Genomic DNA, 288,358 nt, shown 5'->3' on the forward strand with positions numbered 1-288,358 from the left:
AAGTGAAGGAAATATAAAATCCTTTGCAAACAAGCAAGTACTCAGAGATTTCATCACCACCAAACCTGCTCTATAAGAACTCCTGAAAGAGGCTCTACACATATAAAGGAACAACCAGTACCAGCCACTCCAAAAACATACCAAATGGTAAAAGAGCATCAACACAATCAAGAATCTGCATCAACTAACCAACAAAACAGCCAGGTAGCATCAAAATGACAGTATCAAATTCACACATAATAATACTATCCCTAAATGTCAATGGACTAAATGCCCCAATCAAAAGACACAGACTGGCAAATTGGGTAAAAAGCCAAAACCCATCAGTGTGCTGTATCCAGGAAACCCATCTTACATGCAAGGATACACAAAGGCTCAAAATAAAGGGATGGAGGAAGATCTACCAAGCAAATGGAGAGCAAAAAAAAGCAGGAGTTGCAATTCTCATCTCCAATAAAATAGACTTTAAGGCAACAAAGATCAAAAGAGACAAAGAAGGACATTACATAATGGTAAAAGGATCACTGCAACAAGAAGAGCTAATGATCCTAAATATATATGCACCCAATACAGGAGCACCCAGATACATAAGGCAAGTTCTTAATGACTTACAAAGAGACTTAGACTCCCACACAATAATAGTGGGAGACTTTAACACCCCATTGTCAATATTAGACAGATCAACCAGACAGAAAATCAACAAGGATATCCAGGACCTGAACTCAGATCTGGAACAAGCAAATCTAATAGACACTTACAGAACTCTCCACCCCAAATCCACAGAATATACATTCTTCTCAGCACCACATCACACCTACTCTAAAATTGACCACATAATTGGCAATAAATCACTCCTCAGCAAATGCAAAAGAATGGAAATCATAACAAACAGTCTCTCAGACCACAGTGCAATCGAGTTAGAACTCAGAATGCATAAACTAACTCAGAACTGCACAGCTTCATGGAAACTGAACAACTTGCTTTTGAATCTTGACTGGATAAACAATGAAATGAAGGCAGAAATAAAGATGTTCTTCGAAACCAATGAGAATGAAGACACAACATACCAGAATCTCTGGGACACATTTAAAGCAGTCTCTAGAGGAAAATATATAGCAATGAGTGCCCACATGAGAAGAAAGGAGAGATCTAAAAGTGACACCCTATCATCAAAACTGAAAGAGCTAGAGGAGCAAGATAAAAAAAAACTCAAAACCTAGCAGAAGGCAGGAAATAACTAAGATCAGAGCAGAACTGAAGGAAATGAGACACAAAAAACTCTTCAAAAAATCCATAAATCCAGGAGCTGGTTTTTCGAAAAGATCAACAAAATAGACAGACAACTAGCCAGATTAATAAAAAAGAAAAGAGAGAATAACCAAATTGATGCAATAAAAAATGATAAAGGGGTTATCACCACAGATTCCACAGAAATCCAAACCATCATCAGAGATTATTATGAACAACTTTATGCACATAAAGTAGTAAACCTGGAAGAAATGGATAAATTCCTGGACACCTGCATCCTCCCAAGCCTAAACCCGGAAGAAGTCAAAACCCTGAATAGATCAATAACAAGGTCTGAAGTCGAGGAAGCAATTAAGAGCCTACCACCCAAAAAAAGTCCCGGTCCAGATGGGTTCACAGCCGAATTCTACCAGACATACAAAGAGTAGCTGGTACCAGTCCTTCTGAAACTATTCCAGACAATCCAAAAAGAGGGAATCCTTCCCAAATCATTTTATGAGACAAACATCATCCTGATACCAAAACCCAACAGAGACTCAACAAGAAAAGAAAACTTCAGGCCAATATCCGTGATGAACATAGATGCAAAAATCTTCAATAAAATACTGGCAAGCCGATTGCAACAGCATAACAAAAAGCTTATCCACCATGATCAAGTAGGATTCATCCCAGGGATGCAAGACTGGTTCAACATACACAAGTCCATAAACGTAATTCACCACATAAACAGAATCAAAGACAAAAACCACATGATTATCTCAATTGATGCAGAGAAGAAGGCCTTTGACAAAATTCAACAGGGCTTTATGCTAAAAACCCTCAATAAACTAGGTATTGACGGAACGTATCTCAAAACAATAAAAGCTATTTACGACAAACCAACAGCCAATATCATACTGAATGGGCAAAAACTGGAAGCATTCCCTTTGAAATCTGGCACTAGACAAGGATGCCCTCTCTCACCACTCCTATTCAATATAGTACTGGAAGTCCTAGCCAGAGCAATCAGGCAAAAAAAAAAAATAAAAATAAAAATAAAAAAAAAATAAAGGATATTCAAATAGGAAAGGAGGAAATCAAATTGTCTATTTGCAGATGACATGATTGTATATCTAGAAGACCCCATCGTCTCAGCCCAAAATCTCCTGAAACTGATAAACAACTTCAGCAAAGTCTCAGGATACAAAAATCAACGTGCAAAAATCACAAGCATTCCTATACATCAGTAACAGACTTAAAGAGAGCCAACCAAGAACGAACTGCCATTCACAATTGGTACAAAGACAATAAAATATCTAGGAATACAACTAACAAGGAACATAAAGGACCTCTTCAAGGAGAACTACAAGCCACTGCTCAACAAAATAAGAGAGGACACAAACAGATGGAGAAACATTCCATGTTCATGGTTAGGAAGAAACAACATTGTGAAAATGGCCATACTGCCCAAAGTAATTTACAAATTCAATGCTATTCCCATCAAGCTACCAATGACCTTCTTCACAGAACTGGAAAAAAAACACCTTAAACTTCATATGGAACCAAAAGAGAGCCCGCATAGCCAAGTCAATTCTAAGCAAAAAGAACAAAGTAGGAGGCATCACACTACCGGACTTCAAACTATACTACAAGGCTACAGTAATCAAAACAGCATGGTACTGGTACCAAAACAGAGATATAGACCAATGGAACAGAACAGAGGCCTCAGAAGAAATACCGCATATCTACAACCATCCAATCTCTGACAAACCTGACAAAAACAAACAATGGGGAAAGGATTTCCTGTTTAATAAATGGTGTTAGGAAAACTGTCTAGCCATGTGCAGAAAGCAGAAACAGGACCCCTTCCTGACATCTTACACCAAAATTAACTCCAGATGGATTAAAGACTTAAACATCAGACCTAACACCATAAAAACCCTAGAAGAAAATCTAAGCAAAACCATTCAGGACATAGGCGTAGGCAAGGACTTCATGACCAAAACGCCAGAAGCAATGGCAACAAAAGCCAAAATAGACAAATGGGACCTAATCAAACTCCACAGCTTCTGCATGGCAAAAGAAACAGTCAGTAGAGTGAATCGGCAACCAACAGAATGGGAAAAAATTTTTGCAGTCTACCCATCTGACAAGGGGCTGATATCCAGAATTTACAAAGAACTAAAACAGATCTACAAGAAAAAAACAAGCCCATTCAAAAATGGGCAAAGGATATGAACAGACACTTTTCAAAAGAAGACATACAGGAGGCCAACAAACATATGAAAAAAATGCTCATCATCACTGGTCATTAGAGAAATGCAAATCAAAACCACATTGAGATACCATCTCACCCCAGTTAGAATGGCGATCATTAAAAAATATGGAGACAACAGATGCTGGAGAGGGTGTGGAGAAATAGGAATACTTTTACACTGTTGTTGGGAGTTTAAATTAATTCAACCATTGTGGAAGACAGTATGGTGATTCCTCAATGACCTAAAAATAGAAATCCTATTTGACCCAGCAATCGCATTACTGGGTATATATCCAAAGGATTATAAATCATTCTACTATAAGGACACATGCACACGAATGTTCACTGCAGCACTGTTTACAATAGCAAAGACCTGGAACCAACCCAAATGCCCAACGATGATAGACTGGATAGGGAAAATGTGGTACACATACACCATGGAATATTACGCAGCCATCAAAAACGATGAGTTCATGTCTTTTTTGTATTACGTATTGAAAATTTGTTGAGGTTATGATTTTTGATAGGTTTATCATTTAGTCTTTCTACTTAGGTCAAGAGTTTACATCCCAACCTTCAAATGCTTTTTTCTCGCTCATTAACACTCTTTTTTTTCAGACTGAAAAACTTCCTTTAGTGTTTCCTGTAGGACAGATCTAGTGCTGATGAAATCCCTCAGCTTCTGTTGTCTAGGAAAGTTGTTATTTCTCATTCATGCTTAAGGAATATTTTTGTTAAATATATCATCCTAGGATAAAAGTTTTTTTCTACAGCACTTTTAATATGACATACCACTCTCTCTTGTTTCCACTGAAAAGTCTGCTGCCAGTTGTATTTGAGCATTTTAATACACTATTTGTTTCTTTTCTTTCTGCTTTTTGGATTCTTTCTTTATCCTTGACCTCTGGGAGTTTGATTATTAAATGCTTTGAAGTAGTCTTTTTTGTGTTAAATCTGCTTCATGCTCTGTAACCTACTTGTACTTCAATGTTAATATCTTTCTCTAGGTTTGGGAAGTTCTCCGATATTATCCTTTTGAATAAAAGTTCTATTGCTGTCACTTTTTCTACCTCCTCTTTAAAGCCAATAATTCTTAGATTTGGCGTTTTGAGGCAATTTGATAGATGTTGTAGGTGTGCTTTATTATTTTTTATTGTCTCCTCTGTGTATTCTCAAATAGCTTGTATTCAACCCCAGTAATTCTTCTGCTTGATCGATACTGCTATTAAGAGACTCTGATGCATTTTTCAGCATGCCAATTGCGATTTTCGGCTGTAGACTTTCTGCTTGATTCTCTGTAATTATTTCAATCTGCTTGTTAAATTTATCTTGGGAATTCTGAATTCCTTCTATGTGTTATCTTGAATTTCTTTGAGTTTTCTCAAAACATTTATTTTGAATTATCTTGTGTGAAAGGTGAGGTCATGTTTTCTTGGATGGCGTTGATGCTTATAGATGTTTGTCAGTGACTGGCCATTAGGTATTTATTGTAGTCTTCACAATCTGGGCTTGTTTGTGCCTTTCTTGGGAAGGCTTTCCAGATATTCAAGGGGACTTGAGTCCTAGGCTCAATAACAATGTGATTTCTGCTGACTCACAGAATTACTACCATGGCAGTCTCAGATGAGACCTAAAAGAATTCTCTGGATTACCAGACAGACTCCTGTTTTTTTTTTTTTTTTTTCTTTCTCTTAAACAAATGAAGTCTCTCTCTCTTTGCTGAGCCACCTGGATCTGAGGATATCTTGATTCAAGCTGCTTTGTAGCCACCATCACTGGGATTGCAATGGGTCAGACATGAACCCAGCATAGGACTAGGCCTGCCCAAGTTCCATCCCTTCAGGGCAGTGAGTTCCCCTGGGCCTTTGGTTGGTTTAGAGTTGCTGTCTGGCGGCCAGGGATTGGAGTAAAAAACTTTAGCAATTTATTTGATGTTCTATTCTCCTGCAGCTAAGCTGGTATTCAAATTACAATACAAAGTTCTTCCTGTTCTTCCCTCCCCTTTCCATAGGCAGAGGAGCCTCTCCCTGTGGCCACTACTGATTTTTTTCATGAATACACATTTTCTTGTTTCTCTGAATGCATATATATGTGTGTGTAGTCTATAGATAACATACAAACACTACATGTTTATATATATAGTATTCATATATATAGAATGTTCATATTACATATGAAATGTTTTAGATTGTTATCTAACATACTTCATATTGTTAGATAGTGATACGGTTTGGTTGTGTCCCCACCCAAATCTCATCTTGAATTGTAACTTTCATAATTTCCATGTGTTGTGGAAGGGACCTGGTGGGAGATAACTGAATCACTGGAGCAGTTTCCCCCATACCGTTCTCATGGTATTGAATAAGTCTCACAAGATCTGATGGTTTTATAAGGGGTTTCCCCTTTCACCTGGTTCTCTTTTCTCTCTTGCCTGCCACCATGTGAGACATGCCTTTCTCCTCCTAGACTTCTGCTACAATTGTGAGGCCTTCCCAGACAGGTGGAACTGTGAGTCCATTAAAACTTGTTTTCTTTATAAATTACCCACAGTCTCAGGTATGACTTTATTAGTAGTATAAAAAATGACTAATACAGGTGGTTATCTAAAGCTTCTTCAGAAGTTCTGAGCACATAAATGGTGTTTATTCATTGCTAGATACATTATAGGGTATCTGGGAGGTTTACTTGGAGAATCCACAATGTCAGAATATTTAGGCCATTTCTGTTCTGAATTTGCTACAGAAGAGACAATATTTGCCTACCTTCCAGAATTCTGGGAACAGAAAGGGGAACAAAGATTCCCAAAGAAAACCTATAAACCCAATATGAGATATAAGCCAAGATTATAAACCACTTGTAGGGAATGGCAAAACGTTAGGACTATTCAGGTTAACCCAGAAAGTCTGACTATTTTAATCTTTTAAATATATAAATCAGAATACTTTGAACTGTATAATAACATGATTATCAGTTAAAGAAAACAATGTGTCATCAGTAATCCCAGCCAGCACTTTGGGAGGCGAGGCAGGCAGATCACCTGAGGTCAGGAGTTCAAGACCAGCCTGACCAAAATGGAGAAACCTTGTCTCTACTAAAAAAATACAAAATTAGCCAGGCATGCTGTCTCATGCCTGTAATCCCAGCTACTTGGGAGCCTGAAGCAGAAGAATTGCTTGTATCCTGGAGGCAGAGGTTGTGGTGAGCCAAGATTGAGCCAATGCACTCCATCCTGGGCAACAAGAGTGAAATGCTGTCTCAAAAAAAAAAAAAAGGTGGGGGGGATAAATAAAACAATACGTCAAATAATTCACATGTGTTTTTTAGGTATGTTGAATTACCAGCTGTTTTAGATAATCAGGCTTTCTCCTAGAGCCACTAGAGGGGGTGCTGCCTTTCTAGTACCTTGATTTCACCCTCTTAGTGGTGAAGTAAGAAAGTAACATTTCCGTATGTTTCTAATGTGCATCTTGCACAGAGTCTTTAAAAAACTTGTCAAGGTTTTAGAGATAGCTATTAATAATTTATTTGATTTTGAAAATATTTTCCCAAGGCTTTCTTTTTAATGGAAACAAGAATGATAGTAACTAAGTTATATTACAATTACATGTGAATTTTGGGAATTTAAATATTTAGTTGTCTTTACATTTTACATTATTATATTCTAAAATGCAATGTTCATTGGGATAAATTATAAACAAACTCACAAACAAACTGGTATTGTAGTTAAAAAGTTAATTTTATCCCAGCACTTTGGGAGGCTGAGGTGGGCAGATCACTTGAGGTCTGGAGTTTGAGACCAGCCTGGCTAATATAGTGAAACCCAACTCTACTAAAAATACAAAAATTAGCCAGGTGTAGTGGTATGTGTCTGTAATCTTAGCTACTCAGGAGGCTGAGGTAGGAGAATCACTTGAACCTAGGAGGCAGAGGTTGCAGTGAGCCAAGATCATATCACTGCACTCCAGTGGGGACAACAAAGTGAGACTCCATTAAAAAATAAAAAAAAAAGAAACCCAAAAAGTTGAGCTAAATAATTTCAGGAATATAATGAAAAATACAATCACAGCTTCAACATTAAACTAGGTCAAGCAGAGGAAAGAATTTCTGAACTTGAAGTGAAGTCTTTAGAAGTAATTCAGTTAGACAAAATAAGTAAATAAATAAGAAAGAATGAATAAGTTGTAAACCAGGGGCATCTGAGACAAGTCTCAATTAATTTAGAAAGTTTATTTTGCTAAGGTTAAGAACATGCCCATGACAGCCTCAGGAGGGCCTAATGACATGTGCCCAAGGTGGTCAGGGAACAGCTTGGTTTTATACATTTTAGGGAGACATGAGTCTTCAATCCATATATGTAAGATGTACATTGGTTCAGTCCAGAAAGGCAGTACACCTTGATGCTGGGAGGCAGCTTCTAGGTCATAAGTAGATAAAAGACTAGTAGATGCATTCTTTTGAGTTTCTGATTAGCCTTTCACTAAATACACAATTGAAAGGAATAGTCACTTATGCCTTGATCTGGCTTAATGAAACAATAGGTCAAAGGAAGCAATCAGATAGGCATTTGTCTCACATGAGCAGAGGGATGACTTTGAGTTCTGTCTGTCCTTTGTTCACAAAAAATTTCCTTGTGGGCAGCTCATGAGGAAGGTATGTAGCTTTATTTTTATTTTTATTTTTTTGTAGCTATCTTATTTAGGAATAGAATGGAAGGTAGGTTTGCCCTTGCAGCTCCAGATTGACTTTTCCATCTGACTTAGGGATTTTAGGGTCCCAAGATTTATTTTTTTTTCACAAAGCTTATAGGACTTACAGGATATCATTAAGTAGCCTTAATGAAATATATGAATCTGAGAGTTGCAGAAGTAGAAGTGGGAAGAGGCATAGCGAACATATTTAACAAAATAACAGCTGAAAATTTCCCATGTCTAGAGAGAAATATGAAAATCTAGCCGGGCGCGGTGGCTCAAGCCTGTAATCCCAGCACTTTGGGAGGCTGAGGCGGGTGGATCACAAGGTCGAGAGATCGAGACCATCCTGGTCAATGTGGTGAAACCCCGTCTCTACTAAAAATACAAAAAAAAATTAGCTGGGCGTGGTGGTGCATGCCTGTAATCCCAGCTACTCAGAAGGCTGAGGCAGGAGAATTGCTTGAACCCAGGAGGCGGAGGTTGTGGTGAGCCGAGATCGTGCCATTGCACTCCAGCCTGGGTAACAAGAGCGAAACTCAGTCTCACACACACAAAAAAAAAAAAAAAAAAAAAAAGAAAATCTAGGTCCAGGATATCCTGGATGTCTAGCTCTCAATGGTCTCAAATATACTTAACCCAAAAAGCTCCTCTCCAGGGCCTACTAAGCTCATACTTTCAAAAGGCAAAGACAAAGAAAGGATTTTAAAAACAGGGGAAAGCATTAAGTCACATATAAGGAAATTTCCATTAGACTAATAACAGTTTTCTTAGCAGAAAATTTGCACACTAGGAAAGAATGGAACAACATATTTAAGGTGCTGAAAACACCCCTGCTGGCCAAGAATACTACACTAAACAGATATTCTTTAAAAATGAAGGCTAAATAAAGTCTTTCCCAGACAAGCAAAAATAGGAAATTTATCACCACTAGACTGATCTTACAAGAAATACTTCAGGGAATCCTGCATCTAGAAGTAAAGGATAAGAAAGCAGATTAGAATATAAAACTCACTGGCAGAATGGATACACAAATGAGAAGAGAAAGGCATCTAACTTTTCACTACAGAAATACATCCAATCACAATAATATACAATACAAGAGGAAGAAAGAAAGGATGCACAAAACAACAAGAAAACAGTTAACAAATTGAGAGGAGTAAGACCTAAGCTATCGATAGTAACCTTGAATATAAATGGATTAAATCCCTCAATTAAAAGATATAAAATAGCTTAAAAAACCATTGGATTAAAAAATGGATAATTTTTTGGAAATGAATGAATTAAAAAAACAACACCCAACTATATGCTTCCTATAAAGCACTCACTTCACCTTTAAAAATGCGTATAGATTTAAAGTTAATGGATGGAAAAAGATATTCCATTCAAAAGGAAACCAAAAATGATCAGGAGTAGCTAAACTTACATCAGATAAAATAGACTTTAAGCAAAAAAAAAAAAAAAAAAAAAAATCTGTCATTTGTGGCATCATGGAGGAGTTTGGAGAACATTAAATGAAATGAAATAAGCCAAACACAGAAAGATAAATACTGCATATTTTCACTCATATGTGGAAGCTAAATAAGTTGATCTTATAAAAATAGAAAGCAGAATGCTTACTAGAGGCTGGTAAGATTTGGGGAAAGTGAGGGATAGAGAGAGGTTGGTTAGTAGATACAAAATTATAGCTAGGTAGGAGGAATAAGTTATTTGTTCTACATCATTATAGGGTGATAGAGTTCCTTAAATGCTCTCATATCATTACTTGACAGAATACTGAATTCTATCAGGTGAATTCAACACCATGAGAGTGAATTCAACATTCTCATATAAGTACTTGATAGAAGAAATAGAAAGAATATTAGTGAGGATATACTAGACCTGAATAATACAACATTACCAACCAACTTGAGCTAATTAACATTAATTGATCATTACATACAATGATGAAATTGTATGTATTATTTTCAAATGACTGGGAAATTCATCAAGATGAACCCAATTCTACAAAACGATACTCAAAATGTCTGAAATGATTAACATTTAAATATTATCTAGTTATTGAATATAGACTTCATTCAGTCTAACTTTAAGAGTAATTTTTATGATTTTATCAAATCAAATCAATTACATTGATCTTTTGTCTTTCTAATCTTATACTAGCTTGTATGATCCATAAAGTAGCAGAAGTTAATTGTTATTCTCTATTATTCTTTTAATTGCTACAATATTTCTGAAATAGGTCACCCAACATCAGAGTTGTTAAAAATTAACATAAAGTTCGAATTATTGAAACTTTGAACTTTTCTTTTTCTGAGGAAGATTTTTGCAGCTGAGTAAATCTGGTTTTTATCAAGGGTGCCCATGTGCCCAGTTCTGGTTCAAACAGAGGAAAAGTAAAGTGATCATATAATTAATTGTCAGAACCAGAACACTTTTGAGAGTGAGAGGTAAGTCATTAATAATTATTTTGTAATTATATTCTCAGCAAACCAAAACATATCATTCCCTATCCATAACTGTTCAAGCCAGAGCCTGAGTTTTATTGGTATGTAAGCTTATCAATCATATAAATACTACTCAGTTTTTCAGGGGACTAACCAGTATGGTAAGCAAAAAATCAATATCCCTACTATTATGAATAAAAAATGTGTACATTCACAGGGTGACAATTTGGGGGAGACTAGCAAAAATAGAAGTACTTGACTCTAGAAGTCAAATTTTTCATTGCTAGGAGGCAGTAGGGCACTCAAACCCCATACACCATTATATTACGTTACTAAAGGCTTTGATTTCAATTCAAACCTTCCCCACCATTGTAAACAAAACTAAAGTGCCAATCCTGGCTCCTCACCAACATTTATCTTAGAAGGGTATTAGGAGGGAGTAATTTAAGCATTTTGTGACCACAATACATGAGCATTTAGAACTCTCTTTTTTTCTCTAGATCTCACATAGTAAAAGATCATGAAACAATGCCAACAATGCTATCTCAGGGTAATCCTGAAGGCCTGCCTTGAGCTCTAAATATCTCTTTTGATCTTTGATAGAACAATGGTAATTACATTCTTCAAAGACCACAAAGTACTTTCACTAATGTAGTTTCAATCTTTATAAAAATGAACAGAGTTGGTAGAATAATGATTAGTTTTCCATTATTTCAAAAGTGAAGAAACATTATCAGAGAGGTCAAGGTCACACAGTAAGAAAGTGGTAGAATTTTTTCTTTAGCTTCTGTGTCTCCTCCATAATACAAAATAGTTGCTATGGAAACTATATATATATATGTATATATATATATATATATATATATATATATATGTATATATATATATATATATATATATATATATGCATTTTTTTTGTAGAATGATTTTAGGTTTATACCCAGTAATGGGACTGCTGTTTCAAATGGCAGTTTTGTTTTAAGTTCTTTGAGAAATCTCCAAACTGTTATCCACAGTGGCTGAACTAATTTACATTCCCATCAGCAGTGTATAAGCATTTCCTTTCCTCTGTAGCCTCATCAAAACTGGTCACTTTTTGACTTTTTGATAATAACCATTCTGACTGATGTCAGATGGTATCTCATTGTGTTTTTGATTTGTGTTTCTCTGATGATTAGTGATGTGGATCATTTTTCACGTTCGGCCATTGGTGTATCTTTTGAGAAGTGTCTGTTCGTCTTTTACCCATTTTAAATAGGGTTATTTGGTTTTTGCTAGTTTTATTGTAGTTCATTATAGATTCTGGGTATTAGATCTTTGTTGGATGCAGAGTTTGTGAATGTATACTCCCATTATGTAGGTTGTCTGTTTACTCTGTTGGTATATATATATATTTTTAATTTTCAACTTTTAAGTTCAGTGACACATGTGCATGATGTGCAAGTTTGTTATGTAGGCAGACATGTGCCATGCTTGTTCACTGCACAGATCATCCTATCACCCAGGTATTAAGCTCAGCATTCATTAGCTATTCTTCCTGATCCTCTCCCTCCTTCTACCCACCGCCCTCTGACAGGACCCAGTGTGTGTTGTGGAAACTAGATTTTGTTGTTCTTGAAATGCCTTTAAACATAACATCTTTCATTATTTAGCATTAATAAACTCACCCTTCGATTTATAACTAATATCAGAGTTTTCCCTAAGAGGAAGGTATTTGTAACAGCTAACAACAACAACAACAAAACTGGGGTAAGTCAGGTAGCTTACTAGAATGTTGAATGCTGAAAGAATTGAAAACAAATTGCATGAACTTCACAATTTTTTCTCAGACTCTTCTTTACTGGGACTAACATGTGGGGAGAAACCTTAATCTTAGTGCTAAAGCAATAGCTTAAGTTTTAGTATTTCTCTAGCTGGAGAACTCTACTGTTGAAGGAGCTAAGTCATTTTAGGGATCTTGCTTATTTTTTCTCTTCTTTCTTATTTGGGTCCTTCATTTATTTAGTAAGCAATTGTTAACGTGGTTAAAAATTTATGCAATCTTGCATATATGCAGTCAAGATGTGTTTTTAAAATTATGCTTAAAAAATGTAGGTTATTGTAATGATCTAAATAATCCTTGTGCTCTTTATCTTTTGATAAAAAGAAATGCTCAGTTTCCCAGAGTCTTCATGTTCCCCAATTCTCTCCCAGGGCATCTGGGGGAAGGAAGACTTTCCCAGCTCCTTGCCTAGGGGAAGATCAGCTCCTCAGCACTTGTATTGCTTTTCTTTCCTTCAGTCTTCATGACAATGCCTCTGTCTTCCTGGGTGCTGTTCACTTACTGTACTTGTAGCAGAGGCCTTATCTGGTGGAGCTCATGGTCTGGTTTATTTCGGTTGACCAGAGCCCAGTGTTGCTCTACTGATCACTCAGCTCACCTTAGGTCTAGTTGTCACAGCAAACCCCATGTCTCTCATCTGGCCTCCCGTTCTGATGGTCCATCTCAAGCTAAAGCTGAAGATCTTGATACATCTCACAAATTCAGGCCCTGTGGGTGGGAAAGTTATTTGACTCTCAAGTTACTTGATTGTTCAGTCATTCCCCTTTTCCCTACTTGCTCTACCTTGCAAAAAGGAAATGAGATATTTATTTTCTGCCTTGATCTTGTAGTCACAGAAAGCTGCCGTGAGAAGCTAAACTTCATGGCTTATCTCTGTCTAACCATACGTTATTGCCACATAAACTCTGGCACGACCCTGCCCTAGATTAGGCAGGATGGCCTGTGGTTGGGATGTTTACTTAGACTCAAATAATACTTCATAGCTTCCTCTTCTAGAGTATCTCTTCTTTCCTAACACTCATTCCTGGCTAAAGTCAAGCAGAAGACATCAGAACATTTATAATGGACTGTTTTCCACTGCTCCTTCTCCCTTTTCCCTCCCATTCCACAAACCCCTACTATCAGAGAGATGGACTTTTCTCCCTTCCTCTGTGTCACATTGTCTTCCTATTGTTATGTAGCAAGCCCTGGCTGTCACAGGCAGAAGAGATAGGTGTTACCATTGTGTCAGAAATCTGAGTCTTCTTCAGCCTTTAAGAAAAAAGTTTAGAAGATTCTCTACCCTAAAAAGCGTGGCTTTTAAGTTTATCATCTTACTTTGAAGTTCTATTTTAAACATCAGGAAGTAAATAGCAATAATCTTGATCCATATTTCTCTGGCCACCAATCATATGGATGTTTTAGGTCAATTGAGAAGAAGGTCTTAGAAGGAGATCATGTCATAGAGATATAAAGAGGTTTAAACCAGAAGGCTAGTCTTGGATTTGGGTGGAAAATTCCAATGTCATTTAAATTTACTTTTACTGCCAAAGCTGAAGGTCATCGTTGTTGAACGAAAACATGTTTATCCTCTTTCTGGATACCCATTTCTACCATTATTTGCCACATGTTTACTGAATAATTTGTAGCACTCTCATGACTTCAGGGTATCACGTGAAAAATAAGTGAAAAACTCATGGTTTTTAGGAGGGAAGCACTCCCAGACATGTGTTATACACTAGTAAAAACACCCAGTCACGCTTTCTCTGCATGTGCACCCTGTTTGCACTGGTGCACAAAGAAAAGGAAAAAAAATGCTTCTCATTCTATGTGGACATGTTCCAGGTAGAATGACACCACACATTTCAATATTTCAAAGCTTCTGCCCTTAAAAGGAAAAGAAAGAAATAAATGTTTATTCTTACTCTTATGGGACTAAAATCTACTTGAAACACCATACAGTAACTGAAAAGATCCAAAGGATAAAGCCAAGTGAATAAGCCATGGAGTCAGAGTTGTCTGTTTTCATCTGAATTATGCTATCATGCTTAGAATAATTAAATGACAAAGTTTAATAACAATTTAATAGCTTGTTAACAAAGTTATACAAGCAAAGTTTAATATGTGTTTGGACATCCCATGTCAAATAATATTCTCAAGAATCTAAAAAGTTCAGTAAAAGTTAATTATAAGGCCAATTTGTAAAAGTCTTCTAGAAGTAAAAGAATTAAAAAGAATATGTAGAACATGAAAATAGTAGGAAGTAGAATTAAGCAAAATAATATAAATTTTTTCTCTTTCTATCGTAAACTTAAATATCTGCTTCCAAATGTTTGTTCTATAATCCCAGAATTACATAATTACTCTAAATGTAATGTCAATATTACATGATATTCTCTTCAGAGTATCATGAATTCTAAGCATTATGTCTTTTGAAAATGAGAACTTCTGCTCTATAAGACTTTTTGGACTTTAAATCTCTGTAGGAAAAAAAAATTTCCATTGTACTCTGAGGTTTTTTTAAACAAAAAAAATTACAGCTAGATGGTATTATTTAGTCTAAATTATTTTACACATGATAAAAGGTCCTCTGAAATTATGCAGTTTTTTTCAGGTCACATGTAGTTGGTGAAATATCTAGAATGTGAACTCTGCATTTTCTTATACACATCACTAACATTGGGGTTTGACTACAGGTTTCAAAATTTTCTAGTTATTGCATATTTGGGTTAAATTACAGGCTTAATGTGATAGGTGAATAATCATGCTAGAAGGCATCAGGAAATGTTGCCGGTCCTGAACTATGTAGTATTGTCTTTGCCCATTGGAATTGTCCCACCTCCCCTAACCACATCCTGCAACATTACTGCTGCTCTTTCTCTATCCAGGCTTCTTCAGGAATGCAACATATTGCATAAAAGAGGTCTGGAGAAAGCACAGGGAATCCTGGTATGCTTAGTGTGACCTAAGGAAAAGTATTGCAAGTGTGGATAGAGTTAGTTTGTGGAAACAGTTCATGAAGAGGTTTAGTCCTACGTGTTATGTTGCTTAAGAACTGCATATTGCATGGCTAGGTGCTGTGCATGGAAATAGAATTTAGCTTTAGCTACCAAACAAGCTCCCAAGTGGAGAGAATGGAAGCTTAAGAATGTTCCACTCATCCTATCTTTTGAGAAATGCAATATCAGAAACAATTTTATTTAAGAAAAAGGAAACAAGAAGAAACTAATATGGGGCTTAACTTTTTATAAGAAACAAAACATAATTTTAGAAAGCAATTGGTTCATTGATCTTCTCCAAATGTATGAATAGAATAGCCACTATAAAATGAATGCCTTGATCTGTTAAGCTAAGGTAAAGGCTGGGCTCCAAGTGGAATCCAAGTGAATGAACAACAAACACAATAAACTAAAGATATAATAGTAAAAGCGAACAAGCAAACAAGCCAACAAATAAAAACTCAAAATGGAAATAATAAAGACCAGAATTGACACTCTTGACATCAATTTAGCAATCAGGACAACCTCTAGATACTTATCAAGAGACCTTAGAATAGGCCAAAAAAAAAACCCCAGAAAGATATATCTTAAACCAAAATAATAAAGAGCAAAAATATAAAAAATAGATTGTAGTATTTCTTTTCATTCAATTAATATTTTTTGAGTACCCAGTAGGTTTTAAGCATATTTATTGGACAAATTTAAGAAAAAAAAATCAGGATGACTTAATAAACATCAAAGAAGCCTGAGACCTGACAGAAAGGATAATTTTTCATGGATATAAGTGAAACTGTATAGTCAAGAAATATCCTAGCATTAGATAATGTAATATTTTAAAAGTTAGAATCATAGAGAAAATGGGAGAAGTAATCACTTCATGGGAACTTGAAAGTGCCAATTTAATCTAAGGCAGAGGAATGCATATAGATTAGACACTATCTATAATGATACCTGGGTTCCAAGTTACAAAATACTAACAATGGCTTAAGCCCTTGCTACTCAAACAGGTCCACAGACCAGCAACATAAGCATCACTGGGGAATTTATCAGAGATGTTGAATTTCATGGCCCACTCTGCCTACTGAAGAAGAATCTACATTCTAATAAGATCCTCAGGTAACTTATACATAAGTTATTCATTCATAATCAGTCATATACTTCAAGGGTCTCCACCAACAAGTACCAGTCCATGGACTATTAAGGAACCAGGCCACATAGCAGGAGGTGAGTGACGGGAGAGTTACCAAAATGTCATCTGTTTTTACAGCCACTCCCCATCAATTACATTACTGCCTGAGCTCCGCTTTTGGATGGATCAGCAGAATATTAGATTCTCATTCTTAAAATTGTACTTGTTGGAGGAGCAGAGAAAGATGGTCAAATAGAAGGCTGCATTGATCACCACCTCTGTCCCCACTGGGAGCACCAAATTTGACTAGTTACACAAAAAACTACCTTCATAAGAACCAAAAATCAGAAGAGCAATCACAGTACCAGGCTTTAATTTCATGTAGCTGAAAGAGACACTGAAAAGGGGAGAAAAGATAGTGTTGGGTTACTGATGCTATCCCTCTATCATCCCCAGGCAACAGCTTTGTGGTGCAGAGAATCTGTGCATTTGGGGAAGGAAGAGTGCAGTGATAGTGGGACTTTGAAGTAAACTCAGTGCTGCTCTGTCATAGCATAAAGCAAATTTGGACTGAACTCAGTTAATTCCCTGGACTGAGGAAGCATTTAGACCAGCCCTAGCAGAAAGTTAAGTGTCCATCCCAGTTGACTAAACTTAAGTTTCAGCAAGCCTTGATACCACAGGCTAAAGTGTTCTTACTGAAGGCCGGGTGCGGTGGCTCAAGCCTGTAATCCCAGCACTTTGGGAGGCTGAAGCGGGTGGATCACGAGGTCAAGAGATCGAGACCATCCTGGTCAACATGGTGAAACCCTGTCTCTCCTAAAATACAAAAAATTAGCTGGGCATGGTGGCGCGTGCCTGTAATCCCAGCTACTCAGGAGGCTGAGGCAGGAGAATTGCCTGAACCCAGGAGGCGGAGGTTGTGGTGAGCCGAGATCGTGCCATTGCACTCCAGCCTGGGTAACAAGAGCGAAAACTCCATCTCAAAAAAAAAAAAAAAAAAAAAAAAAAAAAGTGTTCTTACTGACTTAGAGGTAGGCAGTGGTTACAGTGGTGGTGGCCACAGAGGTACTTGTGTCACCCTACCCTCAGATTCATATGACTCAGCACAAAGAAAAAAGATTCCACTTATTAGGAAGAAAACAAGGGAAAAGAACAAGAGTCTGCCTGGAAATCCAGAGAATTTTTCTCAATTTTCTTCAAGGCCACCTCTATGAGTCTGCAAGAAGCACAGCATTACTGAACTTGGAGATCCCCTAATGCAGATATGGCTTAGATCACAACACTCAAGTCTCTTTCATACCTGGAGAGCCTTCTGAAGAAGTTCTCAAGGTTCAAAGCAGCTCAGACTGCAAGACTACAATAAACAGCTAATCTCTAATGTACAGACACTGATGAACATTCATCAGCATCAAGGCCATCCAGGAAAACATTATGGCATCAGATCAACTACCTAAGACACTAGGAACCAATCCTGGAAAAATAGAGATATATGTCCTTTCAGGAAGAGGATTCAAAATGGCTGTTTTGAGAAAATTTGAAGAAATTCAAGGTAACACAGAGAAGGAATTCAGAATTTTAACAAATACATTTAACAAAGAGATTGAAATAATTTGAAAGAATCAAGCAGAAATTCTGGAGTTGAAAAATGTAACTGACATGCTGTAGAATGCATCTTAGTCTCTTAACAGCAGAATTGATCAAGAAGAAGAAAGAATTAGCGAGACTGAAGATAGACTATTTGAAAGTACACAGAGGAGACAAAAAAAAAAAAAAAAAAAAAAAAAAAAAGAATTGAAAAGAAAGAAGCATGCCTGCAAGATCTAGAAGCCTCAGAGGGACAAACCTTAGACAGGAGGTAGAGAAAATGATAGGAGTAGAATGTTTATTGAAAAGGGTAATATAAGAGAACTTTAAGTTCGCATTTTTTGACAAATTTATCCGGGTCACTTAAGAAAAAAAGAAAGAAGATACATTTAAATAAAATCAGAGATGAAAAAGGAGACATTACAACTGATACTTCAGGAACTCAAAGGATCATTAGTGGCTACTGTGAATAACTGGATACCTAAACTGGAAAATCTAGAAGAAATGGATAAATTCCTAGACACATACAACCTACCAAGGTTGAACCATGAAGAAATTTAAAACCTGAACAGACCAATAAGAAGTAATGAGATCAAAGACATAATAAAGGATTTTCCAGCAAATAATAGCTCAGGATCTTATGGTTTCACTGGTGAGTTCCATCAAACTTTTGAAGAACTAATACCAATTCTATTCAAACTATTCTAAAAACAGAGGAGGAGGGAATATTTCCAAACTCATTCTACAAGGCCAGTATTACTCTGATACCCAAACCAGACAAAGGCACATTAAAAAAAGAAAACTGGCCGGGCGCGGTGGATCAAGCCTGTAATCCCAGCACTTTGGGAGGCCGAGGCGGGTGGATCACAAGGTCAAGAGATCGAGACCATCCTGGTCAACATGGTGAAACCCCGTCTCTACTAAAAATACAAAAAAATTAGCTGGGCATGGTGGCGTGTGCCTGTAATCCCAGCTACTCAGGAGGCTGAGGCAGGAGAATTGCCTGAACCCAGGAGGTGGAGGTTGCAGTGAGCTGAGATCACGCTATTGCACTCCAACCTGGCTAACAAGAGCAAAACTTCGTCTCACAAAAAAGAAAGAAAGAAAGAAAGAAAACTACAGGCCAATATCTCTGATAAATATTGATGCAAAAATTATCACCAAAATGCTAGCAAACAATTCAGAAACACATTAACAAGGTAATTCATCATGACCAAGTGGGATTTGCCCCATGGATTCCAGGGTGATTCAACATATGCAAATCAATTAATGTGATACATCAATCATATCAACAGAATAAAGGACAAAAATCATATGATCATTTCCATGAATGCTGAAAAAGCATTTGATAAAATTCAATATTGGATCATGAGATGTTGAAAAATCCTCAAAAAACTGGGCATAGAAGGAATGTACCTCAACATAATAAAAGCTATATATAACAGACACATAGCTAGCATCCTCCCGAGTGGGGAAAAACTGAAAGTCTTTTCTCTAAGGTCAGGAACATGATAACGCTGGCCACTTTTATCACCATTATTTAACCTAGCTGGTGCAACCAGATGAAAGAAATAAAGGGCATCCAAATTGAAAGGAAGAATTTGAATTTATCCTTGTTTGCAGATAATGCAATCTTATATTTGGAAAAACCCAAAGACTCCAACAAGGAAATTATCAGAACTGATCAACAAATGCAGTAAAGTTTCAGGATACAAAATAAAGATATAAAAATCAGTAGCATTTCTATATGCCAATGGCAAACCATCTAAAACAGAAATCAAGAAAGCTATCTTATTTACAAATCAACAAATAAAATAAAATACCTAGGAATTAACTTAACCAAAGTAGTGAAAGAGCTCTATAATGAAAACTATAAAACACTGATGTAAGAAATTGAAGAGGCTACAAAAAAAATGAAAAGGTATTTCATGTTCATGGATTGGAAGAATAGATATTGTTAAAATGTTCATACTACCCTAAGCAATCCACAGATTCTGTACAATCCCTATCAAAATACCAGGCATTCTTCGCAGAAATAGAAAAACAATCCTGAAATTTATATGGAACCACAAGAGTCCCAGAATAGTCAAAGATATCCTAAGCCAAAGAACTGAAGGAAGCACATTACCTGACTTTAAATGATAGCACAGAACTATAGTAAGCAAAACAGCATGGTACTTCCATAAAAAACCAACACATAGACCAATGGAATAGCAGAGAAAACCCAAAAACAAATTCATACATCTAGAGTGAACTGATTTTTGACAAAGCTGCCAATATCATACATTGGGTAAAGGAGAGTCTCTTCAATAAATGGTTCTGGGAAAACTGGATACCGATATGCATAAGAATGAAACTCAACCCCTATCTCTGATGATATACAAAATCAAATAAAAATGTATTAAATATTTAAATCTAAGACCTCAAATTATGAAACTACTAAAAGAAAACTTTCAGAAAAGTCTCCAAGACATTGGAGTGGGCAAAGATTTCTTGAGTAATACCCCACAAGCACAGGAAACCAAAGCAAAAATGGACAAATGGGATCACATCAAATTAAAAAGCTTCTGCACAGCAAAAGAAACAATCAAGAAAGTGCAGAGTCAATCCACAGAATGAGATAAAATATTTGCAAATGATCCATCTGACAAGAGATTAATAACCAGAATACATGAGGAGCTTAAACAATTCTCTAGGAAAAAGTCTAATAATCCAATTAAAACATGGGCAAAATGTGTGAGTAAACATCTCTCAAAAGAAGACATACAGATGGCAATCAGCTATATGAAAAGGTGCTCAACATCATGGATTATGAGATAAATGCAAATCAAAACCCCAAGGAAATGTCATCTCACTCTAGTTAAAATGGCTTTATTCAAAGGCAGAAAATAAATTCTGGCAAGGATGCATACAGGGTACAGCCCCACAGGGTCCCATGAGTCCCTCTTTGCTGGTGTGGAGATGAGAAACTGTGGAAATAAAAGACACAAGACACAAAGAAAGAGAAAACAGAGTTTGGGCCCAGGGGTTCACTGCTACCAAATTGTGGAGACCAGCAGTGGCCCCAAGTGCCTGCATGCTCTGACTTTTGTTGAGTACAAAGCAGGGTGAAGGGCAGGTAGGATGAGGTAATGGTGCTCAGTGATAGGGTCAGGTAAATCATGTGTCTTGGAGACAGGGGGCCAAGACTTTGAAGAAGCTGAGGTGAGGAGAAAACCTAAGGCATCAGCACTTACTTCATACTTGTCAAGAAATAACAAGGTCACTAAGATTTATGTTACTACTACTAATTCTTATCTTCTAAAAAAAGAGGAACCAGGTGCAGAAGCAGAACTTGAAAGTAGACATGGAATGTGACCACTGAAGAACAGCACCACATAGAGGCAATTAAGTCCCTGGATGTCTGTGGGTTTCCCTGACAGCCGTGAGGCTTACCACAAGAGCAGAGTTTTCTCCTCACTCCCCCAAGGAAGGAGATGTCTCAGCCATCTTGAATGTTTCCTTTCCTAGCTGGCTCAACAGCAGGTGCTTTCGCAGTGCTGACACTGTCGCACAGCCAAGGCGTCCTCCAGCAGCCCTTACATGGGCGTGACAGAGGACTTAGAGCATCTTGCCTTAGGGTCACCTCTTTTCCAATGCCACTTCAGTCCCATACTTCTGGACCTGAGATTTATTAGTAAGACTAAAGATTATATTATTGTATAGATGTATATATTTATGATTACATATGAATAGCTATGTGATTATGATTATATATAGGAGTAACTATGTAACTATATCTCTAATTCTTTTCTAATTTTATGTTTATATGATGAGGCTTCAGACCCTTGCCTTGGCTCTTGCGGGGGTTTCTCCCCCACAGATGTGGAGAAAAGGGAACCCTTGTAAACTGTTAGTGGGAATGTAAGTAAGTTATGCAGAACAGTTTTGGAGGTTCCTTAACAAACTAAAAATAGAGCTACCATATGATCCAGCAGTCTCACTACTAGGTATATACCCAAAAGAAAGGAAATGAGAATATCAAAGAGATATGTGAATTCTCATGTTTGTTGTGGCACTCTTCACAATAGCCAAAATTTGGAAGCATCCTAAGTGTTCATCAACAGATAAATGGATAAAGAAAATGTGAGGTCAGGCGTGGTGGCTCATTTCTTTTATCTTAGCACTTTGGGAGGCAAAGGCAGGATTGTTTGAGTCTAGGAGTTTGAGATCAATGTGGGCAAGATGTCAAGGCCCCATTTCTACATTTTGTTTTTAAATTAGCCAGGCATGGTGGCTCATGTCTCTAGACCCAGCTACTCAAGATGCTAAGACAATAAGATCCCTTGAGCTTGGGAGTTCAAGGTGGCAGTCAGCCATGGTCACACCACTGTACTCCAGCCTGGGTGACAAAGCAAGACCTCATCTCTTAAGAAAAAAAAGAAAACAAAAGAAAAAAAAAACTTGTGGTAAATATATACAACAGAGTACTGTTCAGCCACAAAAAAATAATATTCTGTTATTTGCAACAATACTGATGGAACTAGATATCATTATGTAAAGTGAAATAAGCCAGACACAGAAAGACAAATTTCATGTTTTCACTTATTTGTGGGAGCTAAAAATCAAAACAATTGAATTCATGGAGACAGAGAGCAGAAAGAAGGCTACCAGATGCTAAGAAGGGTAATTGGGGGTAGGTTGGGGGAAGTGAGATGGTTAATAGGTACCAAAATATTGTTAGAATGAGTAACAGTTTGACAGCAAAACAGGGTGACGATAGTCAACAATAATTTAATTGCTTATTTAAAAACAACTAAAAGGATACAATTAGATTATTTGTAACACAAAGGATAAATGGCTGAGATGATGGATACTCCCTTTATCCTGATGTGATTATTACACATTGCATGCCTATATCAAAAATGTTCACATAACCCATAAATGCATATACCTACTATATATCCACAAAAAATAAAATTTGAAAAAATCGTATTGGTCAGATGATGAACTAAATAGCCGTCTACCAAGGTTGGCTAATACATAGGAGATGGATGACTCCAGAAAAGGGGCAGAAGACGAACATGTGGCTCACAAAGTGAAGCCTTTCTGTGTCTCAGAGTTGCCTAAACCCCTTGCTTCCATATCAACCCTTCTATGAAAAGAGCATGTATGACTGGTGGGAGCAGAGAACACGAACCACTGGGAGTGGTACTAATACCCACTATGTTTCATGACGTGGAGAAAGCCAGTGTATAGTGAAGTAAAAAGAAGCAAACTTATACAAAGAAGTAGATATAACAGTAAAGAGGAAATCTGTGCCGAAGCCACGTTCTGTTTGGCGTTGGTGAGGTCCAAGTGCCTTCCAATGCTGTTCTTTGGTTGTTCACACCACTTTGTATTCCATGACTTAATACATTCTCAATTGGCCATGAATGTCATTGTTACAGAATTCAGAGCATTCTATTCTTCCTTCTTTTTATATTAAATCCTCTTCATTTGGGAATTATCCTTCCCTGGCTCCATGTTGTTCGAATGAACTCATCACTGCAACAGCCCAGCCATGGAGATGACTGCAAGACCCAGTTCTGTTCACTCATAGCATCACACTGTTCCATTCAAAGATATTGACCCTGAGATGAACACATGGCCCCAGCCATGCTCGTTTGAGCTCTTCTTTGAGATTTTGATGCAAAGATTCTAGGAGGGGGAAGTTTTCTTTCTTCTGGCACTGCTGTGCTGCAATGATCTGAGTCTTGAGCCATCTGTATTCTGTCTATCCACTGCACAGGGAAAGCAGATATGCAGTGGCCACCACGCAGGGAGAGATGCTCAACAAAACTTGAGGGTGAATTTCTCTTATTTGTAACTGGACAGACATAGTTTATCATGGAAATGCTACAAGATATTTGATATTATAGTTCTCTTCCATACAGGCAAAAACTGAAGTTGAGTAACATGAAGTGACTGTTCCAAAGGTTAACAGTTAGTAGAATAACAGAAACTAACTCCTCATAATTTCTCTGCAGCTTCTTGGGAAAAATATTGCTTGCCTCTAACCTTAATGGTTCAGAGAGTGTAAGAATCCACTGATGCCACTGAGGGCCTGATTATCCTTCCTAATTCACCTGCCTTCCACTATTACTCCAGCAAGGAGGTGGAGAAGGGAATTTTGCCCATTTTATAGACAGGAAACTGAGCATTGCCCATAAGGAAGAAGATGACTCTAACTTTTTCTCTTTCCTTGTTGGTATATCCAAACATGTCCATTGCCCTGCCCTACCCATCTACCCACTCCATGTTCTTGGAAGCATCAGCATTTCTCATAATGGAACCTCAACTCTGAGTTGGTGGGACTTCAGGCAGAGACTACACTCTGGGCCATCACCAATGAAGGGATTTTAGGAGAAACAGGGAGGTGCTGAAAGCTCTTACTGGAAGGTGAAATGGAAATTGCATTGAGCTGCAGTGGTAGCCTCCGACTCTGGTCTTTCTAGGCCTTTGACAGGGAATTTCTGAGATCTCAAGTGAGGGGACTCTGGGCACTGGGTTACCCCATGGGCCTGACAGCCAATGAAAGGGTGTTATGTGGTCTCCTAGTATAAATATCTGTGCTTCAGGTAGTTCTGAATCCCCTCACTTCATGACTTTAGGAAGAAGAGGTTTGGGGGTAATGAGAGATGCCCTGAAACACCTGAAAGTTTTTTCCTCTCAGCATGTATTCTCTAGGACATGTAGCCTAAGATGTGAGATGGACCAGGAATACTCCCTCTGTCCATTTGAGCCACTGTAACAAAATACCATAGATTGTATGTCTTACAAGCCACAGGAATTTATTTCTCACAGCCCTGGAGGCTGGCAAGTCCAAGATCAAGGTGCTGGCAGTTTGGGTATGGGCCCTCTTCCTGGTTTATAGACAGATACCTTCCTACTCACTGCAGCCTGATCACTTGGGCTCATGTGATCCTCCCACCTCAGCCTTCTGAGTAGCTAGGACTACAGGCACACACCACTATGTTGAGCTAATTTTAAAATTATTTCTAGAGATAGAGTCTCACTATGTTGCCCAGGCTGATCTTGAACTCCTGGGCTCAAGCGATCCTACCTTTCAACCTGTGAAAGCACTGGGATTACAGGCATATGCCATGATACCTGGCCTCAGGTCTCTTTCATAAGAGCACTAATCCCATTCATGAGGCCCTTTCCCCCCATGACCTAATCACCTCCCAAAGGCTCCACCTCCAAATGCTGTCATGGAGTTGGGAGTTTCAGAATTTTAACATGTGAATACTGGGGTTACCTAAACTTTCAGACTGTAGCAAACACTTCACAGGTAGAACTAGCAAGGACTCCGGTATGTTTATTCGTCCAAAAGGGGTTCGTTAGGGCCTGAGTACTCCACCAGCTGCACCCAACATATAAACAAACAAGACAGTCATGTGACATTTAGAACTTGACCCACCATTCCACCTGTGCAGCGACTGAAAATCTGGTGAGTGGAAGTTTAAGGAAATAAGCTGGAGCAGCCCATGTATTGCAGCAGTTTCCAAGCACTGAAAGTAGTAAGACTCTTTAGTTCACTGGAGACTGGGAGCACCAGATTCTCCCACCTTCCACATCAGCTCCCAAGGCTGTTCTCACTTCCATTCACGGGATGCAGAAAATACTGACCCCAGCAGGAGGAGGCAGTCTCCTTCTATCTATCTCTCCAATGCTACAGAGGGCACCAAAATGGTAAGGATCCCAGTGCTCAAAGGCTAATAGAAAGGATCCTTCATCCTGGTAGAGAGTCGCCGGTCTATCTCCCTCATGTCCCTATTTTTTCAGAAGAGCATTGTATGACCTGCTCCCACCCTCCCCAACCCCATTTCTGCTTCCTACGCCAAACTCATATCCGAGCTGGGAGAAGAAGGTAAGCTCTTTTGACTATATATAAAGCCATATATATATTTTTAAAGTCCACTTCGGATTTCTATTACAGTCCCTTCTCACCATGTGGTAAGCAGCTAAAGCCCAAAAGGATCTGGGGCACTCATACCTACATGCCTGGCATCTGTCACTCTTCTGCTGGAACCAAGGCAAAGGGGCTCCACTGGCCTTTCACCTGAAACCTCACTTGAGACTACTGGAACCTAAGTTGAGGTTAGAAATCTCAATTGAGACCACTTCTTAAATGCTCCTTTCACTACTACTGTGATTTAACATGACTTCTGTTCTATAAAATTGTAAGGAAAGTGATAAGATTTTCTTAATCACCTCTCCCTGGTTAAAGGACCCAGCCCATAGGGAAGCCCCTTCTTTTAAAGGATCTGTTACTGTAGGCTTTGATCATCACTTTGGGAATACTTGTGAAAAATGTTAAAAGTTTGTCCTGGTGATTTTTTACCATATTTCTGAATTCTGGAAGCTGAAAGTTGAGCTAATCATACACAGGATTAACAATGCTTTAAAAGTTAATGATTAATGATAAACACACTTGTATTCTTGACTTTTCCTAACACTGAATTGTGGATGCAAAGTTCAAGAGGGAAACCAGCCAATACTGGAGCTCAAACAGACTAAAAACACAATATGTTACCTAATGTTCAGCCTGTAATAGCTATACAACTCTGAAACCAGATGTGGCCTCACAGCTTCCCAGTATCTGAAAATAGTTATCTCAAAACTGATACACAAAATGATGCTATAAAAATACATAAATTTCTAACGTTGTTTCTCAAAGAACAAGATTATTTATTCTCACATTTAGGGAAAGAAACCATGTGTTAAATGAGAAAACGGAATCCAGCTACACAACAAAGAGTGGGTGTGATTAGAAGGTGTGGTGCCAGATATCCTGCTTAGAGTCCCAAGTGTGTTTCATAAACTAGTAGGTTACCTTGGTAGAGAAAACAGATTCATTTGTCATAGAAATTTGCCTCTTCAAGATGCAAACCTCCTTTTCAACAGCACATTATTCTACAGAGCTGAAAAAAAAATCATATATAAATGCATAATACACTCAGATTATAAAAGGGGAAGGTAGTGACCACAAAAGTCAACTGCCAATTTCACATTGGCCTTAATTTCCCTATGGGACACCAGTTTATCAAATCTGAAGACTTATTTCGTCGATTCTTGATCTTAGAGAGTCCTTTAGCTTTGAGAAGTATTAGGGGCAAAGTGCTAGTTTAGATAATAAAGAAACATATGTGTTTCTCTTGCTGAGACTGCAAAGGGTAACAAGTATGTCAAATCGCTTTTCTTCCGACTGGGCTGTAAAAACTCAGTCTGGTATCCCTAGTTATTTTATACCGAACTTCTGTTCAGTATTCTGTAAAATGCTCAGTATTAATGTGTGATTTTGGTTGATAGCAATGAGAAAAATAGTTACTACTTTAAAATGTTGTCTGGTAGGCAAGTTGTCTCAAAACCTGAAGCCTGAGAGGAGGCTATCAAAATGAAAGAGACATTGATGGTGACTTATTAATGAAACGTAAGTCATTGATAGGAGGCCTCTGATGGTCAGCCTCTGCCTGTGGTTGGTGAATCATTTTACCAGTGAGTCTCAGTCACATTTGGCCACTGCTACTCTCAGGAAGCCCCTTGGCTATAGCTCCATTCCAGATTCTGATAACTCCCTTGTCTCATCCACATTCAGGCCTAGGGATGATAATAGCTTCCCACTGTAGCGAGACCCTGGATACTTCAACATTACTTGTTGGAGTGGTGAACTCTGCCTATACCTCTGGAAAAAAAATATTAATTATCTCCCATTAAGCCTTAATTTGATTAAACAGTGGTTCCCTGTGAAGACCCTGACTGATACAGGTTCTACCTTCAGGTTTTCCACCAGACAAATCAATAAGCAGTGATTACTCAGCATGAGTACTACTGTGATAGAAATTCTAGTTCTCAGCCTAATCAGTTAGAAGTTAACCAACATAAGGAACTGAGAAAATATAACACGAAGAATGTACCAACCACTGAACGCTTAGGGTTGAATGAACAAACCATTCTTTCAACCTACAATTATATATTTAGGACCTATAGGTAGAGGAATTGTGTGCTGGAATTAGAACACTTAAAATAGGAGAATGAGACCATTCTGTGGAATTGAATACTAATAATTGTAAATAAAGTATAAAAAGACAGACTCAAAGTCACATTGAAGATATAAGCGATCTCTCCCAATAACTCCCTCAGTCTATAAAACTGTAAGCAAGATAATGGTTTACATACTGATCAGACCATTTCATGTTCATTTTTCTCATCCCAAAGCAGTTCCCAGGGTCTGCATGACAAAAATGGGAGGATGGGCTTTACTCAAGTGGTTCAGCTGGACCAGCACCTCTGCGTTTGGTGTCTCCATCAAGCACAAAATTCTCAACTGTGTCCTCATTTTTCTCAATTCTGCTGGAAAAGAAAAGCAAACAAGGCAGTTGGAAAAATGTCCCAAGATACACTCAAAAAGGAGTGATTATTTCTGTTCCTCTTCCTAGCATTAGCATGAACTCATTCATAGCTAGATGCTGCCACCTTCTTGCCCTCATAAGTCTTGCGGAGAAAACCAGCCCTGAAAGGACTAAACTGGATGGAATTAGAGACCGTCATTCTAAATGAAGTAACTCAGGAATGGAAAACCAAACACAGTATGTTCTCACTCATAAGTGGGAAATGAGTGGGAATGCAAATGAGGATGCGAAAGCATAAGAGTGATACAGTGAACTTTTGGGGCTCAGGGGAAAAGGTGGGAGAAGGGTGAGGGATAAAAGACTACACGTTGGGTACAGTGTATACTGCTCAGGTGGTGGGTGCTCCAAAATCTCAGAACTCACCACTAAAGAATTTATTCATGTAACCAAACACCACCTATTTCCCAAAAACCTATTGAAATTAAAAAGATAGAGAAAAATTATTTTTTTAAAATTGAGCATTGAGAACCTCAGAAAGAAAGGAAAGAAAAGTCTAGTGAATATCTATTTTTGTTAGCATCTCTGCCAGCAGCTTGAGGTAGATGATTAGACCTACAAAAGAACAAACACACAAACAGTGAATTAAATGATAACGTGGTATGTGAAAAGACAGACTTATATTAGGTTACTGAGAGACTAGAGATACATTGAGATCAGAGGAGACGTTCTGGAGGAGTGAAGACAAAACTAAGTCCTAAAAAATGAGCAGGAATTTGCCAAGACAAGGGGGAAGAGAAATATTCAAGGAGGAGGGGTAGCAAGAGAGAAAGCAAGAAAGAAAATAAAATCCTGCATGCTGGGGGCAGCATTTTAATGTTGCCTTGAATGCTGAGTAGTGCAGGGAGCACTGGGAACTCATCTCAAGGAGCCCTTGATGCCTTTTAATAATCTTGGAGGCAAAGTAGGGTCCCTGAATATTTACTAAGCAAAAGAGTGGCATGATCAGATTTGCCTTTTGGATGCTAGACTCTGGGACAGTGGGAAAGCTATATCTGAGGGGAATAAGACAAGAGGCAAAGTATGTGAAATTTCTTGAAGGTCTCTTTGTAATTATCTTAAAGAAAGACAAGAGGATACCACAATTTCTCTTTAAGTACTGGTGATTTTCTAAAGAACAATGAAAAATTAAGTCACATAGGCCGTGTTTTTGGTGAGTACTGAGTAAACATTTCAAACCTGAGTAAATCTCACTAGAAGAATGTCATAATTCCCGAAGTAGAACCAAGCTTAGAACCAAGCTTGTCTCCAGTGAATGATAATGCAGATAAATCCATGGGAATTAGACCCTGAATCCTCTGCCTTGATTTTAAGAGGGAAACAAGCCAATGATATATAAGTTTCCTTCTTCTCGAAGGAAAGGGAGGAATAAGAAAGAGTTCCTATTCTGATGGAAAGAAGGAAGTTCCTGTTCTGATGGAAAGAGATAAGACCTAAGCCTAGGAGGCACCTGTGTTTGGTATTTCCTCCATCCACCGTTTTCAGGTGGTAGTCTATTCCCCTGGATCCTACATGAACAAGAATCAGCTGGGGCCCAAGCAGAGCTGGTCACAATGAACAGGGCATCACCTCTCTATCCTACACATCCTGTGCATGCTGGGACTATGAGGTATCCTCTTCCAAGACTTGAAGTGAGAGAATGTGGATGTATTAGTACATTCTCACACTGCTACAAAAAACTGCCCAAGGATGGGTAATTTATAAAGGAAAGAGGTTCAATTGACTCACAGTTCAGCATGGCTTGGGAAACTTAAAATTATGGAGGAAGGCAAAGGGGAGGCAAGGCACCTTCTTCACAAAGCCGCAGGAAGGAAACGTGTTGAGCAAAGAGGAAAGAGCCTTTTATAAAACTCTCGGATTGGATGAGAACTCGCTTTCATGAGAACAGCAAGAGGAAATGCCCCCATTATTCAATTACCTCCACCTGGTCTCTCCCTTAACATGCAGGGATTATGGGGATTATGGGAATTACAATTCAAGTTGAAGTTTGGGTGGGGAAACAAAGCCTAACCATAGCAGTGGAGAATGAGTGTGATGCTGCTTTCCCCTTTGCTCTCAAAAATACCTTTTGCATTTAAAGCACAGAGGAAGAGAGTGCTCAATTTAGCATTCCCATGAGTAGAATTGGGGGATTTGAATAAGCCATTCAAATTAATTCCAAAGCCATTCTATAGTAGGCAGGGACATGCATTCAGTGGTTATTGCAGGCATCTGGACAAGAGGTAAAGGAATGAACTGGGGCAACAAGCTAGCAGGGAAGAGGAAGAGAGAACTGATTGTTTCAATATTTTTAAGTTTCAAAGGGAAAACAGCCCAAAGTAGGACTGGAATTCTGCCATACAAAGCATCCTATAAGCAGGTAGGGATAAAATAAGGCCTCCTGATGGTGCTTGGACTGAGGCCCTAGAACCCAGTCCACTCTTGTTTCTTCTGAGGGATTAGACCTGGATCAAGCTATCTCTTCTGCGTGTTTCTTTCAAATGTAACCAAGTGTTTTCTAGAACTTTGAGTGGCTTCCAGGAAAGACTATTTCTATGATTCTAGTTTTCTAGAACAAATTCATGAGTTAAGTCCCCTATTTTGAAGCAGAAAATTGCAAGTGCTTTAGCGCCTTTTATTCCTAAGGGAGACACTCCTCAGTCTTCTTTTGGAAGGTAAAGAGAAACCAACAGCCAACTTTATGACAACTTCAGAAACCCTTTCAAAACCATGGTAGGTCCAGAAAAGTTATTAATAATAAAAAAGAACGCTTATCCTACTTACAACCTTTGAGAATGCTATATGAGACTTCAAAAAATAGCTACTGTGAATTTTAATTAGATGCAGAGTTGTAATCAAACCCAGGCCTCCTGAATTAGGGCACCACATCACACTTTTGGCAAGTTGTAATACACAATCAGAGTACAATGTTTGTACTTCCTACTTTGGCAGGAACATTTGTTTTATAAGAGGTCTTTCTGAATAAACAGTACCAAAACCATGCATGCCAGGTAGTTTTGTAACTGTGTGGATCCTTGCCAAAACTTGCATTGAAATTTATAAAATGCTAGTAAAATTAAAACAATATATCTATTGTATTTTCAAATGTGCCATTGCAAATTAGAGTAAATATTTTTTTCTAAATTTTACTTTAGGTTCTGGGGTACGTGTGCAGAACATGTAGATTTGTTACATAGGTATACATGTGCCATGGTGGTTTGCTGCACCTATCAACCCGTCATCTAGGTTTTAAGCCCCATATGCATTACGTATTTGTCCTAATGCTAGCAAACTTTATTTTTAATTAAAATATTGATTTAAATCTGAAGTTTGAGTCTCATTCATTTACAAAACAGAAAAATAAATCCAAATTTAAGATTAAAAATTTGCCTACCTGGAAGAGCTATTGCCAAAAATTTGCTTTGGTATTTCATTCAATTTTCTGGCTAACATGAAGATGCATTTAATGAGCCTGACACTTGACCCAGCCAGAAATATGCAATTCTCTCAATTCAATTGTTGAATCAGCTAAGAATATTTGCGTATGTCCACTGGACAGAGAATGTTCTATTAATACTAGGTGCTGTTTTGAGAAAGAACTTAGAATGTAGCTCTTATTTTTGATACTTTACATGTAAAATGGAATGGACTTTCAGGGAAGGCATCTGTCACTTTTCAGTACCCTACAGGGCAACAGACGAAGTGAGATATGTGGTGTAAAGATCTACTGGAACCTAAAGCTGGTGGCCTAGGTAATTGAGATTTTCCTTAATGAAGGGACTCCAACTCGGTGAGGGAGTAAGGAATAAAAAAATTGACAAATACCTAGGAATGAAGAAGAAGAACACTACAAACTAGTTTATGAGGCCTTGGTTAGTTGCTTATGATATAAAAATATAAATAATTTTAGATGTAAAGAGAAACGAGAAAAGGAAATTGCTGGTGGAAGAAATCTTTGCAGACTCTGGAGTTAGAGTCATGGGTGAGAGGGTACTCTTGGGAATGCTATTTCTGTATAGTCCTTTTCTTCCTCTAAATTAAAATAATTTTATATCAATCTTGGTAGTAATCAGATCACATTATCTTCTGGAGGTATATATAAGGAAGCTGATTATTAAGATAAATGTATAAAAATGTCCACAAAGATTTAGCGTTTATTTCAGCTTCATGAACCTAAACAATATCATTAATGTTTTACAGCAAATAACAGCTACATGGGCCCTTTTATAGTTCCCCAAAATAATTAGGTCAGCTTTTCCCAAATTACTAGCATTTGGTCATGTTGTTCCTTCACCTGAGAGAATATTACTCCTCTCTTTATAGGGCTGGCTCTAGCTTATCCTTCCATGTATGCTTTTTTTTTTTTTTAACCTCCTCAGAGAGGCCTTCAAGTGCCTTACAGAAAGCTGGAAATGCCTTCCTGTTTTTCTTCACTTTTCTAACACAGCACCTTCATCATTGCCTTATTTATCATTTATCAAAAATTTAAGTAATACATTTATATTTTTATTTACTTATTAAATGTCTCCTACTGTTACTGGAGCCTTGGGGTGTCGCTTTGCCAGCCAGAAACCTCTGTGGCTAGTGGTGCCTTTGTTTGTGTTTTGTTCTGGTCTGCTGAGCTTGCTCTGCTCACCTGGCCTGGCAGGCTATGCTCAACTCATGCTACTGGTCTGGATCCCACACCCACCAAGGGTGAGCCAGCTATGAAGTGATGAAGGGTGTGAAGAACTGTGGGGTCTGGCCACTGTGCACAGCCAGGAATGCTGGCTGTAGCAGAGTGGACAGCTCCAGGCACTGGCCTGAGCACCAGCTTTCTGCAAGTCTGCAGCTGGACCAGGCACACCATAAACAACTTCCACAGCTAACACCAAGAATGCAGTGGTGCCCGGAAGCTTGGAGACATCAGGAACCACAGGGTTCCAAAGAGGGTGTTATAGCCCTGGCATGGGGAGCTCCTAGGTCTGGGCTCCCCAAAGGGTCACAGCTCTTCTCTCCATCTCTCTCTTCTCTTCTTGCTACCTATAACATGGTGAGCAAGGGGTGTGTTTCTGCCCTGTTTGTGTTACAGGTCGTTTAGCCTGCCTATTTGATGGGTCCCAAGTTTTTGTCCTGTGAACAGGAAGAATGAGGTATGCAGGCAACTGAAGGTGAGGAAGGTGAAGAGGAGTTTTATTGAGTGATAAAACAGCCCAGAGGAGACCTGCAGTGGATCACTCTTTTCTGCAGCCAGGGTAACCTGAAGAGTATTCAGCTTCTAGCAGAGAGGAGCTGCCTTCACTACTAGACCATATGCTCTGCAAGGAAAGAGACCTTAACTGTTTTATTCATTACTTTATACCAAACACCTAGGTCAGTGCTTGATACATGGTTGAAATTAAGAAAAAAAAAAAAAAAAAAAAAAAAAAGCCCAATGAATGAATATTCTCTACACATCAGTTAAAGACATAAAAGTCTAGACTATTCTTTAAAGAAGAAGTTGGATATTTCTTTCAGCATTCCTCTAGCTACTTACTGCTTACTTATACTTTGATTTATATTCAAGAACTCAGCTTGACAATGCTTTGTGATTTCATTAACCAGATACAAGAAATATGCAAAATAAGCAGATTTCCTGATCTCTTCAGTGTTTTCTGATGACTCAAAATGCTACTCATGGGCAGGTTACCCTGAGAAAGATAGTAGAAGGTCTTTCTGTTTATTATTTGGCTATGACAGGCTCAGACATGAGGAATAATTCCACAAAATATCATAATAAATATTAAGTGTATTGTCACATATGCAGCATATTTGTCAAAATATAATTTGTAGGAAGCTCTAGGCATAAAGTGGATTTCATTAAAAAAAAACTGTGATCTGAGAACATAAATGTGTTTATTCCTTCTTGGATTTATTTCTTTTGATATACTTATATTTGCATATTACTTTCAGTATTCTATTTACATGTTTTCAAAATTTGAGGCAAGAGATATAAAGGAATTAATCTATTCTACTTATTTTTCTTATTAAAAATGCTTTTTTGGGGGGCAGTTTTTCCTTTCTTAATGGATTCTGAGATGCCAGCTACAGACGTTGCTAATGAATGAAGGAAATGTCTCCAAATGATTCTTGGGTAGAGATTTTCTATACTTATCTATAGCTATTACCTATCTATCTTCTATCATCTGTCTATCATTTATCTATGTATCTATCTATAGACATAAACATAGACATATATGTATATGTAAAATATAATTCTTAAAAGCTGTAACTATTCATAGTGCTTTGAGAATTGCCATAGCTAAATCTAGCTGATGATAGAGATACTTCAAAATAATTATTTATACTTTTCAGCTATTTCAGCTGTTTTTTTAGATGTATATTAAGCCTGGATTGATAAGCTGGTAAAAGAAAAAGGAAATTTTACCCCTTGACTTCAAGCCACTTTTCATTGGGAAATATTCATCATGTAAAAGTGGTTCATAAATACCTAGACATTCTGCAATTTACAATGGAAGGACTGTCCAATCTATATTATGTCCTAATATTGTAAGCCTCAATTTTGGCTATGACCACCCAACTTCTTAAGTGTCTTGTAAAGTATTTTTATGTTTTCAGGTGCTTCAACATGTTCTTTATAACCAGTAAAAACTCAATAACAAAGTAAAACTGACTGTTTAAAAATATATCACCACAAATATTTTATACAATTTTTAATTTTAAGTATTTTAACATGCTATAGATATATATAGATACATCAGTGTGGTTGTTAAAAAATAAAAACACTTTTTATTAAATGGAATCACCACTAAGCACAGTGAATAGGGACTTGTAATTGTACTGTATCAAACTGAACATTATGATAAATGATGTGATTATAATGTGATTCTAGCTCTACATTTATATTCAGTATTACAAAAAGGAATTTTTTGAAATATTAATATATGCTGGCAAATAGCCTCATGTACCTATATGACATACTTTTTCAGTTTCACCAAGTTATGTAATGATGATTCTTAATTGTTAAAAAATGTGTCCTGCCCTTAATCTTTTCTGTCTTTCTTAATCTAATCAAGTAATATGTATAATGGAATGAACTGATTTCAAAACCTAATCCAAGTTAATCATAACAGATATTTAAAAATACATTTATATTCAAATCTAAAATATAATAATTTCAATGTGTTAAGTGAGTATTACTCTAGGAGATGCATTTACTATATCTTTACACGCTGTATCTGTTTTGAGACACATACCTACAGCAGTTGGTTGAAACTCTTAAAAATTTCTATTTCAATGTAAAAATCCAAGGATATATTTTTAAAAGATACAATTATGGCCTTACAAAATGTAAATTAAAAATTTTAACATTGCTATCATACTAATTCCCAGGTGCTCACAAGACTCTAAATGGTTATAAATGTTAATAATCCTTTATAAGGGTTCTGTGTCTTCATCAAGCCTTCTACCTCTGCTTGTATTTTTGAGAAAGATCCATGATCTCAGATGAGGGAACTGTCAAAAGAGAAACTCCAGGTCACCCTCACTACACCTCCTGCCACGCTGGATCTCAAAACGTCAGGACAGTTCGAATGCTGAAATGTAAAATGAGAGGTTTTAATGATTTCTTTTCATATCTTTCAAAAAAGGATAGTTTAAACAATTGTCCTTTCTGTCATAGAAACTTCAGGTAAATTCTGTTATTGGAAATCCTTTGGGATCAAAGTCCTTACCGATTAGTTTTCTTTCTTGTGCAACTCTGATGAGAGTATCTGAGCTGATTCTGGAGGCATCAATATGATTTCAGAATGCCAATAAGAGGAAAGGGTTTTTTAGGTTAAACAGAAAGCATGAAGAAGCCTAGGAACATGTGAACAGGAAGGGTAATCCAGTGTGCTTAGATTTCTGGATGCCCAAGAGATCCTACAAGCAGATAAGACCTACTTCCCTCACTTTATCTCAAGAACCTGCTGCAGTGGCTGATAGAATGGATGCCAAATCCTTAACCGTTGAAACAAAATAGGTTTTAGTTCAATAGTAAAGGCTTCCAAAACCATACTAAGATATTGACATTTTTGGGAAACTTGAGTTTGGAAGCTTAGTGAAAGACTAACTGGAATGTATTTTAATACGAAGGTGGAAAACCTATGATCTCACTACTGTGTCCAGGTCAGAAATGATGAGACTGAACTAAAGCAATGAACATGCGTGACGAGATGAGGCATGCTAAAGGAGAAACCAAGGGTTGCATCACCAAGGCTTAGCGTCCGCTCGTATGTGGTAGGCAAGAGTGAAAAAGAAGTCAGACATGATGCTATGGATTCTCATCTACAAAGGTGGAATGCATGATACAATTGCTCAGATAAAAATTACTGGTGAAAAAATTATTTTGAGTGAAGGTGATGTAAGTGGGACTTTCAAATGGAGCTGTGCAGGAAGTAAATGGAAATGGAAGCATTTAGGTTTACAAATGTTACTTTGGATATCCCTGCGTTAAGATGATATTTGAAGCAAAATTCTTGAAAGCAGAATTTATGTTTCTTTGGAAAACATGTAATATAGTAATGATTTTCCAAACAGGCCATACTAAGCTGTTACTTTGCTTATCTAAGTAAAGGAGTATTGAGTGGTTCTAACAGTTTTTCTTACACAATCCCATTGTTTACTTCCTTAAAAAAATGTATGTTCATAATACAGTGACCCTTTAGGCTAGACCAGATGTGGAGACAAGACACAACATTGAAAAAGCTCTCAGATTAAAAAAATAGCAAAAGTTTGGATATCAATGTATAGTTCCTTTTACTAATGAAATCCATATCCTTGGCACATAGTGGAAGCTCAATAATTATTTATAGACCCAATGAGTGAAATTAATTTCATCTTGTAGACAGGCTTTTTGATTGCTGTTTGAGACCTCCATGGTTAGACGTTGCAGATAAAATTTGCATGAATCTATACTTGATGTCCACCCTTGCCCAATCCTTAGAAGCAACAAGAGTAGTAATCACAACACCTGTGTTTACTCAGAGCTTGCCAAGCTCTGTCAGAGAAGTTTGTTTTGCAGTCAAAAGAGCACAAGTTTTGCAATTAGTTTGTATCCTGGAACTACCCCAGCAGGGTTGACGAGTTATTTATTTGCATCTCATAATCTTAGTCTTCATCTAAAAATGGTAAAAAAGATTCCTGGCCTATGGGGATCTGAAGAATGCACACTTGAGGAAGCACTTTGAAAACTAAAATAAGGAAATTCTGTGGCCTACTTGCAATAACTAGCAGCATTATGATGAAATAAAAATAGCCACAATGAAGTCAACTAGGTAAACAAAATCCAAAAGCTTTTAAAAAATTGATTAACATAGGACAATGACATACTGAGTTGGTGATATGGTTAGGCTTTGTGCACTCCCCTCAGCCAAAATCTCATCTTGAATTGTAATTCCTATAATCCCTACATGTCAAGGAAGAGACCAGGTGGAGGTAATTGAATCATGGAGGCAGTTTCCCTCATGGTAGTCTCATGATAGTTGAGTGAGTTCTCACAAGATCTGATGTTTTTTTAAGGGGCTCTTCCCGATTCCTGAAGGCTGTAAAGAAGGTGCCTTGCTTCCCCTTTGCCTTCTGCCATGATTAAGTTCTCTGAAGCCTCCCCAGCCATGCTGAACTGTGAGTCAATTGAATCCCTTTCTTATAAATGACCCAGTCTTGGGCAGTTTTTTAAAGCAGTATGAAAATGGACTAATACAGTGGGTAAAGAGAAGTAATCACCTGTATCAATCTGGCTAGGTTAAATAATTAGAAATAAAATATGAAGAAAATAGGAACATTTATAAGTACTAAATTTTAAAAGTAGGCTGTGGAGAAGAGACAAGATCATCATAAGAAACAGTTACCTTTGCCCTGAATTGAGCAGCTCAAATCCTTCATTGATTTGTTTAAATGGTAAAACATGAGTGATCAACTGGTCCAGGTCAAATTTCTTTGCCAGGAACTCAGTCACTAATTTGGGGACATCATCTCTGCTTTTCAAACCTGTAAATAAGCACACGTTTTCTGCTTAGACATTACTAAATAATATTTACCTTTTATTGCCTTATATTCATTCCTTCTTTTTCCTGCACTATCACCTTCCCTGTGTTAGATCATTCCCAGCAGCATACAGATAACTGTATTTGTCCCATCATAAGAAACAAAGGTTTTACAGCCATAAAAAAGAATGAGTTCATGTTCTTTGCAAGGACATGTATGAGCTGGAAACCATCATTCTCAGCAAACTGACACAAGAACGGAAAACCAAACACCACATGTTTCTTACTCATAAGTGGGAGTTGAACAATGAGAACACACAGACACGGGAGGGGAACATCACACACCATGGCCTGTCAGGTGAAGGGGGGTAAGGGGAGGGAGAGCATTAGGACAAATACCTACGGCATGTGGGGCTTAAAACCTAGATGACAGGTTATAGATGCAGCAAACCATCATGGCATATGTATACCAATGTAACAAACCTACATGTTCTGCACATGTATTCCAGGATTTAGGTAAAATAAAAATAAAAATTAAATTTAAAAAAACAAAGGTTAAAAAACTCTTGATACCCACATCGCATTCTGGTCACCTTGCTCCTATTACAGAAAAACTTCTTTACTGTATAGAAATAATTGTCTCCAGTTCACCGTTTCTGGATCCTGTTCCTTTCCTCTCATTCTCTGTGAGCCCATTCTGATTATGCTCTTGCCTCCAGCAGTGTCCTATAATAGTTCTCGTTAAGGTCATCTTTGAGCTCCATTTTGACCCAGACAAGGGTCAATTCTTACTTCTGCTCTTACATAAACTGTAGGTGGAACTGATCCTGTTGGTGGCTCCCCTTTTCTCAAACACTCTGTTCCTTTAGCTTTTAGATACTACATCATCATTGTTATCATTGTTAATTACCTTCCTCACTAGTTACTTCTTCCATACATCTTCGCTGGGTTCTCAGCATCTCCCAGACCTCTAACTCTGAGGATTCCTGGGGCTTGGTCCTTGGCCTGATTCTTTTCTTTATTTGCATTTACTTCTAGAGTGATCTCCTCCAGTCTCATGGCTTTCAATATACTCTGCTTAAAACGCTTAGGTTTCTATATCCATCCTAAACCTCTACCTGTACTACAGACTTATATCCAATTGCTTATATTTTGCAGATATCTTTATTCGGATATCTCACAGCTGTACAAGTGTAACCTGCCCCAAACCACTCCTAGTTTCTACAGCTTCCACCCTAGCCCCCAATCTATTCCTTCCATAGTCTTCTTTCTCAATAAATGATTATAATACATCATTTCTGTTGCCTAGGCCCCCAAATCTTGGATTCTACACTTTTTGTCGTACAATAACTATTTCAGCAAATTCTGTGGGCTCTGTCTTCAAAATATATTCAAGATCTGACTGCTTCTCACCAGCCCCATCACTCTAAGTCAGCATCCTTCCTTCCTGCATTATAATAACTTCCATGGTCTCCCTGTTTGTGTCCTTTACCCCCATACAGAATATTCCCCATAGAGCAGCCAGAAAGAGAGTGTTAAAATAGGACTCAGAACAGGTGACACCTCCCTCAGAAGCCTCTGTGGTTTTATTTCTCTCTCAGAATAAACTCCTAAAACCTTGCAGTGGCCCAAAGGCCCCGTGTGATCTGGCCCTCTGGCCCCAGCTGTGACTGTCCTCTGTCCTCACTCCGTTGTATCCATAGTGACCTTCTCCCTGTTCTTACAGTTCTTGCCAACACCCTTTTGTGTTTACTATGTTCCCTTCCTGGAATATTCTTTCCCAAGAATTTTGAATATCTTATTTCATTGATGGTTTTGCTCAAATGTTACCTTATCAAGGAGGCCTTCCCTGAACTTTATAAAATAGCATTCACTTCCACCTCCACCCTGGTCCTCTGGCACTGCCTACTGCTCATCCTCTGTTGATATCCTTTGTGCTTGTAACCATATGGTGTATTCTGCATTCATTTATTTATTGTCAATCTTTCTAGACCAAAATGAGAGGATTCTTACACCTGAGATCAGGGACTTAGTATGTTTTGTCTCTTCTCCATTCCTAGCTCCTGGAATGGTACACTGTAAACACAATGGTACCTGTACTCAGTATACACTCAACAAATATTTGCTGAATAATTGATTTTTACTTCTAATATTCCTGAATAATCTATCATCTTCCCACTTCATACAAATAGTCAAAGCAAAGAGGTTCCACTTATATCTCTTACTGTTTTATTCCTCAATTCAAGTTTTATTTTCCATAAGAAACCTCTAGAAACCTCATCCATAACAACCAGCCTCTTGCCTTTTTATGCCCCAAGTAATGTTGTAGAAAGAGGTTAAAGTTTGTTCTCCCATGGACCAGATTTAAGTCTCAGTTCTCATTTAGACCTACAGGGTCAAAAAACTTAATAGTTCCAAGTCTCAATTTTATTACTCATTAAGTAGCTTCCTCAGAGAGTTACTGAGAAACAAAATAAACTAACACATTAGTGTAAAAATTTTAACATAGAATAAATGCTAAAAAAAATCTCCTCTTATAATTGGTTTTATAATATCTAGACCTACACTTATTTGTATATTGTTTCTTTTATATTTGTTTCTGTATCTTTCGCTACATTGTGTACCTAAGTGAAGAACAATCATTTTCTCCTTTTTGTACTCTTAACAAGTACTTGAACAGTTCTTATTCTCTTATGTTGTATAAGGCAAACTCTAATATTGAAAGTGCTTTCAAAGCACCCAGTAAAACACTATATGAAAGCACTAGAAAATGAGACTTTGTGGAGGAGGGAAATAAAAGGACTCACTGTGTCACTTGCCTTGAGCAGAGTGACCCTGGCTTCATCTTTACTAAAACAATATTAATTGTTGAGTGATAATCTAAGTCTTTCCAGTGTGAATCTGAACTGTTTCCATAAAATGTGACAATCCCTTTTTTGTTGTTGTTGCTTTTATTTGGTGCTAATCTGAATAGAATAAATTCTATTTTAATACACATTCTTATATATATTAATAATAATGGATTAAGTCAGAACTTCCTGTCACATAAATCATCCCTACAGAAACACTACTGGTGTCTCTCATTCAGGCCTTCGGGGAACTTGCATTGCAGAGGTTAATATTAAAAATGTGTCCATGAATATTAGTGCTACATCAAGGTGAGAAGTGGAGAATTTTCTTTTGTGTTATTATGGTCACAGTTCCATTTTAGATCACTTCATACTTATTCTTGAAATAAAGGCCTGAGAAAATAGGCTTCTCCCACTTGCCAGTCAACAGAGTGAAAGCCATCACTCCCAATTCAGGGGCTTTGCTTTCCTCACCTCCAAAGACACATCCCTTCCATGTACGTCCAGTGAAGAGCAGCATTGGGTCATAGGTGAGCATCTTGGCTGATGGAGGAGCTCCTACTACCACGCTGGTTCCATAATTCATATGGCAGGATGCCAGGGCGTCAATCTGAGTTTAAAATGGAGGAGATTGTTTGCTTCCTATGTCTCTTACAGTATAACGTTAGCTCCGAAATGACCTATGCACTTTGGCAAAGTCATGAAATTAAATTAGGTCACCTTCTGTTTTTTACTTGATTTACAAAAATTTTCAGTGCAATATTGGTCCCGAATTAAATTTCCATACACATTTGCCCTTTAAGGCAGCAAACAGCAATCAATGTGGTCAGTGTTTATGGCAATTTCAGTGTACCATGGACTAAAACACAGGGGAAATCCTTATGATATTTTCATACCAATATCACCATTTCAGATAAGCTTTAGAAAGCCATTTGAAATAAACTAAGTTGAATTAACTATACCAAATAATTTAGCATAGTTTTCTTTTTACATTTAGTCTGAAAAGTAAATAAAATACTAAAATGTGGGACAAATGAGTCCCTTTTCTTGGGAGTATTTCTGAGACTGACTCACATTTTCTGGTCATTGGCTCAACTAGTTATTAATTGATAATTTAATACATGCTAGATTGTAGCAACAGATGATAGCATCATTTTTAGAGACCAGTCTTCATTAAGTAGCACCCAGAAATCACAAGGCTCTAACATATTCAATACCATGTATGGCTTCATACTTATGACCTATAATGCTATTTGTTGATAGGAAATAAATCTAAGTGATTCACTAGGAAAGGAGTATGACTACAATGATCAATTAAGGACATTTATTCCTAAATTACCAAAAGCATTAAGGTGAATTTAATTTGCTACTCAATCTTGAGCAAAAATGACTTTATTCCATTTTTCCAAATCTTACGCTACATCAGGATGGAGCTTTCTAGTTCCAGGAACCTTGGATCCATTTTCCAGATCTAACTGAAAGTCTGGTGCTGCAGACTGCCATACAGGAGGCATGGCTAGAAAGTTGAAGGTTCTGTATTTTTTTAGTAGAGACGGGGTTTCACAAAGTTGGCCAGGCTGATCTTGAACTCCTGACCTCAGGCGATCCACCTGCCTTGGCCCATTAAACTTCTGGGATTACAGGCATGAGCCACCGTGTAGCGGTGGATGCCTGCAATCCCAGCTACTTGGGAAGCTGAGGCAGGAGAATCACTTGAACCTGGGGGGCAGAGAGGTTGCAGTGAGCCGAGATCACCATTGCACTCCAGCCTGGGTAACAAAAGTGAAACTTCGTATCAAAAAAGAAGAAGAAGTAAAAAGAAAGTTGAAGAATCATATTCTAAGGGAATTCAGATGAGGGAAAACAAAACTCAAGTGTAAGACTGAGATGGTGGATGGATTACAGATTTTGGGAAGATTTGGAATAACCCCTTTTTCCCTTGAGTCTCTTTCTCACTTCTCCTCAGTCACCTTCTGATTCTTACTTTGCTAACATTCAAGAGATAGAATCACTTTTCCAAGAAATCTATATATACAAGAAAGATCATACTTAAAATGATTATCTAGAAGAATTGACTACCTTGCCCTCTAGTCAGCTGACAGTGGTATGATATGGTATTTAACTTTAGTCAGGTGAATCTGCTTTTAAGTGTTTGACTTTTTAGGCAAAATTACTATGAGATTATTAGTTTTGCCTGAGTAAAACCAACAATCACAAAGCTATTTCCATCACTGACTATTAATAAAGCTATAGAAAATTAAATTTACTTTGTGCATATCTAATAACTTGGGTATTTTGTGGCTTCTTAAATTTTGGCTCTTACCATAGTGTCAAGACGCCCAATAACTTCAAAGGTGTACCCCACATTGTTGCCTGTCATTTCTGATAGCACCTCACTGATGGGCTTGGTAGAGTCCTTGGGGCTGATACACTCAGTGGCTCCCACAGTCATGGCCTTCTCAAATTTGTCTTTGTTCAGGTCAATCCCAATGATCCTAGATGCACCAGCTGACTTACAGCCCATGATGACTGACAGGCCAACTCCTCCCAGGCCAAAGACGACACAAGTGGAACCAGGTTTGACCTGTGAACATGTTAGGTGTTAGTCTCAAAAAGTGAAACCTGAAAAAGGCCTCCAGTTAAAAACACAAATCATGAGTGAACTCCCATTTGCAATTGCTACAAAGAGAATAAAATACCTAAAAATACAATTTACAGAGGATGTGAAAGACCTCTTCAAGAAGAACTACAAACCACTGTTCAAGGAAATAAAAACATTTCATGCTCATGGATAAGCAGAATCAATATCATGAAAATGGCCATACTGCCCAAAGTAATTTATAGATTCAACATTATCCCCCTCAATTTACCATTGACTTTCTCCACAGAATTCAAAAAAACTACTTTAAATTTCATATGGAACCAAAAATTTCAAATGGAAGCAAAAAAGAGCCTGCATAGCAAAGACAATCCTAAGCAAAAAGAACAAATCTAGAGCAATCATGCTACCTGACTTCAAACTATACTACAAAACTATAGTAACCACAACAGCATGCTAATGGTACCAAAACAGATATATAGACTATTGGAACAGAACAGAGGCCTCAGAAATAACACCACACATCTACAACCATTTGGTCTTCAACAAACCTGACAAAAACAAGCAATGAGGAAAGGATTCCCTATTTAATAAATGGTGCTGGGAAAACTGGCTAGCTGTATGCAGAAAACTGAAACTGGACCCCTTCCTTACACCTCATACAAAAATTAATTCAAGATGGATTAAACACTTAAATGTAAAAATCAAAACCATAAAAACCCTAGAAGAAAACGTAGGCAATATCATTCAAGACATAGGCATGGACAAAGACTTCATGACAAAAATGCCAAAAGCAATTGCAACAAAAGCCAAAATTGACAAATGTGATCTAACTAAACTAAAGAGCATCTGCAGGGCAAAAGAAACTATCATCAGAGTGAACAGGCAACCTACAGAATGGGAGAAAATTTTTTCAATCTACCCATCTGACAAAGGTCTAATACCCAGAATTTACAAGGAACTTAAACAAATTTACAAGAAAAATGAATAACCCTATCCAAAAGTGGGCAAAAAATATGAACAGGCACTTCTCAAAAGAAGACATTTACATGGCCAATAAAAATATGAAAAAGCTCAACATCACTGATCGTTAGAGACATGCAAATCAAAACCACCGTGAGATACCATCTCACACCAATCAGAATGGCAATTATTAAAAAGCCAGGAAACAACAGATGCTGGAGAGGATGTGGAGAAATAGGAGCACTTTTACACTATTGGTGGGAATGTAAATTAGTTCAATTGTTGTAGAGGCAGTATGGCAATTTCTCAAGGATCTAGAACCAGAAATACCATTTGACTCAGCAATCCCATTACTGGGTATATACTCAAAGGAACATAAATCATTCTGCTGTAAAGACACATGCACACGTATATTTATTGCAACACTATTTACAATAGCAAAGATATGGAACCTACCCAAGTGCCCATCAATGATATATTAGATGAAGAAAATGTAGTACATATACACCATAGAATACTATGCAGCCATAAAAAGGAATGAGATCATGTCCTTTGCAGGGGCATTAATGAAGCTGGAAGCCATCATCCTCAGCAAACTAACACAGGAACAGAAAACTAAACACCACATGCTCTCACTTATAAATGGGAGTTGAACAATGAGAACACATGGACATAGAGAGGGGAACAACACACATGAGGGCCTGTTGGGGTGTAGTGGGGTGATGGGAGGGAACTTAGAGGATGGGTCAATAGGTGCAGCAAACCACCATGGCACACATATACCTGTGTAACAAACCTACACGTCTGCACATGAATTCCATTTTTAAATAGAAGAAATTTTAAAAAATCATAACTCTGAGTCATTTGTAAATAAACTTAAATGCAAATATAAATTTAGAAATTTGAACCTAAAGGAGATGTGGAAGAAACAAAAATTAAATCTAGAAATTTTATTTCCACTTTTTAAGAAATGATATTTCTTATCTGATTTTTTAATTTTTCTTTCAGTTGATTTGGCATTGAGTTGCTTGGGAACCTGAATATGCAATATATTTTTAAAACTGTTTTTTTTTTTTTTTCCCCAAAACTCTTCAAAATTCCAAGGAAATCATTTAAGAAAAGGAAAGAAGAAAGAAAGAAAGTAGCCTACCCTGTTTCTTACCTTGCCAGTTTTAACAGCAGCCCCATATCCAGTGGAAAACCCACAGCCAATTAAACAGACTTTCTCAGGTGGAGCTGTGTCATCAATCTTAGCAACTGAAGATTCATCTACCACTGTGTACTCAGTAAATGTACTGGTATTCATGAAGTGATAGACTGGTTTGCCCTTACATGTAAATCTGGTGGTGCCATCAGCCAGTACTCCACGACCAGTAATGCTATTTGAGACATTAAATACATGTATTAATTAATTCAATTCAAAAATTAGCACAGGAACAATTTAAATAACATCAAAGTAAAAGTGACTGAAACCTACTCGCTCCTAATGCAAAGGTTGCCATCTGGGTTGCAGCAAGCATTGCATTCTCTACACTGTGGCAGAAAGAGAGGGATGACTTTGTCACCTACAGCAAAAAACATCATGATATAAGATGTTGTTCATTAATGTTAAAATATGAAATAAATACAAATTAAACCCATACTACAAATAAGACTTTTAATAAGGTCATCTGAGGTTTATAAGCAGCATAAGGTTTGCCTTCCAAATGTTATGATTTTGCCAAATTAAACATTACTCTGTAAAATCCATGATTGTATTCTTATTTCCCTGAATTGTGCTAAAGATCCCTCTAATAATTCCTAGTGTGTGCATTTTCTTTGATAGGCTAATGAAAGCCTAATTATTTCAAACTTGTGGCTTGACCATTGCATATACCTGGTTTCACTGTAGTCACTCCTTCTCCAATACTCTCTACAATGCCAGTTGCCTCATGTCCCACGATCACTGGAAACTTAGACACCATTTTTCCTTTTATCACATGGTCGTCTGTGCGACAGATTCCTGTGGCCAAAATCTGTGTTCAAAGGTAAAAACATTGCATCAATCAACAAACTGATCATTTCACTACTGGGAGAATATTTAACTTCTTGAAGAAATTATAATTGTTTATTCAATATCATTGCCTAATATAACAATGTTCACTCTTAGAAGATTCTGAGCCAAAAATCAACCATAAGGCAAGATCCCTCTCTGAAAGAACTTACGGTACTACAACCTCAAGCCCTAGGTTGAATCTTAGTGCCTTTCTACAGTAACTTAGTGCTCTTGTGAGGAAAACAGAATGCAGATGTTACCACGTGATGGCCCCAAAGTAGGTTTTTATAGCTAGGTCCTTCTTAGACTCTCTTAACAAAGAATAGAGGAAACAGCATGCAAGAAGATAAGTGAGGAGCAAAATCTTACTGCTCCTGTAGTGCTCAGGTAACAGTAAGAGAGTCAAAGAAAGATTGGCAGCAATGCCTACTCAACAACTGGTGTCCAAAGCCAAGGTTAAACTCTGTCCAAATAAAGGGAGAAAAATACTCCAGGGAGTTGTCATTTCTTCAGGCACAGGTCAGTTCCTCATTCTTTGTGAAAAGTAATCTCAAAACAACCTGACTCCCAGAAGATTTTAAAAGAAGTCTTTAGTTATGATTATTAACCATTTTTTAATTAGACACTATATTAGATAAGAATTGGATAAGAATTCAACAAATCAAAAGTTTAATAAAGCATATTAGCACTGTTGTTTTTTGAAAGGATAATGAACTCATTAATTTTACATCCAGTATGACCAGATTCTTAACAATACACAAGAGCCAGTAAGGGAATTAATACCCTAAACTTGGGAAGCATCTCCTTATTTAAGAATCCAACCCAACCAGTGCTATACTCAATGTAAGTCTGATAACATTTTTGGTGTAAGTTCTCCAGGGCTCATGCTTACCTTAATGCGAACTTCTTTAGTCTTCGGTGGGGCAACTTCTATTTCCTCAATGGAGAAGGGTTTCTTCTGATCCCAAAGCACAGCTGCCTTGCATTTAATAACCTAAGAAATTAGCAAGTGTTATAATGGGTAAGAATTATGTCTTTAAACACAGACTCCCTGAATAGTATAAATATGAGCAGAAGAGCATATACAATATTCTAAGTTTTCCAGAATGATTTTCATCAAACACTAGAATTGTAAGCCTTAGAAATCATCTTGTGTGTGCCTTTGTTTAAAGTATGAGAAATGCATCCCAGAATGACTAAATGATGGATCCATGGTCACCTAGCAGATGAGACTGCAGAGCTGGACTAGATCTAAGGTACTTTTCCCAACCTATTGATGTCTGTTTGCTGTTCAAGTAGTAGTCCAATAAACTGGGTTATTTTCTTACAATTTCAAATGTAATAGATTAACAAAATTGTCCGCTGTTTATTACTTATTCACAGGAGGCAAATTTATAAAACAAAAAAATGCTGCTGACTTGTCTTCAAGAATTTAAACCAGTGTTTAATAGTTGTATATAATCATGTAGCAATAGTGAAGAAATTAGACTATTAGCATGGTAAGGATGAAGGAAACCATGAAGATCATGAAGCATATAGATTATGACTGTGAGTTCCTGGATGACTGAATTTGTGTCTGCATCCCTGCATCCCTTTTGCACCTAGTCCAGTTTTTTTTGCACCTGGGAGGAGGGCTTGACAGTTAGTCAAGTTAAAGCTTGTGATCTTATAGTAGTGGAAACTTGGTGTGGTGATACCAGTGACTAATGTCCAGTTGTTCAACTGGTTTTGCTATAGTTATTCAATTAAATGGTTTTGCTAAGATTATTGAATTCTCACAGAGAGAGAGACAGAGACAGAGACAAACAGAGACAGAGACACAGAAAGAAACTGTTTCCACTTTCCTACCTCCAAATCTGTCTAGGACTACTATAAAATATTTTAATTAATTTGTTCAGATGCCAAATAAGTTACCCTAATCTTGTCAACAAACACAAGTCCTAGAGAGCTCCTATAGATTCTTAAATGGCTCTTTTGTAAAAAGATTAATTTTTACAAAAAAGTCATTTACCATTTGGCCATTTATCAAACGATGGCTTTCAGCCACCCATTTACCGGTGAAAAATGATACACTGGTAAATGGGTGGCTGAAAGTTATCAGCAGCTAAATTTAATATTCACTCTCTGCCTTACTAAGGAAACTGTTATGGGTTAGAGTGTAATATGACTCATTGTTGAAGTTAGAAATCTCACATCACATTCCCAAACAAATTCAAGGTGGATTCATTGTTAAGATTTATTTTTAAAGTCAAACTATTTTATCAATCAGTGAAGACGTAAATATCAATAATACTAAGCATGGAGGAGGCACTTTTATGCTTAAGAGTGATAGAAAAAATAACAAAGGACAAACAATGGAGAAAGGATATCCTATTAAATAAACAGTGCTGGGATAAGTGGCTAGCCGTATGCAGAAGACTGAAGCTAGACCCTTTCCTTATATCATATATAAAAATTAACTTAAGATGTGACTTAAATCTAAAAACCCAAAACTATAAAAACCCTGGAAGATAACCTAGGGAATACCATTCTGAACACAGGACCAGGTAAAGACTTCATGATAAAGACACCAAAAGCAGTTGCAACAAATACAAAAACTGACAAATGAGACCTAATATAACTAAAGAGTTTCTGCACAGCAAAAGAAACTATCAACAAAGTAAACAGACAACCTACAGAATGGGAGAAAATATTTGAAAACTATGCATCTAACGAAGGTCTACTGTCCAGCATCTATTAGTAACTTAAACAAATTAACAAGCAAGAAACAACCCCATAGAAAAAGTGGGCAAATGATACGAACAGATATCTTTCAAAACAAAGCATATATATGGCCAACAAGCATATGAAAAAATGCTCAACATCACTAATCATTAGAGAAATGCAAACCAAAACCACAGTGAGATACTATATCATACCAGTCAGAATGACTATTGTTAAAAAGTCAAAAAATAAACTGATGAGGTCGGGGTGAAAAGGGAATACTTATACACTGCTGGTGGGAAGGTTAATTAGTTCAGCCATTGTGGAAAGCAGTCTGGCCATTTATCAAAGAACTCAAAACAGAATTAACATTTGACCCAGCAATCCTATTATTCAGTATATACTCAAAGGAATATAAATCGTCCTACCGTAAAGACACATGCAGGAGTAAGTTCACTGAAGCGCTATTCACAATAGCAAAGACATGGAATCAACCTCAGTGCTCATCAATGCTAGACTGGATAAAGAAAATGTGGTACATATACACCATGGAATACTATGCAGCCATTAAAAAGAATGAGATCATGTCCTTTGCAGGGTCATGGATGGAGCTGGAGGCCATTATCCTAAGCGAACTAATGCAGAAACAGAAAAATAAATACTACATGTTCTCACTTATAAGTGGAAGCTAAATATTGAGTGCCTATGGACACAAAGAAAGAAACAATGGACACCAGAGCCCATTTGAGGGAGGGAGGGTAAGGACTGAAAAACTACCTGTTAGGTACCATGCTTATTATCTGGGTGACAAAATAATTTGTACACCAAACTCCATGACACACAATTTACCTATGTAGCAAACCTGCACATGTACCCCTGAACCAAAAATAAAAGTTTAAAAAAGTCATAAAGGAAACAGCTTCTAAGAATTAAAATTTTGCCTGTCGAGAAACAGTAAATTTTCCACATTGACAGTAAGCAGTCCTGAGGGAAAATATTAAAGCAAAAGCAATAAAAGTTACCACATTTGATAAATACAATGGTTACTCAAATTTACAGAAGTGTTAAGAACTTCACTCCGAACACTCCTTCCCACTTCCACATACCACACTAACATCCTGGGAGATACATGACATGCAAAGGACCTATGGAAAAACTGCAACATATTAATGAATAGATTGTGATATGTTTGTTCTCACTCATAAAAAGGTCTTTTTAAAAAATAAAAATGAGATACAATTCTTTGCCTATCAAGTCTATAATGAATTTTTTTTAATTGCTTTTTTAAAGACAGTATCTCACTCTGTTGCCTAGATTGTACTCTAGCTCCTGGGCTCAAGTGATCTTCCCATCTCAGCCTTCCCAGTAGCTGGGACTACAGGCACAAGCCACCATGCTCTGATAATCAGTGTTTACTTAATGAAAATATGCAGTGTTGTCAGAGAAGTGATAAAATGACCTATCTCACCTATGTCAACCCTTTAGAAAGTAATTTGCAGGGTACATCAAGGTACCAAAGGATGTTGTGACACATTTACTCTGTAATTCCATTTTTAAAGTCTATCTTGAGGAAATGTTAACTTTAGAAAAATCTCTCTGTATAAAAGATGTCACCACAGCACTATTTATAAAGGCAAATATATAAATAATAAAAGAATGATAAAATAAATTGTGGCTAAGTGTAGAAATTAGATATTTAAAAAGGTTTAAAATTGTAATAAATTGAAAAAATGAAATAAAAGATTTGTGTATTGTATGAGTACAGCTACATATACTAAGGATGGAAAAATAGAAGGAAACATACACAAAAAATGGTAGTTTGAGTGTCTGATATTATGGTCGATTTTTTTTCTCCTTGTATTTTCTGAACTTCCAAATTTTCTAGAATAATCATTGGTATGGGATGAATTGTGTCTCCCTCCAAATTCATATGCTGAAGTCCTAACCCTCAGTACCTCAAAAGGTGACTGTATTTGGAGATGGAGTCTTTCAAGAGGCAATTAATGTAAAATGAAATCATCAGGGTAGGACTTAATTCAATATGGCTGGTAACTTTATTAGAAGGGGGGATCAGGATACAAACAAAAGGGGAAGATCATGTGAAAACAGGGAGAAGAGGGTCATCCACAAGTCAAAGACACAGGCCTCAGAAGAAACCCTAATGGCATCTTTATCTCAGAACACTAGCCTTCAGATGTACCAGAAAACAAATTTCTTCTCTTTAAGCTACCCAGTCTGTGATACTCTGTTATGGCAGCCCTAGGAAATGAATACAATTATCTTTTACTTTTTTAATGGAAAAGAAAGCATTTATTATAAGGAGACAAAATCCATCATAATGTAAAGGGAAACTCCTTTCATGAGCTACACTAGAACACTACAGCAACTTGGGAAATACACAATCCTTATGCAAACCACACTATTGCATGGCCGTATATCAAAATCATATAGCTTTTATACTCTTTATATATTATACACTGTATTATTAATTATAATTGGAAAGTGTTGCCTGGAGGCTACTTTCTCCATCATTAGAAATGTTCTTACAGTGGATGAATGTCGACTTTCTAGAAATGATGTAACCAGACCTGAAGCAACCAGACCTGAAGCATCTGTTGGGTGGTTAAAGTTGCAAATTTTTAAGATTCCTTCCAGTTCTAAAGTTCATTATTTCCATGGATAGAGTTGCTAGCTTCTGTAGTGCAAAATTAACTCCCCAGGTAATTTAGTTTTGCTGAGCTTCTGACCCATATTAGGAAGATTTTATTCCAGGTCTATTCAATTCTAGAAAAATTTATTTCAAATTCTAACATCATATAGTCTCCTGTCTTGTCACATTAGCCAGACTTCACATGTCATCTTTATTTTTTCAAAACCTTAAGCAGACTAAATGCAAAATTGTTCAAGTTAAAACAAAACAAAACAAAAAAGCACTTAATCCTTTAAGCAATTATGTACTCATTTAAAGCAAGGACTATGCTGACCTACTTTCAAATTAAAAAAAAAGCAAAACTATTTCTAAAGTTAATACCAACTTGTTGACTCTGTTGTTTCTAAAACAATAAACGCACTTCACCAATAATGTAGTCTTGATTTTTAACAAGTTTTAAAATATATATTTTGATTTAAAACTATATTCATAAGAAACCTAAAAATCATGACACTTTTTTTTTTGTCCATTTTGCATTCCAGAATTAGCATTTTCCTGTTTTTTTTTGTTTTTGTTTTTTTTTTTTTTTTGAGATGGAGTCTTGCTCAGTCACCATGTTGGAGTGCAATGGTGTGATCTTGGCTCACTGCAACCTCTGCCTTCCAGGTTCAAGTGATTCTCCTGTCTCACCCTTTTGAGACTACAGGTGTGCATCACCACACCCAGCTAAAATTTTCGTATTTTTAGTAGAGACGAGGTTTCACCATGTTGTCCAGGGTGGTCTCAATCTCTTGACCTCATGATCTGCCCACCTTGGCCTCCCAAAGTTCTAGGATTACAGGTGTGAGCCACCACATCTGGCTGCATTTTCCATTTTTAATGGCATGAACTTTTCTTCCAACATCTAGGCATGAGACTCTGGTCTCCCGTTTAACTACTGCAGTGAGTGCAGCACATGCTACTGAGACAATTGAAGTGTTCTTGTGGAAACATTCTGCTTCCTGGAGCAAATGCCCAGCTATCCTGAAATCAAATTATTAATAATGCCAATATAAATCACATTTCTCTATTTTCCTCCAATGTCTTACTGACATTGGATATGTTATTTCCTATTTACTCCTGCTTCCCCCGGCGTTCCCTGAAACACTGTACCCAGTGTTTCCCTCAGTGTATGCCTGGTAATGAGGCATTTCATTCCTCAAGAAATATCTTCAAGTGTTTAATTACTTGAATGGATTCAAAGTTCTAAGAATTAGCCTCATATCATTAGGTCATGATGAGGAGAGGACAGAAATGTTCCACTTACTTTTCCAGCAGTGCCCATCCTGTCTTTGTCTTGGATCTGTATTTCTGCAAACAGACTTTTACTGACTGAGGCTCGGTTTACTCTCTTGTAAATAACAGCATCTTGTGCCTTCACATAAATAATATGGCTCAAAAGCTCCACCTTTAGCAATATGACTCATAGGCATCAAACTTTCCAATGGTCTGCAAGCCCTACCCTTTGCAGACCAACTTACAAAAATAAATACAGTAACTACTATGATCAAACCAAGAGGAGGCATCTAACAAAAAACAGGCTAATCTCAGCTATTGAAAAGGGCTGAAAGCATTCCTATCCACCTTATTTTGAAGGATATAAAAACAGGTTAGGTTACTCCTGTTCAACACAATCATGAAAAATCTATTGTGTGTTTAAATGCAAGCTGCTTTACCTAGGCATGGCTATTTTAAAGATGAATGTGTACACCTCTATTTCTTTGTACTCTACTTCATTCTACAAAGACTTGATGTGGTTTATGGAATTAAATATAAATGAAAATAGGGCCAAAGAAAGGTAAAATAATTGCAACAGCAGGTCAAGTTCAGGCAAGAGAAGTGAGATCATATAAAATATGAATATGGACGACTACAGTTTCTCAGCATTTTAGGTATAGAAAGTTAAATACAACTTCCTGTGTCTGCACATAGGGAAATTATCATCTGACATCAATTAATATTAACCAAAGAGTTGTCTTATATGGTTGTAGAGTTTGTTTATGGCACCAATATAACATTGTTCAAGGGCTCAAGAGAAATTGAAATCCAGCCTGCATACTGGTTCTCAAATACCAGAGGGTTTTGATTTACTTGGGCAAGTACCTAGGTCTTTGTGAGTAGCTGTTTAACCATTAGAGATCACTATTTCTTCATATAAGTTGCAATGGCACCAGAAGCTTCTGGATCTACCATTTTGATAGGAGAATGTCCAAGTAAGTATACATGTTATTTTTGACTGTAGTTGGTCAGCTTTCTGGTACACCATCACCTCCAAGAAAACTTTACACAAAAGAGATTTTACTCTTGTGAAGTGACCCAGTGAAGCAGGTTTTTGAAGTCTTCAGACAAAGCTGTTGAGGCTATGAAATCCAGAACCTGAACTTTTACCAACCCAGAGATGAAACATGTTAAGAGTTTATTTTTTAGATTCAAGCAAAGGTTTCTTTTCAAAAATGAGTATAATTTTTTTCACAAATCACTCTCTCAATATAATATAGTAAATGTACATCCAATTTAAAATTGGATATTGTGTCAAATTCAGAATTTGTAATTAGAATTTGCTACTGTAACTCATTAGCCAAATTAAATCTACCAGGAAAAAGCATTGCTGGTTGATTTGGCTTGTGAGTAAGCACCATTGTTTGATCAGTAAATGCTGAATAACTCCAGTATGTTTGCAGGCAATATCAGACAAAGTTAAACAGACGTAGGCAAGGACAGGTATTCATACTTTCTAACAGGAAATTGCTTACTTATAGACAAAGGCAAATGAGTTCCAACATGGGTGGTGCCAGCACAAATGCAAAAGTGCTGAATTGATAAACTACCACTTAAAGGCTTGACAAAAATCTGTAGCATATTAATTTAAAACATTTTTATATAAAAAGTATCAAGTGAGGCTTAATATCTGAGTAAGTTTTAATGGTCCTAATCCAGTCTCTGTGAGACTTGATTGGATGATATAATGCCAAAAGCTGAATCTTGGAGGGTAATTAAAAAGAAATTGGTCAGGTTGGATATATAGCCACTAAGTCTTAATTTTAGGTTTAGAGAATTTACTAAATGACTCTTTCTTCTAAACACCATGTTTCTATGAAATTCTGGGCCAGAACTCTCAGCGTACTTAATCTCCTAATTATTGTGAGCCTGGTCCCACTCCCAAAGTTTACAAAAGCCTTTAATGATTACCTCAAAGTACCCATGCAACTGTCATTTTCTCAGGTCTGGATACAGAGGAACTCAGAGGAACTTTTAAATGTATACTACAGGAATATGGGCTTTGGAATTAGATTCACTTGGTTTGAGGCCTGGAGTCTTGCTTTAAATATGTATGACTTCAGTTTCCATATTCATTTAAAGAGACTAATGATAGCCACATTGTATGGGAGTCCTGAGGATTGGTGGTGAGGGTCAGAAAGCACTGAAGTATACTGCCTGGTTTATAATCAGTAGCAGATGTCATTACTATTAACTTGACTCCAGTTGGCTGCTTGGATGATGATTATTATTATGGATTGGTTACTTGAATATTTAAATATGTAACCACTTGAGACCAAATGTCCTGGAGTCCTGGCTCAGTAAAACTGTCTTGCAGCAACTGACAGTGAAGTCCTGGAAGCTGCCAGAATCTCCTAGGAGTTTGAGGACTAAGTCTTTTGAACCTAGAAGTGCTACCAGAAATTTATATGGAACCAAAGAGGCAAAACAGGATCCACACATGGGTTGACCAGCTATTGGTTTGAACAGATTTAAGGGAGTTCCCAGGATGCAAGATTTTCAGTGCCCAATCCAGGAAAGTCCCAGTCAAATGGAGACTAGTCAGTAACTCTGTCCATACTCTGCATCACCTGTGAGTATGGAAGTCTGTGAGTATGGGAGGCTTACAGGGTCATGTTAGCTTTGAATTTTCAGCACCATTCTCTCACAGCCCTGCTCCTTCACCCTTCAGTAACCACCTTCTGTTATGGACCTTGTCCAGAAATGTTCTCACTCCAGTCTCATAATGACAGCAGAGAAGTGAAAAGAGTCAATGCCATCAGAAGAACTAGCTATCTACTCTAGTAGGGACTGGAAAGGCACTTACAGTGAGATACTAAATGCTCCAACCTTCACAAAGGGAGGAAATAATATCCACTTCAGAGCTTGCTGTAAAGCACCAGTGTGAAAGTGTTTTTTAACTTATTAAACTGTCAAACACTCAGTAACTGAAAATTAAATCGGTATTTCCCTAAGGTTAAGAAGGGAAGAAAGCATCTCTCTTTATTGCTAACTCATTCTTAATAACATAAATAGTTATACCATTGTACTTACTGAGTGGCATACAACTAGTCACCCAGTATTAGGGTGAATGCTGCTCACTTACATTCTGCTTTTAGTAAACTCCCAACCTTGAGGGTCGGTTTTATTCTTGCCATTGTCTCTAAAATTTTCTTTCTCTAACACTGTAAACTCAGGTGGTAAATCCTATGGCTAGAGGCAAGCTGAAACTCATCCTTTCCTACCATCAGCTCTGTCAAGTCAACTAAGAATGAGGCTGTGCCAGGAGTAGGGCAGAGATCCGGCTTTTGCAGCTCTGCCCTGATTTGTCACGCTTTTGCTAATCCTTTTCAGGCACACCGTGCCAACTTTTGCTAATCCTTTTCAGGTACGCCGTGCCAGCTTTCAGAACTGCCAAGTGAGATTGTGCTTGATAGTTTCAGAAAATTTGTTTCTGCACGCACACCCTATTCAAGAAGGGTATCCAAAGCAGATTTTTGACAGGGTTAGGGCTTCACATCTGCTTCACATAAACTCTCCATTTCACTCAGCACATGAAATTAGCATGCTGGCTGATGGGAATTTCATTTCGAGGAGGTCACGGATTGTGGGAAAAAAATACCCAAGTTGTTTAGTTTTCCTACTCATTATCTCTCTTAAAAAGCACAGAATCAAATTTGTGATGTATGCGACTAAGGATACATTGAAAATAACCCCAAGGTGCTAAGACCTAGCAGTTCTTTACAGAGACTGAGTCTAAAGGCTGTTTCTGGTAGGGAAGGACTGGCATCAAAACACAGCAGCTAGAAAGGGAGTGTGCCTAAAACCTGGAAGACAGGAGGCACAACCTTGGGAGGAAGACAGACGTGGCTCTGGGAGATGTTCAGTATCTCATTACATCAAGTTAAATGTTTTCTCTTTGCGTCTGTTTCCCTCAGGACTCATGTCACTAAAATTTGGAGAATATTAGCACCAGAAGTGGCCTTGGACCAGTTCTTCATTGCAGAGCTTTGCACATACTTAGTACCTCATGCTGCAGAAGTGTGGTCAGGGGCAGGTCTGGAAGAAAGCTCCTTGACTCCCCACCACACCTCAACTCTTGAAGTTTTGCTTTAAACTGTTTCATATTGGCAAGCCTTTATTTGGAAAAAAGAGGTCCCTCAGGGTTTTTGCAGGAAGGAGGAAGTACCCCCTTATATTTTCTAAAGCCTGGAAGTAGAAACATGAGTGAAACTCTTAAGACTAACTTGGTATCTATATGGAGAAGAGATTTCCAATCTTAAATAGATTAACTTATAAAGGTTTTGAGCTGCTTATCATGAAAAGGACAAAACCATCTGTAAGAAAGAATACAGACCAAACTCCTGCACTGTGGGAGAGGTTAGACTAACTTCAGTATGACCTAAGACACGAAACATAAGAACTGATCATTGGAAATGCAAGGGATAGTGAAGAGTACACATCTAGGCTGCAGCCAGCGGAGGTCATTATGACTTCCTTCATTCACCCCAATAAGCTGCTATTTCTGCCTACTAGAGATCAGAAGCCAGAATGGATCTAAACTTGGATCAGCATATCTCAGGAGATAAACTGGAAAGTCCTTGGAAGTCTAAGTCTTCAAAAATAATCATATCACATAAACCTTGAAATGTAGGAGTATTTGCAAGGATGGATGAGGAAGGTGAAAGAGAGAAAGAGGAGGCACAAACAACAATTTACTAATAAGTTGGTGCAAAAGTAATCCATTACTTTAAATGTAAAAACTGCAATTACTTTTGCCACAACCTAATACAATTTTATAAATGTGATGAAAACCACAACACTCATTAACTTCTTAACTGTTTTGTTTTTTTTTTTTTTTTTTTTTTCACCTTATGGAGCTGGTGAAACTCCATTGCTCTCTGGAGCTTCCAAGAACAATGGGAATGCTGCTCTCACAGTGAATCAGCTATTTCTGTTTTGCTCTCCACCCACGCGATCCTTGTGTTTTAGATTGTTTGAAGGTGATTAAGGGCAGATACGGGATAATATTGAGTCTCATCTCCCTGGGATTCCTATAGTATAATGAGGTTATCTTGGGTCTAAAAAATTCTCTGCTATATAAGTTTGAGCACCTGATTTTGATTAGATTCTGAGTTTGATTAGATTCTGAAATCTGATTCACATTAATTATGTATATGAAAAATTGATAAATGAGGTACCAATTTGTTAATATATAATGCTGGCACTATAACTTTGAACAGATTCTGCATAAAATCTTCAAAATATTTATCAATCCAAAAGACATGGGCACTGATCAATTAGTGGATCTGCAGCCTAGTTTAATAGATGCCAGCTGGCTTGCCATTTCAGGGCATATTGGATAGATGTCAGCCCTGGAAATAAGGATAAGAGTTAATACTTGAGTAATCCTACTGTCTGCCAGACACTAATATATAATCAATTTTTGTGGGTTTTTTCATTGAAAACTCACAATGATCCTTTGAGGAAGGCATTTAAGAAACAAGAGCTCAGAGATTTTAGATAACTTCCTCTTGGTCCCACAGATAGTTAAGAGGTAGCTTGAGGAAGGCATTTAAGAAACTGGACTCTCTCTGTTTGTAGATGAAATGATCCTATATCTAGAAACCCCCATAATTTTAGCCCCAAAGCTTTTTAAGCCAGTAAGCAACTTCAGTAAAGTCTGGAGATACAAAATTAATGCACACACAAAAAATCACTAGCATTCCCATACACTAACAACAGTCAAGATGGGAGTGAAATCACAAATGAGCTTCCATCACAATTGCCATAAAAAGAATAAAATACTAGGAATATTGCTAAGAAGGGAGGTGAAAGATCTCTACAATGAGAATGAAAAACCACTGCTCAAAGAAATCAGAGATGACACAAACTAATGGAAAAACATTCCATGCTCATGGATAGGAAAAATCAGTATCATTAAAATGGCCATAGTGCCCAAAGCAATTTATAGATTCAGTGCTATTCACATTAAACTACCAATGACATTCACAGAACTAGAGAAAACTATTTTAAAATTCATATTGAGCCAAAAAAGAGTTCAAATAGCCAAGGCAACTCTAAGCAAAAAGAACAAAGCTGGAGGCATCATGCTACTTGATTTCAAACAACACAATAGGGCCACAGTAACCAAAAAAGCAGGGTACTGGTACAAAACCAGACACAGGGACCACTGGAATAAAACAGAGAACCCAGAAATAAGACCACATACCTATGATGATCTGATCTTCAATAAACCTGACAAAAACAAGCAACAGGGAAAGAATTCCCTATTTAATAAATGGTGCTAGAATAGCAGACTAGCCATATGCAGAAAATTAAAACTAGATCCCTTTCTTATACCATATATAAAAATTAACTCAAGATGGATTAAAGACTTAAATATAAAACCCAAAACTATAAAAACTCTTGAAGATAACCTAGGCAATATCATTCAGGACATAGACACAGGCAAAGATTTCATGCGGAAGATGGAAAAAGAAATCGCAACAAAAGCAAAAATTGACAAATGGGATTTAATTAAACTCAAGAGCTTCTACACAGCAAAAGAAACTATCAACAGAGTACATAAACAACCTAAAGAATGGGAGAAAATTTTTACAAACTATGCATCTGACAAAGATCTAATATCCAGCATCTATAAGAAACTTAAACAAAGTTACAAGAAAAAAAAAAAAACAACTCCATTAAAAGGTGGGCAAAGAATACAAATAGACATTTCTCAAAAGAAGACATACATGCAGCCAACAATCATATGAAAAAAAGCTCAACATCACTGATCACTAGAGAAATGCAAATCCAAACCACAATGAGATACCATCTCACACTAGTCATAATAGCAATTATTAAAAGGTCAAAAAATAACAGATGCTGACAAGGTTCTGGAAAAAAAGGAATACTTATACACTGTTGATTGGGGTGTAAATAAGTTCAATCATTGTGGAAGACAGTGTGGTGATTCCTCAAAGTCCTAAAGACAGAACTACCATTCAACCCAGCAATCCCATTACTGGTTATATACCCAAAAGAATATAAATTGTTCTATTATGAAGACACATACACATTCACTATAGCAAAGACCTGGAATCAGCCGAAATGCCCGTCAATGGTAGACTGGATAAAGAAATACATATACACTGTGGAATAATATGCAGCCATTGTAAAGAATGAGATTATGTCTTTGCTGTGACGTGGATAGAGTTGGAGGCTATTATCCTTTGCAAACTAGTGCAAGAATGGAAAACCAAACGCCACATGTTCTCACTTATAAGTGGGAGCTAAGTGATGAGAACACATGGACACATAGATGGAAAGAACACACACTGGGGCCTATAAGAGCATGGAGGCATGGAGGAGGGAGAGTATCAGGAAAAATAACTGATGGGTACTAGGCTTAATAACCGAGTAATGAAATAATCTGTAAAATAAACCCTTATGACACACGTTTACTTATATAACACCTGCACATGTACACGGGAACTTAAACGTTTTTTAAAAAAGAAATTGGACCTCAGAAATTTTGGATAACTGGCACATGGTCCCACAGGTAGCAAAACGAAGTCTAGTTTTACACACAGGTCCACGTGTACCATATTGTAAAATGTACTCCCTTCTGGTAAATTCACACAGGAATTTACCAAATTTAGATCAGAAGGTCAACTAATGCCAATATCAGAGCAAAGAATGTTGTTGTGTGTTAAATAAATTCTTTAAGAGTTTTTTCTTTTTAAATTAATGCCAGGACTATCTCTATAAAAGAAAAGCTAGATTTTATTTATGTAATTTAGCTAGACTGGGCTAGAATGTCTAAGCTGTCTGTAACTTCAGGGTTATTACTTTGTATGTAGATGTCGCTGGTTGTCAGTAATTGACAGAAATGAAACTGAAGTAAAAACAAGGCCTGTTATTCTGGAGCAATGTTTTTTAACTTCACTGCACATTGGAAAGAATTGAGAAGCTTTTAAAAAGCACAGTACCAGACCAACATCCACATGACTCCCCCTTCAATAAACATATTTGGGCATATCACCCAAGTGATCCAGCTTGAAGCCTATCTGGGAGCATTATTCTTCCACACTAGCAGTGCCACCCACAGCATGATCCTAGCCCAACATCAATCATCTGATAATTAGTGGTCCATAAGGAGAAAGACCTCAAAACTAAGAATGTTTAGAAATATCTATAGTAACTTGAAAAATTAAGTTTATGTCTGTTAAATGTAATAATAAAAATATGGGCTAATATTTTGTTTTTCATTTATTTTTCTAGTAATCCATTTTTATTCTATTTTATAAGACGATCAGTCTGTGATGAACTGGAGGAGGAAAAGAATGGGTCTTCACTAAAGATGGTTTAAGAAACACAGCTCACAGTTCAAAACTATGTATTAGATAACCCTGGTTCATTCCGAAGACTATGCTTTGTGAGATATCCCCTGTACTTTTGGTCTTTCAAGGCTGACACTGCAGCCTTTGTCATTTTTTGTGCATTATCAAGGTCAAGCATAGCATCTCCGAAGGGTTGGCTTGTCTCTGCCAGTTTCCTCTCAGATGACATAGGTGTGCTCTCTCATTTCTTCTTTAATTTGCCTGGGAAAGATGCAAATGATGTATGAGTATAAAATGTGTATTTATTTTAAGTGATAAAAGCAAAAGGAGGAGCTCAACTGAACCTTAAGGAGTAGGTGCCTGATATTAAATCTGAAGTTTCTTAGCTAAACACACCTCTGTAGGAAATAGCCCTGGACATGGCGGAAGAACCCTGTTCAGATAACACTGTGGCCATGGCCTTGTTTTTCTGTTGGTTTGTTTTGTGTTGTTTTTTTCCCCCATAGTCCTGGGAATGAAGTTTTGTGACAAGAGTGAGTCTTACGACAGTGCTGACTAAGGACAAGACCAGGTATTAGATAACTATGAAGAAGCTGGTGGCTAAATTGAGGTCAGAACTATAATTGTGTAAGAGAGATCTAAACTGACAAGAAGCTGTGGTTTGTCCTGGATTTCTTCAAAATGAAGAACTTCTAATTTTAAAATAAAAGGTTTAACTTCACCTAAACTACGGTGAATTAAATTAATTAAAAATTAGTGCGTAGTTTGGTAAAGGGTTTTGACACTGATGTTGTTGCTGTCACTTCCATATTTGAGACCTAGTGTTGGAAATGTAACTTGAACACCAAAATGGAATAATTTCTGAAATATTTTATTGCTTTATGGAAAAAGTAGAACAGGATATTTTATACCAAAAGATGCCTGAAAGTCAGAGATCTGGCCAAACTTTTGCCATTTTGTAAGAAGGAGAGTAGGTAGCCTCCTTTTATCTGAAATTATGTTATGTAATTTGCTAGAAATTACCTTAGTTAAATTACGCTCTGTATCTTTCTCTTTTTAACTGAATGTTCCAATTGATTGTAGCTAATGTTTATCATATCACTAAATACTTAACTCATTTGATTATAAAACTCTTACAAAGCAGATGATATTGTTCATTTTAAAGAAAGAGACTGAGGCACAATTTAAAATAAACCTCAAGGTAATCTCAAAGGGGAAATGATGGAAGGCTACATAGGTGACATGAAGCCTACTGGTGCATTTTGGAAATATTCATAAAATAGTTGAAAAAAGGGATAAATATGAAGAAGAAAAATGAAAAAACAGGAAAGGAAATGAGCTGGAAGCCAGTAAGTGGTCTGACTCCTAACACCAAGTTCTAAGTTGAGCCATCATCATTTAATTAAGAAATGGGCTATCCCTTGATTAAAATTGTAAGTATTACTTTTAAGTACTTACAATTTTAAGTATTTAAAAGTTCTGGCTGGTAGAGCTTTCATTTACTAAGTAGCTTACATTTAGGTATCAATATAGTCAGTATTATCAGCATGAAGCTCCCTAAATGGGAGTTTCTGTGTCCCATCCATGGAACAGAGGGCAGTGTCTTGCTCACAGAATCTGTGTCAAAAAGAAAGAAAGGGCTCCCAAATTCAAACTCAGGCACAGTCAGGCTAGTGTGGGTTTAACAAACTGCTGGGGCCATAGAGGTTGTTATCAATGGTTCAATCTCTTTTTTTTTTTTTAATCTGCTGAATTCTCAAAGAGCCACTTTCTTCCAATGCTGTCATCACCTGGGCCCCTGTAGAAACAAACCTACAATCAGGTGCTATAAAAAGATTTAGATTTAAGGGAAAATAGATCAGGATTTTCATTTCAGATATACTGGCTATAACACTTCAGACAAATGACTTATTTTCTTGTACCCACATTTTTTTCTCATTTGCCAAATGGAGAAGATAATGTATTTTTTAAAAGGTGACCACACTGAAGTGTTTAAAAGTTTAATCTCTGGACTCTGACGTCCATTTAAGAATATTGTTACTTTTGATAAATTTATGCAAGCCTTAATTTCTTCACCTTTAAAAGAAGGATAATACCAATTTAGTACTTCTTTCAGAAAATTGTTACGAAGATTCAATGAGATGCCATTTATGAAATGCTTGAAATATTCCTGAAAAACTGTTTATGATTGACAAGACTTAGTTTTTATTATCATTACTGAAGATCAGTAATAAGCCTGCCCACTGCGAGGTAACTACCCTTATTAGGATACCACCAGGTAAGCTTTGAATAATTTACATGCACATTATTTTCTCTGAGCTGCTAACACCACTCTTAAATGCGTATTTAAATGACAAAAACCTAGCTTTCTAGTTATTTTCTCTCTAGATGAATGAGCTTGCACATATATATACAGGCTTAGGGTGTGGGCAAAATCTCAAAAAAGGTTGAATGATGCCTTATGCTCTTGGAAGACCCAGCTGGGAAGGAAGGAGGTGTATTGGATTGAATTGTGTTCCTCCAGAATTCATGTAAACCAGAACCTCAGAATGTGGCCTTATTTGAGAATGGGATTCTTGCAGATGTAATGTAAGTTAAGATGAGGTCATATTGAATTAGGGTGAGCTCTAAATGGAACGATTAGTGTCCTTATATGAAGGCTAGATGAAGATGCAAAAAGACACACAGAGGAGAACAGCACGTGACCACAGAAGCAGAGATTGGAGTGATACATCTACAAGCCAAAGGATGCCAAAGATTGCTGGTAACTACCGGAAGCTAGGGGAAAGGCATGGGACAGATTCTGCCTCACAGACTCTAGGAGTATCCAATCCTGATGACACTTTGATTTTGGACTTCTGGCCTTTAGAAACTATGAGATAACAAATTTCTGTTGTTTTAAGCTACCATGTTTGTGTACCTTGTAATGTCAGCCCTATGAAATGAACACTAAAGGGGTATTTAGCCAAAAGGAATTTTATAGTAGTCTCTCCTCTCCAGGCAGAGGAGTGAAGAAAGTGTGTGTGCAGGAGCACCAAATGTATCCAGACAAACACAGGACATCAGAAAGTGGGTCCTGGAAGACACTCTAAGGTCAGGTACACATTCTGTATCATCAGTGGCTCATTGGGCAACTGAGGGTAGTTCTGTAACATCCCAAGTGGGCAGCCAGACATGAAGAGGCAGGGAAACATACTCATATTGAAAGGAACAAAATATTTAGAGATGGGGCTGCCCAAGTACTGCAAGAGTAACCCATCATATACAATCAGAGTCTGAGCACACCAGGCAACACTAACTCACAAATCCTTTTAAACATATAGCAAAAAGATGACCACCTTCTTATACTGCAAAGACAATACTGATATGTAAATGCAAACTACTTAGTAAATTAAAGTTCTACCAGCCAGTTTTAAATCAAATGCTTTCAATTTTAATCAAAGGATAGTCCATTAACCAAACAGTTCTTTTTGTGAAGTTTTTTTGTTGTTGTTTTGTTTTTGTTTTAAATGTCTAGGAGACACCTAACCAAGACCTATTTATTTTAACACTTCCTGGGAGATGTTTTTGCCAAACTCAACCAGATTTATTCAACAAACAGCAAATCAAACAAGCAATGGAAAAGAGCTGAGTCACAGTGAGAGTGAAATTTCCCTCTGCAGCTGAAAGAAATCACCGGCAGTGATTAACTGCTTGACTAGTTCTCCAGTGTGAAGGATCACATGGCATCAAGAAGGTTTGTCTGGGTTATGAGAATGAAAAGAACTAAATCAAATTGGAGCCTGGGAAACTCAGGTCACAGGATCTCCCAGAAGTTATACATGTCACAAGTGTGAGTGACCATTCATTTACTTATCAGTCAATAAATCTTTTATTCATTCAATGAGATATTTTATTAGTTTCTACTGTGGGCATAGGTGCTGAGATATTGATGGCGAGATCGGATACTAAAATGACTCTGAGATAGTTTCTGTTCCGATAATCTTAGAATATAATAGATTCTCAACAATCTTTTGTTTTAATAGTCTTTCATTCCCAAATAACCCTATCTTTAAAAGAGAAGAGCCACCTGAGAAGTGGCTGGAGAGCTATCCCTTCAAACTTCCCTTGCTGCTAAAATGTTTCTAAATGGAGTTTGACATTGACTCTCAGTTGCCAATCACTCTCTCCAATGTGGGACAGACCAGCAACTCAGCACAGGTCCATTTGTGTACTGAAGGACAATCAAAACCTAGCTACAGGACGATTAATCTGTGATACTTCAGAGAACAATCTTAATCAAAAAGAAATGTGAAAGTGGTTGGAATCAAAATGGAGTCATGTGTGTTTAAAACAAAGAAATACAAAAACTCCTGACAAATAGATCTGGGACCATGATTAGAGACTTCTCATACTTGCAAGCCAGATAACAAAAACTCCCACAAAAGACTCTACAGAAACCACAACAATGCAAAAAGTCATCAAAACCTTACACAAAAAATACTTCAGTGAGGATATCTGCCCAGCAACTAACGGCCTGTCCAAACTCAGACTGGCATCATCTTTGTTATTAATCTTTGTAGCCAAAGATAGTTATCTCAGAACGATTATATAATTCTGCTCATTTCTTTAAACTTTTATTTTAGGCTCATGAGTACATGTGAAGGTTTGTTACATAGGTAAACTTATTTCACAGAGGTTAGTTATCCAGATTATTTAATCACCTGGGAATTAAGCCAGTACTCAATAGTTAATCTTTTCTGCTTTTCTCCCTCCTCCCAACCTTCACCCTTGAGAGGACCCTAGTCTCTGTTTTTCCTTGTGTTCATACTTATCATTTACCTCCCACTTATAAATAAGAAATAGTTGGTTTTTTGTTCCTGTGTTAGTTTGCTGAGGAAAATAGCCCTCCCTCCCTCCATGTTCCTGAAAAAGACATAATCTCATTCCTTTTTTATGGCTGCATAGTATCCCATGGTGTATACATACCACATTTTCTTTATCCAGTTACCTAAATTATGGGCATTTAGGTTGATTCCATGTCTTTACTATTGTGAAAAATGCTGCAATGAACATGTGTGTGCATGTGTCTTTATAATAGAACAATTTATATTCCTTTCAGTATATATCCAGTAATGAGATTGCTGGGTAAAATGGTAATTCTGTCTTTAGGTTTTTGAGGAATTGCCACACTATCTTCCACAATGGTTGAAGTGTTTTATACTCCCACCAACAGTGTATAAGCATTTCCTTTTCTCCACAACCTCTCCAGCATCTGTTATTATTTTTTTTTTTACTTTCTAATAGCAGCCATTCTGACTAGTATGAGATGGTATCTCATGGTAGTTTGAATTTGCATTTCTCTAATGATTGATGATATTGAGCTTTTTCTCATATGATTGTTGGCCACACATATGTCTTCTTTTGAGAAGTGTCTGTTCATGTCTTTTGCCCCCTTTGTAATGGGATTGTTTGTTTGTTTGCTATTTTCCTGTAAATTTGTTTAGGTTTCTTATAGATACTTGATATTAGATCTTTGTCAGATGCATAGTTTCCAACTATTTTCTCATTCCATAGGTTGTCTGTGTACGACAGACACCATACGTTTGTCATCTGCAACATATTTTGTCATCTGCCACATACATTGTCTGTTGATAGTTTCTTTTGCTGTGCCAAAGCTCTTGAGTTTAATTAGTTCCATTTGTCAGTTTTTGCTTTTGTTGCAATTGCTTTCAGTGTCTTTGTCATAAAATATTTGCCCATTTCTATGTCCAGGATGGTATTGCCTAGGTTGTCTTCCAGTTTTTATAGTTTTGAGTTTTACATTAAAATCTTTAATCCATCTTGATTTAATTTTTGTATATGCTGAAAGAAAGGAGTCTAGTTTTTATTTTCTGCATATGGCTAGCCAGTTATCCCAGTACCATTTATTGAATAGGGAGCCTTTTCTCCATTGCTTGTTTTTTTCAGCTTTGTTAAAGATCACAAGGTCATAGATGTACAGCCTTATTTCTGGGTTCTCTATTCTGTTCCATTGGTTTATGTCCCTATTTTTGTACCAGTAGCATTCTATTTTGGTTACTGTAGCCATGTAGTATAGTTTGAAGTTGAATAACATGATTGCTTTAGCTTTTTTTTTTTTTTTTTTTTTTAAATTGTTTTTCCTTAGGATTGCCTTAGCTATTTAGGCTGTTTTTTGGTTCCATTTAAATTAAATTTTTTTTTCTAGTTGAAGAATGTCATTGGTAGTTTGATACGAATAGCACTGAATCTGTAAATTGCTTTGGGCAGTATGGATGTTTTAATGATATTAATTTTTCCTATCCATGAACATGGAATGTTTTTCCATTTGTATCATCTCTGATTTCTTTGAGCAGTGTTTTGTAATTCTGATTGTGGACATCTCTAACCTCCCTGGTTAGCTGTATTCCTATGTATTTTTTTTTTTTTGTGGCAATTGTGAATGAGATTGCCTTTCTGATTTCACTGTTGGCTTGGCTATTGTTGGTATATAGAAATGCTAATGATTTTTGCACATTAATTTTGTATGCTGTGACTTTGCTGAAGTTGTTTATCAGCTGAAGAAGCTTTTGGGCTAAGACTATGGGATTTTCCAGATACAGAATTTTGTCATCTGCAGAGATAGTTTGACTTCCTCTCTTCCTATGTGGATGCTTTTATTTCTTTTCTTGACTGATTACTGTGGCTAATACTATGTCGAATAGGAGTGGTGAAAGAGGGCATCCTTGTCTTGTGCTGGTTTTCAAGCAGAATAGGTCCAGCTTTTGCCTATTCTGTATAATGTCAGGTGTGGATTTGTCATATATGGCTCTTATTATTTTGAAGTATGTTCTTCAATACCTAGTTTATTGAGAGTTTTAACATGAAGTGGTGTTGAATTCTATCAAAAGCCTTTTCTGCATCTACTGAGAGGATCATGTGATTTTTTTTCTTTAGTTCTGTTTATGTGATGAATCACATTTATTGATTTGCATGTGTTGAAAGAATCTTGTATCCCAGGGATTAAGCCTACTTGATCATGGGGGATTAGGTTTTTGATGTGCTTCTGGATTCATATGCAAGTATTTTGTTGAGGATTTTCACATTGATATCAGTGAAAGATATTGGCCTGAAGTTTTTCTGTGTGCGTTTGTGTGTGTCTATGACAGATTTTTGATATCAGGATAATGATGGCCTCATAGAATGAGTTGGGGAGGAGTACCTTCTCCTCAATTTTTTGGAATAGCTTTTGTAGGAATGGTAACAGCTCTTCTTTGTACCTCTGGTAAAATTTGGCTGTGAATCCATCAGGTCCTGGGGTTTATTTTGGTTGGTAAGATATTTATTATTGATTCAATTGTACAACTTTTTGTTGTTCTGTTCAGGAAATCAATTTCTCCTGGGTTCAGTCTTGGGAGGGTGTTTGTGTCCAGGAATTTATCCATTTCTTCTAGGTTTTCTAGTTTGTGTGTATGGAGGTGTTCTTAGTAGATTCTGATGGTTATTTTTATTCCTTGTGGGGTCAGTGATAACATTCCATTCATCATTTCAAATTGTGTTTATTTGGATCTTTTCTCTTTTCTATTTTACTAGTCTAGCTAGTGGCCTATTTCATTACTTTTTTCAAAAAACAAACTCAGCATCATTAATCTTTGGAGTGGTTTTTCATGCCTCAATATCCTTCAGTTCAGGTTTTATTTTGGTTATTTATTGTCTTCTGCTAGTTTTGGGGGTTGATTTGTTTTTGTTTCTCTAATTTTTTTTCAGTTGTGATGTTAGATTGTTAACTTGAGATCTTTCTGACTGTTAAAAATGTGGGCATTTAGTGTAATGAATTTCCCTTTTACATTGCCTTATCTATGTCCCAGAGATTCTAAACATTGTATCTTTGTTCTCAATAGTTTCAAAAACTTACCGATTTCTGCCTAAATTTTATTATTTACCAAAATGTAATTCAGGAACATTTGTTTAATTTCCATGTAATTAAATGGTTTTGAATGATTTTCTCAGTCTTGATGTCTGTTTTCATTGCACTGTGGTCTGAGAGTGTGTCTGGTATGATTTAGATTTTTATTTGCACTTGCTGAGGATTGTTTTATGTCCAACTGTGTGGTAGATTTTAGGGTATGTACCATGTAGTAAAGAGAAGAATGTATATTCTGTTGTTTTGGAGTGGAGAGTTCTGTAGAGGTCTATCGGATCCATCTGGTCCAATGTTTAGTTCAGGTCCTGAATATCTTTGTTAATTTTCTGCCTCAAAGATCTGTGTAATATTGTCAGAGGAGTGTTGAAATTTCCCACTACTATTGTGTGAGAGTCTGTGTCTTGCTATAGGTCTCTAAGAACTTGCTTCCTGAATCTGAGTGTGCCTGTGTAGGGTGTATATCTATTTAGCATAGTAAACACTTCTTGTTGAATTGAAAACTTTACCATTATACAATGCCCTTCTTTGTCTTTTTTGATCTTCTTTGGTTTGAAGTTTCTTTTGTCTGAAATTAGGGTTGCAAGTACCGCTTTTTTTCTGTTTTCCATTTGCTTGGTAAATTTTTCTCCATTCCTTTATTTTGAGCCTATAGGTGTCATTTTGTGTGACATGGGTCTCTTGAAGACAGCATATCATTAGGTCTTGCTTTTTTATCCAACTTGCCACTCTGTGCCTTTTAAGTAGGACATTTAGCCCATTCGCATTCAAGGTTAGTATTGATATGTGTGGACTAGATCATGCCATTGTGTCATTAACTGGTTATTATGTTCACTTATTTGTGTGGTTGCTTTATAGTGAAACTGGTCTGTGTGTTTAAGTATGTTTTTGTATTCGCTGATAGCAAACTTTTTCCTTTCCATATTTAGTGCTCCTTTCAAGATCTCTTGTAAGGCATGTCTGGTAGTAACAAGCTCCTTCAACATCTGCTTATTTGCAAAGGATCTTATTCCTCCTTCACTTAGGAAGCTTAGTTTGGTTGGATATAAAATTCTCAGTTGAAGATTTTTTTTCCTTAGGAATGTTGAATCTAAGCCTCCAATCTCTTCTGGCTTTTAGTGTGTCAGTTGAGGTCTGCTGTCAGCCTGATGGTATCCCCTTTGCAGGTGAGCTGCCCTTTCTCTCAACATGTGTAACATTCTTTCTTTTATTTTGACCTTGGGAAATCTGATGATTATGTGTCTTGGGGATAATCTTCCTATGCAGAATGTTGTACTTCTCTTTATTTCTTGAATTTGACTCTTGGCCTCTCTAGCAAGGTTGGGGAAGCTTTCAGGGATAATGCCCTGAAATATGTTTTCCAAGTTGTTTGCTTTCTCCCCTTCCCTTTCAGTGATATTCATGATTAGTGAATTCAGCCTCTACATAATCCCAGATTTCTGAGAGATTTTGTTCATTCCTTTTTATTCTTTTTTTCTTTATTTTCATGTGAGATTCTGAGGTTCTTTCCTAAGCTTGACATATTCTGCTGTTAATACTTGTGATTGCATTGTTAAATTCTTATATTGTGTTAGTCAACTCTTTTAGACCCATCAGCCTCTTTTTAAAAATTTAAGTTCTGGGGTCCATGCACAGATTGTTCAGGACTGTTACATAGGTATACACATGCCATGGTGGTTTGCTGCATCCATCTCCCTGGCACCTACACTAGGTATTTCTCCTAATGCTATCCCTTCCCAATTCCCCTACCCGCTGCTATCCTTCCTCTAGCCCCGCCATCCCCCAAGAGGCCCCAGTGTGTGACGTTTCTCTCCCTGTGTCCATGTGTTCTTATTCTTAAACTCCCACTTATGAGAGAGAACATGTGGTGTCTAGTTTTCTGTTTTGTGTCACTTTGTTGAGAGTGATGGTTTCCAGCTTCATCCATGTCCCTGCAAAGGACAAGAACTCTTCCTTTTTTATGGCTGTGTAGTATTCCATGGTGTATATGTGCCACATTTTCTTTATCCACTCTATCATTGATGGGCATTTGGGTTGGTTCCAAGTCTTTGCTATTGTAAACAGTGCTGCAATGAACATACATGTGCATGTGTCTTTAAAATAGAATGATTTATAATCCTTTGGGTATATACCCAGTGATGAGATTGCTGGGTCAAATGGAATTTCTATTTCTAGATCCTTGAGGAATCGCCACACTGTCTTCCACAATGGTTGAACTAATTTACACTCCCACCAACAGTGTAAAAGTGTTTCTATTTCTCCACATCCTCTTCAGCATCTGTTGTCTCCAGATTTTTTAATGACTGCCATTCTAACTGACATGAGATGGTATCTCAATATGGTTTTGATTTGCATTTCTCTAATGACCAGTGATGAGCATTTTTCATATGTTTGTTGGCTGCATAAATGTTTTCTTTTAAGAAATGTCTGTTCATATCCTTTGCCCACTTTTTCAGGGGTTTGGTTTTTCTTGTAAATTTGTTTAACTTCTTTGTAGCTTCTGGATATCAGCCCTTTGTCAGATGAGTAGCTTGCAAAAATTTTTTCCCATTCTGTTGGTTGCTGGTTCACTCTAATGAATGTTTCTTTTGCTGTGCAGAAGCTCTTAAGTTTAATTTTTCTATTTTGGCTTTTGTTGCTATTGCCTTTTGTGTTTTAGTCATGAAGTCTTTACCTATGCCTATATCCTGAATGGTATTGCCTAGGTTTTCTTCTAGGGTTTTTTATGGTGGTAGTTCTTATGTTTAAATCTTTAATCCATCTGGAGTTAATTTTTGCATAAGGTATAAGGGAGGGTTCCAGTTTCTGCTTTCTGCACATGTCTAGCCAGTTTTCCCAACACCTTTTATTAAACAGGGAATCCTTTCCCCATGGCTTATTTTTGTGAGGTTTGTCAAAATCACATGGTTGTGGTTGTGTGGCATTACTTCCAAGGCCTCTGTTCTGTTCCATTGGTCTATATCTGTTTTGGTACCAGTACCATGCTGTTTTGATTACTGTAGCTTTGTAGTATAGTTTGAAATCAGGGAACGTGATGAGTTCAGTGTTGTTCTTTTTGCTTAGGATTGTCTTGGCTATGTGGGCTCTTTTTTTGGTTCCATATGAAGTTCAAGGTGTTTTTTTCTAGTTGTGTGAAGAAGGTCGTTGGTAGCTTGATGGGATAGCATTGAATCTTTAAATTACTTTGGGCAGTATGGCCATTTTCACAATATTGATTCTTCCTAACCATGAGCATGGAATGTTTTTCCATCTGTTTGTGTCCCCTTTATTCCTTGAGCAGTGGTTTGTAGTTCTCCTTGGAGATGTCTTCACAATGGTTGTTTGTTGTATTTCTAGATATTTTATTCTCTTCATAGCAATTGTGAATGGGATCTCCTCATGATTTGGTTCTCTGTTTGTCTGTTATTGGTGTGTAGGAATGCTTGTGATTTTTGCAAATTGATTTTGTATACTGAGACTTTGTTGAAGTTGCTTATCATCTTATGGAGATTTTGGGCTGAGATGATGGGATCTTCTAAATATACAATGATGTCATCTGCAAGTAGAGACAATTTGACTTCCTCTTTTCCTATTTGAATACCATTTATTTCTTTTTCTTGCCTGATTGCTCTGGCTGGAACTTCCAATACTTTGTGGAATAGAAGTGGTGAGAGAGGGCACCCTCATCTAGTGCCAGTTTTCAAAGGGAATGCTTCCATTTTTTGCCCATTCAGTATGATATTGGCTGTGGGTTTCTCATAAATAGCTTTCATTATTTTGAAATCTAGTTTCTTGAGAGTTTTTAGTATAAAGGGGTGTCGAAATTTGTGAAGGCCTTCTCTGCATCCATTGAGATAATCATGTGGTTTTTGTCTTTTGTTCTGTTTATGTGGTGGATTAAGTTTATAGGCCTGTATATGTTGAACTAGCCTTGCATCCCCAGGATGAAGGCTTTGATGCATAAGCTTTTTGATGCGCTGTTGGATTCGGTTTGCCAGTATTGTATTGAAGATTTTCACATGAATATTCATCATGGATATTGGTTCAAAAATTTTCTTTTTTAGTTGTGTCTCTGCCAGGTTTTGGTATCAGGATGACTTTGGTCTCATAAAATGAGTTATGGAGAATTCCCTCATTTTGTACTGTTTGAAATAGTTTCTGAAGGAATGGTACCAGCTCCTTTTTGTTCATCTAGTAGAATGTGGCTGTGAACCTGTCTGGTCCTGGACTTTTTTTGGTTGGTAGGCTATTAATTGCTGCCTCAACTTCATATCTTTTTATTGGTCTATTCAGGGATTCAACTTTTTCCTGGTTTAGTCTTGGGAGGGTGTAAGTGTCCAGGAATTTATCCATTTCTTCTATATTTACTGGTTCATGTGGATAGAGGTGTTTGTATAATCTTTGATGGTAGTTTGTATTTCTGTGGATTTGGTGATGATATCCCTTTTATCATTTTTTATGGCATCTATTTGATTCTTCTCTCTTTTCTATTAGTCTGGCTAGTGGTCTATCTATTTTGTTGATCTTTTCAAAAAACCAGCTCCTGGATTCATTGATTTTTCTGAAGGGTTTTTTTGTGTCTCTATCTACTTCACTTCTGCTCTGATCTTAGTTATTCCTTGTCTTCTGTTAGCTTTTGAATTTGTTTGACCTAGCTCCTCTAGTTCTTTTAAGTGTGACAATAGGGTGTCAATTTTATATCTTTCCTTGTTTATCATGTGGGCATTTAGTGTTATACATTTCCCTCTAGACACTGCTTTAAATTTGTCTCAGAGATTCTGGTACATTGTGTCTTTGTTCTCATTGGTTTCAAAGAACATCTTTATTTCTGCCTTCATTTCATTATTTATCCAGTAGTCATTCAGGAGCAGGTTGTTCAGTTTCCATGTAGTTGTGCAGTTTTGAGTGAGTTTCTTAATTCTAATTTTTTTTGAGTGAGTTCTTATTTTATTGCATTGTGGCCTGAGAGACTGGTTGTTATGATTTCTGTTCTTTTGCATTTGCTGAGGAATGATTTACTTCCAATTATGTGGTCAACTTTACAGTAACTGCAATGTGGTGCTGAGAAGAATGTATATTCTGTGGATTTAGGGTGGAGAGTTCTGTAGATGTCTATTAGGTCCACTTTGTCCAGCTCTGAGTTCAAGTCTTGGATATCCTTGTTAATTTTCTAACTCATTGATCTGTCTAATATTGACAGTGGGTTGTTAAAGTCTACCACTATTATTATATGAGAGTCTAAGTCCCTTTGTAGGTCATTAAGAACTTGCTTTATGTATCTTGGTGCTTCTGTATATATATTTAGAATAGTTGGCTCTTCTTGTTGCATTGATCCCTTTAGCATTATGTAATGCCCTTTTCTCTTTTGATGTTTGTTGGTTTAAAGTCCGTTATATCAGAGACTAGGATTGCAACCCCTGCTTTTTTTTCTCTCCATTTGCTTGATAAATCTTCCTCCATCCCTTTATTTTGAATGTATGTGTATATTTGTATGTGAGATGGGTCTCCCAAATACAGCACACCTATACGTCTTGACTCTTTATCCAGTTTGTCAGTCTGTGTCTTTTGATTGGGGCATTTAGTCCATTTACATTTAAGGTTAATATTTTTATGTGTGAATCTGATCCTGCCATTTTGTTATTAGATGGTTGTTTTGCCCATTAGTTGATGCAGTTTCTTCATTGTGTCAATGCTCTTTACCATTTGGTACATTTTTGGAGTGGCTGGTGCTGGTTGTTCCTTTCCATGTTTAGCGCTTCTTTCAGGAGCTCTTGTAAGGCAGACCTGGTGGTAACAAAATCTCTCAGCAATTGCTTGTCCATAAGGATTTTATTTCTTCTTCACTTATGAATCTTAGTTTGGATGGATATGACATTCAGTTTGAAAGTTCTTTTCTTTAAGGATGTTGAATATTGGCCCCTACTCACTTCTGGCTTGTAGGGTTTCTGCCAAGAGAGCTTCTGTGAGACTGGTGGGCTTCCATTTGTGGGTAACCCAACCTTTCTCTCTGGCTGCCCTTAGCATTTTTTCCTTCATTTCAACCCTGGTGAATCTGACGATTATGTGCCTTGGGGTTGCTCTTCTTGAGGAATCTCTTTGTGGTGTTCTCTGTATTTCCTCAATGTGAATATTGGTCTGCTCTGCTAGGTTGGGAAAGTTCTCCTGGATGATACCCTGAAGAGTGTTTTCCAACTTGATTTCATTCTCCCTGTCACATTCAGGTATACTGATCAAATGTAGATTAGGTCTTTTTACATAATTCCATATTTTTTGGAGGCTTTGTTCATTTGTTTTCACTCTCTTTTCTCTAATCTTGCTTTCTTGTTTTATTTCATTGAGTTGATCTTCAATCTCTGATATCATTGATCATTCTGGTTGACCAATTCAGCTATTGAAACTTATGTATGCTTCATGAAGTTCTTGTGCTGTGTTTTTCAGCTCAATTAAGTTGTTTATGTCTTCTCTATGCTGGTTATTCTAGTTAGTATTTTGTCTAACCTTTTTTCAAGGTTCTTAGCTTTCTTGCATTGAGTCAGAACATGCTTCTTTAGCTCAGAGAAGTTTGTCATTACCCACTTTCTGAAGCCTGCTTCTGTCAATTCGTCATGCTCATTCTTCATCCAGTTTTGTTCCTTTGCTGGTGAGGAGTTGTCATCCCTTGGAGGAGGAGAAGCATTCTGGTTTTTGGTGATTTTAGCCTTTTTGCACTGGTTTCTTTCCATCTTCATGGATTTATCTACCTTTGGTCTTTGAAGTTGGTGACTTTCAGATGGGATCTCTCATTGGACATCCTTTTTGTAATTTCAAAGCTATTTCTTTCTGTTTTTTAGTCTTCCTTCTAACAGTCAGGCCTCAGGGATGCAGGACTGCTGGAGGTCCACTCCAGACCCTGCTTGCCAGGGGATCACCTGCTGGGGCTGCAGAACAGCAAGGATTGCTGCCTGATCCTTCCTCTGGTAGCTTCATCCCAGAAGAGTACTTGCCAGATATCACTCAGAGCTCTCCTGAATAAGGTGTCTCTTTGGATATACAAGGGTCAGGAAGTCACTTGAGGAGGCAGTCTGTCCATTATCAGAGCTCAAATGGTATGCCGGGTGCTCCATTGCTCTCTTCAGAGCTGCTGGGCAGGGATGTTTAAGTCTGCTAAAGTGGAACTCACAGCCACCCCTTTTCCCAGGTGCTCTGTCCCAGGAAGGTGGGGCTTTATTTATAAAAGTCCCTGATGGGCTGCTGCCTTTTTCCCAGGTTCTTTTTTAAATTAGCTGTTTTATTCTTCAGTTCCCATATCACTTTATGGTGATTCTTATTTTCCTTGGATTAGGTTTTGCTGTCCTCCTGAATATTGATGATCTTCTTTCCTATCCTTGTTGTGAATTTTACTTTAGTCATTAGAACTAGGTCAGCCTGGTTAAGAACTCTTGTTGGAGAAATGGTGCAGTCATTTGGAGGGCATACAACACTCTGGCCATTTGAGTTACTGGAGTTCTTGAGTTGATTTATTTTCTCATTTCTTCATGTCAACATTCCTTTACAGCAGTGTAGATTGAATACAGTCAATAGACTTCTTTTTGATGTTTTCACCAGACCAAGACTTTGTGCAGGATCTTTATTTGAAGCTAACTTCTTGTCTCTGGCTTCAGAATGGGATATGTTAGTGAGGTACTTTTGGTGTTGAAGCTTTGGGGTGTGATCCAATAGGTCACTTAGGCTTATTAGTTAGTAGACTCTTGCTTGGCTATGTGGCTCCCCTGTGTTTCTTCACAGTTAAAGGTATATTCTTTCTCCATGCACTGAAAGTATTGGTGCCTCTCCCCCTTGAGTGTTGGCTGTAGATCATGGCTTGGCACTCCTGGGCTGTGCATTGTAGCTCTGGGACAATCTCAGTGTTTATATTCCTTCCCCAACTTGCAGACAGTGGAGGAAAGGACCTTAGCAGTGGTTGTGGTAGAGTCTTTTGCTTGTCTCCTGGGAACTCCAACCCAGAGAGATGTAGGTCAGCAACCACTCAGTACAATCAACTCAGAATGAGCAGGTCTGTGGTGTCAGTCCAAGCCAGGAATCCCTGTCTGGTGATAAGCAGTGCTGGGGGTGTGAGACCCATGGGAGACAGACTGGCCTCCCCTCCTTGGATCAACTGCAACTTGTTGGAGGTATAGTTAAAGCACTTAGGGTCTTTGCTCCTTCATTTAAGTTCAAGGGTAGCAAGTGCAGTTCCACTGCAGAGGCAGTGGTAGAGAGGCTTTTAGTTGTCCCTGCAGACTCTGTTCAGGGTAGGAGTTGTTGAACTGCTACTGGCTCAGTAGCTCTGGCAGGGAATGACTGGGACTCCTGAACTGAAGGACCTGCCCAGTGAGGAGATACGGGAATAGGCACCCAAGTGACAGTCTGGCCACTTTTCCATAGGCCTGCTATGGTATGCTGGGGGCCTGCTCCAGTTTCTAGTCCCCCTGGACTTTCCAGTGCCTGGAGGTATCACCAGTGAAAGCTGTAAAACAGCAAAGACGGCAGCTTGCCCCTTCTCTGAACGCTCTGTACCATGGAGGTACTGACCTGTTGCTGGCCTGACTGTACCTGTAGGAGGTGGCTGGAGACCTCTGTTGGGAGATCCCACTCAGTAAGGAGGGATGGGATTGAGGACTCACTTAAAAAAGCAGTTTATTCACATTTTCACAGAGCAACTGTGCTGTGCTTGGGGACCACCTTTGTCCCCAGTTGCCTCAGACTCTCCTCAGACTCTGACAGCTAGAATGGCTGTTTCCCAAAGAGCAAAGATGGTGGTCCGCCCCTCCACCCAGGAGCTCCATTCCAGGGAAGTGCAACCCTGCTACTGGTGGCTGATTGGAATTCCAAGGTGGTGGGTCTTATCCTGTGAGTTGCCATGGAAATGGGGCCAGCAGACTGTCACTGCTCAGCTCTCTGGATTCAGCCTCTTTTCTAGGGATACATATCAGGGTCCCTATATTTTTGCTTTGCTGGAGTTGCAGCTACATTTGCTGGAAAACTTAGGGAGCTTGAGTGTCTTAGGCTCCTGCATCTGTGTGTGCCTGAGCAGCTGCTCTGCTGAGACTCCATGCAGCTTTGTGCATCAGAAGGCCCCAGTGGTGTGGGTTCATGAAGGGATCTCCTGACCCAAGGATTGCAAAGATCTGTGGGAGAAGCATGGGTTCTCAACGTTGCACATTGACTCACTGCTTCCCTGGGTGGGGGAGGTTTCCTTGGCTCTGTGTTACTCCCAGGTGAGCCATTGTCCTGCCTTGCTTTTAACCATTCTTCATGGGTTAAGTTGTTTCCTTGATTAGTCCCAATGCAGGTACCTAGATGTTTCAGTTGAAGGTGCTGTATTTACTTGCCCCTTCTCTTTTTCTCCATGAGAGCCATGCACACTAGCTGCTTCTATTTGGCCTTTCTGGCCACATCCCACCCTCATTTTTCCTTTCAAAACCTTTTTCTCCTTCATCTCCCTGAATGTGCACATGGTTTACTGTGGCACACATATTTTTCCATTGCAATACCCTAATCCTGAATAAACATCATTTTCATTTAGACAGCTTTTTTTTTCTGTTATTTAGGTTGATAGTACTAAAATGGTTATGAGGTAGTTTCTGTTCCAGTAAGTTTTTAAAAATATAATAAACGCTTAATAAACTTTTATATCAATAATCTTTTGTCCCCAAATAACTCTACTTTCCAAAAAGAAGAGTAAAGGTAAAATGTAGGCTAATTTGTTCTCAGCAAAAACATATTTATGAAGAATTACCAGTTCACATTTTTGTGTTCTTTCGGTGAAAGACATTTTCTTGACCATCATATTTTAGTCTCTAAAATTGTAACGTCACTTTTGATTAAAAAAATAGCATTTTTCATATTTTAAAGCACATCTGTTTTTCAAGTCCCTTTGAATTCCATTAGCATTTCTGTAAGCTCAACTGCTCCTCTAGTTTTAGTCTTCTCATATTTTCTTATCAATTTCTACCCTAGAGATGACAGATGTCATGAAAGAATGCTAACCAATGTCATTTATCAGAGAGACAACTAGAATATTACTTTAATCTCGTGCTGCTTTAAATCAGGCCAGTGCTAGCAAGCAAATTTGGGGTCTGGAGTCTAATAGACATTAGTTGGAATTCTAGCTCTGATACTTAACAGCTGACCATATCAAGTTACTAACACCATCTAGATCTCAGTTTAAACTTTTGTGAAAAGGGAATGTTTTAATGCCATACAGGGATTATGTAGGAATGTGATGTGAATACCCAAAGTGCATAGGTAGCTTTGTGTACTTTGGGCCTTGCACAAAATGGCAGCTTTCCTGTGTCTTCATAAAAATAGTTCTTACTCTCTTTTATTGTTTTATACAAAATTCCTAAAGTGAACAAGGAACAGAAATACTCTAAAATAAAAATGTGTGTGTGTGTGTGTGTGTGTGTGTGTGTGTGTGTGTGTTAAAAAAATCTAAAATAGCAAGAAGTCGTGATTGCTGGCCTTGGCTGAGGGCGCTAGTGATATCAGGACTTTGGGCTGGCTTTTGTTCTTCCTCTCATGCTAGCAAGATGGCTGCTGCAGTTACAAACATCTCATCTACACACAAACACAAAAATCCAGAAAAGTACTAATAGGACATTCCCATTCACATGCCTCCTTCTTTTCATGGAAAGCAATCTTTCCTAAAAAAACATCCTGGTGATGTCCCTTTACAACTTTTCACCAGAACTAGGTCACCTGTGAAACCTAGACTAGCAGCAGGAAAGGGGATGCTTGCCTTGAGATGCATGCCAAATAAAGCTCAGATTCTTTTACTCGAGTAGAAAGAAAATACATAGAAAATGGTCTGGGAGCCATACGACTATGTCTAGGACCACAGTCCTTAATGTTGAAATTATTATAGACAGTAAGGAGAAATAAATCAGTCCCTGTTATCCAGGAGTTGATCTGACACTCACAGCAAGTTCAGGTGTTCTTTGTTAAACATAAATAACTTCCCAAACTACCCACATTACACAAATCTGTTGTGTGACCATATGGATTAAGAAAAACATGACGACTCTGTAATCATGTCAGAGCATGCATACTCATATGTACACATACATGATCATTGCTCAAGTCACAATAGTGACCAAACAACCAAACATCACACTTTCCTAATGCAGAAGTGTGAATAAAATGTCTGCAGTTTTTGAATCCTCCTCCCCTCAGGAGGTAGAGCTCCTGTTAAGTGGCTGGACTTAGTGACTTGATTCTAATGAATAGAATCAGGTGGAAATGACAATGTGTAGTTCTAAACTACATCATAAAAGTCATTGGACCTGATTCCTCCTGTGCTCTCTTCGTCACACTGGGGATAGCCATGTCATGAGCAGTCCTGTAGAGAGGAACTGGAGCCTCCTGCTGGCAGCCACTTGAAAGAAGTTGGAAACTAAAGTTTGGCCTCAGTCTTCTAGGACTGTGTCTCCAGCTGACAGCTTAAATGAGACTTCAAGAAACACCTTGAGCCAGAACTACCCAGCTATTCCTTTCCTGAATATCTGATCCTTAGAGTAAAAGACAACTGGTGGTTGTTTCAATCTGCTAAGTTTTGGGATAATTTGCCACACAAAAAAGATAACTACAATACCTGGTTAAATGAGTAACTCCTGCTTCTTTACCAATTACAGGTTCATTTCCACTTCATTCCTCTTGCCTTCTTGATAAATGCTATTAAAATGCCCAATTATGGAATTGCCCCTGCTTCCTGACAACATCCAATCCCAGGCAAAGCTCCATTTCCTTAAACCCTTCGCAGACTCACCTAACACAAGCACAACTCTTATAATAACTTCTTTCTGACATCCTCTTAGAGGTGCTCACAGTTCCCAAAGGCATTTTGTCTCTTGTTGCAACAAACAAATAAACCGAAATCTTTGTTCGATTTCGGGTGTCTCCCTGATAGACTTCAACTAAAGTCATGAAAAATAGTTTGAAATTGTATTGGACAATAAGCTTTCTGCACTATGCATGAATGAAAGTCAATTCAAGCTGTTAACAGATATGATTATACAAACGTTCGCTAATATTTATTGAACGCTTATCATGAGCCAGATGCAGGGCTAAGAGCTTTATGTGCATTATAACATTTCATTTTTATAAAACAGCTTTACAAAGTGGTTGATATTAGTATCCTCATATCACAGATGAGTAAACTGAAGTGTTGCTAGGTTAAGTAACTAATCCAATTTCACACAGCTGAGCAGCAGTAGAATCTGAATACAGACTTCATCCAGACTGACGTTTCTAAACATTAATGGATTATCCCCCACCAATGTGTACCGTAATACTGATTGAATTCTAACAACCAGTGATTTCATATCTCCTCAGCCTAATAGCTGACTAATTTAGCATTCCACTAACTGGCACTGCCTGGAGTTCTGTCTTTCCCAAACACTGAAACAAATTTCAAGTGTTCTTTTTTTGAGGCGGAGTTTCGCTCTTGTTACCCAGGCTGGAGTGCAATGGCACGATCTCGCCTCACCGCAACCTCCGCCTCCTGGGTTCAGGCAATTCTCCTGCCTCAGCATCCCGAGTAGCTGGGATTACAGGCACGCACCACCATGCCCAGCTAATTTTTTGTATTTTTAGTAGAGACGGGGTTTCACCAGGATGGTCTCAATCTCTTGACCTTATGATCCACCCGCCTCGGCCTCCCAAAAATGTTTTTTATTGATTCTGCTTAGGGACAGCATAAGGGAAGAATGCTGTCTAAAGCAATTTTGAAAGCATTTACGGTTAAAGCAATTTTGAAAACTATGTATGTAACCTTCTCCTCTATAGTAGTCACAAATCTGGACTCCAAATCCTGTACAGACTCAAATTCTTAGGATATTTAAGTGCAGAAACCTTTCCTTGGAAATAAAATGTGCATTCTACTTCTTTTTCTAATCCAGTAAGTAATCAGAAGAAGAAATAATGAATAAACTAAACAATTTTACCTTTTCTTATTTGTTTCTATGTATTACTTCTCACAAAGGTAGTTTCCCCTCAGAGCTGGAAAAACAAAGGAGCAGAGGCCTGGTGACTCTTGGCACGGTCAAGGTGCACAGGAGGAGAGGACAGCCTTGGGGTAAAGGACAGCAGCCAAGGAAGATGAGCTCTTTCCAGTAAACAGGCTCTGAGAGAATAGGTATACACATTTTAACCAAAAGAAGAAAACCAGGAAATTGGAGTTATCTGAATGAGCAATCATTCCTAAGGGATGCTGCGAGGTGAAACCTGATTCCTGTCTCAGACTCCCCTAACACCTCCCTATCTCTGCCCTAGTCTGAAAAGATTCTTAAGTATCCTTCATTCCACTCATTCAGTTAGTTATCCAATATGCGAACAGTGGATCAACATTGTACTATGTGCAACATAGAAGACATTTACAGAATAGTAGAAAACATGAGCCATCGTCCTATGAAAAGTTTAGAAAGACAAGCAGTCAGATATAATTATGCATATTTAGTCATGAATCTCCTGTTTCATTTCTGCCTTGTTTCTCCTCTAGATTGCGTCATACAATGCAGAGTCCCAAGAGCAGAGTTCCCTTTTTGAAATGTTTTGAAATCCAGGTCTTTCCTACATCCCCTCCCCCAACTTATATCCTTCCCTCTGTTCTTGTTTTGCTCCATGTGAGGAGAGAGTTCACTAACCCATCTAACAAACTAAGTTGGGCTTAAAATGACACTTTGCTAGGAAGTGTGCCAGCTAAAGGTTGCTTCTATTATTGGGACTTTGAGAAAGGTATCAAGTCAGTCTGGGGCAGTCATGCCATGGTTGCACTATATCCTGCCTATTCTGTTCCTTTGGGAAGTCCAGCTTCAGGAACCCCACCTCAGTTTATGCTAAAAGACAGCCCTGTGTATATGTAGCTCTTTCTACCCACCCCAGTGGAGAAGTGAAAGTCAACAAAACAAATTAGGTAAGTCTAAACTGATTCAGCAAGACAGGCAAATTATTAACTTCTTTTGAGTGCACCACTACATTGGAGCAGTTCCTTTTAAAGAGAAAAATGAGAGAAGACTGAGCAATATCAATATTTTTTATGCTCTGAATTATCATGTTATAAAAATGAGTTATCTAAAAATATAAACTATATTTTTTCTTCTTACTCTTTTAGGTCTTTCTAGATAAAATTATTTGCTTAGTCATTTTTAGTTTGGCTCATTTTCAGTGTTTTTAGAGTTAAAAATAAGACTTTGGGTTGAATCTAAGCTGGGTCAGGTATTAACTGTATACCTTGAAAAAGCTACTACATTTTTCAGAGACCCAGTAAATAAGGCGTGTCTTGAAGAGGTATTATAAATGTAGAATAACATAATGTAGTTAAAGTGCACACTGTTAATAGGTACTTACTAGGATAGTTTTATTTGTGATTGCTAATCAGTATTTTGGAGGGTAATACCTTTCATTTTCAACCAAAGTGCCTAAAGATTATATATGTAATATAATATAATACAATATAATATATATTCTGGTATATATTGATATGTATATTCTGATAGATATATCTGCATATACATATTATATACATACTTTTGTTTTGAGACAGAGTCACATTCTGTTGACTAGGCTGGACTGTGGTGGCACGATCTTGACTCACTGCAACGTCCATCTCCTGGGTTCAAGTGATTCTCCTGCCTCAGCCTCCCAGGTAGCTGGGATTACAGTCACATGCCACCATGCCTGGCTAATTTTTGTATTTTTTTTTTTTTTTGAGACGGAGTTTCGCTCTTGTTACCCAGGCTGGAGTGCAATGGCGCGATCTCGGCTCACCGCAACCTCCGCCTCCTGGGTTCAGGCAATTCTCCTGCCTCAGCCTCCTGAGTAGCTGGAATTACAGGCATGTGCCACCATGCCCAGCTAATTTTTTGTATTTTTAGTAGAGACGGGGTTTCACCATGTTGACCAGGATGGTCTCGATCTCTCGACCTCGTGATCCACCCGCCTCGGCCTCCCAAAGTGCTGGGATTACAGGCTTGAGCCACCGCGCCCGGCTAATTTTTGTATTTTTTAGTAGAGATGGGGTTTCACTAGGTTAGCCAGGCTAGAGATTTATCTGCCTCGGCCTTGCAAAGTGCTGGGATTATAGGTGTGAGCCACCGTGCCTGGCTCTAAAGATATATTTTAAGTCAACATAAGTCTTCTGGATATCACCAACTTTCTTTCCCACGTTCCCCATCCATCCTGCTCTGTAACCAGGTGGGCTAACTGACTCAGGTGGACTAGTCAGGGGCTCTGTTACCCCTTGGCTGCATTTTGGCCAAGTGAGGAGTTACTCAGAGGCTGGGGAACAGAGTGCAGGAAAAGAATGACATAGAGTCAGGTTGGGGTATTTATTCCTCAGATGCCTCTTGGCTGGCTCCCTCTACCCAATGGATCCCTGTCCTGAGGCCCTCTTCACAGAGCTCTGCCTATCTCCAGCTTCCAGCAAGGGCTTTCTCCTTTTTTTCCCACACATACCAGCTCCATGGCACCAGACCATTTCTGGTTGCTTTTAAAAAATACTGTCCATAGGTTTATAAATAATCTATTAAACACTTTGCAATAACTCAGCTTGAAGATACCATCTATCTCCTACTAAAGCCAGAAATGATGCAATGATTGTTATACTTTCTACTATTATTGTTTGTAAACTACATTAGATTTTGTTTCAACAACCTGTAGATATTATCAGTCAGATTCTTTCATGAAGCTTGCTTCATAGATAACAGAAATATTTGCCCTGGAGGAACAGTACATACAGTGCTTTGGTTTCAAACACAAGTTGGTTCTGGTCATGACTCTGCCACTTCCAAACTAAATGGTCCACCCACAACTTCTTTATAAGCCTTAATTTTCTTGTCTGTGAAATATGGGTAATAAAAGTTCCTGCCTGGTAGGATGGTTGTGGGGGTTAAATGGAATAAATGCATATAAAATGCTTAATGGAGTGTAGAACATTGTGATAATTCAATCAATGTTAGCTATTAATATTATTATGCTAGGAAAAAGCAAAAGATGTCCCCCTAGCTGACTGTAAGTGAGCAGCTGGGCTGTCAAATTTGCCTTTTATACTGTAACATTTCAGGTAGTGGTCAAGCTACTGAAAACTAGTATTGTGTAAAACCAACAGGACAGGGAACAGGATGAGGCATGGGGGCGTGGTCAGTGCCTTCTGGCCCTGGAGCAAGTCTTTGAGACCTGGTTCTAGTTATGTTTCTCAACCTTGGCTCTTTATCAATCACCACAGAATGCTTTTAAGATACAAACTGTTGGTTCGACTTCAGAGCCTACACAATTTTGCAAAGCTCCTAGGGTGCTTCTAATGTGTGGGTTGAGCCAAAACTCTTAATCACAAGGGGCATTGGTACCGTCCTGGGCAGAGGTGGTCCTTGGCTATTCCCTGCAGGTTTCCTCTTGCAGAAGGAAAGAGGAGGGACCAACATATCTTCAAAGGGACCAGAGAGGGACCAACATATCTTCAAAGAAAGCAAATACGTAGAAAATCCTAGGGTTAGGAGGATAATATTTATCCTTGAGGCAGGCTTATTAGCCACAGATTAGAAGTAGGAGAAGCCTCTTCAACTTGGGATGAAGGCCTGGTACCAGATATTAATAAACTCAGTATTCTCGGAAGGAAACTCTCAAACTGTTGACTTCTGCACATGATCTGTTAGTGTCCAGGTCTTTCAGGGTTGTTGCAACTGCCTAAATTGCAACTTTTCTGGAAGGACAGCTCCTGTCACTGACTGGAGATTCCCGTGCCTCCTCTTCTTTCCTTGCTCTCCTTTCCCACAGCCTACTGTCCAGCCAGAAGAGTCTAAGTCACTGCCTTTCATTTCACCAGCTCCACATTTGTCTTGTGTTTTTATCCATTTATTCGCTCATTCACTCAGTAAATATTTATTGAAGTATCACAGAGGTAAATTCCACCTAAATATCTGGAAAACCTGCAAAAAGTCCCCAAGTGATCCTTTGGTATTCCCAAGATTGAGAAGCACTCTTCTAAATATTCTTACCCTGGAATAAAAATTTAAGGGTTGGACGGGCGCGGTGACTCACACCTATCATCTCAGCACTTTGGGAGGCCAAGGCGGGTGAATCGTAAGGTCAAGAGTTCGAGACCAGCCTGGTGAAATACTGTCTCTACTAAAAATACAAAAATTAGCTGGGTGTGGTGGTACGCACCTGTAGTCCCAGCTACTTGGGAGGCGGAGGCAGGAGGCAGAGGTTGCAGTGAGCTGAGATCATGCCCCTACACTGCAGCCTGGCAACACAGAGAGACTCTGTTTAAAAAAATAAAATAAATTAAGGGTCAAGCACAATCCATATTTCTCTAGCACTTGTGAGTTTGTAAGGCATTTTTGTAGGAATTATTGTAATTGTTCATTCTGCTTATCTTGAGATGTAGTATTATAAGTATTTACAGCTCAACTATAGTAAAGAGAAAACGGAAGATTATTGAGGTAGGATGCAGAATATTAATTCTGTCAATGGAAGTAACATACTGCAGAATGTTCTAACTTATCAATAATGCTTTATTGAAAGGGCTATGCAGAAGCCTTTATTTTTGCCTTCTAAGGGTTTTTAGTTTAGGGAGGTAAATGGCCACAGCCTTTCCTGCCTCCAATCTTGTGTTCCAGCTCCTCTCTTCCCTACCTGACTGGGCACTGTGATGTCTGTGCCTGGTGTGTTACCACCACCTAGTGGTAAATATAGCACTTAAAACCTGTGACTGGAATAAAGATTTTACAAGAGGATATATAGGTAGAGTTAGGTTAACAATATCAGTTGTTAATGAGCAACAGCGGTTTGAAAAGAATCTTGAACTTCTCTTCCCACTCCAGAAAGCTCCCCTGATATAGATATCCTCTTTTGACAAGTTTAGATAGAACATAATCAGCTATTTATAAAAGTAGGCATGCCTTTTTTTCTCTTTTCTCTTGTCACAACCTATAGTAATTTTTCCTTATAAGCTTTTTAAAAAAAATCATGAACAAACTATCATTTGAACTACTCAATATCTGTGAAATATCTATTATGGATATGCGAATGGAACAGAATGCTCTTTAAGCTTCTTTTATCAATCAACACTCAAATTACAGCACTTGTCTTAGTGAATGAAATGTCTCTTCTCAGAACCACAGGAACTATGTAACCAAAAGTGCTCCATTTTGAGTTTTAACAGAAATAAACCTAAGATATTGCTTGATAACAGGTGATAGTAATTAGACCCACTGGCTGGAAAAAGTAAATGCATAAGACAAAGTAATGTCATTCATCCTAAGATTCCCTAAAGAAGCTTAGGAAACATTTCCTCTGTCTGTCCTTTTTATTCAGGTGAAGGAGCAGAAGAATGAGAAACAAAGAGCTCATTCATATTAGTGTGAATTCTGACAATCTGTCAGCATTCTCAGGCTGATGATGCAGCATTTCTCCCATTTCTTCTAAGCATGGGACCTGTTCTGCCACTGGCTTCTGTGCAACCTTGGGGAACTTGCTCAAGTTTTTTTGGGTGTCAATTCCCCTGCCACATTACTTTGTTTAAAAGACCCATGATCCCACAGTCACCTTGTACTGGGTTGAACGGTGGTCCCCCAAAAGATGTTTGTATCCTAATTCTCTGGGACCTATGAATGTGACTTTATTTGGGAAAATGGTTTTTACAGATGTTAATTAGGTTAAGGATCTCTTGATCATTCTATATTATCTGGGTAAGCCCTAAATCTAACACCTTGTATCCTTTTCGGACACAGAAAAGAGGTAACACAGAGAGGTAGAGAAGATCATGTGAAATAGAGGCCGACTTGAGAAATATACAGTGAGCCAGCAAGCCAAGAGAAAATGGCTGGGTTATATGATAGCTTTATTTTTAATTTTTTTAGGAACTTCCATATTGGTTTCCATAATGGCTGCACCAATCTACATTCCCATCAACTGTGTACAAGGGTCCCCTTTTCTCCACACCATCACAACACATTTTGTTGCTTCTCTTTTTGATAATAGCTATCCTAAGATGTGTAAAGATGTATTTCATAGTAATTTTGATTTGTTGTTGTTGTTGTTTTTGAGACAGAGTCTCACTCTGTCACCCAGGCTGGAGTGCAGTGGCGAGATCTCGGCTCACTGCAACCTCCATCTCCTGGGTTCAAGTGATTCTTCTGACTCAGCCTCCCAAGTAGCTGGGATTACAGGTAGATGTCACCATGCCCAGCTATTTTGTATGTGTTTTTAGTAGAGACAGGGTTTTACCATGTTGGCGAGGCTAGTCTCAAACCCCTGATCTCAAATGATCCCCTGCCTTGGCCTCCCAAAGTACTGGGATTATAGGGGTGAGCTACCATGCCCAGGCTTAAGTTGTATTTTTCTAATGATTAGCGATGTTGAGTATCTTTTAACGTACCTGTTGGCTATTTTTTATGTGCGTTTTGTAGAAATATCTATGTCATGTCCTTTGCCCATTTTAAAATCAGGTTATTTATGTTTGTATGAGCTATTTATAAACTTTGAATATTAACAACATACCTGATATATGGTTTACAAAAATTTTTATTTCTCAATCTGTAAATTGTATTTTCATTTTGTTGGTTCTTTGCTATGTGGAAGCCTTTCAGTTTGATATAGTCCCATTTATTTATTTTTGGGACTAAATCTAGTTTTCAGCACCATTTGTTGAAGAAACTATACTTTCCTCATTGTGTTTTCCTGGTGCCCTTCTTGAAAATTAGTAGACCATACCTGTTTGGGTTTATTTCTGGGCTATATATTCTGTTCCATTGGTCTATGTGTCTGTTTTTATGCCTGTATCGTGCTGTTTGGATTGCTATAGCTTTGTAGTATATTTTGAGGTCAGATCATGTGACACCTATAGCTTTCTTCCTTTTGCTCAGGATTGCTTTGGCTATTAAGGTTTTTGTGGTTCTATACAAATTTTAGAATTTTTTTCTATTTTTGTGAAGAATGTCATTGGTATTTTGGAGGGATCTCATTGACTCTGTAGACTTCTTTGAGTAGTATGGTCATTTGAACAATGTAAATTCTATTGATTTGTGAACATTTTACAGTTATTTGTATTCTATTCAATTTCTTAAACTGTTTTGTAGTTTGCCTTGCAGAGGTCTTTTGCCTCCTTGGTTAAATTTATTTTTAAATATTTTATTTCATTTTATTGTTTGATGCTACTGTAAATGGAATTTTTAAAAATTTTTCAGTTAGGTCATTATTTGTGTCTAAAATGTCACAATTTTTGTATGTTGATTTTATATCTTGCACCTTCACTAAATTCATTTATTATATTCAACAGTTTTCCGGTGGAGCCTTTGGGGTTTTCTACAGATAAGATCATGTCATCTATAAATAGAGATAATTTTACTTCTTCATTTCCAAATTGGATACCCTTTATTTCTTCTTCTTGTTTAATTGTTCTTGACAGTATTTTTAGTACTATGTTGAATAGAAATGATAAGAGTGGTCATCCTTGCCTTGTACCAGATGTTAGAGGAAAATAGTTTTCCCCATTGATTAGGACGTTAGCTGGGAGTTTTTATAGATGACCTTTATTAAGCTGAGAAACTTTCCTTCTATATCTAAATTTGAGAGTTTTTAACGAAGAAAAATCTTGAACTTTGTCAAATGCTGTATCTGCATCAATTGATAAGATCATTTGATTTTTGTCTTTCAGTCTGTTAATGTGATGTATCATACTGATTGATTTCCATATGATAAACCAGCCTTGCTTACCAGGAATAAATTCCCCTGTGCAGTTATTTTTGGCTATTTTTCCTTTTAACCTTTATACTAGAGATGTACAAAGCACTATGATGGTATTGGCATATTCTGAATTTGACTATATATTTAACTTTACCAGTGAATTTTATATTTAATCTTTAATTTTCTAATTGCTGCATTATAAAAAGCAAAAAGGAACAGGTGAAATTAATCTCAGTAACATACTTAACCTAACCAGATATATCCCAAAATATTATTTCAACCAGCAATTAAGATGAAAAGGTATGAATCAAATATTTTCCATTACATGTATAGCACATCTTAATTGGGACTAGCCATACTTCAAGTTTAATAGCCACATGTGGCTAGTGGCTACTGCATTGGACAGTATGTCTCTATAGTTCTATATTCTCTATATTTATATGATTTAAATTTTTTGATTTAAATTTATATAATGAAAATTTATTCTTATATTACTTTTACAACTGAAGAATGAATAAGGAAGGAATAGAAATTGAAGAAACAAAAGTCTATGCTGTCCAATATAAAAATAAATTTTAAAAAAACAGTAATATGGAGGAAAGTTAGAAAGTAAAGACTAAAAGAAATTGATCAAATCAGCTGTCATCCTTATGTCCAGAAAAAACACATTTAGGCTCAACACTGTGGTTCACATCTCTAATCTTAGCACTTTGGGAGGCCAAGGCAAGAGGATCACTCGAGCCCAGGAGCTTGAAACCAGCCTGGTCTCAAGACCCTGTCTCTACAAAAACAACAACAACAACAACAAAAAGAAATAAGAAAAAACACATTTAACATTTTGGATAATTTTCTTTCAGGCTTTTTCCCGTAAGATATATAATGCATATAGTACACTTTATTTTAAGGAGTTTTCTATCTTCCGTTTATAGAAACATGCTGTATCTGTGGATGACTAAATGCCCTTGGGTGTCCTGACTATTGAAAAGTGATTATAGAACCTTTAGAGGCTGAAAGAAAATGATGATGAAGTCTAGAAGAGACTCCTCTGACTATAAGAGATTTGGAAACTATATGTGAACATGTACCCACTTTTGCTTTTCTCTTTTAAGACAGCTAAAATGTGTGTGTGTGTGTGTGTGTGTGTGTGTGTGTGTGTGTGTGTGTCTGTGTGACCCTTCAACCAATTCATCCAACCAAAATGTTTTAAGCCTTGATTATTTTATGTTCATCCTTGGACTACTGATGGGTTATTTCCCTTTATTTTAATTGTTGGAGGTGTGGTAGTGGAGGGTTGCTTAAACCACTGTGTTGACACATCCTGGAGATGGGAGTTGGTGAGGAATTCTCTTGACATTGAGTGCAGCCAGGGGTGAAGATGAATGGAACTCATAGTAGCTAAAATCCTTCCTTCATATTTCACTGTTTTGTGTTTTATTAGTTTTGTTTCTTAAATTTTTTTTAAAACACATTTCATGAGGTAGTATAACAATCTGGTTTTTGGAAAAACATCAATTATGTACGGCTATGCTCACATTTATACTAGGAATTATTGTCTTCTTATGTACTTACTTCCAAACAGAGAGCATTTCTATTTATCTTTTTCAAAAAAGAGCAGCATTAGAGCAAATGAAATGTGTTCCAAAGGAATTATTCCATTAATCATATGTTTTCCATAATTCTTATTGTAGGATTTATGGCAGTCAACTTGTTTAAAGGTAGAGAATGAGAGAGACTCTTTCATATAAAGACAGTATTTAAATATGGAGTTAGATTTGCTCCTGCTTAGCAATCCCTGGCAAAACCACTCTCTTCCAACTAGTTAAAATGATGTCTTTTCATCACAATCTGTCCATTAAAATGACCCTCTTTTGTTAGAAAATTACTTACAAATAAAAATAAATGTTCTGTGCATCTAAAAGATCCCCACGAAGTTTCAATAGCTGGGTTTAAGTACAGAGGAAAGCACTACAACAAAGAATCAAAAGGCAAAATAAACCGTAGAGATAAGGATCAATGATGAATAGCAGGAAATAATGAATAGCTGGAAACTAACTGAATATGTGCTGGAAATCTCATTTTGCTTTTGCTTTGCTGACAGTTGCATTTTCCAACCAACTCAAAGAGCAATGAAGAGAACTCTTTTTCTTAATTGAACTCTGTGCATGTAGGGAATGTTATTTGATGGTAAGAAGGATGAAAATAATAAAGCAAACTGACACAAGAGCAGAAAATCAAACACCGCATGTTCTCATTCATAGACGGGTGTTGAACAATGAGAACACATGGACACAAGGAGGGGAGCACTACACACTGGGGTCCATTGGGGGAAATGGGGGAGGGACGGGGGTGTGGGGAGATGGGAAGAAGTAGCATGGGGAGAAATGACAGATACAGGTGAGGGGAAGGAAGGCAGCAAACCACACTACCATGTGTGTACCTGTGCAACAATCTTGCATGTTCTTCACATGTACCCCCAAACCTAAAATGCAGTTATTCTCTTAAGCTAAGTATAACTCACAAAAAAAAAGAAAGAAAATAACCATATCATCTTAAACAATTTTCTTATTAATCATCAAGGAAGCAAGAGTAAGAAGAATCAGACTTATATTTAGACATTGGAAAGGCCAAATTTTTAAGTTTAGGAAAAATAGGTTAGAGCCCATGGTTATGTACGCAAGACAATAAGTTGTTTAAGAGGGAAGGACAATGGATTCCACAAATCATCTCTATGAGGAAGAATAGCGATACACATGTAATGATTCCAAAGTGGCTGCATCAGAGTGCTTAGAAGAGACTTCTCAAAGAAGAAAACAACAAATGAAAGGAGAGCCCTGCCATCCAGGATGATAAAATAGGGTCTCGAGACCAATAAGATCAGTATCTCAAAGGTAAAGAACAGAAGAATGACTTGAGACCTTTTTTTTTTTTTTTTTTTTAAATGAAAAAAAAAAAAAAAAGAAAAAGTTAAGGTCAAATAAAGAGAGTTTTAATGTGGTTAATGCTATAATGCTATGTCTCAAACAATAATAAAGGAAGAGAAAAAAGTAGATAAAGCACAATTAGCCCATTTTTCTCACATCTTTTCAATAAGGAAAACTCTTGTAGGTTGATCAGGGGTAGACCAAACATTAAAAAACAAATTCTAAAACAGGTCAAATGATGGTAAGATAGCAAGTGGCATCTTTGAATGCTGGCAAATCATATTCTGGGATACTAAAAGAACTTATCTTTGTAATTGTGGATACACTGAAAAAGGAGAGAGCTATCTAAAAGGTGAAGGTGAGAAAGTGCCACTTTTCTGAAAGGGCAATGCTGTCTTTTCTTGTGTGACATTTCCCCTTACTGGAAGTGTTAATGTAGCAACAGCAAGAAGGGAATTCCCTGCTCTTACATAGTGGCTAGATTAGATCATCTTAAAGGCCTCATCCCAACTCTGAGAGGCTATTAAAAGCCAGATTCCCACCAACTATTTATTCCCACCAATACTGGGTTGCTGTATTAGTCCGTTCTCACGCTGCTAATAAAGACATACTGAGACTGGGTAATTTATAAAGAAAAGAGGTTTAATGGACTCACAGTTCCACATGGCTAGGGAGGCCTCACAATCATGGCAGAAGACAAAGGAAGAGCAAAGAAATGTCTTATATGGTGACAGGCAAAGAGAGAGCTTATGTAGAGAACTCCCCTTTATAAAAGCAGCAGATCTCATGAGGCTTATTCACTATCACCAGAAAATGCAGAGAAAGACTTGCCACCATGATTCAATTACTTCCCACTGGGTCTTTCCCATGATACATGGTAATTGTGGGAACTACAATTCAAAATAAGAACTGGGTGTACACATCCAAATCATATCAGTTGCACAACCATAAAATCTGCAATCTTAAAAGTTTCAGGGGGGAGTACACCTTGATTTTAACAAAGCCTGTAACTTCTAATATCATGCTGTGACTCATTTCAATGAACATCTGCCAGATAGGCTTCTCAAGATCCCTGGAACTGACAGCATTTAGCAGCTCCTAGAGATACGGCCTTCTTAAATTTGTCTCAAATTTGTCTTAAATTTGTCTCAAATTTGTCAACACCAATGATCCTGGAAGCACCAGTAGCTTTTCAACCCATGACAATAAAAAGACCAACTTCACCCAGGCCAAACACAACACAAGTTAGAAGGGATTTGACCTAAATTATCAGAAGACACAGATATCCAAAGGCAAAGAAGGCTGAAAAAATAAGTGGACCCTATTTTTCTGGGAAAGGGAGCTGATGTTTCTGGTCAATTTGTCTTTTTAAATTATTAAATCTTTCAAATAACAGTTTCCTTTGAAAGGAACTTGAGAGTTTTATATGATGTACTACCAATCTCTAGACAACAGAAGAAAGGATTTCTTATAGGAATGTCAGAAACTAATATAGAATTGTCAAAATTATGATTCCCCTAAGGCCCTGGAGAGCAGTTTCCAATTCTTCTCTTTTAGGTTGAAGACCAGATGAATAGCATAGCAGTAGCTGTAGATGTAACTTTCTCCCTTTGGGCATTATATATACATGAAGGAAGCTGCAAAAGTTTTATTTTACCTAGCCACTGTGATTCAGTTTTTGGTGTCTACTTATGAGGTCACTATGAACAAAAAACAGAAATATGTGGCTAAGAATTTTCTAGAAATGGATATAAAAATCTGTACTGACTGCATCTCCTTTAATCAAGGATACACATGTAATGATTCCACTCTAATGATTAGGTTAAACAATTCTAAAAATGTACATATCCATAGAATCAATTCAGTAACTGTCATTCCTTATAAAGCCTTTATTCTCCTTTTAAGTAACTGGAAGGGGTAGGAAATGTAACTAGGCTCATAAAAGAAAAATGAGAAAGGGCAACAAAAGGCAGCTGAATTGTTATTTTTAACCCAAACCTACTCAGCTTTGTTTAGAAGAGGACGACACTTAGGTTCAATTATTGCACTAAAAAAAGTCAGTTAACTTATACGATCTTCCAAGAAGCATGTTTTTTAAAAAAATTAACTTCCCGACTGAGAAGCCCTTCCCCCTTCAAGCAATTTCTGAGACAGAGATAGTCAGCACCTTCAGTCATTAGTTCAGTATCACTTCTTTTGGGGGACTGTCTATTCATGGTAGTTAACTGAGCATGTAAAATGCCCAGTTACCAATGAAGCACAGGCAGTTTATAAAGTTATGAATGTGTGGAAGACTTGGCAGTTGCAAAAATCAATAGTATTAGGGGTTTTTATTTCTTGGTAGATTGATTTGGGTCTTTAAAATTTGGCCCCAAATGTTTTAAGCAGAAATTCTTGTAGACAAAAGGTAAAGGAAAGAGCTGTCTTCTTTCCTTTTCTATTCTCCACTTTGAAATATCCCAGACGAGTATTTAAATTTACTATATCAAAAGAGAAGACCAACAAACTCTTTGCTTTTCATATTCCAGTCTTCCTCAAAAAGCAAGCTTTCTAAATGATAATCTCATAAAAATACCAGTTAAGAACAGATGCTACCATTTTGTTAGTACTTTATGAGATAACTCTAAGAATCCTAATGAGTTGCTATCACACTCTCAACACTTCCCTTTACTCCTGTTTTCCATGCATTCTCTATTATATGCAAGAAAACAAAGAAAAATGCAGTAAGTAAATGTAAAATACTAAGTGGTATAAACTAAGTTGTGTATTCTCAAATGTGATAAGCAGCAAGGAAGCCTGACTTGTAACATTATGTGTTTGTTCCTTCTAAAACCATTAAACCTAGAATGGGGGAAAGAAATGCAGCCATATAAGCTGAAAAATGGCAATTTTGAGCATACATCTCTTCTGCCTCCCCCATTTTCTTTTATGCTTTGAGCATTTTAAATAGGATGACCTGAAGGAGGCATCACAGAGATAAGTTTGGCTTACTTCTTATGTCCATTAAATGCAAGGGCCTATGATGAGGTTTTAGAAGACTGCGATAGAAAAAAAAAAAATCTAAATCCTTACCTTTGAATTATTTATCCTGCCCTCTTCCGGCAAGGAATCCATAGCCTATCAAACATACGTTTTCTAGTGAAGCGTCAGGATCAATTTTTGACAAATGCACTTTCTGTTAACACTGTGTATTCAGTGAAAGTGCTTGTTAGAGAGTTGGTTAATTGGTTTTCTTTTACAGGTGGATCTGGTGGTGGCATTAGCCATGTTTCATAAATACCATCAAAGCTTAGTAAAGCAAATCATAAAAGCATATATGAGAGACAAGTGGAGGTACAGGATGAAAATTTACTCAGTAATTAAAGAGACCTACTTGAATTTATTGCATGTATTTCCTTTAGGGAACAAATAAGGGTCAGATTTTCCATAATGAGGGATGACTTTGTCTCCTGGAGAGAACAATGCAATCATTCATCAAAAATTCTCTGGAATGCTGAAAGGAGAAATATATACAAAAGACTATGGTGTATTTCAATTAAAGCCTCTCACAATACATGCCCAAACTAACTTTTAATAAAGGGAAGAATCTTTTATCCTCCAGATTAAATTAATCAAAGACTGGGTTTGAGCCATGCAGTTACTATTTCCTAGCTTGTAGACTGTGCTAAGTCACTTGATTGCTATCAGTCAATATCTTCTAAAATATTCAGTTTCCCCAAAATTACAAGACATGCAAAAAAAATAAAACCAGAGCTATGGCCCATACACTGGGGAAAAAAGCAGACAAAAGAAATTGCCTGTGAGAACAACTAGACATTGAACTTAACACCCAAAGCCTTCAAAGTAGACATTATAAATATGATCAAAGAACTAAAGAAAACCATAATTAAATAAAGGAAGGTGGCTTACTCTGTTTGGGGTAGAAGGATAAGCAAGAATAAACCCACTTTTGCAAGCCATTTTTAAAGCAACATTAATTTATTCATGAGTATTCCAGCCCTATGACCTAATCACCTCCCAAAAGATCTCACCTCCCAACACTGTAACATTGGGAATTAGGTTTCCAACACATGAATTTTAAAAAGGGCATGTTCAACCATAGCATTCCACCTCTGGTCCCCTAAAATTCATGTTCTTCTTATATACAAAATACATGCATTTCACCCTAAAAGCCTCCAAGTCTTAACTAGCTCCAGTATTAAGCTTTTGTCTGCTATGACCCTGTGAAAGCAAACCAGCTATGCACTTCGTTGGGACAGCTATAGGAAGGACATTCCCATTCCCAAAGGTGAGAAACAGTGAAAAAAAGAAAAGAGTAACAGGTCCCAAGTAGGTTAAAAAAACCAACAAAACAAACAACATTAGGTCTTAAGGCTTGAGAATAAACTTCTTTTACTCCATGTCCTACCTTCTAGACACACTGGGATGTCTAGAATAGAAGAATATATAGTTTTCTCAAGTGCACAGTCTTTAGGATAGACTACATTCTAGGACATCATGTAAAACTCAATAAATGTAAAGGAATTAAAATAATACAAAGTATGTTCTCTGACCACAGTAAGTGAAATAAAATTAGAAATTAGAAATAGTGGTAACTTTGGAAACTCAAAAATACATGGAAATTAAATAAGATACTCCTAAATAACCAATTAATCAAATAGGAAATCAAAAGGAAGACTAGAAAATACTTTAAGATAAATGAAAGTGAAGGCACAACATATTAAAGCATATGAGATACAGCTAAAGAAACACTTGGAGGGAAATTTATAGTTTTAATTTAGTATATTAAAAAGAAACAAAGATCTCAGACCAGCAAGTTACCCTTTTACCTAGAATAATGGGGGGAAAAAATGAAACCTACATCAAGCAAAACCTAAACATTGAGTACAAATTATTGGAATAGAACATAGGAAAGTAAGAGAGAAAAATCAATGGGAGCAAAGACTGGTTATTAGGAAAAAAAAACAAACAAACAACAAAACTGGCAAAACTTTAGCTAGATTAACCAAGAAAAATAAGAGAGGACTCAAATTACTAGAATCAGAAATACATGAGGGAACATTACTACCAACTTTACAGCAATAAAATAAATGCATAAAAGACTATAAAGGAATAGTATAGAAAACTGTATGTTAAAAGTTAGGTAATTTAGAAGAAATTGATAAATTCCTAGAAAACAAAACCAAACAGATTCTAGAAGATATAGAAAATATGATCTGTACATTTGTAACATGCAAAGAGAATTAATATTTTAAAAAACTAACCGCAAAGACATGCCCATGCCTGTATAACTTCACTATTGAATTCTTCTGAAAATTTAAAGAAAAATACTAATTCTTACTACCAATTCTTCACAAACCCTTCCAAAAATTCCCAGCTCATTCTATAAGGTCAATATTACTCTAATTCCAAAACCATACAAAGACATTATAAGAATGAAACAAGCAAACAAAAAGACAAACCAATATCTCTTATGACTATGGATACAAAAATCTTCAATACTAGCAAACCAAATCTAGCAACATATAGAATGAATGATACACCAAGACCAAGTGAGATTTATTTTAGGATGGCCAAGTTGTTTTAACATCCAAAAATCAATTAACATTATACACAAAATAAATACACAAAACACAATCATCTCAATAGAGGTAGATAAGATAAGGGGCCTTTGATAAAATTCAATACTCTTTCATGGTAAAAACATCCAACAAGCTAGGTATTAAAAAGGAACTTTCTCAATCAAGGGAAGGGCATGGATAAAAAATCTATAGCTAACATCCTACTTGATGGTGAAAGATTAGATGCTTGATGCTTTCCCTAAGATCAGGAATAGAGTAAGGATATTCATTCTCACCATTTCTTTCAACATGGCACTGGAGGGTCTAGCAAAGGCAATCAGGCAAGAAAAGGAAATAAGAAACATCAGATTGGAAAAGTAAAACTATATTTACAGATGACATAATCTTGCATATAGAAAATACTAACGAATCCATTAAAAATGGAACTGAGTTAACCATTATAAGATTCTTCTCAAAATAAGACATACATGTGGCCAAGAAGCATATTAAAAAATGCTCAATAAAACTAATCAATGGAGAAATGCAAATCAAGACCCCAATGAGATTACCATCTCACACCAGTCAGAATGGCTGTTATTAAAAAGTAAAAAAACAAAAGAAAAGCAAACAAACAAACAAACAAACAAAAAAACCAGATGCTTTTGAGGTTGTAGAGAAAATGGAACATTTATACACTGCTGGTGAAAATATGAATTAGTTCAACCATTATGGAAAGCAGAGTAGCAATTTCTCAAAGAACTTATAATTACCATTCAACCCAACAATGTCATTATTGGGTATATACCTAAAGAAAGAAAAATTATGCTACTATAAAGACACATGCACATGTATGTTCATAGTAGCACTATTCACAATAGCAAAGACAGAGAATCAACTTAAATGCCCACCAATGGTAGACAAGATAAAGAAAATGTGGTACATATACACCATGAAATACCATACAGCCATAAAAAAGAATAGCATCATGTCCCTTGTAGCAACATGGATGGAGTTAGAGGCAATTATCCTAAGCAAACTAACACAGGAACTTGAAGCCAAATATCACATGTTCTTACTTATAACTTGTAGCTAAGCATTGAGAACACATGGACACAAAGAAGGCAACAATAGACACTGGGGGCTACTTGAGGTTGGAGGATGGAAGGAGGGAGAAGATCATAAAACTACATATGAAGTACCGTGCTTATTACCTGGATGATGAAATATGTATACCAAACTCCTGTGACATGCAATTTGCCTTTATAACAAATCTGCATATGTACCCCTGAACCTAAAGTAAAAGTTAAAAAAAAAAAAATAAGGACAGTAATAAAATCATACTTTCACTTAACAGATGTAACTATTCTGTATATAATAAAAAAGTGTGCTAACACTCTTCCCCAAAAAGCATGCAAAGTCCTTGGATGATGTTCACTCTTCTCATTGACTGAAGGATGCAAAGTATTGTTCCTGGCTGTGTCTGTGAGGGTGTTGCCAAAAGAAATTAACATTTGATTCAGTGCTCTGGGAAAAGCAGACCCACTCTGAATCTGGGTGGACACAAGCTAATCAGCTGTCAGTGATGCCAGAATAAAAGCAGGCAGAAGAACATGAAAAGACTAAACTGGCTTAGCCACCCAGCTTACATCTTTCTCCCATGCTGGATGCTTCCTGCCCTTGAACATCAGACTCCAAGTTTTTCAGCTTTGGGACTCAGACTAGCTTCCTTGCTCCTCAGATTGCAGATGGCCTATGGTGAGACCTTGTAATCATGCTAGTTAATACTTCTTAATAAGCTCCCCTTTATTTATACATCTATCCTATTAGTTCTGTCCCTCTAGAGAACCCTGATTAATACAGGTCTGTTCATGTCATTTGATCGCTTTTTAGAGATATAATGATTTTTTTTTTTTTTTTTTGCTTATAAGCTTGTTTAAATTTCTTATAAATTCTAGATATTAGACCTTTGGATGCATAGTTTGGGAATATTTTCCAATTCTGTAGGTTGTCTGTTTATTCTGCTGATAATTCCTTTTGCTGTGCAGAAGCTCTTAAGTTTAATTAGATGCCATTTGTCAATTTTTGTTTTTGTTGCAATTACTTTTGGTATCATCATGAAATCTTTTCTAGGATCTATGTGAAGAACGGTATTTCCTAGGTTATTTTCTAGGGATTTTCTTAGTTTTAAGTTTGACATTTAAGTCTTTAATCCATCTTCAGTTGATTTTTGTATATAGAGCAAGGAAGGGGTCCAGTCTCAGTCTTCTGCATATGGCTAGCCAGTTCTCTCAGCACTATTTATTGAATAGAGAGTCTTTTCCCCAATTTATAATTTTGCCAACTTTGTCAAAGACCAGATGGTTGCAGGTGTGTGGTATTATCACTGGGATCTCTATTTTGTTCAACTGGTCTATGTTTCTATTTTGGTAACAGTACCATGCTGTTTTGGTTACTGTAGCCTTGTAGTATAGTATCATTTGAAGATGGGAACAAATTCCAGCTTAAAAAAATTTATTTTTGCTTAGGATTGCCTTGGTTATTTGGGCTCATTTTTGGTTCCATATGAATTTTAAAATAGTTTTTTCTAATTCTGTGAATAATGCCATTGGTGGTTTGATAAGAATAGCATTGAATCTATAAATTGCTTTGGGCAGTATAGCCATTTTAGCAATATTGATTCTTCCCATCCAAGAGCATGAAATGATTTTCCAATTGTTTGTGTCGTCTCCAATTTCCTTCAGCAGTGTTTTGCAATTCTCATGGTAGTGATCTTTCAATGCCCTTGTTAGCTGTATTCCTAGGTCTTTTACTCTTTTTGTGGCTATTGTGAATGGAATTGTTCTTGATTTGACTCTCAGCTTGGATGTTGTTGGTGTATAGAAAAGCCACTTAATTTTGTACATTGTTTTAGAATCCTGACAATTTGCTTAAGTTGTTTATCAGATCTAGAAGCTTTTGGGCAGAAACTATGGGGTTCTCTAATTATAGAATCATATCATCTATAAACAGATGATTTTGATTTTTCTCTTGCCTGATTGCTCTGGCCAGGACTTCTGGTACAATGTTGAATAGAAGTGGTGAGACAGGGCATCCTTGTCTTGTGTCAGTTCTCAAGGGAAATGTTTCCAGGTTTTACCCATTCAGTATGATGTTGGCTGTGGGGTTATCACAGATGGCTTTTATTATTTTGAGGTATGTTTCTTTAATGTTTAGTTTATTGAGGGCTTTTAATATAAAGAGATCCCGACTTCTATTGAAAGACTTCTACACCTACTGAGAAATTCATGTGGGTTTTAGTTTTTGTTCTGTTTATGTGATAAGTCACATTTATTGATTTGTGTAAGTTGAACCACCCCTGCATTTCGGGGAAAAAGCCTACTTGATTGTGATGGATGAGCTTTTTGATGTGCTGATGAATTTGGTTTGCCAGTATTTTGTTGAGGATTTTTTAAATCTATGTTCGCCAAGGATATTGGCCTAAAATTTCCTTTTTTTGTTGTGTCTGATAGCAGATTTTGGTATCAGAGTGATGCTGGCCTCATAGAATGAATTAGTCAGAAGCTCTTCTCCCTCTATTTTTGGAATAGTTTCAACAGGAATGGTACCAGATATTTTTTGTGCATCTGGTAGTATTCAGCTGTGAATTTATTTGGTCCTGGGCTTTTTCTGGTTGGTAGGTTTTTCTTTACTGATTCAATTTTGGAACTCATTATTGGTCTGTTCAGGGATTCAGTTTTTTTTCTGGTTCAATCTTGGGAGGTTTTATGCTTCTAAAAATTTATCTATATTTTCTGAGTTTTCTAGTTTTTGTGCATGTAGGTATTTATAGTAGTCTCTAAGAGTTTTTGTGTATTTCTGTGGGATTGGTGATAATATATTCTTTGCCAGTTTGGATTGTGTTTATTTAAATCTTCTCTCTTTTTTCTTCATTAGTCTCGCTAGAAGTCTCTCAGTCTTATTTATTCTTTCAAAAAACAAACTCCTAGATTCATTGATCTTTTGTATGGATTTTTGCATCTCCATTTCCTTCCATTCAACTCTAATGCTGGTTGCATGTTGTCTTCTGTAAGTTTGGGGGTTTGTTTGCTCTTATTTCTCAAGTTACTTTAGGCATGATGTTAGGTCGTTAATTTGAAATCTTTCTAGCTTTTTGATATGAGCCTATAAACTTCCTTTTTAACACTGCTTTAGCTATGCTCCAGAGATTCTTATATGTTGTGTCTTTGTTCTCAATAGTTTCAAAGAATTTATTAATTTCTGTCTTAATTTTATTTTTAAAGTCATTTAGGAGAAGGTTGTTCATATAATTGCATTTTTTGAATGATTTTCTTAGTATTGATTTCTATTTTTATTTGACTGTAGTCTGTGAGTGAGTTTGGTATGATCTGGGTTTTTTTTTAATTTGCTAAGGATTGTTTTATTGCTATATATGTAATCAATTTTAGAGTATGTGCTATGTACAGATGACAAGAATGCATACTCTGCTGTTTTTGAATAAATAGTTCTATAAATATCTATTTGGCCCATTTGGTCAAATGTTTTGTTCAGATCTTGAATATCTTTATTAGTTTTCTGCCTCAATGATCTGTCTAATACTGTCAGTGGGTTGTTGATGTCTCCCACTATTATTCTGTGATTATCTAAGACTCTTTGTAGGTCTGTAAGAACTTGCTTTATGAATCTTGGTGCTCCTGTCTTTGATGCATACATATTTAGCATAGTTAGATATTGTTGAACTCTTTACCATTTTGTAATGCCCTTTTTTTTTGTCTCCTGCTTGTTGTTGATTTAAAGTCTGTTTTGACTAAAGTTAAAATAGCAACCTCTGCTTTTTGTTTGTTTTCCATTTGCTTGGTAGATTTTTCTACATCCTTTCACTTTGAGCCTATGGATGTCATTGCATGTGAGATGGGTCTCTTGAAGACAGTATACAGTTGAGTCTTGCTTTTAGCCAACGTATCACTCTGTGACTTTTAATTAGGGCATAGCTCATTTACATTCAAGATTAATATTAACTTGTGTAGATTTGATCCTGCAATCACATTGTTAGCTGGTTATTATGCAGATTTGATTGTGTGGTTGCTTTATAGTGTCAATGGTCTATAGACTTAGGTGAATTTTAGTGGTGGCTGTCTCTACAGGACCTCTTGTAAGGCAGGTCTGATAGTAACAAATTCCCTTAGCATTTTCTTGTTTGAAAAGGATTTTTATTTCTTTTTGCTTATGGAACTTAGTTTGACTGGATATAAAATTCTTGGCTGGAGTTTCTTTTATTTAAGAATGTTTAATATAGGCCCCATCTCTTCTGCTTTGTAGGTTTTCTGCTGAAAAATGTGCTGTTAGCCTGATGAGTTTCCCTTTATAGGTGACCTGCTCCTTTTTTTCAGATATGTTTTCCAACTTGCCTGTTTTCTCTCCCTCTCTCTCAAGGACACCAATGAGTCATACATTTGGTCTCTTTATATGATCCCATATTTCTTAGAGGTTTCATTCATTCTTTTTTATTCTATTTAATTTATTTTTATCTGGCTGAGTTAGTTCAGAGAACCAATTTTTGAGCTGTGAAATTCTTTCCTCAGCTTGGTCTATTCTGCTGTTAATACTTGAAACTGGATTATAAAATTTTTATAGTGTCTTTTTCAGTTGTATCAGAGCAGTTTGGTTCTTTCTTATTAAGTCCATTTCATTTTTCATCTCCTAAATTATTTAATTATAATCCTTTGATTTCTGATTGAGTTTTGACTTTCTCCTGAATCTTGATGATCTTAGTTTTTATCCATATTCTGAATTTTATATCTATCATTTCAGCCAATTTAGTCTGATTAAGAACTTTTGCTGGGAAGCTAATGTGGTCATTTGGAGGAAATAAGACAGTCTGGGTTATTGAGTTTCCAGAGTTCTTGCACTGGTTCTTTCTCATCTATGTGAGCTGATATTCCTTTAAACAGGGTGGAGTGATTTGAGTATAGTCAGTTAAGTTCTTGTCTGGATGTTTTCGGAGGGCTGAGGCTTTGTGCAGGGTCATATTTGTAGCTGAATTCTTATCCTTGGTTTCACGGTTGTAGGGGGCATATTAGTAAAATATCTTGATGTTGAAGTTTGGGCTTTGATCCAGTAGATGGTGCTTAAGTGTAATGGCCAGTAGGTAGGCTCTTATTCAGCTACATGGCTCCTCTGTTACCTCATGATTGCAGCCATGTTCCCTCTCAGTGCTCTGTTAAATGTGGGCTCCTCACTTCCTTGAGTTCTGGCTGCAGATCTTGGCTTGGCACTCCTGGGCTGCACATCCCAGCTTTTTCATGTCAGGGTGAAGCTCAGGCTTTATGTTCCCTCCCCAGCTTGGAGGCAGCAGGGGAAGAAATCTTGGCAGTCACTGTAGCAGAGGGTCTTTTACTTGTCTTTTAGGGCTCCACCCCAGAGCCACTACCAGTTGACATAATTGGCTTGGAGTGTGTTAGCTATGTTGTGAGCCCAAGCCAGGATCCTCTGCCTGGTGACAAACAAGGGAAGCAGTGGGGTCATGAGGGAGAGAGACTGACCTCTTCTTCTTAGGGTAGCTGTGGCTTACGGGAGGTGTGGGTAAAGCCCACAGGATCTTTGTTCCTTCCCCAGTCCATGGGCAGTAGGGATAGTGGCCAAGAGGCTTTCAGTTGCCTCTGGGAACTCCACCTCAGACAAATGCAGAGTCACTCATCTGCCTGACTGGCAGCTCTGCTAAGGCTCCACATAGCTCTTCATGTCAATCTGGAGGCCCCAGGGTGAAGGGTAATGGATGATCTTCTGAGCCCAGAGTCGCAAAGGTTCATGGCATAAGTGTGCCTCCCTGGGAACTCTCACTCACTATTTCCCCACAGTGGAGAGCCTCCTTTGGGTCTGCATCACTCCCACGTCAAAGGTTGTCCTGTCTCACTCTTCTCCATTCTCTGTGGGTTGCATCGCTTCCTTGATGACTCCCAGTGTGTCAACCTGGATAATCCAATTGAAGAGGTAGTGTTGACTCACCATTCTTTCTTCTCTCCATGAGAGTCGTGTACACTAGCTCCCCTAGTCAGCCATCTTGGTGGGAATTTATTATTGTCATTTTAAGTACAGTTTAAGATGTGTATGAATGCCATGTTGACAGGAATGGACTGTGATGGTTAGTTTCATGTATCACCTTGGCCAGGCTATAGTAAATACCCAGCTATTCAGTTAAAGTAGGTGCTATGGTCTGAGTATGCCCCCAGAGTTTACATTTTGAAAACTTAATCCTCAGTGCAATAGTACTGGGAAGTGAGACCTTTAAGAGGTGATTAGACCATGAGGGCTCTGCCCTCATGAATGGATTAATGACATAATTGTGGATGTGGGTTAGTTATTATGGGGGTGGTCTCCTGATAAATTCAGCCCCCCTTTTCTCTCTGTCTTCTGTGCTTGCTTCTGCCTTCTACCTTTGAATGACCCTCATTAGATGTTAGCACCATGCTTTTGGACTTCCCAGCCTCCAGAACTGTGGGGCAAATAAACTTCTACTGTTTGCAAATCACCTAGGTGGTGGCATTCTGCTATAGCAGCCAAAAATGGACTGGTGTTGCTGTGAAAGTATTTTGTAAATGTGGTTTACATCTGCCATCAGTTGACTTTGGGTAAAGGAGATTATCTTCAACAAAGTAGGTGGGATTCATCCACTCTGTTGAAAGACATTAAGAGTAAAACTGGGGGAGGATCCAAGATGGCCAAATAGGAACAGTTCTGGAGTGCAGTTCCCAGCAAGAACAATGCAGAGGGTGAGTTCTCACTGCATTTCCAAACAAGTTCCCACTTCCCACAGACCAGAAGATTCCTGGGCCAAAAAGCACCATGAATTTCCAGCATAGCTGCTTCAGCCAGTGCCACAGGTTGGTGCACAGAAAGTTACACAAATCTGGGTGGCCATTTCAACTAGTGCCTGGAATGCCTGGGAAACAGATCCACCCATTCAACTAAAAGGGAGGGGGCTGAGACAGGGAACCAGGTGATCTGGCTCAGCAGGTACCATCCCTACAAAACAAGCAATCTGAAATGCTCTGGATTGAGAGTTTCACAGCAAGAGCAGCTGGAGCCGGGACAGTACAACTCAGTGGGGGTAAGGGCATTTGCCACTATACAGGCAGTCCACCAATACTGAGGCAGTTTTAACTGCCTCAAGGAAGTTCACACAGTAGCTGGGCAGAGCCTGCAGCAGTTCAGCAACACCTCTGCTGGCAGACTGTGACTAGCCTATCTCTGTGCAGGGCAGGGCATCATGAAAAAAGGCAGCATGTCAGAAACTTATGAATAAAGCCTGACCTTCCTAGGACAGCACACCTGGGAAAGAGGCAGTTATGAGTTCCGCTGCAGCAGTTAAACATACCTGCCAAGCAACTCTGCATGGAACAACAGAGCTCCCAGTACAGCACTTGAGCTCCTATAAGGGACAGACTATCTCCTCAAGAGGCTCCCTGAACCTCATAAACCCAAAGAGACACCTCATAAAAGACAGCTCAAGCCAACATCTGGTGGGTAATCTTCTGGGACGAAGGTAACAGAAGAAACCAGCAGCAACCCTTACTGTTGTGCAGCCCCTGCAGGTGATCCCCAGGCAAGCAGGGTCTGGAGTGGATCTCCAGCAGTCCTGCAGCAAAGTGGCCTGACTGTTAGAAGAAAAACTAAGAAACAGAAAGAAATAGCTTCAACATCAACAAAAAGGACGTCCACTCTGAGACCCCATCTGAAAGTCACCAACTACAAAGACCACAGGTAGACAAAGCCAAGAAGATGGGAAGAAACCAGTGCAAAAAGGATGAAAACAACAAAAACCAGAACACATTCTCCTCCTCCAAGGCATCACAACTCCTCACCAGCAAGGGAACAAAGCTGGATGGAGAATGAGTCTGATGAACTGACAGAAACAGGCTTCAGAAGGTGGGTAATAACAAACTTCTCAGAGCTAAAAGTACATGAGCTAACCCAATGCAAAGAAACTAAGAACCTTAAAAAAGGTTAGATGAAATACTAACTAGAATAAACAGCTTAGAGAAGAATACAAATGACTTGATAGAGCTGAAAAACACAGCACGAGAACTTCACGAAGCATACACAAGTTTCAATAGCTGAATCGACCAAGCAGAAGAAAGGATATCAGTGATTGAAGATCAACCAGTAATAAAACAAGAAGGCAAGATTAGAGAAAAAAGAGTAAAAAGAAGTGAACAAATCCTCTAAGAAATACAGAATTATGTGAAAAGACCTAATCTACATTTGATAGGTGTACCTGAATGTCACTAGAAGAATGAATCCAAGCTGGAAAACACTCTTCAGGATAATATCCGGGAGAACTTCTACAGCCTAGCAAGGCAGGCCAACAGTCAAGTCCAAGAAATAAAGAGAACACCACAAAGATATTTCTCAAAAAGAGCAACCTCAAGGCACATAATCATCAGATTCACCAGGTTTGCAATGAAGGAAAAAATGCTAAGGGCAGCCAGAGAGAAAGGTTGGGTCACCCACAAAGGGAAGCCCATCAAACTCACAACGAATCTATCAGCAGAAACCCTACAAGCCAGAAGAGAGTGGGTGCCAACATTCAACATCTTTAAAGAAAAGAACTTTCAACCTAGAATTTCATAATTGGCCAAACTAAGCTTCATAAGCGAAGGAGAAATAAAATCCTTTATGGACAAGCAATTGCTGAGAGATTTCATCACAACCAGGCCTGCTTTACAAGAGCTCCTGAAAGAAGCACAACAAGGAAAGGAACAACCAGTACCAGCCACTCCAAAAATGTACCAAATGGTAAACATGACACAATGAAGAAAATGTGTCAACTAATGGGCAAAACATTCAGCTAGCATCAAAATGGCAGGATCAAATTCACACATAACAATATAAACCCTAAATGTAGATGGGCTAAATGCCCCAATCAAAAGATACAAACTGGCAAAGTGGATAAAAAGTCAAGACCCATCAGTGATGTGTTCAGGAAACCCATCTAACATGCAAGGACACACATAGGCTAAAAATAAAGGGATGGAGGAAGATTTATCAAGCAAATAGCCAAAAAAAAAAAAAAAAAAAAAAAAAAAAAAAAAAAAAAAAAAAAAAAAAGCAAGAGGTACAATCCTAGTCTCTGATAAAATGGACTTTAAACCAACAAAAATCAAAAGAGACGAAGAAGGGCATTACATAATGGTAAAAGGATCAATGCAACAAGAAGAGCTAACGATTCTAATACACACACCCAAAACAGGAGCACCCAGATATATAAAGCAAGTTCTTAACGACCAACAAGAAGACTTAGACTCCCACACAATAATAGTGGGAGACCTTAATACTCCACTGTGAATATCAGATCAACAAGACAGAAAATTAACAAAGATATGCATGACTTGAACTCAGATCTGGATCAAGCGGACCTAATAGACATCTTCATAAATCTCCACCAGAAATCCACAGAATATACATTCTTCTCAGCACCACATTGCACCTACTCTAAAACTGACCACATAATTGGAAGTAAATCACTCCTCAGCAAATGCAAAAGAATGAAAATCATAACAAACAGTCTCTCACACTACAGAGCAATCAAATTATAACTCAGTATTAAGAAACTAATTCAGAAACACACAACTTCATGGTAACTGAACAACTGGCTCCTGAATATCTACTGGATAAACAATAAAATAAAGGCAGAAATAAAGATGTTCCTTGAAACCAGTGAGAATGAAGACACAACATACCAGAATCTCTGGGACACATTTAAAGCAGTGTTTAGAGGGAAACTTCCAGCAATAAATGCACACATGAGAAAGGAGGAAAGAGCTAAAATCGACACCCTATTGTCAAAATTGAAAGAGCTGGAGGAGCAAGATTAAAAAAAAAAAAAAAAAAAAACTCAAAAGCTAGCAGAAGACAAGAAATAACTAAGATCAGAGCAGAACTGAAGGAGACAGAGACACAAAAAAACCTTCAAAAAATCAATAAATCCAGGAGCTTGTTTTTTGAAAAGATCAATAAAATAGACAGACTGCTAGCCAGATTAATAAAAAAGAAAAGGGAGAAGAATCAAATAGATGAAATAAAAAACGATAAAGGGGATATCACCACCAATTCCACAGACATACAAACTATCATCAGAGATTACTACAAACAACACTATGCACATAAACCAGTAAACCTGGAAGAAATGGATACATTCCTGGACACTTGCACCCTCCCAAGCCTAAATCAGAAAGAATTTGAAACCTTGAACAGACCAATAACAAGGGCTGAAGTTGAGGCAGCAATTAATATCCTATATCAACAACAAAAAATTCAGGTCCAGACAGGTTTATAGCTGAATTCTACCAGACGTACAAAGAAGAGCTGGTACAATTCCTTCTGAAACTATTCCAAACAATCCAAAAAGAGGAAATCCTTCCCAGATCATTTTATGAGACCAACATCATCCTGATACCAACACCTGGCAGAGACAGCAAGAAAAGAAAACTTCATGCCAATATCCATGATGAACATAGATGCAAAAATCTTCAATAAAATACTGGCAAACTACAGTATTTTTACAACAGCACATCAAAAAGCTTATCCATCATGATCAAGTAGGCTTCATCCCAGGGATGCAAAGTCTGGTTCAACATATGCAAGTCTATAAATGTAATCCACCACATAAACAGAACCGAAGACAAAAACCACATGATTATCTCAATAGATACAGAGAAGGCCTTTGACAAAATTCAACAGCCCTCTATGCTAAAAACTCTCAGTAAACTAGGTTTCAAAGGAACATATCTCAAAATAATAAAAGCTATTTATGACAAACCTACAGCCCATATCATACTGAATGGGCAAAAACTGGAAGCATTCTCTTTGAAATCTGGCACTAGACAAGAATGCCCTCTCTCACCACTCCTTGCAATACAGTATTGGAAGTTCTAGCCCGAGCAATTAGGTAAGAAAAAAAAAAAAAGGGGTATTCACTTAGGAAAGGAGGAAGTCAAATTGTCTCTATTTGCAGATGACATGATTGTATATTTAGAAGACCCCATCATCTCAGCCCAAAATCTCCTGAAACTGATAAGCAACTTTAGCAAAGCCTCAGGATACAAAATCAATGTGCAGAAATCACAAGCATCTCTACACACCAATAACAGACTAACAGAACCAAATCATGAGTGAACTCACATTCACAATTGCTACAAAGAGAATAAAATACATAGGAATACAAATAACAAAAGATGTAAAAGACCTCTTTAAGGAGAACTACAAACCACTGCTCAAGGAAATAAAAGAGGACACAAAATGAAGAAACATTCCATGCTCATGGTTAGGAAGAATCAATATCATGAAAATGGCCATACTGCCCAAGGTAATTTATAGATTCAACACTATCCCCATCAAGCTACCAATGATCTTCTTTGCAGAACTGGAAAAAACCACCTTAAACTTCATATGCAACCAAAAGAGAGCCCACATAGCCAAGTCAATCCTAAGCAAAAAGAACAAAACTGGAGGCATCACACTACTAGACTTCAAACTATACTACAAGGCTAGTATACTACAGTAATCAAAATAGCATGGTACTAGTACCAAAACAAAGATATAGACCAATGGAGTAGAACAGAGGCTTCAAAGGCAACACCACACATCTACAAACATCTGGTCTTTGACAAACCAGACAAAATCAAGCAATGGGGAAAGGATTCCCTGTTTAATAAATGGTGTTGGGAAAACTGGCTAGCCATGTACAGAAAGCAGAAACTGGACCCCTTTGTGACACCTTACTCTAAAATTAACTCCAGATAGATTAACGAGTTAAACATAAGACCGAACACCATAAAAATCCTAGAATAAAATATAGGCAAAACCATTCAGGACATAGACATAGGCAAGGACTTCATGACTAAAACACCAAAAGCATTGGCAACAAAAGCCAAAATAGACAAATGGGACCTAATTGAACTCTGGAGCTTCTTCTATACAGCAAAAGGAACAGTCATTAGAGTTAACCAGTTACCAAAAGAATGGGAAAAATATTTTGCAATCTACCGATCTGACAAAGGGCTAATATCCAGAATCTACAAAGAACTAAAACAGATTTACAAGAAAAAAAAATCCAAAAGTGGGAGAAGGATATGAACAGACACTTTTCAAATGAAGACATATATGTTAGAGAAGGCATAGTGGGGGGATGGGGAGGTTGAGGACCAATACCATGGGGAGAAATGTCATACATAGGTGACAGGGTGATGGAGGTAACAAACCACAGTGCCATCTATGTACCTATGCAACAATTCTGCATGATCTACACATGTACCCCAGAACCTAAAGTACAATTAAAATAAAATAAGAGTAAAACTGAGGTTTTCCTGGTAAAAAAAAAAGTAATTCCACCTGCAGACTATAGCATTGGATCCTGCTTTAAAGTTACTAGCATTCCAGCATGTCTTACATATTTCTAACTTGCATGGACTGATTCCACAATCATAAAGAATGCATAATCAACTTACAAAAAAAAAATAGCTTCTTTCTTAGGGATACCAATGTACCAGGAATTTTGTTAGAGTGATAAACAAACATTAACTGAGTCCAGCCATGGAACCAAAAGTATTATTTAAGTGAAAAGTTTTAAGAGGTCATTCTATAGGTTTTCACAGTACCAAGGTATAGGTACCTCATGGTCCAGCCTGCTCCTCAGATATGCAATATGCACTGTCTTTACTCAAATCTCATGATCCTTGAGATGGACAACTGACCTCTTCAATAGAAATGGGCATGTTTGGTTCCCACACCACAAGTGCCTTGCATTTAATAACCTGGAAGTCATCAAAAGAAAATGAATGCTATTATCATGTGGATTCATGTTAGATTATGGGTAGGCTAATTAAGCTATAGCAAGCTCCTATGATAAAATACATTATATTCATGCAAATTTTACCATATAAGTTAGGAGAATCTTATAATGTAGAGTCTGCCTTTGATCTACAATGACAATATACCTTAAGTAGAGAATAGGTTTGAAAATCAGAACCATCCTTGAAATTCTTTTAAATTGTTCATAAGTTACAGCATTCAGATAATTCAGTTTCTCAATTTATTAAGAGCTAGTTTTCCACCAGCTTTGAAACAGAGTTGCTATTTCTTCATTTGGGCACAAGATCATGAAGTTATCTTACATTTATGATCACATTACAAAAAAAGATTGATCTTTAAACACTAGAATTCAGAGAATGAAGCAAGAAGTTCACCCCATGGGAGCTGCAAGGTAGCTGAGATCTGCTCAGTGAAAAACAGAGTCATACATAGCTCTCCTGTCACTCTCACTCCAGGGCAGATGCTCGTTGAGCAGAAGGGCTGCCAAATTTCCCCATCTATCTAAAGTGTCAGTTTTCTCATCCAGGTCCCTTTACTACTCACTCACACTCTCAACACCTGTACTTAAAACTGATTTAATGCTCATATAATCCTACTCCCTATGTCACACTACTAGTAAATTATAGGCAACCTCTGTCAAATATGATAAAAATGGCCTAGAAGACATTTTGACTCAAAACTAACAGTAATCAAAAGTGAGAAAGAGGCCAAGGCTCCCTTTCATAACTGCTCATACCTTTTTGATGCCTTCTTTTCAAGTCCACAATCTATGTTATTCTTACTCATAAGTGGTTGTCAACTAAGCCTTACCATAGAGTAACTAATAATTAAAAGGATAACTAAAATGGTTTAAGGTTAAAGGGCTCCCAGGAGTGCTTATGTTTCCTCAGATTTCATGTCTTTGCAGGGATCTGAATAAATATAAATTTCATATATGCTACTTGTGAACAGTTATCTACTCCTTCAAAAATATTTGATTTGAAAGAATCAACCAGTAGTAAAAATTGCTATATACTAAGTAAGAGTTTTCTCTGTGCCAGCCATTGAATATTGTCTCTTTCAGTATTCATGGAATCCTTATCTAATAGGTTTTATTATCCTGTATCCAGTGAAGATCTAACCCAAAAGAGTTTACATAATTTTGTAAGACCAAACATCTAGTACAAAGCAGAGGCAGAAATCAAATTCAAGTTTATCTAAATATAAGGTCCATGCTTTTAATCACTAACCATGCTCATACCTTTTTGATTCATTTTTTCTTCTCTCACTGCTTCTCTCACAGCTTTTATTGTGATCTGCAGCCAAGCCTGTAGAGTTGTTGTATTATCTGCCACCTCTAATCAAATTCAGCATGACATAGTGACATCAAACTTTCCATATTGCTTTACCATTTGCAGAGCACTTTTATATCCATTATTGATTTGACTGATGCTTTGAACCAATTTGCAGGAATCTGAACAACAATTACTCCCTGTATGGGACAGAGGCTGTGAACAGAATATGAATGTTAGTTCAATAAGCCTTAGTTGGAATTTCAACTCTGACAGGGTCTGTGTGACCTTCTGTAAGTCCCTGGATTTGTCTAGGTCATAGCTGTCTTGTATATAAGCCAGTATATTAAATAAAGCGATGTCTATATTGTATGTACTTGGTTTTGTCATTGCTAACAGTAATATTCAGGAAATATTTAAGTGACCAGATACATTTCTTCTGTAGTTTCCTATTCCAAAGAGCAGATAACATGTAAATTTATCACAGCAATTTTCTACTAGGTATCTACCCAAAAGAAATGAAAATACTTTTCATTCATTTGAAAAAAAATATTTTCTACATAAAAATTGACACAAAAATGCTCATACCAGTTTTATTAATCATAATACAAAACTGGAAACAATTCAAATATTCATCAACTGGTATATGAATAAAGAAATTGTGGTATAATCCAACAATGGAATACCAGCCAGCAATAAAAGGGAGATAACTACAATATAATTAGCAACACAGATGAATCTCCAAAATATTGTGCAATATATAAGAAGCCATATCCTAAAGTTACATGCCATTTATATAACACTCTCAAAAATGTAAAATTATATGAACAGAAGAGATTAGTGGTTTTCTTTGTCAGTTAGGGCTACTATAACAAAATCCCATAAATTAAGTAGCTTATAAGCAACAGAAATTCATTTCTCACAGTTCCAGAGGCTGCAAAGTCTAAGATCAAGGTACTAGGAGATTCATTGTGTAGTGAGGTCTTACCTTCTGCTTCATAGTCAATGTCTTCTTGTTGTGTTTTCACATGGTGGAAAGGACAAGGGATCTCTCTGGGTTTTTTTAAAATTTATTTATTTATTTATTTATTTAATAAGGGGACTAATCCATTTATGTTTCAATCACTTTCCAAAGGCCCCATCTTCTTTAGAAGTTCAACATATGAATGTTAGCGGGGTACAACCACTAGCAGTGATTGCAGTCACAGACATGAGGGAAGGGAAATTACTGCCAAAAAAAGGGAGGGAACTTTGTGTTAAAGGACACATTCTACATATTGATTTTAGTGGTACTATATGAATACATTTGTAAAAACTCATTATTGAACACTTCACTTGTAAAAAGATGAGTTTTTATATGCAAATTATATTTCAAATAGGTAAGTAAAGCACTTTAAATCCATAATTCACAATTAGATACCGCTAATCACCACCTAAACTGTCTAAAATTTAAAAAGACTTATAATACCAATTGTTTGTAAGCATATGGAAAAACCAGAATCCTCTTACAATGCTAAGAAAAACATCAGTTGATAGTACTGGATTGGAACACTTTCGGCATTATCTACTAAACTGAAGATACACAACCTATGACTTAGCAATCCATTTCTAAATATGTGTCCACTTAAAATGCATGCACAAAAAAACATTATTCATAAAAGCCAAATTTATACAAAATCTAAATGTCTATCAACAAGGGTTTGGATAAATACATAAATTATGGCATATTCTATAATGGAATACCATACGGAAGTGAAAATCAACCACAACTGCTCGCTAGAGCCGGGATACATTTTATAAATATACTGCTGAGTTAAAGTAGTCAGACACAACACAGTAACAAAAAGAGGAGAAGTACTTGGGGATCCCACCCACTGTATTCCACAATATAGTTGGAAAAGGCACCTCCCATCCTCTCCCACATGATTAGAGAACAGTAATGGTATTACAGATCACCTGTCCTGGTGTTCAAGGAGCAGTTTCTAGCTTCTCTGCTTGGTATTTGTACTCTGCCTGTTCTCTCAAGATCTACTTCAACTCTTTCTACATTGTCAAACTCAGTTTTAGATGTAGGCACATTTGCTTGGTCTATCGCAAACCCCAAACTGGCTGCAGCATGCCACACATTTTCTCTTTAATTTGGCCTTATTCTCTGTGCTCTGACCTAAACTCAGATGCTCAGGTTCCCTTCCCAGACGTGCAGCCCCCGCAGAGCCTTTTGAATTCCCCATATAGACTATCGACAGAAAAGTTTATAATATTTATAGTGGCCCTGTGTTGAGTGGGCTATGTGCTAAGAACTTTATAAACACTGGTCTCTGCAGCCAATGCAATGAAGTAGATCCCCTCAGATCCTTCTTTTTTCAATAATAAAATAGATGCAGAGTGGTCAGGTGTTCAAGTCAAAGGTCATATGTCACTGGCAGAGTCAAAGCTCCAATATCTCACTCTGAAGACCTGCTCTTTACTGTACAGAATTCTTAGCATGAGGAGAAAGCTGTAAGTCACAAAGCACCCTGGACTACTCTCAGGAGGTACTTTTAGAGCTGCATTCAGACAGCATCATTGATTCTTCCTGCTAGAGAAGAATCTGTATGCGTGGGTCTGGCAGCAGTTCAGTGTCCACTTGTCATCGGTAAGAGCACTGGATTTAAAATCTGGTAAACCTCAGTTTAATGCATTTACTGTTAGGACAAATTACCTAACCTCTTTGAGTGCCAGTTCCCTAATCTCTACAATGTAGATAATAGGTGCTTCACAAAGTGCTTTAAAAATTAGACGTTATGACGGAGGTAAAAGGTTTCACACAGATTAAGCACTATGAATGGCCAGTCTTCACTGTGGGTTCCATCTCTATCCCCTCTAGGGCAACAGTCTAAAGGGCACACTGACCCAACAATCACATCTACACTCCCCTTGCTTTCTCTTTGTCTACTAACTGGTTCTTCCAGCTCTCCATCTCTGCTCTACCTCTATTTCTGTCATTGTCAGTTCTTTCTCTTTCTCTTCCATTCCTTTAAGCCCTTTCCCTTTCTTCCTATTTCAAAATTGACCCCTCATCCACTGCCCTGCCTATCTCAGAATTCCCCCATCTTTCTCCTGTTATCAGAGCCATCTTTTGGACACTCCCTTTTCAGGACCTCAACTAACTGACATGGAGTATGTGCAGTGCTGCTGTGTGCAGATCAGTGAGGAATATGAAGGGGAGTAAGACACAGGGCCCCCTCTTCAGAGGCTCACTATCTAGTGTGAGAAAGAACACAGATGTGACACACTCCAGGTTGTGCCAGCCAGTTTCATCCATACCTAGGGTGCAGTGCCCTCCTCAAGCAATCCCCTCTTTCCTCTCACCTAGTTATCCAGGTTTAATGCCATTTTCCCCAGCCTTTTCTCATTTTGTCATATGACTATTCAAAACAAACTGGTCCTTTGTCACAACAAGTCTTTGTCCTTTCCAAGATCTTAATAGCTAATCCAATGAGCTAATTTTCCATAGTTCTCAAGATAGAGGGTTAAATATGAGGACCTAGGTTCTTTTTTTAATTTATTTGACTGTGATTTAAAAAAAGAAATTCCCCCCTTGAAGATGTGACTTTAATGTTTTTAGCTTCTTTTAACCTAGTTCAGCTCTGCATGCTTTTTGGGTGGATACTCTGAATAAGTTCCTTGGTTATATAGAATCTTTCTATGGTGGCTTTCTCAGCTGCTGGCTGTAGCAGTAATGTGCTTAGTTTGTGTACAGGTTCACTGCCTCCTGCAGGGTTGTAATGGCAGAGGTCTCTTGAAGCTTATTTCATTCCTCAGTGGTATATACCTTATTTATTTGTTTTTCCCCCAGTGTTTTATTTACTGGGTTGTATAAAGACAACAGGACTGTAAGATTAGGGTCTAATCATTACAACATTATTTAACCTTAATCACCTCCTTAAGGACTCCATCTGCAAATACAGTCACATTCGGGGTTAGAGATTAAGACATAAATTTGTTGGAGGACACAACTCAGTTCATAACAATTTTCAAAATATCTGTGGACAATGAACAATCTGTGGATTTCCTGCTTATCATGACCCCCAGATAATGTTTAAAAATCACGAATTACCATTCATAAATATCTACACATATTCCAAAAAAACTCTCCATCTATTTTCTTTGCTAAAATAATAGAGTATCCAAGGCAACAAAGATACCTGCACTACCCTGAGCAGTGCAGCAGAACAAACTTTGTCTTTTTTATTCTGACAGAATTAATGCAAAGAAGCCAGTTGCATCATTTTTTTCCTAGTAATGAGACTAGAAAATTCCCACTGGGAAAATAACATAGTTACATAGCCAGGTACATGTTTCTCTCTAGTGGTCCTCTCTAAGGGAAAGCACAGCACACAGTGTGTAGACTTCTTCTACACAGAGTTAGGTACTAATGTCAGGGTCTGTGGTTGAGGTTGCTTTTTATAACCCAATATACACTGTTTCTCTCTTGTTAGAGCCTCTGTTTCAGAATGGGGTGTCAATGTGCCATGTTAAGAAACTACATTTTCTATCCTTCCTTGCAGCTATAAATGGTTAATGCAATCTAGATTATTGTCTGGGACCATGAAAAAGCTCTTACAAAGGGAGCAGATAGCTAGCACATACCCTTCTCAGCCCTTATATCCCCAACCTTCCTCTTGTTTCCTGCTTGGAGTACGGATTTGATATGTGCAAATATAGCAGCCATCTTGGATAACTAGAACTTCAGGAACTATCTTGGACGAGGGCTAATTTCAAAAATGGGAGCCAAATATAAACAAAGATAGACCTAAAACATAGATGAAGCTGAGGTCCATAATGATGCTTCATAAAGTTTCCATACCAACCTTAGACGGTTGAACTCTTTCATGTGAGGAAGAAATAAATACATGTCTATCTTATTTAAAATAGTATTTCTGCTCTCTATTATTAGCTGTAAAAAAGTTTCTCAACTGATACAAACTGAAGACTAAATATCTCAAAATATGAAAATTACCTTAGAAAGTCAATTAGATCTGCCATAAAATCACCCAAAAACTACAGTAAAGCAGGGAGGCATAAATCATGAATGGGTTATAGACAAAGGCTTTAAGCCTTTAATTCTTGGGCCAGTCAAGAAGATAGACCAATCAGGCTATCTGCTTGCACTGTTTTAAGTTAGCATTTGCCTTTCAGAAATTGTCTATATTGCTTTCAGAGACTGTAACTCAGAAATTCAAAATCACACGTATTATGAAAAATCTTGTGAAGCACCACATGTACATGTGTGTATTTCAATATTTTTTCATGGCTGTTGAACAAGTCATCAGCACATTCTAACTACCAGAGCAGTGTATTCCATTCACAATTATTAGAAACTCCTTAGGCGCGGTGGCTCTAGCCTGTAATCCCAGCACTTTGGGAGGCCGAGGCGGGTGGATCACAAGGTCAAGAGATCGAGACCATCTTGGTCAACATGGTGAAACCCCGTCTCTACTAAAAATACAAAAAAAAATAGCTGGGCATGGTGGTGCGTGCCTGTAATCCCAGCTACTCAGGAGGCTGAGGCAGGAGAATTGCCTGAACCCAGGAGGCGGAGGTTGCGGTGAGCCGAGATCGCGCCATTGCACTCCAGCCTGGGTAACAAGAGCGAAACTCCGTCTCAAAAAAAAAAAAAAAAAAAAAAAAAAGCATGTATACCTTCTCCCACTAGTTTTTGATTAAGCTAAATTTGGTTATACCATAACTGTTCTTTAAGCAGAATTGTGGGAAAAATTATACATTTGATTTATATTGCTCTTTGTTTTATCTTTCTCATTTTTCTTTCTCTTGCATTGGATTTAACTCTATTGTATGTCCAAAGCTGAGGAAAGTCCTTTGTGACCACGTGGTTTAATCAAGTGGGTAACTGGAGGTCTGAGAAGGTTCTAGAACTTAGATTTTTCTAAGGAATGTTACCACGTTGCTAAGCTATGTAACATATCTTAACCAGGGAGCCACATAGGCTCCTTGGAGTAAGAGTGTGAGAAACTGGAAGACAGTTGTATTCTTTTGGAAGCATTCGAGATTGTGCTGTCTCTACCAACTAAAAACTTCTAGCTTAAGTGCAGAGATTTAAGGAAATCAACAAAAATTCAGCCTAGACATATTATGAGGCTGGGAGTGTATCAACAGACTTGAGTTCCTGTCAGTAAGATCACCTGCTTTTAATACTGTTCTCAGGTATAATTTTAAATTTATCTTAGAAGAATGTTCTAACATTTTAAATGTGGGTTAGTTAATAGTCCTCAAATTCATTCTTTTTTCAAGATTATGTAAAACCCAAATAAATCTGTTTTAAGAAAGTGATATATGCAAAGTCTGTAGACTAAAGACATTTATTCTGTGGAAAACACCTAGTTCTATTTAACAATTATTTATTGAGCATTTACTATGTGGCTGACCATATTCTAGGTTTTGGGAATGCAGAGATAAAAAACTGAGCTATATCATTGCCTACTTGATTATCACATCCTTTTGAGAGGAGCAGAAAATAAAGAAATGTAAAATAAATAATATCAGGGAGTGATACACCCTACAAAGATAGCTTAAGGAGGGAAAGGGCTAGAGACCAATAGAGGCTGGGATGATGGTGGGAGCTACTTTTGAGAGGGAACTAGAAAGGCTTTTGGAGAAAGTGTCCTTTAGACAGAGAAATAAGTGAGGGAGAAAGCCATCAGTATTAATATTTGGCTTCCATTTTTGACGTTATCTCTAGTCCAAGAGGGTTCCTAAAGTTTCAGTTATCCAAGACCTAAGGGGTATGAATTCTAGGATAAAAGGGATCTGCAAATGCAGATTTGGTATTCATCACCTAAATAATGGTCTTTATATCCCTATGAACTCATAAGAACTTTCAGCTATTTATTAATCAGATACAATATTCTTTCTGTGTCAGTGTACATTTTATACATGTGCTGTTTTGGAGTAAGAATATTAATATTTAATATAGATTTACATGGCATGTTCTAAGTAACAATGGCCAGAGTTAGAACTAGGTGAATTAATAATGTTTTTAAAACCACCTATTTTGAGTATTTTGTGTTATTTAGTCTGAATAAAATTTAATAATTTACTAATATATAGGTAGATTCAAGAGGGTATAGGAAAGGAAATACTGCTTCCAGAAGTATTTACACAATTCTGTGAAAGGTAAATACTAACTTTAATTAAATTTTCCTACAGACTTACCTCTACAGAGTTTTTTTCTCTTTTTCTGAGTTAGCATCACAATTAAAACAGAAGTATAAATGGAACTCAGCTACCTTCATTCAGGAAATCTCTTGGGTTCATCTTTAAGTCATGAAGCCTCAGCCTAGGTTTTACAACACATAGTGAGATGAGAATCAAGATATTTGCTAACAGTAGCTAAAATACTTAAGTTTTCAAAGTATTTACTTTTAAAAAGCAATTTAGTACAAAGAAGGGTGAATTATCTGGCATTTATTTGCAATGCCATGTGCTTACATGATTGGAGTTAGAACCTGTGATGCAGCTCTTCTGAGCAATAGTCACTGACACACCACAGTTGTACATTGCTTCCCCACAATTTTGAAATGTATTAAAAAAAGTCTAAAAGTGATGAAAATGTGTCTTCCACACAAACATCATCTATCATGTGTATTGTGGGGAAAATGGGCTGAGAACCAACATTCTACATCACATAGCAATTACCTATTAGGTTAAAATACTGGAAATAAGTGTGTAGTTTATATTGATTTTTCATTTGTGCATGTATACGTGTTTTGTACACAAATCCCATCCATAAAGATATCTCCCAAAGGCCCTATTTCCTAATACTGTCACATTGGTGATTAGGTTTCAAAATATGAATTTTGTGTTGGGGGGACACAATCATTTACATCATAGTTAACACAATGTACATTTTGAATTTTGTAGAATTTTTAGTGATATATGTGAATACAATATTTATATATTACCTTCACTCCTTAAACATTATTCTTGAATAATAAAAAGTCATAACATCAGATTAAACTTCTTGTAAGCCAAGAGTAAGTACTATAGCATCTTCTTAACTTAAGGTATAAAAACAATAAATTTCAGACTTCCAGGAGGCACTGCTATTTTAATAAGAGGAAGAAAATAATTATCTGCATTATTTTCTTGTTGACCTTTTATACCAAAATTTAAAGTGTATCACTACCCTTTAAGCTAATCTAAGAGAATTGATGTGAGACAGGCACACATAGTAGAATAACTGAATAGTATCAGCTGGCATTTAAGTCAATTTCATCAGGTTATAGAGGAACAGACTGAAATCTAGGCAATAAAGCAATTAATCTACGGTCACTTTGCTGGTTAGTGGCAAATCTGGGACCATAAATCCTATCTTTGAAATTGTGGTTTAATGTCTTTTTCACTCTCCAAATTGCCTGCTGTACCCTTTTCCCCTCAATACAAGTAAAAAGCAAATTTACTGGCTTAATTGTACAAAAGGTCCCACACTGAAAGAATGATCAAGTCTAAAGTGTAATTTAAACAAAGTTAGAACTAGCTCCTCAACAGTGATATTCATAAAGAACAATATAAAAATACACTTTTTATTAGTAAATAGATATTTTCTGAATTTAATGTCTACATTTATTTTATCCAACCTAGGATAATTTTATTATTTATATATATATCAAACTGAATTTCCTGAAAACCAGATGTTCTGTGGCAACCAGCCTGGGAATTTATACTCATACACTCTAAGTATATAGCACGAAACACTTAAACATAGATTGTTTTGGTCTAAAAAGATAGTCAGTGATCTAAAAGTATCCATCTTAACAAAATCCTGAGATCAATTTCTAGAATATGAACACTTTTTTGACACTGCAAATTATTCTAACCAAAAAAATCTGCCATGGTTATAAATAAAATGTGTATTCCCTAATTCTGCCATGATGAATAAGATTTCCATTTAAGACAGAAAAAATACAACAGGCACTAGAAGATCACCCTTCTTGGATTTCAAAAGTAGTATCCTATCTACTTTTATAGTAGTATACTAGATAGTAGTATACTATCTATGCTTACTTAAAGTAATGTACTTTCTTTAAGTAAGCCATTATTTAAATTTTAAATAATGGCTTTTTATGTTCTTAATCCAGAAATATTCTTTTCTACATGGTTGTGAATTCACTAAAATATATAACAGTGTCTTTAATCTCCTAGGTCTAAAATGTCTTAAATCTCCTAGGTCTAAAATCTCCTAGGTGTCTAAAAATGTTTGCTGAATAACTGAAGGACCATTAACTGTTACTGAGTATTGCAAACAACAATATGGCAAAGGTTCTCTGGTTTATCATCTCTACATATATTACTCTTTTGGATTTTTTTTCCTCCTTTGGATTTTACCATTCTCTCAGAAGATGATACACATTTATGATGCTGGGTTTTATAACTGCAATATGAAAGGTCTTAACTTAAAATTAACTCAATGTAAAGTGCATTTGTGAGTATTGCATTTAAAAGTCATCATTTAAGTTTACGATATCAAAATTGATAATCATGTAATATATTTTTGTGTTGGTAAGTCAATAAAGTAAGCTCAAATGAAAGTAAAAACAGAATATACTTTATACTTTTTACAAACGTGATATAAATATTTCAAAATCAAATGCTTTGGTTTTCCCGTAGGAAAATCTTTAATGATCCATCCATGCTTGTACTTTTCAATGTTTATAAAAATTTGGTCTGGCCTGTAATCCCAGCACTTTGGGAGGCCGAGACGGGTGGATCACGAGGTCAAGAGATCGAGACCATCCCAGTCAACATAGTGAAACCCCGTCTCTAATAAAAATACAAAAAAATTAGCTGGGCATGGTGGCACGTGCCTGTAATCCCAGCTACTCAGGAGGCTGAGGCAGGAGAATTGCCTGAACCCAGGAGGCGGAGGTTGCGGTGAGCCGAGATTGTGCCATTGCACTCCAGCCTGGGTAACCAGAGCGAAACTCCGTCTCAAAAAAAAAAAAAAAAAAAAAAAAAAAAAATTTGGTCTGAAAGCAAAATAGACTCACATTGCTGTAACCTGAGAAACAATTTAGTTCAAGCAAAGGAGATGGAGAAATGTTTGATGTGTAAGAAAGTGACAAGAAATTCTTGTCAGAATGTTTGTCACTTTGTGATTTCAGGGTCTAAGCACATCTGGAAGTGAGGTCAATCAACTTAGACTCCAAAAACTTTTGTGGCAACAGTGGAGAGGGGAAAATAAACACTCCATGAATATGAACCTCAACCCCTCGACATCTGCTCTTCGGATTGAGGGCAAACGCAGCCATATTACGGCTAGAAATGTAAGCTGCTTTCTAGTCAGGCACACCCCTCATCCCAGAAGAGTCTGCCACATCAAAGGTAAGGTGGCTTAAGGTCCTAGTATGTAGATGTAGAATGTACTATTCTCTACATTTGAGCCATTTGATAATTCTGGTGGGTAAATACAAGGCTGCTAGTCAAAATATTTAACTACTGGCAAGGTATGGTCATTTACTATTGGGACTAGGTGCCAGCACTGGAGTGAGAGTCAAGGCCTGCAGTCCCTCTCTTTGCCAGACAGTAACCCTTAAATCACTTGATTGTTATGATAGGTGGCTAGAGAGAGGCCAAGGTGGCCAGGGAAATGGGGACCACTCAGAGCTCAGGGCAGCCTTGACCAATTGATATGAAAATATTTCAGTATTTTAACAATGCACACATCCATGTTAGCATCTACATGCTAAATATCATCCCTAAGGAAGCATATGTTTTACTTCTGCCTCCTTCCCTTATGTCTTGTCTTTTCTCCCTTCCTCCTTGCCTCCTGCCCTCATCCTCTTCCTCCATCTCTTTCTTCTTTTTCCTTCCTCTCTCCTTTCCGACCTTTTACTTTAACTTTATGTGATAGAATTACTCAAAATTATACATTAATAACAGTATTTCCCTTTTGAGGGAGGCAGTTCAATTGAGCTTGGATTGAAGAATTTTAAAAGTATACAGTTTTTAAACACATCTTGTATTCTGAGATGTTTTGAAAGGTACAAAGAGAAAAGGGTTCTGATGTTTTGAGAGGTACAATTCTCAAGGTTATGAAATGTATGTAAAACAAGCAGAACTGTTTGGACTTCACAAGGTGAACCAGTCAATTCACCTAGGATAGTGTGACTGTGTGATACCCCCCAACACACAAAGTAGCATATCAACATTGGCTATTGGGTGTAATTTAAATAGATCCTCACACCCATCCCTGAGTTTCTTATCCCCAAGAGAAATGCTGCCATAGTAAGCCTCAGCAGATGAAAATGTGTCACATTACTGAGGTGACAGAAAAAGTGACATTAAAAACCAATGTTATTTGGCTTAGGCAAATAATTCATGACTAAGACCGCAAAAGCAAATGTGACCAAAACAAAAATAAATAAATGGGACCTAATTAAACTAAAAAACTTCTGCACAGCGAAAGAAATTATCAGCAGAGTAAACAAACAACCCACACAGTGGGAGAAAATATTTGCAAACTATGCATCCAACAAAGTACTAATATCTAGAATCTACAAGGAATTCAAATCAGCAAGAAAAAAACAAATACTCCCATCAAAAAGTGGGCAAATAACATGAATACAAAATTCTCAAAAGAAGATATACAAACAGCCAACAAATATGAAAAAATGCTCAACATCACTAATTATCAAGGAAATGCAAATTAAAACCACAATGAGATATCACCTTACTCCTGTAAGTATAGCCATAATTTAAAAGTCAAAAAACAATAGATGTTGGCATAGTTGTGGTGAAAGGGGGACACTTTTACACTTATGGTGGAAATGTAAGCTAGTATACAATCACTATGGAAAAACAGTATGTAGATTCCTTAAAGAACTAAAGGTAGAACTGCCATTCAATCCAGCAATCCTACTACTGGGTATCTAATAAAAGGAAAAGAAGTCATTATATGAAAAAGACACACGTGCATGCATGTTTACACCAGCACAGTCCTAAAATTCAATTAAAAAAAAATTACAAAGATATGGAACCAACTTAAGCGCACATTAACCAAATAGATTTTAAAAAATGTGGTATATATACACCATGAAACACTACTCAGCCATAACAAGGAATGAAATAATGTCTTTTGCAGCAACTCAGATGGTGCTTGAGGCCATTATTCTAAGTGAAGTAACTCAGGAATGGAAAACCAAAGATCATATGTTCTCATGTATAAGTGGGAGCTAAGCTAGAGGATGCAAAGGCATAGAAATTATATAATGAACTTTGGGGACTCAGTGGGAAGGTTGAAGAGGGTGAAGGAAAAAAGACTACATATTGGGTTCAGTGTACATTGATTGGATGACGGGCACACCAAAATTTCAGAATCACCACTAAATAACTTATCCAATAATAAATCATTCTGTTATAAAGACACCTGCACCTGTATGTTCACTGCAGCACTATTCACAGTAGCAAAGACATGGAATCAACCTGAATACCCCTCAGTGATAGACTGGATAAAGAAAATGTGGTACATATATACCATGGAATATTATGTAGTGATATAAAGAATGAGATCATGTCCTTTGTAGGAATATGGGTGGAGCTGTAAGCCATTATCCTCAGCACACTAATGCAGGAACAGGAAACCTCATCTCACGTATTCTCACTTGTAAGTGGGAGGTAAATGATGAGAACATAGGGGAACACAAAGAGGAACAACATACACTGGGGCCATTCAGAGGGTGGAGATTGGGAGGAGGGACAGTGTCAGGAAAAATAACTAATGAGTACTAGGCTTACTACCCGGATGATGAAATAATCTGTACAACAAACTCCCATGACACAAGTTGGCCTATCTATATAACAAACCTGCAGTTGTATTCCTGAACTTAAAATAAAAGTTAAAAAAAGAATTTATCCATGTAACCAAAATCATCTGTGTCTTCAAAAACATTGAAATAAAAATAAAAATTAATTATTAAAAAATGAAAAATGAAATAAAACAATGTCATGATAGAAATAAACCATGCTTTGTTGAAGAGGGGGCAGAGCCTGGAGATAGAGAAGAGAATTAGGAAGCTGTTGCACCTGTGCGGATACATGAGGACAAGGATCCTGCTATGCTGTTGGCAGCAAGACCAAGAAACGGCAGAACATGAGGCTGGAGAGAGTTTGTAGGGAAGAAATGAAAAGGTCCTGGTAACTGATTAGTATAGAAGGTGAAAAGGAAAACACACCCTCTGAACCTTTCCACACTCTTAGTTATTATAATTAACAAATGTGTTGCTTTTGATCAAACAGGAAAGCTGAAAGGGAGAAGATGGAGTCATTTCATTCAGCAGATTCCATTCTAATACATATTCAATTTCTAATACATAAGGTACCTTGTTCTAGATTTGGGAGATAGAACAAAGTTTCTGAGAAAGAAAAAAAAATGTCCCTACCCTCATGGAGCCCACATTCTTGCTAGACAATAAAATCAATTCAGTTGTATACACACTGCATGTGCAGTAATACCAGGTATCTAAATGGAAATGGGCTGCCCACAATCCCAAACCTAGAATAGAAATCTATGTCTGAATCTCAAATGGGAACTTAGAAGTAGAGATGCACTTTGGAAGTCATCAACATTGAAATATTTAAAAGAATGAATATCTATCATCTCTTTATTCATTCAGCCATCTGTATTTTTATTCATTCATTCAACAAATGATTATTTGGAATGAAAATATAGGCAAGAGCCTCCCCTCACGAGCTGGACTATCTGGCTGGTCAAGTCACTCTGTAAAATGTCAATAATAACAATAATACATCAGGGTTAAGTATATAAACAAGGAAGGCAAAGGGAACAGCAAGTGTCAACACAGCATAGAATATTAGGAAACTGTAGAAGAAGATCCTTGTGCCTGTTATGGAGCAAGTTGGGAGGAGGGAAGGGATAATGGGAAATGGGAGTGAAGTGAATTAAGAGGCCAGATTTAGGCAGGCTCTGTATATCATGCTAGGGAATTTATGTTTCTTCACAACCAAAAGAGATGTCTACATTCATGTTTTCTACTTCCTCACCTCTGAGCCACTCTTTAGCCCACTGAAGCCTGGCCTTTTCACCCACCATTGTGCATAGGCTATGCTTGCTAAGGTTACCACTGTTCTTCAGTCTGACAAATCCAATAAGCATAATCAGTAAAGATGCCTGTCATTGTAAAGTAACAAAAACAAATCAACCTGGTTTGTGCAACAAAGATCTATTGGCTCAAGTAACTGGAAATTACATCAGGAAGGTGGGCTTTAGGTTTGATTTGATGGCCCAGTTAAACAACCTGCCATTTTTAATCTCTCTGCTTTCCATAATCCCAGACTCATCACAGAGCCGGCTTGTTCCTCTCATAGTGACAACATAGCACATCACTTCTTAACTTCACATTTGCATGCCACTCTGACTTTTTTCCAGCAGATTTCAGCAAAATTCCCCTTATATTTTCATTTTATCAGCACACACCAGGTCCATGCCATCCCTGAATGAATCCTTGTGGACATGGAAGTGACAATGCACAGATTAGCAGGCCATGGTTCCAACAACCAATCACTGTGTCAAGGGGAATGGGTTCAATCTTCCCCAGAACATATGCCTGCAGGGGCTGCAGAGTGGTAGATAAGGGGAGGATAATGGAGTAAAAATAACCTGGGTACTGTTGTTAAGGAAACACAGAAATGAATCCTGGGCAGAACTGACAGATATCCACTACACTGCAATCCTCATATTGACCTCTTAGCCGCATTTGACACAGCTAACCACCCCTCTCTTCCTCTCTCTCTTTCTTCACATTTTTTAAAAAAATGTAGCTTCTGTGACAACATATGCTCTTAGTTTTTTTCCTCTACCTGTAGCTTCTCCTTCCTAGCTTTATTTTGGTTCTTCAGTAAATGTTGGAGTCCCTCACAGCTTAATCCTTGGCTATTTTCTCTTTATTCTGTACTGGGACTCTAGGCAAATATGTTCATTCACAAGTTTCAAATACCATCCATAAGACAAATATTTTTCAAATATGTGTCTTAGACTCAGACACCTCTTTAAAGGTTTAGACCTGCATATTCAACTGCCTACTTGTAATGCACAGAACAGCTCATGGGCACCTTGAACTTTGCTCTTCAAAACTGAACTCTTGATCTTCCTTCAAAACAAGATCCCCAACCACTGTATCCTAACAAATAAATGGTACTGTAAATTGAAGTTCTTCTTTAACTCCTCTCCCTCATTCTCTTCCCTTTGTGATGCTTCACTTGATTTGTCATTTTCCTTCTAAATATTTTGTAAATTAAGCACTTCTCTCCATGGCTATTGTCACAGCTCCATTCTAGGCCACTATTGTCTCCTGCTTTGACTACTACTTTGCAATTTGTAAACCTCATAACAGCCTTACTTCCACTCTTGCCCTCTCTCCAGTCCATTCTCCACAGAACAACCAGAAAGGTCATATTAAAATGTAAATTTGACTGTTTAGGCCAGGCTCAGTAGCTCACACCTGCAATCCCAACACTCTGGGAAGCCAAGGTGGAAGGACAGATTGAGGTCAGGAGTTGGTGGTGCACCTGTAGTTTCAGCTTCTCAGGAATCTGGGACAGGATGATCACCTGAGCCTGGGAGTTCAAGGCTGCAGTGAGCTATGACTGCGCCACTGCACTCCAGCTTGGGTGACAGAGTAAGACCTGCCTCTTAAAAAAAAAAAAAAAAAGACTATTATCCTACACAAAATCCTTCAGAGGCTTCCCATGCATTTAGGATAAGGTGGTTAATTTTGACATAGGCCAAAGTGTTCCCTATTATGTGATCTCATCTATCAACTGCCCTCCCTCATTATGTATATGCCACAGTGGACTTGTCTAAGTTGCTTGAACATGTCACAAACCCTTTCCACCTCTGGATTTACATACATAATCTTCTCTCGCATCATAAACCTCTCCTCATTATTTGTGTTATTTTGTTTTAAATATTACTTCAGAGAGACTTTTCAGGCTTCATATCCTCAATCTAAATTAGATTTTCTTATGGCATTTTTTCATAGTACTCTATATTTTTCTTTAGAGCAATTGTCTTAGATAGAAGCAAAGCTGGAGATTTGTGTGAAGGAGCTTTATTAGGAAGTGCTTTTGGGAGCAACACTGATAAGAAAGCAGTAAGTGAAGGAAGCAGAACTGGGTAGAAGGGGAAGTGAAACTGCGGATACAATAGGGACCTCAGCCAATCTCATAAGGAGCAGTGGAGCTTCAGAGGTGTCTCAATTTCAGGTAAGGGGACCGGGCCTTTGTAATTCCCACAAACCACTCACTGTGTACAAGAGCTCTCACTGTGGCCCAGCGTAGTGGCTCACCCCTGTAATCCCAATACTTTGGGAGGCTGAGGCAGGCAGATCACGAGGTCAGGAGATTAAGACCATCCTGGCCAACATAGTGAAACCCTGTCTCCACTAAAATACAAAAATTAGCTGGGCGTGGTGGCAGGTGGCTGTAATCCCAGCTACTTGGGGGGCTAAGGCAGAAGAATCGCTTGAATCCGGGAGGTGGAGGTTGCCGTAAGTCGAGATTGCACCATTGTACTCCAGCCTGGGCAACAAGAGCAAAACTCCATTTCAAAAAACAAAAAAAGCTCTCACCATGTACAAGAGCTCCCTTTAGCCAAGAGCTATTCCCAGAGAGGGACTCAGAATGAGCCATAAGTAACTTTACTCACCTAGGCTTGAATAACATTCCCATCTGTACTATGAATGATGATGAGAATGCATTTGAAAAATTTGGGGGAGTTGGCTAGTAAGTGACACATGTAGCAGCTGGGAAGCTGAGTGCCTATGATCTGAAGGCATGTCTAAGTAGATGGTGGGTGTACTACAGCAATTACCAAACCTTATGACTAAATACTTATTTTCATCATTATTTGAATAGTTTCAAACATCCTCCACCAAGGTGTGAGCTCCACGAAGGTGTGTCTGTTTTGTTCACAATTTCCCTCAAATTCCTAAGGAATGGTTGCCACATGTGAGGTGCTAGGTAAATTATTATGAAAGGAAAGGAGTTTAAATTGCATCCAGATAAATTTGTAGAGTTACTGACAGACGTGAAACAGGATTTATATTCTACATCAGCAGTCTCATAGTTCTCTGCCCTTGAGAAATTGATCTCATTTTTAAAAAAATCATTCTAGCGATACTGTAGAAAGTGGAAGATAAGCAGAGCCTCATTAGAGATTGGGAGATCAGTTAGGAGACTGAGTCAGTCATCAAAGTGGGATGGAATGAGGAACGGGACAGGACAGAGAGAGGAGCAGAGAAGGTTGAACCTGGAGTAGAGTGAGGAAAGCCTAGCTAAGCAGCACAGAGAGAAGCAGCAGAGGGAAACAAATTCAAGGAAAATGGCTAGGAGACTAGCAAAGTCATATTCCTAAAGGATATTAGGAAAATGAAGGCCAAGGGGAAGTAAACAGATGTCACTGTAAAGAAGTCATAGATGAGCTGGCGTGGTGGCTCATGCCTGTAATTCCAGCACTTTGGGAGGCCAAGGCAGGTCGACCATGAGATCAGGAGTTCAAGACCAGCCTGGCCAAGATGGTGAAACCCTGTCTCTACTAAATAATAAATAAATAAATAAATAAATAAATAAATAATTAGCTGGGTGTGGTGGTGGGTACCTGTAATTCCACTTATTTGGGAGGCTGAGGCAGAGAATTACTTGAACCTGGGCAACAGAGCCAAGACTCCATTTCAAAAAAAAAAAAAAGAAGAAGTCATAGATGGCCTTGTAATACATTGTCTTGGTCAAACCTGAGGGCACAGTTTTTCACCACTTACATGTGGAAAAAAACCCAAAAATTCACACTTAATTTTTAATTGAAACTGTCTTTTTTTCCTATGAAGAATAAATAGTATTAAACTGAATAATTTTTTCTGGTTTTATATACTTTAAAATACTTGATAAATACCTCCTTTTATATTTTATTTCACATTTTGCTTTGAATTATCTTATAAAACTATTTGCATGCAAGGTACTGATTTTAATGTCTTCAGCTCTCCTATAACGCCTACCACAAAGCCATGCTCATAGTAATATATGTTCAATTGAAAGAAAATTTTCCATTCCAACGTTTTTTGTCTGCCTTAGAAATCTACTAAATTTTAATACTCACTTCTGGGAGAGAAATCTTTGATTAACATTTGGTCCCATTTACAAACTTTGTTAAATACCTTTAAAAGCTTTAAATGGCACTTATTCATTAAATACTTGATTTTTTAAATATTTCACATATTCAACAAATTTTCACTGAGCTGTAAATAACTCCTGTAAGTTAAATTATACTTACAAATATGGATACATTATTTAAGCCATTTCTTTACTGCTTAACAACTTAATATCTTCATAGTGTTCTACTTAACACCAGAAATGTAAACTCAGTTTAACATTTTAAACTGTAAGTCCAAAACTAATTTGTTAAATATTCTAATATTCCAAATTATTGAATAAACATTGGCTTAAATGTGTATTTATGATGCAGATCTTAAATTTTGATCATTCTGTATTGTATATTTAAGATCTATATCTTAAATCGCTTAATTTTACATTCTAATGCAGCTCAGAGATGCAATGTGCAAACAGATGTATTATGACACGTGACAAATGCTATGGAAAAAATAAAAGCACATAGGGGACAGAGAGTGATGGGGCACATATCAGACAGAGTTGCCAGAAAAGATGCTTTTGATGTTACTTGAGAAAACAATTAAGAATGAAGTGAACCTGTGGTACTGGAGAAAGATTTGGAAAAATGAGCTACTGTAGAAAACACTATCCAGAAGCTTGCCTGGCAATTTCTGGGAAGACAAAGCAGCCACCTCTTACTACCTCTTACAACTCACTGATGAACAGAAAGCAATGTCCAGCGCACCCCCATTTCCCAAGCTGTCCAATTCCACATGGTTTAGCATGGATATTGTAAAGAAAACCTGTCTATAATTTAATATTTGAACCAAATCCTATATTTAAACCAAAAGCAAATAGCTATTTTTAGGATAGTGATTGAACCCAGAAATCTCTCGTATGAGGGAGTTCCTTTTATATCAACTTCTCCTTCCTTCTTCTGTCACAATCTACCTTACCCTGCCTCCTATTTCCAGCTACTACAGCTTTTTATCTTCTGCCAGCACAAAACAGGAGCCAATGTGTCTCTTCTAAAGACCTAGTTACATTTAGGCATTGTGGATGCTTAAAAAAAAAATTAAATCTGACATTAATGAAGAAAGCTAGCACAAATCCTCTTAGTCATTGCCAAGCTTTGGGAAGAGAGATATTTGTCTGGGATAGAAAAGGGTCTACTCCACTTGAATCCCAGACCAAGATCAAAGATGTGGGTCTGGTTCTCAAGACTGAGAAAATGGCAAGAGATTTTAAGGAAGCATGTATTGCAAACAAAATTGGCTACACTGACTTTCAAAGAATGTCCACATTGCACGAGTCCATAATACAATTTAATTTTTTTCGGATCATACAGTCTGAAGTCCAACATTTTATACACATTAAATAATATTTGGTTGGGAAATTGTTGATGATTCAAAGAAAATCTTTCAAAAAACCTTATCTGGTTGTTTGACCTTTTTTTTTAAAAAAAAATCTTTACTCACCTAGGCTTGAATAACATTCCCGTCTGTACTGTGAATGATGATGAGAATGCATTTGGAACATTTTGGGGAGGTGGCCAGTCTAACCACTTAGAGAATAACAGGGTACCATTTGCCAAATGCAGTTACCCTCCCAGCACTGCAGGCCAGGAGAGCCCTGTAAGAGGAGTGTCGCCAGCCCCAGCCAGTGCCAAAGTGCCCCCACGGCCTCATTCTGGTGAGTTGAATTAGAACTGATGAAATGTTTCCTTATGGCTCCAGTAAACAAGGGTGTGGGGAGTCCATATGATGCTAAAATAGCTGCAGTGACTTCTACATGGCCATAAAGTTTCCTCACTGTATGGGACATAAATTTTTTTCACTCTTCTAATCTAATTTCAGTAGCACAATAATGTCAAGAATGTTATTACTATTAGTAGTAGTCGTATCCAAGACATATTTGGTGTGGTTCTAGTCTCTAATCCCTATAAAACTAGCTAAAAGATGCCAGAAATGAATGTTGATCCAACACTGATAGGGAAACTATGTCAGACAAAAACCAAGTACAGAAAACACAATAGGAATGACACTGAATGTTCACATTGTCCTCATAAGACTGTCATGTCCTTACAGTCAGGCCCTGTGTTATTGCTTCCTGTGTTTTTGTCATCCTTCCTTTTTCCTCAGGTCCCAGTACAGTGCCTGGTCCTTAGTAAACAATTAAATTAACTAATTTTTATTGAATTGTAGGAAAAAGGTGTTGATCAAAGGTAAAATGTGGAAAAATCTAAAGGGCAAGGTAAAATAGAAGAAAGGAATTCTTCAAGGTAGAAATTATATCCAGTTCTTCTCTTTCTCTTGCCCTATACAATTTACATGGTATTACTAAAACTGTCAGGATATGTGAAAATTATAATGGTATAATGTAAAATATATATCTAAAGATAGCAGTAAGAGTGACCAATTATAGAGTACTCACTATGTGAACATATACCATTCTAAGGTCTTCACACTTAAATCATTTCATCCTTTCAAGAATTTCCCTTCCCTCTCTTCCACTAAAGAGTCAAAGCCCACTTGTTCTCCCTTCTTTCTCATGTTCCTTTTTATACTATAGAACCTAGAAATTTAGAATTACATTTGCAAGAAAGAGGCCTTTGATGGGAATCAGATGTCACCACCTAATAAGATTTCTAATACTAGATATAGGCTAAGGTCATCTTTTATCTATAAATTGATGTAAAGGGAAATTAAGTAAAACTTTAAGTGGTTTTAGGGTAATTTAGGGGGATTTAGTTATATGACTGAGTATGAAATGGGTAGGGTTGAGAGGTTGTTCAAAGAAAAAAGAAAATAAAGAATGTAATTGTAATTCAATACAAACCATCTTTCTGTTTAAAGGGCAAATAACACATATAAATTCTCTTTAATTAGAGAAATTGACATTTATATGGACAGGAAACAGAGAAAAATATATCTTGCACTAAAATGTATACTTTTTAAATCAGTTTAACCAGATAAAGAAAGCATTTGCCATGTGTTCTTATATCATCATCTTGGGCACAGAACTGCTTTTTAAATGCAAATACTTTATGTTATTATAATGCAATTTTACTTGCAAATTTCCTAATATTTATAACCAAATTCCTGAATTGACCTTAATTTAAAGTCAGAAATACTCTCATCTATTTCAGCAATTGACATATATATCATGTGACATAAATTCTTTTTCAGTTTAATCTAAATACATTTTTTGTCAATTTCATTTCAGAGCCCAGTAGAAAAATCAAAGAGTGCTTCAAAACTTCCAGTGAGAATCCCTTAGTAATTAAAAAGGTAAGGAACAGCTATTTACCATTATCTATTTAGTTTGACTTCTATCATTTCCTCTTCTTTCCTTTACAAGCCTTTTTGAAAAGTCACCATGTTTTACAATATCTTTATAGCTTTAGTAAAGTCTAATTAGCATAATATAATATACACATATTCAAAGTGCACAATTTAATGAGACAAATTTTGACAAATACACACCTGGGAAAATAACACTGCAATCAAGAGAATGCACATCCTCATTACCCCAAGTTTTGTCATGATTCTGGCCCTCCGACAGGCAAATGTTTGTCTGCTTTCTGTCACTAAAGATTGGCATGGAATTTTTTGAATTTTATATAAATAATAGTGAGTTCTCTTTCTAAAATCTGGTTTCTTTAACTCAGCATGATTATTTTAAGATTCATTAATGTTTTTAAGTGCATCAATAGTTCATTCCTTTTTATTGCTGAATAGTATTCAATTGTATGGTTAGCCTATAATTTGTTGATCTATTTACCTGTTGAAGGGCATTTAGGTTGTTTCCAATTTCTGGCAAAGATAATATGAACATTTGTGTACAAGTCTTTGGATATATACTTTCTTTTCTCTTGGATAATACCTATGAGTGAAATAACTGTGTCTTATAGTAGTTGTATGTTTAAGTTTCTGAGAAATAGACAAATTGTTTTCCAAAACGATTGTCCCATTTTACATTTCCACCAGCAGCATATGAGTTTTCTTTCCTCCACATCTTCCCCAGACTTAGAATGGTCAGTCTTTTTTATTTTTAGCTAACCTAATGGGTATATATTAGTATCTTATTATGGTTTTAATTTGCATTTTCATTATGAGGTTCACATCTTTTCCAATTCTTAGTCGCCATGCATATATCTTTTTATGGGAAATATATTGTTAGATCTTTTGCCTACTTCTTAAATTGGGTTGTTGACTTTTTTTTAATGACATTGTAAAAGTTCTTCATATATTTTAGATGAAACCTTTGCTACATGCATGTTTTTGCAAATATTTCCTTCTAGTTTTAGGCTTGCTCTTTTTAAATAAGTGTCTTTTAAAAATGTATAGTTTTTCCATTATAGTTTCAGATCTGCATGCTGTTTATCTCTCTATTGTGCTTATTGCAATGGCTATAATCTCTAGTACAATGTTGAATAGAAGTGATGAGAACAGACATCCTTGCCTTGTACCTGATAATAGAAGGAAAGAATTCAGACTTTCACTATTAAGTATTATGTTAATTTACTTTATTCATAGATGACCTTTATATGGCTTAGAAAGTTTCTCTCCATTCCTAGTGTGCGGAGAGTTTTAACAGGAATGGGGAGAGATGTATTTTGCCAAATGCTGTTTCAGTATCTAGCTGAGATGATCATATAATTTTTCTTTTACAGTCTGTTAATATTGGGAATTACATTGGTTAAGTTTCAAAGGTGAACCAACCTTGCATTTCTGGTAGAAACCTCACTTGGTCATGATGTGTTATCTTTGTTATATACTAAAATTTCATAAAAGATTTTTAACATTCTTGTCTATATGAGAAAAATTAGTAGTTTTCTTATAATGTCTTTTTTCTGGTTTTAATATCAGCATAATGTTGGCTTTATAGAATAAGTTGGATATTTCTCTTTAATATCCTGGAAGATTTTATGTAGAATGGATATTACTTCTTCCTTAAAAGTGCGGTAGAATATTAGGCTTGATATTTCCTTTGAGTCAAGGTTTTTAACTACATATTCAATTTCTTTTTCATAGATATAGGCTATTTGGGTTGTCTATTTCTTCTTTTTTAAATTTTATTTATTTTATATACATATTTTATTGCACTTTAGGTTCTGGGGTACATGTGCAGAACATGCAGGATTGTTGCATAGGTAAATACATGGCAATATGGTTTGCTGCCTCCATCTCCCCTGTCACCTATATCTGACATTTCTCCCCATGTTATCCCTCCCCAACTCCCTACCCCCCTCCCAGTCCCTGTCCTAGTCCCCCTTCACAGACCCCAGTGTGTGATGCTCCCCTCCCTGTGTCCATGTGTTCTCATCGTTCAACATCTGTCAATGAGTGAGAACAGGTGGTGTTTGATTTTCTGTTCTTGTGTCAGTTTGCTGAGAATGATGGTTTCCAGATTCATCCATGTCCCTACAAAGGACACAAACTCATCATTTTTTATGGCTGTGTAGTATTCCATGGTGTATATGTGCCACATTTTCCTTGTCCAGTCTATTATTGATGGGCATTTGAGTTGGTTACAATAGCAGGTCTCTGCTATTGTAAACAGTGCTGCAATGAACATTTGTGTGCATGTGTCTTTATAATAGAATGATTTATAATAATTAGGATATAAACCCAGTAATGGGATTGCTGGGTCAAATGGACTTTCTATTTCTAGATCCTTGAGGAATCGTCACACTGTCTTCCACAATGGTTGAACTAATTTACATTCCCACCAACAGTGTAACAGTGTTCCTATTTCTCCACATCCTCTCCAGCAAAGGTTGTCTCCAGATTTTTTTTAATGATCGCCATTCTAACTGGCATGAGATGATACCTCAATGTGGTTTTGATTTGTATTTCTCTAATGACCAGTGATGATGAGCATTTTTTCATGTTTGTTGGCCTCATGTATGTCTTCTTTTGAAAAGTGTCTGTTCATGTCCTTCACTCACATTTGAATGGGTTTGTTAGTTTTTTTTTTTTTTTTTTTTTTCTTGTAAATCTGTTTTAGTTCTTTGTAGATTCTGGATATTAGCCCTTTGTCAGATGGGTAGATTGCAAAAATTTTTTCCCATTCTGTTGGTTGCCGGTTCACTTTAATGATTGTTTCTTTTGCTGTACAGAAGCTCTGGAGTTTAATTTGATCTGATTTGTCTATTTTGGCTTTTGTTGCCAATGCTTTTGGTGTTTTAGTCATGAAGTCCTTGCCTATGCCTATGTCCTGAATGGTTTTGCCTAGGTTTTCCTCTAAGGTTTTAAATGATGTTAGGTCTTATGCTTAAGTCTTTAATCCATCTAGAGTTAATTTTAGTGTAAGGTGTCAGGAAGGGGTCCAGTTTCTGCTTTCTGCATGTGGCTAGCCAGTTTTCCCAACACCATTTATTAAACAGGGAATCCTTTCCCCATTGCTTGTTTTTGTGAGGTTTGTCAAAGATCAGATGGTTGTGGATGTGTGGCATTGCCTCCGAGGCCTCTGTTCTCCTCCATTGATCTATATCCCTGTTTTGGTACCAGTACCATGCTGTTTTGATTACTTTAGACATGTAGTATAGTTTGAAGTCAGGTAGCATGATGCCTACAGCCTATTATTTTTGCTTAGAATTGATTTGGCTATGTGGGCTCTCTTTTGGTTCCATAGGAAGTTTAAGGTGGTTTTTCCAGTTCTGTGAAGAGGGTTATAGGTAGCTTGATGGGGACAGCATTGAATCTATAAATTACTTTGGGTAGTTTGGCGATTTTCACAGTATTGATTCTTCCTAAACATGAGCATGGAATGTTTTTCCACCTGTTTGTGTCCTCTCTTATTTCCTTAAGTGGTGGTTTGTAGTTCTCCTTGAAGAGGTCCTTTACATCCTTCTTCAGTTGTATTCCTAGGTATTTTATTCTCTTCGTAGCTGAATGGCAGGTTGTTCTTGATTTGGCTCTCTTTACATCTGTTACTGGTGTATAGGAATGCTTGTTATTTCTGCACATTGATTTTCTATCCTGAGACATTGCTGAAGTTGCTTATCAGATTCAGATTTTGGACTGAGATGATGGGGTCTTCTAAATATACAATCATACCATCTGTAAATAGAGACAATTTGACTTCCTTCTTTCCTAATTGAGGAATTGACTTCCTCCTTTCCTATTTCTTTTTCTTGCCTGATCGCTCTGGCTAGAGCTTCCAATACTATATTAAACAGGAGTGGTGACAGAGGGCATCCTTGTCTAGTGCCTGATTTCAAAGGGAATGCTTCTAGTTTTTGCCCATTCGGTATGATATTTGCTGTAGGTTTGTCATAAATAGCTTTTATTATTTTGAGATATATTCCTTTGATACCTAGTTTACTCAGTTTTTAGCACAAAGTGCTGTTGAATTTTGTCGAAGGTCTTCTCTGCATCTATTGAGATAATCATGTGGTTTTTGTCTTTTTTTTCTGTTTATGTAGTGAATTACATTTATAGACTTGGGTAAGTTGAACCAGCCTTGCATTCCTGGGATGAAGCCTACTTGATCATGATGGATAAGCTTTTTGATGTGCTGTTGCAATCAGTTTGCCAGTATTTTATTGAAGATTTTTGCATCTATGTTCATCATGGATATTGGCCTGAAGTTTTCTTTTCTTGTTGAGTCTCTGCTGGGTTTTGGTATCAGGATGATGTTCTCATAAAACGATTTGGAAGGCTTCCCTCTTTTTGGATTGGTTGGAATAGTTTCAGAAGGAATGGTACCAGCTCCTCTTTGTACATCTGGTAGAATTCAGTTGTGAACCCATCTGGACCTGTGCTTTTTTTGGTTAGTAGGCTACTAATTGCTGCCTCAACTTCAGCCCTTGTTATTGGTCTATTCAGGGTTTCAACTTCTTCCTAATTTAGGCTTGGAAGGGTGCAAGTGTCCCAGGTTTACTGGTTTGTGAGCACAGTTATTCATAGTAATCTCTGATAGTAGTTTGTATTTCTGTAGAATCTGTGGTGATATCCCCTTTATTGTTTTTTATTGCAACTATTTGATTCTTCTTTCTTTTCTTTTTTATTAATCTGGCTAGCAGTCTGTCTATTTTGTTGATCTTTTAAAAAAACCAGCTCCTGGATTTATTGATTTTTTTTAAAGGGTTTTTTGTGTCTCTATCTCCTTCAGTTCTGCTCTGATCTTAGTTATTTCTTGTCTTCTGCTAACTTTTGAGTTTTTTTTTTATCTTGCTCCTCTAGTTCTTTCAATTTTGATGATAAGAGTTTTGATTTTAGATCTTCCTTGCTTCTCATGTGTGCATTTATTGCTATCAATTTTCCTGCTGCTTTAAATGTGTCCCAGAGATTCTGGTATGTTGTGTCTTCGTTCTCATTGGTTTCGAAGAACATCTTTATTTCTGCCTTCATTTCATTGTTTATCCAGTCAACATTCAAGAGCCAGCTGTTCAGTTTCTATGAAGTTGTGGTTCTGTTTCTTAATCCTGAGTACTAATTTGATTGCACTGTGGTCTAAGAGACTGTTTGTTATGATTTCCATTCTTTTGCATTTGCTGAGGAGTGATTTACTTCCAATTATTTGGTCAATTTTAGAGTAGGTGTGATGTGCTGCTGAGAAGAATGTATATTCTGTGGATTTGGGGTGAATAGTTCCGTAAATGTCTATTAGGTCCGCTAGGTCCAGATCTGAGTTCAAGTCCTGGATATCCTTGTTAATTTTCTGTTTTGTTGTTCTGTCTAATATTGGCAGTGGAGTGTTAATGTTTCCCACTATTTTGTGTGGGAGTCTAAGTCTCTTTGTAGGTCATTAAGAATGCTTTATGTATCTGGGTACTCCTTTATTGGGTAGGTATATATTTAGGATTGTTAGCTCTTCTTTTTGCATTGATTCTTTTACCATTAGGTAATGCCCTTGTCTCTTTTGATCTTTGTTGGTTTAAAGTCTATTTTATCACAGACTTAAATTGCAACTCCTACTTATTTTTCCTTTTTTTTTTTTCCTCTCCATTTGCTTGGTAAATCTTCTTCCATCCCTTTATTTTTAGCCTATGTGTGTCCTTGCACATAAGATGGGATTCTTGGATACAGCACACTGATGTGTTTTGACTTCTTATAGAATTTGCCAGTCTGTGTCATTTGATTGGGACATTTATCCCATTTACACTTAAGGTTAATATTGTTATGTATGAATTTGATCCTGCCATTTTGATGCTAGCTGATTGTTTTGGCCATTAGTTGATGCAGTTTCTTCATTGTTTTGATGGTCTTTACCATTTGGTACATTTTTGGAGTGGCTGGTAGTAGTTGTTCCATTCTATGTTTAGTGCTTCTTTCAGAAGCTCTTGTAAGGCAGGCCTGGTGGTGATGAAATTTCTGAGCAACTTCTTGTTTGTAAAGGACTTTATTTCTCCTTCACTTATGAAACTTAGTTTGGCTGGATATGAAATTCTAGGTTGAAAGTTCTTTTCTTTAAGGATGTTGATTATCAGCCCCTACTCTCTACTGGCTGGTAGGGTTTCTGTGGAGAGATCTGCTGTGAGTCTGATGAGCTTCTCTTTGTGGATAACCTGACCTTTCTCTATGGTTGCCCTTAGCATTTTTCCTTCATTTTAACCTTTCTGAATCTAATGTTTATGTGCTTTGTGGTTGCTCTTCTTGAGGAATATCTTTGTGGTGTTCTCTTCATTTCCTGGACTTTAATATTGTCCTGTCTTGCTAGGTTGGGGAAGCCTCCTGGATAATATCCTGAAGAGTGTTTTCCAGCTTGGATTCATTCTCTCCATCACATTCAGGAACACTTATCAAACGTAGATTAGGTCTTTTCACATAATCACGTATTTCTTAGAGGCTTTGTTCATTCCTTTTCTCTCTTTTTTTCTCTAATCTTGCCTTCTCACTTTATTTCACTGAGTTTATCTTCAATCTCTGATATCCTTTTTTTTGCTTGGTTGATTCAGCTATTGTAACTTAGGTTTGCTTCACAAAGTTTCTGTGTTGTTTTGTTGTTTTTCAGCTCCATTAAGTCATTTACATTCTTCTCTAAGTTGTTTATTCTAGTTAACATTTTGTCAAACCTTTTTTCAAGGTTCTTAGTTTCTTTGCATTGTGTTAGAATATGTTCTTTTAACTCAGAGAAGTTTGTTATTACCCACTTTCTGAAGCCTGTTTCTGTCAATTCATCAGACTCAGTCTATATCCAGCCCTGTTCCCTTGCTGGTGAGGAGCTGCGATCCCTCGGAGGAGGAGAGGCGTTCTGTGTTTGGATGTTTTCATCCTTTTTGCACTGGTTTCTTCCCATCTTCTTGGCTTTGTCTACCTGTGGTCTTTGTAGTTGGTGACTTTTGAATGGGGTCTCTTCACGGAGGTCCTTTTTGATGATTGATGAAGCTATTTCTTTCTTTTTTAGTTTACCTTCTAACAGTCAGTTCCCTCTGCTGCAGAACTGCTGGGGGTCCACTCCAGACCCTGCTTGCCTAGGGATCACCTGTGGTGGCTGCAGAACAGTAAGGGTTGCTGCTAGTTTCTTATTCTGTTACTGCCAGATGTCAGCCTGAGCCCTCCTGAATGAGGTGTCTCTTTGGAGATATGGGGGTTGGGGAGCTGCTTGAGGAGACAGTCTGTCCCTTATAGGAGCTCAAGTACTGAGCTGTGAGCTCCATTGTTCCATTCAGAGCTGCTGGGCAGGTACTTTTAAGTCTGCTGTAGTGGAACTCATAACCACCTTTTTTTTCTCAGCTGCTCTGTCTTTGGAAGGTGGGGCTTTATTCATAAGTTCCTGATGTGCTTCTGCCTTTTTTCAGAGATGCCCTGCCCAGTGAGGAGGTAGCCTAGTCATAGTCTGCCAGCAGAGGTGTTGCTGAACTGCTGTGGGCTCTGCCCAGCTGCTGTGTGAACTTCCTTGTGGTTTTGTTTATAGAGGTATAGTTAGAACTGCCCTGGTAATGGCAGTCTGCCTCAGTAATGGCGGATTGCCCTGGTAGTGGTGGACTGCCTCGGTAGTGGTGGACTGCCTCGGTAATGGTGGACTGCCTCAGTATTGGTGGACTGCCTTGGTAGTGGTGGACTCCCTCAGTAATGGCAGATGCCCTTCCCCTGCAATAGAGCTGGACTGTCTTGGGTCCAGCTTTGCCTTCTGTGAAATTCTCAATCCAAAGTATTTCGGATTGCTAGTCTTTGTGGAGGTGGGATCTGCTGAGCCAGATCACCTGGCTCCCTGTTTCAGCCCCATTTTTTTTTCAGTTGAATAGGAGACTCTGTCTCCCAGGTGTTCCAGGCACCAGTTCAAATGGCTGCCCAGATTTGTGTGAGTTTTTGGCAGAGACTCATTGCGCCGGCTGAAACAGCCATGCTGGAGACTCATGCTTTTTTGCCCAGGAATCTCCTGGTCTGTGGGCAGTAAAAACACATTTGGAAATGCGGTGATCACTCACCCTCTGTGTTCTCGCTGGGAACTGCACTCCAGAGCTGTTCCTATTCAGCCATCTTCATCTATCTCTTCTTTAGCCAGCTTTGGTAGTTTGTATTTCACCAAGAATTTGTCCATTCATCTAAGTTGTTGATTTACTGATATAAAGTTTTTCGTAAAATATTCCTTTTATTATTTTATAATTTTGTATGTGATTTTGGCAATTTATGTCTTTTTTTTTTTAACTGATGTGTTTAGCTAGAGATTTGTGAGTTTTATTGATCATTTTAAAGAATCAGTGTTTCATTTCATTGAGTATCTCTATTGTTTTGCTTTGCGTTTCCAGTTCATTGGCTTTGGCTCCTATCTTCATAGAAGATAAAACCTTAGGTCATTGATTTGAGACTTTTTTCCCTAATATAAGCATGTATTATTACATTTTTTCTATAAGCATTACTTTGGCTGCATCCCCCAAATTTTACTATGTTGAATTTTCATTTTCATTATGTTTGAAATACTTCCTAATACCCTTTTTAAGTTCTTCTTTCACCCATGGGTTACTTAAAATCATGTTATTTACTTTCTAAATATGTTGGGGATTTTTCAGATATCTTTATTTTATTGATTCCAATTTAATCCCACTGTAGTTGGAGAACATACTTTGTATACTTTGAAACGTTTTAAATTTATTGAGACTTGTTATATGGCCCAGAATATTGTTGACCTTAATAAATTTTCATGTATCCACAAAACAAATGTTCACTCTGTTGTTGTTTGGTAGAACAGTATAAATATCAATTAGGTGAGGTTGTTTGATACTGTTACTCAAGTCACAACCTATAGCAGCAGCTCACAACCTCTTTTGGAAGACTATTTTTTCACATACCTAGGGTGGTGTAGGGTAATGGTTTCAGGATGAAACAGTTTCACTTCAGATCACCAGATGTTCCACTCTCATAAGGAGCACACATCCTACATTCCTTATATGCACAGTTCACAATAGGGTTTGCACTCCTATGAGAATCGAATGCTGCTGCTGATCTGACAGGAGGCAGAACTCAGTGTGTTGTGGCTCAAAGGTCTGGGGACCCCTGTTCTATAGCCTTACCAACTTGCCACTTTTTCTGAAAATTGTTGAGGGAGGGATGTTGAATCTCTGATTATAACTGTGAATTTTTAAAATTTCTCTTTTAATTTCTACCAGTTTTTAATCATGTATTTTGAAGCTCTCTTATTAGGCACAAAACTGTTTAGGTTTGTTATGTCCTCTTGATATAATGACCTTTTTATCGTTATGAAGTAACTCTCTTCATACCTGAAACTATTCTTTGCTTTAAAATCTGTTTTGTTATAGAACTGTTCAGATTTTCTATATCTCTTTGAATCAATTTTTGGTAATATATTCTTTTCTAAAAATTGTTTATTCAATCTAAATTTTCAGATTTATTGACAGTTATATATAATATCCTTATATTCTTTAAAAAATATCTGCTGATTCTATAATAAGTACCCTTTTACATATTAGTTTTGTTAATTTGTGTCTTTGTTTTCCTTGATTAAAAGAAGTTTATCGTTTTCAAAAAAGTTTATTCAATAAGTTTATTAATTTTATTAGTATATCAAAGAATTGATTTTCATGATTTTTTGGTTCTGTTATAGATTTCCTTGCTATTTTATTAATTTCTGCTGTTATTAGTTTTCTCTATTACATACTTTATCTTATTGCTCTTTTTCTAACTCACTTTATCTTTCTAATATATGTATTTTAAAGCAATAAGTTCCCCTCTGAAGATTGTTTTAGCTGTTATCACAATTTTTGCATATACCATTTTCACTGAGTTCAGTATATTTTCTAATTCCCATTACTATTCTTCTTTGACTTATGACTCAATTGCTGGACATTATTTGTGTGACATATCCAAGACTGGGTAATTTATAAAGAAAAGAGTTTAATTGCCTCACATTTCTGCATGGCTAGGGAGGCATCGGGAAACTTACAATCATGGCAGAAGGCAAAACTGGCATGTCTTACATGGTAGCAGACAAGAGAAGTGACAGCCAAGTAAAGGGGGAAGCCACTTATAAAACCATCAGATCTCATGAGAACTCACTATCATGAGAACAGTATGGGGAAACCTGACCCCATGATTCAATTACTCCACCAGTCCCGCCCTTGACACATGGTGATTATCACAATTCAAGGTGAGATTTGGGAGGGGACACAGAGCCAAATCATATCAGTTGATGTGAAAAAAAAAATGGATCTGTTATACGTTATCTCACTTAAAGTCAGTTTTTAAGAGTTATCAACAACATTAAGAACTTACTGTGTTGCTATTCTTCCAAAAATAAGTCTGCATGATAAACTTAAAAAAAGAATGCCTCAAATACAATATAGCCTATTTTTACTAAACATAAAGTTAAATATTGTTCTATCAATTCCAATCATCAAAATCCCAGGTTGTTGACTCATTTAGGCACTAGCTTCTATGTGTTGGTCATAAATCAGTCACTTCTGAAGAGTAAAAACCCTTTCTTGGAACAGGTACATAGATCTAAGACTTCTGTAACTTTTCATGGACTTAAAGCTCCCACAACTTTTTAATTTTTAAAAATTGCAAACAGTATATTTACCTCCCAGAACAAGAAAATAACCTTTCTATTTCCCTTCCAACTGATTGAGGGAAAAAGTTTAATTTGCCTTTTTTTTTTTTTTTTTTTGAGACAAAGTCTCACAATGTTGCGCAGGCTGGAGTGCAGTGGCATGATCTTGGCTCATTGCAACCTCCACCCCCCAGGTTTAAGCGATTCTTCTGCCTCAGTCTCCCGAGTAGCTGGGACTACAGGCACATACCACTATGCCCGGCTAGTTTGTGTATTTTTAGTAGAGACAGGTTTCACCATATTGGCCAGGCTGGTCTCAAAGTCCTGACATCGTGATCTGCCCGCCTCAGACACCTAAAGTGCTGGGATTATAGGCGTGAGCCACCTAGTTCGCCTTTCTAACTCTCCAGCTGTCAGTTGTTACTTAGAGCAAAGAAGTAGCAATTTGCCTCATGTAGTTGCTACACAGACAAAGCATAAAACCTCTCAACTGTCTTTTCCTGGCCATAAAAGAGAAATCTTCCCAACTTAACAAACAGCAAATCTCATGTGTCATGAGTTGGCTGTTATCCAGAACTGCGATATAAAGAATTACACATTACATATTAAAATTTTGTTATCTTGTTATTTAACCAAGAGTTTAAAAATGGTTTCATCAAAAGTTAATAAGGTATCACTATTTGTTTTGTCTCCATATATAAATATTTAGTAGTTTAAGATAAAACTAATCTTTTTTTACTTTCGTGGATCTCTCTTATTAACCACAATATTTTTCATTCATTTTACATTGCATTTTCATAGAAAATATGAGTGGCTGCAAATGTATATTGGTTATATTATACCTTTGATTTAGGAAGAAATTAAGGCCAAACGGCCACCATCACCTCCAAAAGCATGCTCTACTCCTGGCTCCTGTTCTTCAGGCATGACGAGTACCAAGAATGATGTGAAAGCAAACACCATTTGCATACCAAACTATCTGGATCAGGAAATAAAAGTAAGTGTCAAGTTTATCAAATCCATAACTTGGAAACAGCATGAATATACAAAAAAAATTTTATACCACTAGCATCCTTAAAACTCTTACTAATAACTGAATTGATTTAAGCCTGCTTAGCCTGAAGTCCAAGGCATAATCCTATTTTCATTTCCAGTCTTACTTTTCCCTTGACTCTTGCTACTCAGATAAACACAATCTTTGGCTTTGACATAATGAAAAGCTTGGTGTTTATCAAACAAATCTAGCTCTATTCTTTCCATCTTTTTTTTTTATCATCTTTCTAATACTTGAGAGGCACTACTCGCAATATCTTGCCACTATCTATAAATTTACCTCTCATATTTTAAAGCATAGATTCCTCCAATCAACATTCATCTCTTCCTCTTTTCTTTAGAAAACTGTCTTCAAACTTTCTCTGCTTGGGGTTATAAACTTAATTATATTAATAGTAATATATCATATCAGCTTCCTGAAAGGCTCTCCCCAGCCATTTATTTCTGAGAATAATATAAAATCATGAATACATCAGTCAGCTCATATTTGTCATTTGCCATTTTTTCCTTCTTTTAATGTCTTCTTGGTAATCTCCATATTGATCCACCATAAGTCCCACTACAACAAACTAAGGGTCAAAAAATTGTAATTATGACTTTAATTGGAATTTTAACTAATCAGTATCTGTAGTTATAATTACAAATAACAGAGCATGTTGTAGAGATTAGAGATGGTTATTGAATAAGCTTAATGAGGAACTATTTTATATCCTTTAGGTATATACCCAGTAATGGGACTGCTGGGTTAAATGGTATTTCTGCCTCTAGATTTGTTGAACAAAGGGCTGTAAATGAGGTTTTTTTTTTTAGATTTTTCAAGGATTTCTAAGAAAAAAAATTCATAATGAGTGAATATATGAGGCATCTCTCAAGAGAAATGGAAATTAAAAATAGACCAAAAAGAAATTTTAGAATTAAGAAATATAATTTTGCAGTGAATAACAATGTTTCCACCAATAACAGATCACAAATATGACAGTGGTAACATCAGTACATAATATGGTATCTTTACTGTACCTTTTCTATATTTAGATATGATTATATACACAAATACTTACCAAAGTGTCACAGCTGCCTACAGTAACATGCTCTACAGGTTTGTAGCCCAGGAACAATAGGCTATACCATATAGCCTAGGTGTGTAGTAGGCTGCATCATCTAGGTTTGTGAAAGCACATTATATGATGTTTTCACAATGATGGGATCATTCATGAAGCATTTCTCAAAATGTGTTTTCATTATTAAGTAATGCATGACTACAATATCTGAAACCAAAATTTCACTGGATGTGATTAGCAGCCGACTTGGCACTACAGAAAAAAATATGTAAGTGGGACTTAAAGAGAGAGCAATAAAAAAATGGCCAAATTAAAGTAAAAAGACTTTTAAAAATGTAAATAAAACCTTACTGACCTGTAAAAATATATTGGGTGGTCTAACATATGTGCAATTGGAGTCTCAGAAGAAGAGGAGAGATTAGAACATAAAAATTATTTGAAGAAGTAATAGTTAAGATTTTCCCAAATCTGACAAAACCTTAAAATACCCAGGAAAGACACAGAAGTTATATCTGGGCACATCAAAATAAAGTTGTGGAAAACCAAAGAGAATATATTAAAATCAGCATGAGAAAAAAAACATATTACATATACAGTCATGCATCACTTAATGACAGGGATACATTCTGAGAAATGTGTCTGACAGTTTCATTGTTGTATGAACATCACAGAGTGTACTTACACAAACCTAGATGTTACAGCTACTACACATTTAGGCTATATAGCCTATTGCTCCTAGGCTATAAACCTATATAGCATTTTACTATACTGAATACTGTAGACATTGTAGCATAATGGTAAGTATTTGTATATCTAAAAAGGAAAAGATATAGTAAAAATACAGTATGATAATCTTACTTGACCACCATTGTATATGTGGTCCCTTATTGACCGAAACTTTGTTATATGGTACATGACTGTAATGATAAAAATGACAGCTGACTTCTCACTAGAAATATGCAAGCCATAAGACAATGAAATAATACTTTAAAGTGCTTAAAAGATTTAAAAAGCAGATATTTTATAGTTCTGTCATTCAGAAGTAAAGGAAGAAGTGAGAGGGAGATAAGTGTGGTTACAAAGAAAACAGAGGGGTGAAATGTAAAAACAACAGTAACACAAAGTTCAGGTGAGAAATAAATGAAATATAAGGTTCTTACATTATACATGAAGTGGTATAATATTAAATCAAGGAACACCATATTAGATTAAGAATGCATATTTTAATCCCTCAAACAACAAAAAGTATAGTTAAAAAGCCAATGGAGAGGATAAAGTGGAATACTAATATGTGCTTGATTAATCCAAAAGGAGGCAGAGAAAAGAATAAGGGGAACAATAACAGAAGAAAACCTAAAAAAAGAAATAAAATAAAATAGCAAGATGGTACACTAAAAACTATGCCAAAGGATAAATAGACTAAAAACTCTAATAAAAAGACAAGGATTGACAAGTTAGATAATAATTTTTAACAAGGGCCATTATTTCAGCTTCTTTAAATATTTGGGGTTGATAATTTGTGAATATTTAGAATTATTTATTTTGATATCGATGTGCAGAGGAAATGGGAACACCTTCATTTCCTATGTTAAATAATCAGCCAACAAATACTTTAACATCTCTTTTTAGGAGTAAATATGAATAAACACTGTCAGATAATTCACTCCTAGGTTTTCAATTAAAAAAAAAAAAAGTTTGGAAAAACATAGGGATACAAGTCTCCTATTCCAAAACCTGGCAAAACCAGTTTTCTTTGACTAGAGGAGACAGTTTCTTAGCAATCCAGCTCATTGCCACTCAAACCTCTAATCCCAGGTTTGGGTAGTTTCTTCTGGTAATGTGCTTTAATACCACCAATTTATTTCTCCTGTGACCATTCTTTACAGAGATTCAGAGTCACTAAATCCTGCCAGACCTGACCTTATGACTTGGGAGGGGAAATGTATTGTTAAAGAGGTGCTGAACCATGTTCTTTGCACATTCCCTTTCAAGGCACAACGCAGGAAAACTGAGGCTGGATCCTTGACTTTGATTTCTAATTGAATAGGTCCAATGACCAGGTAGCTTCCCTCTAGGGGGAGTAATTGAAAACGTTTCATTTCAAGTTTGATTAAGGAATTTTCATATCTGTTAAAATTTTCACCCATCCTTACAGCACACAGACTTGTGAGTATAGAATAATGCCAATAAAGGGAAGATATGAATCACTTTAGAGAACATAGACTTGTGAGTATAGAGAAATGCCAATAAAGAAGGAAAGATATGAATCATATACATTATGCCACTTCATGAAGTATGTTCACGACAAGCACTCAAGGTCAGGAACCATTTTGGAAAATATGATTGTTAGAATGAGAATTGCAAAGTCCTGCAAAGACAGGATGCCAGGACAACTTTTATGGTAGGTACTAAGGCGATAATCCCCAGAATCTTTGCTGGACAATGGCGGGTATCTCTGATGCTGAGAACCTACCCTCTAGAGTTGGAAGAGGAGTTTTCAATTCCAGAGCCTTTGTAGTAGTCTGCTTTGAGTTTTTGCCAACCAAGATGATACAGAGAACCTGACATATAGTTTTTCAGTTACTTCAATGGCAAAAGAAACATGGGGTACCTTGAGGAATTAAGGTTTCTCTGCCCCTAGAAATCATGAGATCACTGAAGAAGAGTTTTTTGAGGGTTTCCAAAGACTGAGTTCAATAGATTTCCACAGGTGGAATCACAGAGAGAATCTACTCGTTGGATAATTTTCCATTTCTCCAGATCTGATCAAGACTCGATTTGTGACCCTTCGGAAAAGCTATAATATCTTTGACACTCAGAAGCCTGGTTTACAGGCATAGTTATCCCTGCCCCAAGCTACAGAAACAAATGTTTATTTCAAGGGATTGGAAGCTGCTGTGTTCATTGTGCATCTGCTTAGGTTTCTGTAACAGAGAATGCAGGTGGTTTCCCAGGAAGATATATTCTACAGCCTCTCACTAAAAGGATAATTATATTCTCCAGGATGTTGTTGATCAATTAGTGATCTATTAATTAGAAGCTAGGAGTGATGCGCAATCACTATATTGATGAAAAAATCCATAGAGGCAGAATGGCTTAGAAAATACTGTGAAGCTCTTTTTCTATTTTAGCCACAGTTTTTGATTTGTTGTGAAATTAGGAGCAAATCTAACTTTCTCTCTTTAGGATATGGCATTATCAAAGACAGATATCTTAACATAATAACAAAGTTCAATACAGGGCAGTTGATTTTTCAGCCCTTTAATTTTGCTTCTCTATCTCCAGCATCTAGATCAATGACTAACAAATATTTGTTGAATTAATAATTTAAGACTTTAGGCAGAAATACTAAGAGAATCAGTGTTGTAGTAGCTCAAAACAGATTTGATGTTGCTTTAGCCTGGGTCAAGGCAATAGGGATGAAGACAAATGCAGTCATTTGAGAAATATTTAGACGGCAGAATTTACTGAACTTATTGTTTGACATTACGTTTTAGAAAAGGGCAAGGGAATTGTCCAGGATGAATCTCAGCATCTGGCTTGGACAATTTAATGCATGTTGGTGCTGTTCATTGAGACAGGGGAACCAGGAGGAAAAGTAAGTTTGGAACAGGTTTTAGGAAGAGAAACATGGGTTTTGTTTTATATATTTTATGTCCAAAATACCTATAGTGTAGCTAAGTGAATACATCTGATAGGCAGATGGATATATAGGACTGAAGTTCAGGAGACAGATACAAATATCAGATGTGTTTAAATTCTAACAGCAGACACAAGTAAGACTCAATCTGGAAACTGTACTTTTAATGCTTATTATGGCCCACTTTTATTAGAATTAATTATTTAATATTTCTATCTCCACTGTCACCTACATTAAGCCTATAGTTCCAGAGTTTTAAAAAAAAATCTCAAGGAAGAATTCGAATTAACTAACAGGAATTATATTCCTATTCCATTGGGCCAATCACTATGTTCAAGAAATTGAAGTACAACATCCCTCTCTCTATGGAGAGGAGCAGGGAAGATGGGCTAGTCCTATGACTGATAGATTCCCATTAGAACCCTATGGTACAGTGGGAAAGATAAATTCACCAGAAGTATATTCCTACTAGAAGATGCTGCTTTTGAACAGACAAGACAAGACAAACACACTCCATAGCCTACCCTAAAGTGTTAATTGTACTAGAAATGTTTTTACTTCGATTCTACTGTGTACTATTTGAAATTGAGCTCCTGAGTTGAAAATCCCAATGGACTTAATTGCATATCATATACAGAGTGATACTTGGGATGATGGGATTCTGGAGAAAGTAAAGAAAACCTTATAAGCCTTGTATTATTTATTTGCTCATATATAACTCTAATGTTCTCCATCAGATCCTGGCAAAGCTCTGTAACATTTTACAAACTGATTCTCTGGCAGAAGTTTTACAGTGGCTACTTCATGCAAGTTCAAAAGGTGCGATTAAGATACACATTTTAAAACACAGCTCAATTTATTGTCAGAAATTGGTAATATGTCAATCAATATCTGAAGTTTTGTACCTTGGATTTGTGAAGACAATGTTGCAATATTAATTATTTCCCCAGTGTTTCAGTATCAGAATAATTGCTGTGCTGCATATCCAGCTGCATGTATGTGGGTCATTCAAGGAACTAAAAATTTAGTATGCCTTACACCGAACTCATTTGGGTGACACAAAACACTTGTGTCCAAGGGAGGTCTTATTCTCAGCTAGAGTTAGTTTGTGTTCCTCCAGAGTCCACACACCCAGGGGCCTTGCTGAGTACATCCTCTGGGCTGCTGCTAACTCTGAACACAAAGCTTATTTCTTTTCTTTGGTAAGAACAACAGAACAGCCATTCAAGTAACAACTCTGCCAATTGCCCAGAAAAACCATCAACTCAGTCATCTCTTATCCTGTTTTGGGCCTTCCTGGCCTGTTCCATGAAAACACATGCCATTCCCAATCTAGACAATGATAAATGGCAGAGAGCAGCTATCCTCAAATGTAGCTGGTTATCAGACTGACTAAGGCAAAATCTCTGTGGTGGGACTTGGGAATTTGCATTTCTGACAAGTTCCCAGGTGATGCTGATAATGCTGGTCTCAGGACCACTCTGAGAATCACTGCACTGATCAATGCTAGGAAGTACCAATGTGTAAGGAACAGTCTAATGATTTAAAATAGGAGGCATTTTGGAAATATTACCTTGCCCCAGGAATTCAATACAACTTTTTAGATAATTGAGAAGCGCTTAGGGGCAATGTGTCTTTAGCTATCTTCTAATTATTTTTCCTTTTTAAGAATGTAACACTTAATAAACTATACAAGTAATAAATCCTTATTGTTGGGAGAAAGAACAGATGAACAAGAAAGAAAAAAAGAGATGAGACAGAAAAGAAATCATCTATAGACATCATTTCAGTGAATACTTTGGTGTGTATCTACCTATATACGCTTGTAACTATTTATTACCTATTAGTCTGTATTTTAATGGAATCATATTGTACTTCCTATTTTTATATAGATATCCTTATATCTTTGGCAGCAGCTTGTAAGACTGGCTACTGTACTCAATATTTTAAAATGATTCCACTGCTATTCAGGGGCAAGTACCTCAGTGAGTTAACTAATCTGGGCACTCTACAGTATCACAGATCAACAGAAACTAAGTTGAAGTGAACCAACTTTTCTGCAACAATCTTTACTCCCACATCGGTAACTACCCAGAAAATAGATGACCAGTCTTTCACACTAGAAGCTGGATAATCCTGTGTTTCTAGCCAACATGATAATTGCAACCTTCACTCCTCCCACCCTTTTTTGTCTTTTAAACCAGAAAAAGAGTGGGTCTCAGCTTTGATTCATTCTGAGCTCGCTGAGATAAACCTGTTGACTCATCACAGAAGAAACACCTCAATGGAACCAGCAGCAGAGACTGGGAAACCACCCACAGTTAAATCACCACCCACAGTTAAATCGCCCCCAAATTTACCTGCAAAATCAAAAGTGCTGACCAGAGATACAGAAGAGCATCAACCAACCAGGTAATTAGATATAATGGCCCCCTAGAGGGAGGATCTATGACACATGAAGACTTTGAATTCTCGTTAAGCTTCAAAATGCTAAACATGAGGTTCTAAAGCTCCTCTTTATTCAGTAAATGACTGCAATATATATTTGTTTGCTTTCATTTTCATAAATGTAACATAAAAATTGTTCTCAATTCTATTGTTTAGAACATTTTGGCAGAAACTATGTCTTTCTTATCTGGTAAGCTTTGTTTGTAAGGAAAATTATTTTTCCAGTAAGGGAAAAGCAAGAATGGCTACCTAAAAATCTAAGATAATAAAGGTTTTTATAGTTTAAAGTAGACGCAATTAAGGAAATCAAAATTGCATTTTTACAGTTATTGTATATTTTGTTAAATGCATATCACACAGGTTTCACTTTTTTGTGTAGAGCAATGCAAAATTAAAATAAATTGCTTCACTTAAATTTCTCTGATTTGCTCCTGGGGCTTCCAGAGAGAAAAATAACTACTAAAATTTTAGATTGAAATTATTGCAGGAGAAATTTTTATTAAATGCTATAATTTCAATAACAGAATAAAACTATTTATTTATGTAGAATCATGGTAAAAGAATGTGTGGTAAGATGTTATTTAAGCTTGCACAGAAAATTTTGTTGTTTTAAAAAGTTGAGTAAAGCTTAAAGTTAGAGAAAAACTACATTTTGAAAATACAAATATGTCACTGTAAAAAGCATTAAGACAGAAAAAAACTGTATTATTAATTGTCCCTATTTTAAAGTGTCCATAAAATCAGAAACTGAAATCTCTACCTTAATTGACTATACATATAAAACAATAGTTAGACATTTACTCAAAGTAAGAAGAATTTTTCATTGGGAAGTAAATTTAATACTGTATACATTAAAAAAAAAAAACCCAAAGAATTGGGGTAGCATATTTAAGATACATATACACTGAACTTACTGATGATTGTGTAGTCTACAGAAGATACTTGTATCTGTGAAATTCACTTTTTTCTTTCTCCAACTGATATAGAGTGTCAAGTCAAGGATCTGAAGAAAACAAGGAAGTACCAAAAGGTTAAGTACCGTTTTTGGTAATTACTGAGTTGGTATTAAGAACAGTAAGTACTAACGACTTAGGGAATAGATTTTAAGGATCAGTGCTTTTAAAAAACGGAAAAATACAATAATAATTTCCAGATCACTTCTTGAGAGAGCATCTGCTGACTTTCTCATAAAGATAAATTTACCTTTGTTTTGAAAGGCAAAGTGTCTGATCAGGGACGGACACTCTTTAGAAGCAAGACAGCAGGGCAACAGGAACTACGGATTTGGTTTTAGCAATTTAGTGAAAAGGGAAACCCTGTATTGACCTAACAAAAGGACAATGATCTCAGAGTTTTGGTTCTTCACAGCTTAATGGAGCTAAATAATTTCACTGGAAAGAAAATCAACCAGAGAGAAGGGTAAAATGGCAATCAGCCACAAGCAAGTAACTACAAGACAGCTGAAAATACAATAGAAAAGAGCAGTTTTGTGTCCTACCAGAAGCCCAGGTCCAGTCTATAGGGGCACCAGGGAGAATCAAGAATTGTGGAAAGTCCTACCTAGGTTAAAAATAGCCCAAACAAAGAATCCTTGTAGGTTTGGCAGCTTCTAGCTTTAAAGCAAGCAGAGCATTCATAACTACAGAGCAACAACTATTAAGCATATCTACAAGCTTTATACAAAAATCTGTCTTGTTATTTCTACAAGTTCCCTTTATATCAGGAATTATATATGACATATAATCAGAGCTCATTAAAGTCACCCTAGACCCCAGCAAGTTCCACTGTGATTAACCAAACCCAAAAGAGGCACCATTTGCTAATAGCCAATAGTAAGTTTAGTTTAAAAATTACAAAGTGCTCCCTTACTCAGACTTCAAGGACAGTCTATTGTATCTGGTCTCTCCTACAAAACCCCTCATCCTGGGACTGTAACATCATGACAGTGATGGTTTCTATTATTCAACTTTATTTCTTACCTGTGAGGCCCACACATTTTATCACTTAGATACTTGGAACTTTTTTGTATAAGAATTCCCAAGTCATGCCCCTTTCTCTCCATGTTGATATCCAGCATCTCCTCACATCCCTATTCCTGCTTGGGTGCAACTATGTAGGTCTTATCAGCACAATTAACTTGTTTTAGCCTGCTTGTCTCTTCTTTTGTGGTATCTATTAGGACCATAGGTGTTCCTTCTTGCTCTCACTGTCCCATCCTCACCCATCACTCTTTTTTTTTTTTTTTTTTTTTTTTTGAGACAGAGTTTCGCTCTTGTTACCCAGGCTGGAGTGCAATGGCGCAATCTCGGCTCACTGCAACCTCCTCCTCCTGGGTTCAGGCAATTCTCCTGCCTCAGCCTCCTGAGTAGCTGGGATTACAGGCACGTGCCACCATGCCCAGTTGATTTTTGTATTTTTAGTAGAGACGGGGTTTCACCATGTTGACCAGGATGGTCTCGATCTCTTGACCTCGTGATCCACCCGCCTTGGCCTCCCAAAACATAACCAACCTATAACATTCCAATCAAAATTGTGTTTACTTTTGAGAGTGAAGAACGTATCCTGCATGTTACAGAACAAATAACTCATTAAAGATGAGCATGTGGAAAGAAAGAAAGAAAGAGAGAGAGAGAAAAAGAAAGAAATAAACACTTTTTTTTTTGGAGATGGAGTCTTGCTCTATTGCCAGGCTGGAGTGTAGTGGCATGTCGGCTCACTGCAACCTCTGCCTCCTGGGTTCAAGTGATTCTCCTGCCTCAGCCTCCTGAGTAGCTGGGACTACAGGTGCACCTTACTATGCCCAGCTAATTTTTGTATTATTAATAGAGACACAGTTTCACCATGTTGGCCAAGATGGTCTCGATCTCCTGACCTTGTGATCCACCCACCTTGGCCTCCCAAAGTGCTAAGATGACAGGCATGAGCCACCATGCCTGGCTGAAACATATTCTTTTATGAATTCTGGGTGTATCTAATTCACCTAAACTTCATATAGTTTCTTGTAGATCATTTACTACTAAAACATGGAGAAGCTGTGTTCAGTGTCTCAATTATGGTCTTACTTAGATTTTTTCTCTATTTCAGAGACTGAGCACAAGCCTCCATTGTTTATAAGAAGAAATAATATGAAAATACCTGTTGCAGAATATTTCAGCAAACCAAAGTCTCCTCCCAGGCCTAACACTCAGGAGAGTGGATCAGCAAAACCAGCGTCAGCAAGGAATATACAAGAATATAACCTCTGTCCCCAAAGAGCATTTTATCCTTCAACATATCGAAGGTAGAAGTTCTAGACTTAAGTGAATTATTTCATGAATATGAGCTTCACATTTACATCACTGAATTATTTTTCAAATAAATAGTTTTGGTATTGACGAATCAAGTGGTTCTCTTCATGGTGGCACATGTAAATCTAAAAACATCTGTATATAATGCTACAAATAAATATTACTGGAGATGATTTCCATCTGTAGCTAATAAGATGTGTAGAAGAAGTATGTTTATTTATATACTATTTTTCCAGTCTTGCACTGTTAGTACATGAGCATAAAGCCCTGATACTAGAAAAATCATCCATAATCAGAATTAGGCAGTTACAGTCTGACACCTACCCAAAACTCTGTTGGGGGTGGGGGACAAAGAACAAAAAATAAACCACCACCACCACCACCACCACAAAATAAACACCAACAACAGAATTTTAAGATTTGAGCTGATTTTTACAATCCAGTGTCTCACCGTTGTTGAACTATTATGAAAAATGCTCCTCTCCCCTTCAAAAAGAAAACATATACAAATTGTTTCTAAGTCATGAGCCAGAAATAAGCTAGTTTTCAATCAATGCTAATGGTGGACATTAACATTTCATAATACTGAATTTTTGGTATTTTTAAAAGAAACCACTCTTGGGCCACAGATATCATTCTTTGAGTGTGCTGCTGCAGTCTATCTACCAATAAGCCAATCCTTTATTTAGAATGTTTGCACTGATGTTCATCAGAGACACCATATAAATTCAGTGTGTGGTATGTTCATGTGTATGCATGTCTATGTGTACATTAAATGTTGATAACATATTTACTATGTGTCAGGAATCATTCTAAACACTTTAGATCTAATAACTTATTTAATTTTTACAAAGACGGTTTGAGGTAACTACTCTTATTTTTCTCATTATTTAAAATAAGAAAGCTGAGGCACAGATTTGAACTCATTGTAATGGGGTAAGTTGTAACAAATGCCATCATTCAAACACAATTATTTCTCCCATGAGAGCCCAAAGTGTGTGTTTCAAAGATGACTTTGCTTTACTTGGTGATTTAGAGGCCCAAGATCCATCTGGTGGCTGAACCAACACCTAGGGCTCCACTGTCAACTGTACCATGCTGGCAAAAGAAAATGAGAGTAAAGTATTAGTTTCTTATTGCTGATGTAACAAATTACCACAAACTTAGTGACTTCATGCAACACAAATGTATTCTCTCACAATTCTATAGGCAGAGGTCTGAAATGGGTCTTAGTGGGCTAAAATCAAGGTGGGGCAGGACTGCATTCCTTTCCTAAGCTCTAGGGGACTATTTGTTTCCTTACCTGTTCCATTTTCTAGAGGCTATCTACATGTCTTGGTTCATGCCACTCTTCCAACTTCAAAGTCAGCAATGGCCAGTCAAGTTGTTTTTGTAACAAACCACTTTGATGCTGACTCTTCTGCCTCCATCTTTTAATTTTGGACCTTTGTGATTGCATTGGGCCTGTTATCCAGCTTAGTCAAGTAAATCTCCTTCATTTAAGGTCAGCTGATTAGCAATTTAATTCTACCTGCCACCTTGAATTCCCCCTTACCATCTAACTTAACAAATTCAAAGGTTCTGGGAATTAGGATCTTTGAGGGGACACTATTATGCCTTCCACAAGGAGGATATATCTGCTTAAAGTCTTGGCCTTGAAATGGTAAACATCACTTCTAGTTATCTTCCATCATTGAGAATTAGTATAGCTGAAAGAGAAGCTGATTAAAAACTTGAGTAGGAACCATATTCCAACTATAGCTATGTTCTACGTTAAGAAAAATTAGCTTTTGACACAAAGATTTCATGACTGGCTCAAAGTATGGCTAGAATCTACGTGCTTAAGCACTAGGTGCTATTGATAAATATCAAGATTATGCTCAACTCATAAAATTAATAAAGTCCTCCCTTTCTTTTGTTATGAAGAAATTATAATAGCATTGCCAATTCCTTTTTCCTTATCATTTTGCTAAAATTCATCTATGAGACCACATAGTTTTTGTGTTTTGGGGGATTGTAGCTCTTTGACAATTTTATTTCTCCTGTGGTGACTGGTCTATTTATATTTTTGGCATTTTTGGAGAGGGTCAATTTTGGAAGTTTATATTTTCCTAGAAAATTATCTGTTTCATCCAGGTGTCCAAATTTCATAGAATTGAGAGATTTATCTCCTAATTCATTCAAATTTATTCTGCAATTCTCATTTTTATGTATTTGTAATATTTTTCTTGATTCAGTTAGCTAATGACTTCACATGTTGCTACCATTTTCAAAAAAACCAACCTCGGATTTATTCTTATGTCCAACAATTTTACTATTTTTGTATCTCTTTTCATTTCTTAGTATCTTTAACTTCCATTTTTTATGTCTTTAGGTTCATTATTGTTCTAACACCTTGGGTCAAATCTTAAATTGTTTATATTCACTCACTCTTTTAAATTAGCATAAATTTTTAAGGTGATTAATTTTTCTCTATTCACAGCTTTATGTAGATTATAGATCTGATATGTAGCGTTTTTATTGTCTCTATTTTCAAAATATTATATAATTTCAGATTTGATTTCCTCTTTTATCTAATAAGTTCTTGAGAAAAAAAAATTAAATGTAAGGCTTTCATCCCATCTCACCAAGTTTATTTTCAGTTTAGTGTATTGTTATCAGAGACACTGCCTGTATTTTTACTTTGAAAGTTTTTCCTTGTGGTCTAATATAGTTATTTTATGAATATTCCATGGACACTAGAATACAAGTTGGCTTTTTTTTCAGCCTACAAAATTTGGTATCACTATCTGTATTAGTAATTACAGCATGTATATTTTCCATATATTCATCTTTTGTCTACTTGCATTATAATAGATTGAGAAGTATGAGTTAAAGACTCCTTATACTGATGTGTTGTTTCATGTAATTCACAAAGTTTTCTCTCAATAACTTTGAATATTATGTTACCTGATGCATAATCAAAATGATTAGATCTTTCCTAAGGATTGCATTCTTGACCATTACAACATGTTCTTCTCCTTTTCCTTATTTGTAATGTGTTGAATTTTATCCAATGCTAACATTGTGACTTCTGTCTTCATTTTATTAGCCTGGCATGTCTTTTTCTGCTTTTTATTTTCAGTATTGCTGAGTAGCTTTAAATACAGTATATATTTCTTTTTAAAATCCAATTTGGGAGATTTTTAGACCATTTAAATTTGCTGATAGGACATACAGATTTTGTCATGTGATTGTGTTTTATGTTAGCATTTTTTGTTGCTTTAGTAAGTGTTTCACTAAATGATCTGCAATTTCCTTGTTTTGTTTAGTGAGTGTTCATTTGGTAATTTAGAAAGTTTACATTTTAAAAATTGTATCTAAGCCGGGCTTCCTCAGAAAGTAGAGCATGAAACAAAAGCCTATATATTATTACTATTTTAGAGCAGGCAATGTCAAAAAGACGGAGAAACAAGGGAAATGAGGCAAGAAATGAGAAAGCCAAATCAAGCATTATCATTAGCTACTGCTTGACAATTGTTTGCTCTAACCGTAAGAGACAGAGTAGATGGAGTAACATTTCAATCTTACGTATAAAAATACTGAGACCTAACAAAGGTTGACTAACTCATCCAAAGTCCCACAATTAACAGTGGCAGTGGCAAGGTTTACGCTTAGTCCAATTTCCTACTGTTTCCATTGATTCTGTCAATGTACCACCTTTTGATTTTGTCACTGCTTCTCTTCTTCAAATTTCTTCACATTATATCACTATATGTGTCTGGCAATGAGATAGGAAACTAGAGATAAATGCCCGTATGCTAACTGGAATCAAAGTTTAATGACTACTATATGCCTTTGCTACCCTTAATTCGAATCCCTGCCATTTTCTTTTCTTTCTTTTTTTAAATCTCATTTTACACCTGTTGTCTGTATATTTTCTCAGGGCTCTATAGACAGTTCTTGCCTTTTATCTATATAATTTCTGTGACCTTTCCTGTGTATAAAGTGAAATCATATGTCACTTTGCTTTATAACTACCAGTCAATGGTGGATTTCATCATTGTTCATTCATCTCCCAGTGATATTTAATCACTGGAACTGCTTTCTTTCCTCATTTTTGGTTTTTCCATTCTGAGCATTTTCAAATGCTATAATGTCAACATCACCAATCTCTGGAGAATCAGAATGAAGAATGGTTCTTCTCTTAAGAATGAGCTTGCTTTATGATGACTGTAAGTTATTAAAGAAGTTAAATGTGAGGAAATTCTATATTTCAGCAGACATATATTTTCTGATACATTTATTTAAGTATTTTACTTCCCTAACTTTATGTTCCAGTACAAGTGACTTTAATATCTACTGAAGTTTCAACAAAAAAAGAACCTAAATACACCAAAACAATGCTGAGAGAAAAGGATATATTAAAATGAGAAAAAAAGCTTGATTTTTTTAAAACCAAATTTAAAAATATCTCAGAAACTAGGTAGTAATATTTGCCTTCTTGCCACCAACAGCCTAGTTATGGGCTTGTAGTGGGCAGAATTGTGTATCCCAAAAGATATGTCAAATCCTAATACATGGTACCTGTAAATGAGACCTTATTTGGAGACAGGGTCTTTGCAGATGTAGTCAAGATGAGGTCATATTGGATCATGGTGAACTCTAATCCAATGCTGGTCTCCTTATAAAAAGAGAGAAATTTGGACACTGATGTAAACATAGAAGACAAAGTAGAACACCACTTGACAACAAAACTGAGACTGAAGTCAAGCCACTATAGGCTAAGGAACAGCAAGGATTGCTGGCAACCACCAAAAGCCAGGAAGAGGCTAGGAAGTATTTTTTCCTAGGGCCTATGGAGGAAGCATGACTCTGGGACATCTTTATTCTGGATGTTTAGTCTCTGAAACTTTTAAGAGAATAAATTTCTGTTGTTTAAAGCCACCCAGTTTGTGGTAATTTGTGACAGTACATCTAGGAAACTAATACAGGGCTTTTTATAATTAACACAAATTAAACTTTTATTTGGAATGATTTTTTCCCACCTTTCATAATTAAACAGTGTCCTATTCTACATAAAATAATTTAAGTAAAAGGCATAATATTTCATGCTGATAAAGCACATTTACTCAGAAAAACATGAACCTTTTAAAAATATAACTTAAGACATAAGCTTTGTTATTTTAGAATTGCAGGGCTTGTCTTTACTTACATATATTGCCTACAGACCTTACCGTAAAATAGGTAACTATAATAGATTACTAAAAACAAAGTAACAAAAATAGACAGTAAATATCCATACTAAATCCAATAGATTTTCTATTGTGTGTATATATGTTAGTATGTAACATATATAGTATAAGTTAAGCACTTTTAAAATATATATAAATATAAATATAACTTTTATATATTAAAAAGAAGACAAAAGAATAGGAACTAGTTTTACCCAAACTCAATGAAGGGTACTGAAATCCTTTAGTTGTGATAGAGACCAGTCACTTTACCTTACACATTTAACTGCATCTACAATTACCTGTAGGAAACTAAAACAATTCCCTTTTACACTATTCTTTCTTGCCAGCATTCCCATACAAATGTTTAGCTTAGGATTTTTGTACTTAATAAAATTCAAATTGCTCTTAGTGTGTTCAACACAACCATTCACAAGTAATACAGACATATGGCAAATGGCAAATCAATCATATTATCATCAGTTAATAACTGAGAACCATACATGATCAGGACAGATATATTTACATGCATATTTTCACATGTGTATGTCATTTATAGAAGCATACATTAGTATGAATATTCTTATTTGAGAAGAGGCAGATGTACATATAAACTTTATGCATCTTAAAAGCCAACAAATATTTAAAAAATATATATGAAAGAAAAACACAGCTGCTAAGAACTGTTTCATTTTAAATGCAGGTAAAGGCAAAATTGATCTTTTAATAGCAACAGCATTATAAAATAATTTATTCTGCAAAATTCAATTTTATAATTGAAGTAACATCACCATTGTAAGAACTAAACAAATGAATTAAAGAGATTCTCAACTCTTTAGTAATTACTTCAGAACCACAAAAAGGTATCAAAAAGAAGGAACGGATATGCACTACGCAGTCCAAAAGAAATGAATTATTATGTCTATCATACTGCTACTTCTTCCTAAACTTACTATATTTCTTTCAAATAACTAAATTAAACATAAAAGCTGCAAATAGAGGGGAACCTACCATACACAACATTCTGATAGATTGATAGTATATTTATGAATATGTGTCCTCACAGGTATGTAGACAATAGATCATAAAGATGTTGACAGGACTATAAAATAATAAAACTGAAAAGTCAGAAGGCACATTCTAAAGAATATAAAATTAAAGAAAATGAAAATATACTAATAAAGTAAAATTATCTAGAAACTACTATTAAAAACAAAAACAAAAAACCACATACACATTTAAATCTTCTTATGCAAAATCAAAAAACATTTTCTTACAAAGTTTAATGGGCTTTTTAATGATCATTTAGCTCCAAAAAAAAAAAAAAAAAGTTTTAAAATTCACAACAGAAATAAGAGAAAATAAAATTTTCTTCCAATTTCAATATTCTATATAGTACCTCACCTTCTCCTAATTTTTCCTTAAACTAAAAGGAAACCAGGTAATATTAGTGTGGCAGAGAGTTGACTGTAGATTCAGTGTGATTTTCCTTATCCTGCTTTTCTTCATGTGGGGAATCCGGTTCATTTCTGCTATATTCCTCCTCACTGGAATCACTGTCCGATCCACCTTGCTCCACCCTGACAGACTGCTTGTCATGAGAAGAACTTTCACAGGCTTTGTCTGTGGGAACAGCTCCTTTCCGCTGGGGCAAGATAGTAAAAAATGCTTCTTGCCAGTCTCTTGTTTCCAGGTATTCCAGAATAATCTCAAACACTGCAATAAAGACAAACTCCATACATTTCTTAGCCAAGTTCATCACAATGCTGCATGCTGTCTTTTAAAATATATTGCCTTTGTATTAAGTCTCTTATTTTGTCCTAACAACTACTTTGTTCTCATCTCTTCTTTCTATTGTCTGTCAACGCCAATTTGCCCCAAGGTACTCCAGCCCAGTTACCTATCTAGCTTTTTCTCAGTTCAGTTCTTAAGCACTCAGAAATTTGCCAGTATCTCATGTCAATTATAATCAATAAAGACCTTTTCAGTTTCTCTCCTACTGTTTTTTGGCCCCTTCACATCTTTATCCTTTATAAGTTAACAACCTGGTTAGCATTTATTTAACTTTCTTCATGTTTCCTATAAAGAGCCATTGACACTGGGAGCTCCTTGACTGCTTTTTTTTTTTCCTTTTCTTTCTTTTTTTATACATAGGCTGTAGTAGAGTATCAATATTGCCTCTGGGGTACTCTTACTTCAGCATACTGCTGAAGGGCTAACTTGAATTACTTTGTGGAAAATGTAATTTCCACTATATACCAAAGATTTTAGAGGCAATTCCTTTGTTGAATCAATAATTTCATTTATATAACTCCCTAGAACCTGCTATATAGAAAGTATTTAGTGTATAAAAATCGTTTAATAATTAGTTGTGTATTGACTTAAAGAATTTTTTAAAGCAAAGTCTAGGTGAAGACAGGTACACAAATGTCTATTTCAATGTTATTTGTAACAGTAAAAAGAAAAAAAAACACAATTCAACCACAGGAGAATGGTTAAATTATTGTATATTAAAATGATGGACTACCATTTTTTAAATAAATAAATAAATAACTTATTTATTTATTTATTTGAGACAGGGTCTCACTCTTTTGCCCAAGCTGTAGTGCAGTGGCACAATCATAGCTCACTGCAGCCTCGACCTCCTGAGCTCAGGTGATCCTGCCATCTCAGCCTCCTGAATAGCTGGGACTATAAGCGCCCGCCATCATGCCCAGCTAATTTTTGTATTTTTTGTAAAGATGAAGTTTCACCATGTAGCCCAGGCTGTTTTCAAACTCCTAGGCTTAAGCAATCAGCCTGCCTGGGTCTCCAAAAGTGCTAGCATTACAGGCCTGAGCCACCGTGCCTGGCCACCATTAACAATCATTCAATGACATGAAAAAATAAAGTGATAATGGAGAGAAAATATCCCAGATTTACAACATTGTATGTAATATAGTAAAAATTCAATTACATAGTAAATAATAATATATCTACATAGGAAAAGAACTCGAAATCAACACCAAAAAGTTAACACCAAATATCTCTGTGTAGTAAGATATAGCTAATTTTTGAATACTTTCATACATTTTCAAAATTTTCTAATATGTCTTATTTCTGTTATTTAAACAAATTATAAATGATTATTTTTATAATTTTGTCTCCAGCAAGGTGTAATACTTTCTACCTGTTCAAATACTAAATGTAATATTCTTTCTCACAATGTTCGCTCAGGTATATTTTCAGTTTATCCCTTACAGCTTACCATGATTAACTGCCAAAACTTTTCGACTATTCATCTTCACAAAATTTCCAAGTGGGAGCTGTGCATGATTGATTCCATAATCCGATGCTTGTTTATATGTGACTCCCTAAAACAAAGATACTATGACTTCAACAAGAACATTAAATTATTTCAAGGCTCTGTGACAGTATAAATATTTTTTAGAAAAGATTTATAGTTTAGAGAATGTACAGTTCAGAGAATATTATCTGAAGAGGGGTATGTGTGTGTTTTACTGCTCATTTGGAAACATTCTCGACAATAAGTATAGTCAACGTTTAGAGCATTTGTTTTAATTTCCTCAAGTTACAAATGAGGAAACCAAAAATACAGTGTTTCCTGCGCAGTTACAAAGCTCCTCAGCAGCGGAACCACAAGATAAATCTGGCTCACATGTCTCCTAACTCAAATATAATTTCCCCATTCTACCCTGCCTTTATCTCAGTTTAAAATAAAGTCTTGCACTGCATAACAAAGTTTCATGCAACAACAGATCTCATATACAGTGGTGGTCCCATGAGATTATAATGGAGTTGAAATATTCCTGTCACCTAGTGACTCTGGAGCTGTGGAACATCATACTGAAATGCATTACTCGTGTTTGTGGTGATGCTGACAGAAACAAACCTTCTGCTAGTCACATAAAAGTACAGCACTATAATTATGTACAGTAAATAATGTTTGATAATAATAAATTATATTACCAGTTATGTATTTACTATACTTTTTATCATTAGAGTGTACTTCTCCTACTCTTAAAAAAAAATAGTTACATGTAAAACAGCCTCAGGCAGGTTCTTAGGAGGCATTACAGGAGAAGGCACTGTTACTACAGAAGATGACAGCTCCATGCATGTCATTACCCCTAAAGACCTTCTAGTGGACCAAGATGTAGAGGTAGACGACAGTGATATTGATGATCCTGACTCTATGTAGGCCTATGCTAATGTGTGTGTTTGTGTCTTAGTTTTTAACAAAAAAGTTTAAAAAGTTAAAGAAAAAGAGAAAAAAAATTTTAACTTTAAAAAGCTAAAAAAGATTAAGAATAGAAAGAAGCTTATGGAATAAGGATATATGAAAGAAAATATTTTTGTACAGCTGTATAATGTGTTTATGTTTTAGGCTCAATGCTATTACAAAAGAGTCTAAAAGTTTTAAAAATTAAGTTTATAGAGTAAAAAAAGTTACAGTAAGCTAAGGCTAATTCATTACTGAAGAAAAAAGTTCGTGTAATGTAACTGTACAATATTTATAACGTCTACAATAGCACACAGTAATATCTAGGTCTTCACATTTATTTACCACTCCCATACTGACTCACCTAGAGCAACTTGCAGTCCTGCAAGCACCACTCATGGTAAGTGCCCCTATACAAGTATACATGAATTTTTAAAATATTTTATAACATCTATGTTTAAATACGTTTAGAAACGCAAAGACCATTATGTTACAACTGTCTACACTATTCGGTACAGTAACATTCTGTATAGGTTTGTAATGTAGGAGCTATTGCATGGCTATGCCATGCAGTCTATGTGTAATAGGCTATACAGTCTAGGTTTCTGTAGGTACACTCTATAATGTTCATATCACTTAATGGTGCAATTCTCAGAATATATTCCCATCATTAAGCAATGTATGACTGTATTTAAACTGAATTCAATTATGTAACACTACTTTATACAAATGGCAAAAACAAATTAAATGAAAACTAGAACTGAGAAATTTTAAATAACAGATGTTTTATTTTTCCCTTTCTGTAAATTAAAAAAATGCTGAATATGAATTTTATCTCTTGTCAAAATCAAAATCCTTGAAGCCTATGTCTAACCAGAACTGAAATGGTCAAAAAACAGAGTACAGGAGAAAGAAAAGCTAATTCTTCCACTGATGGTTAACATATTTGGTGGTGGGGGGCTCAAATAATTAATAATAGATTGAAGTAGGTGCTTTTGAAAACAAAACTGTTTTAGTTCAGAGAAACAAACATGAAAAAATATGTGATTCTATACAAATAACAAAACAGAATTTTTCCACTAAGAAAAAAATAAAAAGGCTAAAGATCATTCTGATAAAATTCCCAATGATGCAACAGAGCTGCAACTGTTCAATTGGTAGCCATGTGTGATTACTTAAATTGATTACAATTTCTAAAATTCAGTTCTTCAGTCATACTGTACACATTTGTACACACATACTGAAGAACTGAATTTTGTAAATTGTAATCAAGTTAAATTTAAGTATAAATGATATAAATGATCACACATAGTTACCAATTGGACAGCTGCAGCTCTATTGCCACAGAGCTAACATACTGGACGAGCAGATATGAAGAATTTTGCAAGCTGCAACATTGCCGGTGAAGTATAAAATGATATTTTCTTTTAGAAAGTGCATTTCTGTAATTTTTCATCCAAATAAAGGTATAGATGGGAGGAGAGAAAATTACAAATGTAAGAGAATAGAAAAAACATCTCATGAAAATAACGTATTTAAAAACTAGTTTAAATTCCAATGGCTTAGCAATTGATTAGCAGCAGTATCTTCTATCAATAAAGTGTAGTGGTTAAGCATGTGGACTCCAGAGCAATATGCCTGGTTTCAAATAGCTGCCTTGTCACCTACTACTACTGATTTTAGACTTAATTTCTCTGTGCTGTGAATTTCTTACCTGTGGAATGTGGATGATAATAGCACTAAACTCACTGGGTTGTAATGAAGATTAAGTAAGCTAATATATGTGAAATACTTTGCTTAGCTCAAAAGGTGACTGACATATAGTAGGCACTCAATAAAGATCAGCTATCATTAGTATTACTGTTACTTTCAGGAAATGCTGAAATAGCAATTTTAAGTAGCAAAGGTAAAAATAAAAATCTAATAGTACCTTGCAATGGTTGTGATCTACTAATCCTCCAATCACATAGGCTTTTGATTCATCTAATTCCTTCAGTATATTAGGTGAATCTGATGTAAGATAAATCAGGTCTTCTTTTTTTATGAGTTCACTATAGTGCTCTGGTTTGATATGGATATCCTTTAAGACACAGGGGAAAGATGTTACTAATTAACAGGATCTTGTGAATATTGTCCACAAATAATTATTCTCTTTTCCCAAAACAAATCCATCCAAAAACATGTAAAATTAAGTTTAAAAGAATATAATCATTACAATGCATTATTTAGAATTTACTACATCAATTCCTTATCATCTCACACCTTGATCATTTAAATAGCCTCTTAATTTTATTTCCTCGTTGCTGGCCTGAGACCCCTCCAACCTACTTCCACACACTGATAGCAGGCTCATTTTCTAAAAACACGACTTCCAATGTTTTATCTATTTCTGTGGGATATAATCTAAACTCCTTAATAACTCTTTCCTGAATATGGCACTAATCTACTTTTCCAACTTTATCTCAGTTCTAACAAAACAAATGCATTTTTACTGCCACATACTTGCTCATGTTGTTCTACAACCAAAGAATGCCTGCTCCAATTACTTCCTCTCCATCTACACGAATCATGAAAGCGAACAGCTTATAGATTTAATTAATTCCATATATCTGTTTTTACAAAGAGATACACATTTGAAAACTTCTTCACCAAAACTGTCAGATCATGGGTATAAAATTGAACAATAGCTGGCAGTCATGATTTTGCAAGCCACACTGACTGCATAAAAGAACATGTATCACCAGGCTCGGATGACATTTATCCAATAATTTTTAATGAAACCAAGAATGAGGCAAATGAACTGTCTCCTAAAATGTATAATTAATAAATAGCTACTTTTCTGGAAAATGTTTTACTATAAATTTAACCTTTATACTTAATAAGGGCCCCAAGAGGAACCTGATTAATTAGAGACCAATGAAGCTCAAGTCTCTCTGGAAAGCTGATGGTATAAATGATAAATTTAACAAGTTGCAAAATAACTGAAAACATGACTCTTTTAATTTATTATACTATTTCTTGGAAAAACAGGCACAAACATAGGATTTGGTAAATATATTGTACTTAAAAGCCTTTGAAAATGTTTCATATCATAGACTATTAACAAAATAAATGCCTTCATTATAGAATTAGTGAGTTTGAAAGGGAAGGTGTGTCACTGAGAGAACTGACTTTGAGAAAGAAAAAAGTACAGGGATAACCCAGGACTTTTCTAAATAAGATAGAGTTCCTCAGGGACTGGTACCAAAGACAACCTATTTAGTCATCTTTACCAATGATTGAGAACAATTTGGTCCAACAGAAAAAGAAAACTGTGAAGCCACATACGCAATTTTAAATATTCTAGTATCCACATTTAAAAAAGTGAAAACAGGTAAAATTAATTTTAACAATTTATTTTTTTAACACAGTGTACCCAAAATGTTACTATTTGAACATTTAATAAATGTTTTAAAAATTATTTAGGATACATTCACATTCTTTTTCTCTCTTCTGTGGTACTGAGTCTTTGAAATCCAGTATGTATTTCCTAGTCATAGCACATCTCAATTCACAATTCAGACTATCACATTTCAAGTTCAATAGTCACATGTGGTCAGTGGCCAGGACAGGGAAAGAAGAAACAGAATGCAGGCACACTTTCAAAATTTAGAGTGATTTCATTTTTATAGGTAATATATAATGTTTAGCTAGTATGCTAGGGAGAAATGATATGAAGATCCTTAAAATTATTTCTTCTTAAAAATATGTTTTAAAAGTTGACAGTAAAATAGGTAAGATTTAATGAGAACAAATACAAACTACCAGACATCTTGCTCCCTTCTTCAGCATCTCTAATTTGTAATCTTACACTTAGGTTCAGCGATTACATCTGGAGATTGTTGTATTAAGTAGCATTATATACAATTTAGGTACAAAATGTAGATCTTTAGAAACATAAAAATACCTGGAATTATGTGAGAATTTATCTGTTTTAATTACCTTCCAGTTGACCCATCCTTTGTCATTTTCATCCATGTTCTTTTTCAGCTGGCCTCCGTGGCTTGTCAAGTAAAACTGATAAAAGATTTGTAGGTATAGAAAGAGGGAACAAATATCCATTTAAGTCTAACATTTTATTTCTCTCATTTACTCATCTGATAATCTATGAAACACAAAATATATTTATTCTCATTGATCTAGAAAAAAAATTTGTGACACGCTTTGAGCATACAATAAACTGTGGTAGAAATGGCATGTTTTGTGTGTGTGTTTCATAACCCAGGAGCTGTAGTATCCCACTTACATTTTCATCACAAGTAGTTATAACTTGTCTCTACCTTAATCATCACTTTTCTGCAAACTCCCTGCTTCCATGTCAAGTTCCTATTCTTTTTTTTCTGCCACAAGTTTTTTTTAAACCAAATGGAGTCTTCATAATTTTTCTTTGATTCTAAACCCTGATACCTATTTAAGTCTCAATCAAGAGTGAGAAAGGGTCTACTACAGATAAAAATGGGAACATAAGGACTATCATATAAGTGTGATATGAAACTATAAAACATAAAAAATACAAAAGCATAAAATTACTAAGTAAAAACAAAATATCTAATCAAAACATATTAATAGTTCCTGGTTCTTAACATCAATGAGGTCGTATTAATTTTTAGGTCACCTAGAATTCCAACAGAAAGATGTTATTCTTAACGGTAGCCAAATAGTCTGCCAAATTACTCCTTTCCTCAGATTAAAAAATACCTGTTTAAACTCTCAGTGACCCAAAAGAAAACAAAAAACCTTTAAGGAGACAAAACCTATACAACAGATACCACAGCATATATCAAGCAGTGGCAGCCACAGCTTTTGGCTCTGAGAAACTGGTATAAAAAGATATTTATGTCCTATAATGAAGATATTCAACTACATGGCAATGAAAACGTCAATTTGATTAAGACTCATGATTACTGGAAAGAGTGTGTCTAAGATAACATACTGAAAGATGTTTAAAATATTTTGCTTTATTTTTGTCAAAAAAGAAAATATTTTTCAAATAGGCATTAAACAAAATTACATGTAAGCCTCCTGCAAAGACTATAGGAATTATCTATGTCCTTAGCCATGAAAGATATAAAAGAAAACTAGAGTCTGCTTTAAAATCTTCAGACATACCTGCACAGGATGCAGTGCCCGTCGGTTTTCTGCATAACATCGTTGAATTTGCTTATGAAGTTTCTTAATGTCCTAGTACAGAGTTCAAATTTTAAAGCAAAGTTATTAAAATTTTCTGTGGCCATTCTGTGATCTTAAAGGAATGGAATACACAGAAGGAATGACTATATACATACAATTCTTCTTCTCAAATACAAATTCATTCTGATGAACATTATTTGATTCCTTACATACTAACAAAATTACTGTAAGTTAATGCTCTGTAAGTTACCCATTATTTTATATTTTGTATTTATTTAAAATGATAGTTCATGAAAACATCTACTCTCTTAAGAAACAACAACAAAACACTTTTAGAGCCATAATATTATTATGTTTATGTTTTACCAACACTGGTAAAACCCCATAGATCTTTATGATTACTAAATGGCTAATTTAGTTCTGTCATCTAGACTATAAAGTGTGTGTTTGTCTCTCTTTCCTGTCTGCACACATACAGACACACACACATATACACACATATAAATATACAAATTCATTATATCAATGAAATTTACTAGCTAATTTAACTCGGGGGAAAGAAATTTGGAAAAAAAGATTCATTTCAATGCATAAAGTTAAATAAAAGGGATATTATATGTTAAAACAAGAATGATTCGACCTAATTCATATACAAGATTTTTCTGACAACAATTCATGATACCTTTAATACCATTAAGTCATCAAAACTACAGTCAATGATAAGGCGAAGGGTGCTGTGAACCACATCTCTGCGAACACGTTTTCTGTCATTTCCTTCTGAGTGTGATTCCACTTGACATTGTCGCTCCAATTTCTTCCTCTTGCGTTTTTCTTTCCGCTTTTGTCTAAAATCAGTTATTGAAATAACATTTTGTTATTGTGTATCCAGTTATTCACAAGACTCTTTTAAATAATTACTTTTAAAAACTGTCGGGTTAAGCCATAGGAAATTGTCACTTCTGTGACGATTCAAAAATGGTCAAGTATTACCAGTTTTATACAGCCCATCTAAAAGCTTCAGATAGAAAGGAAATGAGCTTTCAAAAATGATCTAAAGCTTTCTATTTAAATGCTAACTATACCTCCTCAATAGTTTCATTTGCTATTGGTATCATACTATCCATAAGAAAACCTTATAAATACTGACTTTGAGTTACCACTAATTTTACTTTCATCATTCACCTATATAATTTTTTTTGTTTCATTGTTTTTTTAATTTTTTTTTTGAGACTGAGTGCAATGGCGTGATCTCGGCTCACTGCAACCTATACCTCCCCGAGTTCAAGCGATTCTCCTACCTCAGCCTCCCAGGCAGCTATGAGGCAAAGAAAAAAGGCAAAATAAAATTGTTCATTAAGAAAAATTACATACTTTTTCTCTAATTTACACCAACTATAGTTTATTTTCTTTTCGTAAATTTTGGTGTTTATTACAGTAACAAATTTAGCCTAACTGCTTTCACCAAAACCTACAATGGTTCTTCTGGCAAAATCAATGTTAGGCCAAAACTTGATCTTTCTGAGTTGGCTGTTTTTATTCCATAACTAGCAAGTGGACACTAATTACACTCCTTATATAAGACAGTTGTTTCAAAAATTGTGCTGCTACTCATAATATACATTGTTAACTTCAATTTTTTTCTCTTGCATTTTTTTTTCCACTTTTGTCTAAAATTAGCAACTGAATTTTAAGTAACATAATTACACTTAATATGCCAAAGAGCTATGCAAGGTCTAACATTCCATATTTCTAAATAAAAAGAGAGCATACACATTTTGAAACACATACTTGCGGAGTTCCCGTTGTTCTTCCCATTGTTTCTGTTTTATTAGTTTTTTCATTTGCCTTTTAGATATTGGTTCAGACCCTTCACCTAATCTTGGCTTCTGGCTCTCCTCTTGATCTTCATTTAAGCCTTGCTTTTTGTCAACGTTAGAAGTTTCAATAAATGCTGGCAACATTTCAGATGACATTATTTGGTACCTCTGAAAAACAACTTTTGACATGAACAGATAATTTACAAACACAAAAAAGTTAAAAAACTAAAATAATATGATTAAAATTAAACCATATAATCATGGAAATAAAAATTCAATTAAATGCTATTTATTGGTAAATATCATTTAAATAACATTTAATATCAATTAAGTATCATTCATCAGCAATGCTAGCAAAGGTCTGAAGAAATGGGGTGTTCCATATACTATTGGTTAAATTTCTGCAAATAAATTAGAAATGCACACAAAAATGTACACAAGAGTAGAGGCAGCACAGTGTTATTTTTAACAGTGAAAAGTTAGATACCTCTTGAATGTCCATGAAAGAAAACTAAACAATTATAGTTAATCTATAACACAGGCAAGGAATGTGAAGAAGCCAGTAAAACTTATATATCCAAAATTATTTAATGATAAGGGGAAATTGGTATAAGTTAAATAAAATCAAAGAAAAAAACATATACATTATAACCAACTTTTAAAAAAACAAGTATACACACAGACATGTTTAATTCTTACCTATGGTTTTATGCATTTTCTAAAGTTTATGTAATGAAAATTATTGTTTTTAAGAAAAGAAAAAATATTTTAAAGAAAGATAAAAAGCATCTTTTCTATAGTCTTCTTTAATGCTGTAGAATGAGGGAAATCACAAAAAGAAAAAAACTGATTTTTAAAAATGAAATCAATAACCAGGAAAAAATTCACTTGATACAAATTAAAAATAGGGCCATCTGAAAATGACTTTAAAGTAAATTTGGCTGAGATATTTCAGAGAGGTCATAAGGGAATAAGAACTATAAAAACAAAACAGAAAATTGTGATACAAAAGCAGCCTTTCCTAAAAAGCAAAACAAGAATCCATGAAAAAGAACAATTTGAAAACCAGGAAATGAAGACATAAAAAGTTCAAAAGAAGAGACAAACTCCAGATTATTTGGAGTGCCAAGGGGTAACGATGATTTAGAAGATATCCTGACAATCTGACTCAGTATGCAGACAAAAACAGAACAGAAAAATAATATGGAGGAGAAGTTAAGACTTGAATAACAGAATGAGAGGGACAAAGGGAAAAAGGTAATTAGAGATAAACAGATATATAGCCTTGAATGCATTCATTACTTTTTTAAAAAAGCTATAAAGTAAGGTAAGCATTCAGTTTAAGGAACTAGAGGTGAGGAAACTGAATAAGCCTAAAAAGACTAGAAGGAAAAAATTTAAAAATATATATTTTGAACCGCAGGCTCTCTTTTATTTTACTTTCTTTTAATACACAATACATTAAATAAAATTCAGCAATACAGGTATCTAAAACAATACCTGGTGGAGGAAACTTAAAAGCACAATTAAAATTCACAGAAAACAAATTGCTCTCTTCATTAAATAATAATCAATATTCCAAGAGCACATTTCCATTTATCAGTGATATCATTTTCAGTTAGTTCTCTATTTGATTCAAAAACTGGACGTGTTGATTAGCTGTATGTGTGGATTTTTTTTTTCTTTTTTTTTTTTTTTTTTTGAGTCTTGCTCTATGGCCAGGCTGGAGTGCAGTGGGGTGATCTCGGGTCAGTGCAACCTCCGCCTCTTGGGTTCAACCATTCAACTGCCTCGGCCTCCTGAGTAGCTAGTATTACAGGCAGACGCCACTACACCCAGCTAATTTTTGTATTTTTCGTAGAGAAAGGTTTCACCATGTTGGGCAGGCTGAGCTCTAACTCCTGACCTGGTGATCCCACCGCCTTGGCCTCCCAGAGTGCTGGGATTACAGGTGTGAGCCACTGTGCCTGGCCCAAGTGAAGATTTTTAAAAAAGCAATGTAACGTTTTACAGCTCATGTACACCAGGGGGAGCATTTGCCTTTCCTACCTAAGAAGTCTTAAGTTTAATTTGACCTGTCATAGTATTGTAATGCTTCAGTCTCTCAAATACAAGGAAAGGTCATAGGCTGGCTAACATCAACATCATCATCATCATCATCATCATCATCATCATCATCATCTTTTTTTTTTTTTAATTGCATTTTAGGTTTTGGGGTGCATGTGATGAACATGCAATATTGTTGCGTAGGTACACACTTTTAAAACTATTCATAATTAAGAAAATGCACTATACTAAGTTTTTAGATTTTAAATAAGCTAGGTGCATTGAGACAATGGAATGCAACAAAAATGATGCTAGCTTGCTATCTTATACATTATTCCTTATAGTACACAAATACATCTACCAACTCACACTGTCTACACTATACAATAAGTATAATATATATCTACACTGCACTATGTACTAGCATGCTCAGATTACCTGTTAAGCAAAACATAGCACTTTATTAGGTATACTTGCTTTCTAATTGTTTTAGTTTGGGGAATAATTTATAAAATTTTATAGTAGAATTTTGCACTCCTTTCTCACATGCAGTGATGCTCACAGTACATTTTCATTCATTCAACCAAGTTCACCAATGTTCAAAACGTGTTTTATATTAACTATAAAAATATTTGTGTGAGGCCAGGTGCGGTGGCTCAAGCCCATAATCCTAGCATTTTGGGAGGCTGAGATGGGCAGATTGCCTGAGGTCAGGCACTTGAGACCAGCCTGACAAACATGGCAAAACCCTGTCTACTAAAAATACAAAAATTAGCCAGGTGTGGTGGTGGACGCCTATAATCCCAGCTACTCGGGAGGCTGAGGCAGAAGAATCGCTTGAACCTAGGAGGCGGAGGTTGCAGTGTGACAAGATCGCACCACTGCACCCCAGCTTGGGCGATAGAGTAAGACTACATCTCCCAAAATATATCATATACATAATTTCACACAAATATATGTAAGTATGTGTGAAATTTTACTTAGCAAAAATTTTAAAAATTACTGGGGTTCATTCGCAGATACAGGTTATCAGGTGGGCTTACAAACTATCTCAATCTTCCTTGTATTTCTGTATCCTAGCACAGCTTAAGGCAAGGAGGATACATCCTAAATCAATGAAGACTGAAAAAAAAAAAGAAGTTTTTTAAAACTGCATAAGTTTTGACAGTCTCCCTTCCGGAAAAATCTGAACGAACGTTGAAATAATGCAGAATGGAATTAATGACTTAATAGTGACTTTTTTTTTTTTTTTTTTGAGACGGAGTTTCGCTCTTGTTACCCAGGCTAGAGTGCAATGGCGCGATCTCGGCTCACCGCAACCTCCGCCTCCTGGGTTCAGGCAATTCTCCTGCCTCAGCCTCCTGAGTAGCTGGAATTACAGGAACGTGCCACCATGCCCAGCTAATTTTTTTGTATTTTTAGTAGAGACGGGGTTTCACCATGTTGACCAGGATGGTTTCGATCTCTCGACCTCGTGATCCACCCGCCTCGACCTCCCAAAGTGCTGGGATTACAGGCTTGAGCCACCGCGCCCGGCCTTTTTTTTTTTTTTTTTTTTTTTTTTTTGAGATGGAGTTTTGCTTTGTTGCCCAGCTTGGAGTGCAATGGCGCAATCTCGGCTCATTGCAACCTCCGCCTCCCGGGTTCAAGCAATTCTGCTTCAGCCTCTCAAGTAGGTGGGATTAAAGGCATTCGCCACCACGCCCGCCTAATTTTGTAAAGACGGAGTTTCACCCTGTTGGTCAAGCTGGTCTTGAATTCCTGACCTCAGGTGATCCACCCGCCTTGGCTTCCCAAAGTGTCGGAATTACGGTCGTGAGCCACCGCGCCCGGCCTGCAATGCCCTTTTTAAAGACGTGCTGGCTAAACGTGGAGCAGCGAAAAGCCCTTTGTTCACTTCAGTTGTCAAGCCTTTTGGGCAGAGGAGATTCTTTCAGAAAGTGACAAGTAACTTGTCTTTATATCTCTAAAAAAATCCCCAAATTGAAAGTATGTCAGTGAAATCAAGTAACATTTCGATCTTTTTAACAGCTCACAGCACCTGCAGCAACTTCCCCTCGGGCTCTCTACGTTTCAGAGGGCTCAGCCACATCGGCCCCTCGCAGGAAAAATGAGGTAAGGCGGCTTTGTAAAGCCTACGGTCTCTCGCCACGAAGCGGCAGGGGCATAACACGCTTTCCGGCCCTTTAGAGTACAGATTTCCCTCTCATTCTTTGCAGACTCACTTTTCACATACTACGGGCGGACGGCAACCCTCAACACACGCCGACTGAAAGGGCCCCACCGTATGGGCGGAGCGTCGCCCACTGTCCCTTCCAGGTTCCCGCCAGCGAACGCACTCCAGAGGCGGGATTAAGCTGCCGCTGGCGAACCAGACAGCAGCCGAGTAGGCCGCGGGGGGCGCCTATCATCAACGTCATTTCCTTCAACAACCTGGCGCCGCAGGCATCCACTTCCATACCACCGCTCCTCTCTCCCCCGGAAGCTCTTGTTGCTAGTCGAGGGCTGCATAGCACGCGCACCTTTGCACCCGAACAATACCAAAGTGAGGGCGAGCGCCAGCCAGTGCCAGGACACTTACCGAGCTGAAGAGTTTACAGGGAAGTGAAAGCTAAGAAAAAAAGCCTTCCTGGGTTGGCCTGGTTACCGCTCCCGCTTCCTTCCACAGAAACTTCAATTCCCAGAGGCCGGGGCGGTAGTCACACAGTGGAGGCTACGGCGGGTGCGTCTTACGTTATCTAACTGCGCCAATTTCGAACCCGCAATGGGAAAAAGGGGAGGGGTTTAAGCGGGGCGGGTCCGGAGTTAGGGTTTTGGGAGTGGGATGTAGTTAGTTAAAGTGATGTCTGTTTTTTCCAGTTCAAGAAGTTAAGTGTGTACCACCACACGTGCATTCATTCATATATTCTTGTGGGGATTGGGTGGAGGAATTAAGATAGTCCCACTGTTAAAAATGCAAAACATCAAAGAAAGGCTCATAATTTTTCTGTGTTGAAAATGAGAGAAAAGCATCTCTTGCCTAAATTATTTTTAATTTATACAGAAAATTACCATATCCCATGATTTTACATAAGTGGAAAATTAAATTCAAAAAGTGAGTCAGATTCACAATAAAATGCATTTAAATTTAGAATCTGTAAGCCTTTTTCATGGCTCAAGTAAAACAGCCATAGCTTTACTCTTTATTCATTCCTTTAACTATTTTTCTTATGCTGTTTTGCAAACCATCAGATGGCATTTCATTGTTTATAATATTTGACCTCATATAATCTTTTTTCTATATATAGACTATGTTAACTGAGAGAAATGAAATACAATCCCATAAATTGTCATTTTCTATTTAGTTTTTTCCCCCTCTTCTTCTAATAGACAATTATTGCAGAATTTGAAGATGAGAATGAGGTTTGCATCTTTGAATAGAAGACTGGCTTCTCAGTATAGAAAGAATTTTAAAGTAAATTATCCTTGATGCTTGAAGATATTTGAACATGTTTAAATGCTTCAGTGAATAGAAAATTAAATTCAGAATTTGAGGTTCTCTAAAAGTGCTGAAATTTCTTTGTCTTTAGTTACAAAGCTAAAGTCATTCTCACCATAAGCCTTTAAATTTTACTTGAAACACTGTGTCAGATATAACACTGTTCTGAGCCCCTCTCCGTTTCTTCCTCATCTCAAACCTAGAAGATCTTTCATAACTGAGCACTAGCAAAAAAGTCTGGATCTACTTCTGATTTGTTAGTAGGGCATCTTTTTTCAGCTGCCTCCATATCAGGGCAGAGAGTAGCTGAGGGAGGATTAGTAATTGGATATGTAGCCCTTCACATGTAGGTCATTAAATTCAGGCTGGCAAAGTGATGTGCCAAATCTTTCCACAGCTGTTCAGTTGCTCCTATGGGATCTGTTTTATAAATAATTATACATTTTTTTTAGAGTTAATACATGGCATCCTTAGATAGTTTAAGCCAAGTTTTAAAGCAAAAAAACAAAACAAAACAAAAACTTCATATTTTAGTAAAGAAGTCAATACATTTTCTTTTGTCCTGGACATTTAACTTTGTAGTCATTTGGTGCAAAATCTAAAATGATTCTAGTATCAATCCAAAGAAGTCAATTTGACAAAAATTGAAACATATAGAAAGTTTAAGAAGGTGAAATCATATGAAACAATATTTTCATTGATTTGTAAAATTCATGTGTTTATTTGACACATTTATCAAGTTCTATGCTTTTTGTCTTAGTACTGGTGATACAGAAATGACTAAATCATGCTCTGTGTCCTCAAGGAATCCCTAATCTAATGGGGGAGCCAGCAGTAAATAAATAGCATATAATGTGTACTTGAGATGCTCCTACTTTGAAAGAAGCAACTAATTGCTCCTTGAGGCAGAGTACATAGTTTTGGAGATTGAATAATTTTGTTTCATCTTGGAAAGTAAGTAGGAGTTTTACAGGTGTCTCAAAGTAAAGAAGTTTAGAATATTGGGAACAGTGAAAGCAAAGACCTAAGCATGTCATAGATTTGCACATGACTGAAAAGCTGTAAATAGGATGTGGCAGGAGGAGGAGACAATGACCCGGAGGGTTTCTCTCACTTGGAAAACTGTAGGAATTCTATAATGTTAACTGGGTCATTTAGGGAATAATGGAGGAAAAATAGGTTTTGAAAAAATAGTTTGATTTTAAAAATGTGGATTCTGGGGGGGGTCTGTAGGACATCTGAGTAGAAACAGATTTAAAAAGAATGAATGCACACTTGTAGTTGAAGACAATTTAAGAGGTTGGACTCCGTCAGATATTACATGGGTTACAAATGCATAATACTGTGGGTACTGGAAGGTAGCAAATGAGAGAAGCATCTGGAAGGAAAGTATCACAAAGCTGAGAGTGCATTTTCTTTTTAATCAGGGTACAAGTTCCAAGAGAGAATATGGGTCTAATCACACCAGATGTCAATTTTTTAACAATAGCCATAAATATGAAATCTGGTTTTGAAGTGTTGACAGCTATTTTGTTTTAAAATACTGAGCAGGCTAAATAAAATATATCTGTGGGTCATATTCAGGTAATTGGTAGCCAGTTTGTTAAATTGGACCCTAGTTTGTAGAATAAGAAGGGGGCTACAGATAGAACTGATACCTTAGGGCATAAAAATACAGTAATAAATATGATTATAAACACCTCCAAACATTTTATTTCAAATTTTATTTTATTTTATTTCAAACATTGGGCAATCAATACAAATTCCATTCTTTTAAGCTTAATTCTGATTTTAAGTCTTAGAATACTCTTCAGAAAGTTGGAAGTGATGAGATGTGGAAATAGAATAATGCTTGTGAGTACTTTAATTTCAGGCTGGGAAAGCCAAAAAGAAACCTGTTTTTAAACATGACTTGAAAGGTAGCTAAAGGGAAGAATCTACCTCTCATCTATAATCATTTCAACCTGCATTTTGACTAATTCCAAAAATACAGAAAAAAACTTAAAATGTATTTTAAAACACCTTATCCTTCCAAGTAATACGTGAATATTGAAGAGTCTGGGAAGATGATTAGAGAGGCAGAGTAGTCTGTGAACCTCCTGAATCTCCTCATAAAAACAGATAAAGCATCTAAGATAGACAATAACAACAATCCCAGATGATAGCTATAACATAACTAGGTGGAAAGGAATCCCTACAAATCTCAAAATATGAACAAAAAGGAGAAAACTCAACATCAACAACTGTGTAGGAGTAAATGGTAGGAAAACAACAGATATCTGAAGACCCTCAGAATAGAAAGACCCCAAAAATGCCAACAAATGATTGCTAGAAAACAGGGGAAACCACTGTGAGGTCAGTGGCAAAACTGACAGGGAGTTCAGCAGACTCTAAGCTCAGCTAAGTGTAAAGTAATGAGCAGGAGGGTCTGAATTTGCTGGAGGAACGTGAGGCCTGTGAACAGTGGAGCCCCATTCTTGAACATGGCCCAACACTAAGGAGAAACTGCTGAAAGTAGGAATTGAATTGAACAGAACAGAGACAACGGGCCAAGGAAAAAGCAGATGCAGATAAAAGTGGGAAAATAGAAAGGAGACATCTCAGAAAATACAAGGATACAAGTGTGTAATTTTATGAAATATTAAAAAGGAACCTCTAGAGCCATGAAACTGGGAAAACTATTCTACCCAATCCTCCCTCTCAAAAGTACAGAATAACTTAGTCTAAAAGGTATACCACAGAAAAGGATCATGGTTGAATTTCATTTAAAGTTGCTATAATAGAACAGAGAATATGAAGCAAAAAAAAAAAAGGTGGATGAAAACTATAATGGAATATTTCAAAAATGAGAGCAATTTTTAAATAATAGAAAATATTAAATAATGACATAAAAACCAAAAATGATTCAGAAATAAATATTTGAAGATGAATAACGGATCTAAGAAAATAAGAAATATAAAAAGCACATATATACATTCACCATTATACTGAAAGTTCTAACCAGCACAATAAGATTTGAAAAGAAAAGGAAGAAATAAAACTGCTTGTAGATGACATGAATGTCTGTCTAGAAAATCCCAAAAAGTATACCAAAAAGACCCTCACTAAACTAATAAGCAATTATAGTAAGGTAACATGATAAAAGGTTAACATGCAAAAGTCAATTGCTTTTCTATACAGCAGCAGTGCACAAATGGAACTTGAAATTAAAAAGAACAACCCCTTCGAAATGAAATAGGTAAAATCTAACAAAATTTGAACAGAATCTATGTGAAGAAGCTGCAAAACTCTGATGAAAGAAGTCAAAGAAGGCCTAAATAAATGGAGAGATATGATTTGAAGACTTGATACTGTAAAAATGGACACACCTAGTGTCCAGATCTTGGTTTCTAGTGCCATTCTTCATTAAAATAAACCAGGGATTCTTAGAGAAATGACTGATTCTAAGATTGGAGTAAAATGTACAAGATGAGCTGGAAGCATCTTGTGGTACCAGAGAATAAGGAGATGCTAAAAACCAAAACCAAAATCAGAACTGAAACAACACACATACAGTGGGGTATGTGAAAGGAACACGGGGCCAACTGAAGGAACTCCTAGTGGCTAAAGATAGATCAATTGTAGCAACAAAGAAATATCAGATTATAACTCAAAGGATAAATTAAATATCCATGAGTCCTTACTGATACAGTGATTAAATAAATCAATGGGAAGTTAAAGACAAATTTCCCATGCAGAGGAATTCAAATAATTTATGTAGCTACTTCACCCTCAAGGAGAAGGAACATAACTCCCCACTCCTTAAGTGTGGGAAGTACATAGCACTTCCTCCAAAGAGTGCATTATGGAAAAAGAGGGTGGAAAAAAAAGAATGAACTTTACAATGGAGAAAACTGAGAACACTGATCAAAGTAAATGTAAATAGAGATAAATCACGTGGATATCATGTACCTCTGATATAATATGACATCAAGAAAATGGCACTTTACCTCCATGGTCTTCCTCCTCCAAACTTACAGCCTCAGTCAGATCATAAGAAAAATATAGCCGGGCGCGGTGGCTCAAGCCTGTAATCCCAGCACTTTGGGAGGCCGAGGCGGGTGGATCATGAGGTCAAGAGATCGAGACCATCCTGGTCAACATGGTGAAACCCCGTCTCTATTAAAAACACAAAAAATTAGCTGGGCATGGTGGCGCGTGCCTGTAATCCCAGCTACTCCGGAGGCTGAGGCAGGAGAATTGCTTGAACCCAGGAGGCGGAGGTTGCGGTGAGCCGAGATCGCGCCATTGCACTCCAGCCTGGGTAACAAGGGCGAAACTCCGTCTCAAAAAAAAAAAAAAAAAAGAAAAATATCACAAAAATTCCACTAGAGGAGTATCTTACAAAATATCTGGCCAGTTCTCCTCGAAGTTGTTACAGCCAAGAGGAGCCTAAGGATACATGACAACTAAATGTAATGTACCCTGGGTGGGATATTGGAACAGAAAAGAATTAGGTAAAAACAAAGGCAACCTAAATAATGTATGAATTTCAGTTAATAATATATCAGTATTGGTTTATTAATCATAAGTCAACCACATTAATGTAAGATACAGTAGAAGTAACTGCGTAGGCTATATGGGAAATCTTTGTATAATTTTAGCAATTTTTCTGTAAATCTAAAACTGTTATAAACAATAAAACCTATTTTGAAGTAACATATACATTATAGAATGTGAGAAAATACAATGGCAAAAAAGAAAATGCAAACACGACTCTATCTTCCCTCTCAGAGATAATAATTTTAAAGATGTTCAGTGAATATTGTTCTAATACTTTTTCTATGCTCATATGTTTGTATATTGTTTACACAAGAAATCTCAAACCATATCTATATTTGCTGTTTAGCAGACTGCTTTTACTTATTAAGATATGGTAAATATACTATATTTATATGTTTACATATTTGCCTATATCATACTATACAAAATACATGCTTATATAATATTATTTTCAAATGGCTTCATGGAATTCTGTTGAATTGATACACCATAATTTATTGAACTAATTTTTGTCGTTAAACAAACAATATGGTATCCAAATTTTCACTATACCACAAAGGCCCTTGTGACACCACTTTAAATGTTATTTTTATGTGCTTTATGCTCAATCCCACAAGACACTATGATTAAGAGCCAGTGTGTTTCTCCACCATGCTTTCTTTGCTCTTCACTCCTTCTTGCATCTCAGATTTTATCTGGGGTTACTTTTTTTCTAATTGAAGTAGATTTTTTTAAAGGTATCATTTGGAAAGGTCTTTTACCTGTAAACTTTCAGTTTTAACTTTTCTGGAAAATCTTTATTTCAAGTTTATACTTAAAAGACATATTTATAAAATATATATAGAATACTAAATTCACAGTTATTTTCTCATAGCACACTGAAGACGACATTCTAATGTCTCCTAATTTTCATTGATACTGTTAATAATTTAGTAGTTGTCTGCTTTTCTTTCTCCTTGAAAATAGTCTGTCCTCTCTATATGGTTCCTTTAAGTATCTTCTCTTTCTGTATGATATTCTACAGTTTAGTTATGATATGTCTACTTGTCTGTATGTGTTTTTAAAATTATCTTGCTTAATGTTTATTGAGCCTCATGAATCTGTGGATTGGTATCTGTGATAGGCAGACGATGGGTCCCCAAAGATGAACCTATGAATATCTATGTTAAGGTTGTAAGTGAAATTAAAGTTACCAATCTGCAGACCTCAAGATAAAAAGATTATCCTGGATTGTTTTTTCAGTATAATTATAAGGATTCATAAAATGGACGAGGGAGACAGAAGAGATGGTCAGAGTGATATGAAGTTAGAAGAATTCAGCTCACTCTTGTTGGTTTTGTAGATGGAGGAAGGTGCCATGAATCAAAGAATGCAGGTAGCTTCTAGAAGCTAGAAAACATAAGGAAACACATTCTCTCCTAAAGCCTCCAGAAAGGGATATACCTGCCAACACCAGTGTTAGACTTCTGACCTCCAGGACTAGAAGACAATAAGTGTTTTAAGCCACTAAATTTTTGTGGTAATTTGTTATGGCAGCTATGGAGAACTAATACAGTGCCTTTCAATAGTTCTTGGAAATTCTTCAAATATATTCCCCAAATATTGCCTTTGCCCCACTTACTCTATCCTCTGTATCTCTTGACTTTTCTTTAACATTTTTAATTTTCTTATTTTGGTAATTACTTAAAACAATTGGCTTCTGATTCCACTTCAAATAAATTCATATTTTTATACCTATATATTAAGAATTAGGAGAGAGATCCAAGATGGCTGATTACTAGCAGCTTGGGATTGTAGCTACCAGTGAAAGTGCAGAGAATGAGAGGACGCCACACTTTCAGATGAATTCTTGTTGCTCATGCACCAGGAGATTCCCAGCAGAGAGCCCCATGGGTCACCAGCGCGACTCTTGTGACCAGCGAGGTGGTTTTTCCGGCACCTGGGAGCGTCAGTTCTTGGTGTAGAGTCAGAAAAGCACCATCAATCTTAACGCTGCTGTTTTAGTTGGCACAGTGGGTTGCTCAGATTTCGGCGCTGAGAATAAGTTGGATGTCCACTCAGAAACCCAATTACAAAGATGGTAACTATAAAGACCAAAGATGGATAAATCTACAATGAAGGGAAGAAAACAGCCAAAAAAGGCTGAGAATACCCAAGATCAGAACGCCTCTCCCTCAGCAGGGGATCGCAGTTCCTCATCAGCAATGGAACAAGGCTTGATGGAGAACGAGTGTGTTCCAATTACAGAAGCAGGCTTCAAAATGTGGATAATAAGAAACTTCTGTGAATTAAAAGAACTTGTTCTAACCCTATCCAAGGAAACTAAGAACTTTGAAAAAAGGTTTGATGAAATGTTAACAAGAATACACAATTTAGAGAGGAATATAACTGAATTGATGGAGCTGAAAAACACAATACGAGAACTTCGTGAAGTATGCATAAGTTTTAACAGCCGAATTGATCAAGCAGAGGAAAGGATATCAGAGGTTGAAGACCAACTCAATGAAATAAAATGAGAAGACAAGATTAGAGAAAAAAGGATAAAAAGGAATGAGCAAAGTCTCCAAGAAATATGGGACTATGTGAAAAGACCTAATCTACGCTTGATAGGTGTACCTGAATGTGATGAAGAGAATGAATCCAAGCTGGAAAATACACTTTAGGATATTATTCAGGAAAATTTTCCCAACCTAGTAAGGCAGTATAATATTCAACTCCAGGTAATACAGAGAACACCACAAAGATATTCCTCAAGAAGACCAACTCCAAGGCACATAATCATCAGATTCACCAGGGTTGAAATGAAGGAGAAAATACTAAGGGCAGCCAGAGAGAAAGGTCAGGTTACCCACAAAGGGAAGCCTATCAGATTTACAGCAGATCTCTCAGCAGAAACCCTATAAGCCAGAAGAGAGTGGGGACCAATATTCAATATCCTTAAAGAAAAGAACTTTCAACGAAGAATTTCACATCCAGCCAAACTAAGCTTCATAAGTGAAGGAAAAATAAAGTTTTTTGTGAACAAGCAAGCACTCAGAGATTTCATCACCAGCAGGCCTGCTTTACAAGAGCTTCTGAAAGAACCACTACACATGGAAAGGAATAAACAGTATCAGCCTTTCTAAAAAATACCAAAAAGTAAAGAGCATCAATATAATAAAGAATTTCCATCAACTAATGGGCAAAACAGCCAGCTAATATTAAATGGTAGTATTAAACTCACATATATCATTATTAATTCTAAATTTAAATTGAGTAAATCCCCCCAATCCAAAGACAGACAGGCAATTTGGATAAAAAAACTAAAACCCATCAGTGTGCTGCATCCAGACCCATCTCACATTCAGGGATACACAAAGACTCAAAACAAAGGGATGGAGAAAGATTTACCAACCAAACAGAGAGCAAAAATTAAAAAAAAAAAAAAAAAAAGCAGAAGTTACAATTTTTGCCTCTGATAAAATAGTCGTTAAAGCAACAAAGATCAAAAGAAGCAAAGAAGGACATTATATAATGATAAAAGGATCAATGCAACAACAAGAAGAGCTAAAGATCCTAAATATATACGCACCCAATACAGGAATACCCAGACATACAAGACTTATAAAGAGACTTAGACTCCCACACAATAATAGTGGGAAACTTCAACATTAATATTAGACAGATCAATGAGACAGAAAATTAACAATGATATCCAGGACTTGAACTCATATCTGGAACAAGTGAACTTAACATTTATAGAACTCTCCACTTTAAATACACAAAATATACACTCTTTTATCAGTACCACATTATATCAACTTAGAAGTTTAAACGAAATATTGGTTGGCTCCTTGTTTGTTATTCTCTTCCCTCACTTTCTTTCATGTCTCCATTATTAAGCACAATTATAGGCATACCCATATTTAGAATGCATTCTAGCCTGGGCAATAAAGCAATACCCCCATTCTCTCTCCCTTCTCCTCTTTCTCTTTCTTCCTCTTCTTTATTCTTTTTCTTATTATTCTTTTTTTCTTTCTCTCTTTCAAAAAAAAAAAAAACATTTTCTACTCTAATACACAGAAAAAGGAACAGCTGGGTCTCAAAGCTCTGTGATTTAGAACATAGAAATAACAATCTTTGCAGGGAAAACTATTTACCAATATCTCAGCAAAACAAAAACAACAAAACCACCTCAAAAAAAAAAATTCTCTTATTTAGTTTTCAGTAATATGAAAAAAAAAAAAAAGAATTAGTCCATAAATGTAATTGTTACATTGAATATTCTTTAAAGGGAAAATTGCATTGATACTTGTATGTCATTTTATTTTAGGTTGTGAAATTTAAAAAAAAATTCAATAAATTTATTCTGATAAAAATTAAAATCTTGTTGTATTTACAGTAATCTACTGAAAGAGTTTCCATCAATTCTCTCCTTTAAATGCTTGTGATTCAGTTTTGTGTGGTCAAAGATAATTTAGAATTTTCTTTTGGTAACTGATATTATACAAAGGATTTTTTGGTTGTTGTCAAATTTGTGTGTGTGTTTATATGTATGGGGGATATAAAATTTGGTTAATAACTCTATTTTGGAAAAATGAATGTTATTTTTGGAGTCTTAGAGTCCCAATGTTTCAAACCTGCAAGTGTCAGGTTTGCTTTTGATAAGACAAAGAATTCAATGAATATTTGTTTTCTTATAGAGAACTCTTAAACAATACCCTTTAAAATAAAGTATATATTCTTATATAATTTTGCCTTGGTATAAAAACGTCATCAAATTAAAAATATTTTTAACTTAAGAAATTTTTTCAAGATTCCTTCAAAATGCTAACTCCCTCATTGAATTGAAAATACTATTCAGTTTTAAACTATTATGACCATGTAGGGATAACTTAAAGTGTCCTAATTTTTTTAAATTAATGTCATGCTTCTTTCTAAGAACAATGTTTTTCAATGTTATAAAGGGACTTTTTTTTTTTCACGTAGCTTTTGTACATCCTGACTTTCTGTATCTATATCTAGTAGGGTAATATATTTCCTTCCAACCTTTACAGGGGTGAAGTTCGTTTGTCTTCTAATCTAAGAAAATACGTTAACTACTGACAACCTCTGACACTCAACAGAAACACAACTGTACTTTGGAATTAATCATCCGTCTTTATTTCATAGTCTCCTTATTTATCAATGCAAATGGAAGTTACCAAATATTTCACAGTGGCATGTCCTAGCAAGGAATTTCATTGCAATAGGATTGTTTTAAAATATATCGTTTTATTTTGATTTAACTAGCATAGATCAACTTTTATCCCTATATGTTCAGCCCGAATGTCTAGCCACAAATTCACAAATATCAAGGGCTCTGTTAGTTTTCAAACAAAATTGTCATGACTTACTATGAAGACAGTCCCAATTAACAATTTCATGTCATCTGCAAGAAATCAATTTTTTTCTCACTTCCCCCAACCTGTAACAGTTTTTAAGCAAAGAAGAGCGCTTGGGTCTAGGTTTCAAGCTTTATTTTTCTATAGTCCTAGAATCATTTCAGTAAATTAATCTGAGACTCATTTTTCTAATATGTCAAATGACTGTTGTAAGAATTACTATAAAAATTTAAAGTGACTAACAAAAAGTATATAATAATTGTAATTGTTCCAAAGATGGCAGCTCTTGTTTTTTTGTTGTTGTTGTTTGTTTGTTTGTTTGTTTGTTTTGCTATGCTTTGCTTCTGCCCTGCTTCACATGTTATGTGAAATAGCTGGTGAGTTTTAGGAGGTAGTGCCCATACTTGCACAGTGTTTGCTGTGCTTGATCAACAGAGTAACAGAAGAGAATACTTCTTTGATACACATAGTTCACTGAATTTAGAAAGGGTTTGGCATTCTTATTTCATCTGTAATGAAACAATCTCAAGTAGTCTTTTCTAAAATGTCCTTGTAAAAAGAAAAAAGTTATAATTTTATATTCTATAAAAGGATGATGTTATTTAAAACCAGTAGAAACAGCCTATTTGAACATCTTATGTTGAAAGGACTACTTAATACAGTGACTCATAGGAGCTTTCTAGTGGAAATCAAATGCTCAAATGAAATAGAATTTAGTTTGTTAGGCAATAACGATATGTCTTTTATTGGTTGGACTCTGGTAAACACCTGACAAGAAGTAGTACTTTACCCGAAGGACACGTATCATGCACCACATAGTCTAGCCACAAACGTTAAAGGTCTTATAACTGTGAGCTTCAAATGAAAATGCATGAGGACAGTTCTCATACAATCAAATATGATAGAAACCAGCCTTTAATTTAAATAAATATAAAAGTAAAGTTCAAGTGACTCTAATGGTTTTATATCCCTATGTATGTATTACAGAAGTTGTGGAAACCTGTAGCACTCTATTCAAATGGAAAGCAACAAAGCAACTTTTACATTACCTTGTATTCATAATCCCTACAATTCGCAAAAACTTACGTTTCTTTAACAAAGCTACTTTTCTGTTTAACTCCAGGAAAACTTTGTATGTATCACTCTAAGGTGATATTTCCAACCAAACAATTTATTTTTGCTAGGTACTATAGCTGTGTATTTTATACAAAATATGTTATAGCAAATGAAATTCTAATCAATAGAGGATAAGAAACAATTTTCATCTTTTGCTCTTTATATAAAGATATAATTCAAGAGGAACTATGCTTAACTTTGTAGATTTTTAAATTTTAAATTTCGTTGTGTCCCTATCAAGTCTACTATCTTTTACCTAGATTGTCTTGAAGATTTAAGCTCAAGGTTAGGGTTCGAGAAAAGGGTTTTGAGAGTGACCAGGATAGATTTAAGAATTCATTTTATACTAAAATATGGTCATAAATATTTTAAAGTACATTCAAATAGCCCTTTGGTAGCACATTTTTCCCTTCTAAGCCAAAACATTCTGACATACTGCCTAAACCACCTCCTTTTAGTAGGTTTTGTTCATATCAGGTCTTTCTCATGAGACTTTCTAGGAACAAGAATTGGTTTAGTTAGTATGGCCTTAGCCATACTAGGGTATTTGCTGTAATTCTACAGAAGTTTTCTAGTTAATATTCTGTAGCAAAAGAACTAAAAGCTGGAATTCCTCCTCTTAATCTCTTCCTAGAAATGGGGTTCAGAAAGGACAGGACTGCATCCAGCCAGTTTGTGGACTCAGACAAATGGGTCTTGTCACAGACCACAAATAGCGATCTACTACGAAATACTCAATTGGCTTGCTACTATGTTAATGACCGACAATGCTGATTTGCTCCGATCTCATACAGTTTCACACATAGGAAGAATCACCTATGTTTCATGAAAGTTCTATCTACTTTAACATTATTTTGAAATGATTGATGGTGGTATGATTTAATAGTTTAAATTTAAATCCTGAAATTCAGAGTGAATTTTTTATAATAGCATACAAATAGCATAAAAACATCAAAGATGTCCATACAAGAAATATTAAAATTTAGTTAGGTTTAGCTGAGTTTGAGAATCCTTACTACCCACCCAGTTGGTATTGTAATGTGAATATAGGCAGTTAACTATTACTGGCATAATGATAATTATATATCAAGCAGAAGGTTTTTTTCTTCAAATGTCCCTCAGTACTTCTGCATTTATAGGATGGTAGAATGGTTTGGTTTAGCTCTCAAACATGAAAACATTTCAATTTTCCTCATTGCATTAAAAAAAAGGAAAAAGAGTGAGAAACTGAAAACTGCAGCCCACCTACGTTTAATCATTAATAGTGAGCCCTTCGGTGAACTTAGGTCCTGAATTTGGAGTTTGGAGTCTGACCTTTCCCCAAAGATAAACATGATTGTTGCAGGTTCTGAAGAGTGTCACTCCCTCACTGGCTGCCATTCGAAGAGTCCACTTCTCAGTGACTCCTAGCTGGGCACTGGATGCAGTTGAGGGTCACTGGTCAGTATGATTCTTCTTGCTGTGCTTTTTCTCTGCTTCATTTCCTCATATTCAGCTTCTGTTAAAGGTAAGTTCGTGTTGCTTTTTGCTAAACTTTAATTTCAATCTTTGGGGTGGGAGGTGGATACATGTGTGTGTTTGCGCGTGTGAATAGTCAAAGAGTTTCTAACTAAACTGTCTTCAAAACAGTGCAATGTTGGAATGTTTGTGAAAGCATGACTGAGTTGAAATGAAAACCAAATTCAAATCCCTACAAACGTTAAGAAAACAGCGGTTTCTTTTAGTTTCAGTTCCTCAGACCAGTGTGTTCTTGCTTCAGTTTCTCATTCATGGTCTGTTTTTAAAAGGAGGAAAAAAGATGCCATCTATTGTTACCTGCTGCTGTTGGTCACACTGAATGCAGCTCCTTCATTTGAATTGTAAATGAGGATTTTTTTTTTAAACCCAGTTCTTAAATTTTCTTCTAGTTGCTTAGCAATGTGACATCAAGAAGAATTAGACCCAATGAAAAAGGCATTTGATTTGCCAAAGAATTATGAATGAAATGGCACAACATGTATTTAATTCTGTTACAATTCAAAAATGATAGAATTCATAGTGAATCAAAGAAAATTAAATTTATTATATAGATTTAAGAAATAAGACATTATCTTTGGAAAAATAATGTTGCTGCTTACAGTTTCTATTTTAAGATGAAATTGATTTAAAAAATTTTAAGATGAAATTGATTTTAAAAATTCATACGAATTAATTCCATTGAAAGGGCAAGAGACAAAGCAAACATTTTGTGAGGAATGATTTCCAAAAACTGTAAGTGTATTAATATAGAATCTTGTTTTAAATCAGCTAGATTCTAAACATCAAATTTCCAAATGCTGTACTAGTAAAATGATCACTTTTTAGAGTTTTTAAAGAAGACACACTATTAAAAACAATTGGTCCAACAACTTAGCATTATAGGGACCAATTTTAAAACCATGTACTCTAAGTAATTGATAGAAAACAATTTACTTCTAAACGTCTAAAACCTGTTAGGGATAAGTGTAGCTTTTGATCTTAAAGTTTGCCTCAGGATTTTTTTGTGTAGAAAATTTTCACATGAGGGAAAAAACCTAATCTACATTATTGGAGCAATAGAGGGCTAAATTTAATCCAATTCACCTAAGCAAATCACACTTTAGGTTCTTGAACTAAATAAAGATAATATTTTCACCAGTTTCTAAAATGCTTACTATTTAAACATACATTCTTACTTGGACAAAAGAAATATTTCAATGAGAAAAAGATTTATAAATTATATCTGACTGAGAGTTGTTATATAGAGTGCTTACTATTTCATCTGCCAAATAAACTGTTGAGTAGTCAAAATACATGTGATTTTAATACCATAGTATCAAACCTAATACCATTTTTGAGAAAAATAATTGAGGCATGGTATTTATCATGAGCTTCTCCTGTTTTCCCATTCTATAAACCAGAAAATTGGGTGATGTTATGTTTTCAAATGTACTTATTAAAGATTTCAATACACACATACACTAGACAATGGCATAATTGGGAAATGGCATATATGAGAAAATGTGGTTTAGAATGTGATAGATAGCTACAGTTTGTTGTGTACAAGCTTAGTGGTACATCTAGATTTTTAAAGCTTGAAGCATATAATTTAGGGGCCACCTTTGAGAAAAGACTATAAAAATACCTTACTATTGCAAAGGTTACTGAAAAAAGATTTGGCAAGTGGATACATTGCTAGGGTCCTCTCCTGGAGTCTTTGGAAGGATTCTGGGCAAGAGAGCTTAAGCTTCATCAGCATCATGGTACAAGTTGCTTATACTGATATCATAAATTAAAAGGACACAGCTTGAGAGCTTCTTTACCTAGATGGAGTAACTTTTTGTATTATGGTATCATGATTTAATGATAGATTCTTTGCTCTTGTAACAACTGACATTAATTAGCAAACTATTTGTAAAGAGTCCACCTTAAAATCAGTCCATTCAAAATTTTGAGATCCCAGGCCTCATTGCCTCAAAACTCACCTCTAAATTACCAATGCAATTGTTTGGTAAATCCTCAGATCTGAGTGGATGTTGAGGGCAGGTTAGGAACTAACAAAAATTGAATGGCAGATTGGAATTCGAAGAGGGTATTAGGATTACGATAGAAGATCTACATGATTTGCTATGTGAACTTCTCAAGACTCAAGTTTTCCCCACTTTTTCTTAATTATACTTTGTAATGGTCAGACTATTTTCAGTGCCTTCTCTGAGTTTTTCTTGTATAGTACTTTAACCTTCTATTTATTTTTGTCACCTTTAAACATGCACACTTCCTTCATTTCCAGTCTTTCTCTCAATCCCTCACCCCATCCTTAATTTTTAGTCCAATTTTATTGATTATCTTCCAGTTCCTTGTTGTTCTTACCCTTCATCCTATTTTTTTTTACTTCTGACCTTTAAATTTTCTGTTGGGTTCATAAATGTCGTTACCTATCACCCTTATCATCATTGCACATCTCTTCAAACCTCACCATTAATTTTTCTCTGCTTTGTCTTCTTGATTAAGCCAGTTATCAGTTTCTGTACTCATATAAATCTGACACTTGAGTATTGAAAATGTTTCTTGAAGATTCAAAACTAACAGTTTTGTTGTTTTTAAGTCATTTAAAAATTCCAAATGCACTTAAAGGGCAAATTACAGAGATTCTGATTTTTTTCAGCTAATATTTATTTCTGTTTTGGTTTTATATAATATTAGTTATCAAAAATATTATTATAGATACTCTGAAGAGCAATATCCTACAAAAGGAATTAAGTCGACAATGTAAATGGGACATGCCCCAATGCCCAGTGTTGCCAAATCTCTGCAAAACATAAGCAGGGAAATACTTATCAAAAAGGAAAGTATTAGAGGAATGACACTGTAGCACAGTCCACGTCTTTGAACGATTTTAGGCTTTATCTCCAGTTGAAAGAGGTAGAAAACAGCTTGGAGGGAAAAAGACCCATTCTTTCCTGTGCTTTACAATTTCCAAATCATAGTCAAAAATTGATTTATTATATGGCCAGTAAAGTAGAGGTAAGAAAAAAAAGTGAATAAGGTAATAGTCTGGAAAGCTATGGAATTTAAGAAGGTAACTACCTTCCTACAAATTTTTCATAGTTATTTTAATCCGAAGACACCTTAATGTAGTCCACAAAACTTGGATTTTGGTAAATTTAAACATCAAATCTGCATTATATTTACTATATTGGGTTGAACTTGGAGGCAACTTCTATCTGTAATCACAAAATGCTTACTATTCAGAATTGCTCTGAGGATTAGATAAGACAGCATGTATTTCCTTTACGCCCTATGTGGAATTTGATAGGTGTCATAAAAAGAAGGCTTCCTGACCAAAATATTTTTCCTGACCAGAAAGCCAGTGTTTGACACTGCTATAGAGTCTCTATTTAAAATGCAGAAGAGTTAGAGATAGGAGGGAATCCCAGCCTTCATCCCCTTGAAGGATTTTCCTGCCTCTCTTTGCCTTCTGTATCTCACACCTCAGCTTCTGCCTGACCTGGAGTTTGGACACAGCTTGGTTTTGTGTATACACATTTAAATCCTTTCATACTTCCTTCTCCAGACTCTTTTGATTCCTGTGAAAATCCTTATCTCTTTTCTTTGAAGGTATGATAGATTATGTGACTTCACTACTCAAAACTCTCCAGCAGCATCCCATTTCACTCAAACTCCCCAAATTTTCCTGCCACCCATAGGTACCTCCTTGACCTCATGTCCTTCACTGTGTCTTCTACTCAGTTCCTGCCTGTTTGGTCTCCCTGCTCTTCCTCATTAGTGCAGGAGCCCTCCTCAGGGCCTTTGCACTTGCTGTTTTCTCTGTGAGGGAAAGGGGTAGAAAGGGTAGGAGCTGGAGGAGGGGAATGCCCTTCCCACAGGTATCAGTGTGGCTTAATGAAAATTTTGGCCCAAAATGTCACCTTTCCACACAGATGTTTTTCCCTCAGCATCTCCATTCCCTTTCCTGCTTCAGTTTTCTTCATGAGCACTTCTAACATACTGTATAACTTGCTTGTGTGTGCATTTTTAAATTGTCCTTCTTCATCGAATTTAAATGTAAACTCCACGAGGGTAGAATATTTGTCTGATGGCTGGATGTGGTGGCTCATGCCTGTAATTGCAGCACTTTGGGAGGCCAAGGTTGGCAGATTGCTTGAGCTCAGGAGTTCAAGACCAACATGGCCAACAAGGCAAAACCCTGTCTCTACAAAAATATAAAAATTAACTGGGCTTAGTGGCATAAGCCTGTGATTTCTACTACTCAGAAGGCTGAGGTTGGGAGGATCAACTGAGCCTGGAGATGAAGGTTGCAGTGAGCTGAGGTTGCATGACTGCACTCCAGCCTGGGTGACAGAGTGAGACCCTGTCTCAAAAAAAAAAAAAAAAAAAAAAAAAAAAGAAAAGAAAAGAAAGAAAGAAGAAACTTTCTCTGCTTGTTAACTGGTGTAACTCTAGAGCCTTAAAAAGTGCTTACTATTCAACAGGTACTCAGTATATCCTAGTTAAATGAATGAATAAATTCCTAGCTAACTGCCTAGGAATGGAAAAGAATTCAACCTAAAGTTTTAGAAATATATATTATAGGTAAGAACATCATCTTTAGAGAAAGACAACTTGTATTAAAATCATGTCTCCAACTGGACACGGTCACTCACACCTGTAATCCCAGCACTTTGGGAGGCCAAGGTGGGTGGATTACCTGAAGTCAGGAGTTCAAGACCAGCCTGGCCAACATGGTAAAACCCTGTCTCTACTAAAAATACAAAAATTAGCCGGGTGTGGTGGCACATGCTTGTAATCCCAGCTACTCAGGAGGCTGAGGCAAGAGAATTGCTTGAATCCATAATGCAGAAGTTGCAGTAAGCCAAGATAACACCATTGCACTACAGCTGGCTGACAGAGTAAGATTCTGTCTCAAAAAAAAAAAAAAGAAAGAAAGTCATGTTTCCATGATGAATTGCCTGGGTTACATTAGGTAAATTACATAGTTTCTGTATCCCCTCAGTTTCTTCACCTAAAAAGTGAGACTAAGAATGGTGTCTACCTCATTAGATTTTTATTAGGATTAAATAAGTTAATACACATAACATGCAGATGATGTATTTTTGACCACCATTTCCTCTGGGCAAGTATGTGCTGTTGTAGGTAGGAGAGACAGTGAGCAGATTGTTACTGTGTAGGTGGGTAAGGACGTTTCAGAGGTTTTCTTAATTTTTTCGTATTGCAAAGTAGTTTATGCTGTCACCTTTCTTGGCTGCTTTCCTTCTGGTCTAGTCACCCCAAACCCCTTTTCTGTATCTCTCCCCATATATATATTTCCTGAGAGAAAAAAGATTTTGCTTGCCTATTACAAGAATAAGGCAAACTGAAGTCTTTTTAAACTATCTCCTAAGAGACATAGATAGAAAATATACAAAAGGAAAAAACTTTATGTGACCATAAGTCATCCCTGGGAAAGACTTGCTCCTTGGCATTTCTTTGGGTTAGATAAACCGAAATGGATAGTGTGTGAACTCATTTATACATCAGTTTTCTTGCCTCACTGTACAGATTTGTATACTATTTGATCTTTTTAAATTACCCCATGCCAAATTTAAGCCTGCCCTAAGATTTCATGTAATGAAACATTATTTTGTTTGGGCACAGCTAATTTAAAGTTACATATGTGCAACCCTGAGATGTACCTTTGTACTAAAAGTTTGCTAATTACATTAATAGAGTACATTAACTGAAGAGATGTTTCTTAAATATGAAAAATATCCAAATTAAAGAACTTCCTTCTAACCTCTAAAATTACTTTGGAATTGATCTGCTTGCATTTAAATAATATGTTAATTACAAATGGCTCATATTAAATTTATAAAGCAATTCCTGGTGGGTCCTCTACTTGAGATCATATTCATATAATTATGAAAAATACAATGGCATTTAAACAAACAAAAAAATCTATAGTTTAACCATGGCACTATCTGATAATTGATTTGGAAAGCAAACTAAGGTTCTCTGAAATGAGATCTTGTTTGTTTGTTTGTTTGTTTATCTTTGTTTTTCAAACCAACGATTTCAGCAGATGTGTTAGAACCGTGTTTGAATCCGTGAATATTTACCAAGCTTCCCGAGCCCCACTGTGGTAGAGGAATACACTGATGGTGAGACAGCATGCTCCCTTAAAATGAAAACTTGATATGTGTCACTGTATTTATGCAGGTCACACAACGGGTCTCTCATTAAATAATGACCGGCTATACAAGCTCACGTACTCCACTGAAGTTCTTCTTGATCGGGGCAAAGGAAAACTGCAAGACAATGTGGGCTACCGCATTTCCTCCAACGTGGATGTGGCATTACTGTGGAGGAATCCTGATGGTGATGATGACCAACTGATCCAAATCACGGTGGGCATTTTCTACCAGATAAATGCAAAGATTAGTTGTCAGCAGTTTTTGAGAGGTGTACCATTTGACAGCACTTGTTTTGAATTCTTGATTATACATCCGTTTAGTTTGTTATCTATCACTAAAATAAGCAGACCTATGTATTTGAAGGTTTTGATGAAGAAAAGTGAACTGAGCTTTCCAAATTGTTGAAACAGACAAAAGAAAGTATATATTGGTAACCAACCAGAGTATGGTGTTCAATTCTATGCTAGAGTCTTTTCAAAATGTTCTGGGAGAGAAGGGTCAAGAATCCATGTTGTATGAATAACAGTTGAGACTGCTCTAACTCGAGGGGATCAGTTAGGAGCTTCCTGCATTCCTTGATAAAACAGGTGGAATTTCTGAAGAAAGAGTAAACCTACTCTATATTCTTCCTGAGGATGGAAGCAAGCACTCCCCTGGACAACAACGTTTGATCAGTTAAAATGGTTTAGATTTATGTGTTCAGAAAGGAGGCCAAATTAGAAGGTCTGTGGGACTTTTCCAATTGTAATATATGGCGATTCCCTTATTTGCTTCTCAAGAACCTAAAGGTAATAGATTCCTTTAGTAAAGTCAGTTATTCTTCTGCATCTTAGTGTGAAATAGACACATAGGACAAAGTACTTAGAACAAGTGTCCTTTATAATGAAATGTCATAGCAATACATTTACAAGGGGTCTTTGCTTCTTTGGATGTCTCTAATTGCTGTTGTGTTTTCCAAGTTGGTGCAAAGCATCAGCATTCATCTCTCTGAGCCATTTCTCAGTATAACAGTAAACTATTCTCCAGAAAACATTATATTCCTCCTTATTCAATAATTAGACTTTATTTTTACTCATACAGATGAGGTAGAATGGGGCAGGGTTTCTTTCCAACAAGTGGCAAAGAAAGTGAAGTGATCAGGCAGACTGCAACCACATAAAACAAATGAAAAGTGGCAATGATAGGAAAGAACCACATTCAAGTCACAGTTATTTTAAGACTAAAGTCACAGAGTTCTTTAAGTATTGCTATTTTGGCCTTATTAAAAAAAAAACTAGTTTTTAAATACCTTCTCCATTCTTTTAAAGTGAGTGGCAAAGTCCTATAAATCTGAACTGAAAAATGACAGAAGAAATTTTGGCCAACTCTGTCTGTTCCTTTACCATTTTATGTTCTGAGATAACTGTGATGAAGACAGACATAGGAAGTTTTTTTTTTTTAAAACAGATTTCTTTCTATTACTCCAGATGAAGGACGTAAATGTTGAAAATGTGAATCAGCAGAGAGGAGAGAAGAGCATCTTCAAGGGAAAAAGTCCACCTAAAATCATAGGAAAGGAAAACTTGGAAGCTCTGCAAAGACCTATGCTCCTTCATCTAATCCATGGAAAGGTAAAGAGGCATTAAGGTTCCAATCTTTTACTCCAACTTCATGTTTTTCTTCCCTGTAGTAGATATTATTTTGAGGTAATCACATTATAACTATGTTTATGGTGAATGGAATTTTTTCAAGAACTAAAGACGTGAGGTTGTAAATTAAATGTTTCCAAACTAAATAGATGCCCTGAGTTCCCTTATATTTATTAGCCAATTTGTTTCCTATTTTTCTGGAAGTCTTTATAGTAGAATCAAGTATTTATTTATTGATGAGAGGCACTATTAAAAGGTAGATTTCTTTCAAGTTATAAAGGATTACAAAGAGAATGTAACAAAGCAAGTCAACACAACATGATTGGATAAATTCAGGAAAGGAGACAAATTATGAGACTGAAATGATCTAACTGAGATTAGTAATATTGATTTGTTATGAGATTATTAATATCTGGCTAAAGTACAAGGTTAAAGCTTAAGGGTACAAGAAGTCTAAAGTAGAGTTTTTTTTTAAAGCTTTTAGAAATTATTTTAAAAATATGACATAGAAAAGCATTTTATATGTTAAAATAATGAGCACTTTATAATATCTATTTGAAAATCTGTTTTAAAAATTCTATAAGTATGCATTCCTTATGGCTTGATTCTAGTAAATTAAAATAGTCTTAATAAATTTGGAATTGAGAAACAGTTGTGATCAGTGAATTATTAGGCGTTACATATGTGGGTTTATGAAAATTACAGATAGTGTGTTGACATACATAAAAATGTGTCAATAAAGATGAGAGCTCAATTTTAGAAACAAAAGCAGGAAAACAGAAAGGAACATTATAGTTCTAACTGTACATCTCTAAACTTTAACTTTATAAATTCAAAATAAAGATAAACTGATATTTATCAGTATACTGATAAAGTAATACTTTATTTATTTTCAACTAAAGTATTTGAAAACAAATACTTTGGACATTTCAGACATGTATATTGCTAATCATGATGCACATTTTTATGTGAAGTACAAAAAATGAACTCACAAGAAATCTTGTGTTTTCACCTCTCCTACAACCAAATATGAATCACTATCTTCAAGAATGCTTTCTCTTTCTTCTCCACTTATCAGAATACTTGCCATGTTTCTGCCTGCTCACATGGCACTTCTGTCATAAAGTTTACACCCTTCCAGCCAGCTGGAAATAACCATCACTCTTCAAAATACTCTTAGCACTTTGCAGCTCACTCAGGACCCTTATCACTTTCTTTTTGGTCATTTGTGTTCATTGCTAGATTTTGGGTTTTGGATAGAAAAAAATTCCAATTCCTCTTTGTATTTCAGCCTCTCCCCCTCACGTCCATGCTCTTCCACTTCCTCCTTCCCCAAAGCACCCAGAACCATGCCTTGCACTGAGTATTTTATGAAGCCTTTCTCAATATCTTTACAAACCCCTGAGCCTATTTCTATCAAAGTATTTATCACAGTGTATTGTTATTTGCTTTTTATGTCTTGGTTCTCCACATTCAGAGTAAGTTTCTCATGGGCAGAGCTGTAGCTTTGTCTGTTCAGCAGCTTGCTCATAGCGGGGACTCAATATAGATGCTTCTAAAATAAGTAATAAACGAATAAGATTATATGGAGCTCAACTGAATTGAACTTTGAGAAAGGTTTTACTTATTGTTTACCTAATAATAGCTAAAATGTACTGAGCACTTACTGTGTGCTAGGCGCTGACAAAAAGCATTGTACAAATTGTCTCTTTTATTCTCATAATGGCCCTAAGCAGTAAATAGGGCTGTCTTATCACCTTCTTATGATAGATGAGAAACCAAAGTTAAGAGAAGTTAGGAAATTTGCCTGTGGTCATACAACTGGTAGGTGGTAGAGTTGGGATTTGAAACAGAGCCTATGCTCAAACTTCTATGTCTACTGTCTTCCAGCTGGAAAGTGTTTGGAGATATGCCTGCCTCTTTGGTTGACTTATAGTGTTCTTTATTTATATCATGAGATCAGTTGGTTTATTTGATTTTCATGTGGCTCAATTTTGTTAACCCCATGAAATACTGTTATTTTCTTCTCTGAGCTTCCAATGTGGCAAGACACTTGAGTTCATAGACATTATTTGCATTTATAGTCTTAATGACAATCAATCATTTTATAGCTCCTTTGGTAGCAGCTGAGTACAAAGTCTTCTGATACACACATGAAAGGACTCAGTACCCTCACTGTTCAAAGGCTAGGACGGAACTGCCACATCATTATTTTAGTAATGCCAATGGGCCAATTCTAGAGGAGCTATGATTTGTGATGATTTACTGTAACCACGGGTTAAAGTACGTCACCGTATCTTTCAAGTGTATAGGAGAGTATTTGTTGGAAAATACTTAACAATGGAGACTAAGAAGCCAACAGGAAGTTTCGGCCAGGTCACTGTCAGAAAGATCATTAAAATATCATTTCAGTTTACTATAAGAGAAATTCTGGACAGACAGAGTAAACTATAGATGGGCTATTTTCTTAGAGAGAATTTTCTACTGCAGGCTCAAATTAAGTTTTGTTCCCTGAAGTTTCTGTGCTTTCAAGAATGCTCATCAGCATGTAATTTTTGTCCTTCCAGAACTCCCCCTCTCTCCCTTTCGCATCTGAGGCTTTCGTATTTACATTTTAAAAGAGAGTCCATCAAAATGCTTAGATACATATTCATTGCACATCTTTTTTCCATGCCCACTCATCTTCCCTACATAAATGGGCATGACTCTAGTTTTGTCTACAAATCATTAAGTTGGAAGCATGACAGTTATCTGATTAAGTTGATTAACGCTGACGAGTGAAAGATACCTCAAGTTATACCATGGATTCTTTTTTTGGCCTGAAATGCTAATTCAGTTAACTGGATAATTACCAGATTTCCATTTCTGGTTTTGGCTTTGTGTTGATTAAGTTAACTGCATGACTGCTGAGTCGGACCTTTATTTTGTTTTGTTTCCAGGTATTGATTTGCTCTCTAATTCAACATGGCTCTTGTATATACACTGAACTGCCAAAAGAAGTGTGACACTTTGAAAGCTCTTCTGAAACTTGTTATATATTTCCTTACTTGTTTGTTCTCCAATGTGTCATTTCCTAGCTATGATCTATCTTAATAGATATCAAAGATAAAATGACTAATCCCTGTTTGCTGGGATTCTTTTTATTATTTTTACTGTTTGGCCACTTAATGGAATTTTGTCTCCGCTTATTCTTAAAATATATATAAAGGAAGGTGTGGAGAAAGGCATCTTCTTGCTAAGGAAAATATGAATGATGCCTACTGATTTCAAGAGGAAACTGGCCCCTCATATTTGGCTGAAAGAGGCACTGCACCTCCTTCCCAGCCATCTTACCAGTCTCCCTCTAGATGTGGTTTCCTTGGATTAAAGATTTTGTTTGTAACCAGGACGTACAGTACCTGCTGCTGCTCTTTGGAAGCTCTGAGGACTGGGAATTCAGATAAGAGCCCTGTGCTCTTGAATGTTCAGAACGAATTTCAATGCTGAATGAAGTAATCAGCTTTATGGACTGAGTATAATAAAACTTAACTCAGTCCCTGTTGTGAAATAATGAATTTAAGATTATTGCTGTGACCGCTGTGTGGCTTGAACTGCAAAATTCTGACTTCATACTATCATTTTTTAAAGGATTACAAGGCATCTCAATTCTAACAGTTTTGACATTTAGCTGGTATGGATATCAGTAGTATCTTCACTTTGGATCTCATCAACCTGCACTAAAAAAACAGAATTTAGGCCCTAGAAGTACCAGTCATATAAAAGAAAAAGAGATGCGTCCATTTTTCTAGTTCTGGGGAAGCAATAAAAACTAGTAGGATGAAAAAAAATTATGTGCGTCTTACAGTTTATATCTTTCTGCCTGCTAGGAGGGGAAAAAAGGCTCTAACACCATTTTCTAAGGAATCCAGAGGTCAATATCAAAACTTGATCCATAGCAGTGGTTCAGTAACAGATAAGCACTTAACCTTACGCATAGTCCAAAGATTAAATCCAAGAACTGGCTTTCCTTACATTTTAGGTAAAACTTTAAAAATAGTTCAGATACATTGTGTAACCTGGAAGGAAAGTGACATAGTGGTGACAATACTGGTATTTTTCCCACTTAGGAGATCATCTTGCTTTCTAAAGTCTTCAAGATTCGTACCAAAAAGACGTGGGCCATATAGACGTGTGTATTGCCACTGAGTAAACACTCCTGACTATTTTGGAGCAATCTAGTTATGAACTTCTAATATTCATGATATCTGGAAATATACTTTCAAGTATTTGAAAAGGAAATTACATTGTGATTATTAAAAGAAAGGAGATATAGTTTACAAAATAGAACTTCTGAAACTTAGGCTTGGGTCTGAGATATTGCCAGTGATTTGTTTGAGAATATGATATTGTGAATTTTCAGACACTGAGGTCATTATTCCAGTTCCTTTCTAAGCTGGACAAACACTATTCCAACATTTATAGGTTAGTCCAGTGTAATGACTAAAACTGATTGCCAGATAACTTAGCCTAGTAAATTCATCACTAGGCAGAGTATATGTAGAAAGTAAAAATAGAGATTTGAGACACTTGTTTGGTTAACTCAGGCATTTTATTCTCTTCTTCTAAAACACAAGAGAGTTTTTATGTACGCTAAATTATTGAGCTTGGTATTATTTGGATTCATTGCATAATTACTGAGCTTTATGTTTTACTTGAGAAACTATGGTTGGTTTTAAAAAGTACTAGGAAGGCATTCAGGATATTTCTGGTAGAAGCGCTCAGCTATAATTGTCATAGACCTTAGGAATTTTTACAGGGGATACATATCTATCCTCTATTTCTAAATTGTGTGATGCATTTGAAGTCTACAGGGTGAAAACCAACAAGCTACTTTCTAGAAAATTCACTTTGTAATTTTATCCTTATTTTTTAAACATGGGTTAAATGATCAAAATGGCATAAGACACTGTTATCATCTCTGTGCCTATAAATATCAAGGGTGATAAAACAAAGCTAAGTGGTTTACTATTCCTGCCAAATCACAGTCACCCTCCTCATTTCAACCTCCTTTCTCTGCCTTCTGGCCTTCTGATGGGAACCTCAAAGCAGTGCCTGGGGCAGATTATGCAGCAGTCGCAATCTCAACCTCAAATTTTCCAACCTTCTGTATGTATTTGTATGTGTATATATATATTTTACCCAATACCCACATAAACACTCCAGAGAGTGAGGAACAGTGCCCCCATGAAATGTTGACCATGGGTATTATGGCCATGCCTAGAGCCTTTCGATAGCCCGTAGAGGCTATGCCATCTCGAGAATCTCAAAGGTAGTGATTGCCATTTTCGTCCATGAACCTTTTAAATTTTAAACCTTAGTTATTTTTTGTTTCAAGTTTGGTTACAGGTAGAGAACATGCTGACATGTTCAAACAGAATGTTTATCATTTCTCTTCCTTGGGCAATCCTTGTTTTCATGAGGCTCCCACCCTATATCAGTGCTCTTTCCCGGTGCTGTACCCATTGTGCATGGAGCCTTCATTATCAATCTCCCTAAACTTCATATTCTGATGGTTGCATAGATTTAAATAATTTCTTTTCACAAAAAGGAAATTGCAGAATTGGAGTGTCAGATCTCTTTCTTCCAGGATTAATACAGGTAAGGATCTGAACTTGCCTGATGCTTATTCAACTAATCTGATAAATTATGCATTTTCTCTTCATTTATGTTTTTTCTATTTCCCTTTCCCTACCAGGTCAAAGAGTTCTACTCATATCAAAATGAGCCAGTGGCCATAGAAAATATCAAGAGAGGCCTGGCTAGCCTATTTCAGACACAGTTAAGCTCTGGAACCACCAGTGAGGTACTTACCAATATTATTAAAAATTCAGCATCTCAATAAAGTTTGTAAAGATTCCTACTTACACAATTTCAGAAGAGTTACTAATAAGGTAATGCTCAGAAAAGGTGAGTTGTGTAGTAAAGTCTCATTTACATGTGAAACAATTGCCATTTACCCCAGTGTTTTGTCAATCAATTACAAGATAGAGAGAATTAGAATTATTCATACTAAAGGAACTTAGTGGGGATCCTTCCAGTGGTTCCCAGACATCACTATACCATGGAGGGGCTTGTTACAAATGTAGATTCCCTATATTCATCCCAGAGATTCTGATTCAGTAGAACAGGGATGACCTGAACATCTGTATATGTATATATATATATGTATTGAGATGAAGTCTCATTCTGTGGCCCAGGCTGGAATGCAGTGGTGCAATCTCAACTCACTGCAACCTCCACCTCCCAGGTTCAAGCAATTCTCTTGCCTCAGCCTCCCAAGTAGCTGGGATTACAGGCATGTGCCACCACACCCAGCTAATTTTTGTATTTTTAGTAGAGACAGGGTTTCAGCATGTTGGCCAGGCTGGCCTTGAACTCCTGACCTCAGATGACCCACCCACCTTGGCCTCCCAAAGTGCTGGAATTACAGGCATGAGCCACCGTGCTTGGCCCAACATCTATATTTTAATAGTCTTCCTGGATTATTTGGATGCATTTTCAATGTGGGGAACCACTGGTCTTTACAAACATTGTTCATTTTACAAAAGAAGAAACTAGAGAAGTTAGGTGGATCTTCCAGTATCACACCTGGAGTCAAGGCTGGATGGAGTCCAAGTTTCTTAGTCTGAATTCAACAAGCCCATAAGTGGGTAAAAAATATGATGGTAGGGTCAGACCAAAAGAATACTGGTTAGCTTGCTAGAAAAGAGACTTCTGCCTCTGTGATGCTGGCAGAGGCCCCAGTAAAAAGCTTAGAGAAGCTAGACAGAGCCTGCATTGGATACATTTGCCTAAACTCAAACTGATGATGTAACTAATGATGATTTGAGTTAATCCCACAGGATTTTCAGAATTTCTAATCATACTCAGCTAGTAGAAGTTACACACACACACACACACACACACACACACACACACAGAGAGAGAGAGAGAGAGAGAGAGAGAGAGAGAGAGAGAGAATTTAGATACAGTATTAACAATCAACTCCTTTGCCACAGAATTATCCATTTATCAAAGGTTTCAATTATTACCAGGCCATTTGTCTAATTCTAATTGGATTTAGAGAGAAGTAGGAAATCCCACATTATTCCTGAAAAACATGAGAACGCACTAGTAAGACTCAACCAAAAAGAATAGGAAGGACTCAATGAACTACTGGAAACCTTGTTCCTGTCTTTGCATCTTATCATCCTGGGGGAGAAAAAATCATCCCTTATGGCATATTAGAGACCTCAATTTTCAAGCCACATCTCATTAGAAATCAAATGGCCAACAAGGAATCCCAAGCATTATGCCCTTGCCTTTCTTTTTAGGTAGATATCTCTGGAAATTGTAAAGTGACCTACCAGGCTCATCAAGACAAAGTGATCAAAATTAAGGCCTTGGATTCATGCAAAATAGAGAGGTCTGGATTTACGACCCCAAATCAGGTATGATAGATGTCACTTTCTTTGAGGCATTCAAATAATTACATTTTGTAGAGATTAATTTAGTATAATAGGAGAATAAAGTAGAAATATAATTTCTACATTTATAATTTTTAGTTTAGGCTGTAAATTCACATAAATGAAATGAATAGACTCATTTAAATGTTTTGTAAGTATTGGTGATAAGGGATGGGTGTAATGGGGAAGCTCTTCTGTAGACTGAAAGATAGTTTGCTATTTGACTTGATTTGATAATTTAAAAGATGGCTATAATTAAAAAGATTGTTATAAAGACGGCTATTTATTCATTTAGGTCTTGGGCGTCAGTTCAAAAGCTACATCTGTCACTACCTATAAGATAGAAGACAGCTTTGTTATAGCTGTGCTTGCAGAAGAAATACATGCTTTTGGGCTGAATTTCCTACGAACCATTACAGGGAAAATAGTATCAAAGTAAGATAATGCTAAAATTTTTATTTTCTTTGCTATTCTTTGTTATATTGTTAAACTTGATTTGTAAATTGATCTGTGTGTGTGTGTGTGTGTGTATGTGTACACAGTCATTCATTGCTCAACAATGGGAATAATTTCTGAGAAATGCATTGTTAGGCAATTTCGTCATTGTGCAAACATCATCGAGTGTACATAGACAAACACACACCTACATTATATGTTATAGCCTATTGCTCCTAAGCTACAAACCTGTATAGCATATTGCTATACTGCATACTGTAGATAATTAAACACAATGGTAAGTTTTTGTGTATCTAAACATAGAAAAAGTCAGCAAAGAAAGTACAGTATAAAAGATACTATATAGGTATACCTTTATTCCTTAACAGGTACATAAATGAAATCTGCAGGAGTGAAAGTTGCTCTGAGTGAATCACCAAAGGAGCAGTGAGTGAATGTGATGGACTAGGACATCACTGTACATTATTATAGACTTTATAACAGGCGTCCCCAAACTTTTTACACAGGGGGCCAGTTCACTGTTCCTCAGACCGTTGGAGGGCCGCCACATACTGTGCTCCTCTCACTGACCACCAATGAAAGAGGTACCCCTTCCTGAAGTGCGGCGGGGGGCCGGATAAATGGCCTAAGGGGGCCGCATGCGACCCGCGGGCCGTAGTTTGGGGACGCCTGGTTTATAAACACTGTACACTTATGCTACACTGAATTTCTGGAAATCATTTTTCCTCAATCATAAATTAGCTTACTGTAACTTTTTTACTTTAAAAACTTTTTAATTTTTGTTAGCCTTTTGACTTCTCTGTAATAACACATAGTTTAAAACACATCATACAGATGTACAAAAATATTTTTTCTTTAAGTCCTTATTCTATAAGATTTTTTCTATTTTTTAAATGTTTTATTTTTATTTTTTACTTTTTAAAATTTCTTGTTAAAAGTTAAGACATAAACATATATGTTAGCCTAGGCCTACACAAGGTCAGTATCATCAATATCGCTGTTTTCCTCCAGTAGAAGGCACTTACAACCTCCACATCTTGTCTCACTGGAAGGTCTTCAGGTGCAGTAACACACATGGCTCTGTCACCTCCTATGATAACAATGCTCTCTTCTGAAATACCTCCTGAAGGACCTGCCTGAGGCTGTTTTACAGTTAATATTTTTAATAAGTAGAAGGAATACACTCTAAAATAATAATAAAATGTATGGTATAATAAATAAATCAGTAATAGTCATTTATCATCATTATTAAATACTATGTAGTATAAGTAACTACATGTGCTATACTTTTATATAACGGTAGCATAGTAGGTATGTTTCCACCAGCATCGCCAGACACGTGTGAGTAATTCTTTGCACTATGATGCTAGGACAGCTGTGATATCACTAGGCAAGAGGAATGTTTCCGCTTCATAGTCTTATGGGACCGCCTTCATATATGGGTCTGTTATTGACCAAAACATCCTTATGCAGCACATGACTGTATTTATTATGCTTTCCCATTTCAACTGTAAGCTCCTTGAAAACAGCGATTATATCTTGTTCATCTTTATTTATTACATCATCTATAATAATTCATGCTATATGGTAAATAACTACTTTTTAAATGAAATTTTATTAAAAATCAATTATTTACTGAATAGAATTTAAGTTTTAAAAAGACAAAATACTTGATTCATTATAGATCGTTTTCTAATTTCTCTGTCAGATGTTTTTAATGTTAAGTTAAAAAGTGGTAGCATTTGTAATTTTTCTCTTGAGTTTTTTAAAAACAATGTTGTTAAAAAGCATAAAAACTTCCATAGTAAAGAGATGTGAAAAAATTTTTGATGTGACATATGCAACTTAAATATTTAGGCCTATTTTTCAATTGAAGACCCTTCCTCTGGACAGTATTGTTCTAACAGGGTTAAGAACTAGAATTTTAAATATAAGAGTTTCTGTTATTTTCAGATTTTAATTCAGAAAACAATATTTTCTAGCAGTGAATGTATTATACCTTATGCTATTGCTTCTCAAAAAAATTCTCTGGAGTAGCTCTAATATTAACACCAAATGTATGCAAAATATTAGTAAAAAGTACCTCATTAAAATGCTTGAAATTTTATAGAAGTCTCATCTGGAGTAGGATTTTGCATTCTACTGCATACTACTGGTATATCTATAGTGTTTTCTTATATTTTCTTATAAAATAAATATTTTAAATTACTTATTCGGCATATGAAATTTCCATTGCTATGTAACAAACCATCCAGATTTAGTGGTATAAAATGCAACAATCATGGTATTTTTCTCTGACAAAATTTGCAGGCCTGCCTTGGCCTTGCTAGGCATCTATTATGTAGTTGCAGACAGTTACTGGCTAGAGCTGAAACTATTCAAAGGTTGTTTCCCCATGTATGTGGTGCTTGGGCTGGGAAGACTCAAACAACTGAGGCTCCTTGTGCAATTCTCTGTATTTGTCTGTGGCCTCTCAGCATGGCAGCTTCACATAGCCAGACTTCCTCTGTGGCAGCTTAAGGCTCTGAAGCACATGTTCTGACAGTGTGCCCGAAAAAAGCTGAGTTCTCTTTTAAGACATAGCCTTAGATATCACATGTTACTTCCAGTCTCCTCTATTAGTTGGGGCAGTCAGAGTCCTACCCAGGTTCAAGGAGAGGGATGTAGACCCTACCTTTTGATGACAGACAGGTTCTGGAAGAGTATTTCAGACAAAAATATAGTTGAGACTATTTTTGGAAAATAAGCTTTTCTAGCTGTCTTGGTTAATAAGTAGCACATGTTTGTATTGACGATATTATTTTCAGAAAGCTAGTCTAAATTTGAAAGAGCTGACATCACATATCTTATTCAGCATCCAGGCAAATTTTCTTCCCTGTATACTCTTGACATAATATTTTGAAAATCCAAACTTAAGCTTTCAAATCTTCTAATACAATTGTTGCTCCAGAAAGACTTCCTTATGAGCTTTCCACTACCTCTGGAGATATCACAGTTTGAAAGACATGGCTATATACAATTTGAATAAATTAATGTCTTGTTTGCCAAAAGAATGGCAATTAGTATCTTGTTCACTCAAAAGAATGATTATAATGTAGTATTTCCCTTTGGTGTTATGCAGGCAGAAATTAGAGCTGAAGACGACCGAAGCAGGCCCAAGACTTATGTCTGGAAAGCAAGTTACAGCCATAATCAAAGCAGTTGATTCAAAGTACACAGCCATTTCCATTGTGGGGCAGATCTTCCAGAGCCAGTGTAAAGGATGTCCTTCTGTAAGTGTGAACAAATATGGGAATAATCATGACATCAGACTCTGTTTTCCTTTTGTCTCCAGTGAAAGTATCAGTTCATTTAATGAAGAAAGTTTCTAAAGAACTACCAGCTACCACAGAGTTGTGATGACAGCAGTCTCACAATACACACCTGAGATGGTGCATGATATATCAATAATTAACAAATACTTACCATTCATTTCTCTCAAAAAGCATTATAATTCAAGGACAGCCTTTAATAAGTCACATCTAGAATTCAGGGAGGAAAGAGGGCTTAATGAAGTTAGTGGGAAGCATATGGTATCAAAAACGTCGACAAAGGCTGAACCCTGAACATTCTGTCACATAATAGTGATATGTCCACAGATAACTTACTTTACTGAACTCAGTTTTTGAATATTGCTGTGAGGACTGAAAAAGGATACTAGGATCATTGCCTAAATTAGGAAGCACATTTTTACCCCAATTTCCCCTACAATTGCTGTCAGAAATGTGTTATCTCATCCCTAGGGCAAAGTGTAGATTATCTGTAACATCTTTAATTCAACATAGAAAATTTTCATTTTATTGCATGAATCAGTTATGATAGACAGTCAGAGAAATGACTTACCACCCAGCATTTCCTTATCTTTAATCTCTTGTCAGAAGAGCAAACCCTTGTTTTCATGCTCTGTTTGTAGCTATAGGGAGGTGCTCTTTCCTTCAATATTACTGGTGTTCAGAAAAGTGAAATCATCAAGATGTAATACCATATTTGCTTAAAGTACAAGACAGTAATTCCTTATTAGTTTCTGAAACTGAGTTAGAGGAAAAACGAAACATTTTAAAACACAAAATCATCATTTTCAAACTCTGTTACTTCTTTTACCTGTTTTTTTCCCATATGTCATTTAATGTTCTAATGTAATTTTCTAATATTGTATGAGATAAAAATTATTTAGAAAGGTGGCTAGTGGAACTAATCTTTTCTTAGCTCTGCACTATTAATTTCTCTCCCATAGATATTAAACATGAACCATCTAAGATTTTTGATAATTATTTCTTAATTATTGTAGAAAATGACTTATTTATGTCATTGAGGAATTTGCTTTTGTAAATCCTATTGCAGCTCTTTAAAGCAAAACAAAAACAAAACACTTGAATTCATATTGATATGCTCTCTGCCTTCAAAAACGGCCTAGTAAATTTTTAGCTAAGTACAGCTGGAACTTCACTTGGAATATTCTCTTAAGATTAGATAGCTAAAAGGGACTTGAAAAAGAGAAAAATAAATATCTATTGCTGATTAGACGTAATGAATAGTTTAAAAACTGGCAGCAAGTTGATTGCTATAAAGAGTTAGAGGTCACTGATAGGAGTCCACAAAACTAGGGGGGAAAGTAATAAAGTATGAAAAATAAGTTATTCAGTTTGTTTCAAAGCCAAGAAATGCCATTAATTAGAACTATTTATTAAGTTGCTGCAAAAGTAATTACAGTTTTTGCTATTACTTTTGCAACAACCTAATATTATTTTTTAAAACCACAATAGAATAACTTAGAGTGTGTAAGAATTACCTTTATCTAAATGCTACTCTACAAAACATAGATATAAGCAATGAATAATTTAGACCTTAGCAATAGCAAAACATTGAATTTCATACAAATAAAACAATAAAGAGATAGAATAGGGGGCTCACAGAAAAACTGACTTTCAATGAAGTGTAGGTAAATGAGAAATCTGATGCAATTCTTCAGCCGTTCTAATTATTTTATCTCTGGAATATTTTGCTGTTAATTAAAATTCTGCACAATTTAAATTGCACTGTGGTAGTCAAAGCCTGACCTCAGATACAGTTCCCTTGGGGTAGCCATGAAATGACCTATATACCCAGAAACCAGTTAATTATTGCCCCTGCCTCTTCAAGCTAAATATGAATAGACAAAAACGGTCCTTCTACAAAGGAATGGTACACAAAGTAAATGGCAGTCCCAGGGTGTGATATGGGTAGGAAACTATCAGGTATCTTGAAGTAAGGTACAAAAAGCTGCTTTTGCTTCAGACACAAGGGACATTTTATTCTTTGGAGAACACCCTTTGTAAACGTGAACATTCACAATTATGAGTGGGGTATGAGCCTGCAGCTATGTTTTGCAGCTGTTGGAGCACTGGCAGTCCATCAGGAAATACCTGCAGCCTGACAACCTCTCCAAGGCTGAGGCTGTCAGAAACTTCCTCGCCTTCGTTCAGCACCTCAGGACTGCGAAGAAGGAAGAGATCCTTCAAATCCTAAAGTCGGAAAACAAGGAAGTATTGTAAGTTCCCCAACGTTTGTGTGGGGTTGTCTGCCAGAAACATTTCTGGATTGTTGGTTTTCTGAAGCAAGAAAGATCCCTTTTAAACCAACTGCCCCACCTCCAAAACAATTATTTTGTTGTACTACATTTTCATCGAACAGTTATGCCACCGTGCAGTAATTTAATGGTCACTTGACCAGAAATACAATAGCAGATTTTCAGCAGGGACTTGGAATGAACATGTTGATGTGTTTGTGAGTTTAAATCAGGACTAGATTGATACATAGACAGGTAAAGGCAGGGCTTGGTAGTGACACCGTGGGGCATGTGCTGCTTCGCTGTTTTTGAAATTGTTCTCCTCATGCTGTTAATTGACACCTGAACAGATTTGAGTTGATTTTAAAAACAACAACAAAAACGGTTTGACTTCTTCAGCTGAAAATGTGATTTCACTAAAGAGCCAGTTGAAATTACGTTTTCTGGAGAAAATTGACAACTGAGGCAAATAGTGAAAAGAATCTGGAGAAAATAAATCCATACATTGTTTAGTATTTGTAAAACTATGATCCATTTTACATATGTAATAAACAGAGTTAACTTAATTCTTTCCCAAAAACATTGCATTTGTTTCTAAATACAATGTATTTTTATTTTGTAACACAGAATTTGTATGTATATACAAATTGAGCTTATGATACCAATTATCTTAATTGATGATATAGAACAAGGCCCAATTAATTTGACAAACAGTGAAAAACAGTCATTAACATAATCAAAAGTGGAAATTAGCTAAGTTACCCACACACACACAACAGTAGCAGTCACTGAGTTCAAAGGACAGAATTCCCCAACAGGAGGAAAATTGCAGCTTTTTCTGAAAAGTCTGTTTATACTCAGTTGCATTTATTTACTTGCCTTGAGGACATTAAAAAATTGATAGAAATTCCAAATGACTAATCAAAGTTAGTTATTCTCTTCAAAAATAAATATTTAAACCAGAAATTGAAAAATAAGCAAAATCATAAATTCTCAGGCTCTGTTTTAATTACAGCACGTTAAAATGTATTGGTAGAGGGACTTGTCTTATTTTTTATATGTTTAAGATTCTTCAAAAATTTCACTACTCTGAAAGTACATAGGCAGTCTTAACATTAAAGCCAAATTTACTGAAAATAAAAGTGGAATAATTAGGTAGTTATTTAGCATAGAGATTATACTAAATCTCGGCATTATCTGTATCCTAAAAATCTTAAGGCAGCAATAATTTGGAGGACTGTGTAATGTATTTTCTAAATCAGATTATTTATATAATATTGAATCATATAACATGCAACACACATATGGTACAGTGTAATAGAAAGGATACTAGGATTAACTAAAATCAGAAAATCTAGTTTAAATTCTGACCTCCAATAGCAGTATATCCTTTAAGGAAGTCTTTTTTTTTTTTTTTTTTTTTTTTTTTGAGGCTGAGTTTTGCCCTTGTTTTGCCCTTGTTGCCCAGGCTGGAGTGCAATGGCACTATCTTGGCTCACTGCAACCTCTGCCTTCCAGGTTGAAGCGATTCTCCTGCCTCAGCTTCCTGAGTAGCTGGGATTACAGGCATGCACCACCACGCCCAGCTAATTTTGTATTTTTAGTAGAGACGTGGTTTCTCCATGTTGGTCGGGCTGGTCTCAAACTCCCAACTTCAGGTGATCTACCCGCCTTGGCCTCCCAAAGTGCTGGGATTCAGGCGTAAGCCACTGCACCTGGCCAAGGAAGTCTTTTATATTTAGTTTCTCTGAGCCTCACTTTCAATATCTGTAAAATAGAAATAATAATTCTATTTATTTTAGGATAATGAGAGACAGGGCGGTGGAATGTAACATTTCCCAAAGAGCCTACATTTTGTATCCTTTAATCTGTAGGAAGTTAACAGGTATGCAAAAAGGAAAAGATTCTGTGAGCAACTCAGTCTGCAAACCTCTGGATGAAACCAGGTTAATTTCTCTCTGTCATAGAAATTTTTAGTATCTTTAATCAGACAATATTCTGATAAGTTTTCTTGTATATTTTCTAAAATATATGATCTTGATCATCTCTTTTCTTAAAGGATTTTGTAGGACTAGTGTTACATGGAAAAAACTTTGAGAAACACCGATGTAATTAAGAAACCATGGACTCCAGAGTCAGAAAAACCTAGGTTTCAATCCAAGCAATGCCATTTACCAGCTATGTGTCCCTGAACAAATGACTAGGTATATCTGAGCCTATTTCCAGCATGTAAAGGGGAATATTAATATTAAACTGACAGGGATGTTCGGTGGATTAAATGAGGCAGAGTATTAATAACAGCTAATATTTATCAATCACTGTATGTCAAGCACTCTTCTGAATGTTTTACATAGATAACATAATTTAATCCTTCTAACAATCCTGAGGTAAATACTACTTAAGTTTCATTTTACAGATGAAGAACTTAAAGAGAACTCACACACCTAAAATTTTAATACAGTGCTTGCACAATATAAACTCAATAAGTATTAAGTCTTCTAGTCTAAGCTTAATTCATTAGGTTTTTGTTAGGGTCAAAATAGTACAAGTGTATTATTTTTTAAAAGTAGAAACTACTGAGCACATGTCACATGTCTGGTGTGTTTATATAGATTTAGTATGTAATATTTACATACATGTGTTCACTAGTATGACAATTACTTTCAGAAATGTTACCCTCCCAGACTCAAAAAACCAAAAATTTTTGATGACTAGAATATGTAATTAGAGTTTTCCTGTAGGGATTCCATTCTGTTCACACATATTCATGTAGTTGAACATAGAACTATACCATGATATTTTTTTATATTTAAACAGAGCAAAGCCTTTCCCCTTGCATATAAGGTTAAAAGGGATTTTTATCTTTCCATCAAACAATACTACTTTAGTTCAATTAGGCACTTGTGAAATATGTGCATTTGCAAAGCTAATTAAAGAAAGAGAATAAATTTGGGGACCCGTAGCTTTTATGTATTACTTATACAGGAAAGAATTTGAACTTAATTTAGAATTGTATTTATGTAATTTTTATTTACAAATCTTCAAATTATACTTGGCTTAGTTAATATGGTAAAATTAGTTTGTATATTCTGAGTATACATTGTTCGAGTGAGAGAGAAAGGTATTAAGGAAGAAAATTAAAATGGGAAGGGGTCTTTTTGAGAAAGTCTTAATCATTTTTTCATTTGTTTAAATTTTAAAAAATCTCTTCTTGAGGAAACTCAAACCAATAGAGAGTCTGTGAGTGGTAGAGATTTTTAAGTATTCCTTACCTTAAACATTGATATCCATGATTATGCCCTTTTTTTTTTTTTTTTTTTTTTTAATAGACCTCAGCTGGTAGACGCTGTCACATCTGCTCAGACCTCAGACTCATTAGAAGCCATTTTGGACTTTTTGGATTTCAAAAGTGACAGTAGCGTTATTCTCCAGGAGAGGTTTCTCTATGCTTGTGGATTTGCCTCTCATCCCAATGAAGAACTCCTGCGAGCCCTCATCGTAAGTCAAATAGTCACTGGGAAAATAAAGGCCCTTAGCTCCTATAAAATTTCTTAAGAATATAAACAATAATTAAAGATTTCTTAGAACAGAATGAAGGCTATCAACTAGAGACTTCTGAGTATTCATATGCAAATTGGGTTATTTTCTATCATTAATTATTAACAGTACAATAATTATTTCACTTAGTGCCTTCTTTGCAATTCCACTAAATAGTATACACTAAATGGAAATTTAAAGATTGTGTTCACCTATCATGTTATATAGCATATGACAGAATTTCAGCAGGGAGAAATCCAGGTTATGCTTCAGTAATCAATTTTAAAAGATTTGCTTTAACTTCAAAAATACTCATATTTAATAAGCCTGCATTGAAGAGATACAATTATTCTGCTGTTAAAGATTAATGTTGAAAACAAAAATTAGACTTCTTTTGGGTTCAAGATTGTTTTCTTTTCAAGTGCACTTGTCTACCTATTGTCTAGTGGAATACTTCATAATCTCTTTGGAAAATGTACCCATGGAGAATCTGATAAAAGTGATGAATCCCCTTTTCACTCATACATAAAATTTTACAACCCTCTTTTTTGTTGTTGTTCACTGACTCAATGAATCCAATCCATAAACCCCCAGGGTTAAGAATTCCCTATACCGCAGGTTTAAAAATCCCTGAAAAGGGGATTAACTCTTCAGTTCAAAGCTAGATAGCAAAAGTGTAAGTGTCTCAGAAGCAAAATTCTGACTTTACAATCTAGAAACATAAAAATACCTTCTCAAGTATGTATCAGTTACTTTTTTATTTAACTAAAAGTGTTCCTTGGAAATATTTAAATGTCTTGGTAACCTATTTTATCTCTGTTTGGTTAATAGAGTAAGTTCAAAGGTTCTATTGGGAGCAGTGACATCAGAGAAACTGTTATGATCATCATTGGGGCACTTGTCAGAAAGTTGTGTCAGAATGAAGGCTGCAAACTCAAAGTAAGTGCAAATCCAATCTCATGTATTATATCATTCTACACCATCGTCCTATTTGACACTCACCATGCTGCCTGCTATTGGCACTCCTAATTCTCTTTATTCTACTTACTTTATTTGCATAGCAATTTTGGACATCTGACACATGTTACAACTCAGTTGTTTATTATGTTTATTGTATATTTCTATATCACTAGGATGTAAGTTCCATGAAGAATGAATCTCCATTTTTGCTTACCAGTTCCTGGTACATAGATAATACTTAATATAAGACTTGCTAAAAAGTGAATAGTACAATAATCTCCCTACCCATTTACTTTATTGAGTGCCCACTATGTACTCAGTTTTAAATGGTGTATATGATATACTTCCTGTTTCAGAAAAAAATGTTAGATTCTAAGGCTATCTCCTAGAGCAGAACTTTGTTTATAGTAGTGTGGTTTGCAGTTTCAAGTTTTGATAGCAGGAATTTAGTTACAGAGAATTTGTTATCTTATTTTCAATTTCATTTACCTAAAGCTTTTCCACTTACCTCACTGGACTATCAATTTTCACATCTTTCTTACTAAAAAGAAAAAAGCAAAAACACTTTTTAAGTATAATTAAATATGGAAAACTGGAATAGATCAATGTCTAATACAGCTCATCTTTCTATAATGCAAATAAAGATGCTAAATATATTGTTTAAAAAGTCTTTTTTCTGTCTACATTATACAGCCAGTGTCCAGTCAGCATTTTTTCTGCTTCAGACAGCATTATATATTATTTTGCTTACTAAGTGCTTGCTATTAAAAATAGCAGGGAAATGTTCTTGAAACCAAATGTTTCCAAAAGAGGTAAGCCAAAACTAGAATGTACATTAAGTATGAAAAAGATCACTAAAAAACAGTAGTATTGAAAATGTTTGAGTATTAACTTACTAAGTTCTGGCAGAAATCAAATTTATTATTTTTATACTAGGGAACCATGACTTCTTATGTTTTTCAATTTCTGTAATTATTTGAGTAGCTGATTTACTTCAGCTATTTGTGTATTAGATATCTTGGCCTAGGTAAAACCCACATATCAAAAGATCTATTCAGCAGTATTTAATGAGCATCTACTCTTTGCTAGGTATGATGCTAATCCTCAGATAAAAAGATGCATAAAATATTCTACCATCCTCAAAAAACTACTAGTCTGTTTATCAAATATAAACAAATATAAAATATAAACTTAATATAAACAAAGTGTTCAGACAATACAGAAGATGCAGCAACATTTTCTGTTTGAGTGTGCTACAGACATTTTCACCAAAATAACAATTTTTGCACTTAGTTTAGAAGAAGTTTTTAAGTGAAGAGGTCAAAGTATGGAATGAAGGACATTCTAGGAGACATACAATAATCTATGAAAAGGCCCAAAGTCAAAATGAACCTGGTATGCTTGGGAACAGTGAGAAATTCTGTGGGGCTGAAACATAAAATATGTATGTTTCTGGGGACAGACAAGTGAGGGTGGAGACACAGGAAAGATGGGAAGAAAAATGGGAGGTGAGCTGGATCTTTATTAATAATAATTTAAGGAGTGTGGCCTTCATTCTACAGAAAGAAGAGACCAGTGAAGTCTTTAGGCAGGTGAATGACAGACGTTTTATTAAGAAAGAAGCAAGATGTTGTGTGGACTGATTGTTTACTGGATTAGTGTTAGTGAGATCTGACTGGAAGCATTTGCAATAACCTAGGCAAGAATTAGTAAAGGTCTGAATTAATGTAGGGGCAGGTGAGTGAGAGGAGATAGACTCAAGGACCATTTTATTTAGTGACCGAAAATATGTGGGAAATGCGAAAGACATAAGAATCCAGGTGACTCTAAAGCTTTTAGGTGAGGATATCAGGTGTATGGTGATGCCAACCACTGAAGTAAGGTTTATAAAGCCTGGCTTGGGGGTGGGAGGAGAGCAGAGCTATTAGTTTGTTTTGGCCAGGTTAAGTTTGAAATCCTCTGGGTCATCAGGTTCAGTTGTCCAGCAGGTTGAGGTATCCACATTCACCTGCAGCTCGGGAGAGACATTAGGGTCAGAAATAGAGAGCGACTGAAATCTTGAAAGACAATGAGGTTACCTAGGAAAGTCATGTAGCATAAAGAAACAGAGAAAAGGATTATATTAAAAGTTCTTATTATAATGGACAATCTGGTTCTCATCACAGGTTTAAAATTACCTTGAAGGTAGCTGCAACCATCTGCTATCACAGGCATTTAATTTTGTGAATGTTTTTGTGCAAACTTTTTTTTTTCATCTTTGAGGATGATGAGATTTGGCTGTAGTAAGTTTACTACAGAACAACTGTAGTAAAGGTTCAATTTTTCTTTTGAATTTTATGCTGTGGAACACTCATCTACCTTTTGCCCAAATCAAAGATAAACAAAAGGAAAGAAAGAAAAGTATGCATTCTATTAAATAAGCACAAGCTTAAGGTAGCTACTGGGCACACTATATGTATACCGTCCAATGGGGACCTGCCATTCTGTGTAGTTCTATAGCCTTCCAGCACTTACCAGCATGAAAGCTACTGTCCTATGACAGTTTGAATGGCAGCTAGACAAGTGCCCAATCAAGACTTTCTTATAGTTCTTTTTGTCCTTAGAATATATTTCGTCACATGTACACAAGGTTCGATGCTCAAAAGTTGCTTAGAATAATTCTTTTTTCTCTTTTCTGTTTAGCCATATTATCAAGTTGATGGGCATTTAGTCTCATTTGTTTCTGGTTAAATTGAATTTTGATAGTTTTTCATCCTGTTGATTGAATTTTAATTCTTGAATATGTGAAGCGGTAATGTGCTTTAAAAGGCAAAACTGTGTTTTAAATGTCTTATCGAAGAGGTCTCATTTGCTTCTCTATCCATTTCCCTCAATCTCACCTACTTCCTCTAGGTAAACAAAATCCTGGTTTAAAAATTTTTTCTCTCTATGTTTATTTTTGCAACAGTAAACAGATGTTCACACACTTACATACGTTTTTGCACAAAATATATTATTCTATACATACTGTTTTTGTATCTTACATTTTCCACTTAAGAATATATTATGGGCCGGGCACGGTGGCTCAAGCCTGTAATCCCAGCACTTTGCTGGGCCGAGGCGGGTGGATCATGAGGTCAAGAGATCAAGACCATCCTGGTCAACATGGTGAAACCTCGTCTCTACTAAAAATACAAAAAAATTAGCTGGGCATGGTGGCGCGTGCCTGTAATCCCAGCTACTCAGGAGGTTGAGGCAGGAGAATTGCCTGAACTCAGGCGGCAGAGGTTGCGGTGAGCCGAGACCACGCCATTGCACTCCAGCCTGGGTAACAAGAGTGAAATTCCGTCTCAAAAAAAAAAAAAAAAAAAAAAAAAAAAAAAAAAAAAAAAAGAAAGAGAAAAGAATATATTATGAAAATATTCCCTCCATAGGGATATTTTTCATTCCTTTTGACAACTGCCTAGTATTCCATTGTGTCTATGGACTAAGTTTTATTTAACATCTCCTATATATTGTCATGTAAGTGGCCTCCACTATTTTGCTATTACAAATAACGCTGAAGTGAATAATCTTAGGCACAGATTTTTGCTATTGTTGAGATGTAGCTTCAGGGATAGAGTTGCTGGTCAAAAAGCAGTTCCATTGGTTTTTGTCACATTGTCTTCTATAGGAATTGTACCATTTTAGGCTTTCATCAGCAATTTCTGAAAAGGCCTATTTCTCCATAGTCTCACCTACAAAATATGTTAGCAAACTTTTGAATTTTTTGCCAGTTTGATAGTTGAGAAATGTCACTTCTCTGATTGATTAAGTATGATGTTTAGCATCTTCTATTGGGAGCCTTTTGTTAATACTTCTCCTCTGCTCTTACCCATGCCATCCCTTCTTCCCAACCCTCTCTCTCTCTCTCTCTCTCTCTCTCTCTCTGTGTGTGTGTGTGTGTGTGTGTGTGTGTGTGCGTGCGTGCGCGCTCGCTCGTAGCCTAATTTCAGAGGTTATGAATCCTATGGATGAATTAGATCTTAAAACCTTTATTTTTATTTTTTAATGTTCAGCCTAGGCTCTGTCATCCAAAGAATCTTTATTTTAAACATGAAACTGAAGCCTCTAAACCATATGTAGTGGCAAATGTAATACCAGAACCCAGATGTTCTAATTTGCTTTCCCATTAAACTATCAACTCACACTCAATCCCCCTTTTTTTCAGACTAGGACAAAAGGCCTTTTCTGATTATATAACAAATCTAGAAAATACCTAGCAAAGTACCTACCTCATAGAAGGTACTTAAATACTTTTTGAACTGTATTGCAGCATTAATTAAATTTGGAATTAAGTGCAAACAAGCACTTTTAAAACATTTAGAGCCAGACCTTGTGGTCGAGCTCTAAGACGTCTCACCCAAGTTCTTACTTAAGGAAAGGTGTATGGTGACACTAAGGTTCCAATTGTTGCTTCAGAAATTCAGTGAACGAGCAGTTGTTATGAGTAATCAATCACAATGAAATTTAAAAGTGGCCTTATATATTCAAAATATGTTCAAAACTAAATATGCCCATTATTGATTATACTCATTGCTTCTTAATAATATATTAGTATATGTATTTTTTGAAAAGCACAATATCTTTATCAGGTTTTACTTGTTTGCTTTTATTCCATTGTGTGCCTTAGCCAAGCAACCAATGCAAAACTTTGTCAAACTTTAGGTTGTTTTCTTGAACCCAAGAATAAATCCAGTCTTTTCCAAGTCTTATTCAATGTATGGTCATGCATAAATCTAAGGTATATTATTTTTCAGGCAGTAGTGGAAGCCAAGAAGTTAATCCTGGGAGGACTTGAAAAAGCAGAGAAAAAAGAGGATACTACAATGTATCTGCTGGCTCTCAAGAATGCCCTGCTTCCGGAAGGCATCCCACTTCTTCTGAAGTATGCAGAAGCAGGAGAAGGGCACATCAGCCACCTCGCTACCACTACTCTCCAGAGATATGATCTCCCTTTCATAACTGAGGAGGTAAAATCTCCAAGAACATTTGCAACACGAACAGAAGGAAAAAAAAGCATGTCTGAACATGAGTCAAATGCAAATTCCTCTCAAGTCATTCTATATTTTCCCCAAATAGTCTTCTCTCCTGCTTAAAAATAACTCTTAAATTGCATGTGAGGCTATTCTAAATATCCTCATAGGGTAACGTTCTATATCCTGAAGCATAAATATTGTAGCATATTCTCTCATTTTAAGAACAAATTCTTTTTTGAAACATGTTTACTTTTATAAGTTTGAAGATGTCGTTACATTTTTCAATACTGAAATGTCCTGGTTTAAGTATAACTTTGTTTGTCATTACAACTACATTTTTCAGGAAGCCATCTAAATTAAACTTTTGTTAGGACAGAGAATGTCTATAAATCTCGAGATAAACCATCTGCCAAGAATGGCGTTTCCAGTTTGTAGCTAAGCACCTTCCCACCAGTTTTGTGTTGAAGTTGGTGGCTGCAAATCATAATGGTTAGGGGTACAGGCTTTTGAGAAAGACAGACCTACATGTAAACTTTGTCTCTGTCCTTCCCTGGTTGTTTGTTATTGGGTGACTTATTTAATATCTACATATCTGAGAGCAAAGCCAAGATTTGAGGGAGTTAGTAAAAAATAAAGGGAAGTGGAATTAAAGAAGTATTTATAAATGCTTAGTATAGATTCTTACACATTGCATGTTGTTAGGCAGTTCTAATAATCAATGAAATTATTTGTTGCTATGAAATGCAATTATTTTGGCACATTTTCTTCATGTTAATATTTTGTTTAGAAAACAAAAGGATCCTAATGTAACCTACAGATTTTGGGTAATAATGAAGTGCCAGGTAGGTTTATTGAATGTAAGAGATGTACCACTGAGGTGCAGGTTGTTGATAGAAGGGGCAATTGCATGTGTGTAGGGTTAGAAGGTGTGTGGGAACTCTCTGTACTTTCCACTCGATTTTGCTGTGAACCTAAAACTGCCCTTTAAAAAGTCTATTAATAAAAAAAGACAGAGATAGGAAGATTGTGAGGTACTTCATTGTAAGGAAACATCACTTCATATAACTACCTCTCTCCAGAGCCCCATTGCCATGTGGTAGCCTTAAAATTTTGTATTAGTTAGGTAACACCAGGTTATGCTGCAATAACAAATGTCCCTCAAAATCTCAGCAGTTTATTAAAAGTTCATTTCTCATGCTATGCCTAATGTGAATAAGGAAATACTTGGCCTAAAGTTCACTAGTTATGGAAGAAAGAGGTGGAGAAAGCACACCAGTTCTTAACGGCCTCAGCCTAGAAGTGACCCACATAGATTCTGCTTATGGCCCATTAGCCAGAACTAGTCACATGTCCCCCACCAAATCACAAAGAAACTTGGGAAATGTAGTAACACATGTATATTTTTATGAACACTCCCTTTTCCTGCTGAAGTATCCATTTTAAAAATCTAGATGTGCACTAAGTTTGACCATCTTATGAACAGGTGAAGAAGACCTTGAACAGAATATACCACCAAAACCATAAAGTTCACGAAAAGACTGTGCGCACTACTGCAGCTGCTATTATTTTAAATAACAATCCATCGTACATGGAAGTCAAGAACATCCTGCTGTCTATTGGGGAGCTTCCCCAAGAAATGAATAAATACATGCTCTCCATTGTTCAAGACATCCTACGTTTTGAAATGCCAGCAAGGTATAATACATTGCACATGTTTCTCTGTGTCTTCAAGCTTAATTGTGTGTTCATGTGGTATGCAAGTAGCTAATAATAATGATATGGTCATTCTGCAGGGTTACCTTGCATAAAACCAAACAGTGCCAAATTTCCCATAAGAGGGCTATTTAGTGGACCAGATGAAACTACTTCACTTTGGCTCTATGAGTCCGTGAGTGGGAACTCTGGGTATAATTTTTACTAGGGATGTCTTGTTCAGTCTGGAAAATGTGTATTGCTAAATGTTATAAAAGCTAACTATATTTTCAACAGGATTCTAAAAACAAATAGTATAACAAAACAATGTAAATTCTTACCTAATGGTTTTTCATTGTAACATTTCAAATGCTAGGAATTTTTGAAGCCTCATTTATCACAGATCAAATAAATTTCCTAAAATCTTAGGCATGCCCCACATTTTAGGATAATTCAAAGTTTAAAGAGTGCAATCAGTAGACTTCATCACTCTATTACTCTTTCTGAATTAAGTTCCTTCTAGTTCCCAAGTCTCTCCTCCCATATCCAAAGTGGAACCCCCAAGATGCCTGGAATTAGAGGGTCAGAGAAGGAAGTTTCATTTTTCCTGAGTTACATGTAGAACGCTACCCCCAGGAAAGATCAGATTTAGCATTCACCATAGAATAAGAAAATAGAGATCAGGAGGCTAGAAAATAAAGAGAAAGAAAATGAAAAAAGAGAGCATTAAGAGGTTGAAAGAGAAACAAGGACTGAGAATTCTGAAGGAAGATATAAGAAACAGGGGTGTGAGTAGAACAGAGATAAGAGCAGGACATTCAGGAAAGAGGAAGGGAGCAGGTGAGCAAGTGAAAAAAAAAACGCCAGTTCTCTCTCCAGCCACGTATTTCTAGTTGAATGTATTTAGCTTCTCCCTCTATTTTTTTTGTTTGCTTTTATGAGGCCCTGTGGAGGAGATCCTGGATGTACTTGCTGCCTTTATCTTGTGGCCCTAACATTTCAGGGAACCGGATAGAGGAGACAGTGGGGTAGAGAGCAGCCTATGAATTGTGAGGAAGGTATCACCAACATTATGGGTCAGTCTCAGAACCAAAACATTACAGTGGGGAGGAACACTAAAGGCTCCCTTGCTTGGTATCCCTCTGTAGGGCTATAGTCTCCCAGCAGGTGGTATTCACACTTTGCCATCTTTGAGGGAACTTGTGCCAGTGTTGTTCAGAGACTCTTACCATTATGTCTTTGTATAACCTGAAATCTTCCTGTTGGCTCTGGTTTTATCCCAGGAGCAAAGCAAAATACATCTAATCATTCATCCACAAGAAGAACCTTTGAATATTTGAGGACAGCTATCATGACCTTCCTCATCTTTGCTTGTCTAGGTTAAAATCTTATAACCTAGCAATATTGGAGGGGAAACCTCTCAGGATGCCATTCCCTCCCCTCAATTATTTTCTACCTGAGACCTAGGTCCATATTTCTTTAGTTGATTATTTTGATGTTTTGCTGTGTTGTCATGATGTTACCATTACTTATGTGATTATTATGTAATCATAAATAAAAACATCTTAACACTAATTAGACAAGATAGAGGCATGGGGTAAGCATTAAGACTTACTCCAGAGGAGACAATGGTTCCTGTATGAGTTTTACTGAGCTGATTCTGTCATTGAAAACTTAACATATGTAGAAGAAATACTGGAAGTGCACTGTTATATGTCATTAGTGAGAGAGACTATTCGAGAATGCAGAAAAATATTTAAAGAAATATTGTGCAACCTCCCCAGTTTGGTACGATTTTCCTTTAAACATAGGCACTATTTAACCACAAAACCATGACGAATCAAAGAATATGTGTTTGCCGTGCCTGAAATGTGTCTACCAGTCCACTTAAGCCACCACAAAGCTGGACACCCTTGCCTTGCTGTCATTTTGATACCAAACTAAATTTCAAATATCTGAGTAATGAAGAGGCTAGCCCTAATCCTGATGCTACCATGCCAGCTGGCACCACCCGGGCTCATGGAGAGGCATGGTGAAAATTTTGCTTCCGCTTTTTTCCACTGTGGATTTGTTTTTCCAAAATTTGACTTGGGAAAATCATTACAATGAATGTGAAGCTTTTTTTTTTTTTTTTTTTTTTTTTTTTTTTTTTCATCTGTTGCAGCAAAATAGTCCGTCGAGTTCTGAAGGAAATGGTCGCTCACAATTATGACCGTTTCTCCAGGAGTGGATCCTCTTCTGCCTACACTGGCTATATAGAACGTATGTACACCAAAAGTAGTTCTCCTTCCGTGCCCCTCAACTTAGCATTGCTGGAACTGCTATTAAATTACGTTATTGTGTGCCATCAGGTAGTCCCCATTCGGTGTCTACTTACAGCCTAGACATTCTTTACTCGGGTTCTGGCATTCTAAGGAGAAGTAACCTCAACGTCTTTCAGTACATTGGGAAGGCTGGTCTTCACGGCAGCCAGGTAACTCACTTCTCATGGATTTTGCTTAATAAAGTATGCAAGAAAATCAGGCTGAGATAAAATAAAACATATATGCTGTTGGTAACACTATAGAATGTATAAGTTAATGGTAGCTTCCGTCATATTTTGCCCATGATTCCCTTGTATGTAAGGGGCTGTATGGTTTATAGTCGCTCAGAGAAAGTTTCAAATATGAACTTGAAACCTAAGTAATTTGATTCAGTGGACATGCCAAATGTCCATTTCTGTTTTCAAAGGTGCACATATTCACAAAACTGAAATTGTACTAATATTTTATTTTTGTTCACAGATATATTTCTTAACCTTTCCTTACCCCCATGTATTTAATTCTAGAATATAGTTTCCATAGAAATATGGGTGTTTCTATGAAGAGATTGATTCCCCATAATAAAACCTTTCATAATAGAATATGACTCTCTAAAGAGTCAGTCTATGTTTCTCTAATGCTAGTAGGAGAGAAAAGAATAAAGTGTGGGCATTCAACACCTGGCTGACTTCTGTCCCTTTAGTGTTATCCAAATTGAGGTGATGGTCTATAAAGGCTTTCTAATAATGACATGTGCTTTCTTTTTAGTTTCTATGCACATCAAATTATAACCTTGTAAATACAGTCATTTAAGTTTTTAAAATGATCCCATGCTATGCAAACTCAATTTTATATGAATATTATATTACTAATCCTTTTGATAGTACTATAGTCAGAATACTATGCTCTTCTATCCTGAGGAATCACCATCTGTTTTCTGGTATGTACTTCAAAATGCAAAATACCCAGGGGTTAAAGGACTGGATATGAAGGATGGAAAATATGTAGAATTCCTATGTGTGGTGGAAATAAGGGTGTGAGCCCCTCACAGTGTCGATTGACTTCTTTTTTTCCGGCTAGGGAGAAAAGTTTGACATGGAATGGTGTGCATTGTGGCTTAGCGAATACCATGTCCTCACCCAGGAGCAGCCTTAGAATGACTCTGTCAACACCTTTCCATCTCCTTTTAGGTGCTCTGCAAGATAGCTGATGCACTATGTATGACAGTCCTAGAACGCCTAAGAATCTTTAGAATGACATCATAAAATGGAAAACTTACGGTGTTCATGGTCAGACAGAAGGGGTATGGGTCCTGCCTCTGACATTTATTAGCTGAGTAAACTTGAGACCTTTTTTTTCCTCATCTGCAAAATGGGTAAAATCATATGCACCTCAAAGAGTAGTTGTAAAGATTAAATGAAAAACGAACACACCTTATATTCAGGTATAGAGGTTTCTGTCTATACCTTATTTTCTGCTTTTAGCTGTTGCAAATATTTGAGGTTTTGGCCCCTTGAAAAGCTCTAGCTGCAGCTGAAAATCTTCACCATCATTTACAGAGCAGGCGGGGAGCTTGAGTCATGAACATTATATTGATTTTCTCCAGGTGGTTATTGAAGCCCAAGGACTGGAAGCCTTAATTGCAGCCACCCCTGATGAGGGGGAGGAGAACCTTGACTCCTACGCTGGCATGTCAGCCATCCTCTTTGATGTTCAGCTCAGACCTGTCACTTTTTTCAACGGATATAGTGATTTGATGTCCAAAATGCTGTCAGCATCTGGCGACCCTATCACTGTGGTGAAAGGACTTATTCTGATCATAGATCATTCTCAGGTAATTCATTCAGTCTGTGAGTATTTATCGAGTCCCTAAAATATGCCAGGCACATTTTAAATATGCTCGGTTCTTGGAGGATACAAGACAAAATCGTGCCCATCTTGGAGCTCATATTCTAAGCAGTTGACCCTCTTGGTATTGTTGCCCTTTCTCCTTTACTGTAGATATATTACAATTTCATTTATTAGATTATTAAAAAGTGCCTTTAATTTGAGGCAAAGAGAAAACGTTGATGCTAACAGAAACAAGAAAAGTTAGGACACTGCAGAGTACAGCTAGCATGGTCTTCTCACTTGGCTTTCCCGGCACGAGGGCTTAGGTGATATTTATCCTGAAGGCAGGAGCTGAACTATGCGGCCTTGTAAGTGACTGATGACATTTGTAATGACAGCGATGATGAAGATACATACAGTGCATCATTCTGACCCTGCCAAATTAGTAGAGGCACAAACAACCACTGTCACCAGCCACAAGTTTCATGAAGACTCTTTGCCCAAAATTCTCATGTTTATAGAATCTTAGAAAGGTGTGTTTATTCGTAGGGTATAAGATTACTTTCATTCTCTTGAGCCACATTCTTCAAAATGGTTTTCAATTTTTTGTGGCCCTAAATCTCACAATACTGTACTGAAAAATGACACTACTATCTTTGGTGCAGGAAGATTTAAGTGGCCAATATACTGTGTGATGAAGATGGTCAGGCTAATTAGGTTTTCTGAAAAACAGAAGAAATTTAATCTGAATAACCTTAGTTTGAATGTTTGGTGCTTAAAATTTTTCTTTAATGGTTTGATTTATTTTCTGCCTCACTAAGCATAGCAATATAAAAAATGAAATAGTTGCTAAATATCTTATAGGTAATCAAAGTGATAACTGTGTACTCTAATCATACTTATTATGTTGAGAATATATAAGAAGATTGAAATAAAAATTTACAGATGATAGGATTGACTTGTGAAATTTACTTTTTTGGTTTAATATATGAATGGATAATAGCCTAGGTTTGAATTTTGCCTCCATCACCTTCTTGCTATGTGCTCTTGAGCAGTTACTTAACAGCCTTAAACCAAAATTTCCTACTAATAAAGTGAGGCACCTGGAACAGATAGTCTGAAGATTTTATCAGCTTTGTTGTTTGCCAGATAATGGGAGGATTCTTATTTGTTAGGTTCTGGTTATGAAATCATAGATTTTTAATGGCTGGAAGATACTTCAGATATCAGAGGTATTAAAACTCCTCCAAAACTTTGTTATTTGAGGTTAAACAGTGTTAATTTTCCATCTTTCTTGTTCCTCATATCAGCTTAGGATGGCTGTACATAACAAAAACAAACAAAGAAACAAAAAACAATTTAGAGCGGCTTAACTAAATAGTTTGATTTTTATAGTGTAACAAACATTTGGAGGTAGGTGGTCCAGGGTTAATATGGAAACCTTAAGAAATCATCAGAATCCAAGCTGTCTTCCTCAGCTCAGCCATTCTTACCTGTGGCTTTTGACCTCATGCTTCTCCCCTTCTGATTGTCAGGTGGTTGCTCCACTTCCAGCACCACTTCCTCATTTCAAGATGAAAGAAGGGAGGGACAAGAAGTCACAGAGTCTGACTCTTTTTTCAAGAACTTTTTTGGAGACCTGTCTAGGTTACGGACCAAAACGGTGTTACACGGCTATCTCTAGCTGAAAGGGAAGCTTGTGAACATAGTTTTTCAATGGGTGTATGGACGGTCTGAACAAAATTGTTTCTGTCAATACAAATGTAAAAAGGACAAACAGCAGTACCTGTTGTATCCCTTAAACCTCAAGTCACACACGACAAAAACAGTTGTCAAATTATTTCAGAATTTTACATCGCACAATTCCAGTTTTAATGAAAGAATCATCTAAAAGGTAGCGTAATACTGAAAAAATAGGCCACGTTTTAAGACACAGAGGACAGCTCAACACTACCTGTATGTGCTTCACTACCCATGAACAATGCCTGAGGATTTGAATCGGGGTGTAGAACCATGAGGAGTAATCTAGACCTGGGTCAGCAAACTCATTCTGTAAAGGGTATAAAGTAAATATTTTAGGCTTTGCAGGCCACATGATCTCTGTTGCAGCCACTCAGTTCTGTTACTGTGGAGTGAAGACAGCCGTCAGCAATACATTAACAAATGAGTATGGCTGTGTTCCAATAAAATTATATTTACAAAAATAGTCAGTGGGCCAGACTTGCCTGCTGGCCATAGTTTGCCAATCACTGATCTAGATTATCTTGTACAATTTTTCTATTCACTAAGCTAGGGCAGCTAAGGCAAGACATATTCTGTGAGAAAGATTGTCCCTTAGCTATTAAACATAGCCCAATGTCTGTGTCGGACTATTTGGCAGATCTGAGATTATTATACAAATTGAGCTGTCTGAGGCCCCCAGCTCTGCAGAGCACTCAAGTAATGCCATCCTAGCTTCAGAGGCACATACCACTCTAGGTCAAGTGCTGACACTAAAGGAAATGTTGGCAGTGGGTGGCCCATCACAACCATCAGGACAGATGGAATTACTCTGTGCTCGCTCACACTTTCTCTCTTCAGCTAATTGGATTACCCTTCAGAGAAAGATGTCTGATAATGTCAGTTTAATAAGGGGATCCTCTTTAGCTGCTAAAGAACATATTTCCCTAAATGGAAGCAACAGGATGAGTTATCAGAATGTCAGCATCTAAGCTATAAGAAACACTTGTGGGACCAAGAGGATCAAAGCAGTCACATTTGCTACAAATACAAAGTTCTAATATATTTTTCCTCTAGTTCATAAGAAAAAAATCCAAACAAATATATACTCTGGGCCAAACAAGGACATAAACCTATGCTCTCTTTTTTTGCAATGTTTCTTAGAACAGGCTTTCTTGTGCACCAGGAGGCAAAAGAGAGTTATGAGTTTGTGATAGCCATGAATGTTAGTAGAAAAGTCTTCACCCAGGTCAGGTGCAGTGGCTCACGCCTGTAATCCCAGCACTTTGGGTAGCCAAGGTAGGTGGATCCTTTTAGCTCAGAAATTTGAGACCAGCCTGGGCAACATGGTGAAACCCCAGATCTACAAAAAATAAAAATATTAGCTGGGCATGGTGGGCTATGCCTGCAGTCCCAGCTACTCAGGAGGCTGAGGTGGGGGTGGGAGGATTGCTTGAGCCCAAGAGTTGAGGCTGCTTTGACCCATGATCACACCACTTCACTCCAGCCTGGGTGACAGAGCAAGACCTTATCTCAAAGAAAGAAAGAAAAAAAAATCTTCACCCTGGAGACAGTCGGAGTATTTATTCTGGCGCCATGTGTAACCTCTGAGCCTGGTTTTTCCTTTCAATCTTAAAATATAATGCCTACCATGGAGGATTGGTATGAGGATTAAATGAGACACCAAAACTTTGTAGAGCCTTGGGCACACAGTAGGTGCTCAAAACCTGTTAGTTCCACATACTTTATACTGCTTAAAAATTAGCACCATGTGGCTTAGTCCCTTTCAACAAAGAAAGAGTGCTTTGTTTTTCTACAGGGGTCAGTGGTTTATCTTTATAAGGGGATCTAAGAAAATTCCTCTTTGCACATAGGCATTCTTCTATTGTCCCTGTGTGTAAAAAAGTGGAATTTTCCCAGAAATCGAAGGCATTTCTCATAACCCACTTTGCAATAGAAATGCTCTGTCCCCACAAAAGGTATGTTATCTAACAGCCATGAAATGACCTTTTCTATGGCACTTGGTGTATTTTGCCTTCCACTTAATATATGGTTGGTGGGAAGGCTAAGGTCCTCATCACAGGCCTCTGCTGGACTGGGTGGATGATCAAGATTATAATTTTCAAATTAGGGAGACAGAAAAAGAATGCAAAGAAAGGAATACTTCTCAGGCAGGGCACACGATAGCTTTCATTTGGGAACAATCATGTTTGCAATGGACGTACGAGCTCTCATGTTATGGTCCTGTAGTTCACAGGCATAGGTGAAAAAGTGAGCATGACTGTTGTGCAAGTTTCCTCAGGATAGTTTGTGTCCATCACATTAGTTGTAATGCCTGAGACAACCCCTTCATCCCATGTATTTTGTTCTATACCAAATGTCTCTTTAAGTGCCATTAGAGCTATCTCCTCATGTGTCCTGAGCATGGCACTGAGAAACTCATGCTTCCATCAAAGAGTGTCCTTCAGGCTGAAAGTAGCTTCATGCTACAACCGTAATTGTTTAGTACAACCCAGGAAGTCCTTGGCCCGGCATTTCCTGTTACCTTTTTTTTTGGAAAGTGGAGAGAACTCAGGAAATCAACACAATCCTTTCTAGAAAGTGAAATCATGGCAGTTATAGTTGGCAAATGCTTGGCTTGTTTGGTCTGAGTAGGGTAGTTACATAAAAAAGTTAGGCATTCTGTTGGTTGCCAGGAATTTAAGATCTTTGGAGGAATATCAAAATTAAGGATACTGAGTCTTTTTTCCAGAATCATTATCACTTCCAACGCTGTCCCCAGGCAATCCAATTCCAATTCAGCTAAAAAATTTTCTGCTAACATCACCTCAACTACTGTACATGAAAAAAATGCAAGACTTAAAAGCTAAATGCAGGCAAACAGCACAAAACATTGGGTTTCAGACAACCACAAAAGTGCTCAGGATGGGCTATGTTTGTAAATAATTATTATCCCTCTGAAAAATGCTACTGAGTTCATGTTGAACTTGACCATTAACTCAGTGTCATTTTAAATGCCAAACAGCAGGATATTAAGGCTTAGTTAAATTGCTTTGCCTTCTTTTTCTAGTTGGATGTGGATAATTTCTGGAACTTGTATACAGTTGGCCTCTCTGTAACCACTGATTCCTCATCAAATTCAACCAACCTCAGATAAAAAATTATTTGAAAAAAAAAAACAAAACCCAAACAATAAAAGATAGCAACACAACAATAAATATTAGTATAATTCTTAAAACACAGCATAATAGCTACATAGTATTTACATTGTAATAGATATTATAAGTAATCTAGAGATGATTTAAAGTGTATGGGAGGATGGGTGTAGGTTACATGCAAATATTATGCCTTTTTATATAAGGGCCTTGAGCACCCTTGGATTTTGTTATACTCAGGGTTGGGTGAAGGTAGTCCTATAATCAGTTGCCCTCAGATACTAATAGATAACTACACTCCACTATAAATTTTGAATCTTGTCTTTTATTTTCCACTAAGATGCAGTTGATTCTATTTGACACAGTAGAGAAGTGGGGAAGGACATCAAGAAATCACCTGGTCCAAACTTCCTCCCCTTACTTTCTTGGACAAAAAGCCACAGATAGATTTCTGATGGAGAGGCCTTCATTTTCCTTAGCTCAAAAGTTTCCAAATTTAGGTGCATCAGAATCATGAAAGAGCTTATTGAAACATAGATTGTTAGACCCTATTCTCAGAGTTTCTAATTTAGTAGATATGAAGGAGAGCTGATAATCTCTATTTCATCACAGGTGATGCTGATGATGTTCCTCAAAGGAACACACCTTGAGAACCATTGTTCCTTTCAAAGTGTAGCAATGATGGAAGGACAACACGCTTCTTAATTGGTACTTCATTACTCTGGTATTTTAATAGCCTAGTTAATTTAGCAAATCAGCAGAATCTACTTTTGGTGATCAAGATTAGGATGATGTGTTTCCAAGCCTAGAGAAAGGCTCCAACATCAGCACAACTCACATGGAATTATCTACAGCAGGAGGTCATATGTGCCATTGGAAAGGGGGTTAACTAAATTGTATGTATTATTTTTATTTTTCCTTCTAGGAACTTCAGTTACAATCTGGACTAAAAGCAAATATAGAGGTCCAGGGTGGTCTAGCTATTGACATTTCAGGTGCAATGGAGTTTAGCTTGTGGTATCGTGAGTCTAAAACCCGAGTGAAAAATAGGTAAGCATTCATGCATTATACTTTTATGAATTATAAATAATACTCTATGCAGAAAATTTCAGAGATACGTTTTGAGAATTAACCTTCTGACTTTTAAAAATCTATGCTTTCTATTTGTAATCATTAAATGATACAGTTGGAAGTGATCATGGGAAGTTATTCTGTCCATAGCTTCTTATGAGCATGTCAGTACCTAATACAACTCAGCCAAGAATTTCCCTGGTTTTAAAGACATACACAGACAGGCTGCCCTGTGAATCAGTTGGTTCAACTTCTTTTGGTGTTCCACCAAGAGAAAAAACTTTCCTTTAAAGCAAACTTTCCTCTTCAGTAGGAAAAAAATAAAAGATAATTTCATCTGTGCAGAAACTAAGTTTTAAACATCAGAAGTCTTTAAATCTTTTCATCGGCATTCCTTTTTCTGAATAAAATACTCTAAGCTCCTTTAATTTTTCTAATCTACCTGTTAGATTTAATGAAAGTGTTTTACTTTGAACATAAAACAATGTCTTTGAATCAGTGTAAAGATGAAAATTATTAGTGTTCTGTTTGTTACAGAATTTTTAAAAAGGAAATGGACATGTAACTTTTTTTTGCCTTTTTTGATATTTAAAAACACACTGGGGAAAAAGTGAGAAAAGTGATAAAATCTAATTTTTGATTCATTTTGAACTGCAGATGAAGGAACTGAGAACAATCAAACAGTAGCACATTTAATGTGAAGTGTGACCCACAGTGTTACTAAAAGGAACCACAGAATGAAAAATGACACTGGTCATCAAAGGTTTTAGCAATGTAACTTAGGGCTTCCCACATAATCAGTCATTCTTTCACCTCTTTCCAAAGTACGCTCTAGACAGAAGTTTCTCCAAATTAAACTGAACTGAATTTTTCACAAAGAGAAATCAACAGCAACAACAAAAGTAATTTGGATTTTTTTTAAAAAGTATACAGTATTTTTTTTTTAATTGTACTGTGGGTTCTGGGGTACATGTGTAGATCATGCAGGATTGTTGCATAGGTACACACATGGCAATGTGGTTTGCTGCCTCCATCCCCCTGTCACCTACATCTGGCATTTCTCCCCATTTTGTCCCTCCCCTACCTAGTATTCTTAAGAAAAATACTGTTATTCATACTGTAACTAATCTATCTTCCATTTCCACTTGTTCATTTGAAAACATATCTTTTAAGCCTTTGCTGAATATAGGACATCAGAAAGTACTCTTAAGTGATTCAGGGATTAAAACAACCTCTGACCTACTTTTATACTGATCATAACAGCAGCAGGGATTTTATTTTGCACAGTAAAAATTAATACCCCTGTCAAAAAAGTATGGGCATGGAACTCTAACTTAATTGTGGAAATAATTTCTCACAATTTGATTTAAAGTCCATAATTCAATTAGAGTAGAGGTAAGCCTTCTATTGAAATTATTTATCCTCTTCATTATTATCCAGAGCATATTCCCCAGCCAGTGCAATCTGCTTATCCGGTTATCTAGAGCATCATTAAAGGACCCACCGTATTTGTTCCTCCTGGGACCTTCTGTATACATGCCTCACTGTAAGAATTATTTTTTTGTAACACAATGTTTTTTCAAGTATCTTGGCAACCAAGGGATTATGCCTTTAGAGACACTCTTTGAAGAAAGTAATGAAATAGAATTAAAATATCTGCGTAGAAGCCAGCAGAGAGGTAGTTAACAAAGAACTATAAACATCAATTGTCTTCTTGATGTTTTTTCACTCCAGAGGACTGGGTACCAAGAATGTTTTAATTTTGGTCTTTGTTATGCCCAAACAAAACAATGTAGTACCTTAAAGACACTCCCCACATTTGCAATTGGAGGCAGGGGAGAGCTCAGGGGAAGGAAGGGCAAACCTTCCCTGCCCGATACCTGAGACTAACCAGGCCCTGGTTACCAGCAGTACTCTAAGCACATCTAGGTCACCTCTGAATCTCTTAAGTGTTTCCTTCCAGTCACTGGCATCCTAACTTCAGATCCTATAAAATTATAGCGGTTGATCCAACTCCATTAAATATAATATGAACAGGTTTTTCTTTTTTTTCTCAAATCTTTAGGGTGACTGTGGTAATAACTAGTGACATCACAGTGGACTCCTCTTTTGTGAAAGCTGGCCTGGAAACTAGTACAGAAACAGAAGCAGGCCTGGAGTTTATCTCCACAGTACAGTTTTCTCAGTACCCATTCTTAGTTTGCATGCAGATGGACAAGGATGAAGCTCCATTCAGGTAAGATGCAGCATTCAAGTCATGTTCCAGGACCATCCTGGGTGCACCAGGAACTTGCATTCAATTTAGAACGTTCAGTTTCAGAATTAAAAGGAAACAGCAGAAACCCAGTGAAAGATGAATTTTCTTTAAATGAGTAGAAGAATAATTGATAAGCCCCCCCCCCCCCCAAAAAAAAGGTCAGTTCCTGGGATACAAAAAAAAAAAAAAAAAAAAAAAAAAAAAAAAAAAAAAATCGAATCACTAGTTCACTTGATTCTGGAGCTAGTATCATATTCTAATCCAGAAATAATTTATCAAGGAAGGAAAGGGCTATGATTTACCAAAGGAGTTGCCACATAGTTTCATTTAAAAAAACTCAGATGCACATTTACTGCCTGGTATCTTCACAATGAACTGCTGGACAAAAGAGTTCAAATAAAACACCTGGCAATCCATTTACCATCTTTAAGGGCCAAAATGAAATCACAGTTTTTAAGTATTCAGTATAAGAGCAACTTGGCCCTGTTTAGGTTTTGGCTCAAGTTTCAAAGTTTGGGATTTTGAATTTTTTTAAAAATAATGGTTTTGGTAGAATTTTTAGTGTTTTAAAATACAAAGATATAATTTCCATGTAACTTTTCAAAACTCTCTTCAACCCTAGATCCTGATTTCCATTTAGGCTGTGTTATTTGAATTTTGTAACCATTATTTGTAACAGTACCATCACACAGAGCTAGAATGCTTTTGGTCTAAGTAGCACTGCCCCTTTCATAGTAGTTGACATACACTAACCATAAGGGTCATTTCTATACTTAAAACAGCAAGCCACATCTTACATCATCTCCTTTGATAAGTAGACCAGAATTGAGTACCTTCATTATTTTACTGACATTTCATGATTCATGTTAAAAATGCATCAATTACATCAATAATATAAATGAAAATATGAGTGGATTGCATTTTCACAGAATGAAAGATTGTGCATTACAGTTAAACTACTAAGCTGTTACTAGCTTGTGTTAACGCATTATCTAGAATAAACCTCCACAAATGCATTAAAAAAAAAAAAAGTTCTAATGGTTGAAATGCAGTGACCACCAACTCAACCACATGACTAATTGGTTTGGTTCCACATTTCACTTGGGCCAGAGCTCTTGGAATGTTTCTCTGTCTGCGTTCTCTGCTTAAATCCAGTTGGACTTGCTTGTTACTCAAAAGGAGAGTGCTCCCAGGTGGGGCTTCTGGAATGAAGAGTGAGACAGAGCATGGCCTGCAAAGCTTAACAGTATTTCCAGAAAGCTGAAAGGAATTTAGGCTTTCATTCTAGAAAAATGTCTGGCAGGACCCCCGTATCTCAGGCATTTAAAGTGTTTCTGTTAATATAAAAAGAAATGAGAAGAAAATCACCCATTTATGGAGTGGCCTCTGACACTCATATCCTTTCTCAAATTGCTTTGAAACAGAAACTTTCAAGTATACATTAAGTAACTTGGCTGGAGAGGTGTAGGGTGACTTAACTGTGTGTAATTCTGTTATTGTTGCTCTTGTTGTACAGGCAATTTGAGAAAAAGTATGAAAGGCTGTCCACAGGCAGAGGTTATGTCTCTCAGAGAAGAAAGGAAAGCCTGTTATCAGGATGTGAATTCCCACTCCATCAAGAGAACTCGGACATGTGCAAAGTGGTGTTTGCCCCTCAGCCGGATAGTACTTCCAGCGGATGGTTTTGAAACTGACCTGTAATATTTTACTTGAATTTGTCTCCCCGAAAGGGGTATGCTGTGACATGACTAAGTACTTGCTCTCTGAGAGCACAGCGTTTACATGTTTACCTGTATTTAAGATTTTTGTAAAAAGCTACAAAAAACTGCAGTTTGATCAAATTTGGGTATATGCAGTATGCTACCCACAGCGTCATTTTGAGTCATCATGTGACACTTTCAACAACGTTCTTAGTTTTCTTATACCTCTCAAATCCCATTTGGTACAGTGAGAATAGTTATTCTCTAAGAGGAAACTAGTGTTTGTTAAAAACAAAAACAAAACGACACAAGAAGAAGCCAATTTTGTTTCAACAGTTTTTGGATCAATATATATGATGCCTTTGATAGGGCTTCCTTAGGCATGACAGGAAAACCAAACATGTTGCCTAATCAGAAAAAAAAAAAAAAAAAGAAAAGAAACAAACAAACCATTTTTTTTTCTTCCTTTTTGGAGTTGAGGGCCCAGGGAGAAAGGATAAGAGTTTTAAAACACTTTTGTTAGCCAACTTCAAGAGTTAATATTTATGTTTCTGTTATTGTTAGTTTTATTAAGCCTTAAGATAGAAGGCACATACAATTAACATCTCATCTTTCTGCTGACCATGTAGTGAGGTTGCTCCAAAGACATTCAGATCTCTACCTCCAACCCTACAAAAATATTAGACTTAGAACAGAGGAATCAGAAAAATTAATTTGAGAAACTCCATTTGATTTTTCTTTTGCTGTGTCTTTCTGAGACTGTAATGTGGTACACTTTCCTGTAAGAGACATCCTCACATATTAATCATTTTATCTTTGCCTCACCTTTTTGGGGGTGAGAGCTCTAGTTCATTTAACTATAATCTGCACAATAGCCAGGATGACTAAGAGAACATTGCTACAAGAAACTGTGTATCTGGATTTCCAAAATATGAAATCAATAAAAGAACATCTTTATTTGTATGAGTTAAAAGAGACATGTTGAACATTCACAAATATTTATTAATAAACAGAAATGGTGATAAACCCAAAACAAATAACAGGTGCTCATTTTCCACTAAACATACACACGCAAAATGAAAGTTTAGCTAGCCCACTATTGGTTGTAAATTGAAAATGAAGTGTGATAAAATAAATATGTAGAAATCACAATGAATTCCTTTGGTCTTTCATTACTTCCAACACTGTATTTCTCGTCCCTGCCACTTTCTGAGCCTAGACACATACACAGTGGAGCCTCTGCAGCAATATAGGGAAGGCCAGTTTCTCTAGATGGGAGCCCAGACCCTTTTGGAAAATGGGCCACTGAAAATATCAGCAGTCAGAACCTCTTCAGGACCTGTGAGCTTGAAAACATGCCATAACCCCAATTTTCATAACGCTCTGGACTGGCCTCTTTACTGTCATGTTACTAAAAAGGAAGAAAGGAATCAGAAACTAAAATGGTGGGTGGTACATGGGAGGTGGTAGCATCAGCCTTGGGGAAACCACTCTGTAAAGATGCTGATGCCACAAGTAAAGTGAGTTGATCTGGGGTACTAAGCTGAGGACACAGGCACTTCAGCCCTGTGAGGTTTAACAAATCACAGCTGCCTCTGTGAAATGTAAAGTAATCATTTACTTAACAGTGATGACTGTGGTGCCCTGAATGTTAGTGTTTTGCTATATCCCAATTGTCTACTGGGCTACTGAGCCAAGATTCTGCCCACCTGGTAGAGAAGGGACATTCCTGAGCAACTCTAACATGCTCCAGAGAAACAAGAAAACAGCAGCACAGGGCAGTAACTCCTTTGTAGATAAACAAGATAGAAAATGAAGAGGGGGAGAGTGATAGTCCCTATTTGGAAATAAGATATTGGAGCCAGAAAAATAACTTTCAACCTCATTTGCAGTCCTCAAATTCTGACCACTTCTGCATTACAAATGTTAGCATCCAGATGCACTTTGTCTTCTGAAAAGACGTCTGTTTGGGAATTGTATAGTCCCCTAATGTGAATTTCCAGTCCTCTCTGCAGTCAGCTCTTTCCTACAAGCCTTCAGATGATCCTGGCTTCTTTTCTTCTGTGAAGTATTATTGTCATTCCCTGGCTCATGTTGCAGTTCTGCCTGTGACAAGTTGCTCCCTGCTTCTCTGAACTGATCATCTTCAAGTAAGTGTTAAAGCTAACACTTACTGAGTGCTTATTATATGCAAGGTATTTTAAAACATTTTTATACATTAATTTAATCTTCACAACAACTATATTTAACAGGTAGCATTATTTCTATATTATAGATCAGCAGTAAGAGAAGTATTTTATGAGCCACATAGGTAATTTGGAATTTCTAGTAGCCACATTAAAATTGTAAACAAAAACAGGTGAAATAAACTGTAGTTATATATTTTATTTAATGCAATATATCCAAAGTATTATAATATCAACATGTAAGTAATAAAAAAAATTATTAATGGAATGTTTTACTTTTGGGGGGAGGATTAGGTCTTCAAAATGTGATATATGTCTTATATACAAAGCACATCTCAGTTTGGATGAGCCATATTTCAAGTGTTCAACAGATGCATGTGGCTAGTGGCTGTTGTATTGAATAGTACAGTATTGGACACACAAGACATTAAATTCGCCCCACAGAACATACTTTCTGACTTAAAAAGTGAAAGAATGAGAACTCAAGTATAATTAGTTTCACCTCAGAACCTGCTCTGTGAACCCACTGTAGAATATTTCCTACATACTTTTGGTTTTAAAGATTTGCTGCTAAAAGAATGCAGACAGTAGGTTATGAAAATGACAAAGCCCACCATAATCAACTTTGGAACGTTTCTATCATTCCAGAAAGAAATCTGTACCCATCAGCTATTACCTCCAATGTACCTATCTCCAAGCCCTGGGAAATCACTAGCCTACTTTTCGTCTATAGATTCATTCTGGACATTTCATATAAATGCCATCATATATACTATGTGGTCTTTTGCGACTGGCTTCTTTCACTTAGCATTGTTTTCAAGTTTCATACATGTTGTTGCATTTATGGGCACTTTAATGTCTTTTATGCTCAAATGATATTGCACTACACCAATATGCCATGTGTTTATCCATTCATTAGTTAATGGACATTTGGTTTGTTTCCACCTTCTGGATATTATGAATAATTTTACTATAAACATTTGTGTACAGATTTTTTAGTTGGCGTATGTTTTCATTTCTGTATACCTAGCAGTAGAATTGATAGATAAAAATGGTAACTCTATATTTAACTTTTTGAGAATTGACAGAATTTTCTCCAATGTTACTGAACCATTTTACATTCCCACCAGCAGTGTAAGGGTTCTGATATTTCCACATTTTCATCAACACTTATTAATATCCTTCTTTTTGATCACAGTCATCCTAGTGGGTGTGCTTTCACTGTATTTTGAATAAATAAAAAATGTATCTGGCTGAGTGTGGCAGCCCACACCTGTAATCCCAGCACTTTGGGAGGCCACGGTGAGATGATTGCTTGAGGCCAGGAGTTTGAGATCAGCCTGAGCAATATAGAGAGACCCTCATCTCTACAAAAAAGTAAAAAAAAAATTAGCTTGGCATGGTGGCACATGCCTGTAGTCCCAGTTACTCAGGGGCTGAGGTGGGAGAATCGCTTGAGCCCAGGATGTTGAGTCTGCAGTGATTCATGATGGTGCCAATGCACTCCAGCCTGGATGATGGAGCAAGACCCTGTCTCAAAAAAAAAAAAAAAAAAAAAAAAAAAAAAAAAAAAAAAAAATTAAGAACTTAATATTTTAGCTCTTAAATTCGTCCATTATGGTTAATTTTTTATATAGTATGAAGTAGGGGGTCAAAATTTATTTATTTGTGTATGGATTTCCCATCACTATTTGTTGAAAAAACAATTCTGTCCCTATTGAATTATTTTGGCATCCACAAACATGAAGGCTCATTTCTTGATTGTTAGTTTTATTCCATTAATCTCTATGTCAATCTTTATGCCAGTACCACACTTCCTTGATTACTGTTGCTTTGTAGTACATTTTGTACTTGCCAAGTGCGCGTCCACATATTTTGTTATTTTTAAAGATTGTTTTGGTTATTCTGAGTCCCTGAAATTGCCATATGAATTTTAGGAAAAGCCCGTCAGTTTCCACATAGCCTTAGCTTGGATTCAAATAGAAATTGTGTTGAACCTGAGCATCAAAAATTAATTATATTGTCTCCAGGTCCATGAACATAAAACATCTTTTCACTTAAGCACATCCTGAATTTTTTTTAACAATGTTTTGTAATTTTCAGTGTATAAGCTTTGCACTTCTTTTGTTAAATTTATTTCAATATTTTATTCTTTTTGATGCCACTCTGAATAAATTTTTGATTGCTTGTGGCAAGTATATAAAAAAGTTTATTTTTGTATAATATATTGCTCATATAAAAAATAAATTATGTTGCAACCCTACTGACCTCATTTATTCATTCTAATATCTTTTGGTAGTAGATTCCTTAGAATTTTCTGTATAAAGAATAATATCATTTGTGAATAGGTATAGTTTTACTTCTTGCTTTCCCATATGAATGATTTTATTTTTATTTTCTTGACTGATTGCCCTCGCAAGAACCTCCAGCACAATCTTCAACAGAAGTGGTGAGAGTGGACATAGCAAAGATGATAATGCTGGTGAAAAGGGTGGTGGTGGTGACAGCAGTGACAAATACTAATAACCATGGGACATGAAAGGATGGCCCAAATCATTTGGCAGTAGCTCTAGTTCTATTTTCAGTAAGTAATATACAGTTGTTCCTCGGTATCTGTGGGGGATTGGTTCCAGGACCCCTGTAGTTACCAAACTCTGTGGATGCTCAATTCCTTATATAAAATGGCATAATGTTTGTATATAACTTACACATATGCTCTCATATACTTTAAATCATCTCTAGATTACTCATAATACCTGATACAACATCTAAACATCACTTCATTCACATGGGTTCAACTTAGTAGTCAGGTGTGGGGCAAATTCAAGGTTTGCTTTTTGAAACTTCATAAAACTTTTTTCTGTGTATTTTTGATTCTCAGTTAGTTGAATCTATCCATAGATGCAGAATTCATGAATTATGAAGTATCGTGAGTTTTGCTGTGCTTTAAAACTAATAAAAGCTTATTTGAACATTTAAAACACTTCCAGGATAGTCTAGATGCCTGACTACATAGAGAAGAGATACACAGGTACCTATCCCAGCATTAAGAATATGTTTGAGATTCAGATTGGTTGAAGCTTCAGTATTCCTTGTCAACTTAGTCCTCACCCAGAAGGAAGTAGGGAGAGAAAGGAAATAGGACAGGGAGGCCTGGCTTAGAAATCCAGTTCAACTACCTACTGGATCTTACACAGGAGTCTCTTCTCTCTAACTCTCTAGAATTGGTGCAGAATGGCATGAAAACATTTTTCATGTGGCATCCAGGAAGGTGGGAGGCAGGGGATTACAGCAGTGAGGAGATTTGGAATAAGATATTCTTGCATATGTGAAATTTCACCTCTTCTTACTAATGCTAGATAAACCTTCAAACCTCTCAGCTTCCACATTGGGAAAATGAGCAGCATCTCATAGGTTGTTGTGAGGATGAAGTAAGGTAATGTGCAAGTTCCTGGTACATAATGAGCACTTAATAAGTACTTATTAATATTAACTTTTCACGTGCAGTCTTATACAATTTCTGAATAAAGCAACATTTTATGTTCTGACTCAATTGAGTGAATCTATTTTCTGGACTTTCATGCATGAACATCATAAGTTTTGGAACAGCTACCAGTTTTGTTTGTTTATTTATCATGAAAACACTACTTGCACATTATAAAAATTATTTTTCTGTTTTATAAAAACATGACTTTCAGCCACTTCTCTGCATACCTAAATTGACCTCAGATTTCCTGATCCTTTCTTTACCAATTTTTTTTGCCTTTGTCTTCTGTAAATATGGTAATTACCAAGAAGAAAGGATAAATCTTTTCACTAGGGGGCATGAAATGAACCTAAAATTTATCCACAAAATAAGAAAGTTCTAGTAGAAAGTTTTTGGAGAAAATAGTAAGAGAACTCTACATCATAAGTGAAATGGATAGGATTTTCAAGAGGAAAGAAAATATCAGAAGACCTCACTCCAGCTCAGTCATTCTCCTTTAGGACTTGAGCAGATTGTCATATGTATGTTTAAACTTCTACCTACGCTCAGTCATCATGTTCCTTAACATCAGTTTCTCCTTCCATGTCAAGGCCCTGGTAAGAAATAGTGTTGTTACATGAAACTGAAACTGGGTAATTTGAGGAGAGCTCAATAAACTCTGTAAAGATGTGGGCAGGATATAGAAAAACTGCAAGGGATGATGCAGCTCCCTGAGGCTCCTAACAACAGGGATCTTGAAAGGCTAATGGAGGGAGTGATTATTGGCACCCAGAATGCTGTGTGGAGCTGTAGCCTTGGGTAGAGGGATACAGCCACTGTCACCATCTCCACTAGGTGGAAACTAGGGAAACTGTCTTCACTTTCTTTCATCTCTCTGTCTTTTGTTGATGGTACCTCTTAGCTGAATCAGCTGGAGCCAGAGAGCAAGAGTGCCCTATTAATCCAAACTATACACAAAGCAGGTAGAAATAGTCGAGAGCCGTTTGGAGGGGAAAATGGAAGAAATCTGGCCAAGCTTATATGATGAGTCCTTTTCTACAACTAGCTAATTTATTTAATCATTTGTCTTATGCAATATAGAGCATCTATTAGAATCAAGAAATGTACTAAATTTTCAGAAAAAAGCAAGATATGCTGCTTTATCCCAAGAAACTTAGTGAAGTGAGGGAAGCAACACACCTAAAAATAATTTAGTACAATCATATAAGTGTTGTAAAAGAAACATATTCAAAACCCTAATGGAGCATAAAGGGAGAAAAGATAAAGAAATTGTCATCGAGGAGGTGATATTTGAATTAGGCCACATGGTTCCTTTAACTCAACCCCAGCTGCTACTTAACCAGCTGCTACTTTCCTTTAACTGTGTATTAGCTTCCCTTACTGTCCATAACATCTAAGATCCCAGAATAGAGTCAGATCTGTTGATCTTCTGCTTGAGCGTGCAGAGAAATAATCTGCAGTCTCATAGAGCCTGCCGTAAAAATTGCAATTCTATTTGATGAGAGTAGAAAAGAATATAAATATTTAGATTGACAGAAATTTCACCATTTGAGGTATATTAGCTAACCATTTACCTCCTTTCTTGGCCTATCTTGGGATTCTAGTTAGTCTATGACGTTAGTAATCCTTTGCTACCTTCGTATTCATAAAAGCTTAATTTATTCATAGTTAACTGGAGCATGATATAAATGTGTAAACTATTTTCACCTTTCTATTTTTAATAGAAAGATTCCTGCCATAATCTTCTAGGATTACATATAAAAGTGTGTACATTCTCTTTCCAGAATAGGCTTTAATTATAAATTACTTGATTTCCTTTGTTAGTAAGAATGAGTCACTGTCATTAGGTTTGGCAGTATCTATCTTTTAAAAATACTTCTCCCACTCAATTTACCTGAAGATTAACCATGTAAACAGTCATAGAGTAAAATTTCAGGATGCAATGAATCTTTCAAATTGCCAAGATATACCCAGAAATGCGTAAAGGTAGAGATGCTCTCATATATTCCTTAAATGGTGAAACTCCGTCTCTACTCAAAATAAAAAAATTAACAGGGTGTGGTGGTGGACACCTGTAAGCTACTCGGAAGGTTGAGAAAGGAGAATCACTTGAGCCCAAGAGGCAGAGGTTGGAGAAGGCCTAGATCATGCCACTGCATTCTAGCCTAGGCAACAGAGTAAGACAAGAAGAAGAAGAGGCAGACATTCGCTCTTTAATGAGATCTGAAGAAGTTATGGTAAATACAAAGCACTTGTTAGATGAGCAGACAATTCCCAAGAATTAAAATTAGTTAACATGCCTAACTGAAGTTTTCTCTCGCTTTATAATTTAGTAAACATTTTGGATTATACTTGTCAAGTGCCATGTACTGCTCTAGGCCGTTTATAGGTATTAAATCAATTCCTTCTCATAACAACTCTGTCAAGTAGAACTATTATTATACACTCCTTGTTTAGGAAGAATCAAAACACAGAGAGATTCAGTGACTTGTCCAATGTTTTTCAGCTGGTGAAAGGCAGAGTCTGGTTTTAACTCTGAAGGATTTAACTCTAGAAGAGTCTCAGTCTAGAGTTCAAGCATGTAACCATTGTGTCTACCTATGGCAAGATCCAGTCTGAACTCATAAGACTAGAATTCAATTCTCTCCTCACATTCAGGTTCCACACTTCATGCTAGCCTTCTATGCATTACTCTTCATGAATATCACGTTTCCTGCCCCTGAAACATGCACTGTCCCAAACAGATCTTACCCTTAGCTGCTTGTTTCTTTGTTCTTGCCTTCCCTCTTTCCTTCTGCCCAAATAAATCTTACCAAGCCCAGCTCCTATTACATTCCCTGCATATAGAATCTGCCAGCTCTGGAGACACCTGCTTCTCATGTATGCTTATTAAATATACCACCCAACCGAAAATTAACCAAACCAACTTGAGTGACTGCCTTTCTCTGCTCCCTTGTCATTATTATTTAGAATTTTTATTTTAAAATTACTTATGTAAATATCTTTCTAAATAAAGTGTAATCTTCTCAAACTCAGCATTATGTATATAGCCTCAATATCTTCCATGTGCTGTATAGTCTGTGTTCAATGACTACTGAGTTATTCTCTATGAATATTAAGGGCATTCATAACTTACACACTGCTCTTCAGGATGGCCAAGATGCCATTTGAAGTGGGCAGATTTCTGTTAGAGTCTCCATAGCAAAGCAGTTTACTCTCCCCTCATGCCCTGGTGCTCTGACGCTTTCCTCAAAAGAAGAAAAAGATAAAGCGTCAAAAAATAACGGCCAGATTAAATTTATCAAAATGGAAAGAAAACAATATTTTAAGAATTGTCTTTATAAAACGTTCACCAAAACCCTAAGAGCAGAGTTTTCTACTCAGGAATATTAGCCTTGCTGCTGTCCAGGAAGATGACCAAACTGTGTTGCCAGGGCACAGTGTTCCAGAGCAGTGGTTCCCAAATTTGCATGAGAACCACCAGGAGAGCTTGCTAAAATACAGATTGTAGCTTCTCACCATTCCCTGTCAATTTCTGATTTAACAAGTGTAAGGTGGTCTAAGGATTTGCGTTGAAAACAGGTGAAGTTTCCCATGCTGTTGATATGGGGACCACACTTTAAGAGCCCTATGCTAGAGAAACTTGACCCAGGAAAGAAGAAAGACAACTACAATCATAAGACTACGTAAGACCATTAGTCCATTACTCTTTCCTTACGTTTGTAAAGTAGCAAGGGAGGGAAGTGTGAAAGTAAAAATTTATATAATGCTTTTTGCAGTGAAATACTTATTTCTGAAAATCACAAGGAGCTGCTCATTCTTTCACCTTCAAGATAATTTTAAATAAGTGAAGTGCTAAAATATGAGGTTTCTAAATGGAGTGTTTACATGGCAGCTCTCATTACAATAGAATATTTGTAAGGAGCTGGTGACTTAAGTGTGTTTAGGGATGGTGGAATTGGGAGATGGTGGGAAGGAGACATCTCAAAATCTCATGTGTTAAAATTTGTAAGAATGCTCATGCCCTTTTGTTCAGTAATTCTAATTAGAGGACTTTACCTTATGAAAATAGTCAGAGATGCTTACAAAGATTTATGTTCAAAAATATTTATTGCAGCATCATTTTCATAGCTCCAAACTATAAATACTCTAAATAGGAGATTGATTAAGCATACCATAATATAGCCATATGAGTAAAAATATATGGTAGTTAAAATTATTCCTCTAAGAATATTAGAAGACAAAGAGATAGAATATTGGCATGAGAAAATGGATGTGCTGTGGTCAAGAATAGGCTAAGGCCGACATCTGGTCCAGCATGACTCAGCAAGTTTGGAGCACAGGTTCTCAACTCTGCTCATTATGTAACCATGTCACATGAGGGACATTAGGTGATCACGCATGTGAGTTCACACTTGGCTCGGAGCCACTATTATTTGTAGAAGGTATAATTATTCTCCTAACGCTGTACATATGGCTCCTGCCTGAACTCACTTATGCCCAGAGAGTAAAGCCATGCTGAAACAGTCTATGTTTCCTTGAGTATTTTTCAGCTACCTGCCACTCGCCCACTGACTCCCCTCGGACCTCAGAACCTGACAATTGGTAAATGAAGAGGCACAGTATTATAAAGCAAAATTGTAGACAACAAAATAGCATGCAAAATGTCAAATACACTTTAAAATATTTATTTTCTAGAGGCAATTCGTGCAGTGGGTCTCTGAGTAAAAATTTTTCCCCTGCTTTTTAACTTTTAAATATTGTAATTTTAAAAATTGTTTTCAATGAATGTATACTATATTTGTAAATATAATGCATACGAGGAATCCCAATAAATGGTTGAGTATTTTTAAGTACCCTGCGTAACAGTGAATTTGAAGTTTTCAGAAGCAGAAGTGCTATAATGGAGAGGTGCATCATAGCAGTTAATGCTTCTTGAATGCTAACTATAGGCTAGCAGTATACATAATCATCTCATAATTCTCTCATTATAATAATACATATGTCATAAATATGTTATATTGCAATATTGTGCTTCTGTATATTATACATATACACACACACTATAGTATTTTATATACTATTAATGATAGTACTATTACTAAACATATTTCACAGAGAATATACTGATCCAAGAACTGACTTTAGAATTCCTTTAAAAAAAGTAACTGTTTAAAAACACCCTTTAATGAGCATGGTGGTTTTAAAACATGTCCGTCAATTCTTTGGCACTCCACCCATTGGGAGGTGGTATTTATGTTCCTGTCCATTGAATCTGGGTTCTGTGATTTCCTGTCAAATAGAGATGATGAAAATGATGCTGTCAGTTTCTGAAATAGGTCTTAAGAAACCAGCACTGTCTGCCTCCTGTCTCTTGAAATAGTTGCTGTTGAAACCCAGCCACCATGTTTTGAGGAAGCCCAAACAACAAGATGCCCAAATGAAGAGGAATCAAGATCCTTTTCTCTTAGGCCCTGCTAAGCTTCCAGCTGACAGCTAGCATCAACTGGCCAGTCATGTAAGTGTGCCATCTTGGAAGTGGATTCTCCCATTCCTAGACTGATGCTGTGTGCATCACAGCCAAACCTGCCATGCTGAGTCCTGCCTGAATTGCAGATTCGCAAGCTAAACAAATGATGTTTGTTGTTTTAGTCACTAAGTTTTGAAGTAGATTGTTTCTCAGCAATATGTAACTAGAACAATGGGCATGCCTGGTTATGAAAGTAAGATCTTCTGGACATAGTGTAATGGATCTGCATCTGTAGGGCTTCATTAGATAGGTAAATTACTTTATACAAGAAATGACAGGAACATGGATGATTGGGAGAGGGCTCTAGCAATTAGGAGTATCTGGAACAAAAATGAACTCAACAACCAGTGAAAATGATCTTGTGCCAGAGATGGCATAGGGTTACTTAAGAATAGGAATGCCAGGTGTACGCTAATGCAGCTGCCTGCCGTATGATGAACCATCTGCTAATCTCCATCGAGTTACAGTAAACCTTCAGCCAAATCCTGTCACACATACCATCCCTGTGTTTGGAATACTCAGGATTGGGTGAGTGTGCTGCAAGAAGGCTGGTGGGACAATGCAATGCAGAGAAAAATGGTGCATATTTATGCAAAGCGGAGACTGTAGTTTAAGAATTCATTAGAAACAAGAGTTAGCCAGAGGTGACTCAGGAACACATAACACCTCAAGCTGTCCTTAATTTCCTTTATTGCCTTATATTCCCCAACCACTAGACAGATGTGAGGAACCCTGGATGTCTTTCTTTGTGGAATATGGGTTCAAGTGCTTTGGAGCCTTAATCTTAAGACTTATAGTGATCTCAATTGACTAGCGGATTATTTGAGGGGCATGTTACAGCATTAATCTTCACTGTGCAGTAGGTTTCCCAAAGGTATGTCTTTGGTACATAGTTTTGAGAGGGATGACCACATTACTTTCTGGGGCATCAGTGTGGGCTCTCAGGGACACATATCATCTGTGTTGCTCTTTGGTGTCAGTGGAGCATCAGACACCTTGACAGGTGCTCCTCACAATGCTACTTAATAAGGCAAGCTCAGGTCAGACTCCTTAGGTTAGCCAAAATACTCTGAGTACAGGAAATAAAATACTCTGGGTACAGTCGAAAATCAATACCAGACTTCTGACCTCCAGAGTTGTAGGATCATAAATTTATGTTGTCTTAAGCCACCAAATTTGTGGTCATTTGTTGCCACAACCCTCAAAAATGAATAGTATCTGGATGTGAAATACTAATAGAGTATTTTCATTAAATGAAGGATTTAAGCTAGAGAAAATGAAACTATCCATAACTTGTTTTATGAGTTAAAATAAAGACAAACAAAGCATGTTTTCTTTGAACTTACTTTTACCGGGGAAAAAAAAAAACAATAAAACATTTTTTTCAAAAACAGTCAAAATAAAAGACCATTACACAGGATTGCACAATCATTTACAAATGCTGGCAATTATAGGTAAGTTGACCAGTCTCACAGAATCCTTGTCTAAATCGTTTACTCCATATGCAATGCACTGAAAATGTGATTCTCAGTGCTGTTGAGATTCAAAGTCCTCTTGACTGGATTCAAAGTCTCCTTGGCCAAGCTCATTGCATTCTACAATGAATCACATCAGACCTCAGGTAGAAACTTTTCCACCACCAAGATTCCTATATTGAGAGCAGTTTAAAACTTCACATTCTTCCCATTTACCACCAGCTTCTTTCATAGTCAGGGGCACAACATTATCCAATGTCCTTCCCTATTAATCACATGATTTACTCTCCTCTGTTCCAACATGACTTCTACATCGTTCACATTCTTTTCAACCACTGCTGTCTTTACTATACAAAAGTATGATTTATGTGTAAATATAGAAACACACATCTTCAAAATGGGGAAAAAAATAGAGCATCACCTGCTATGGATACAGGCACCATAGGTTATTCAGGGAGCCCTGGGAAGGACTTTTTGCTATTAACAGTAACTGTAAAAAGCAATTAGGAAACTTAAAAAAAGAAAAAAAATCAAATTTGATGTGTGTGTTTTATTCTGCACCATTATGAATTAAACAGGAATAAATCTAACAATGTGCTCTAGTTGCAACACGAAACACTGAATGTTAGCAGCTTACAAATGCTGCTCTGAACATTCAGTTCTCCTCTGAGACACAGGACATACAAAGGAGTTCAATTTTCAGACTCTTCCCCCTGGCCTAGTACTCACACGTGCCACAGACGGACATGTTTCTTTCCCGAGAGGACCAGAGTCTACAGTTCTGATTAGATTCAAGCTTAAGGCATCAATTAGCAACTGCTACATACTTTATTAATGATTTTATGCACCTGTGAGGTCTACTTAGGACCCAGAAGTTAGTTAAGAATATATAAGCAGTGTCTTGATAATATATATCTTATTTCTATATATATCCTTAAAATTATGTGAAAGCCTAACATATTTTGTGAATTTGATTTTTATAAGCAGTTTTCTCAAACAAACTTACACAAAAAATTTCCCCCTCAACAGTACTGGTAAAATACAGGGCACCTTTTTCTTTCAAGTATTTGGGTGAAATAGCATACCCTGAGAATTTGGGGTGCAAACCTACACCTTGTAAACTGTAGAATGAAACTCCTCAAGCACCACATAAGAAAATGTATACCATGATAGTTTTTAAACACAAAGACTATTATTGAATGTTGTTTCCCCATGCACATATACATACTTATCATGAGATTATAGTCAGTCTACTTAGGAATCAATAGTGTCCTGTCCTGCAGTCCAAAGTATTGTTACAGGTAACGTGAGCATTCAATTTGTAGCAAACACAGGCTTTGATTTCCATGAAGTATGAAAACAATTAAAATGTGTCTTTTTGAGAGGCAAGGATGATAATGTCAAATTTGAAAGTAAGGAAAAGGAATTTATATCACCAGATATTTCCAGTGATATAAGGATGTATTAGAAATGCGTGTCAATAGTTGAGATGGGTTATAAAGGTATAAAGTGTAACTTGCTTTATCTTGTTTACTCCATGATAAATGGACATGTAGACAGCCTATCTGCAATGTCCTTACCTGCATATCTGGGCCTTCCCTTAATCCTGAGGACAATTTCAGTGAGTACTTAAAAAAAAATACATTCTGGTGAATTAAATTTTTATAGGGTTATAAATGTGTTTAATTTTCCAGAAACAATTGAAATGGGGCATATTTCAAATATTTTATCAAGAAGTACAAAGTGGCTCTTCTGGAAAACAGCCTCACATATAACCCTAAGAGGATATCATGAAAGCCAGACTCAGCAATTCTGATTAGATTCAAGCTCAAGGCACTATTTAGGAAATGTTTTACTAATGGTTTTATAGCAATAAAACATAAAAGGGAAGTTCAGTAGCTAAAGGGACATTATTAGGGTAATAGTTTTTTGGGTCAGAAGGCTTAATAAACTCTTGTTTGATTCCACTTGGTTGTAAAAGGAAGAGTATTATCACTTCATTCAAATATTCATGCAGCCTCAAGAAATGACAAAACAGTGAAAACAAAGATTAAGATTTACCTCATGCCCATGAAAATATTTTTCCCTATCACTTGAGGTAGTGACTGGCGTAGCAGCTTTGTATGATTTGGTGAAATAGAGAACTATAAAATTATCAATAGAAAACATATTAATAGAACATTATTTAAAAGCTGCATTTTTTAACCACTTGGACATCACTGTGTCCTTGGCAACATCTTAAAAGGTGGAGCCTCTTGCATAGAACAAACAAATGAAAACCTGTTTCTTTCTTTCCTTAGTTTGTGTCCTAATTTACCTCAATGTGTGAATTTAAAACTCAAATCTTCTGGTGATAAACACAGATACATAGCTTATGGGTCCCAAACCCTCAACTCTACCACATTTTCTAGGAAAGGCATTGTCTCTCTTTTTGAAGAGTTGGCGAGCAGTCACTACTCAACATGGCCACTGGGTTTTCCTGAAAATCACATGTGGCTTTAAACCAGTCTTAACAATTTTGGTACGATCCACCCAAATCCTATACAGGTCTCACCAGGTGTATTCAAATACTGGAGGTTTCTTGGTGCTGCTTTCAGTAAAATGAGTGTAAGATTTCTGAAAGGGATTCTACTTTCTTGGGTCAATATTACGTTTCCTCATACGCAGCAAATCTCTCCTGAAAACGAGGAAGCTTTGATGTTGTAAGATTTGTTCCCCAGTGGAGAAAAGTAAGTTCTAGGGGGAACTGATTGATGTCCCTGGGTAAGAAGACCTCTGTGATAAAGAAATATCTTTTTCTTGAATTTGGCACAAGGGCATCTTTCTTATACACAGAGGCTATGTCTCATATTTCATGTCTCATAAATGCTATAGCTTCATTTCATAGCTCAACAGCACAACAAGCAATTGAATTGTGAGCTATTTCCACTTCAAACCTTTCCCTATACCCAAGAGTACTTTTTTTCAGAGTAAGATTCCTTAAAGGAAGTCCCTGAAAGTGAAATTAAGTTTTTTTCAAGAGTCTAAGAAGGAAAGCATAACTACAAAGTAACAAGATTATATAAATCATACAAAACTCAGCCTTGTAGTTTTTTACTCACACTTTTCTGATTAGATTCAAGCTCAAGGCACTATTTAGGAAATGTTTTACTAGTGGTTTTATAGTAATGAAACATAAAAGGGAAGTTCAGTAACTAAAGAGACATTATTAGGATAATAGTTTTATGGGTCAGAAGGTTTCATAGACTCTTGATTGATTCCACCTGAGTTGTAACAGACAGAGTGTATGACTTCATTCAAATATTCATGCAACCTCCAGAAATGACAAAAGAATAAAAATGAAGACTGAGATTTGCCTCATGCCTGTGAGGTGAGTAAGTGCTAATAATTAATAATTTTATGCTACTCATGTCAAATAAAGAAATTTTAAGCAGAAACCAAATATTGCTGATGATTAAAGTAACAATAGGGCATTTAAGAAATTACCAGAATACTTTATCTTTAAACAAATTGGTAAATAAAAGAATATTCTTTAAAAAAAAAAAAACCTGGGAAAACATTCAAATTATTACTTTAAAAAGTAACTAAGAAATGTTTTAATGTAACATTTACCAAGTATATATCAACACACTTATTATGAAAAGCTAAATATCTGTTCAATCAAGTCTTCAAGACTCACTGTGAACACTCATTCAAACAGCCTTCAGAATTGGATTACAACTGAGACAGTACTAAACGTTGATAAAAGATTCCGTGATTTGGATTCTTGACATATCTTCTAATCTGCCTCATGGGGAGCAAGTGCTGTAACTCTAGGTTACTGTCATGGGACAGTGAGGCTAGGGTTGGAGTGAATCGGAGCCACTTAATTAGTGCCATATTCTTCTCTACTACCCCAAAAGGATCACTCTTCAGACTCCGAACAATCCATGGGAGACAGGTGTATGGAGGGAATTACTGAAGAAAAGAAAAACGCTATACATCCACATAAATAATTTGATTCTTAAGGGAAAATAGATATTGTATATCTTTCTGAAACTAGGTACTTAATTTTAAATGCAATCATTGGCTCTCCAGTATTTCAAGCCATTCTATTTTAAGGCAACAAATAGTATCATGACGTTGTACAAATGGGAAAAGTAAAGCACAAACATTAAAACCACCATTTTTCACAATCACATTTGAAATCATGCCAAACCCAATAAAAGAACACATAGAGCATAACCAAGAGAATGAATAGGCTTGGCTGGTATATGATTCAAAGAGCAGACCACCATATTGAAAACTTAAATAAGTACTACAACTCAGCCAGCTAGTCTTGGTATTCCAAGAATCTGTAAAGAGATTCGTAATCCAAATTGCTGATTTGCTGGCTTTGTTTACAACAGAGCCAATCCCGTTCTGTTGCATGTTTTGACTGATCAATGGGAACAAAGGAATTGTTTGCCTAGTCACAAGTGCAGTGAGGAAGGAAGTGAATAGAAAGCTTATATCCCGTGTTGAAGTATAAAAAGAAATAGTAGTAAAGGGAAAAAATGCAATCATTCAATCAACTTAACAAAATTAAAATAAAAACTGCCTTAAGAGAGTTGTTCAGGAAGACATAGAAACTTACACACTTGGCTTATAAGAAGCAAAAATCAAGAATAACACATGTGGAAGAAGTTTTTCAGATGAATTAATTCTTAGTGCTATTACAATGCAAATTCCAGATTGAAGAAGAATAGTCCATCTTTTTGTCTTGCTCCTATAAAATAAAAAAACAAATAAACAGAAAAAATAGTCAATGAAAAGATTGCTAGTTCTAAAAGCAAATTTCACTTTTATGAAGCAAGAAAAATTTAAAATACATTTTATTTAACTATCTGGCTAATTTCAATGTTAATAATGAAGTTAACATTTTTAAATGTGCTTGGCAAATGTGCTTATGAACTTACTAAACATTATGCCAACTTCAATAAATTGCCCCAAATGGAACTTGAATCAAATCTAATCAACTCTTCAAAAATGATTTTAAAGTTAAATGTTCAATTTCATTGAAATCACTCATAACAAAGATAATATAATAGATATATTTCTAATATTAGCATGCAGAAATATTTAAGCTAAATGGAAACATCTGAAGTTTAGTTATCAATCTGATTAAATGAGTAAACTCAATACTGAGAATTCTTGTAAAGAAAATGACTAGCACCTAAATTATGTGGAAATTCACATAGTACGCTTTGTTCAAAATGAGATGTACTGTTAGAATCTAATTTAGTTACTAAATCCACTCTAGAACAGTATTGGTATGTTCGGAAGCTTACTGAAAGTTAGCCCTTTTGCCTATCTCCATATTAAGTTCTAGTATATCTACTAGAACTTTGCCTAAGTAAAATTCTTAGGCAAAGTTGATATTTTTAACATTTGGGAGTTGATATTTGAACATAACATTATGAAGACAGAAATAGAGTGGCCTACAGGTAATATTTGTTAGGGATTAAGAAGACTCACATGAAGAATAACCTCCAAGAGTTATCAAATAACAGCTATCTAGCCAATCGTATGCACCCAGAGTAGCAAGGCAAGGGACATTTTAATTCTATCATCTAGAAACAGAGCTGTTTAAATATGTGTTTAAAAAAGAAGTCTATAAGAATAATTATGTTTTTAAGCTCATATGTATACACTTAATGTTTATTTTATTGTGTTGTATTTTATATTGAGGGATGACCTTCAAGATAAAAGTGACTGTTGTAAATTTGGAGACCTCTCTTTAGCTAAATGTAAGTTTTTCTACCTTAGGACATAAAAAGCAACAATAGGAACAGGAAATTTAATTACAAGAGGGAGAAAAGAAAATATAAGACTCAGAAGAATAATTATAATGTGGATTCTGGGATTTTACAACAACTCTGGCTGAGTCCTATCACAAGGCAAGATTTGCGGAGACTTCTTGGGCAGTGAGAAGACATTAAAGGGAGACAGAAAAGAAAAAAAGTCAAGAGAGAGAGATTGCATTATAGGATGGTAATAGTCTGAGAAATGAAGGAGAAATCTGGTTATACAATCTACTAGGATCATATTTAGGGATTGATAGCACAGATACCTCCTTTTTGGATAGTCACAGAATATCGCTTCTGCTTACATTAATATCAGGAGAATTTTGTTTGAAATTGAAAAGTAATAAAGTTGTTCCCCATTCCTAGTAAAGAAAAAGTAATAAAAATTGCCAATATAGCTAACCTGTTAGAGGCCTCACAAACATGTACTGCAGTAGAATGGATCATGAAGAAGTCAGTAAAGACGAAGGGATGACTACGCTGTATCACCAGGCAGTTTAGCTGGACGACTTCCCATGGTTTTAGGACCAGAACACATGACAGATTTGAACAGGGATGCTGGGTCAGATTTTCCCTTTCTCCACGCCAGCCTGTGCCCAGACAGAGAGGAAAATCACCACACACAGCTGGCAAGCTATGCCTAGAGTTGTATAATATTCTGGAAGGCCTTGGGGGATACTAGAGTACCCTGACACACAGCCAACTGGCCTGCCCTGACAGATCAGCCAGCTAGCTCAAAGAGGACTGCAGAACTGTGGACACTGTCTCCAGTTTGGGGAAATACAGAGCAATCCTGGGCACAGGTCTATGATACTTACCTTGGGAATCTGCATTGATAAGGGCTGATTTTCCTCTCTGGTGAGCGTCACTGAGAAGATAAGGGGATTCTGAGGCATTTATGAGGATCTAGTCTCAAGGGAGCTTGGACACTTACTACGTTGCCATGTACTATATGCTCTGTCTTCTGTCATGGTTTTATAATTCAGTCTTCACTACTCTCCTGAAACATATCCCCATTTTACAGGTGAGGAAAATGAGACTCAGTGACAGCAAGTCACTTGCCTAGACTACATTGTGACTAGTAAGATTAGTCACTTACACTAGTAAGTAACAGTATTAGAATCTGAGTTGGGGTTGCCTGACTTCAAGGCATACATACTTGTTCTTTAGGAAAAGCCACACAGCTCCCCTTCAACTAAAATGCTTTAACCCACTAGCATCCAAGAAGATTTCTCTCCTACTTTTATATCCTACATTCTACTGCTTTAAACAAAAATTATCCCACCACTGGGAACTACAGCTTTTAGGAGTCCTTAAACTGGCTCAGGTTTCTTTTTGCATACAGTGTTCTAAGGATAGCTAGTTGTTTAATCAAATGAAAAACACATAGAATTTTAGTATATACTGAACACTGAAAGAGTCAGGGTCAGTTTCTTGCCTTATTCCCTTCCCCTGACTTTTCCCCTAAACCACAAAACACACACGCACACACAGACACACACACACACACACACACGCCCTCCACAGCAGTAAAATGGCCAGAAGATTCTATTTCCTCTGAATGAAACAGAAGTTTGGAAAATTAGCAGCAAGGCAGCCAGTCAAATTCCAACTGTGTTCTCTTTCCCCATCCACAAGGACTTTAATGTTTCATATAATTAATTCTTTAGTGGACTGATGTGTAAAAATGCAATGGCTGAAAAATTTTGAAGAAGTTAGGTAATAAGAAAGTCGTGGCACAAAGAACAAATAAGGGAAGAGGGACAATTTACAACAAAGAACTGGGATCAGAGCGCAGAGAATAAGACAAGTAGGTAAACAAGGGAATGCTCTGTAAGAGGAAGGGCCACGGAGCTCGAAGTGCCTGGATTTCAATAGCTGTTGATCTGGGACAAGTTAATGTTTCATTTATCAAACAGAGATTAAAAATAGTACCTATTCGTGTTAAGAATTAAATGGCATGATGTTAAGTCTTGGTATATACTAAGTGATTAATACATATTAGTTATTACTTTTCACTTTTTATTATTTTTAGATAAGTTAAAAAAGAAAATATAAAGGCAATAGAATTTAGATAAGTTAAAAAAAATTAAAAGGCAATAGAAGAGAGATACAAAACAGCAAGCTAGAGAAAAACCACAATGCAATTAGAGGGAAACGGAGAAAAGAAAAGGCAAAAATAAAAAAAGACATTAAGAAGATAAAACAGCAGCTGTATATAATAATTGGGATGGGAAGTCACTATCAAGTTAGTGGGAAAAATAGAAATGAATTTATCAATTCATGAAGGTAATTATGGAATGAAGTGAAAATACAATGTCTAGTTGATAGTCTGCAGATTAGCTACCTGGCCTGCGTGCGCTTGGGGCAGCAAAGTTCCTGTCCCTTGGATGATGTCCTGGGCTGGCTACAAGTACAGTGCTTTAAGAACATTCAGGGGAGGGAGCCGGAGGACCCACCAAGTCCTACCCTTTAAGCTGTCTAATCTAAGATAAAAACAAACTACGAAAGTAGTTAGGAGAAGGGAAGAAGCAAGGTGGTATGGCACTGAAGTAAATCAAGTTGAAATGAAGGGAAAATGAGGAACCCCAATAAGGAATAAACTACCAAAAAAAAAAAAAAAAAAAAAAGGAAAAGACCGAAAATAAATTATCAAGCAAACGGCAAGGGAAAAAAGAGACTAGTGGGACAGCCACCAGGAAGTAAGTCCATCAAAGAAAAGTGGCCTTAGGGAAAAAAGGAAGAGCAGAAATGGACAGCAAGAAGAAAACGCCTGTGCACCACTGCACTCCAGCCTGGGCAATGTAGCAACCCCACCTTAGAATGGGAAAAAAATTTTGCAATCTACCCATCAGACGAAGGGCTAATATCCAGAATCTATGGATAACTTACACAAATTTACAAGAAAAAAAACTCATCAAAAGTGGGCAAAAGATATGAACAGATACTTTTCAAAATAAAACATTTATGCAGCCAACAAACATATGAAAAAAAGCTCATCATCACTGGTCATTAGAGAAATGCAAATCAAAACCACATTGAGATACCACCTCACACCAGTTAGAATGGCGATCATTAAAAAATCATGAGACAACAGATGCTGGAGAGGATGTGGAGAAATAAGAATGATTTTACACTGTTGGTGGGAGTGTAAATTAATTCAGCCATTGTGGAAGACAGTGTGGTGATTCCTCAAGCATCTAGAAACAGAAATACCATTTGATCCAGCAATCCCATTACTGGGTAGATACCCAAAAGATTATAAATCATTATATTATAAAGACGTATGCACATGTATATTTATTGCAGCACTGTTCACAAGAGCAAAGACTTGGAACCAACCCAAATCCCCATAAATGATAGACTGGATAAAGAAAATGTGACACATATACACCATGGAATACTATGCAGCCATAAAACAGATGAGTTCATGTCCTTTGCAGGGACATTGATGAAACTGGAAACCCTCATTCTCAGCAAACTGACACAAGGACGGAAAACCGAACACCACATGTTCTCACTCATAAGTGGGTGTTGAACAATGTGAACACAGGGGCAAAGGGAGGGGAGTATCACACACTGTGGCCTGGGTGATGGGGGGTTAAGGGAAGAATAGAAGGGGGTGGGGGGACTGGGGAGGGATAGCTTTAGGAGAAATACCTAATGTAGATGATGGGGTGATGGATGCAGCAAACCATTACCATGGCACATGTATACCTATGTAACAAACCTGCATAATCTGCACATGTACCCAGAACTTGAAAGCATAATTTAAAAAAAGAAAAAGAAAAGGGCTCTGGAACAGAATATTTAGGTTTCAAGCCCCAGTTCTATGACTAAGGAAGGGTCACTTACCCTCTCTGTGTGCTAATTTCCTCTTGCAATTTTAATACAAAGAGACTGGCTTTGATGATCTAAGGACCAGTCTAGGACCCTCTTAGAATACTCTAATAAGACAGCTCTCCCTAAATCTAGCCCTTACTCTTCCTACTTCAGTTGCTGATGCATGGGGCCCTATTCAGCGGGTAGAAGTAACTCTGGGGAAGTAAATAGAAAAGAAAGACTAGCAATGCAGGAGCAACAGAAAACACAGGGAGAAATAAAGACACAAAGTCATAAAAAAAAGGGACATTCAAATGAAACAAAATAATTGCAATTCTCTTAGGCTGATATCCACTATATTAACAGGCATTGTACCAATGAAAATTTTCTTTTGATAATATTACATATTTATTTTATCTTTATGCCCTTGTAAATGGTATTTAGTATCAACTCAATTAAAATCTTAAAACAAAAATATAGCATCTAATATGTATTTTTATCTAACATCTGGATATGTCAGGAAGGGAAAAATGTAGCCGTCTGCCTCAAAAAACAGAAAACTAGAAAAAAAAAAAAAAAACTCATTCAAAAGTAGTCAAAGATCCTGTGGAGGTGAACCATCAAAAACCAAAATAGACAGACAAAAACATCTAACAACAGAGAAAAAGAAAGTGGTGAAGTTTTGCAGCTGGTGTTCCTATCACACTGGTGTGTTGCAGTTGGGTTACTGCAGTAGTCATCTGGGCAGTTGGGTCCCAGGTGGTACACAGCCTTGTCCAGTAATCACAATGTGAGACGGGAGTACTAAATAATAAGAAAATGAATAATCTTATTATCTTTTTAGATGGGCTCTGGCAGTGGCAAAGTCTGAGTGAGAAGTACTGGAATACTGACCACAGGATGAAGAGAAGTGAGAAAAACCCACCTATATATATATATTTTTTTTAAAAAATAAAGGAACATTTATAGCAGAATAATCAGAAAGAGATAACAGCAGCTGTTTATGTTCAAATATATAAGGGGAGGAAAAAAAGTGAAGCTCCCTGTTGCAATGCAGTGCTAAAAATAGATGATGAAATATTATTTGAACTGGAAGGAATCTTAAAGGTTATGATAGTTCTTGAACACTTGTTTTGCAGTTTTGTGTGTACAAGTCTGTTTCCTGCTGGAGTGCAGGCCCCTCACTTATGTTACTTGTTTATGGACCCACCACGGAGTACACAGTGGCTGACAGAATGTAGGCACGTAATCCATGCTTGTTGAATTAGTGCATTTTCTTGAAACATTCATTTTGCAAATGTCCAGAGAGGCAAATGGAAACACAGATGGTTAATGGCCAAATGCCACCAGAGAGCAGATCCTGGGTGTCCTTGCCGCCAGTTCAGAGCTCATCACACCTCCTTTGCTGTCCTTTTTTGCTCTATGCATCACACCAAGGAACACAGAGTGTTCTGCAGGGAGCATGGTGTGGCCCAGGGGTTAAGAGCTGGTTCCACAGGTTCTGGTTCTGTCACTCTTTGGGACCTCAGCAAAATCATTCCTTTTTAAGTCCCAGATTTCTTCTCTTGTGGTCAGATAAAATCATTTACATAAATTCTCATTTGAAAGGGGAGCATAAACCTACCCTACCTCAAAACTAATATCTGCAGTAAGTGTGGTTTTTAAAGAAAATTTTGACCTGAAATCACATTTCAAGATTTCTCACAATGACCATCTATAACAGCATGTTGAAAGATCTGAACACTGACCATCTATATGAACATGTTAAAAGATCTGAACAATGCTTACAATTTTTTTTTTCACAAAGAAAAGAATTAGACACTTAAAAAAAACCCATCTGGTTTTTCTTTGGAGAGTGGTACTGAATGTTCAAAAAAGTGAGTTTTGAAGGATTTTTAATTCATTATTTCAATTTGGCTAAGTCAACTTTTGCCTGCATACAAAAAGCTAATCTTTAGTTTCCAACCAGATTTGACCTTTCTGTCTATCTTTAGGGCTTTATTTACTAAAATAAAGGTTGTGCTTTCAAAAAGGGAAAAAATTTAAATTACCACTATTCAACTCCAAAATGCTAAAACTCGAATATATATCTGTGTTTACTGGAAACAATCCGAAGTCTAATCTCTCTAGACTCAACAGACAGGAGAAAGGCCAAAGGCAGCTGCTTAAGAGGACACTGTGCGAGTGTGTGCCCCATCCTCCCTCTTCTCCTCCTCGTCCTCCCTTCCCCTTGCTTCTGCACCTCCACAGCTTGCACAAAGGCCTCGTAGCATTAGGTGGTCCAAAATAGCCCTAGGTAAACACAGCACCTGTCTAAGCGACTAAAACACTTTTGCCTATTGGCTACTCTTTTCCTTCTGCGAAACTAATTCTCTAATTCTGAGTCTCCTACCATGCATACTGATTTTTTTTTTTTAATTTTACACTAAACAAAAGGTGACTTATTTGTCTTTAATTTTCTCCCTCCTCTCTTTATCTACACAGTGCCTGTTGTAGACTCTCCCAGAAGAAGAATTTAAACAATGTATGTCTGGATTGCAGCTAAAATGAGGCTTGTGTTTTCAACTGAATTCTTAGATAAAGATTTAAGGGTTTTTTGAACAGTGCCTAATGTTGTCTTACAGTCCAGTAAGTGTAATAATATTCAATAACAATCCCTTAATTTGAACAAAATTTATAGCTTGCAATACATTGTTATATCATCTGATATTCAGATGCATGTTTAGGGTTAGATATTATTGTCCCCACTGGAGATGACACATAAATGCTAGAGAGTTTGTCACACCCACGATCACACAGCTGGTGAGAAGCTGTGTGACTCCAAAAATCCAATGAACATAATTCCTGATTGAAGCCTCTTTTACTGCACAAAGCAGCAATGTTCTTCTGTTCCTTTTCCATTATAACAGAGAAAAGAGAAATAACTTATTTTTATTATAGAAGCATAAATAGGATTTCTCTTCTTTCTATCTCTCTCTCTCTCTCTCTCTCTTTTTTTTTTTTTTTTTGGTTCTAAATATGATCTTACCAAAGACTGAAAGTCCTAAGAAGGATTTATAATAGTAACCTTTCCCAATCTGAAGAGAACAGGAGTATTGGGGCAAGTTCGTCCCCACAGTTCTGACACTTTTACGTTCCTATCTGAAGGTGTCTTTGCCCTGTCATGTGTTTGACCTGAAGTGTCCTGGTTTGAACAAGTAAAACTCACTCTTCCTATCAAGTTCCACGTACTGTATTTCCAGGGACTCCTGTTTGGGCATTTGGATTAACCTAGATGTCAGGAATCTATTTACTCTGATTTCATTTACCTAGGTGTAGGTGTGGAAGTTGATTCTTCTCTGGAGAAAGAATGCAGACATAAAAATAACAGTCTTGTGGGATTAGCAGCAAAGTATAATGTGTTCAGTCTGAACAGGACTGGATTAAACACAGCAACTCCATTCAAGGAAGGAGTAACTGCAGCTCCAGAATCTGCCCCATCCTCCATAGAGATCAAAGTGTGTGTCAAAGTGTGTGTGTGTGTGTGTGTGTGTGTGTGTGTGTGTAAGATATATTAAAGACCTTGAAATCATCCTAAGAACGTGTTCTGATCATCAGAAAACAAAAATGAGAGCTTAAAAAATATAGCCCCTTTGTGTAAGCTATTTCAAAAGGAAGATACAAGAGGGGAAAGAAGATTTTCTGCAGATTTTAGAAAATGGTCCTAACAAGAAAACATCTGTCTTTGCTTCTTCATACTTCTGGGGAGCAAACAGATTGAAGAGGTTTCCAATGATCTCCTAGGATGTTCAGTTCATCCTGTGCCTGGGGCTGTCATGAACAAAGAGTGAGTCTAACTCCACAAAATCCAAGCTGAGTTTTCGTTCTTTGCCCTGCCATCATTTTCCACAGGCTGAAGGGAGAGACTCAAGGTTCACTTCCCTTCTCCTGTCAAGTGGGAAAAAAACACTCAGGCAATCTGAAAAGGTCAAAGAGCAAAGGTCGACCTTAGGGACTCAAATTTGGGGAGAGGGAGAATCCTGGCAAGAAAATTACCCCCTTCGTAAATTGGATGCAGGCTTGTTCTATTCTGCCAAAACATGCATTTCTAGAGACAGCATCCTTTGTTGTAAATCTCTCACTTCAAACACAAAGAAAAAAATGTTGTTCTTACTCTCTTAAACCTTATTATTGAAGCGAAATTCACTTACCAGCAGTTGTTTCATTCCGCTTCCTGGTGGCTGCTCATCATCTGTGTTCTACCACAAAGCTCATGGTGGTGCCATCAAAGGAAGGGGGAGCAATGATCCGTGGCCCCAGGGGCTGTGAAGTAATGCTGATGACAGGCTTGCCATGCAGCTGGGTGAAGCCCTTGGCCCCTACAAGCTGGGATGTGGCTGCTGGGGCTGAGGAGGATGAGGAGGCTGGAGACTGACCAGAAGCCAGGAAGTATGGAGCCTCAGTGAACGTTGCAGCTGCCTCTTTGCTGGGAGACTCTGTTGCCATTGGGGAGAGCTCACTGCCTCCTGGAGTGTGAGCAATTGGTGTGGGCTGCAGGGCATTTGGGGGCAGCACGGTGGGCAAAAACCCAGGGTAAATCATGTAGGTGGGTCCATAAGCCCCAGGACTCAGGGCCAAGGGAGACACAGGGATGGACATGGGAGCCACAGCCTGCTGCTGGGAGGTCATGGGCACATCCACATACTGCCCTGTCTCAGGGTCAAACAGTCTCCGGGTCATAGGCTGTACTGGTGTATCCACCAGATAATACTGGCCGGTTGTCACATCCAGGAGCATCTTACGCTGGGTCTGCTGAGGCTGTGGCTGCTGGAAGGGGTCTGTGGGGACCGGAGCTGGGCCTGCAGGTGCTGGGGCAGGCATGCTGGGTGGGGAGAAGCAGAGGACCTGGGGCTGGGCCCCCTGTAGGGCAAAGGGCAGTGGCGGTTGGTGGTAGATGGCGGTGGGGGGATGCTCAGGGCTCTGTGGCCCTGGGGGGGCAGCTACTGTCTCCCGGGGGTTGTCAGGTTTAGTACGCCAAGCTGGTCGGCTGGTTCCACTAACCTGAGAGCCTTTGGAGCTACTGGGGACCTGACTGCGGGCACTCAGTGGGGGCAAACTGCAGAGAGTGGCAGCTGAGGAGTTGAGGGGTCCCTCCCGGGAAGCCCCAGGCCTGCCAGGAAGTTCCCCTGCAGCAGAGCTTCCTTTGAGAGGGATGGTCAGGTAATTCTCACAGTCACTGTTGCTCTTCTCCAAATTGCTGCCACTTTTCCTGTTGGTCACCTCATCAGGAGGTGCCCGGGTGGCGGGAGAGATCTTGAGGGACCGGAGTCCCTGAGATTTGATGCCCTTAGCTGCTGAAGGACTCTCTGGAGAAGGTCCCTGTGGGAACTTCCCAGCGACACCCCCAGTTTTCTGAATGCTGCTGGCACTCACTGTGAACACATTCCGGTTGCTGGGGAGTGGAGGGAGGGGCTGCAGGGTTTGGGTTCTCTCCACATCCTTGTGGACTGGGGGAATGTAGAGAGATCGGGGTCTTTCCCTGGCCAGGTTCTCAAAGGCCGCTGCCCGCGCAGACACACTCTCAGCGCTGGGATTGGAGTTTCTCCGCTGCAGACGCTGTATGGGGGCCCCTCGCAGGACCACACCAGCTTTGTTTCCTGTGCCCCGCCCTCCTACCTCACCCAGCCGTTTGGACAGCCTGTCCTGGTCTCCCTCAGCACCCACTACCCCTTCCCTCTCCTCACTGGCAATGAGCGACAGCACGTGGCTGTCCGTCATCATAGGCAAGGGGTCGCTTTTGCGCTTCCACTCGTTCCTGTTGAAGCTGTACAGCTCTTCCATGGACCTCACCGCTGCAGTCAGCTTCTCCAGGGCATTCCGGGCTGGCTTTGTGGCTTTCCCTTCCTCCTTGACCTCCTCCTCCTTGAGCTTCTCTGGGGTCTTCTGGGTGGAAGCTTTGGAGACAATCTTGAGCACAGGCAGGTATGAACCCTGCTCAGGCTTATTGGGGGCAATGGTAGCCACAGGTAGCCTGCCAGATGCCCTGTGAACCAAGACTGTCCCTTCTGGGGAGGAGGAATTCAAGACTCTGCTTCCGCCCATTTTGCCCATGCTCTCCCTGGGCTCTCGGTCCAAGCTGTCTTCCCTCTGGTTCACTAAAGCCTGGCATGTAATCACCATGGGGGACAGGGATCCGGATCCGCCAGCTGCTGCAGACAGCTGCCTGGGGTTGGGTCCAGTCAGGCCCTGCTCTGGGGTAACACTGCCCTTGTCACTGCTATCCCCTGAACCTTTGATTAGTTTCCTGACATCTCTCACCTGGTGGAGGGGGCCTTGAGCCTTGGACTTGTCTCTGATGTCTCTCACCTGGAAATGGGGCACTTTTTCTAGGTTGTCTCCGCGGAAGAGTTTCTGCTGTGCCCTGCTGTTGTCCTCGATGGTCTTGAACAGGTTAGAGGCGCTGCCACCGGCCAGCTTGGGCGTGAGCAACTTGGCAATGTTGAAGTCTGAGCTCGGCTGCTGCACACTCCCCAGCCGGATCTTGATTTCAGGAGCCTTGGGTCTGATCACTGCGGTGGAGGTGGCCTGGGCAGCAGGATACTTGGTGGCCTGCTTCCCCGGCTGCTTGTCCTTGGGTGTCTGCTGGATGTTGGGGACGAAGAGGCGAGACATGATGGTGTTCTTGCTGGCGGAGATCTCCCCGAGATCAGCCCTCCAGTCGCCTCCTTTGGGCAGCTTCAGCTTCCGGATGGGGGCTTGCTCCTCCCGCTTCTCGGCCTCTTTCTCCTTCCACGACCGGAACGCACTGTTCTGACTGCGGAGGAAGATGCCCTTGACAGTCTCTGAGGCACTCTTTTTAATTTCGCACACTTCTGTGTGTCCATCGGTGACATTCCGGCCGGGTCCCGCGCTGCGCTCGCGAGGGGTACTGGCTTTGAAGATGGGGGATTTGGTGCCGGCCACGGATCCCTCCCCGCCCGCATCGGACACGCTGACCACCGTGTACTCGGAGCCGGCCTCGGAGTGGCGAGAGCTCTGCCTCTGCAGGCCCCTCTCTCGCTGCCTCTCACTCCCGGGGCCGCCCTCCGGCTCCTTGGAGGTGCCTGCGAGGTGGTGGGATGTATCCGTGACTTCTCCCCGCTCCATTTTGAACTCGTGTTCTCGCTGCATCTTCTTGGAAATGACGTTTTTGAGCAGACTGGAGGCGAACTTGGACTTCTGGGGGCCGTCGGCGCGGGAGGCGGGCTTGCTGCCCTCGGAGGTCTCGGAGCCGTCGTCAGTGGACGCCGAGCCGGGACCCTTGCCGGGGCCTTTGGTGGCCCTGCCGGGCCCAGGGACCGAGCTGGCTTTGCTGTCACTGCGTAAATTCAGGGGCTCCAAAAGGGTGACGACGCGGGAGCCCGTCTGGACCTGCTTCTGGAAACACAGGGGCGTCTCCACGTGTTTGATTTCCCCCTCGACTTTGCTGACCACGAACTCCAAGGCCTTGGTCTGAGACTTCTTGGACTGGATGTAGAGCTGGTCGGCAGTGGCCCGGGCCCCACTGCCCTTCCTCAGCCCTGCAGCCACAGAGGCCGCGCTGCTCCTGAGGAGGCTCTGCTCCACCCTGGCCCCAACACCCCCACATTTTAAGTCCAGGAAGGTCGACCAGCGCCCAAAGCCCACCTCGGAGAGCGTGGTGGAGGACTCCCGCGAACTGATGTTCAGAGCCTCAAAGTAGGGGTAAGCCAGGCTCCGGAAGGCCCGGGAGGTCAGGTTACGCACCTCTTTGTCCGCATCGTCCAGTTCGCTCACGGCACTGGAGGCTCCGCTGGAGTAGTCCACCAGCTCCTTTGCCCGGATGGCCCCGCACCTGGTTTGCAGGCGAGCAGGGACAGCAATGAATTTCTTTGCATGGTCCTGAGCCACGGCTGCAGCCGAGTTTTGCTTCAGCAAACTTGAATTGTGTTCAGCAGCTGTGGAGACGCGGAGGCTCATGTCGCCTTCATGCTTGGCAGCATAAATAATGTTTTGCTTTGCATGCACGTTGCTAGGCTCATTTATAGCCCGGGAAGCCGGTTTGATTGATAGGAGGATCTGGCTTGCTGCACTCCCACAGCTGCTGGCGGCGGCGGCTGCTGCCCCTGAAGCTACCTCCGGGGTCTCGGGCACAGACTCACTCTGGGTGGCAGTGCCAGGCCCAGTGGGTGGGGGAGTGGGGCCACTGTCCGAGGGGCCGCTGCCCACTTCCGTGCTGCTGGTGTTGCGACCACTGCGGCCTGCGTCGGGGCGGGCCAGGTCGCTGCTGGTGGGGCTGGGCGTCCGCGTGGTGTTGGTGCTGGGAGTGGTGCTGAGGTAGCAGCTGTTGTCGTCGTCCTCTTCGGTCGGACTGGTGATGTCCCCCGGGGTCTCGTCGCTGCCACCAAAGGAAGCATAGTCCACAAACGAGTAGATCACGTTGTTGTCCTCGAAATCCCAGCGGGAGGCCAGCCCCACGTCGAAATCCATGTCCTGTTCCACCTCACTCAGCTGGATCTCATGGGTGGTGATGTAGTGAGCGTCTTCGACTTTAGGGGGGTCCCTGCTGCCCTGAGACTTGGCAATAATGTCCCTGCACTCTGTTCCATCTCCTGCCCCTCCTCCCCCTCCTCTTCCTTCTCCTTTTCCTCCTCCTTCCCCTCCTCCTGATTTTTTCCCTCCTTCTCCTCCCAAGGGCTGGCAAACTTTGCTCTCACCACTCTCACTCTCAAAGCCTAAGGATGAAGAGGAGGTGGCCAGAGCCCCCGCGGATGTGGTGGAGTCCTCCATTTTGGAAAGGCCATCCTCTTTTGCTTTGTTCACCGGAGAGGAAGATGAGGAAGATGAGAAGTTGCCACCCTCTTCAGAGGCAGAATGCTGGGATCTGGAGAGTTCAGAGAAGGCAGGATTTTTCTGGGGGCTTGGAGCCTTGCACTTTTGACTGCTGGGTTCATCTTGGGCTTTCTCCTTTGGGATCCTAGAGGCCCTCTGACCCCCAGGGCAGTGCCCCAGGGTAAGTTTCATAGTCCGGGGACTCTCCCTCTGGACTTCAGCTGAAGCGCACATCTCCACATATTTCGCTTCTCGCTGGGAGGACGCTGAAGGCTTGGGAAGTGGCCACAGCTGCTGCTTGAGCTCCTGGCTGTCTTGAGCACTGCTCACCCCGACCCCCACCTCTGCCTGTCTTGCTTTGGAATTCGGCTCAGGAGGGGCAGTTTCCATTATGAGCCCTTGCCCACGATTCAGCCACAGGAAGAGACAATGGTGAGCGCTGGGGAAGTCTTGGGTTCCTCTCTGGCTCCGGAGGGGCTGCAGAGTTGCCCGAAGCAGGGTCCCACGTGTCTGGACTGGCCCCAAGGCTGTAGGCACTGCTGCCACTGCTGCCACCACCTCCCAGTTCTTCAGCCCCTGTGACGGGGCCGCAGCAAGGCTGAAGGAGGCGGGAAGGCTCCTGGATGGGGTGGTGGAGGTGGTCCGTGGCTGGGGGGCTGCTGCTCTGGCCGAGACCGTGGCCAGTGTTCTGTAGCTGAGCTGTCCTGTCCAGTTGCTTGCCTGGCACCGTCGGCCACAGCGAGGAGTCTGAATGCCATCGGCCACGGAAGAAGCAGCATCTGTAGGTTGACCCCGGGACTCCCAGAAATGAAAGGAAAGCATGTGCTGTTTCTTGTGAAGCCTTGTCCCTTTCCTGGATGGTGTGAGAGAGGGTCACGTCATTCCAGAAATATTTTTAGTGTCCATTCCCTAGTCATATCGAAACCACAGTTGAGGGTAGAAAGAAGAGGCTCTAACGAGATGAAAAGAGAAGGTTGGGGGTGGAGGAGGCATGTGGGTTCTAATTCAAATCAGCCAAATGTTCTATGTAATCTATTATAGCGATGTCTAGCAAGTATGAAATTATTCTTTCCTCACAGCCATCTTTCACTCTCAAGTTTTTGATGAGATGGCTCCCCCAACTTGTTCTTAAATAAAATTCAAAATTTTCACGCATTTCAAATGAATTAAGGACACTCTGGAAATATTTCAAAAGTCTCCCTGGTACATATGGTAGCTTTATATTTGCCTCAAAATCTATGCATTTCTTTTTCTTTGGACAGCCAAATCAGATGAGTTTTGGTAGTAAAACTTTTCATAGGAATAGAATACTCCATCCCTCTTTCCCCAAAGGTACACACTATGAAACATGACCTGTTTGTTTCAAAATAGAAGAACCTCTCCTAGAATTCTTACTCTGGTGACTCAAAGCATAAAGAGCAATTTTTAAAGACCTAAACTTAACACTTTAAATACATTTTTAATTATAATCAGTAGAAAGGCATGTGGAGCCAAAATTGACACTACTTCAAATCCCTACAGTACCTTAATCAATCTCAAAAAAGTTCCCTAAACTTGTAGAACCATGGCAAGACAATAAACCTCCAATTAAATATAGCCCAAGCTGCAGCCTCATGATTAGGTTACACTGGCTGAATTCCAGGCCTGTAGGGCTCTGTGTCAAAAAGCAAAAGAATAACGAATACACTTACCCTTCAAGAATACAGTGTGGCTTGGAGGGAGGTTCAGAGAGGAAATGTGACCCACTGGCATGACCCATGGAAACGAAGCCAAAATCCCAGTTCACTGGCTCTGAAGTACCTCCATTTCAGACAATTAGGTAGTTGTGCAAGCAAATTTGCCAGTCAACTTGAGATGGGGGTCTGTGCTGGCCATCCCCAAAGCTGATTCCTTGGGTACTATCAGTGGAGAACCATGATGCTTGATTTTGGTGAGATCTGACCCTTGTCACCTGCTAGGCCCAATTTCACCACTATACATAGTTTATGTGTCACTTATGCCGATTGAATAAAGCACTATTTTAAACATCCACATTTGCGGGAACAAAAATAACATCATCTACCATTCCCTTCCAACATGAATGCCACCTCCACACAGAAAAATGTTCTTTCCTCTGAATAGGCATGTGGGTAGGTACGGAGTGGGAGTCCCTAACAACTCAAGCATCTACCTTCCCATACTTGGGCTGCAGACAGCACAGGTCGACCATTCTCCCCACAACTCCCTTCTGCCCACACCACTGCCATTAAAAGGACGACTTCAGGCAAGACTCAAAATTCCAAGAATCACAATGTAGACAGAAAGCCAGAGCTGTAGGTGAGGAGAGTAAAAGAGGAAAGGAAAAGGAAAGAAAGAAAGGAAGAGAACGAAAGAACGAAGAGAGAAAAAACTTGCTAAATGTGCAATCAACTTTTTGATTATAGAGAATCATGTTGCGCATCACAAAATCTTAGCATTTTTTTATTTTTTATTTTTTTGAGATGAAGCCTCACTCTGCCTCTCAGACTGGAGAGCCGTGGCACGATCTCGGCTCACTGCAACTTCCACCTCCTGGGTTCAAGCGATTCTCGTGCCTCAGCTTCCTGAGTAGCTGGGACTATGCCTGGCTAATTTTTGTATTTTTAGTAAAGATGGCGGTTCACCATGTTGGCCAGGCTGATTTCAAACTCCTGACCTCAACTTCGACCAGCCTCAACTTCCCAAAGTGCTGGGATTACAGGCGTGAGCCACGGTGCCCAGCCCTTAGATTCTTAATGATAGTAATTACAATATTCACAGCTAAGACTTACATAGCATTTACTATGTGCCAAGAACTACTGAAACATTTTTAATGTGTGTGTATTAATTTATTCGATCCTCATAACAACTTGATGAGTTAGGTGTAATCATTGTTCTAATTTTATAGATGGAAAAGCTGAGGCAGAATGATGTTAAGAAATTATGTGGCAGACTTCAAACCCAAGCAGTCTGGCTTCAGAGCTTGGACCTTCACCATTATGCTACACAGTGTTGCTGACTTCCATGCTCAAACTCTACAGGGCACCCAGATTCACAGTTAGAAGGAAACCACTTATCTGTCCACTAGGCAATTTCATATCATCTGCATAACCACAAATATACCACATAACTTGCTTGTTTATTCTGGTTTTTCATATAACAAAATTGTGTACACATTATGTACCCAGGTATTAAGGATCATAAATCTATAAATAAAATGAAATAAAATATAGTTGGCTACTTCAGGCAAACTGAGTATTTTCAACGTCCCAATTTAATTTTGCTTTGAGACTGATCGTGCCTTGGACGGTAAACCCTGAACACAGCCGTGAGCATTGTGGAGCATACATTCTCCATAGCAGAAGAGAAGGCAGAGTTTCTGCCCATCAAGGCAATTATAGTCTAAGGAGGAATTTTTCCAGCACTTTTCATATGGCCCTGTCTGTCATGACAACAGATTTCAGCAGAGTTTCTCTCTGCAGTTGGCACACTACAAAATTGGAAGGTCATATGCCCTAAGTGTAGGTTAAAAGATAATTGCTTAATACCCAAAGTTCTGAAAATCCACCTCCAGCATCTTGCTTCTCCTACAGAGCACAGCCTTAGCTAAAAATCCCCAAGAGGCAAAGAGAGAGCATCGTTCTGACAGTGGTACTTACCTCCACAGTATCTGTGTGGCTCCTTTACTGCTTTCTGTCTAAATGAATGCCAGTGTAGGAAAAAATCTGAAGGGAAATCTTTTCAAATGAAGTCAATTTCCATTCCGGTTTAATTCAAACCACAAATTCTCTTTAGAAATCAAACAAGCTGAAAATTTGGAATAGAACAGACTCTATTAAAAGAAAAAACAACTGATAAATAGAAAAACAATGAAGGCTAAAATGAAGCAATTAAGAACCCCAAACTGCTTGCCCTCTGGCATTTTCAGAGTCCTGGTGCAGTATATGTTCCTATGAAAATGAATGCTGTCAGTTTTGTTGAAATAACTTGTAGTCATTAAGTAGCCATAGAGCCTTTTATTTCTTAATATGACTACAGTCATTTTTTTTTTTTTACAGATGAACTCAGTGATTGCCTGTCTCATCTCAACTCTTGAGCAATTAACAGTGACTAATGTCACCAGCATTAAACCATATTAAGCAGGCACACTAGCAAGACCAGGCTAGGTACACTTAGCTGATAACTTTATATGGGAATTCAAAGAGTAACAAAGGAAATGACTCAGTATCATTATTTTTATCTCTGCAGAGAAAGTTTCTTAGCATTCCCTGAAAGTGTTGGAGATGATAGTATGTAAAGGAATGAAGGCCTGACTATCCACCAGTTGGTAAAAGGACATGGCTACATTTAGGGTTTCCTGACAGTGGCATAATATGATAAATAAATATGTCATTCAAAAGGAAAAACAGTTTATCAAAGGTAGACCACTAGCCCAGAAAGGAAGAGTCAAACTGAGACTCAAATGAGGACTCAGACAAAGGACTTACCAAGCACAGACATTCTCAGGATTTTCTGGGGGGCGACGGGTGAAATGTATTCTCTGAATACCTTAAATTTTGTGTAAGGCTTTCCATAGACACTTGCACAGCTATTCATACACTGATGTGAAGGAGTCTTTTCCATTGGACACAGCTTACTACTCAGAGGGTGACCAGTTTTGTCTCCTCCTGACCCTGGTAGGCACTCACAAGAATTACATCTAGGGGACAGGCCCTGTATGACCTTTTTACCTGAGGGTGACAAAGAGTGTTCATTATTTGGCTCTCAGGGTAAATGCTGTATATATTTTTGCTCATTTGTCCCGTCAATCATACCATAAAAAATTCAACTATCATTCCCAATTTATAGATAAGAATTGGAAGCTGAGTGAAACATGTGCTCTGAATGAATTTTCATAATGGGTAAGTGCTAGAGCCTTGATTAAAACACAGCTCTGAGTGACTGGCTCATGCTAAGTTGATTGAGCATTCAGTCTATTTGGTGGAGGTCACAGGGTCATGCCCACTGCTGGCCAGTTAGCTGTTTCACAGCCTCAACCAGCTGCCTGCACAAGGGAACAGTTGGTTACCATGGAGCCCAAGGAAACGGAGTGGCAGGATTAATATAAAACTATCCCTGTGAATAGAAAAACAGCATGTACCATGGGGATGAATAAGTAGCACTATCTTCTTGTGCAAAGAAGAGCACGTTATCGTAGAATCGTGCCATGCACACTGTAGATGCAACCTGTTAGCTATGCCACTAAAACTTGGAAGGGCAGGAAGAAACTATTCACCACCAGAAATAAAATCTCACCAACAGCCTCTCAAGGCCTGCACACAGAGGTCAGGGCTGATGCAAAAATGTTTGCTACTTTCTCCCTTGAGTCAGGTTGTATATTAAGGAGTCACTCCTCTCTGATCTCCCTCCCTCTCCTTCTCCTCTCTAAATGGTCTCTTAGGCATTTGCCCTCCCTTTCCTCACTCCCATTGCCCCTCTTTTTCCTCTTAGCCCCTGACTTGTTATCCCAGATAACAGTTTTCACCTGGCTTTCTCTTAAGGCCGTTATGGAGGTTTTGGTGTTTCAGATCTTGCTGGATAATGGGAAATTCTTCCTTCTAGACCAGCCTCAGAATGAAACATCGACAGGAAAAAAAAAATATTTTCTATGTAATACTGGCAACTTCAAATAGCCTAATCCTAAATCTTGGTCTATCTTATCTAAGACCTCTGTTTGTTAGCCCAGAATGCATGATGTAGGGCCCAGAGAAGTGAGTGGCCAAGGACACCCTCCCCAGTGTGGCGGGCAGGACAGAAAAGCTGCCTCATTAGGCTTTCAGAAGTTCCTGTAAGTTTTGTCAGGTTGATGATGAAACAGAGTTTAATTAACCAGCCAACTCACATGCCTGTCTACAGAATCACATGAATGACTTATTTCTGTGACTTTTTAAAAAGAAATAATTATTTCTGGCCTTTTAATTCTTGATATTGTATTTTGAGGGCTAAAACCATGTTTCTGTTTCTGTTTATTTTGGAAAATGTTTCTTCTCCCTACACACCTCGTTTGAGACTTCAGTGATTTCAAACATAGCCTGTAAAGAAATACTCAATATTTTATTTTTTAGCTTTCTGTTTCTATGAATATTGTTGAAAATTATTTAAGATATTATGTCTTCCCTTTCTTCAAATCTCACATTCAAACCTTCACAAACCTCAAGTACTGAGATGCAAATTAGAGCAACTTTTTAGAAAACAATCTGACCATTTATATTTATCAGACAAAATAGAAAGATTATGAGGGTTTAATATTGTATGCACGAGGATGCTTATTGTAGTACACTATGATGGTATAAAAATTGGAAACCACCTAAATATCAATCAATAGAGAAATGATTGACTGATTACAATGAATGCATACCATGAAACATTGTGTAGACATTAATTCAAATAAACAGTTTTAACCTTGAAAGGATTTCCATGAAGAGAAAATTGAGGAATAAAATGTGTTAGTACTATTCCATTTCAAAAGTAACAATAACAGTAATATCCATTTAAGTAAGCACATAGTTCTACAACATAGAAAATATTATGGGAGGCCGGGCATGGTGGCTCACTCCTGTAATCCCAGCACTTTGGAAGACCGAAGTGGGTGGATCACAAGGTCAAGAAATCAAGACCATCCTGGCCAACATGGTGAAACCCTGTCTCTACTAAAAAATACAAAAATTAGCTGGGTGTGGTGGCATGTGCCTGTAGTCCCAGCTACTCAGGTGGCTGAGGCAGGATAATTGCTTGAACCTAGGAGGCGGAGGTTGCAGTGAGCTGAAATCGTGCCACTGCACTTCAGCCTGGAGCCTGGCGACAGAACCAGACTCTGTCTCAAAATAAATAAATAAATAAATAAAATAAAATATTATGGGAGTATAAATACAAAACTAACATTATTTTTGTATGCCAGGGAAGGTAGAATTCAAGAAAGGGATGGGTGCATTGTTACATTTTCCTTTAGGTAGCTCAGTGTTTGAATTGTTACAATGAGCATGTTTTTCTTCTATAATAGAATAAATAATTTTATTTCGGAAAAATGTATTTTCTCTGTAACTTTTCCCTAAGATAAACTCAAACTAATCTGAAGCTAAAAGTTGAAGCAAAAATATTCACAATGGAATAGACTAAAGACAGATCTTTTAGTTTAACTTCCTTATTTAACTTCCTTTATCAGTACTGGAACAGAAGTTTAGAGAAGTGACTTGCACAAGGTCACACATCTCTGAATAGGTGAGGAAGACTAAAATTCATTTCTCCTGACTTCAAATCAGTGCTTGCTGTTGTGTTGTTCAAACTTTGACATCAGAGTGACCAGAAGGAAGAGGAGACTTAATTGCATTCTCATAAAAATGTGGTATATTTCCTTACAAAGCAAAAAATTTCATTGTGACATATTTTATCTTAAAAACTATGTGAATGTAATCAACAAACTAGTGTCACACATAACAACATGAAGGAACCCCAAACAAAATTTTAAGGAAAAGAAGCCAGTGGCAAATAGAGCATACTATATGATTCTATTTATATAGAAATCTAAAACAGGACAAAGTAATCAGTGATTAGTTGGCAGTCAGGGTAGTGGTTAATTTTAGTGACACTTGGGCTCTGGAGTGCTGGTAGTGTTCTATTTCTTCATCTGGGTGGCAGTTATGTGGATGCATTCACTTTGTAAAAGTATATTGAACTGTGTCCTTGTGACTTTGCACTTTTCTGAATAAATGTTATACAATATAGTCATTAAGAATTAATGCGATTTTTATAATCATGTCTGTTTTGATGTATGTATTTTTCAAATCTTGAAATAAAGTTTCTAGTTTATGAAAATATGCAATATTTATCTTGTCCTTAACATATCACCTGGTATACTGCAGAGTCCCTCCAGAGATGTCAGTGCCCTGGTGTGAGAAGCAGGGGGTCAGAGCCAACATTCAGGGTATGGGCAGTGCCACACTGACTGAGTTTGAATAGTGACTCCACTATTCCTAGTCATATAACCAAGGACATGTAATTTAGCTTCCCTGTATCCCAATAGGGTACACTTCAATAAGGTTGTGGAGATTAAGTTAGAGAATACATTTAATGCACTTAGTATAGAACCTGGCCCATAGTAAGCACCGAAAAAAATGCTAATGATTGCTAACTATTGTTGTGCTATGGGGAAATTTTAACCCTTCTTCCACTACACCTGTGTCTCCACACCTACCACATACACACCAAGACATTACACATTGCTTTGCATTTATCAGATGTTCAATTTTTTTGCTGAATTGAATGCAACAATTCCCCATGGTCTGAAGAAAAAAATTCAATCTCGTTAGTTCTCTTTTAAGGTTGTCTCCCATTTCAGTTTCCACCTACTTTTCCAGTTTTAGTTTATTCACTGCTTTATATAAATCTCCTGTCCCAAACACAATGTCTAAAACCATTCCCACAGATGCCTTGAATGTCTTTTTATCTCAGGAATTTTCTTTGCACTCTACCCATTTCCTGAAATATCCATCCTCCTTCTCTGTACCTTCTATAATTTAACCAATCCTTTTAAGATTGAGACTAAATTTATCTCCCATGGCAATGCTTCTAATCCTTTTTTTTTTTTTTTTTTTGATTCACAAAACCCTTTGAGAATGTCACAATTCACTCTTTTTTTTAAAAAAAAAATATGCACATGTATACAAACCACCCAGTTCTGGAAGTTTTACAATCCCCCTGAATCCTAGACCAGTCCCCCATCTAGGGTTCCCCAGTCTACCATCACCATCACAAAATGACTCTTTTCTTGATGCGCATAGTAATTACTCTGGACTGATACTGATACTTCTTTTATTGAAATTTGCTTTCATTTGTATGTGTTTTTCCTTTCACCTTGAAAGTAAGTCTCTTGAGGATAAAGATATTGTCTTATACATTTTTGTTTGCCAACAATGACTAGGCAATGTGCCTCTCACATAAGGAGAACACAATAAAGAATTGCTGACTAATTGACCCCTGATTATCTATATTATTTTCTCTGTTGATCTCATCCTGACCCTTTATTTTAAACATTTTGTGTTTATTGATGATTGCTAACTTTTATGCCTTTGTCTAAACAGTGTCTTCAATTCTAACTCACATATCTCATGGGCTACATGACATTTTCATGTGGATGTCTGATGGGCATCACAGGGGTTAGCATATCAAAAAGTGAACTCGTCATTGTTCATGTCAACCTTCCCTCCAGTGAACCTTATTTTTACACTGGTCTTTTCCATTTTAGCATATGGCATGTCATCAGTTTAGACCTGGTTCTTCCCTTTTACTCTGCTAATCCTCATTCCATTTTTAAATAATGCTCTCACATCAACCTCCAAAGTACATCCGAAACCTATCCCCTACTCTACATCTTCAGAGTCACCACCGTGGTCCAAGCCCTCACCATTCTTGTCTAGCTCCAAGCTGCCTTCCCTGCTTCCTCCATTCCCCTCTGCAATCCATTCTCCAGCACCGAGAAATATTTTTTTACAAATAGAAGTTGGTTGCTACTCACTGTTTAAACCCCTTTCCATTTCATTTAGGATAAAGCTCGATCCCCTTACTTCAGGCCACAAGACCACAGATGATATGGTTCCCACCTGAACCTCCAGGGCTGCTCACACTAAGTTCCAGTCAGGCAATTCCTCTAGGTTCCTCACCCAGAAACTCTTCTCTGCTTAAGGCTGTCAACCTGCCTGAAAAACTCTTCCCCCTTTCCCTTGGTTCTAAATGTCTGGCTCCTTCTTATCCTTCACGTTTTAGCCTAATCATTTCTTCATGGGATCTTTGCTTATCACTGTATCCCAAGTGGGAGTCAGAATGACCGTGTCTTTTCCCATCACCCTGTACATTCCCTTATTATTGAATTTTCTTTACAAAATTATTTACCTGTTTTTTTGCCCATCTTTCCCCCCAGAATCAAATCTGTATACAGGCAGGAATCATGTCCAACTTATTTATTGTTTTAATTCTAACATCTAGGACAATACGAGCTTGACATGGGTGAAGATTTTCTTTTTATTTTTTCTCTTTTGTTCACTGACACTGTCTTCAGTGCCCAAAAACTGGCCTAGCACATAGTGAGCATGTGATACATCTTTATTAACTCTGTAATGACTGAACAATACAAACTCAGCAAATGCTATTTTATCTACATTATTGAATCAATAATTAAACAGTCTAATTATTCCTTTTGGATAACTGGAGAGAAGCTAGCAAGATTATTTAGGAAAAAAACCTCCTTTACCGAATAGGTAATATATATAAAATGAATGCATCAGAGCAGCATAATCTATGGGTATTATTAACATGTCGTTTACAAATAGTTGTATACAAACTCCTTAGAAACACTTAATTTTCAAAAGTTAGCAAAAATTTCCTCATCTTGTTTACATTATAAATTTTCTTAGTAAAACTCTTTAAATTAAAGCAAAGATAAAATATTTAATATGCTGTTATTAAATGATGAAAATTAAGAATTAATAAATTCTGAAGTAGTGATTTTAGTTTATAATTAAGCTCAATAGTGGATGTGGCAAATCAAGAGTAGTCCTCTTGGAATATGCTATAGCAAGCACTTCATTAAATCAGACCAACAGAATTCTTCCATGTCTGTTGATCAACCCATACAGCATGTAAGAGTCTCCGTGGTCAAAATTGCTCACTGAATACATGGTCTTTAAAAGGTCAGCATTGGGGGAGGATCTAATATGATCGAATAGGAACAGCTCCAGGGTGCAGTTCCTAGACCAGGAGATTCCCGGGCCGAAAAGCGCCACGAGTTTTCAGTGTGGCAGTTTCAGGCGGTGCTGGGCAGGTGCACAGAAACACACAAGTCTGAGCAGCCACTTCCAGGTGCCTGGAACACCTGGGAAACAGAGCCACCCATTCAACTTAAAGGGAGGGGGCTGAGACAGGGGGCCAGGTGATTTGGCTCGGCAGGTATCACCCCCACAAAACAAGCAATCTGAAACACTCTGGATTGAGAGTTTCCAAGCAAGCCCAGCTGGACCCAGGATGGTCCAGCTCAGTGGGGGGAAGGGCATCCCCCACTATCGAGGCAGTCTGCCAGTACTGAGGCAGTTCACACAGCAACTGGGCAGAGCCTGAGGCAGCTCAGCAACACCTCTGCTGGCAGACTGTGACTAGATTACTCTGTGCAGGGCAGGGCATCTATGAAAAAAGGCAACAGCATGACAGGAACGTATAAATAAAGCCAACCTTCCTAGGACAGAGTACCTGGGAAAGGAGGTGGTTATGAGTTATGCAGCAGACTTGAAGGTACCTACCCAGCAGCTCTGCATGGAACAATGGAGCTCCCAGCACAGCACTTGAGATCCTATAAGGGACAGATTGTCTCCTCAAGCAGCTCCCCAACCCAAGTATACCCAAAAAGACACCTCATAAAGGAAAGCTCAGACGGACATCTGAGAGGTACCCTTCTGGGACAAAGATAACAAAAGAAGAAACTGGCAGCAACCCTTACTGTTCTGCAGCCCCCTGGGTGATCCCCAAGCAAGCAGGGTCTTGAGTGGACCTCTGGCAGTCCTGCAGCAGAGGGACCTGACTGTTAGAAGGAAAACTAAGAAACAGAAAGAAATAATTTCATCATCAACAAAAAGGACATCCACTCAGAGGCCCCATCTGAAAGTCACCAGCTACAAAGACCACAAGTAGATAAAGCCACTAAGATGTGAAGAAGCCAGCACAAAAAGGATGAAAACACCCAAAACCAGCATGCCTCTACTCCCCCAAGGGATCACAACTCCTCAACAGCTAGGCATCAAAGATGGATGGAGAATGAATCTGATGAATTGATAGAAATAGGCTTAAGAAGGTGGGTAATAACAAATTTCTCAGAGCTAAAAGAACATGTGCTAACCCAATGCAAAGAAACTAAGAACCTAGAAAAAAGGTTAGATGAGATGCTAACTAGAATAAACAGCTTAGGGAAGAATATAAACAACTTGATGAAGTTGAAAAGCACAGCACAAGAACTTCATGAAGCATACACAAGTTTCAATAGCTGAATTGACAAAGCAGAAGAAAGGATATCAGAGATTGAAGATCAACTCAATGAAATAAAATGAGAAGGCAGGAATAGAGGAAAAAGAGTAAAAAGAAATGAACAAAGCCTCCAAGAAATACGTGATTATGTGAAAAGACCTAATCTACATTTGATAAGTGTACCTGAATGTGATGGAGAGAATGAATCCAAGCTGGAAAACACTCTTCAGGATATTATCCAGGAGAACTTCCCCAACCTAGCAAGGCAGGCCACTATTCAAGTCCAGGAAATGCAGAGAACAACACAAAGATAATCCTCAAGAAAAGCAATCCCAAGGCATATAATTGTCATATTCACCAGGGTTGAAATGAAGGAAAAAATGCTAAGGGCCACAAGAGAAAAAGGTCAGGTTACCCACAAAGGGAAGCCCATCAGACTCACAGCAGATCACTCCACAGAAATCCTACAAGCGAGAAGAGAGTGGGGGCCAAAATTCAACATCCTTAAAGAAAAGAACTTACAACTAGAATTTCATATCCAGCCAAACTAAGCTTCATAAGTGAAGGAGAAAGGAAATCCTGATGGACAAGCAACTGCTGAGAGATTTCGTCACCACCAGGCCTGCCTTAGAAGAGCTCCTGAAAGAAGCACTAAACATGGAAAGGAACAACCAGTACCAGCCACTCCAAACATGTACCAAATGGTAAAGATCATCGACACAGTGAAGAAAATGTGTCAACTAATATGTAAAACATCCATTGACACATAACAATATTAACCTTAAATGTAAATGGACCAAAAGCCCCAATCAAAAGAAACAGACTGGCAAATTAGATAAAATGTCAAAACCCATTGGTGTGCTGTATTCAGGAAACTCATCTCATGAGCAAGGACACATATAGGCTAAAAATAAAGGTATGGAGGAAGATTTATCAAGCAAATGGAGAGGAAAAAAAAAGCAGGAGTTGCCATCCTAGTCTCTGATAAAATGGACTCTAAACCAACAAAGATCAAAAGAGACAAAGAAGGGCATCACATAACGGTAAAAGGATCAATGCATCAAGAACTAATGATCCTAAATATATATGCACCCAATACAGTCGCACCCAGGTACATAAAGCAAGCTCTTAATGACCTACAAAGTGACTTAGACTCCCACACAAAAATAGTGGGAGACTTTAACACTCCAATGTCAATATTAGACAGATCAACAAGATAGAAAATAAACAACGATATCCAGGACTTGAACTCAGATCTGGACCAAGTGGACCTAACAGACATCTACGGAAATTGCCACCCGAGATCCACAGAATATATATTCTTCTCAGCACTGCATGGCACCTACTCTAAAATTGACCACATAATTGGTAGTAAATCACTCCTCAGCAAATGCAAAGAAGAGAAATCATAACAAACAGTCTCTCAGACCACAGTGCAATCAAATTAGAACTCAGGATTAAGAAACAAACTCAGAACTGCACAACTTCATGGAATCTGAACAACTGACTCCTGAATGTCAACTGGATAAACAATTAAATGAAGTCAGAAATAAAAATGTTATTTGAAACCAATGAGAACAAAGACACAATGTACCAGAATCTCTGGAACACATGTAAAGCAGGGTCTAGAGGGAAATTTATAGCAATAAATGTCCACATGAGAAGTGTGGAAAGATCTAAAATCACCCTATCGTCAAAATTGAAAGAGCTAGAGAAGCAAGATCAAAAAAACTCAAAACCTAGCAGAAGACAAGAAATAACTAAGATCAGAGCAGAACTGAAGGAGATAGATACACAAAAAATCCTTCAAAAAATGAATACTCCAGGAGCTGATTTTTCAAAAAGATCAACAATATAGACAGACTACTAGTCAGATCAATTTTAAAAAAAGGTAGAAGAATCAAATAGATGCAATTGAAAGTGATAAAGGGGATATCACAGATTCCACAGAAATACAAACTACCATTAGAGATTACTACAAACAACTCTGTGCACATAAATCAGGACACCTGGAAGAAATGGATACATTCCTGGACACTTGCACCCTCCCAAGTCTAAACCAGGAAGAAATTGAAACCTTGAACAGATCAACAACAAGGGCTGAAGTTGAGGCAGCAATTAATAGCCTACCAACCAAAAAAAAATTCAGGTCCAGACAGATTAACAGCTGAATTCTATCAGACATATAAAGAGGAGCTGGTACCACTCCTTCTGAAACTATTCCAAACAATACAAAAAGAGAGAATCCTTCTCAAATCATTTTATGAGACCAGCATCATCCGATACCAAAACCTGGCAGAGACTTAACAAAAAAAGAAAATTTCATGCCAATATCCATGATGAACATAGATGCAAAAATCTTCCACAAAATACTGGCAAACAATTGCAACATTTGCAACAGCACATCAAAAAGCTTATCCATCATGATCAAGTAGGCTTCATTCCAGGGATGCAAGGCTGGTTCAACATACGCAAGTCTATAAACATAATCCACCACGTAAGCAGAATCAAAGACAAAAACCACATGATTATCTCAATAGATGCAGAGGCCTTCGACAAAATTCAACAGCGCTTTATGCTAAAAACTCTCAATAAACTAGGTATCGATGGAATGTATCTCAAAATAATAAAAGCTATTTATGACAAACCTACAGCCAATATCATAATGAATGGGCAAAAACTGGAAGCATTCCCTTTGAAATCTGGCACTACACAAGGATGCCCTCTGTCACCACTCCTATTCAATATACTATTGGAAGTTCTAGCCAGAGTAATTAGGCAAGAAAAAAAAAAGGGTATTCAATTAGGAAAACAGAAAGTCAAATTGTCTCTATTTGCAGATGACATGATTGTATATTTAGAAGACCCTGTCATCTCAGCCCAAATTCTCCTTAAACTGATAAGCAACTTCAGTCTTAGGATACAAAATTAATGTACAGAAATCACAAGCATTTCTAGACACCAATAACAGACTAAGAGAGAGCCAAATCATGAGCAAGCTCACATTCACAATTGCTAGAAGAGAGTAAAATACCTAGGAATACAGCTAACAAAGGATGTAAAGGACCTCTTCAATGAGAACTACAAAACACTGCTCAACAAAATAAGCGAGGACACAAACAAATGGAGAAACATTCCATGTTTATGGTTAGGAGGAATCAATATCGTGAAAATGGCTATACTGCCCAAAGTAATTTATAGATTCAATGCTCCCCATCAAGCTACCAATGACCTTCACAGAACTGGAAAAAAACACCTTAAACTTCATATGGAACCCAAAGAGAGACCGCATAGCCAAGACAATCCTAAACAAAAAGAACAAAGCCAGAGACATCACACTACCTGATTTCAAACTATAGTACAAAGCTACAGAAATCAAAACAGTATGGTACTGGTACCAAAACAGAGATATAAAACAATGGAAGAGAACAGAGGCCTTGGAGGCAATGCCACGCATCTACAACCATCTGATGTTTGACAAACCTGACAAAAACAAGCAATGGGGAAAGGATTCCCTGTTTAATAAATGGTGTTGGGAAAACTGGCTAGCCATACACAGAAAGCAGAAACTGAACCTCTTCCTGACACTTTACACTAAAATTAACTCCAGATGGACTAAAGACTTAAACATGAGACCTAACACTATAAAAACCCTAGAAGAAAACCTAGGCAAAATCATTCAGGGCATAGGCAAGGACTTCATAACGAAAACACCAAAAGCATTGGCAACAAAAGCCAAAATAGACAAATGGGACCTAATTAAACTCCAGAGCTTCTGTATAGCAAAAGAAGCAGTCATTAGAGTGAACCAGCAACCAACAGAATGGTAATAAATTTTTGCAATCTACCCATCTGACATAGGGCTAATATCCAGAATCTACAAAGAACTAAAACAGATTTACAAGAAAAAACAAAAACAAAAACAAAAACAAAAACAAAAAAAACAAAAACAAGTAAACCCGTCCAAAAGTCGGAGAAGGACATGAACAGACACCAAGTGAAGACATATGAGGCCAACAAACATATGAAAAAATGCTCATCATCACTGATTATTAGAGAAATGAAAATCAAAAAATTATTAGAGAACTCAGAAATAAGACCTTACATCTACAATCATCTGATATTCAATAAACCTGATGAAAGAAGCAATGTGGAAATAATTCCCTACTTAATAAATGTTGCTGGGATAACTGACTAGCCATATGCAGAAAAATGAAACTATACCCTTTCATTATACCAAATACAAAAATAAACTCAAGATGGATTAAAGACTTAAATATAAAACCCAAAACTCTGGAAACTCTAGAAGAAAATCTAGGCATTCAGCACCTAGAACAGGAAAAGATTATGACAAAAACACCAAAGCAATTGCAACAAAAGCAAAAATTGACATATGGGATCTAATATTTCTTTACAGCAAAAGAAACTATCATCAGAATAAACAGACAACCTACAGAATGGGAGAAAATTTTTGCAATCTATCCATCTGACAAAGGTCTAATATCCAGAGACGACAAGGAACTTAAGCAAATTTACAAGAAAAGAAAACAACACCCTTAAAAAATGGGCAAAGAACATGAACAGACACTTCTCAAAAGAAGACACACATTCGACCAAAAAACATTTATAAAAAAAAGCTCAACATCACTGCTCACTAGAAAAATGCAAATCAAAACCACAATGAGATACATGTTCACTACAGTCAGAATGGCTATTATTTAAAAAGTCAAAAACAACAGATGCTGGTGAGGTTGTGGAGAAAAAGGAATGCTTATACACTGTTGGGTGAGAGTGTAAATTAGTTCAACTATTTTAGAAGACAGTGTGGTAATTTCTCAAAGATCTACAGGCAGAAATACCATTTGACCTAACAATCCCATTACCAGGTATATACCAAAGGAATATAATTTATTCAATTATAAAATAATATGCACTTGTTATGTTCACTGTAGCACTATTCACAGTCACAAAGACATGGAATCAACTTAAATGCTAATCACTGATAGACCGGATAAAGAAAATGTGGTGCATAAACACCGGAATACTATACAGACATAAAAAGGAATAAGATTGTGCCTTTTTCAGGGACATAGATGGAGCTGGAAGCCATTATCCTCAGTAAACTAACACAGGAACAGAAAATCAAAACTGCATGTGATCTTCTTTTCTTCTCTCTGTATACATATTCACTTTGTGATTTCACTCAGGATCATGACTCTCAGTACAATTTATACAACAGTGATTTTTCAAATGAATATACCCATCTCACCTCTCCCATAAAGCCAGGTTTCTGCTTCTGCTGGGGTCTCTAAACTTAATATGCCCCATATTAATCTCCTTGTCTTATCCCCAAGCCTGTTTTACCTGCAGCCTTTTCCATTTCAGTGGATGGTAACTCATTCCTCCAGACGCTCAGACCAAAATCCTTGGTAACATCACCGACTCCTTCCATTCTCACCTCACAACCAATTCATCAACAAATCCCTACTGTCTCTGCCTTCACAATATATCCAGACTGTCATTGCTTCACCCTACTTCCTCTGCTAATTCCCCTGTTCTCAGCCTCCTCCTTCTCTCTCCTGGTTACTGATGTAGTCTCTCAAGCATGCTCCATTTCAACATTTTCTCCTACAGCCTATTCTCAAGTCAGCCAGGTTGTTTCCTTTTAATGTATAAATCAGAGCATGTCATTTCTCTGCTCAAAAACCATTTCCCACCAAGTAAAACCAGTTATCTTATAATACCCTGATCCTTCATGAGCCGACTTTATTTCTTTCTCCCTTGCTCCCTGTTTCAGCTGCAATGACCTCTTGCTGTTTTTGAAAACACTTTTGTCATCTGTATTGGCTCTTCTCTCTTTCCCAATTACTCACATGGCTAACACCTTCAGGTTTATGCTTAAAGGCCAAAGCCTCAGTGCAGTCTACCCTGACCACTCTATCTAAAATTTTAGCCTCCTCCCAACTCCACTCTTTCTGATCCAGTTTCACATTTTTAAAAAAATACGACTGTTCAATATACTATAAATTTTAGTTTATACTCATCTATTATGTTTTTGCATGGTGCGACTCTCTCTCACTGCTAAGGAATTAGTTCAACAAGGGCAGTTTTCTGTTTTGTTTATTGGTGTATTCCAAGTATCTAGTAGAGTGCCTGACATATAGTAGGTGCTCTACAAATATGTGTTTAAGAAATAAGTAATTTATATATTAAAGGATTGAATCTTAACATTCTGGGGAGAAAAGTCTTCAATAGAAGGGTGATGAGTGAAGCAAGAGGCCCTGTCAGAAGCGTACTGCTCCAGTCCTGGTGAAGCCTGGTGGAGCTCTGACCAGGTGGTAGGAGCTA

The 288,358-nt window shown here is 37.1% G+C and overlaps 5 protein-coding genes across 12 annotated transcripts; 2 read left to right on the forward strand and 3 right to left on the reverse strand.

Moving 5' to 3' along the window:
• Positions 1–35,284: 35,284 nt before the first annotated feature.
• On the reverse strand, positions 35,285–53,774 carry ADH7 (alcohol dehydrogenase 7 (class IV), mu or sigma polypeptide). The gene is made up of 9 exons (XM_003929520.4): positions 53,654–53,774; positions 47,887–47,988; positions 46,836–46,974; positions 46,437–46,524; positions 46,122–46,338; positions 43,721–43,981; positions 41,872–42,007; positions 38,414–38,552; positions 35,285–36,118 (listed from the first exon to the last, which is right to left on the reverse strand). The coding sequence occupies exons 1-9, from the start codon at positions 53,669–53,671 to the stop codon at positions 36,094–36,096; spliced, it is 1,125 nt and encodes a 374-aa protein (XP_003929569.1). The 5' UTR covers positions 53,672–53,774; the 3' UTR covers positions 35,285–36,093.
• Positions 47,908–178,998, reverse strand: TRMT10A (tRNA methyltransferase 10A). 7 transcript variants are annotated; one of them, XR_012516888.1, is made up of 15 exons: positions 178,323–178,695; positions 174,207–174,414; positions 173,101–173,263; positions 172,398–172,469; positions 171,231–171,305; positions 169,180–169,329; positions 166,275–166,380; positions 164,432–164,743; positions 155,442–155,530; positions 147,171–147,307; positions 121,405–121,528; positions 115,178–115,417; positions 114,159–114,405; positions 112,719–112,860; positions 47,908–47,988 (listed from the first exon to the last, which is right to left on the reverse strand). XR_012516888.1 is itself a non-coding variant. In XM_074396494.1 (9 exons), the coding sequence occupies exons 2-8, from the start codon at positions 174,389–174,391 to the stop codon at positions 164,475–164,477; spliced, it is 1,020 nt and encodes a 339-aa protein (XP_074252595.1). In that variant the 5' UTR covers positions 174,392–174,414; positions 178,323–178,695; the 3' UTR covers positions 157,896–162,477; positions 164,432–164,474. The 7 variants fall into 7 exon arrangements, 4 of the variants coding, with proteins under 4 accessions (XP_074252595.1, XP_039324449.1, XP_039324450.1 ...); XR_012516887.1 differs by having other exon boundaries at positions 162,381–164,743; XR_012516886.1 differs by lacking the exons at positions 47,908–47,988; positions 112,719–112,860; positions 114,159–114,405; ... (2 more) ...; positions 147,171–147,307; positions 155,442–155,530 and adding an exon at positions 157,896–158,912 and having other exon boundaries at positions 162,381–164,743.
• Positions 83,545–157,835, forward strand: C3H4orf17 (chromosome 3 C4orf17 homolog). Its single transcript, XM_074396495.1, has 9 exons — positions 83,545–83,800; positions 124,353–124,572; positions 133,852–134,061; positions 135,595–135,659; positions 147,182–147,325; positions 152,817–152,898; positions 154,284–154,491; positions 155,514–155,557; positions 157,612–157,835. The coding sequence occupies exons 2-9, from the start codon at positions 124,440–124,442 to the stop codon at positions 157,809–157,811; spliced, it is 1,086 nt and encodes a 361-aa protein (XP_074252596.1). The 5' UTR covers positions 83,545–83,800; positions 124,353–124,439; the 3' UTR covers positions 157,812–157,835.
• A 13,127-nt stretch (positions 178,999–192,125) lies between the features above and the next one.
• Positions 192,126–239,994, forward strand: MTTP (microsomal triglyceride transfer protein). Its single transcript, XM_010340127.2, has 18 exons — positions 192,126–192,287; positions 198,494–198,681; positions 199,935–200,078; positions 205,831–205,938; positions 207,449–207,565; positions 207,876–208,015; positions 211,158–211,308; positions 213,445–213,602; positions 216,950–217,118; positions 217,989–218,096; positions 222,896–223,108; positions 224,598–224,809; positions 226,971–227,068; positions 227,158–227,279; positions 228,713–228,940; positions 234,736–234,860; positions 236,947–237,117; positions 238,655–239,994. Exons 1-18 carry the CDS (start codon positions 192,227–192,229, stop codon positions 238,824–238,826), a joined length of 2,685 nt encoding a protein of 894 aa, XP_010338429.1. The 5' UTR covers positions 192,126–192,226; the 3' UTR covers positions 238,827–239,994.
• A 3,287-nt stretch (positions 239,995–243,281) lies between these two features.
• On the reverse strand, positions 243,282–273,980 carry C3H4orf54 (chromosome 3 C4orf54 homolog). Of its 2 annotated transcripts, none has more exons than XM_039468015.2 (3): positions 273,628–273,980; positions 265,354–270,824; positions 243,282–256,263 (listed from the first exon to the last, which is right to left on the reverse strand). In XM_039468015.2, exon 2 carries the CDS (start codon positions 270,791–270,793, stop codon positions 265,391–265,393), a length of 5,403 nt encoding a protein of 1,800 aa, XP_039323949.1. In that variant the 5' UTR covers positions 270,794–270,824; positions 273,628–273,980; the 3' UTR covers positions 243,282–256,263; positions 265,354–265,390. The 2 variants fall into 2 exon arrangements, with proteins under 2 accessions (XP_039323949.1, XP_074252597.1); XM_074396496.1 differs by lacking the exon at positions 273,628–273,980 and adding an exon at positions 271,663–273,606.
• Between the last annotated feature and the right edge of the window lie 14,378 nt (positions 273,981–288,358).

This window comes from Saimiri boliviensis, chromosome 3 (genome assembly GCF_048565385.1).
Source record: "Saimiri boliviensis isolate mSaiBol1 chromosome 3, mSaiBol1.pri, whole genome shotgun sequence".
NCBI classification, from domain to species: Eukaryota; Metazoa; Chordata; class Mammalia; order Primates; family Cebidae; genus Saimiri; species Saimiri boliviensis.

Bases quoted from the DNA above. Each gene is read 5' to 3' on its own strand.
- ADH7 (XM_003929520.4), bottom strand. The intron at 46,525-46,835 runs GTATATGCAATG...TTTTTGCTGTAG, and splicing joins AGTGACTACAGTGAAACCAG to GTGACAAAGTCATCCCTCTC. The intron at 43,982-46,121 runs GTAAGAAACAGG...ACATGTTCACAG, and splicing joins CTGCTGTTAAAACTGGCAAG to GTCAAACCTGGTTCCACTTG.
- C3H4orf17 (XM_074396495.1), top strand. From the start codon at position 124,440: ATGAATATGAACCTCAACCCCTCGACATCTGCTCTTCGGATTGAGGGC. The intron at 134,062-135,594 runs GTGAGTTGAATT...ATTTCATTTCAG, and splicing joins GCCCCCACGGCCTCATTCTG to AGCCCAGTAGAAAAATCAAA. The intron at 155,558-157,611 runs GTTAAGTACCGT...TCTCTATTTCAG, and splicing joins AAACAAGGAAGTACCAAAAG to AGACTGAGCACAAGCCTCCA.
- TRMT10A (XM_039468515.2), bottom strand. From the start codon at position 174,391: ATGTCATCTGAAATGTTGCCAGCATTTATTGAAACTTCTAACGTTGAC. The intron at 171,306-172,397 runs GTATGTCTGAAG...ATCTTTTATCAG, and splicing joins GGGCACTGCATCCTGTGCAG to TTTTACTTGACAAGCCACGG. The intron at 164,744-166,274 runs GTAAGCTGTAAG...TCTTTATTGCAG, and splicing joins AGTTTTGGCAGTTAATCATG to TGTTTGAGATTATTCTGGAA.
- MTTP (XM_010340127.2), top strand. From the start codon at position 192,227: ATGATTCTTCTTGCTGTGCTTTTTCTCTGCTTCATTTCCTCATATTCA. The intron at 200,079-205,830 runs GTAAAGAGGCAT...TTTCCCTACCAG, and splicing joins TTCATCTAATCCATGGAAAG to GTCAAAGAGTTCTACTCATA. The intron at 208,016-211,157 runs GTAAGATAATGC...GGTGTTATGCAG, and splicing joins ACAGGGAAAATAGTATCAAA to GCAGAAATTAGAGCTGAAGA.
- C3H4orf54 (XM_074396496.1), bottom strand. From the start codon at position 271,730: ATGGGTCATGCCAGTGGGTCACATTTCCTCTCTGAACCTCCCTCCAAG. The intron at 270,825-271,662 runs GTAAGTGTATTC...CACACCATCCAG, and splicing joins CCACACTGTATTCTTGAAGG to GAAAGGGACAAGGCTTCACA.